This window comes from Marmota flaviventris, chromosome 10 (assembly GCF_047511675.1).
Source record: "Marmota flaviventris isolate mMarFla1 chromosome 10, mMarFla1.hap1, whole genome shotgun sequence".
NCBI lineage: Eukaryota > Metazoa > Chordata > Mammalia > Rodentia > Sciuridae > Marmota > Marmota flaviventris.
In genome coordinates this window covers 123,042,944-123,329,796 of record NC_092507.1, presented here as the reverse complement: position 1 = coordinate 123,329,796, position 286,853 = coordinate 123,042,944, and the positions used below count along the sequence as shown (strand labels likewise).

The following is a 286,853-nucleotide window of genomic DNA, read 5'->3' as shown; positions in this document are numbered from 1 at the left end:
AGTGAGAACCATGGTTTGGAGAAACAAATATGTGTTGAGTTGAATTACCAAGGAATTGTAGGAGTATTTTTGTTTTGGGTTTTTTTTTTTTTTTTTTTTTTTTGCATGATACTGGAGATTGAATACAGGGATGTTCTACTAATAAGCTACACCTACAGCCCTTTTTTATTTTTTTATTTTGAGACTATGTCTCATTAAAGTTTCCCAGGCTGCACTTAAACTTGTAATTCTCCTGCCTCAACCTCCTGAGTAGCTGGGATTATAGGCACCACCATACCTGGCAGGAAGGAGATTTTAAGAGATTACATGAGCTATCCCTCTGTCTTAAGTCCTTTGATATGGTTTCTTTTCACAAGTAAGGGAAGCCCATAAAGATTATATTTCTTGGGTCATGCAATTATTGAATGGTGTAGAGAATCATAAAGCACACTTTTTTAGTGTTCTTTGCTCTATATTAAAAGGTTACTAGCTTTTATGGAAATGGAGGGGACTTGTGGTAGTCATTTTCCAGTTAAGAAACCTTATTTGATTAGGTTTAAATATTGGTTGGATTTGGGGGACTGAGAGTGCAAGTAAAAGAGAATTTTAATTTTTAGGAAAGCCAAGTTCTGGGTGAGCAGGGCCACATGGCAGAAGAATGCAATAAGTGGGATGCTGTCAGAAACTAAATGAGCAGTTTCAGAATCAGGATGTTTTTTATTCTTTTAAAAGCATCTTGTTTTGGAGGCTGGCAATGTAGCCCAGTGGTTGCCTAGCATGTGTGGGGCCCTGGGTTTAATCCCCAGCACCTGCAAATAAATAAATAAACTCAAGATTTGGTCTTGGGTCAGCCCCATCACCTCATTCTGTTTTATGCAAACCTTGGGGCAGAAGGTATTCCCTGTGCATTGTCATTAAGATTAAGAGTAATCCATTAGCATACCCTATTTATTTCTTTTTTTCTCTGTTGCCTGCTACTCAGTCCTTCTCTCTTTCTTTCCTCCCTTCCTTCCTCCCCCTCTCTCCCTCTCTCTCCCTGTGTCTCTGTCTCTCTCTCTCTCTCTCTCTCTCTCTCTCTCATTTCAGACCATCTGGTGTCATGTCTGAGAGTGATGAAGTGTCTGATGACCTTTCTCTGTCCTTATGTTGGAAGCACAAAATGTTTTTACAGGTGACATATAGACTCAATAGTGAATTAACTAGTGAAGTGAAATACTGAATTTGGGCAAAGGAATATCTCACATATAACTACCCTTTTCTTCTCCTGACCTTTCCCTATAAATCTTTTTCTGTGTGTTTTATTTTATTTATGATTTATTTTAGTGGATTTAAATGGGTCAGAGTGGTTGAGAGATGTTTTTGTTTTGTTTTTACATTCTAGGCAAGCACTCTATCACTAGTTATATCTCCACCTTGAGATGATCATATTATTGAGGGTGTTGAAGAGTAGCTATTACTTGATGATAAAACAAATTCCAGAAGGCTCAGTTTTTGGTCCCCTTAACTTAACCCCTGTTTCTAAAGCACAGGTAGCACAAAAGGAAGGATTTTGTGTTTATAAAATTAGCTACTTTAACAAAGAACCAAAAACATGGCAGGGTATTTTTGTGTGAGTGTGTGGTACTAGGGATTAATCCCAGAGCCTGGCACTTGCTAGGGGAACAGTCTACCACTGAGCTACCTCCCCAGCCTTTTTTGAAATTTTTAATTATTTTGAGACAGAATCTAATAAGTTTCCCAAACTGATCTCTAATTTGCTATCCTCTTGCCTCAGCCTCCCAGGTTGCTATGGTTACAAGTATGCACCACTGTGCCTTACTACCATTTTAATGCTTTTGACCAAGCTACTGCTTGAAAATAGTCTGTTCATGTTAATAAGCACTATAACTGAGTGATTCAAGGTGCAGAATGCTGGGCATGGTGGCATGCCTATAATCCTAGCGAGTCAGGAGGCTGAGGCAGGAGGATCTCGAGTTCAAAGCCAGCCTCAACAAGAGCAAGGCACTAAGCAACTCAGTGAGACCCTGTCTCTGAATAAAATAAAAAAATAGGGCTGGGGTTGTGGCTCAGTGGTTGAGTGCCCTGAGTGCCATACACACACCACACTCACAAAGTGCAAACTACCTGGTTCAGATCCAAGCTCTGCCACTTAATAACTTCATGATGTCTGATAAGTTACTTAATGTCTCTGCCTTAGTTTCCTTATATGTCAAGTGGAGCTTATTAATGATATCCGTCTTAATAGTTGACCTGAGGCTTGTTAGTTGATACCTGTAAAGTGCTTAGAAGAGTGTTAGTCAGCTTTCCTTTGCTGTGGCACAATACTTGAGAAAATCATCCTAAAGGAGGAAAGGTTTATTTTGGTTCACAATTTCAGAGGTTTTAATCTGTGGTCAACTTGTTTCATTGTGATGGGACTGTGGTGAGGCAGAGTATCATGGTGGAGAGGGCATGGTACAGGGAGCCAGGGATACAATCCCCCTTCCCTTCCCTACTCTCTTCAACTGCGTCCCACCTCTTATATTTCCACCACCTCCCAGAGTCGCATCAATGGATTAACCCACTAATGAGGTTAGATCCCTCAAGATGCAGTCATTTCCTGAAAGCCCCACCTCTGAACATAGCTACACTGGGCACTAAGCCTCCAACACATGAGCCTTTGGGAAACATTCCAGATCCAAACTATAATAGTAGGCATTATGTGTTAGGTATTATCCCAATTTGGAACTCATTGTAAGGAAGTTTTGCTTCCTTAATGAAACCTTGCTTCTACAGTGGAACTCATTGTAAGTTGGCTTTGCTCTATGGGTGATTTGTTTTTTCTTGAGAGACTGAGAATTTACTTTTAATTGTCTTCTGTCTTCCTTGAATAAGGTTATGCTTAAGGTGGCCCAGAGATGAGAAAAAAGTGGAAATAATTATTTAACTTTATTTTGACATGAGGATTAGTTTATCAGTAGTAAATGAATTTTCTTAAAGACTGTAATGCTTTCCCACCAAGTCCTCTTCTGTTTAGCCTATTGCTAATCTCTATTTAAATAACAGTATTTATTCTGTTTGTATTCATTCTTGTATATATAGAATGTATCCTGCATTTCCACTTTCAAAAATTTTAAACAAAAAATCTGAGAAATAAAAATATCTTTATGCCAGGCATGGTGGTACATGCCTGTAATCTCAGTGGGTGGGAGGTTAAGGCAGGAGGATCACAAGTTGAAAGCCAGCCTTAGCAACTTGGCAAGGCCCTAAGCAATTTAGCAAGACCTGTTTCTAAATAAAATATAAAAAGGGTTGGGAATGTGGCTCAGTGGTTAAGCACTCCTGGGTTCAATCCCCAGTGCCAGGAAAAAAAAAAAAAAAGGCAATAAACAAACAAACATTAAAAGCCAGCCTCAGGGCTGGGATGTAGCTCAGTGGCAAAGTGTCTGCCTTGCATTCGCAAAGCCCTGGGTTGGACCCTCAGTTCCAAAAAAGACAAAAAAAAAAGCCAGCCTCAGCAATTTAGCAAGGCCCTAAGCAACTAAGTGAGATCTTAATCTCAAAATAAAAAACAAAGGGCTAGGGATATAGCTCAGTAGTAAAGCTCTTCTGGGTTAAATCTCTAAAACCAAAAAAAATTAATTAATTAAAAGGGTTGGGGTTCAGTGGTAAAGTGCCCCTAAGTTCAATCCCCAGTACCAAAAAAAAAAAAAAAAAAAAAATATATATATATATATATATATATATATATATATATATATATATATATAAAATCTACTATCTGTGATGGGGTTGATCATCTCTTCATTGAAGATTGAAGCCAGGTCTAGCAGAAAGCACAAAGTCAGGGCTGGGGATGTGGCTCAAGCGGTAGCACGTTCGCCTGGCATGCGTGCGGCCCGGGTTCGATCCTCAGCACCACATACAGACAAAGATGTTGTGTCCGCCGATAACTAAAAAATAAATATTAAAATTCTAAAAAAAAAAAAAAGAAAGCACAAAGTCAGCTCTCTTTTCTGAGAGGAGCCTTTTTTTTTTTTAATTGGTTGTTCAAAACATTACAAAGCTCTTGACATATCATATTTCATACATTTGATTCAAATGGGTTATGAACTCCCATTTTTACCCCGTATGCAGATTGCAGAATCACATCAATCACATCGGTTACACATCCACGTTTTTACATATTGCCATACTTGTGACTGTTGTATTCTGCTATCTTTCCTATCCTCTACTATCCCCCCTCCCGTCCCCTCCCATCTTCTCTCTCTACCCCATCTACTGTAATTCATTTCTCTCTGTTGATTTTTTTTCCCTTTCCCCTCACATCCTCTTATATGTAATTTTGTATAACAATGAGGGTCGAGCCTTTTGTTCTAGTTAACAAGGTACAATCATACTTCTTTGTGTCCTTCTCCAAAATCCTTATTCAGCCAGGATCTTTTTTATTTAATCACTACAGTTTTTGCTTTTCCTATTTTTTCTTTACTGTTTTTCATTTTGACCTAAACCCCTTCATTCTCCTAGGTGTAAGCTGGTGGTAGGTAAGGGGAAAATAAATGAATGCTAGAAAATAGATGTATGTGTGGATACCTTCTTCCCCCCTGGCCTGGTACTGTTTCACATATTCTAGGTAATTGGTTTTCAATTCTCTCTAAATTTCTATCTTTTTAGAAATAGCAGTCTCATAACTCTGTTAAGATTCCCTTTTTTATTAGTGATTGGCAGTTTACACATACATTTTTCCTGAGTGGAAGTGTTAATTTTAATCAGAAGCAATCAGTGTGACATCCTATAGTTTTCAATCCTGGCCACTTTTTTAGAACTACCTGGGGAGCCCAGGCTCACCTCTTAACTGCTGGGCTCAAGCAATCCTTCCATCTCAGCGTCCTGAAGGTGCTACCACATCCAGCTTAAACAATCATTTGGGGCCAGAAGTATAGCTCTGGTGGATTGCCTACCTAATGTGTGAGGCCCTGGGTTTGATCCCCAGCACTGAAAAAACTAAACAAAAAACCTCTTAGTGCCAGGGCCCAACCTGAGGCTAAATGAGAATATCTGTGGCATGATGCCTGACCAGCAGCATTTTCAAAATGCCCCATGAGATTTTAATATTTCATAAGAATTGAAAATCATTTTAATAGACTTTAGACTCCTTAAGGCAGAGACTTATGTGTACTTTTTTATTTGTATATGCCTCACATTTACTGAAGGGTCTTGCACATAGGAAGAGCTTGTTAAATGTCTAATGAACATAAATATTCTTTGTCTTTTGTCAGTCCCTTTAAGTGTTTGTCAAACTTTTCCACTGAAGTATCCTTAACAGCAGAGAAAAGCGAAGGAACTACAGAGGTTCTGTCATTATAAGCAATCGCAGAATTTTTCTGAAGTTTCTCTTTTGTTTTTAATTAAAATTTTAGCTAAACTTTGTATTAATTGCCATTTTATCTGTTTTAGGGCCAGCACTCCTGCCCTTACTTGCCCTCACTTCACTTAATTTTTCTTTTTACAGTGTTAGGGATTGAACTCAGAACCTCACACATGCCAAGCAAAAGCTTTGCTACTGAGCCACATCCCCAGCTCACTACAGTTAAAATTGGTGTTCCAGAAAGGGGATATAGCTCAGTGGTAGAGTGTTTGCCTAGCATGTACAAGGTCCTGCCATTCCTTCCCCAGCATGTTGAGGCCCTGGGTTCGATTCTCAGTACTGTGTATGAATAAGTAAAATAAAGGTCCATTGATAACTAAAAAAAAATTTAATAAAAAAATCAAGGGCTGGAGTTGTGGCTCAGCGGTAGAGCGCTCGCCTAGCATGTGTGAGGCCTTGGGTTTGTACCTTAGCTCCACATAAAAATAAATAAATAAGATGATATTTAAAAAAAAATCAAAAGGGAGAGAAAGTAGGTACTCAAGTGAGATGTATCAAATTTATTCAAAAACCCCTGTTAAGTACCTTAATTGAAAAACAGTATTTAGCCAGGTCTAGGGGGAGCATGCCTGTAATACCAGCAATTCAGGAGGCTGAGGCATCTCAAAATTTTAAAAATGCTCTGGGAGCTGGGCATGGTGGAGCATGTCTGTAATCCCAGGGGCTTGGGAGGCTGAGACAGGAGGATTGCAAGTTCAAAGCCAGCCTCAGCAACTAAGTTAGCAAGGCCCTAAGCAATTTAATAAGATCCTGTCTAAAAAATAAAAAGGGGTGCGCTGGGGATGTGGCTCAAATAAATAAGTAAAAATGAAAAGGGGTGGGGAGGTGCTTCAGTGGTTAAGCACTCTGGGTTTTAATCCCTGGCACGAAAAAAAAAAAAAGGTTTGAGGGCTGTAGGTCCATGTACTTGTATAGTATGCATGATGCCATGGGTGTAATCCCCATTGCCACAGGAGGAAAAAAGAAAAGAAATTTGGGCCCCAAAGACTCAGAATCTAAAGTTTAATATTTAGGCTTCTTTATGAGTTTGGAAAATTAAAACATTGTGGCTAGGATTGTCTGGAAAGCCAGTACAAGAAGTGCATTGGCACCAAGCAAGGTGGCTCACACCTGTAATCCCAGTAGTTTGGGAGGCTGAGGCAGGAGGATTGAAAGCCAGCCTCAACAACTTAATGAGGCCCTGTCTGGGGATGTGGCTCAGTGGTTAAGCACTCCTGGGTTCAATCCAAGGGTTGGGGGGCATTGATTGCAGAGAAATAGTTTGGAAAAGTATTATGGAAATGACATATAGGTATAGATATACAGATATATAATTTTTTTTCTGCTGTAGGGGATTGACCCCGGGGTGCTTTAGTTATATCCGCAGCCTTTTTTATTTTTTAGTTTGAGACAGAGTTTCTAAGCTGCTGAGGGCCTTGCTAAGTTGCTGAGACTGACCTTGAACTTTTGATCATCTTGCTTCCGGAGTCACTGGGATTACAGGTGTGTACCACAGTGCCCAGCTATGATTTTTATAATCCTTAGGAAGGATACTTGTCATTTTATTTTCTCTCTTTAGAAAGGTGTATTTCTGTTTCTTTTTTTATCTTGGATTATTAAATATGTGTTCCATAAATTATTTCTTCAGTTTTAGGGGGAAAAGTGAACAGGTATTTTGCTTTTAGAATAATTTTCTAGGCAAGGACTTTTTTAAGCTTGCAAATGTTAACTGGGTCAATTCTGGAGTGGCCTAGTCTTCTGTCTTCCTGCCTACTAAATAAGTATTTTCTGACTATTGCATTTTACTTCTTTTTCTCTGCTTTTCTCTAATGTCCCCTCTGACCACCTTTTCTGTACATGTTTCTTATCCCAGGTTTCTCATTAACCTCTTTTAGCTTTCTGATAGTTTAAAAATAAGTTGGCTGTCACGGATGGTGGTGCATACCTGTAATCCCAGCAACGCAGGAGGCAGAGGAAAGAGGATCACAAGTTCCAGTGATAAAGTGTTCTTAGGTTCAATCCTTCTCCCCCCCACCCCCTACCTCCTGCAAAAAAAAAAAAAAAAAAGATTGCTTGTTCTGTTCTCTAATTACTATAGATAGGAGAGCAAATGAAAGGAGAGGAGGTGGTAAAAACTTACCATGTTTGGAGTACAGAGGAAGTCTTGCAAAGGAAACAACCTATGTGTCTGCCCAGGGACACGGCCACAAAATGCCTGTTACATAAGCAGAGGCCCTCATCCTAGGATGAGGAGATGGAGAGTGGGGGTTGCTAGGAAGCTCTGTGTGATTGGCTGGCCCCCAGACAAGGAGAGGGAAACATACTGGAAGCATGCCCAGTTGACCCCTTTTACTCCTGGTGGGCCAGCTTCTGGGTCCATTGAGTCCTACTGCCTACACATTGGTCTTGACGTAAGCTAGCTACACTGACATGTGAGTCTGCCACCCCCAGCTCCTCCCTCTAGGCAGCTCGGCTCCTTTTACATAATCAGTTGAATTTCACTAAAACTGGCAGCTGGTTTCTCCTTCATATTAGGTTGCCAGGCACCCAAACTGCAGGCTGATATGTTTACACTAAAGCTCTTGGTCTGCTAGTCCTTGAACTACCTTTGGAAGCAGAAGCATTATTAGTAACACCCTTCCTATTTAGTTCAAAGCTCTTCCTCCCTCTTTATCTATTAGAGATAGTTAAATAGATGCCTCTGCTGTAGGGACTGGAGCATTTGAAGTTAATCTGCTTTTTCAGGATGACTAGAAGGTACCCGGTAAGAGAGAATCCTCACCTAGCATCTCATAATTTTTATTTGCTTAGTGTTTTGGAAGTTAATTAGAACTGCCCAGGGAATACCATTTCTCAACCATATGTTCTTTCTATCCTTTCCCCACCTCTGCCCTATGTTTTTTTTATTATTATTATTATTATTTTTCTTGTTTTACCTTTTTGTTTCAGGCATTTACTTAGTAAGATGATCATCTCTGTTTCAAAACTCTTTTTGAAATACCAAGAGTACCCCAGAATGTGTTTGAATTCTCTCTTCTTGCAGTTCCTTTCATCCTACTTTTAAACTGTCTTTGTTATTCCAATAGACTCCTCTTCCTAGGTGATGCTATGTTCAGATTCTCTGTCCTTTTTATAGTCCCTCAAATCCAGACTTTTTCCTTTTTACATTATATATCCAGTCTTCCTTTCAGAAGCTTTTTGTGTATTTTCCCCAATATACTAGTCTCTAGTTCAAAAAGAGACCTTGACTAAACAGTAGTAAACACAGGCCTGGACAGAAATCAATACTTAGGTGTTTAGATCATTTCTTTTCTTCAGTGTTGCCATATCTTGACTCTCATTTTCCTCTTTGCTCTAGTTCTTCCTCTTTCGCCTAGTTCTTCCTCTCTCTCATTGTCTTCTTTGCCTGTAGGCTTCATAATAATTTGTCTTCTGTACTTGAAATGATTTCCATTTGAGAAACAATATTATTGCAGAGCACTACACTACAAACCTGGATTCCTGTAGCTCCATTTTGTGATCTTTGGCAAGTCAGCCTCTGAATTTTAGTTTCTTAATTTGTAAAAATTTGACATTATCTTCCTAATCAGTTTCATAGGATTGTAATTAGGATCATGGTTTTAAAAATACTATTTAAATGCTAATGTTTTATTTTAGTAAAGGTAATATAGAGGGTTTCTGAGCTAATAACTGACAGAACTGTACTGTACTGCAAAAAAAGGCCACTGCACAAGGATTAACTGTTCTTAATTCTAGTGCAGTAGACGTTTCTCCATCATTGAGAAGGTTCACTTTTACCATACATGTTTTAGTCAGCTTTTCATTGCTGTGGCTAAAATACTTGACAAGAATAAGTTAGAGGAGGAAAATTTTTATTTTTTGGGCTCACGGTTTCAGAGCTTAAGAGCTTTAGTCCAGGGTAGGCCAACTCCATAGCTCTGGGCCTAAGGTGAGGCAGAACATTGCAGTGGAAGGGTGTGGCATCAGGAAGCACAAGATATGACAACCAGGTAGTAGAGAGAGTTCTGCTTACCAAGGCAAAATATAAACCCCAGAGTCACACCCTGAGTGGCCTACTTCTCCATCCACACCTGGCCTACCTATTCTACTGCTCTGCTAATTCTCATCAATGGATCAATCCACTGATTACACCTCATAGTTAGCCATTCGACCTCTGAAAATTCTTGCATTGTCTCACACATGAGCTTTTGAGGGGCATCTCACATATAAACCATTTGCTGATAATTTTCTTATTGCCAAGCATTATGACATATGCAAAAATGAATGAAGAATTGGTCTTTGGGGCCGGGGTTGTGGCTCAGTGGTAGAGTGCTTGCCTAGCATGTGGGAGGCACTGGGTTCGATTCTCAGCACCACATGTAAATAAATAAAGGTCCATCAACAATGAATGAAATATTAAAAAAAAAGAATTGGTCTTTAATCTTAGAAAGAACACAACCAATAAGGGAATTTTTTTTTTTTTTCAATGTAGTTAAATATAATACTACCTGATCTGTGCTGAAAGTGGCATTGACAGTGTGCCTTGGTTCTTCCTGGACCATGAGCAGCGACATAGCTTAGGAAGTTGTTAGAAATGCATCTGGGGGTAGGGTGTGGTTGGGTAGTAGCATATTTGATACCGCGGGTTCAATCCCCAGCACTGTGAAAAGAAATGTAAATTCTTGGGCTGGGGTTGTGGCTCAGTGGTAGAGTGCTTGCTTTATAAGTGTGAGACCCTGGGTTCAATTCCCAGCACCACATATAAATAAATAAAATAAAGGTCCACTGACAACTAAAAAATATTTTTAAGAAAGAAAGAAATGTAAATTCTTGAGTTTCACTCTAGACTTCCTACAGAAGAAGAGACTGGAGGTGGCACAATAGTCATGTTTTAACAGGTTTTTTAGTTGACTACCGCATGCACCGCATGCTAAAGTTTGAGAATAGTGCTTTAGGAAGGGAGGGTGGGAGTAATTGGTTTCACCTGGATGAGTTGGGGCACTTTACCACTGAGCTATATTCCTGCCCCCCCCACACCTTTTTTTTGATGGGGGTCTCAAAAAGAGAATGGAAATAGGGCAACCTACTTATCTCTCAGATGAGGCTGGCCTTGAACTTGAGATCCTCCTGCTTCAGCATCCAGATATAACAATTGATTTGGGCCTTTGAGGAACAAATAGAATTTTTTTTTTTAATTTATTTATTCTAATCAGTTATATACTTCAGCAGAATGCTCTTTGATTCATTGTACACAACTAGAGCACGATTTTTCACTTCTTTGGTTGTACACAAAGTAAGGACACACCATTCATGCCGTCTGCATGTACCTAGGGTAATGATGTCCATCTCATTCCATTGTCTTTCCTATCCTCATGCCCCCTCCCCTCCTCTCCCTCCCGCTTTGCCTAATCCAAAGTTCCTCCACTCATCCTCATGCCCCCCCTCCCATTTTAGATTAGGATCCATTTATCAGAGAAAACATTGGGCCTTTGGTTTTTGGGGATTATCTTACTTTGCTTAGCATGATATTCTCCAGCTCCATCTATTTACCTGCAAATGCCATAATTTTATTCTCTTTTATTGCTGAGTAATATTCCGTTGTATGTATGTATATGTATGTATATATATATATATATATATATATATATATATATATACACACACACATACACACACACACACACACACACACAAACACCACGGTTAAAAATAGAATTTTATTAGGTAGAAAAAGAAAAAAATGAAGTTGGGTATGGTGGCAACTGCTTTTAATCCCAGCGGCTTGGGAGCCTGAGACAGGAGAATTTTGAGTTCAAAGCCAGCCTCAGCAATGGCAAGGCACTAAGCAACTCAATGAGACCCTGTCTCTAAATAAAATACAAAATAGGGCTGGGGATGTGGCTGGGACTAAGTCTGTAAGTCTGGGACTCACTGTACTAGATGATCTGATTTATGTGTTGAGATGGGTTCACTTGAGTTAGTTAAGGCCTTGCTAAATTGCTGAGGCTGGTGTTGAACTCTTAATCCTCCTGTTCCAGCCTCCTAGGTCACTGAGATTACAGGTATGTGCCACCTTGCCCGGCTCTAATGTAATTCTTATGGAATAAATTTGGGAAGGAGACAAATACAGTTTTGTGTAGGGTTTGAGGCAGTTGGAAATATTCGTCTACCTCTAACATAAGATTTGTTCTAGAGGGGCTGGGGATGTGGCTCAGGCGGTAGCGCGCTCGCCTGGCATGCGTGCGGCCCGGGTTCGATCCTCAGCACCACATACAAACAAAGATGTTGTGTCCCCCGAAAAACTAAAAAATAAATATTAAAACATTCTGTCTCTCTCTCTCTCTCACTCTCTCTTTAAAAAAATTGTAAAAAAAAAAAAGATTTGTCCTAGAGATAAAAATTTAGGAGTCAACAGTATCTGGGTCATTTTTTTTTCTCAATCATAATATGACACTAGAGTCACCTGGGAAATTTAAAAAGATTCCCAGTGCATGGCCTTACTCTAAACCAGTTAAGTCAGTCTTAGAAGAGTGAGAGCTAGGCATCAGTACCTCCTAAAAAAGTCTTCAGGAAATGAAGAGTGTATCAGGGTTGAGGCCCTCTGGCAAAGGTTAGGAGAATCATATATAATCAGAATCAAGAAGGTTTATAGTCAGAATTTGAAGGGATAACATTTATGGGTAAATTGAGAAAAAAAGCCTATCCTTTTTGAGCCTTTTGATCTCTAGTGCCTCATTTCTCTGTTGTAGGACTTTAGTATTATATCCGCATGACTGTTTCCAACAGAACCTGCATAGATCATCTCTTTTTGGGAGTGTGCAGCTATTCTCTTGGTTCCCATCTCCTGGCCACTAAAATCTGAACCAGCTGATCCATACAGATAAGACAGTCTAGTAGCCTACAAATTATTCTGTACCTGGGGATTAGAATATATGGTCTTTACTGTAGAGGGTCAGTGGAGAGGCCTGTCAGGAACCTTTGTATGAGGGACCCAAGAGCCAGCAGGGAAGGGGACCCCCACCATACTGAACACAGAACCTCATACATGCTTGGTAAGTTCTCTACCACTGTACTGCACCCCAGCCCCTCATTCTTGATGTTAAACAGCAGGATCCTGGGAAAAGAGCCTATAGGACAGTGGTTCCCACCTCTATTCACATTTGTAATTTACCTAAAGCTATTTTCAAGTTTAATCTATCGTTATCTCAGACTTTGTAGTCCAATATAGCAACAATAAATGGAGCTTTCCACTGGGCAGAAAACTAGCTAGTAGTTTTCTTGTTTTTATTTTCTTTGTCCCTTCTTCAAATTATAATAGCCATGTGTCAACCTCTAATTTCCAGTTGTTTGTGACTTTACATATAATGAAAGGACAAGGTAAGCAGGAATGGAGGGCAGCAATAGGAAGGTGCCACTGACTTCTCCATGACCAATCAATAAGGAGTTGAAAGGGAAAGACAAATTATACATTGGGAGCCTAAGGATTAGGTTGGTTAAATAAATAAAGCCCCAGTGTCTTCTTGGCTTGGAACAAAGAGGTGAATTTGTTCAGGGAGTTATTAGTCCAGTGGGGAAAAATTGCTTTGTAAGGAATTGGGCAGGTGACCAAGAAATAAAGTGTCAATTTAACTGACATTTATATGAGATTAATATTAATAAAACATGGTTTCTGCCTTCAGGGATTTTCAATTTAATGAGGGAGACTTTTGTATAAATAAATAAATGGCAGAATGAAATAATCACTAAACTGATGTACAATAAAATTATTTTCTTTAAGAAAATAAGGGAGTGGGATTGAATTTTCACTGGTGTGGTATGGGCTGCCTATTTCCTGCATTTATGTAGGCCCCAATATTTCTCAGACTTCAGCTGTATCAATTCGCCCTCCCCCATCCCCAATACTAGGAATTGAACCCAGGGCCTTTCACATGCTAGGCAAGCACTCTACCACTGAATTATATTCCCAGCTCCTTTTTTTTTTTTTTAACTTTTAAGACTGGGTCTTGCTAAGTTTCTTAAGGCCTCACTAAGTTGTGCAGGTTCGCCTTGAACTTTTTTCAGTCCTCTTGCCTCAATCTCTGGAGTAGCTGGAATTACAGCTGGGCTAACCATCAATTCTTTTTTTTTTTTTTTGTCGTTGTAGATGGACAGATGCCATTATTTTATTTGTTTATTTTGTTAGGCAAGTACTGTACCAGTGAGCCACAACCCAGCCTTAACCATCAATTCTTAATAAGAATGCAACCAAGCCAGGTGCTGTGGCACACACCTGTAATCTCAGTGGTTTGGGAGGCTGAGGCAGGAGAATCCCAAGTTCCAGGCCAGCATCAGCAAAAGTGAGGTGCTAAATAACTCAGTGAGACCCTGTCTCTAAATAAAATACAAAATAGGGCTGGGGATATGGATCAGTGGTCGAGTGCCCCTGAGTGCAATCCCCAGCACCCCCCCCCCCCAAAAAAAAAAAAAAAAGAATGGAACCGTATTCTCCACTAAGGACCAAGTAGGAATCACCCCCTAAAGATTTATATTTCTGGGCTGGGGGTGTGGCTCAGTGGTAGAGTGCTTGCTGTGGGTTCGATCCTCAGCACCACATAAAAATAAGTAAATAAAGATATTGTGTCCATCTACAACTAAAAAAATTAAAAAAAAAGATTTATATTTCTTTAAATTACAAATGACTCCTCCCATTTGGAGTTTGTAAGCAGCAATGAGCCCAAGCTTCTAATCTGATTACCTGCCTTCATACAGAATCCTCAGCATGGATGGGCTCATTGAAGACATTAAACGACGAAGATACTATGAGAAACCTTGCCGCAAGCGACAGCGGGAAAGCTATGAAACCTGCAGGCGGATCTACAACATGGAAATGGCTCGAAAGATCAACTTTTTGATGCGAAAGAATCGGGCAGATCCATGGCAAGGCTGCTGAGACGCCGATAGGAGGCCCACATCCAGTTTGTCTCCACCTCTTTCTCTATAATAAACTCAAATCGACTATATGCAAGAAAACTTGCATGTAGAGAAGCAACCCCACTGGTCAGCAGTAGACTGTCTTTCTTATTAAGTGAAAGACAAACAGTCCAAAAGTAGTCTAGGAGAAGAATGGTGGTGGTTAAAGGATAGGGAAGGGGGCTATCAGCAATTGTTTAATGGGCCTAGAGTGTCAGTTTACAAATCTGAAAACATTCTGAAGATAGATGGTGATGATTGCCAACAAAAAAGTGAATGTACTTAATGCCACTGAATTACACACTTTAATAGTTTAAAAATGGTAATTTTTGTAAAAGTCTTTTCAGTAAGTATGTTTAATTCTAGGGTATGTAAGGAAAATTTACAAACTCTGGTGGGGCATATACCTACCATATTCTACCCACTTTTATGAGCCCTTAAGCAAAATCTTATTGGAAAAGCATCAGTTACTTTTTACTGAGCTACTCCCCGCATCCCTGTGCAACCATTGAACAAAGAGGAGAGGAATTATTTATGTATTTGGAATAAATCTGCTTCCAGAATACCTTAACAGTAGGCTGAAGTGGTGGAATCCTTGCCAGAGCAATAAAAGACAAGTTTAACATCAGTGTTCATTCCTGTTTTCTGTCTGTCCTTTAGTTTTCCTAAAGGAGGCTAAAGAGGGATGGTAGAAAAGAAAGTAGTAGATGATACAAAAGACAGAATAGGAGACTGTTGAAGGAAGGGCGCAGAGCCAGAAATACTCTATAGCAGTGGTTCTCAGTGTGTCCTTAGCATCAGCAGCATCACCTGGGAGAACTTGTTTGCAGTGCAAATTATGGGACCCTACTTTAGGTCTTAGGTCTTTTGAATTGGAAATTGGGGTTGAAGTCCTGCAATCTATTTTAACAGGGCTGCAGGTGATTCTGATACCTGCTATAGTTTGAGAACCACTGTTACCACTACCACGACCTCAACGTCTAGGCGCTACTGGGTATGTTTATCCGACCTGGATGAAAAGATCAGCTGCTCCACTTTTCCTCCTGCTGTCAGCTTCCTCTCTTCTTGGTCCCTTGAAAGCTGTGTTGCCAGTATTAAGAGTTAGTGCCAGCTCCCTAGAGAGAAGGCAGAGGCCAGCCCACCTCTCAGCGGCTGCAGTCATCTCAGTGTTAAGAAGGGAAATAAACAAAGCATCTGCCAAATACTTCATGTTGCTAGTGTTCAAACATTGCCCCCTTGTGGTATGATACAGTGACTTCAGATTTTGGCCTTAATTCTTTTAAATTTTTCTTTTCACATTTAGCATACTTGTTGATTGATTAAGCAGGGATTGCAAGAAGATATCCTGGAATCACAGTGGTCCTTGCTTCTCAGGACTTCATCATCTTAATTCTATTCATCAGTAGTCAGTAGTCAGGCCCAGTAAAACCTCCTTAGAAATTGCTTAGAAACAAGATCTCCTTGACCTTGGGAAATATTATGTTTGGAGAAGAATCTATAGACATATGGTCCTCAAATTTGTTATATTTATATAAAGTAACAAGTTAGTGAATTAGACATAGATACTTCAAATCACCTTTCAGTCTGTGAATTTGGTCTCAAATCCCTTTTCAGTTAATTTGAAGCAATGACCTCTTGCCATAGTAGCATGTTTGCATTATCAGAACCAGACCTATTACATGGCAGTGTTCCCTCCGGTTAAGGTTGTTTCTGAGCTCCTTCAAAAATGTTAAAGGGGTAACTGAGAACTGAAATTGACTTAGCCCCTGGAAACTGTCTCCTGCTTGTCCTAATCTTTAATCTTGACAATTGTCCATGCTCTCCAGACTGGTGAACAGTGGTGGGTCTTAGCAGATAGTTAGGGTGCTTCATAAATGGGTATTGGGTGGGACTGACAAAACTTTCAGACTACTTGTGCTGTGATATCCTGGAGAAAAACTGTCCATTTCCTGCTCTGAGAAGCTAGCAGGTGACTGCATGGTGGTTTAATGAGTAGGGGTTGTTTTAATCCTTTTATCCCTGTACTGGGTTTAGAGGAGGGGTGCTTTGGATCTTATTCAGTTACAAGATGGTAGATAAATACTGCTTACCCTTATCCTGGGCACCTGTGAAATCCAGCAAGTCACAGAAATGCCTCTGACAGGTCTCCTATTATTTATTTATATTTTGATACCAGGGATTGAACTCGTGCACTTGACCACTGAGCCACATATCTCCAGCCCTATTTTGTATTTTATTTAGAGATAGGGTCTCACTGAGTTGCTTAGCCCCTTACTTTTTGCTGAGGCTGGCTTTGAACTTGAGATCCTCCTGCCTCAGCCTCCTGAGCCACTGGGATTACAGGCATGCTCCATCACGCCAGGCTCCTATTTTAACTTAATGATCTTATAGTGTACTGCTCTGGAAGCACATATCCCTTTAAAATCTAGATTCCTGAATAACTTGGTAGTTTCAAGTTTTCAGAAGTATGAAATAAGGCTGGGTGCGGTGGCACATGCCAGTAATCCCAGTGGCTCTGGAGGCTAAGTCAGGAAGATCATGAGTTCAAAGCCATCCTTGGCTACTTAATGAAGTCCTGTCTCTAAATAAAATACAAATAAGGGCTGAGAATGTTTCTTAGTGGTTAAGTGGCCTTGGGTTCAACCCCCAGTGCCAAAAAAACAAAGTTTGAAATAAGAATTTGCCTATATGTTCACTGAAAATATTGTGTTTAACCCCAGGGCTGCAAAAGCCCCAGCACACTGTTTATTGATCTTAAAGAACTTGGATTGGGGGGCTGGGGTTGTGGCTCAGTGGTGGAATACTTGCCTAGAATGTGTGAGGCACTGGGTTCGATTCTCAGCACAACATATAAATAAATAATAATGGTCCATTGACAACTAAAAATTAAATAAAAGTTAAAAAAAAAAAAAAAGTTATTGTGTCCATCTACAACTGAAAGTATTTATAACAACAACTTGGAGGACCAACAGAGAGAGTTTCGACCAGGCCAGGACAACATGGTGGGCTGCACTAACCCTATAAGTAGAGGGGAAAATACAGAATATGTTGTGTGCTTACTGCACAAATGAATTTCTTCAGATATTTTATGAGTACATTCCTTTACAACCAAGGTTGCTCTGCTTTGACCCCCACTTAAAAGATTGGGAGAGAAGGGAAGTGTGGTCAGTTTCCCTTTTCCTTACTCACATTCCCACATTCTTGAGAGTCCTTATCATCAGGACAGGACTTCCTAGGCACTGACCAGTGTTTACCACCCCCCCTTTTTTGGGGGGAGGGGGTACTGGGGATTGAACCCAGGGGTGCTCTACCACTGAGCCACATCCCCATCCCTTTTTATTTTTAATATTGAGACAGGGTCTCATTGAGTTGCTTAGAGCATTGATAAATTGCTGAAGCTAGCTTGAATTTGCAATCCTGTCTCAGCCTTCTGAGTTGGGATTAAAGGCTTGTGCTGTCACATGTGTTATTTTAAGGAATAACACTATATTAACAAGGTAAAGGAATAAGAGTGATGTGTTAATATAGGCAATTGAAAGGAAAACAAATGTTTTAGCTTCTTTTCCATACAAGTTTATGTATATAATTTAAAAAAAAAAAAAAAGACAGAATCACTTTTGTAGATGGACACAACACAATGCCTGTATTTTTTTTTTTTTATGTGGTGCTGAGAATCGAACCCGGGTCATGCCCGCACTAGGCGAGCGCTCTACCGCTGAGCCACAATCCCAGCCCTTATGTAAATAATTTTTTACTAGATTAAAAATTTGGATTTAGCACACGTGTAATCCCAGTGGCTCAGGAGGCTGAGGCAAGAGGATTTCGAGTTCAAAGCCAGCCTCAGCAAAAAGTAGGGGCTAAGCAACTCAGTGAGACCCTATGTCTAAATAAAATACAAAAAAAAAAATTGGATTTAGTCATACTTTTGATGAATGACTTAACCTTTCCTTGTTTTCTCCTGTAAAGTAAGGGTAATGTTATCCACAGGTTTGTGGTACAGATTAAAGGAGATAATGTGTGTCAAGTATTTAGCACAGTATCTGACACATGGAACTCGTGTCTCAGCCAGAAACCTGATCATTGATTACTCTTCACTCAACTATTACCAGGAACCAATTTAATCCTTTTTGGCTATGTCTGTGACTAAATGCCAAAATCCTAGTCCCAGCTACCATCATAACTTTTCCATATTACTACAGTAGCCATTTGATGTGTGTCCTGGCTCCAATCCATTATTTTCTAAAATGCAACCTTGTCTTAACTTTCCTGTTCAAACTGGTAACTGGTTTCCATTAGCTTCATGACAAAATTGAAACCCCTTAGCATAGTATAAAAGGCTCTTTATGACTGACCCTGCTTCCATTCGTCCCCTCAAATACACTTTGGATCACAGCACGTGCTCTTTTCTCCTCTCCTGCCCCGTATATCAACCCTTTGTTGAGATGTTTTCGGTTATGCCTTCCCTGATCCCCTTCCCTTTTTTTCCCCTTAATTGTACATGAATACAATGCCTTTATTTTATTTATTTTTATGTGGTGCTGAGGATTGAACCCAGGGCCTTGCACATGCTAGGCACATGCTCTACTGCTGAGCCACAACCCCAGCCCTCTTTTTTTTTTTTTTTTAATATTTATTTAGTTGTAGATGAATACACTGTATCTTTATTTTTATGTGGCAAGTACTAAGCAAGTACTTTTACCACTGAGCTATACCCTCATCCACCCCACATTTTAAATTTTGATGAAGCCAGTATTTTTCTTTGTTTTTGGTATTACATCCAAGAAATTATTGCCAAATCTAATACCACAAAGATTTTCCCCTATAGTTTCTTCTAAAAATTTATAAGTTTGCTCTTCAGTTTTAGTGTAGTTCTTAAACTTGGGTTGAACAGGTTGTCCTTTTCTCATTGAATAGTTTTGGCATCCTTGTTAAAAATTAGCTGACCAAGGCAGGGGTTGAAGCTCAGTCATAGAGCTCTTGCCTATTATGCATGAGGCACTGGGTTTGATCCTCAGCACCACATAAAAATAAATAAAGGTATTGTGTCCATCTACAACCAAAAAAAAATATTTTTTAAAATTAGCTGGCCAGAGCAGGGGGTGTAGCCTGGTGGTAGAACACTTACCTGGCAGATGTGAAGCCCAGGGTTCAATCCCCAGCACAAAAAATAATAATAATTAAAAAAATTAACTAACTAAATAAATAAATCGACTGACTATATATGTGAGGGTTTATTCTATTTTATTGCTCTGAGTGTCCTTACATTGGTATATTACATTTAATCCTTCCTCTATTTTTAAAGTCTTTTATATTGATGCATTATAACTACACATAATGGTGGGATTCATTGTTACAAATGGGTACATGCACACACTATAACACAATACAATAATATAATTTGGTCAGTTTCTTTTTTTTTTTTTTTTTTAAATACTTATTTATTTATTTTTAGTTTTCGGCGGACACAACATCTTTGTTTTATGTGGTGCTGAGGATCGAACCCGGGCCGTACGCATGCCAGGCAAGCACGCTACCGCTTGAGCCACATCCCCAGCCCAATTTGGTCAGTTTCATTCCCCAGTTCCCCTTTCCCTTCCCTCCTCCTTCTCTTTGGTTCCCTTCCTCTATTCTATTGGTCTTCTTTGTATTTTCTTGAGATTTCCCCATCACCTTTTTTCCCCTTTTTTATCTCTAGCTTCCACACTTGAGAGAAAACATACGACCTTTGACTTTCTGAGTTTGGCTTATTTTTGCTCAATTTAATGGTTTCAATTTTCATCCATTTTCCTGCAAATGACATAATTTCTTCTTTATGACTGAGTAAAGCCCATTGTGTATGTGTGTGTGTGTGTGTGTGTATGTGTGTATATCTATCACATTTTTTTATCCATTCATTTGTTGATGGACACCTAAACTGATTCCATAATTTCATAATCTCCCCTCCCCTCCCCTCCCCTCCTCTCCTCTCCTCTCCAGGATCTCTCTTTGTTACCCAGGCTGGTCTTCAGTTCCAGGGCTCAAGTGACCCTTCTACTTTATTCTCCCAAGTAACTGGGATTATAGGCACATTCCTGGCTCCTTATTCTCATTTTATAATTGAGGAAAAATTTCAGAAACAATTATCTGAAGAGATCAGAGCTACTAGGACACTAAGCATTTAAACCCATCAGATTCCAAATATTGGAAATAAAGTCATTTCCTAGAAAATTATTTCCTTAGAGAAAATTGACTTTTAGCTGGTGGGACTGCAAATTGGTGCAGCCAATTTGGAAAGCAGTATGGAGATTTCTTGGAAAGCTGGGAATGGAACCACCATTTGACCCACTTGTCTTCTCTGATATAAGGGGGGTGACTCAAATGGGATAGGGAGGAAGAGCAAGAGAAGAAGACTACCACTAAATAGGGAAGAGAGGTGGGAGGGAAAAAGAGGGAGAAGGGGAGTTGCATGGAAGATGGAAGGAGACCCTCATTGTTATACAGAATACATGTATGATGTTGTGATGAGAAAAAGGAAAAAAAGTGTGTTACATTAGATTGGATAGAGAGAAATGATGGGAGGGGAGGGGAGGAGTAGGGGGGATAGGAAGGGCAGCAGAATAGAATAGATATTATGATTACTGTATGTATATAAGTGACTCTATGACCAGTGTGATTCTGCAATCTGAACAATCAGAAAAATAAGAAATTATACCCCAGTGATTCAAATGTATGAATTGCCAAGATCATTGTAATGTCATGTGTAGCTAATAAAAAAAAAAAATTCACTTCCAACTGATAAGAATTCAAAGGACATGGGGTTTCCCCAAAGCCTTTTGAAAATAGGAACCTTTGCTTTAATAAACTCTCCCAATCTCTCAAAAAAAATTGACTTTTAAAAACACTGAAACAAAAGAAATTCACAACAACTCATCATAGAACTCAATCACCTACTCAACATTAGATCAGAAACTATGAAACTCCTAGAAGAAAACATAGGGTCAACACTTCAGCAAATAGTTACAGGCAACGACTTTCTCAATAGGACCCCTAAAGCTCAGGAAAGAATGCTAAGAGTCAGTAAATGGAATGGCATCAAATTAAAAAGCTTACACACAACAAAGGAAACAATTAGGAATGTGAAAAGAGAACACATAGCCAGGCTTTGTGACGCATGCCTGTAAACCCAGCAGCTTGGGAGGCTGAGGCAGGAGAATTGAGAGTTCAAAGCCAGCCTCAGCAACTTAGCAAGGCCCTAAGCAACTCAGCAAGACCCTGTCTCTAAATAAAATATAAAAATGGCCTGGGGATATGGCTCAGTAGTTAAGCACTCCTGGGTTCAATCTCTGGTATCCCCCCCCCCAAAAAGAAAGAGAACCTATAGAATGGGATAAAATTTTTGTTAGTTACTCTTCTGGCAAGGATTAATATCTAGAATATATAAAGAACACAAAAAGTTAATACCAAAAAACCCCCGAATAACTGTATTAGAAAATGGGCAAATGAACTAAACAGACACTTCTCAAAACAATAAATAGAAATGGCCAGGGTCTTGGGTTGTGGCTCAATGGTAGAATGCTTGCCTAGCATGTGTGAGGCCCTGGTCTCCATCCTCAGCACCATATAAAAATAAATAAATAAAGGTATTGTGTCCATCTACAACTAAAATATCTTTTAAGAAAGATATATATGGAAAAATGTTCAACATCATTAGCAATTAGGAAAATGCAAATCAAAACTACACCAAAATTTTGGGGCTGTGGTTGTAGCTCAGTGGTAGGGCACTTGCCTAGCATGTGTGAAGCACTGGGTTTGATCCTCAGCACTGCATATAAAGAAATTAAAAAATGAAGGTCCATCAACAAGGAAAAAAATTTTTTAAAAATACACTAATGTTGAGAGCCACAGCCGAAAGGGGCCCCAGCAAACTTCCAGCTGCCAGCTGATGATTGGCTCACAGTGGCCCCAGCAAACTTCTAGCTGCCAACTGATTGGCTCCTCTGCAGTGATGCTCATTGGGCTGTTTCCCCGCCCTTTCAGACCATGGAGCTGCTCATTGGGGGACTTTTTGGGCTCCGCCCACACCACCCAGCCAATCAGCCTCAAGAGCAGGAGGAATGGGGGAGGTTGAGAGGCTTGTGGCAAGCCAGTGGTGGCAGTTGGGCTCTGAGGGTTTTTCCTGAGGAGTTGTGTGGTGTGGTGTGTGTGTTCTAAAAATAAAGTTCGTTTCTTTTGACAAGTGGCTCCTGAATTGTGCCCAGCCAGACTGCAGCACTCTAAGACTTCATCTCACACCAGTCAGAAGGGCAGTCATCTAGAATACAAATAATAATAAATGCTGGAGAGGATGTAGAGAAAAAGGAACACTTTTACACTGTTGGTAGGACTGTAAATTAGTATAAGTGCTATGGAAATCAATACAAAGGGTTCTCAAAAGATTGGGCATGGGCTGGGGTTGTGGCTCAGCTGTAGAGTGCTCGCCTAGCATGTTCGAGGCCCTGGGTTCGATCCTCAGCACCACATATAAGTAAATAAAGGTCAATCAACAACTAAAAAAAAAAAAAAAGACTGGGCATGGAACCACCATATGACCTAGCTATTACTACTCCTTGGTATTTATTCTGAAGAATTAAAGTCATCTTTCTACAGTGATACATGCATATCCATGTTTGTAGCAGTACCGTTTCACTATAGCCAAACTATGGAACCAGCCTAGGTATCCATCAATGGATGAATGGATAAAGAAAATGTGATATATGTATATACACATAGAGTTCCTTTTTTTTTTTTTTTTTGTACCAAGGATTGAACCCAGAGGTACTCACCATTGAACCACATCCTCAGCCCATTATATATATATTTTTTGTTGTTGTTGTTTTGAGACTATGACTCACCAAGTTGTGTAGGGCCTCACTAAATTACTTAGGTCGGCTTTAAATTTGTAATTCTCCGGCCTCAGCCTCCCGAGCCACTGGAATTACAGGCATGCACCACTGTGCTCATTATGAAATGGAGTTTTATTCAGCAAATTATAGCATTTGCAAGAAAATGGATTGAACTAGAGACCATCATGTTAAGTGAAATAAGTCAAACTCAGAAGGTCAGGATCATATATTTTTGTCTCATATATGGAAACTAGAAAGGAAAAGAAAGGTGGTAGGTAGGGATCTCATGAAAATCAAAAGGAGATCTATAGAGGAAAGGGAACAGGGGGTGGGTTTTGGAGAGGAAGGGGATAAATTCTGGGGAGTGACATTGGCCAAATTGTTATATTGTGTTCATGTATGAATGTGTAACAAGTCCCATCATTACATATAACTATAATGCACCAATCAAGAGTGTGGAAAAGCCAGATATGGTGGCACAGGCCTGTAATCCCAGTGGTTTGGGAGGTTGAAACAGGAGGATTGCAAGTTCAAAGCCAGCCTCAGCAAAAAGCAAGGCACTAACAACTCAGTGAGACCCTGTCTCTAAATAAAATATAAAACAGGACTGAAGATGTGGCTTAGTGGTTGAGTGCCCCTGAATTCAATCTCAAGTACCAAAAGAAAAAAGAAAAGAAGTGTGGAAAAGAAAAAAAAAAAAAAAAAACCTATTCAGACTTTTTTTAAGTGAATATTTTGTGAGATATCCACGTCTAATTGCCTTATGTGTGGAAACTGAGGTATGAATGAACTGATCAACAAATTCAAGCTGTCCCAACTTGTTACTGAAAGCAGGCTTTATTCTATGTCATGCTGCTCTATTAAAAAAACTTTTAAAACTAGTCTTTAGCCAGGAGTAATATTCAGAAGGTTAAGTAAGGCTGGAGGATCACTTGAGTCCAGGAGTCAAGGCTAGCCTAGGCATGTAGTAAGATCCTCTTTTTAAAAAATGCTTTTTAGATCAAGCTTTAAATACAAAAATCTCATGCTACCTGGGAAATTTTCATAATAAACTTCCTAGAGAATAATTTCATTATCTGGTGAGTCTGCCACCTAGAGTACATCTTACATATGTGATTTCTGCAGTTGAGAATCTAAAAATATGGGTTTTGGCCTGGTGCAGTGGTGCATGCCTGCAATCCCAGTGGCTTGGAAGGCTGAGGCAGGAGGATCACAAGTTCAAAGCCAGCCTCAGCAATTTAGAGAGGCCCTAAGTAACACAGCAAGACTCCATCCCTAAATAAAATACCAAAAAGGGCTGGAAGACTGGGTTTGTAGCTTAGTAATAGACTACTTGCCTAGGATATGTGAGGCACTGGGTTTGATTCTCAGAACCGCATATAAGTAAAAGAAAAAGTCCATTGACAACTTCAAAAAAAAGGTGGGGGGGACTGGGGATGTGGCTCAGTGGTTAAGTACCCCTGGGTTCAATTCCAGGTACAATGAGTATGAGTTTCTTTCATGTCTCACGTAATTTTTATTTTGAGGCAGGATGTCACTAAATTGCCCATATTGGCTTCAAACTTGAGATTTTCCAGACTCACCGCCTCCCCAATTGCCACTGAGCTCAGCCTTTCTGTTTGTTTGTTTGGTGGTACTGGGGATTGAACCCAGAGCCTCACACATGCTAGGCAAATGCTGTATCACTAGACCACACCATCCAACCCCCTCACTTCCTCTGGTGGTCCTCACAGGCAGTTATATGAGGTGGATTTTTTGTTCATTCATGTATCCCATTTTACTGGTGAGTAAACAGAGGGTTTAGGTGACTTGCCTAATGTCATAGAACCAATGAGTAGAAGAGCTAGACTACAAATCAAGGCAGTTTGACTTTATTTTTTTCCCACATTTTTAATTGGTGCATTATAATAGTACATATTGATGGAATTTGTTGTTACATATTCACATAGTATAACAATATAGTTTGGCCAATATCACTCCCCAGTATTTCCCCACTCTCTCCCTACCTCCCACCCCTTGGTTCCTTTCTGCCACTGACCTCCTTTTGATTTTCATGAGATCCCACCACTCACCTTTCTTTTGCTTTTTCCTAGCTTCCACATGGGAGAAAACATGTGATCCTTGACCTTCTGAGTTTGACTTATTTCACTTAACATCATGGTCTCAAGTTCTATCCATTTTCTTGCAAATCCCATAATTTCATTCTTCTTCATGGCTGAATAAAACTCCATTGTGTGGGCTGGGGATGTGGCTCCAGCGGTCGCGCTCGCCTGGCATGCGCCGGGGCGCTGGGTTTGATCCTCAGCACCACATAAAAATAAAATAAAGATGTTGTGTCCACCGAAAACTAAAAAATAAATATTAAAAAAATTCTCTCTTTAAAACAAAAAACTCCATTGTGTCTGTATAGCACATTGTTTTATTCATTCACCCACTGATGGACATGGTTTGGCTATTGTGAATTGGGTTGCTATAAACATGGGTATGCATGTATCACTGTAGAAAGATGGCCTTGAATTCTCCAGAATAAATCCCGGGATCACAGGTGTGCACCACCACACCTGGTGTGTACCGCTGTTAGATGAGAAAAAAGATTAGGGAGAGACGGCTAATGCTGGTGTTCAGGAAAGGCCCAATTTGAGCTGAGTGAAGACGCCCCGCTTCTGGTTCAGCGTAATTCTAGCGTGCCTATTTTTTCTCTCTCCCTTTGCTCCTTTTTTTCTTTGTGGGGACTGAACCCCGGGGGCGCTTTACCCTGAGCCACGTCCCCACCCAGCCCTTCTTACATTTTGAGACTGGGTCTCCTGAAATTGCAGAGGCTGCTTCAAAACTGCGACACTCCTTCCTGCCTCGGCGTGCCAAGTAGCTGGGGTACAGGCCTGTGCCACCTCGCCGGGGGCATTCTTTTTTGAGGGGGGGGTCCCAGGGACTGAACTCAGGGGCCCCCCGTTTTGTAGTCTATCTGGAGACAGGTCTCAGTGAGTCGCTCGGTTCCGCTCGGGCTGAGGCTGGCGTTCATCTCGCGACCCTCGCGCCCGATTGCGATCCGCTGGGGTTAGGGCGTGAGCCTCCGCGCCGACCGCATACTTACTTATTTTTTACACCATACTTATTTATGTATTTTCATGGGGTGCTGAGGACGCAACCCAGGGCCTCACACGTGCGAGGCCAGCGCTCCGCCACTGAGCCCCAGCCCCGCACACCTATGGTTGACAAAAGTCAAGTGCGGGCGACCCGACTTCTGCGCGCGGCGACGCCTCCCCGGGAGCGACCTCGCTGGGGAAGCCCCCGGCCCGGGCCCGCCCAGCGCGGCGTCAGGCTCCCGCCACGCATGCGCTGTCTTCAGTAAAGCGGTGATGACGGCTGCGCGAATCGGTGGCCCGGCCCTCCAGGTCACGTGCGGGGGACCTCAGCGTGGCGGCGGCCGAGTCGGTGGCGACGGCAGGCCGGAGGGCGGTCAGACGGTTTCCGGTTCCGGTGTAACGTTCGGGCTCCGTCTCAGGGGCTGAAGTTTGTGAGGTGAGTAGTGGCCCGGGGCCCAGGGAAGGTGTCCTTCGGTCGGAGCGACTGGGGCCCGGGCTGGGTCCAGGGGGAAGAGCCTGGCGCGAGAGTTGAGCGGGAAGCAGCTGCGGGAAGAGCGGTCCGCAGGAGGCGGCGCTGGAATGGGATTGCGGGGAGGGAAGGGCGGGGGCGGGAAGGGGACAGCTCCGAGCTGAGGAGTTGGGGTGGAGCGTGGTGGGGTACCCGGCCCGTGGGGCAGAGAGGAGACGTAGAAAAACGGGGCTTCAGGGGATCTGGAACTGGAGCTAGACGAGGAAGGAATCCCAAGGAGATGGGATTCTGGTACCTGCCCATTCAGAGCTCCCTGCCTCATTCTCGTAGCCGGCTCCCCACCACCATGCAGCTGGGATGAACACCGTGGTTAATGACAAAGCTGGTGACTGCGGGGAACTTTTTTTTTGGCCCATTGACTGTTTATTTTGCTCATCACCTCATGGAGGATTGAGTGGTATGCATTTGTTAGTATCTGGTAACAGGGGCACTTCGTTTATTGCTTTGGGTTTTCGAGTTGCCTGTGTTTCCTAGCCTGCGAGTCAGTTCTAGTGGCTAGAGGTCGTCAAGGCAAGGATTCTGGTGTGTGCTGTTCATTGTTGTATATGTCCTCAATACCCAGCAAGTACTCTGCTTGTGTTTAGTAGTTACTTGAATTAAGTATGATGTAGCTGTGGCAGTTGTCCTCATTTTCTAAGATGAATAAACTGAGACTCAAATGTATTAATTTCTTTGCCTAATGCTTGTAAATGGTGTATAATCTCAGTGTCCCAACTGCTCAGTGACCTCTTTTCAGTGATTTTGGTGCCTGGAGTGCTTCTGAACCCTTTTTGGTGCTAGTATAGGCTTCTTTGAACAATGCACATTTACTTTGTTTTTAAAATTTTAAAATTTAATTTAATTAATTTATTTTTTAGTTGTAGATGGACACAATGCCTTTATTTTATTTATATGTGGTGCTGAGGATTGAACCCAGTGCTTTCCACATGCTAGGAGAGCACTCTACCACTGAGCTACAGCCCTACCTGAACAATGCACATTTAATAAGTAGAAATTGATATGCAGTACTGCTCTCTCATGGTAGGATAATAGAACCACCGTAAATTACTCATGTGATTTGTCACTTAGGCACAAAATCTTCCTTAATTTCATGACTTTAATCTGCTTTGTTCAGGTATGCTAAAATTAAATTCACTATTTGGCAGCGTATATTATAGAGGGTACACTTACCAATAATGTAGAAATTAGTCAGAATGTATCTTTTAGAAGATGACTTAAAACATCTTGAAAGATGGATTTTTCAGATCATACTACAATGAGTGGCAGTGTTATAAAGAAGTTAGCTTACAAATTGAGGTCAGTGTAGTTTATAGACTGTCATAATCGTTATGCAGAAAATTAGAAAGTTCTCTGTGCTTGTGAGGATATTTGACATTTAGGGAGGAAATCAAATGTAAACATGAATAATGTTGAAATTTTATATGAAGTTGCATTAAATAATAAAGATTTATTGTGGAGAGTCTTTTTTATATTGTTTTCTCTGCTGAGCTAAAAAAAATAAAAAGATAAAAATGGAAAGGAAGAGAGTCCAGGGCTGGGGATGTGGCTCAAGCAGTAGCGCGCTCTCCTGGCATGCGTGCGACCCGGGTTCGATCCTCAGCACCACATACAAACAAAGATGTTGTGCCCGCCAAAAAAACTAAAAAATAAATGTTAAGAAAAAATTCTCTCACTCTCTCTTTAAAAAAAAAAAAAGAAAAAGAAAGGAAGAGAGTCCAAATGAGGGTATTCTTTTCTGAACTGAGAGGTTATGCTCAAGTCAGCTGACAGACCCTATAAAATATGATACACAATTGTCTGTGTCTCGAATTCCTAATGGCACAAATAACTACAATGAAATGTGACAGAACATTCTTAAGATTAGGAGACTTAATACAGGATGAGTGACCAGGATAAATCCTCCCTTGTTTGCATCCTTAGAAGAGAGAAAATCCATAGGTCAGGGCTAGGTTCAGGAATGCTCATTTGGAAATAGAAAAGCTTACCTCTGGATGGACTTCTTAGCTTTGTTTTAAAGTTACATGTTTGTCTAGTCCTTTATATGATAGGGTCAAAAAAAGAAGCTAGAACTCATTTCTTGAACTAAGTGTTTCCAGAGTTTATTCCATAGATGTTATTGATGCACTGATGTCGAGTTAAGGATAAAAATCAAATGGAACCCATTTCCTTGTGTTTTCTTCTTCACATATGTATAGTTTTTAGGGAGAATGTTTGCCTTCAAATGAAGTGGAGAAACTTACCAAGGGATTGAGGGCTGTGGGGGCGGATTTCTGATCTATAAACCACTGCCCTGGATTGCTTAGTTTTTTCCTATTCTCTAATTTAACTCTTTCTTGATTTCTTTTTAGGTGTAGTATTGAGTCCTATTTGAGCTATTGTTGTTTTCCTGAAAAATGGCACTGTCTAAGAGGGAGCTGGATGAGCTGAAACCATGGATAGAGAAGACGGTGAAGAGGGTACTGGGTTTTTCAGAGCCCACAGTTGTCACAGCAGCATTGAACTGTGTGGGGAAGGGCATGGACAAGAAGAAGGCAGCTGGTATGTACTATTCTAACTCTTTTGACTTAACATGGATAACCCTGAAATTCTTTCTGTTACGAATATCTAAAGAAAGAGAGGTCAGACCGCATCTTATGTTCTCTTGCTTTGTAGTGGAAATAACTTAAAATTAAATTTTTTCTTACTGCTTTTTTTTGTTTGTTTTTTGAGGGGGGCGCCTATCTTGAATCTCAGACTGATTCCCTTTTGACTATCATACTGAGTCACCTAACATAGATTTACTTAGGAAATATGCCAGACAGGTATGTTCAGATTCAGATTCAGATTGCTATCTCAATATATGGAAGTTTTTAAGAAATACATGAAAAATGTTCATGGAGATTGATTTGTTAATGGTAATCTACAATTTACTATTTGGGGAAAGTTAGGATGATTATTCATCTGAAAATTTTCTCTTGGGAATAACTGAGGACTAAGCCTGATGGTGCTTTATCTCTGAGCTACATCCCTAGCCTTTTTAAATTTTTAACTTTGAAACAGGGTCTTGCCGAAACTGGTCTCAAATTTACAGTCTTTCTGCCTCAGTAACTAGGATTACAGGTGTGCTGCTGCACTTAGCTTCATCTTAAGCTTTGATGCTCACCTTTAACAGATTACTCTGGCTGTGTTACTTCCTACTCTAAAAAATTATAGCTGTGTTTTTACCTCAGATGGTAGAATCATTCAGTGTAACAGAATTTATGGGGATCCTACAAAGAACATCTCCCTCCTGCTGAGCATGGTGGTGTACACCTGTAATCCCAATGACTTAGGAGGCTGAGGCAGGAGGATCACAAGTTCAAAGCTAGCCTTAGCAACCTAGCAAAACCCTGTCTCACAAAAAAAAAAAAAAAAAAACTGGGGATGTGGCCCCATTGTTAAGTGCCCCAGTGTTACTTGGGAGGTTGAGGTAAGAAGACTGCATGCAAATTTAAGGCCCACATGGGCAATTTAGTGAGCCCTTGTCTCAAAATAAAAAAGAAAAAGGAGTTGGGATGTAGCTCAGTGGGTTCAATACCCATTACTGCAAAAAATGAATAAATGAATACATAGATATGAAAAAAGAGAAAATATTAACCTTGTGCAGTAGTGGAGGATTTCTTGAGCCCAGGAGTTTGAGAACGGCCTGGGCAACATAGTGAGAACCCTATTTCAAAAAAAAGTCCAATGCTTTTATGTTATTTGCTTAGTATTAGATTGTACTCTTACCTTCTCAATTCTGTCACTTCTTTTTTTCCTTTCAGACCATCTGAAACCTTTTCTTGATGATTCTACTCTTCGCTTTGTGGACAAACTATTTGAAGCTGTGGAGGAAGGTCGAAGCTCTAGGCATTCTAAGTCTAGCAGTGATAGGAGCAGAAAACGCGAACTAAAGGTAGGTTACAGTTCACTATCTAATGAGCTCAGGAGTGTTCTGAATGATGACAAAGTTGCTGGACTTACTTGGGTCACACATTGATATCCACTATTACTTAGAGAGGTCTTTAGACTAACGTAGAGGAGGTGAGTTGTTGTTACCATCTTTGTGATGATGAACTACCTAAGTTCATTTGAAATATTCCAAAGAAACAATTGATAGCTTTGTCCTTTTCATGTCCAGTTAGGAATTTGGGTTCTCACGTCTCCCTAGGTTTATCCTGTACATCCCCTCACTCCGTGCTTTACTATTACCTGTGAATTGATTGCTCTAAGGTTTTATGTCTTTGATTTATTTGAAGTCTATAAGTTGCTTTAGAATGTGACTCCACTGCTACCTGAACTGTAGACCTCATTGTTTCTTTATTGAGGTTTCTCTGCAATGTGTTTGCATATAATATACCTAAAAATAGCTAGTATTTATTATGTTCTTGAGTGTTTAGTATTTGCTGTATAGCATATTGCAGGTCATCTGGCCACGTGAATGGGGTACTTATAGGGCCGGCAATATTGCAATAATACTACACATTTTATTCTGTAGTTGCTGATTTGTCATGGCCTTTTTTTCAGTATTATCAGTGTCAGGGAACTGATGTATCTCATTTCCCTCGGGCAGCCAGTATCTCTATTTCATTTCCCTTTGTCTGTTTCTCTTTGGGGGGAAGAAAAAGTGTTTGTGTGATTCCCATTATACCTTCCAAAGTGCTTCTAATACCTTCACTATCCCATTTGCTTTTCCTGAGACAAAGAGTTGACAAGCACTGTCTGCTTGGCCAGACTTGGAACAAAGAAAAATAGAAATTCTTGTGCCTTTTGTTTTAGAGCTTTGTAGGGTGATCACAGGAATGAGAGATAGTTCTTGTTGTAAAACCAAAAAAGCTGCAATTTCAAAAAGGGTGGGAGGTACAATAAAATAGTCACAGATTATAAAATATGAATAGTAGTTTTATGGGAATTTTAGGGTAAATTATAGAATTTCAGACTATGTTGAACTTTGTTATGTTTAAGGGGAAATGATTAATATACAATATATATATATAGATTCTTGCAGTGAAGATCGTATTATGATAGGGCATACCACTATGTAAGTGCTGAGGCCATACTATAAATGAAGTGACTCCATGGGGTGGGAAGAATAAAATTGGTTTCTCAAAGGATGTGGCTAGATAGCCATGGGATATGGGTCCCATTTTTGGTCCATTCAAGTCCCCACTCCACACAATATATTATGGGAGAGTCCTTTTTCTTGAACTGTAGGAGTTCCAGGAAGCGCTCGCCCCTGGCTGAGGATATGTCCTTGCAAAACACGAGCCCTCCTAGTGAAGAGGGGATGTCACCCAAAGCCTACCACCGGTGTGTACATTTGCTTTTTCCCATTGTCCCTTCCAGTTGGCCACTCTTGGTCCTGTTAAATTCACCTTGCAAATTAGTCAACATATTTAAGTTCCCATTGTTTGATGAGAACAAAGTGTTATTGGGGAATACTGAAAAAGAAAGAAAGTTCCTCTCCTAGAAGAGCTTAGACCGTACTTGGGAGAAAATACTACCATTGAAAGACCTAACACTTGGCAAACAGAGTATTAGCAATGTAATTTAACCTAATATAAACCAAGCTCTTAAATGCTAAGAGAATGTGAAACAAAAGTTTGATCAGAGTGGGATAAGGTTATAATGAGGAAAACTTCCTGAAGGAGGTGAGTTTTAGGCAGGATTTGGAACAGGGGTTTTAGAAAAGTTGAAGGAGAATCTAACAGATGTGGGCAGTAGCATTTGTGAAGGCCTTGAGATGGGAACATGGGGATGAAATTTGCTTGGCTGGAGTAGGAGAATGATGAAGTTGGGTGAAATGATCCACTTGGTGGAGAGTCTAGAAGACCCTGCTTCTGGCAAGTAGTTATTTGCAAGGTTGCGTCATATTCCCCTGGGAAAAGCCAAAAATGCTGGTAGGGGCTAAGATGATTCTTTGCTTCTCCTGATGGGAAGGGATACAATTCTTCTTTCATCTTGGGTTTCTTTAGGAGGTGTTTGGTGATGATTCTGAGATCTCCAAGGAATCATCTGGAGTAAAGAAGCGACGAATACCCCGCTTTGAGGAGGTAGAAGAGGAGCCAGAGGTGATCCCTGGGCCTCCTTCGGAGAGCCCTGGAATGCTAACTAAACTCCAGGTTAGTTACTAGGGACTAGAAGCAAAGTGATTGAATGAGTTGATCTTAATTGAATTAGTGTTTAGCATTTGGGGAAGGTTTTTTTGTTTTTAGTTGTAGCTGGACACAATATCTTTATTTTTATTTGTTTATTTTTTGTGGTGCTGGGGATAGAACCCAGGGCTTCATGCATGCAAGGCAAGAGCTCTACCACTGAGCTACAACCCCAGCCCCATTTGGGGAAGTTTTATTTCCTGCTTTATATTTTAGCATTTCTTGGTTTAACCCAGAGTTTTCTAATTAAGGATTATTGAAATTGTATTTACTAGGGGCTGGTGATGTGGCTCAAGCGGTAGCGTGCTCGCCTGGCATGCGTGCGGCCCTAGTTTGATCCTCAGCACCACACACAAACAAAGATGTTGTGTCCATCGAAAACTAAAATAAATAAATAAATAAATAAATTCTCTCTCTCTTAAAAAAAAAAAAAAAGAAAGAAATTGTATTTACTGAGCACCTACTATGTATCAAACAATGTGTATCACATACATTTTTTTGCCCAATTATCTACCTCATCAAGTCATTGGGAAAATTAAATGAAATGATCAGAACTTAGCTAGATAGCAGAGGAGAATAATTTTAAAATACACAAAGAAAATATAATCTATTTATAAAAAATTTAAGTTAATTTTATATTTTTTTCAGTAAAAACTTTTTTTTTTTTTTTTTTTTTTGGTGGTGGTGTTGGGGATTGAACCCAGGGCCTTATGCATGCAAGGCAAGCACTCTATCAACTGAGTTATGTCCCCATCCCATGAATGTGTATTTTTAAAATGGGCACTGTTAACAGTTTTTTTGTACTGAAGATTATACCCAGGGGTGCTTAAATGCGGAGCCATGTCCCCAGTCCTTTTTATTTTTTATTTTGAGACCGGGTTTTGCTAAGTTGCTTAGAGCCTTACCAAGTTGCTAAGGCTGGTCTTGAACTTTCAATTCTCCTGTCTGAGCCTCCTGAGTCACTGTGATTACAAGTGAGTTTCACAAGGTCTTGCAGAGTTGCTGCGGATGGCCTGGAACTTGAGGTGCCTTGCCTCATTCTCTCAAGTCTCTAGGATTACAAGAATTCAGTACCCTCATGTAATTTTTTTGAAGTACAAACTGTGTAAATATATCACCTACTGACAAAAGTGTTAAAAACTAATTTAAAAAAATAATATCTTGGAGCAGCCAGGTGCAGTTGCATAGGCCTGTAATCCCAGCAACTCTGGAGGCTGAGACAGGAGGATTACAAGTTTGAGGCAAACCTCAGCAACTTTATAATATAAACTCTGTTTCAAAATTTTAAAAAATGAAAATAAATAGGCTGAGAATATATCTTAGGGTAGAGTGCCTTTGGGTTCAGCCTGCATATTAGAGGGGGTTGAAAGGGAATATTGTGAAGCAACCTGAAAGAAGGCCCCCCTTTTTAAAAAATTTTTATTGGTTATTGATGGACCTTTATTTATTTATATGTGGTGCTGAGAATTGAACCTAGTGCCTTACACATGCTAGGCAAGCACTCTACCACTAAGCCACAGCCCCAGCCCAAAAGAAGGCCCTATGTGGAAAATCAGTGAGGAGTTATATTAAGCCCTATGTTCTTAAGGCTTATCATTCTGAAGTTCTTTAGGACAGGATAAGGAGTTTATGGAGGCTAAAGAAAAAAATCTTTGCACCATCATCTATAGTTACCTGAATTTGGAATTCGAGGATTTTTTAAACAATTGAAATATAATTTGTATGCATTTTGTTAGGATGTTTGTATGCATTGTTTACATTTTCATAATAGTCTTGAAAGGTTAATATTATTTTTTCACCCTTTTTGACACTTGGGAGCTTTAGAAGTTAAGTACCTTGTCCAGGGTAACACAGGCAGTAAGTGGCAGAATTAAGATAATTACTCAGATTTGTCTGAGCCTTAATCATCAAGGTATGTAATAAGTCAGTTCTGCCCTGGGAGAAAAGTTGAAAAATTGTAGTGCTCACCTGTCTAGTTTTGTCTTTATTAGTCTAGTTGGGCCTGTTGGAAAACATGTATAATCCCAGCAACTCAGGAGGCTGAGGCAGGAGGATTTCATGTTCAAAGCCAGCCTCAGTGAGGCCCTGAGCAACTTACAAGACCCTGTCTCAAAATAAAACATAAAAAGGGCTGGCTATGTGGCTTAGTGGTTAATTAAGCTCCCCTGGGTTCAATCCCTGGTACCAAAAATAAATAAATGATAATTTTTCTAGTCTATGGTAAAGGCAGAATATGGTAGAGTCATTCAGAAACTTTAAGGTTTCTAGATCTGAACACTTTTTTGGATTTAGGAACCTGTGTGGGAGAAATAAAACAGAAAAATTAATACTTTTCAATTTTTCCTTCTCTGGAGAGCAGATCAAACAGATGATGGAGGCAGCAACACGACAAATCGAGGAGAGGAAAAAACAGCTGAGCTTCATTAGCCCTCCTACACCTCAGGTATTATTCCCAGATTACTCTGAAAAGAATCATCTTTATCACAGAATTTCTTGCCATCCATTCAAATGAAAATCCAAAACATTCCACTCCACCATCATCTGCCATAATCTAGCAAGGTATGTGTGTGTGTGTCTTTCTGCCTATCTCAATCCCTATTCTTTTTTTTTTTTTTCTATCTCACAGCCAAAGACTCCTTCTTCTTCCCAACCAGAACGTCTGCCAATTGGCAACACCATTCAGCCCTCCCAGGCTGCTACTTTCATGAATGATGCCATTGAGAAGGCAAGGAAAGCAGCTGAGCTACAAGCCCGAATCCAAGCCCAGCTGGCACTGAAGCCAGGGCTCATTGGCAATGCCAACATGGTGGGCCTGGCTAATCTCCATGCCATGGGCATTGCTCCTCCGTGAGTATATATTTCATAAAATCCCTTGTCATTTCTGAAGTTTGAGAAGAAATAAATACTTTTAAATGTCATTGAGTCTTTTTCCAAAGAACCTAAAATAATTTCTTAGTTTCATCCGCCCCACGTGTACGGGGGATTAAATACAGGGTCTCTCTACCATAGCTTATTTTATTTTATGTTATTTTTGTACGGAGTGAACCCAGGGCCACTGAGCCTCATCCCCAACCCTTATTATGTTTTCTTTTGACACAGTGTCTTGCTAAATTGCTTAGGGCTTCACTAAATTGCTAAGGCTGGCCTTGAACTTGTGGATCCTCCTGCCTTAGCCTTCTGAGTTGCTGGGATTGCAGGCATGCACCACACGCCCAGCCCTTTTTATTTTCATTTTGAGGTAGAGTCTCGGTGCATTGCTACTTAAGGCCTCACTGAGGCTGGTTTCAAATTTACAATCCTCCTGATTTAGCTTCCTATGTTGCTGGCACGTGCCACTGAACCTGGCATGTTTCTGGATTTCTAACTCTGTTAGCCACTGAATTGCAATGAGTGAGACCTAATCTTAGGTTCTCTACAACTGAACAAAGATGTTAGACTTAGCTGGATGTTGTGGCACACACCTGTAATCCCAGCAGCTGGGGGGCGCTGAGGCAAGAGGATCTTGAGTACAAGGACAACCTGGGCAATTTAGTGAGGCCCAAAGCAACTCATTGAGACCCTGTCTGTTTCTAAATAAAATACAAAAAAGAGCTTGGGATGTGGCTTGGTGTTAAGCAACCCTGTGTTTAATCCCTGGTACCAAAAAAAGAAAAAGATATTAGACTTTAGTTTTAGCATTTGTGATTGGTCTGGCATCCCATGACTGACTCAAGAATTTAGAAGTAAGAGCTGGAAATATAGTTTAGTGGTAGAGTGTTTGCAAAGCGTGCATAAGAAAAAAGAATGATTCAGGAATAAAGAAAGATAGGATTATAAATTCCTCTCAGTATAATTTGTAAATTAAATTAATTAACTTGTACCCTAAATCCAAATGGCCAGTTTGGTGTGTGTGTGTGTGTGTGTGTTGTTTAGTTTTATCAAGGTGTTTTGTTTGTTTTTTGCATTGCTTGGTGATCAAACCCGGGGCCTTGTATGGCAAGTGTTCTACCACTGAGTGTATCAGCTCCAGTTTGATGTTTTTAATTTTTCTTTTCCTTTTTGTGGTGCTAGGGATCAAACCCAGGGCCTTGCACTTACTAGTCAAGAGCTCTAGTGCTGAGCAGTCTCCCAACCCCTTTTGGGACAGCATCTCATTCAGTTGCCCCAGTTGGACTCGAACTTGCACTCCTATTGTCCCAGCCTCCCTAGTAGTTACAGGTGTGCGTTAGTGTGCCTGGCCAGTTTGATGTTTTTAAACCAGAGTTTATTATTCCCTGATAGGATTATGTTCCCTAGAATGATTTTACCTAGTGGTCTTTATTGGGTTTTGCTTTGTTTTATTTTGTTTGCCTTAATATTCCAGCTCTATTTCTTTGTGGGATATTTTTCAGGAAAGTAGAGTTAAAAGATCAAACTAAACCTACACCACTGATCCTAGATGAGCAAGGTCGCACTGTAGATGCAACTGGCAAGGAGATTGAGCTGACACACCGCATGCCTACCCTTAAGGCCAATATTCGTGCTGTGAAGAGGGAACAGTTTAAGCAACAGCTAAAAGAAAAGCCATCAGAAGACATGGAGTCCAATACTTTTTTTGACCCCCGAGTTTCAATTGCCCCTTCCCAACGCCAAAGACGAACATTTAAATTTCACGACAAGGGCAAATTTGAGAAGATTGCTCAACGATTACGGACCAAGGTATCTAACTTAGAGTATAACAGATTTTAGAAGTTAGGAAACTGATGCAAAGGAAAATAAATTCTTTCATTATGGGAAATTGAACAAATAGGTAATTTGAAGCAATAAGTAACTTTAAATACCATATTCCTGGAATACTTGATTTTTAGTTGATTTCTCTTTCTAGTTACTTTGTACATAGATGGAAATAATATTGAGTCTGAAAATTTTCACATGCAGCTGCCAGTAGAGGGAAACAATTCAAAGGTCTCTGAGTGACTGAGGAAATCTAGCCTGGTGTTAAAATTTGCTACATATAATTTCCACCACTAGAGAGTTGAATGGAATATATTTTCAAGTAGTTTTGCCTTTCCTTTTTTGTGTTCTCAAAGTGAGGTTTTCATATAATCCCATTTCTGCATATCTGCTGGAGGCCTACACTGTGAGATAGAGGTGAGATGTATTTAAATGAATTAAAGGATAAAGCAGAACAACTCTTTTTTTCTTTCAGATATTATGAATCCAATGTGTTAGATGTAGAGAGTTAACAAGAGGTGCTTTAAATGTGGCTCCAGTTTATCTTCCTTATCTTGGTTTATCTTGTCTTTAGGCTCAACTGGAGAAGCTACAGGCAGAGATTTCACAGGCTGCTCGAAAAACAGGCATCCATACTTCAACTAGGCTCGCCCTCATTGCTCCTAAGAAAGAGCTAAAGGAAGGCGATATTCCTGAAATTGAGTGGTGGGACTCATACATCATCCCCAATGGCTTCGACCTGTGAGTTTGTTAATTAATACCTTTTAATAATGCTCTATTTTTTTTTTTTAATTTTTTATTTTTCTTAAAAATTATTTTAGGACATTGATGGACCTTTATTTTATTCATTTATTTATATGCGGTGCTGAGAATCGAATCCAGTGCCTCACACATGCTCTACCACTGAGCCACAACCCCAGCCCCCAAGGCTATAGTTTTAATGGGAAAAATGGTAGGTATTAAATAAAATTGTTAAGTCTAAGGGAAGTAGATAACTGTACAAAAGCTCATATGTTTTTAAACAATATGGGTTATTTTTAAGCTTTTTGTTAATGTAGCAGAATTAGGGACACAAATAAACTATAAAAACAAATTGGCAAAAATTTTTCTTCTTTTTTTAAGTGGTGCTAGAGACTGAACCCAGTACCTATTTGTTTTTGTTACACATCCTTATTTGGTTTTAGCATATTTTTCTTTTCTTTTTTCTGTAAAGTAGCAGGAGTCAAAGCTCTGGTGAGGATTTTATTATGTTTTGCTTTGGTTTTTGTTTGACTGAATTTTCTTTTTTTTTCCACATTTTTTTATTGGTGCATCTTAGTTGTACATATTATCACATTTTTCTTAAATACATTTTTTAAACTACATATTCTTTATTTTTTTTTTAAGGTGGACACAATATCTTTATTTTTTATCTTTATGTGGCTGAGGATTGAACTCAGTTCCTCAAGCATGCTAGCTGAGAGCTCTCTACCACTGAGCCACAACCCCAGCCCTTAAACTACATATTCTAAGTATCACCCCTGGAATTGAGCCTAGGGGTGCTTAACTAAGGAGTTATATCCCCAACTCCTTTTTTTTTTTTTTTTAATTTTAAAATTTTTAGATAGGGTCTAAGTTACTCAGGACCTTGCTAAGTTGCTGAGGCTGGCTTTGAACTTGCAATCCTCATATCTCAGCCTCCCAATCCATTCGGATTACAGGTATGCATCACCATACCCGGCTGGTTTTACATTTTAAAAATTTTTTTGGTCCTAGGGAATGAACCTAAGGGCCCTCAACCACTGATCCACAGCCCTTTTTAGTTTTTATTTGGGGACAGGGTCTCAAATTAAAGTTACTTAAGGCCTTGCTAAGTTGTTGCGGCTGGCTTTAAACTTGTGATCCCCTTGCCTCAGTCTTTGGAGCCATGGGGATTAGAAGCATGGGCCATTGTGCCGGGCTGTTATTACATTTCTTAAAGATCCAGTTGTAGGGCTGGGGTTGTAGTTCAGTGTTAGAGCGCTTGCCTAGCATGTGTGAGGCACTGGGTTTGAGCCTCAGCACCACATAAAAATAAATAAATGAAATAAAGATATTGTGTCCATCTACAACTAAGAATATTAAAAAAAACAAAGATCCAGTTGTAGAACACAACAACAATTCTTAGTTGCTGGTACAGTTAATGATAAATAAAATTTTATTAATGCATTTGGATAACTTTATATCTACTCCATCATTTTTTTTTTAAATATTTATTTATTTAGTTTTTGGGTGACACAACATCTTTGTTGGTATGTGGTGCTGAGGATCGAACCCGGGCCGCACGCATGCCAGTCGAGTGTGCTACCGCTTGAGCCACACCCCCAGCCCTCTACTCCATCATTTTGATATATGGCTTTAAAAGACTGTGTTTTGGCCTTTTCCTACTCTTCCTTTGTCAACCACCATCTCAAGTATTTATTATTACTAATGAGAGAATGTGGTATCTATTTAGGGGTGTTAGGCTACAAAAAAGATTGAGAATGACTGGTTTGGAGAGAACTTCTAGCCTTACTAGGACTTGGGTTTCTCATACTGAAAATAATGTATAATCTAATTACATATTATAGATGTATAATGTTAAAAGCTAGAACACATAATAGAAAATGGAATTTTCTTTGTGTCTCTGAGAGTCCCTTTCTTGGCATCCTCTCTACCCATATATCCTGTTTTCTTTTTTTTACTCCAATTTTAGTACAGAGGAAAATCCGAAGAGAGAAGATTATTTTGGAATCACAAATCTTGTTGAACATCCAGCCCAGCTCAATCCTCCAGGTAATGAATTGATTACTCAACCAAGGCATTATCCAACAGAACTTTATGCAGCAGTGATGGACTTGTTCTGCATCTCTGATAATAGTTACTATCCGTGTGTGTGTGTGTGTGTGTTTTGGTACTAGGGATTGAACCCAAGGGTACTACTGAGCCACATCCCCAGGCCTTTTTTATACTTTTTTTTTTGGGGGGGGGGATACTGGGGATTGAACTCAGCAACACTCAACCACTGAGCCACATCCCCAGCCCTACTTTGTATTTTATTTAGAGACAGGGTCTCACTGAATTGCTTAGCTCATTGCCATTCCTGAGGCTGCTTTGAACTTGCGATCCACTTTTCTTAGCTCCCGAGCCACTGGGATTACAGGTATGCGCACCGCACCCTGCTCTTTTTTTAATATTTTATTTAGAAACAGGGTCTTGCTGGGTTGCTTAGGACCTGGCTAAATTGCTGTGGTTGGCTTTGAACTCCCAGTTCTCCTGCCTCAGCCTCCTGAGCCACTGGGATTATAGGTGTGTGCCACCATGCCTGACACATGATTATTTAGCACTTGAACATTGAATTGCACTAGTATAGTTGAGGACCTTGGTTTTTTATTTTATTTAATTTTAATTAAATAGTAGAGGTGACTAGTAGCTACCATATTAGACATGTAGCTGTAGAGCATTGATGCCCAGTCTGTAGATGGCCTCACTGATGTATATTACAAGTTGGACTACTTTTGCAGTAATGGTAAACGGCAACTCCAGTCTTGTACACTACCAGTGTATTCCTGATCATCTTTAATCTTTGTCTTCAGTCTTTTTTTCTCCTATTCTTTGTTGTTTCCTTTCCCCACCCCCACCATTCTAGGGATTGAACCCAAGGGTGCTTCACCTCTGAGCTATATCTCCAACCCTATTTATTTTTTGAGACAGGGTCTCCCTAAGTTCCTGAGGGTCTCGCTCCATCGCTGAGACTAACTTCAAACTTGTAATCTTCTTGCCTTAGCCTCCTGAGTCACTGGGATTATAGGAGTGTGCCACTGTGCTTGGCTCATTCTTTTTCTTTTTGTACCAAAAGTTTATTGGCTCAGTCAAAAGAGAGGTTTTAGTTGTGGCTGCATTTTTGTATTTTTACCAAGCTGAATGCCTTGGGTAAATCACTAAGTACATTGGAAATTTCCTTTTGTATATAGAGATCTCAAAAGTTATGTGGATCTAAACAATTTTAACACTCTTCATCAGACTTGAGATGAACCAAGGAAATATCCTAATTGGTAAATTTCACTTGACAGTATCTCCCAGTAAGAAAAATAGATTGAGACCTTTAGATATAGTTGGAATATCCCTTATCTGAAAGGCTTGGGACCAGAGTGTTTCATATTTCAGAGTTTATCAGATTTTGAAGTATTTGCAGATTTTATTAGTGCTGATGATGCTTAAAGAGTTTTGGATTTTTTTTGTTTTTTTTTGTTTTTTTTGGTGCTGGAGATTGAACCCAAGGTCTTGTGCATGCAAGGCAAGCACTCTACCGACTGAGCTATATCCCCAGCCCAAGAGTTTTGGATTTTGAAGCATGGTAGAATTGGTATTTTCAGCTTAGTGGCATTCAACCTGTAATATAGTTACTTATTTTTATTTTACCAGATTCTGTTTACCTTTAAATAGTATAAATCATTAGAAGAATGTGGGTTTTGTTTCGTTTGGTACAGGGATAGATTGCAGTGACATTTTACCCCTGGAATATATTCCCATCTCTCTCTCTCTCCTTTTTTTTTTTTTTAATATATTTTTTAGTTGTAGTTGGATGCATACTTTTTTTTTTTTTTAAAGAGAGAAAGAATTTTTAATATTTATTTATTTATTTTAGTTTTCAGCGGACACAACATCTTTGTATGTGGTGCTGAGGATCGAACCCGGGCCACACGCATGCCAGGCGAGCTCGCCACCACTTGAGCCACATCCCCAGTCCGGACGCATACCTTTATTTATTTAATATCTTAATTTTATTTATTTATTTTTATGTGATGCTGAGGATGGAACCCAGGGCCTCACCTGCGCTCTACCACTGAGCCACAACCCCAGGACCCCTCATCTCTTTTGTTGTTGTTTGCTTGTTTTTTAAGAGACAAGGTCTCTCTTAAGTTGCCCAGGGTGGCCTTGAATTTGCAATCCTTCTGCCTCTACTTCCTGAGTTGCTGGGATTACAGACCTGTCACTATGCCCAACTAGTTTTTGTTTTAAATTATTGTGAAGACTTGCGTTATGATTTCAGTGCATTTTTACCATATGCTGTGTCTTTAAAATTATAAATTTTATCATCTCAGCCAGTAGTTTCAAATCACATTCCATGGAAACATTGAGGAGTAGGAGGTGGGATCTAAGTAGAATTCTAGATACCTTTCACTTACCCCAAATCCTCACCAAGAGGAACTAGAACTGCTTTAATTTTTTTATTTTTTGTATTTGCTACATTTCATTTGGTGAAAGGGTTTAACTGCTTAAAGAAAAACGACTTAGAACACTATTTATGAAAGATGAGAATCCATTTCTAAAATGTAACCATGCTGTTCCCTATCACAACTTACAAACAGCTAATGATAACTCAGCTAAATATCCTTTGAAAGTGATTGGTATTTACCTAAGTGACCCTAATATTCTTATTACTTTGGTATGCTTATTTCTCTGATAGTTGACAATGACACACCAGTTACTCTGGGGGTGTATCTCACCAAGAAGGAACAGAAGAAGCTGCGGAGGCAAACAAGGAGGGAAGCACAGAAAGAACTCCAAGAGAAAGTCCGGCTGGGCCTGATGCCTCCTCCAGAACCCAAAGGTACATGTCTTAGCCCTGCCTATTAAAAAGGGTGACAGATTTATCTCTTTATTTCTAGAGAACCTTAACATCTCTTTTTGAGTGCTTTCTATTTCTCAGAATCATTCTTGGGTTCTTTCCTTGAATTCCTACCATCTTCTTTGTTTATTTTGTTTTTGGTACTGGAGATTGAACTCAGAGATGCTTTATCATGGAGGTACATCCCCAGCTCTTTTAATTTTTTATTTTGAGACAGGGTCTTGCCGAATTGCTGATGGTCTTGCTAAGTGGCTGAGGCTAGCCTTGAATTTGGGATCTTCCTTCCTCAGCCTCCTGAGTCCCTGGGATAACAGGAATATACCACTGCACCTGTCTGTCTTTTCTTTTCTTCTTCTTTTTTTTTTAATATTTATTTTTTAGCTTTGGGTGGACACAGTATCTTTATTTTATTTTTATGTGGTGTTGAAGATCAAACCCAGCGCCCCGCACATGCCAGGCGAGCATGCTATTGCTTGAGCCACATCCCCAGCCCATATCTTTTCTTTTTTTAAAAATTTTTTTGTAGTTGTAGATGGACAATATGCCTTTATTTTGTTTGTTTATTTTTATGTTGTGCTAAGGATTGAACTCAGTGCCTCATGCATGCTAGGCAAGCGCTCTGCCACTGAGCTACAACTCCAGCCCCTATCTATCTTTTCTTATTAAGACAAGTCAGAGGCTGGGGTCATAGATTAGTGGTAGAGTGCTTGCCTAACACGTGAGGCACTGGGTTCAATTCTTATCACCACATAAAAATAAATAAAATAAAGGTTAAATTCTTAGAAAAGAAAAGAAAAAGACAGGTCAAAACATTCATGATAGAGGTCGCTTATTGGCTATATTAACACTCTGATTTTCCTGGAAAAATATACTAGTGTTGAAATTCGCTAAGGTAGTAGTTGTAGTGTTTGCATGGACTTATACATAAAATTTAATATTTTAATTTTTAAAATGAAAATTCGGTATAAGAAAATTCACCCTTGTAGTTACCATTATCATTCAGTTAATATTTTGAATGAGCACTGGTATATATAGGATTTCATTTTTTAGATGCTATAAGAGCAAAAAATACCAAAGAAATTAAATTTATTTTTTCTTTTTTCAGTACTGAGGATTGAACCCAGGACCTTTTATATGCTAGGCAAGCACTCTACCACTGAGCCACATCCCCAGCTGTTTATTTGTTTTATTTTGAGATAATTCCCTAAGTTGCCCAGGCTGGCCTGGAACTTGTGATCTTCCTGCCTCTGCCTTATGAGTAGCTACAATTACAGAAGTACACGTTGTGCCCAGCTGCTTGTCTTTCTTAACATAAATGCGTATCGATTTTTCAGAATAATTGTGTGAACTGTGAAAACAGTTAATTGGTGGGATTTTCAAGATAGGAGGTATTGGAGGGGGTGATTTTTTTTGAGCAGAGATTTAATAGAAGTAACAATATCAATTGATAGAAAAGATAACAGGTTATTCCAGCAAGAGAACTAATTTAGGAGATTAATTGCTGTCCTCTTCTCCACTGCAGTGAGAATTTCTAATTTGATGCGAGTATTAGGGACAGAAGCTGTTCAAGACCCCACAAAGGTAGAAGCCCATGTCAGAGCTCAGATGGCAAAAAGACAGAAGTAAGTGCCATGGGATTGGGTGGAAACCCAGGGCGAGTGCCTTTTCCAAACTTTTGGGGGATCCATATTTGGAGGGAGGGGAGAGTCCTCTGTTGCTCTCTCTTTCTCTTAGCCCTGCCTCTGGTCTTCAATGCCTTTCTCACTTGTGGATGTCCTTCCTGTCACGACAGAGCGCATGAAGAGGCCAACGCTGCCCGAAAGCTTACAGCAGAACAGAGAAAGGTCAAGAAAATTAAAAAGCTTAAAGAAGACATTTCACAGGGGGTACACATATCTGTATATAGGTAGGTGTCCATAGTAGGCCGTCCTTCCATCTAGTGCACAAGACAGAGTCATTGTGGCCTAAAGTATACCCTGTACCACTTCCTACTCTGGCTTAATAACCCTAGTGTGAATCAAGAGCTTGTCATTCTTTTCCAGTGGAGAATTAAATATTTCTTATTTGTTGTTGTTATCTAATTTTTCCTCATCTCAAGTCTTCTTAGTTAACCAACATTTATTTTGAATAATGAATGAATGAATATTCTTGTTCAGGCCAAGTTGTTAAGTAAAAATTGTTTGTTTGTTCTTGTGAAGTATAAAATATCATATTTCTTCAAAACGCATTAATATTTCTTTCCTTAGCAATTTTTTTTTTTTTTTGGTAAATATTCTTATTTGTAGATGGACACAATACCCTTATTTTGTTTATTATGTGGTGCTAAGGATCAAACCCTGTGCCTCATGTGTGCTAGGCAAGTGGCCTACCACTGAGCCCCAGTCCCAGCCCCTTAGCAACCAACTTTATTCTGAGTATTGCAGTAATCCTTTTATCCTCACTCCAAAATGAATTTGTATGTTGTAAGTATTTTTCTACCTTTGTGTTGATTTATTGTTTTCATTTTATTATTTTATCCTTCTATTTATTAAATGTACTTATTTTTTTAAACTATATACTTTTATCATAAACATGGTACATTATTTAAAAAATAATGGATGCTTATTAAGATAAAAAATATTCTACAATACAGAAGGGCACTTAATATAAAGGTTCTCTCCCTGTTCTTTGATCTCTTTGGTCTACTTTTTTTTTTTTTTTTTAAGGACTATTCTTTATAGGTAATTGTTACCTAACAGTTTTTCCTGCCCTCTAGAAAATTTTTATGCTTACATAGTGACTACATTTTAGGCATCTACAAAAGAATTTGTAGCTGGGTGTGCTAGCGCATGCCTATAATCCCAGTGGCTCAGGAGGCTGAGACATAGGATCAGGAGTTCAAAACCAGCCTCAGCAACTTAGCAAGGCCCCAAGCAACTCAGTTAGATCCTGTCTCTAAATAAAATGTAAAAAAGGGCTAGGGATGTGGCTCAGTGGTTAAGCACCTCTGGGTTCAATTCCCTGGTATCAAAAAAAAAAAAGGAGAAGAAGAAGAAGAATTTGTATATCTTTACACCATCACCCAGAAGTTTATAAATATTTTTGGGTGATAGTATATCCTTCTAAAGAATTCATTATAGAGTAAATTTTTATTAACTGCTGTTTGTTGTAAATTGTACACTTTGCAGAAATATTAGAAAATGGAAATATGTTTGTTCAAGAGATCTTTGTTTTTAGAGAGAGAACCATTTTGGATTCATCTGTTTGTTTGCCATTCCATTCAGGTAGCTACTGTTGCTAAAATTGAAGACATAACTAAGCTTTCCCTCCTCCAGAGTTCGAAATTTGAGCAACCCAGCCAAGAAGTTCAAGATTGAGGCCAATGCTGGGCAACTGTACCTGACAGGGGTGGTGGTACTGCACAAGGATGTCAACGTGGTAGTAGTGGAAGGGGGTGAGTCTGAAAAAAATTGAGAGAGACTGTCCCCAGACAACCCTAAGCCTAGAGTGATTAGCATTGTGGGGAAAAGGGAGTAAATAAGGTATTTTAGAACCATACCTGGATATAATATACTGGGCTACTTTTTCTGTGTTTTTTGGAGTAGAAGGCCACAGATGTAGTTCCCGGGATTACTTCAACTACCACATTAATGTCTGAACATTAATGAGCTGAGAGGTTCTTTCTATCCCATTATTTTCTATGGCTCTGGCAAAATTCTCCTTCTCTGTTTCCAGGCCCCAAGGCTCAGAAGAAGTTTAAGCGTCTTATGCTGCATCGGATAAAGTGGGACGAACAGACATCTAACACAAAGGGAGATGGTGAATGGGGGTTAGAGGGGATAAATTGGGGGTGCTGTGATCTGTGGGAGGTAGGGATGGTGCATCTGTCCATTTATCTTACTCCTTTCCTGAGAGACTCTGGCTAACAGTATATACAGCGTTCAGGAACTTCAGTAAGATTTATTCAGACTGTGAGCCTGCTAGAAATTATACAGTATTTGTTACATGGTCATATGCATGGATATTAAAATTATTTTTCTGCCTGTCCTTTAAGGCTTTTCTATTATCGATGGTTTCCCTGTCTGTCCTGAATCTGCATAGTTGTTACATGAATGTATTTAGTTTGTGAAAAAAATTTTCTGATCATTAAAAGCTTTTTGCTTTGATCAAGAATTTTTTTTAATTTTATTTATTTATTTATTTATTTATTTATTTATTTATTTATTTGTGGTACTGGGGATTGAACCCAGGGCCTTGGGCATGCAAGGCAAGCACTCTACCAACTGAGCTATAGTCCTACCAAGTATAAAGATAAACTTTTTGGTGCAATTATAGCTCAAGGTTAGAGTACTTGCCTAGCATGTGCAATGCCCTGGGTTCAATCCCTAGCACTACCAAAAAAAAAAAATCATGCTGTGGTGGCACATATCTTTTTTTTTTTTTCAGTTCTCGGCGAACACAACATCTTTGTTTGTATTTGGTGCTGAGGATCGAACCTGGGCCGCACGCATGCCAGGCGAGCGCGCTACTGCTTGAGCCACATCCCCAGCCTGTGGCACATATCTTTAACCTAGCAATTTGAGGGTCAGAGGCTGGAGGATCACAAGTTTGAGGCCATCCTCAGCACCTTAGATCTATCTCAAAAATTAAAAAGTGAAAAGGACTAAGATGTAGCTCAGTGGTAAAGCACCCTGGGTTCAATCTCCAGTACCAAAAATGAAAAAATATTTTTCATTCTTTTGCCCAACTTTTTTATTCATACACACACACACTTGACATTCTCCTAGCCATTATATTTATGTCAGCATTCATTCTTCCCACTTGGCATGGGGTGCAAGCCTGTAATCCCAGCAACTCAGGAGGCTGACGCAGGAGAATCACAAGTTTGAGGTTAGCAAGTCCCAAAACAACTTAGTGAGACCTTCTAATGGTTGGGGGTGTGGCTCAATGGTTGAGTATCCCTGAGTTCAATGCCTAGTATGCACCTCCCCCCCCAAAAAAAAATTCATTCTTCCCTTCTTTGAAGACCTAGACCAACTTCTGACATTTTGGGATCTTAATATGTTGCCCAGGCTGGTCTTGAACTTTTGTGTGTGAGCAGTCCTCCTGGCTCACCCTTCTGAGTAGCTGAGGACTAAGCATACCTATCACTGAGCTTGACTGAGAACTCTACTTTTCTTAACTTTACCTAAGTATGGTCCTTCTGTATTTTTTCTCCTTAACATATTTAAAGTATACTTTTGCTCTATAATCTATATTCTCTTTAGCAAGTATTCTTTAAGATATTTTCATTTGATGTATCTGCATGCCTCTCCTCCATTAGGCTAACGAGTCCTTAAAAATACCCTATCGGGAGCCAGGGCTGTGGCTTAGTGATAGAGTACTTGCCTAGCATGTGTGAGGCACTGGGTTTGATCCCTGGCACCACATAAAAATAAAAACTGATACAATAAAGGTATTGTGTCCATCTACAACTAAAAAAAAATAAAATAACAACAAGAAAAAGAATAACCTGTCATATAGACATCCAAAGCCTGGTTCTGAGAGTGCCTAGGACAACTTTTTATTGTTGATTGCTTATCTATTATTTCCTTATTCTTAGTGTCTGGTACAGCTTTTAACACATAGTAGGTCCTCAGTAAATGTTTGTTGAATTAAGTCCCTTTCTTCTTGGAGCTTCCATTCTAATATGAGAAAAATAAAAATTAACAGAAAACAAAACATGATTTCAGTACATGGAAAAAGATGATAATACTTAAGAGAACATGGGTAGAGTTGAATATTATTTGTTTAGAATCTAAATCTGTGGTCTCTTGTCATGAGTCTAGAATAAAATTTAGCTACATTGTCTTTTCCAGATGATGAAGAATCTGATGAGGAAGCTGTGAAGAAAACCAACAAATGTGTACTAGTCTGGGAGGTAGGTGATCCTTTGTGAAGCACTGAAGTAAAACTTTAGCTAGTTCCTGATGGTTAAAGTTATACAAGTGGAACAATAAAATGAAATAAAACTTCTCTGTTTCTTTTTAGAATCTGTCTTTAAACATTTGGAAGCAAATGTTTCCTGATTATATTTTAGTTAAATTATTATGTTTTAAGACATTTATTTAGGAAGTAGATACATTTAAGGGAGAATGGGGGCAGTGTCAAAAAAAGAGATGCTTTGGGGGTAAAGCTAGGAATACACATTCATGGGAGAATGTGGGTCATCTTCAGAGTGAGAGACAGCTACATTTTTGTTAAATTAATCAGCATTAATTTTTTATTTTTTCATTTTGAGGCAGTATCTCACTCAGTTGCTTAAGGCCTTGCTAAATTATTGATGTTGGCCTCAAACTTGTAATCCTTCTGCTTCAGCTCATTAGTTGCTGGGATTACAACCATGTGCTGCTGTGCTTGGCTCTGAATTGAAAGTTATTTCATAGTTATGAGTATGAGACTCAAAAAGAGGGGAGTGAATTGTGTGTGTGAGTGTGTATATGTACATGTATGTGTGTACATAAATATATATATAATGAAAGAAGTACCCTAGATTTAAGAATATACAGTTGTGAGCCAGGCGTGATGGCACACGCCTGTAATCCCAGTGACTTGGGAGACTTGAGACAAGAGGATCGAAAATTCAAGGTCAGCCTCAGCAACTTAGATCCTGTCTCAAAATAAAAATTAAGGGCTTGGGCTGGGAATATAGCTCAGTTAGAGTTCCTACCTCAAATGTACAAGGCCTTGGGTTCAACCCCCAACACCACAAAAAGGGGGGGTGGGCTAGAGATGTTGCTCAGTGGTTAGGCAGCACTGGGTTCAATCTCCTGTACTTGCCGCCCCGCCCCCCTCAAAAAAATATATAGTGCTCTGGGCTGGATCTCCAGTATTGCAAAAAACAAACAAACAAAAGTGGGTTTTGCTTATTAGCTGAGCAGTCTGAGCAAGACAATGTTAAATTCTGTTGCCTTGTCTATAAAAATGTGGATATTATTTGCTGTTCTTATCAGGTTTTGTTTTGAGAACCCAATTAGATAATAATCTGAAAATACTTCATAAAATGACCTAAATCCATCTTCAACAGAACCTTTTTAAAGTTTATCCAATTCTTTCAAAGGCTGAGGGTGAAGCTCAGTGATAGAGCACTTACCCAGCATGTGTGGGGGCTTGGGTTTGAACTCCAGCACTGGGGAGGGTAGGAGTTGTCAGTTCTTTTATTCATGAACTCTTGTTAGTGAACCATTATTGCTGTTTTCATTTTATTATTTTAGGTTGAGTTATTTTATCTCTACCTATCCCCAAACCAAGGTCTTGCTAATTTGCTCAGGCTGGCCTTGAACTTCTGCCTCAGCCTCATGAGCAGTTGGGATTACAAGCTTGTGCTACCATGCCCAGTTTCATCTTCCATTTATTAAATGTGCTTATTTTTGTTAACTTGTTCTTTATTTTATTTATTTATTTATTTTGGTGGTACTCAGGACCAAATCTAGGACCTTGGCAGGTGTGGTGGTGCACGCCTGTATTCCCAGCAGATCTGGAGGCTGAGGCAGGAGGTTCTCAAGTTCACAGCCATCCTCAGCAGCTTAGTGAGACCCTGTCTCAAAATTTTAAAAGGGCTGGGAATGTGGTTTGATGGTTAAGTACCCCAGGGTTCAATACCTGGCACCAAAATGAATGAATGAATGAATAAAGAAAAAACAGGAGCTAGCACTTGCCAGGCAGGTGCTCTACCACTGAGCTACATCCCCAGCCCCAAAAGCAACTATTGTTTTTTTGGCATGGCAGGGGATTAAAGTTAGGGCCTTCTACATGCTGACCAAAGGCTGTACCTTAGAGCTACATCCCCAGCTCTGTTTATCAAAAACTTTTTTACTTTTTTTTCCTCCCAGTAATGGGAATGGAACCCAGGGCCTCACACATGCTAGGCAAGCACTCTACCACTGAGCTACATCCCTAGCCCAAGACCACTATTTATAGAAATTGCTATTAACAGTGTGTATCCTTATCCCAGACTCTTCAATTAATGCATACAAATTACACTAATCATTGTACCTTTTGTGTGTTACATAAATCCTTACCTGCATATTTAATACCCCAGCCTCCACATCTCTTCCATTTATCTTTGAGAGCCCTCAGAGTCAGAAACAAGCCAAGTTCTGTTTTAGCCTCCTTATTGGAGTCTGCCCCCTGAAAACCTCTTTAGGTATCATTTTATAACTGCCATTGCTGCTGGCGCCTTTGCTGAGAATGCTATTTCACCCTGTACTATGTCTTTCTATTATAGTTCTTTGCAAGTTTCCTCTTGTTTCTCCTCTCCCCACCCAACTGCTTTTTGTCTCTGGACCCCAAAGCCTCCTGCATGTATACACAGTTTTCACTAAACCTTATAAAAAGAGTTCTTCCAGACTCTGGCTCTCTAACTCTGTTTTCCTACAAAGGCCCACATCTATTCTTTGAGGCCCACTGAGAAATAAGTTCATCCCAACACACCGTGTATTATCTTTTTTGTGATGTGCTATTTCAACCAGATATTAGAGCATAGAATCCTTGCTCCTTTAGTCTAAAAACTTAAACCCTGCCAGTCATGGTAGTAGTACACTCCTATAGTCAGTCCCAGAGACTTGGGAGGCTGTGACAGAAGGATCACAAAGTTCAAGGCCAGCCTGAGCAACTTTTTTTATTTTTGAGACCCTGTTTCAAAAATTAAAAAAGAAAGAAAGAGAAGCTGTATGAATTCATCTGTATAAATTTATGAAAACTCATGAATGTCCAAGGGTAGAGATTATAATTGCTTTAACCATAAAATAGCATTCAAGTAGGCACTTCATGGCACAAATGTTTATTAGATCTTTTAATAAAGCATTATATCTGATTTAAATAACAAATTGAGTTCTTTGATATGTGGATGCTAACACCATAAGAGGAGAAAGAATAAGAATTCATTGGCTTAGACAAAGGGGAATGAAGAGAAGGGATAGGGAATGAGAATAAGAAAGAGTAGAATGAATGGGACATAACTTTCCTATGTTCATATATGAATACATGACCAGTGTATTCTACACCATGTACAATTATAAGAATGGGATCCTAAATTATACCCTTTATATGTATAATATGTTAAAAGACACTCTAATGTCATGTATATCTGAATAGAACAAATAGAAAATAAATAAATAATTGAGCTGGGTGTGGTGGTGCAGCCTGTAATCCCAGTGACTCCAGAGGCTAAGGCTGGAGGACTATAAGTTGAAGACCAGCTTCAGCAATTTAGCAAAACACTGTCTCAAAAAAAAAAAAAAAATGTGTAAAAAGTTGGGGGGTGGGGATGTGGTTCAGTGACTAAACACCCCGGTGTTCAGTGCCAAGTATCTAAATGAATAAATAAAAAAATAACAAATTGCTGATCTGAGAGTATAATTCAGTGGTAGAGGGCTTTCTTGGCATTTATAAGGCCTGTGTTGGATTCTCAGCACTGCAAAAAAAAAAAAAAAGTTGTGCTTTTTTTTGTTGTTTTGTTTTTGTTTTTTTAGTCCTGGGGATTGAACTCTGGGGTACTTAACAACTGAGCCACATCCCCAGCTCTAATTTGTATTTTATTAGAGACAGGGTTTCACTGAGTTACTTAGCACCTCGCCATTACTGAGGCTGGCATTGAACTCATGATTCTCCTGTCTTAACCTCCCTAGCTGCTGGGATTATAGGCATGTGCCACTGCGCCCAGCTGAGAAACTAGTGTTTTTATTAAAAGGTTTCTCTCTTTCCCAGGGTACAGCCAAAGACCGGAGCTTTGGAGAGATGAAATTTAAACAGTGCCCTACAGAGAATATGGCTCGTGAGCATTTCAAAAAGCATGGGGCTGAACACTACTGGGACCTTGCACTAAGTGAATCTGTGTTGGAGTCCACTGACTGAAACTACTGCAAGCCCTTGCCTCACCCCACTGGCCTTTGTCTCTTCAGTTCTCTCCCTAATCTTCTTCCCAACCTACTTCCACGTGTGTGTGTGATCTCAGAACTGTGCCACGCAGACATTGGGGCAAAGGGAGAATTCCCTTTCCTAGTCAGCCTGGTAGCTACCCTATATTCCCCTATGTGCATATGATTAAAGAGTTATTTTTAAACTTGGTATGATATTTTTCATGTAATCATAGGTATTAGAGTTTGGGTCTTCAGGTCTTTATTTCCAGACTTGTAGCAATTGCTGTGGAAACAATATTTATCAACAATATTTATGTATATATAATGGGTAATGGATGGATAAATGGATATGTATGTTTAAGTGTAATGGAATGTCTGACCTCATCCTAAAACAAGAGTGATTTCTGGGGCAGAATGAAGCAGGGGAAGTGTTGAGAATTTAAGGGATAGGAGACTGATAGTGTCCATTCCTTAATCTTTAGTTGATTGGAGTCAAAAATTAACCAATCACCTCAGGTCTTAGAAATCATTTCCTCAGATAGGTGCATATAATGAGAATGTTAGTTCTGGCTGAATATATAGACTCAGGGAGAATCTAAGGAGGGTAAGTCAGTTGGTAAGATGAACTAGGATTTAAGTTTTAGCTCAATTTGTCTCTTACTAATACGTTTTCCCCCTTTTTCTTTGTCTCTCTCCCTTTCTCCTTTTTAATGCGAGGAATCCCCAGTCAACCAAGGGTCTTATGCATGCTAGGCCCTGCCACTCAGCTACACATTCAGGCTTATTTTTCCTAAGTATTTGACTCAATGTGATTGGTTCTGTTTTAGCATTTAATATTTGTGTGTTGATTTTTTTTTTTTTTTTTTAATATTTGAATCAGGGTAAGCATCCATTGAAGTCCAAATGCCTGTCCTTCCATTTCATGTTGCTTATTGAGTATATATTAGGAATTGATCAACAAAAAAAACAGTAAACTGGGTGTGGAAGCACACTCCTGGAATCCCAGCAACTGTGGAGGCTGAGGCAAGAGGATCACAAGTTCAAAGGCAGCCTTAGCAACTTAATGAGGCCAAAGGAATGTGGCTCAGTGGTAAAGCACCCCTTCATTCAATCCCTAATTTAAAAAAAAAAAAATTGAAAACACTTTTTATTTATTTACTTATTTATTTATTTTAAAGAGAGAGAGAGAGAGAGAATTTTTTAATATTTATTTTTCAGTTCTCGGCGGACACAACATCTTTGTTTGTATGTGGTGCTGAAGATCAAACCCGGGCCGCACGCATGCCAGGCAAGCGTGCTACCGCTTGAGCCACATCCCCAGCCCTTGAAAATACTTTTTAAACGGGGCACAGCACATACTTTGTAATCCCAGTTCAGTCTGAGGCAGGAGAATTGCAAGTTCAAGATTAGCCTCAGCACAGCTGAGCTCAGTGTTACATACCTCTAATCCTGGTGGCTCCAGAGGCTGAGGCAAGAGGACCACAATTTCAAAGCAATTCAGCAAGACCCTAAGCAATGTAGCAGGACTGCATCTCAAAAAGTAAAAAAGAGGGCTAGGGTTGTGGTTCACCGGTAGAGCGCTTGCCTTGCACGTGTGAGACCCTGGGTTCCATCCTCAGCACCACATAAAAATAAATGAGTAAAATAAAGGTATTGTGTCTAACTACAACTAAAAAATAATTATTAAAAAAAATAAAAAACAGTTGGAGGGAGTGAGGCTGTAGCTCAATGAAGGAGTGTTTTGCCTAGCTTGTGTGAGGCAGTGGGTTCCATTTTTAGCAAATAAAAATAAGTAAAATTATTCTGTCCATCTACAACTAAAAAAAAATAATGGGGATGTGACTCAGTGATTAATTGCGCCTAGGTACTACCACCACCGTCAACAAAGAAATTTAGCCTCTCCAATTTACCAAGACCCTGCCTGAAAACAAAAAACCTACTGGGGTTGTAGCTTAGTGGTAGAGTGCCTGGTTTCAATTCCCAGTACCTCCCCCCACAAAATTTAACCTTTTAAAAAAGTTACATATTTCAGATTCTAATTAAAGTTCCAATTTTAAGGTAGTACTAGGGATCCCTAGGATCAAAGAGGTAGAAAAAGACAAGGATCTGTGAAAGGACTTAAGGGAAACCAGTGTGACTTGTCCCTTTTTTTTTTTTTTAAGAGAGGAGAGAATTTTAATATTTATTTTTTAGTTTTCCGCGGACACAACATCTTTGTATGTGGTGCTGAGGATTGAACCCCAGGCCGCATGTATGCCAGGCAAGTGCACTACCACTTGAGCCACATCCCCAGCCCCAGACTTCTCCCTTTTTTAGACATAAGCAAACTACCCCAGACAAGGGAAGTTGTTAATTCCTGGAGCAGGATAAAATCTTTGGAAAAAGACTGGGCTACGGCTCAGTGGTAGAGTGCTTGCCTGGCATATGTGAGGCCCTGAGTTCAATCTTCAGCACCGCATATAAATATATAAAGTAAAAAATCCATTGACAACTAAGAAAAAAGCCTAGCCTATGCCTACTTTGCTGCTTTAAGTGCACATTATATCCTGAGACTTGCAAGTTGAGAGAATTGAATAGTTATTAGTGTTTCTTGATTAATGCAGATCGCAAGGGCAGGGGACCTATTGTTTATCACAAATGTATGTATAAATAATTTATACATTATTTCAAAGATGTATTCATTGAATAGTATCTGAAAGGAGTATTTTTTTTAATATTCACTATGAAGTACCTAAAATGAGACTGCTTCTTGTCATATCACTCTCCCCTGTGCTTTAGGGCATTCTTTCCTTTTTTTTTTTTTTTAATATTTATTTTTTTAGCTATAGTTGCAAACCACACCCTTATTTGTTTGTTTGTTTATATGTGGTGCTGAAGATCAAACCAAGGGCTTGCACATCCTAGGTGAACGCTCTACTGCTGAGCCACAACCTAGCCCTGCTTTAGGGTATTCTTGCTGGGCATGGTGGCGCATGTCTGTAATCCCAACTGTTCAGGAGGCTCAGACAGGAAGATTGCGAGTTTAAAGCCAGCCTCTGGCTGGGGATCTGGCTCAAGTGGTAGTGTGCTCGCCTGGCATGCTTGCGGCCTGGGTTCAATCCTCAGCACCACATACAAACAAAGATGTTGTGTCCGCCGAAAACTAAAAAAAAATAAATATTAAAATAAATAAATAAAGCCTCAGCAACTTAGCGAGGCACTAAGCAGCTCAGTGAGAAACTGTCTCTAAATAAAATATAAAATACTGCTGGGGATGTGGCTCAGTGATTGAGTGCCCCTGAGTTCAATTCCTGGTACCAAAAAAAAAAAAAAAAAGCTTTCTTGACCACACAGTATTGAGCATTATGTTCAGTAAACATTACCTACTTATTTTAAAAACTTAAAAGTAAGTTTTAGAGGTGAGGAATCTAAAGGCATAGAATAGGGGCTGGGGATGTGGCTCAAGCGGTAGCCCGCTCTCCTGTCATGCGCCTGTCATGCGGGTTGGATCCTCAGCACCACATACAAAGATGTTGTGTCCGCCGAGAACTAAATAAATAAATATTAAAAATTTAAAAAAAAATAAAGGCATAGAATAAAAAATTTGCCCAAGTTTATAAGCAGTCAGTGGTGGAGCTTAATTTGACAAACCATGGTTTGTTTGAATAGAGCCAAAATGCAGCTACTGATATATACTGCCTTTTTTGGTAAAATGAGTGGATAAAGAGAGATGTACTCTTCTTTTCAATGTCGTTCTCAGGATAGGTCCTATCTTTTGAACAGCTTTAATAAGGTTTTTTGTTGTTTTTTCTCCTTTATAGAGGTTTAGAAAAGTTGTTTTGGTTCTGAGTATTGAACCCGGGGGCTGTTAACCACTGAGCTTTTTTAAACCCTTTTTAAAAATTTCAGGGTTTTAGCCTGGGGATGTGGCTCAAGCGGTAGTGCGCTCCCCTGGCATGCATGGGGTGCTGGGTTGGTTGGATCCTCAGCACCACATAAAAATAATAAAGAAGTTGTGTCCACCGAAAACTAAAAAATAAATATTAAAAAATTTCTCTCTCCCTCTCTCTCTCTCTCTCTCTTAAAAAAAAAAAAAAATAGGGTTTCGCTAAATTGCCCAGGCTGGCCTTGAGCTTGCGGTCCTCTTGCCTCAACCCATTTAGCTGTGATTCTAGTTTTCTGCCACTGTTTCCAGCTTTTCTTTCTTTTTTTTAAGAAATAGGGACTTTGGAGCTGGGGATATAGCTCAGTTGGTAGAGTGCTTGCACAAGGCCCTGGATTCAATCCCCAGCACCACCAAAAAAAAAAAAAGAGAGAGAGAGAGAAGGTCCTTTCTAATTTTTTTTCTTTTATCTGTAGTGGGGATTGAACTTGGGGATTCTCACTCTACTGATGAGCTACTTCCCTCCCAATCCTCACCCCTCTTTTTAATATTTTTTTGGAGGGGTGGATACTGGGGATTGAACTCAGAGGCATTCAACCACTGAGCCACATCCCCAGCCCTATATTATATTTGATTTAGAGACAGGGGCTCACTGAGTTGATTAGTGCCCCTCTGTTGGTGAGTCTGGAATTGAACTCTCAGTTCTCCTGTCTCAGTCTCCTGATCTGCTGGGACTATAGGCCTGCGCCACCCTACCCTGCAGTAGTCTTCTATTTTGAGACAGGGTCTTGCTAAATTGCCAAGGCTGGCTTGAAACTTGAGATCCTCCTGCCTCAGCTTCCTGAGTTGCTAGGATTACAGGTATGAGCCATTATGCCCAGCTTAGTTTTTAATACTTAACAGAATTTATACTCATTCATTCTTTAACTCTGCATTTAATAAAAAGAACATATTTGGCCAGGTGTGTTGGTACACATCTATAATCCCAACCACTGAAAGATGAGAGAGGAGGATTGCAAGTTCAAGTCCAGCCTCAGCAATTTAGGCCCTAAGCAACTTTGCAAGACCCTGTCTCAAAATAAAAAAATAGAAGCAATGTGGATGAGTGGCAAAGTGTCCCTGGGTTAAATGCCCAATTAGAAAGGAAAACTAACAGGGCTGGGGCCCAGCAGTAGTGTTATGCTCGAATTTGGGACCCCCAAAGACCACCAGAGACCCAAGATCGATGTAAGCAGCAAAGAGGTGTTTATTGCAAGCTAGCTCGGTCCTCCGCGCACACACACAGCAACTGGTGATGCTGAGAGGCCCCAAACCCAGGATTTGCAGCATTTTTATACATTCTTTGGAGAGGGCAGGGACTTCACATACATCATAGCCTCTTTTAGCAAATCATCACACACCGCGGGAAAATCAAATAACAACTCTAAAACATGATTAGCACATTCACTGACGGGAACAAGTTGGGTAGGGGTGATTGGTCAGTACAAAAGGGGTATTCATTTGAACTGATTGGTTTAAGCCAAGAGGGGTGTATGTGCTGAACTACATGGTTTCCCAACTTGTTATCAACCACCATAAAATACTGGGAGGGTCAACTGGCATCCCAGGTATTTCCCTGTCTCATGCTAATTGGTGGCTGCTAGGGGGCTGCTATGGATCCCCACCTAGCCTGACTGAGTCAGGGACACCTGGCACAGCAGATCGCTCCTGTTATTTGTAGATAAACAACTTAGCAGGGTGGGAATGTGCCTAGTGGTGCTCTGTGGGTTTTTCCAAGGACAAAGGCCATGTCCCTTCCTTGGACAGGCTTTGCTCTGAGATAGAGGCTGGTTTTTCAGTAGAGCACACATCTCACATGTGTGAGGCCCTGGGTTCTATCCTCAGCAACACATAAATAAAATAAAAAGGTGTTGTGTCCACTTACAATTAAAAAAATATTTAAAAAAATTAGTGCTTACTCTTAGGTTAAGCATAGTTATTATGTACTGTGTATGAACATATATAAAGTTGTACTTTTTTAATATTAAAATATCATGGGTATTGGGAGGATTTGCAATAAAGATCTATGAAAAAATCTTTAGGGGCAACCATAAAACAAAACACTACTGTTCTAGTTGCTCAGGTAAAAACCCTTGACTTTGCCCAATGTGCTAACATTTACAAGTAGTCCTAGCTCCTTGGGCAGGAGGCTGAGGCAAGAGGATTGCTTGAGCCCCAGGAGTTTGAGATCAGCCTGGGAAACATACTAAGACTGTTAGACCAGGACGCAAGAAAAGACCACTGACTCCAATTAAAATCAAATTAAAGCAAGCTTATTATTTCGACCGGCCGGGCTGCCTCTCCCTCCCAAAACAGCGGGAACAAGAGAGCCACCCCAGGTTTCCTGCAGCCCAACTTTATAGCCCAGAAAGTTACACAAAGGGGGGTTACAGATAACAGAACTTTGACAAGCATCACACTAATGGTAGTTTACATTTTTTTTGCTGGCCCCAACATCAGAATTTATGAAGACCATTAGAGCCTCAGAGAGGGTCGTTGTCTGGCCAGGGAAGGCCAATATTTATGAGGTGTCACTAAAGTTTCAGAGAGGGCTGCTATCTGGTCAGAGAGCCAGGCATGGGTGAGTTCAAGGCATGGGCAGGCATTCCAAGCAGGTTCAGAATTTGCAGTAATTTAAAGCTGAAATTATCTTTTCATGGCTTTGTGGCGGGATGGCTCCCAATTTTAAGAAAAGATCAGGTTGGGTCTATCAAGACCACATCTCCAAAATAAGCAAAAAAAAAAAACACCAAACCATTGGTGCTACTTTTGATTCATTTGTTTTTCTCATTCCCAACATAAATCCGTGAATAATCCTTTGAGCTCTACTTCAAAATATATCCAGAATTTTTTATTTATTTTTTGATACCAGGGATTGAACTCAAGAGCATTCGACTACTGAGCCACATCCTCAGCCCTATTTTGTATTTTATTTAAAGACAGTGTTTCACTGAGTTGTTGAGAGCCACAGCCGTGTCAGCAGGCCACCAAAAGCCACAGTCTGGCTGGGCACCAAATCTGGAGGTCACGAGCCACTTGTAGGTTCAAACAGGAACTCCTTTATTGCCCTAACTCCACCAGCACTCCACGCGCACTCCCCGGGAACTCTCTCACCCTCCACCGGGCTCCTTGAGAACTCAAGGACAATGGGAACTCCAGGAGAACTCAAAGTATCTGGCACCCCAAGGCAGCAGGAGCCGCCCTATTGCCAGAGGCGCCCTATTGCTGGAGCCGCCCTATTGCTGGTCAGCAGGGGTCTATATACAACCGAATACACAGCCTGTTTTAATCCAGCATCATCCAGTCATAGCAATTATACACAGCTTAACTTAATTATCATCTTAATGGCTCCCTGGTGTCACCTCTCAACCACTCCTTCTGGCAAAATGCTAGGCACCATCCTGACTTGGCTGTGGCTCTCAACACTGAGTTGGCTTTGAACCCATGATTCCCCCATCTCAGCCTCCCTAGCTGCTGGGGATTATAGGAGTGTGCCACTGTGCCCAGCCTCAGACTTTGATGTCACTTGTCATTACTTATTTCATTATCCCTCTGGCCCAATTCTTATTTGGATTACTCAAACAGTTTCCCAATTAGTAGCTCTAAAGTCTGTTTTCAACCTAGCAACCAATGCAATCTTTTAATTAATTTATTTATTTACTTATTTAAATATTTTTAGTTGTAAAGCCAAACAACTTAATTTTGTTCATTTATTATTATTATTATATTTTATTAGTTGTTGATGAGCCTTTATTTATTTATATGTGGTGCTGAGAATCAAACCTAGTGCCTCACACATGCTCGGTAAGCGCTCTACCATTGAGCCACAACCCCAGCCCTATTATTTTTAATGTGGTGCTGACGATTGAACCAAGTGCCTCACACATGTGAGGCAAGCACTCTGCCACTGAGCCACAACCCCAGCCCCCAGTGTGATCTTTTAAAAATATATATATATAATTTTTAGTTGTAATTGGACACAATACCTTTATTTTATTTTTATGTGGTGCTGAGGATCAAATCCTGTGCCTCACACATTCTAGGTGAGTGAACTTCCTCTGAGCCACAACCCTAGCCCCCAATGTGGTGGTGCATGCCTATAATTCTAGTGACTTGGTAGACTGAGGCAGGAGGATCCCAAGTTCAAGGCCAGCCTCCACAATTAAGTGAAGGCTAAGCAGTTTAGGAATGGGGGGGGGGGGGGGCTGGGGATGTGGCTCAGTGAAAAAGCATGAGGGTTTAATCCCAGTAGCAAAAACATCACAAGAGCCTGACATAGTGGCACATGCCTGTATTTGTAGTACTCCAGAGGCAGAGGATAACAAGTTGAGGACAGCACTGGGCTATTAGTAAGACCCTATCTCAAAACAATATAGCACTGGTGTTCAGTCCCCCATACCACAAAACAAAACCAAAAAACCCAAACAAAACATGACAGGATAGTCACCATGTAACTTCTTTGCTTAAAACTTCTCTCACTTAAAGAGCTTCCTATTTCAGAATTGTTAAATAAAATTTATAGGAGGAACGAAACTAAAGTTACTCATGCTAAAAAGATCCATGTCACCAAATGAAACTGTTGTTTATTTAACCTTTCAAGAAATCAGGATAATAGCCAAATTTCCAAATAGGTCATTCATAGCTAGCATGAAAAAGAAAGCATCCTACTTTAACTTTTACAAGGATTTGGATTGAACAATGATTTTTCTTCTATTTCTGCTTTCCTCAGCCCTTTCTGATTAATAATGACTTTTCCGTTCAGCTCATTAGAACACTCATATTTTATGGAATGAAATATTGCCTGGTTTTAACCATAAAGCCAGTTAGTGTTTTTTTTTTTTTTTTAACTGTGGATTGAACCCAGCAGTGCTGTACACACTGAGCTACATCCCCAGTCCTTCTTTATTTTTTTTTATACACGGTCTCACTAAATTGCTTAGGGCCTTGCTAAGTTGCTGAGATAGGCCTCCAGTTTGTGATTTTTCTGCCACAGCCCTCCTACAGGCATGTGGCATTGTGCATAGTTAGTTTTCAAATTTGTTGAAATTTTGTCTTCTGGTAAAGTCCTTAACAGTGGCCTTCAAAGCCCTACCAGGAAATTTTCCCCTCTCCGACTTCACTCATCTCGTACCACATGTCCCCTTCTCTTATTCTCTTCCAAACCGGCTTCCTTGTTCTTAAGACATTTCCTGTGTTAGGGTCTTTGCACTTGGTGTTCCTTCTGCTATCCTGTCCCCTCTTATATCTGCTTGCTCATCTTTTTCTCGGGGTCCACATCAGATATCATTTTCTTTCAGAACCCTTGCTGGTTCACCATACCACTTCCCTTCACATTCACTTTCTTTCTCTGTCACATACTCTCTACACCTTCTGCTTTGTATTTCTTTTTTTTTTTTTTTTTGCTTTCTATTTCTTTATAGAACTCACTATGCACTGAAATATGCTTGTTTAAGGTCTCCTGCCACTAAGCACCAAACGTTTTTTGTCTATTTTACTGTTACTCCCACAAATCTCAAACAGCATTCCAACATTCAACAACTTTTTGTTGAATTAATGCTAGACGTGAACTTGACAAGACTCCTTGCCTCACGAACCATATTGGGGAGCCATAAAATACTTAAAATTGCACTGTACAGTGGGAACACATGAACCTGCAAATCTGCCCAGAAGATCTACATAAGCCAGTATAATGGAATGGTTGGTGTTTGGCTGTGCTCATCAACCGATATTTAAGGCTCTTGTAAAATTGTAATGTAGTAAGTAAGCAATTGAGATCGTAACTGGCCAAAATGAAGTCATATATTGCCAATCATTCTTTCCTCGCTCCAAATGTTTAACAGGGAAAATTTTTTGTTTCACTTCCTCAATTATTTCCTCTTCCTACAATCCAACTGGATTATGCAGCCGACTGGCTGGAATGGTATCGTCCAGGGGAGCGTGTAATGGACTGTTCTAGGAGTCTGCGTAGTGAATGGCTCGTGGGACCTGGCACATGCGCATCTTCTGCGGCGCTGCAAGATGGCTGCCAGCCATTTTGTCACGCGTCGGTGCCCCGTTAGCGATGGCAGCAGCTGGAGACGCCAAGAAGTAACAGTGAACTCGGAGCAGTGGGAATTTCCTGCCCCTGTTGTGTGAGCGAAACAGCGACAAGAGAGCGATCCCGCGAGGAAGCGAAAGGCGGAGCGGAGTGTTGGGCCCCGCCCTCTAACCTCTCCTTAGATTGATCAGCTCCTTCATCCTTCCCTCTGGGTTTTTACTTTCAGTCCGCTGCGCGCAGATCTGCTGCGCAGGCGCACAAATAATCGAAGCGCTTCCTTGGCCCTAAGGGTTTGCGGACTCCTGCGCGCGCTTCTCGAACTCTTCCCTTGATTGGTCAGATTGCCCCGCCATCACGCCTCCCTTGGCTTTCAAGGTTGAGGAGGAAGCGGGGGGGCGGGGCCAGGCCGCGCGTGCGCAATGCTGTTGCTGTCCCTTGGCTGCTATTGCGTTGCAAAAAAAAATCCTGACTAGGTAGCCTTGGGCCTTTTCTGTGCAAGAGAATCTAAGGAGAGAGAAAGATTTCTGCAACTGAAGGGACAGTCGGGGAATATTAAATTTAAGATATTAACGCCCGCCCTGGCTCACAGGAGTGTGGTGATAGGGGTGAGTAAGGGCCTTAGCGTTGAGAGCCGAAGAGTAAAAAACCATTAGTTTCGGCGCCAGGCGTTTTGAAAGGCTTCTGTTTTCGTCGTATTTCTCTCCTGACTACTGACTGGTTTAAACACGACCCCTGAACAAATATCGATAAACCTTCGAGCCCGCAGCCCCACCTTGCAGCGCGTAGGAGCCGCCAGCGTGCCGGGCAGCGAGCCCTCCCCTCCGTCCCTCCAGGAGAGCCTAGCGCGTGCGCTCCCCCACCTTCTGGCCTCCCTCCCCGTCTACGGCTTCCACGCACTCGCAGTGATTGTTTTGCCCGCTCCCGCCGCCGCCGCCAGAGGAGCAGCAGCGCTTGTGCAAACCGGGAAGATGGCGGCCGGCGGCGGCGGAGGCAGCAGTAAGGCCTCCTCCTCGTCAGCCTCTTCGGCAGGGGCTCTGGAGTCCTCGTTGGATCGAAAATTCCAGTCGGTAACCAACACCATGGAATCCATTCAAGGCTTGTCGTCTTGGTGTATAGAGAACAAGAAACACCACAGCACTATCGTCTACCATTGGATGAAGTGGCTCCGGAGATGTGAGTTGTTGGGGCGCCCGGGACGGGAGGCTGGGAGGTGGAAGGAAGTACGGCCCGCAACGCTCGGGGCTTCCCCGCGGAGCCGCGGGGTTCGCTCGGGCTGGTTCGCCGGGAAGCTGGGACCGACCTCCCCAGCCCGGGCCGGGCTGCCCCGAACCGCAGGAGGTCCATTTCTTGGATATTTTCTTGCCTCTGACGTGGTGTGACCTTGGGCCGTTGGGCCCAGAGCCTTACAGATGTTCCCCTTTCAGCTCAGACGGAGCTTGCGAGTGGGCTGTGGGTTCCCCTGAGCCCCACCGAGATTGTCGCGTCCGTTTATTTCCTGTAGGCCTTGCTGTGAGTCGTCTCCGGTTCTCCTGGTGTAGACCAGGGATGTTTCAGCAGGGGAAGTCCACTCACTTAGCCAGACGGTGCTAGACCGTTTCGTGTTTTCTGCTGAGCTGAAACTTGTGATATGTAGTAAGGATGGCCTTATCTGGATGTCCCTAAAACTTGTGATGTGTACTGAAGGAGGACTTACCTGGATAGGTGTTACGGGAAACAGCATGAGCTCTGCGTGGGTCTGGGGCGACCGACCACCTGCTCTCCTTTTACCTGTGTTTGCTGCAATAAAATAAAGACTTCTTGATACGGACCAGAAACAATTGGGATAGTTAGTGTCATCATTAAGACCTTATCGTGGAAGGCATATTTGGCTACTTTTTAGATACCTGAAGTATAGATTTTTTTTTTTACAGAATTGAATTTGTTTTCATAGGTAATCAAAACGGGAAACGTGCTTTTTAAAGCATATGATACTTTTTTTCCCCTTAGTTATTGCTGTTTTGCCTTGGTATGTGTGTGTTTCCCCCTACTTTGGTGCTGTACTACAGAAAAGAGGTCCATTCAGCATGGACTTTTCCAAAAGATTTCAAATTCTTTAGGAGAAAATGTGGAGAACTCACTTGCTTCCTGCTGAGAATAGAGGGTTAACCCAAACTTCACATACATCTATTTGAATTTTAGTTTGCTTTCTCTCTATAGCATGTTACCAGTGAGACTGGTCATTCAGTTATTCTTACTTCTTATCCTACTTCTGCCATTGCCCCTGCAGTGTTTTGATTTGTCTTTACCTTGGATAAAGCTTGCAAAATTATAGGTCCAAAGCTTCAAACCATTTGTGTTGGAACTTGGATTTGGAAATATTTCTTATGGTTTTTTGAATAATAATACTAAAAATTTAGTTAGTAGAGAAAGACAGGATTAGTTAATCTCTTTGCTAATAGCAGATCATACCTTCTTGCTGGAATGTAAAATTAGAACCTAGAATATCAAATATGCTAGCAATCATTATCAAAGACTTATCATGTGTCTAGTGTGGGCCAGACATTTCATTATTCCATATAATATACTTTATAATGTACTGAGAAGTGGTGTTTGTTTGTTTGTTTGAGTAATGAGATTGAACACAGGGGTGCTCTATCTTTGAGCTTCTTTCCCAGCCCTCTTTATTTTTTATTTTAATCCAGGTTCTTGCCAAGTTGTCCAGGCTGGCCTGGAGCTTGCCATCCTCCTGCCTCAGCCTCTCTAGTAGCTGTGATTATAGGACCATGCCACTGGGCTCAGCTGAGAACTAGATTTTTCAACTATGGTTTACAAAAAGAGAACATTAACGCTCAGAAATGTCAGGTTGCTAATGGTTACTCAGTAAAATGTTGTAGTTGGGAACTGGCTCTACCATTAACTTTGTAAAATAATGTTTAATGTACTTGGTACACCACAGGGAGCAAACAGTGCTAATGTGAGCACGAGAACCAGTTCTCCACTCTGTCTTACAAGGTTTTTACTAAATTATGCAAGCATTTTATATTTCCTGCTGTTGGGTTCTACTGCTTTAATTCTTATGATTACATCCTTTGCAAGATTAAGGTGGTCCCTGTCCTTACCTTGTGGGATCATAAATGACAATTACCAGATGTTTTTTCCCAGTCAGTAATAATGTGATACACTGGAGCCAGAATTTTTCTGCCTGTGCTATCGTTGATACCATGTACTATGTCTGAGCTTATTTCCTCTGTTGATACCTTAAAAGTGAAAAAATGATTGCTCTAAGAAGGAAATAATTCAGCTGAAGTTTGTTCTGTATAGTTTGTGTAGTTCTTTAACTATAAAAGCTTTTGACTTTATAAAACCTGGTATGATTTTCCTAGAGGAATGGAATTTAACTTTCTAAAATGGGTAGGGGTAATTTCATAGTCATTTTGTACTTACAACTTGGTTATAAATAAAGCCTTTTTTTTTTTTTTTTTTTTTGGTGCTGGGGCCTTATGCATAAGAGGCAAGCACTGTACCAACTGAGCTATATCCCCAACCCTTAAATAAAGACTTTTGAGAGACCTATTCAAATGAGTGGTGAAGGGTACAATGAAAATAGTTTGTGTATTGGACCACATTTTCATTTAATTTTGTATTTCTTTTTTTAAAATCTTTCTTTTTTTTAGTTGTAGATGGACACAATACCTTTATTTGTTTTTATGTGATGCTGGGAATCGAACCCAATGCCTCACCAAGCTAGGCAAGTGCTCTGCCACTGAGCCATGTCCCTGGCCTCTTAATTTTATATTTCTTTACAGTTAGACTTACATTAGTTTGAATTTGGTTGCTAAGTCTACTTTAGACAAAATTGTGAAGTAGGTATTTCAAATTTCTTTCTTTCTTTTTTTTTTTTTTTAAGAGAGAGAGAGAATTTTAATATTTATTTTTTAGTTATTGGCGGACACAACATCTTTGATTGTATGTGGTGCTGAGGATCGAACCCGGGCCATACACATGCCAGGCGAGCGCGCTACCACTTGAGCCATATCCCCAGCCCAGTATTTCAAATTTCTAATCTTTCTGTCCATTTTCCTGATGCCACTTTTGCTTTTTTTTTTTTTCTCTCCTGACATCCACGATTTAGTAATTCAGATCTCTATGTAATTTAAGTAAATGCTATTCCAGAGATTTTTTTTGTGTGTGTGGGGGGACAGGTACCACATCTTCAGCCCTATTTTGTATTTTATTTAGAGACAGGGTCTCACTAAATTGCTTAGCACCTCCCTACCGTGCCTTTGCTGAGGCTGGCTTTGAATTCGCAATCCTCCTGTCTCTCAGCCTCCCAAGCCACTGGGATTACAGGCATGCGCCACCGCACCTGGCTTCCAGAGATATTATTTTATTTACTTAATTTTTGTGGTGCTGGAGATGTAACCTAGGGCCTCCAGCATGCTGTTCAAGTGCTCTACTATTGAGCTACATCCCCAGTCTTCGGAGTTCTTTTCATTTTATCATTCATTTAATAATGTGTCATAAGAGACTTTTATTCACCAAAAAGAAAAATAAATTATAAAGGAAATAATTTACTGAAAGCAAGTGTGCTCTCTGAAGATACACACCGATTAACCAGTTTTCTTCAGACATTTTAAAATTTTGCTTGGCTGTAGTGTTTATTGTCTCTTTTTCTTTCTTTTTTTTGGTACTGGAGATTAAACCAAGGGTTTAACTTTTGCATGTTAGGCAAGCACTCTACCACTTCACTATATCCCTAGCCCTCATTATCTCATTTCAAAAAGTTATCTTTCAGTAGTATAAGCAGATGCTTATTTTTAAATCTTTTCTCTGCTTTAAAACCCTCCCTTGATACCCCATTGCAGCAGAGTTACGTTCTAAACTTCTTTTACTGTGGTCTACAGCATAAGACCCTACACTTAACTGCTCTGCTTGCTTCTTAGTTCTTTTCTGATCCTACCTTCTCTTCATTTAGATCTAACCTCAGATATTACCTCCTCAGAAAGGTCTTGTTCACCTTCAGTTGCTATTATGTCATCTTATTTTCAGTATATGAAATCACTTATTACATGTTTATTGTCTATTTTCCTTTGTCAGATGACAACCTGTGTTTTGTTTATTGCTGTATCTCCAAGCAACTAGAACAGAATGTGGCATTTAGTAAAGCAATCATTAAATATTTATCAACAATGGTGTGAAATAATCAGATACTTGAGGAACAGAATTGCTTTTTTTTTTTTTTTGGTATTGGGGATTGAACTCGGGCATTCTACCACTGCGCCACATCCCTAGCCCTATTTTTTATTTAAAAATATGTGCAGGTTCAGGATGTGGCTCTTACATGGATGTGATGTGCAATTTGACCTGATTATCATTTCTATACTTCATTCTTCTTTCCCATTTTTATTCACTTGTTTCTTTTCTTTCATTTTATTTTTGGTACTGGGGATTGAACCCAGGGGTACTTAACCACTGAACTGTATCAGCAGCCCTTTTTTCTAATTTGAGACAGGGTCTTTCTAGTTGCTTGGGGCCTCTTTAATATTGCCAGTGCTGGCCTTGAATTTACCATCCTATTGCTTTAGCCTTCTGAGTCACTGGGGTTTACAGGTGTGTGCCGTCATTCCTGACTTCTTCCCATTTTTAATGTATAATGATAATCAGTATGGAAAAGTAGAAAAACGTAGACTTTGGAATTAGACCTAGGTTCAGATCTTAACTCAATCACTTCATCTTGGGTGACATACTATGTGAGGTACTTAAACTGTGATCCTTAATTTCTCATCAATAAGTAGAGATAATAATGATCTTTCATAGGATTGTTATCTAGGTATAAGAAGATAATGCATGTATTTTAGCCTGCAACCTAGGACATAAAAAAATTGAAATTATTTACTATGATCATTCAGATAAAAATAGTCTTAAAATCCTGAATATTCAAAATAAATTATGACAGAACCTTGTTTTGGGTACAGTGGTAGAATTTACATTCTTGGTTGGACTAGACTCCCTGAAGTGATAGTGAATGTTGCAAGTTCTCTGAAGAACTAGTAGAAAAAAATGTAAAATACTATGTTTATGATACCTCTATTTTGTCTTCTTTCTTTTTCAGCAGAGGGAATCTATTTTATTAATATAGTTTTATATAGTAGCAAATGATCTTGGTTTGGGTTTTGAAGTTTGATAAATCCTTTGGTAATTTATGGACTCTGGAGTGTATCCTAGAACCCAGGATTTTATTCAGCAGTTGATCCTTTTTAGCGCCTGTTTCACCTTTTATTTTTTCCTTTTTCTCAACAATGTGTTTCCATCTACAATGTTTATTTCTCTAAATCTTTTAACAATTAAAATACTCTCAACTAAAAATAAGTATCTTTATGATTTGCTGTATTTTGTCTTATTTCTAATTATTGAATACTGGTCTGTTTTGGAGAGCTGTGTGAGTTTAATGATTTTTTTCAGGAAATAGTAGAAATGTGATTGCTACTTAGTTGTAGAACACAAAATCTGTTAATTTCCCTTAAGGTATTTTTCTTTTAAAATATTTATCTTTTAGTTATAGTTGGACACAATACATTGATTGTATTTATTTATTTTTATGTGGTGCTGAGGATCTAACCCAGGGCCTCCCATGTGCTAGGTGAGGGCTCTACCGCTAAGCCACAACCCAGCCTTTAAGCTATTTTTGATATAAATTTTATATACAAAAATAAAGAGGTAATGACACTTCCTTTCTTTTCATCACCCCACTTCAGTACTTATCAACTCTATGGTCAGGTTTTTTTTTTTTTTTTAATTTTTAATTTTCATGGATATCTTTTACCCCCTCCTCTTCATTACTTTGAAGCAAGTTGAAGTACAGTCTTTTATGTTTTTCACAAAAGAGACAAACATAGAGTAGAAAAATAGTCATAGAGGATTTATTTGTTGCAGAGATCTACAAAGTGCAGTTACTTTTTTTTTTTTTTTTTGGTGCCAAGGATTGAATTTGGGGGCACTCAACCACTGAGCCACATCCCCAACCCTATTTTGTATTTTATTAGAGACAGGGTCTCATTAAGAGCTTAGCACCTTGCCATTGCTGAGGCTGACTTTGAACTGGAGATCCTCCTGTCACAGCCTCCTAAGCCTCTGGGATTACATGCCCGTGCCACCACCCCCAGCTCTCAGTTACATTTTTTATCCATGGTAATGTTCTCTTAGTTTGAGTCTCATGAACTTTAAGTGGATCATGAAGCTGGTAATAATTTTATAGCTAATGTTTGTTAAGTGCTTACTATGTGCCAAATGTTCCTAAGCATTTTACACATACTAATTCTTTCAGAATTAAATTTTAAAAACGTTGTCCTCACAATTTTTAAAGTAGGTATTATAATCCCCATTTTACAGATGACAAAATAGAGGCACTGAGAGATTAAGTAACTTGCCTCTGGTTTCAGAGCTAATTAATAGTGAAGCCAAGATAAACCCAGGCATTCTTTTTTTTTTTTTTTTAAGAGAGAGAGAGAGAGAATTTTTTAATATTTTTTTAGTTTTCGGCGGACACAACATCTTTATTTGTATATGGTGCTGAGGATTGAATCCAGGCTGCAAGCAAGCCAGGCGAGAGCACTACCGCTTGAGCCACATCCCCAGCCCAATTAAGAGGTTTTTTATGGCAAAACATTTGAACGTATACTCATCAGTGAAGAGTTCAGTCTGCTGTTTGTATATATGTATATATTATTATTATTATTTAGTGGTGGATACTGGGGATTGAACCCAGGGGTCCTGGGAATGGTAGGCAGGTACTCTACCACTAGGGTACACCACCAGCCTGCTCTTTTATATATGATATTCCACTAATCTGAGGGCCTGGGACCATTTTCTGGAGTTTGGCCTCTGAAATGTAGCCTGTCCTTTTTTGTTGTTTACATTCTTTGTAATCTTATCCTGTGTTGCAGATAGGTGGGCTAGTCTTGTAGAGTGTAACAATGTTGTAATTATATATGTATACCAATGAATAACACAGGTGGACTAAATACAAATTCTGACTTAAGAGTTCTAAGATGGATTTTGCTTATAAATCGCTAGTTTACTTTCAGTTCTTTCAACAGTATTTATTTTTAATATTTAAAACATTGAAAAATATTTTATTCTACAGTAGTCATACATAATTATGAGATAAGTATAATACTGCCCTTTTTTTTTCCCTTTCTTTTGTATGTGTGTGTGTGTGTGTGTGTGTGTGAGAGAGAGAGAGAGGGAGAGAGAGATACTGGTGGTTGAATCCATGGGCACTCTGCAGCCCTTTTTATTTTATTTTTTTTTAAACATTCATTTTGTAGTTGTAGGTGGATACATATTTTATTTTTATGTGATGCAGTGCCTCACACAAGCTAGGCGAGTGCCCTTTCCTCTGAGTCACAGCCCCAGCCCTAGCCCTTTTCATTTTTTTAAAAATTTTTTTAGGTTGTTGATGGACCTTTATTTTATTTGCTTATTTATATGTGGTGCTAGGAATCGAACCCAGTGCCTCACACATATGAGGCGAGAGCTCTACTGCTGAGCTACAACTCCAGCCCCCTAGCCCTTTTCATTTTGAGACAAAGTCTCACTAAGCTGTTGAGGCCAGCCTTGAACTTGTGATCCTCTTGTCTTAGCCTCCTGCATCACTGGACTTAACAGCTGTGCACCATTTTGCCTAGCTTTATTTTTTTAAATATTACTTTTTGGGGGAGTAGATACGGGGGATTGAATTTAGGGGCACTCGATCACTGAGCCACGCCCCCAGCCTTTTTTTTTTATGTTTATTTTTTAGTTGTAGTTGGGCACAATACCTTTATTTCTCTTATTTATTTTTATGTGGTGCTGAGGATCGAACCAGGGTCTCACACATTGAGACAAGCATTGCGCTGCTGAGCTACAACCCCCGACCCTTTTTATTTTTTATTTTGAGATGGGATCAGACCCAACGCCTCACACTTGCCAGGTTAAGTGCTCTACCACTAAGCCACAATCCCATCCCCCTAAAGATTTATTTTTTTGCAGTGCTGAGAATTGAACCCAGAGTCTCACTCATGCTTGGTAAGAGCTCTACCACTGAGCTATAGTTTCAGCAAATATATTTTTATTTTTAATTGGCACATAGTAACTGTACATATTTTGGGGGTATAGTGTGACATTTTAACACATTTATAATGTATAATGTTCACATCAAGGTAAGTGGCTTATTTGTCACCTCAGACATAATTCATTTCTGTATGTTGGGAACATAAAATTCTTTCTACTAGGTATTTTGCAATATACAAGCGATTGTTTTCAAACATAGTCTCCTTACTATGTTATAGAACCTTAAAAGTTATTCTTCCTGCTAGGCACTGTGGTGCATGCCTATAATCCCAGCAGCTCTGGAAGCTGAGGGAGGAGGATCATAAATTCAAAATCATCCTCAGAAAATTGGCGAGGCCTTGAGCAACTTAGGAAGACCACTATGGCTCAGTGGTTAATTGCCCCTGGGTTTGATCCCTGGTATTTAAAACAAAAAGTTATTCCTCCTCTCCCACTGTACTCCTGAACTTGTTAACCCTCAACAAATATTTATTGAGCAGCTGTGCCAGGCACTGTCTCGGCACTGGGGATACCAGAGGGCGAACAAAAATCTTTATCATAACAAGAGTTTATACTTTAGTAAGAGGAGATAGGCATCAAAGATAGTAAATAAGTGATAATAAATGTATCAGAAGGTGATAAGTACTATAAAGAAATATAAAATAGGAAAGAAGATTATGAGATTTGCAGTTTTAAACTAGACTAGAAGGAAAGGCCTTACTGAAAAGGTGAAATGTGAGTAAATAGGTAAGTTAGTAAGCAATATAGATATGAAGGCATGCAAGAATATTTAAGCCAAAAGAACAGAAAAGTATAAAGATCCTGAGGTTAATGTATGTCTGGTGAGCTAAAGGAACATATTATTTTTCTGTGGTGCTGAGGATCGAACCTAGTGCCTCACACATAACACTAAGCCACAAACCTAGCCCTTCGGCTTTTATTTGAATGAGTTACTGAACTATGAGTAGAGGAGGGATATGATTGATTTATGATTGGAGGTGCTGCCAGGGATTGAACCCAGGGTGTTGTTCATGCTAGCTGTTTTGTTTGTTTATGGTGGTACTAGGCATTAATCCAGGGGTACTCTACCACTGAGCTATATCCCCAGCCCTTTTTATGTTTATTTTGAGGCAGTGTCTTGCTAAATTGCCCAGGCTTGCCTCAAACTTGTGATTATATTGATGTTGTTTTAGGTGTCTATTTTTAAATATACCTTTACTGAGATATGATTTATAAATATAACTTTTTTTATATAGTGAATATTAAATCCAGGTCCTTATATATGCTAGGCAAGCATTCTAGCACTTAATGAAAAGACAGGGTCTCACTTAGTTGTCCAGATTGGTTGTGATCCTCCTGCTTTAGCCTCTTAAGTAGTTTGAATTATAAGTGTGCACTGTTGTGTCTTGTAATATTAACTTTATCATTGGAGGTTACAGCAAAGGTACTGCTGCATGGATCTAGTGAGGCTAAACCAAGAGTAGAAATAAGAAAAAGATTAAAATAGATCATTTCTTTGGGGAATTGAGATAAGGTTTACCTGGAGCCTCAGAAAAAATCTAAACCAAGAATACACTAGATCAAGTGTGTAGAGGCATCTAAGATGCCAGAATGCTTGAGAGCCTTCTCTATGAACCTCTGCTCTATCATATTTAATGCTCTCTCTTATTAGACTTACTTCTTAATTTACATTGATTCTCTAGTTGATCTCTTCCAGCTTTCTGGCCCTAAAACAATGTATGGCCCGAATAGACACCTTGGGGTAACTGTTGCATATTTTTAAAAAATATTTATTTTTTAGTTGTAGTTGTAAAAATACCTTTATTTTTTTTTATTTATTTTCATGAGGTGCTGAGGATCGAACCTAGGGCCTCACACATGCTAGGTGAGCGCTCTACTGCTGAGCCACAACCCCAGCCCACTGTTACATAATTAGGCTAAAACAACTAAACTGTGCAATTTATTTATTTTTTTGGGTGGGGGGAGTTACTAGGCATTGAACTCAGGGGCACTCAACCACTGAGCCACAACCTCAGCCCTCTTTTGTATTTTACTTAGAGATGGGGTCTCATTGAGTTGCTTAGCGCCTCATCATTGCTGAGGCTGGCTTTGAACCTATGATCCTCCTGTCTCAGCCTCACTGCTGCTGGGATTACAGGCATGCACCACTGTGCCTGACCTCAACTGTATAATTTAAATGAATTTTATAGTCTAGGGATGTCATTCACTGGTAGAGTACCCCTGAGTTCAATATGCAGTATCAAAAAAAAAAAAATAAAAATGAAAGGTTAATATTGCATTATCTGTCTCTGTCTCCCCTTTGAATTCCTTGATCATCTTTTCTTTATTTTATTACGCTAGGTTCATAGAAGTGTAGATAATATTTTTCTGTGTTTTCCTGGCAATTTTTTAAAACATGAAACTACCTTATTTCTAAAGTCAATATACATTAAACAAGCCTTTATAGCTGTATTATGAGACTTTATAAAAAATAGTCCTTATGTTCTTCATTTAGATGCTTTGTTTCACATGGAAAAGGGTGAAATATCCTTGGCCCTAGCTGGGTTTAATACAATGTAATGTGTAAAGTATACATTTATTGTACCAGATCCCATAGTAAGCTAACTGTTAAATTGTGGAATAGATGAACATTCCTATACAAGTACCACATGCTTTCCTTCTGAAATTTAGACAGGGGAAAAAAGACAACATGAAAGTAGCAGGGAGAGAGAGAGGAAGGGGTTGTGGGGGACAGGAAAAGGGATAATGAAGGGTATGATCAAAGTATGTTATATGCATATACAATTATGCCACCATGAAATCTCTTACTCTATATAATTTAAATGCACTAATAAAAATTAAAAGCAAACATTCCTACAACTTGAAGTGTGAAACAGTATTGATAGACTTCAACATGGTATGGAAATATTTTCAGAGAAAAATTACAGTTGCAGTGGAAAAAATACTAATATGAAAATTTGTTCAAACACGCCACCTCAGAATCACTTTAATATCTGTTTTGTCTGCTGAAAAGGGATGAGTCTATGGACGTGTGTGGTTTCTTAGGGAGTGGAGGCCCACTGATTTATTCTTAGTAATTTGGCGGCCTTCCTTTTGTAAGCTATATATAATAGCTGTATCCAAAATTCTTTTCTCTTAGACTTTTTAAAAATATTTTTTAGTTGTAGAGGAACACAATAACTTTTTTTTTTTTAGTGTGATGCTGAGGGTTGAACCCAGTGCCTCACGTGTGTGAGGCAAGAGCTCTATCACTGAGCCACAACCCAGCCCCTCTCTCTTAGACTTTTTTTTTTTTAAGATGTTGATGGATCTTTATTTTATTCATTGATTTATATGTGGTGCTGAGGATTGAACTCAGTGCCTCACACATGCTAGGTTCTACCACTGAGCCACAACCCCGCCCTTCTCTTTTTGATCAATCAGTATTGATTCTTATTTTTTTTGAACTGGGGATTGATCCCAGGGGTGCTCAGCCACTGAGCTATATCCCTAGCCCTTTTTAGTTTTTGAGACAGGGTCTCACTAAGTTGCTGAGGCTCTTTTTAAATTTTTGATCCTCCTGCTTCAGCCTCCTGAGTCGCTGGATTTACAGGCATGTATCATCATGCCCAGCTTAGGCTTTTTTTTTTTTTTTTTAAAGAGAGAGAGAGAATTTTAATATTTATTTTTTAGTTTTCGGCAGACACAACATCTTTGTTTGTATGTGGTGCTGAGGATTGAACTTGGGCTGCACACATGCCAGGCGAGCGCACTACCACTTGAGCCACATCCCCAGCCCTTTTTTTTTTTTTTTAATACCTTTATTTTATGTGGTGCTGAGGATGGAACCCAGGGCCTCACACATGCCAGGCAGACACTCTACCACAGAGCTACCACTGCAGCCCCTTCTTCTCCTTTTTTTTTTTTTAACTTCACTTTCCCATACATTTATTGTTTTACAGCAGTTCCTCCAAGTAGAGAGATTTGGATTAGTGGTTTTAAAATTTCAATTTCCTGAAAACTAAGGGTACATAGAGTTTAGTTTAATCTGCAGCAGGAGCTCAAAGACCATAGTAAAAATTCCCCAAGAATTTAACATCATTGTAACAAATCATCTTGACTTTCTCATCTGTCATGGAAACAAAAAGTAGTTGGTGTTTTGTAATACTTTGGGATTCCAGCATCCCCACAGATTTTAATTATAAACACTGGAGAAATGTGCATCTTGTGCAAAGTGATAGAACCTAGCTTGTTACTTATTTTGGGAAAAGGCAACAAATCCATTTGTGCTTTGAAGCATTAAAGTTTTTCTTTTCTTTGTTTCTTTTGGACGGGTAGTACCAGGGATTGAATTCAAGGGCATTCGGCCACTGATCCAAATCCCCAACCCTATTTTGTATTTTATTTAGAGACAAGTTCTCAATGAGTTGCTTAGTGCCTTGCTATTGTTGAGGCTGGCTCTGTACTGGGGATTGATTCCCAGGGATGCTCGGCCACTGAGCTATATCCCTAGCCCTTTTTATTTTTTGAGACAGGGTCTCACTAAGTTGCTGAGGCTCTTTTAAAATTTTTGATCCTCCTGCCTCAGCCTCCTTAGCCGCTAGGGTTACAGGCTTGTGTCACCACACTCAGCAGCATTAAAGTTTTTCTAGCCAAGATAAGATAGTTTATAAACCTCATTCTTGGGCCATTGTTGTGGCTCAGCAGTAGGGCCCTCACCTTGTACATGCAATCCTCTGGGTTGCATCCTCAGCACCACATTAAAATAAATGAATAAAACAAAGGTATTGTGTTCAACTACAACTAAAAAATAAATATTTTTTTTTAATGAGAGAAGAGGGCTGGGGATATGGCTCAAGCGGTAGCACGCTCGCCTGGCATGCGTGCGGCCCGGGTTCGATCCTCAGCACCACATACAAACAAAGATGTTATGTTGTGTCCGCCGAGAACTAAAATAAATGAATATTGAAAGATAAAAAAAAAAAAAGAGAGAGAAGAGAGAGAGAATTTTTAATATTTATTTTTCAGTTTTCGGTGGACACATCTTTATTTTATGTGGTGCTGAGGATCGAACCCAGCGCCCTGCTCATGCCAGGCGAGTGCATTACCACTTGAGCCACATCCCCAGCCCTAAATATTTTTTTTAAAATACCTCATTCTTACTCTCTTCTTTTTATTTTATTTATTTATTTTTAAAAAATGTTTCTTAGCTGTTGATAGACCTTTATTTAATTTATTTATTTATATGTGATGCTGAAAATTGAACCCAGTGCCTCATACATGCCACACAAGTGCATTACTGCTGAGCCCCAGCCCCAGCCCACTCTTTTCTTTTTAGAGAAAAGTTGAAACATCGGCTTCTTCTTCTTCTTCTTCTTTTTTTTTTTAACATTTATTTTTTAGTTGTAGGTGAACACAATACCTTTTTAAAAAAAAATTTTTTTTAATGTGGTGCTGAGGATCAAACCCAGTGCCTCCTACATGGTAGGCAAGAGCTCTACCACTGAGCCACAACCCCAGCCCCATACATAGGCTTATTGATGAAAGAAATGAACTATATTAAAGAGTTGGGTTCAAATTATACTTGTAGTTTGTGACTTCTCTCCCTAATCTCTCTTCTTCCTTCCACTTCACTTTAGTGATTTAATTTCATTTATTTTTATTTTCTAGTTCTTTTGGTTCTCACTAGCAGAGACATGAAGTATTTCTCCCCCCACCCCACTTTTTTTGGGGGGGGTATATTATTGTTATGGGATTTGTTTTTACACATTCATTGTTGTTGCATATTGATGGGATTTGTTATACATATTCATACATGTACACATTATAACAATATAATTTTACTAATATGTAATATTTATTTATTACTGTTTAGCAAAAGTTGTGCTGTGAAAGGGAAAAAATATTAGGAACTATAACTCAACTTATTATTTTTTTAAATATTTATTTTTTTGTTTTAGGTGGATACAATATCTTTATTTATTTTTATGTGGTGCTAAGGATTGAACCCAGTGCCTCGCACATGCCCGGCCAGTGCGCTACCACTTGAGTCACATCCCCAACCCACTTTATATTATTTTTGTTTTATTTATTTATTTTTTGAGAGGCTGGTGATTGAACTTAGGGCCTTCTACATGCAAGGCAAGTGCTTTACCACTGAACTAACATCATGCTAGTTTTTTTTTTAAATATTTTTTAATTATACATGAACTCAGTATCTTTATTTTTTTAACATTTTTTTTTTTTTTTTTTTTAGTTGTAGGTGTACACAGTACCTTTATTTATTTTTATAGTGGTGCTGAGGATCAAACCCAGTGCCTCACACAGGCTAGGCAAGTGCTCTACCTCTGAGCCACAAGCCTAGCCCCAGTATCTTTATTTTGTTTATTTATTTTTATGTGGAGCTGAGGATCAAACCCAGTGCATCACACACAGGAGGCAATCACTCTACCGCTGAGCCACACCCCAGATGCCTCATGCTAGTTTTCAAAATGAAGTGTAACACATTCTTTTTTTTTTTTTTTTTAATATTTATTGTTTAGTTATAGGTGGGCATAATATCTTTATTTTATTTTTGTGTGCTGCTGAGGTTTGAACCCAGTGACTCACATGTGCTAGGCGAGCGCTGTACCACTGAGCCACAACCCCAGCCCCAAGTGTGACATATTCTTTAAGATGGCGATCTCTGTATCCAGGAGGTAAAAGTATTAATTGAATAATTGAAAGTTCTTTTATAGTATATTACTATGTTCAGATTTATAAAATTTTAAAAATGGATTTGGAAATACTTATTGCTTACTCTGTAAAACTGTACCGAGTGCTAAAAGAGAGAATTATAAGGAGCATACATAATACCTTAGTGACTAAGGTATAAACTGAACAAAAATTATTGATTCTAGGAAGTACCATAGTATAACTTTTTATCTTCTTTAACAGTTTATAAGAGGTATCACTTTTTGTTGGAATGCCAGTATTGTTACTGAACATAATTTACTAGATATCATACATATGTTACTTAAAATCCTGACATCAGCTCTGTGAGAAATAAATTATGCTCACTTTAAATTTTTATAAATTGATTCTCTGGGAAGTTAACGATTATTGTGGGGGAAATGTCAGAACTTTGATAGCATAGGAAAAGAAAACCATACCTGGTTTCAAGGTGGCTAAATATAAAGCTTAAAAATAAGTGGGAGAAAAGCAATACAGTGGATTCAAAGCCCAAGTTGCTTCCAGGTACTTTGTTCTATTTAATAATATTCTTTATAATATTTCTAGTCATTAGTGTAGTTAACTTCACAAAATATTAATAATTTAGGAATAAAATAGCTCACATTCATTTAATATGAGAATTCATGAGGTATTATTTGCTGAGTAAGTCTACTGGTGATATGTATGTAAACTTAACTCTATTGATGATAAGCAAAATAATAAACAGTATAAATGAAGTCATCAAAGGCTTTGTGAAGTAAAATAACTTCTTCATGGCACATAGTAAACAGTAGAAGCCAGGTATGGTGGGCACACCTGTAATTCCAATGACTCAGGGTGGATGAGACAGGAGAATCACAAGTTCAAGGCCAGACTCAGCAACTTAGTGAGACCCTGTCTCAAAATAAAAAATGAAAAAGGTTGGGGTTGTAGCTCGGGTGATGGAGCACCCCTAGGTTCAATCCATATATATATATTACTTAAAACAGTAGAGCCAGTTTTAAATGTAAGCAGTTTTGACTAAAGAGGTCAACACTTTAGCATTGTGCTAGACTGCTTCCCATTTCTTTTAGTGTGTTTTGGTATTTTATAGTATTCCATGGGCAATATGATATATATAATATACTTATTTACTGAGATGTGGTATGTGGACTTCCTTACCCCCAAATAGAATGTAAACATGTGATAGCAGAGCCTTCGTTTTGTTTACCATTACATCCTCAGTACCAAGAAGAAGATGAAGAACTTAATGAAATTTTCTTAAGTCTAACCTCACACCTTACTTTCAGAACTCTTTCTAGAAAGGTTGTGCACATTTTGTTGTGATTATAAAGAAACATTGTATAGTAGTTAATTGGTAAAGAACATGAACTTTGAACTCAAATTGATATTATAGTTGCAACTTATCCTCTTAAAGCTAATATAACTCATTTTATATGATCCTTGGTGGGATTAAATAAAATAATTTACATAAAGTACTTTGTAAACTACCAGAATTTCAGAAAACTCAGCAAGTAGCAAACCACTGTCATTTGAAATGCATTTTTGGTATACACACCATGTTTCTTGAAGGTCTGTTTGCTTAAGCTTTAAATTTTTCCAATTAATCCTGCATACCTTATGTGAAATTTTAAGGTCAGTAATCCAAAAGTGTGCTAGGTGCACTGGCGCACGCCTGTGATCCCAGTGGCTCAGGAGGCTGAGGCAGGAGGAGGATTATGAGCTCAAAGTCAGCCTCAGCAAGTTGCAGAGACCCTCTCTCAAAATATAAAAGAGGGCTGGGGATGTGGTTTGGATGTTAAGCATCCCTGGGTTTAATCCCTAGTACCAAAATAAATAAATAAATAAAATAAAAGTGTGAACATGGATTTTTTTTCCCTCGGATTGACATATGTAGCACATACACATAAACTGATGAATGTGAGAAGGTACATAGAATATATACAATAGTATATAGTAAAATAACAGTAAAGATTTGTATTCTGTACAAACAGCATTTCCCCAAAACAGGTGATGTTTAGTTTAGGATTTCACTGTTAAAGTTTAGGAATTACCAAATGAAAGTTAAATCTGTTTTCATGCTGTGAGACTTTAGTATCTTTAATGAAATGTTTCTTGAATTTCCAGGGGGATAGGATATTGAGCATTTTTCAAACTTACATGACCTTGGAGTCCCTTTGTTGTTTTTGGTATCTCATGTGATTAGTGGTTTATATAGCTTGCTTTGGGAAAGTTTATGTAAAATTTTCTAGAAAACCCTCATGGCAGAGCAGAGTTGTGTATAGTGAGAAAGGCTTCACGAAGGAAGCAGTTTTTCAAAGAGGTGAAAGAAGGCATCCCAAATGTAAGCAAAGGTGTTCAAGGATCAGAATCAGGGAATGACAACCACTAGACACACACACACACACACACACACACACAGCCAAATGATAATAGTAAAGATATAGAGGAAGAATAAAAGATGATTTTTAAGACATAAGGGGCAAGGGCAAGTGTATTTAAAAGAAAGTAACTACATATAAAACAACAGCTACAATAAATAGTTACATGCTGAACCAAAGGGGTGTGTGTGTGTGTGTGTGTGTATGTATGTGTGTGTGTCTGCGTGTGTGGGCTTGTGTATGTGTGCTTGTGTGATAATGGTATTAGTATGATATGGATTTTATTCAAAACTTTTAGATTTCATAAAACTGAACTCAAATTAGTGAGGACAGATATTTAATATATTTCATGGTTTAAAAATCCTAATTTCCTAGGACATCAAAAACAGATTTGTAGAAACATAAATGTATGTTGACTATGCACAGTCATTATAATGTAAATCATTGGTTGCTACTGACTCTGCTGAGTCCTTTGACTTTGCTCTTTTTGCCTAAGGCACCTTTGTAGTTGCCAGGTGTGATGTAGATGGTTGGGTTGGACTTCATATCTTTTTGCCAAATTTAACCCTCCTGAATAGTGCTTTCAAACCCATCTGTCTTTGTTCTGCAGTTCAAAAAATGTTGGACTTTTAATTTTTGTCTTGGCTCATTTGGAAAAGATTGCCTGAATGAAGGTCTAAATTCTTTCTTTCCCCAAGGAGAGATCTTTTGTTATGCAGGGTTTTTTTCTTTAGGCACAGCCATTATTATTATTATTATTATTATTATCATTAGAATTTTTTTTTTTAATATTTATTTATTTTTTTAGTTATCGGCAGACACAACATCATTGTTGGTATGTGGTGCTGAGGATCGAACCCGGGCCGCACGCATGCCAGACGAGCGCGCTACCACTTGAGCCACATCCCCAGCCCTTATCATTAGAATTTTTAATATTTATTATTATTTTTTTAGAATTTTTAATATTATTATTATTATTATTATTTTTTTTAGTTTTCTGCGGATACAACATCTTGTTTGTATGTGGTGCTGAGAATCGAACCCGGGCCGCACGCATGCCAGGCGAGCATGCTACCGCTTGAGCCACATTCCCAGCCCTTATTATTAATTATTATTATTAATTTTTATTTGTACTGTGTTAGGGATTGACCCCAGAGCATTGGGATGCTAGGCAAGCTGTCTGCCACTGAGCTATATCCCCAGCCATCTCAGTCTTTTTTAGTAAAAGAGATGACAAGGATAGAGAGAAGTGAGTTAGGGGCATTTGAAGAACTGAATAGTAAATAGAGTAGGATTTGTATTATGTATGTATGTATTACGAACCCAGGGCCTTGTGCATGCTGGACAAGTGCTCTACCACTGAGCTACATCCCAGCACCCCTGCTTGCTTGCTTGCTTATCTATCTATCTATCTATCTATGTATTTATTTATTGTAATGCCAAGGATTGAACCTGGGGTGCTTAACCACTAACCCACACCCCTAGTCCTTTTTTATTTTATTTTTTTTTAACTTTTTTTGTCTTTTAATAGATGGACACAATACCTTTATTTTATTTATTTTTATGTGGTGCTGAGGCTCGAACCCAGTGCCTCACACATATTAGGCAAGCGCTTGGTAGAGCTACCACTGAGCCACAACCCCAGCCCCTATTTTTTTTCACTTTTGAAACAGGGTCTCACTAAGTTGCTTAGGGCCTCCCTACATTGCTGAGGCTGGCCTTTAACTTGCAATCACCCTGCTTCAGCCTCCCATTCACTGGGGTTACAGGGATGTGCCACCATGCGCTTCACAAAGCTACTTAGGAACAAGGACAAAAGGAAGACATTTCCAGAAAGATAAAAGCTGGAAACCAGCAGATCTCCATGGCTTTCAAAAGGATATATACTTCAGTTAAAGGAAAATAATCCAGAAGGTCTAAGCAATAAAAAGCAATGCTAAGCAAATAATTGATAATTAAGAGTATAAGCCTAAGTGTTTATTATCTGTGTAAAATAGTGTTTAATTGGTGAAGGTTTTTTTTTTTTTTTTTAAGTCAGAACGGAATAAACTATATTGTGTCTACTACTACCTACTATATTGTAGGTCAAGAAAAGTATAATTTGAGCCAGGCCCTGTGGCACATACCTTAAATACCAGTAACTTGGGAAGTTGAAGCAGGTGGAGCACATATTTGAGGCCAGCCTTAGCAATTTAGCAAGATCCTGTCTCAGAGTAAAAAATAAAAGACTACGGATATAGCTTAGTGGTAAAGCACTCCTGGGTTCAATTCCCCAGAACCAAAAAGAAAGAAAGAAAGATATTTACATACTGGGCATACACCTGTAATACCAACTACATGGAAGGCTGAGGCAGGAGGATCACAAGTTTGAAGCCAGTTAGGTAGCTGAGGAAGACCCTATCTCAAAATAAAAAATAAAAAGGACTAGGAATGTAGTTCAGTGACAGAGTGCCCCTGGGGTCCATATTCAGTACTGCAAATAAAATAAAAAGAAATAATGTAATAATTGCATGCCTATGGTCCTAACTACTCAGGAGGCTGAGGTTTAAAGGTAACTTGAACCAGGAGTTTGAGGTGTGTCTGGGCAACATAGTGAGGACCCCCCCCCCCATTAAAAAAATTAGCAGAAGTCTTTATTATGTGATAAATCTTCCAAGGTTAGCTGCTAGACTGGTAATGTGGTACAGTGCTAGAGCACTTGCCTAGTAGCATGCTTGGGGCCTTGGGTTCAGTTCCTGGTACCACAGAAAAAGGTGGAAAGTGGGGAGTTGCTGGGGATGTAGCTCAGTGGTAGTGCCTTTACTTAGCATCTAGAATGTATAAGGCCCTTGGTTTAATTCCTAGCACTGCAAAAAAAGAAAAAAAAATTCAATGTAAGCATAATTTAAAAATATTAGGCAAAGAAAAAATCTATCACTGCTCTATATCCCCAGCCCAGGAAATACAAATTCTTGAATAAAGTATATTTAATTAATTATATGTACAATATTCCTATGCTAATGTAACATTTGCATAGCTTCAAATATTCTGTATCATACAGATCTGTGCAGTTTCACTCTAGTGCTTAGAAGGTAGAACTTAGATGCTAATAAGAAAAATTAAAAAATTCTACTTTGAAAATTAAAATAATGAATTTCCAAAGAACTCATGATTCAAAGAAGAAATCATAGTAGAAATTTAAACATACATATTACTAAATGGTAATGAGAATTCTACATGCTAAAAGGAATGTGACTTATTTTTTTTGGGGGGGGGGGGTGGCGCTTACCAGGGATTGAACTCAGGGCCACTAGACCATTGAGCCACATCCCCGGCCCTATTTTGTGTTTTATTTGGAGACAGGGTCTCACTGAGTTGTTTAGTGCCTTGCTGTTGCTGAGGCTGGCTTTGAACCCTCAGTCCTTCTATCAGCCTCCTGAGACACTGGGATTACAGGCATGTGCCGCTGCACCCAGCGAATGTGACTTATTCTGTTGAGTGCCTACAGTGTGCCACATGGGATCCATCCATGAATATATTAAATTTTCTGACCCTGTGGGGATAACATTTGATAGGAAAATGGAATAAATAATAGACAAAATGGAAAAGTAAATTAGTATGATAGACGGTGATAAAGTCTTAGGGAAAAGGTTAAAAGTAGAGCAGGGTAAAGGACATTGGAATTCATGCTGGGAATGTAGGACAGATTGTAGTGCAGGTTTAGCATACTTGATCTGATTCAAAATCCAAAATGCTCTGAAATCTGAAACATTTCTGGTCCCAAACATTTCTGATAGGGTATACTTTACCTATATAAAAGGAAGCAGTTAAGATAGGCTTAATTAAGAGAGTGAGAATTCAGTACAGCCCTGAAGATACTGAAAGAGTCAGTCTGATGGATATCTGAAGGAAAAGGATTCTAGACCAAGGATTGAGTTGAGAGTTAGACCAAGATCATAAGTATGAGTGTTTCTGGTATGTTCAAGGAGCAGTTTTCCAGAATAGCACAAAAGTTCTAAGGGGAAAACTAGATGAGGTCAGAGAGATAAGGGAGATAATGTAGGACATGTTTTTTTTTTTTTTTTTTACTGTTGGAGGGCTTTTTAGTGGTTTGTTTTTGGAGGTGGTGCTAGGGATTGAACATACGGCCTCCCACATGCTTATTAATGAGTATGTAATCTACCACTAAAGTATACCTCCAGCCCCATTGGAGGGTTTTGAACAGAGGATAACATGTTCTGGCTTATTTTTGAAAGGATCACCCATTACCATATAACAGTCAACTATAAGGAGGAAAGAGAAGCAGAGAGACCTATTGCAAGAATAATAGTCCAGGTAACAGATAAAGGTAGCTTATGCACAAACAGGAGTGCAGAAATAGCGGTGATAAGAAAATGATTTCTGGAGATAATAGGTATATATTCTAGACATTATATGTATATCTATAATATAGATATTCTGTATATCAATAATATGTATATATCTCCACATATGTAGCTACTTTGTATGTGTGTATATATTTTAATGGAATGTTTCACCAATTTGTGTGTCATCCTTTTATAGGGGCCATGCTAATCTCAGTTGTCATTCTACTATTAAAATATGCACTACCAAAACAAACAGTTTCTGGATATATTTTGAAGGTAGAACAAATTATTGACAGATTGATGAAGTAGAGTTTGAGAAAAAGGAAACAAAGATAATTTCAGGGACCAGGGTTGTGGCTCAGTGGCAGAGCACTTGCCTAGCACGTGTGAGGTACTGGATTCAAACCTCAGCATCAAATACAAAAAATAAGCAAATAAAATGAAGGCATGCTGTCCATCTACAACTACCAAAAAAAAAAAAAAAAAAAATTTAAAATAACAATTCCAGGTCTGGGGATGTGGCTCAAGCGGTAGCGTGCTTGCCTGGCATGCTTGCGGCCCGGGTTCGATTCTCAGCACCACATACAAACAAAGATGTTGTGTCCGGCGAAAACTAAAAAATAAATATTAAAAATTCTCTCTCTCTCTCTCTCTCTCTCTTAAAAAATTAATAATTCCAAGTTGTGGCCTTGGTGATAGAAGGATGGATTTGCCTTTAACTATGTGGCAAAGACTTTAGATGGAAACTGGGAGGAATAGTATACTCCTATAATACCAGCAATTTAGGGAGACCCTTTCTCAAAGCAAGATATGAAGAGGGTTGGGGTGTTACTTAGTGGTAAAGCATCCATGTTTTCAAGCCCGAGTATACCCCAACACAAAAAGTTTTAGGTGGATAAGATTTTGGGGATCTTAAAATTTTGTTTTAATTTTTTTTTTTTTTTTGGTGTCAGGAATTGAACCTAGGGACACTTAACCACCAAGCTACATCCCCAGCCCCCCCCCCCCACACACACCTTTTTTTTTGTATTTTATTTAGAGACAGGGTCTCCCTGAGTTGCTTAGGGTCTTGTTAAATTGCTGAAGCTGACTTTGAACTCACAGTTCTCCTGCCTTAGTCTCCTGAGCCGCTGGGATTATAGGAATGTGCTTCAGCATTTGGCTGTTTTGACATGTTAAGTTTGAGCTGTCTTTTAGTGTAAGTGGAAATGTCAAGTAGACAGGGAGATAGTGCAGCTAGAGATAGATAGGTGAAGAAGAAGTCTGGAGTGGGTTAGTAAAACATAAAGGGAATTTATAGCCTAAAATGCAAGAGCTTGAAAATTAATAAGCTAAGCATACCTTGTAAAAAGTTAAAGAACAACAGAATAAGGTCAAGATTGAAGAGAGATATAAAAATGACGGCAATGAGTTAATAAATACAAAAGAGGTTTAATAAAGGTCAGCAAAGTTGAAATATGAGTCTTTTAAAAGTCTAGTAAAGCGCTGGGGTTGTGGCTCAGAAGTAGAGCACTCACCTAGCATGCGTGAGGCACTGGGTTCAATCCGCAGCACCACATAAAAGTAAAATAAAGATATTGTGTCCACCTGTAACTAAAAAATAAATGTTTTAAAAAATAAAATAAAGTCTAGTAAAATATAAATTTTTTAAGATTAATCAAAAAAAGAGAACACATTAATGAATATTAGGAATGAAAAAAGAAATGTACCTACAGGTAAAGTAGAAATTTAAAAGATATGAACAAGTTTATGCCAATGAATTTAGAATTTTGGTGACTCTGTTGAATGGACATTGGCCAATAAAAAAATAACCAATAGTGATCCAAGAACAATTAAAAAATCTGAGTAGGTCAGTAATTACAATGGTGAATAAAATCTTATAAAATCTTTCTGTGAAGAAAATGCTAGGCCCTTGAAGCATCTTGGGCCAGAAAGCTAGGAGGGTGCTCAAAAATAAATGAGATCAGGGCTGGGGATGTGGCTCAAGCGGTAGCGCGCTCGCCTGGCATGCTTGTGGCCCAGGTTCGATCCTCAGTACCACATACAAACAAAGATGTGTCCGCCGAAAAACTAAGAAATAAATATTAAAAAAAAATTCTCTCTTTCTCTCTCTCTCTAAAATAAATAAATAAACAAATAAGATCATATATTAAAAGGATATAAAAACTGGTACAAAAAAGGAATTTAACTGACTTAAAAAAACAGTGCTGCTGGGCATGGTGGCACATGCCTATAATCACAGTGACTCCAGAGGTTGAGGCAAGAAGATCACAAGTTCAGAAAACCAGCCTCAGAAATTTAGGGAGACCTTGTGTCAAAATACAAAATAAAGCCAGGTGTGGGGGTTTACAGCTGTAATTCCAGCAGCTCAGGAGGCTGAGACAGGAGGATTGTGAGTTCAAAGCCAGCCTCAACAAAAGCAAGACACTAAGCAACTTGTGAGACACTTGTCTGTACATGAAATACAAAATAGGGCTGGGGATGGGGTTCAGTGGTCCAGTGTCTCTGGGTTCAATCCCTGGTATCCGCCCCCTCAAAATAAATAAATAAACAGGACTCAGTGGCAGAGCCCTCCTGGGCAAGTACCAAAAAAGAAGAAAAAGAAAAAAAAAAAAAGGAAGAAAGATGACAATAGTAAGTGAGGAAAAAAGAATCCCTGAGGTCATAGTGATGTTCATTAAGAAAAAACAAGCTGGGTCCAGTGCACAGACCTGTAATCCCAGCAACTAGGAGGCTGGGGCAGGAAGATCACAAGATAACCCTAACCCCATCCCTGAGGAACAGTATATTCTTAGAGTATGAAAATACTACCCCACAGATTATAAATTATGAATTGACAATTTTAGGTTATTGATCGCTTTATGAATTATAAAGGGGAAACTATACCTTCACAGTGAGGAGAAAACTTTGTATCAATAGTAGTGAAATGGCCTAAAAATGATCTCTTGTTAGGTAGTAGGTGGTGCCTAGTGTTGCAATTGTTGTATTCTGTTCTATTCTGGTTTTTTTTTGGTACTAAGCTGTACTGCTAAAATACATCCCTAGCCCTTTTATTGATTGATTAATTACTTAATTAATTTTTGCAGTTTTGGGAATTGAACCCAGAGGTGCTCTACCACTGAGTTACATCCCTAGCCCCCTTTTAAAAATTTTATCTCTTTATTTATTTATTTGGCACCAGGTGTTAAACCCAGGGGTGCTTAACCACTGAGCAATATACCCATTGTTGGTTTTTTTTCTTTCTTTTTTTTTTTTAACATCTTTGTTTTAATTGTAGGTGTATACAATAGCTTTATTTTATTTTTTATGTGGTATTAAGGATTGAACCCATTGCCTCACGCGTGCCAGGAGAGTGTTCTATCATTGAGCCACAACCTCCGCCACTGATATCCCTATTGTTTTTAATTTTTAATTCAAGTCAGGGTCTCGCTAGTTGCTCAGGGCCTCACTAAATTGCTGAAGCTGACTTTGAACTTGAGATCTTCCTGCCTCAATCTTCTGAGCCAATGGGATTAGGCATGTACCACTGTACCCAGCTAAAACTTTTTATCTTGAGACAGGGTCTGGCTAAGTTGCCCAAGATGGCCTCATACTTGCTATCCTCCTGCATCAGCCTCTGAAGTAACTGTGATTAAAAGAGTGACACCACGCCCAACTTCAATGTGTTGTTCTTGACAAAAATATTTAATTTTTCTTTTTCTTTTCTTTCCCCTCCCTCCCTCCCTCCCTTCTTTCCTTCCTCTTTCTTCTTCTTCTTTTTTTTTTTGTACCAGGGATTAAACTCAGGAACACTCAACTACTGAGCCACATCCCCAGCCCTATTTTGTATTTTATTTAGAGACAGGGTCTCACTGAGTTGCTTAGCACCTCCTTGTTGCTGAGGCTGGCTTTGAACTTGCAATCCTCCTGTCTCAGCCTCCCAAGCAGCTGGGATTACAGACATATACCACCTGCCTGGCTAAAACTTTTTTTTATCTTTGAGAAATAGGGTGTGGCTAAATTCCCCAAGATGGCCTCATACTTGGTATCCTCCTTCATCAGCCTCTCAAGTAGCTGGGAGTATAAGAGTGACACCAGTTCAGATTTAGAATGTGTGTGTGTGTGTGTGTGTGTGTGTTTTAATAAGTGTAACATCAGACAGGAAAGATTATGGAGAAGATTTTATTTATTTATTTTTTGTGGAGGTGCTGGGGAATGTAGAATGTGGTGTTCTTGCCCGACGTATTTAATTTCAATCTCCTAAAAAACTGGTAAATTCCCAAATGGGGTGTCCTGTAGGACAGCTGTCTTGATTTTTTTTTTTTTTTAAGTTGTCAGAGCATTTAATTCAAGGGCATGCTACCACTGAGCCATATCCTCAGCTCTTCTTTTTCCTCCCAAACTTTTTTTTAGTTATATGTGGACCCAATGTCTTTATTTTGTTTATTTATTTTCATGTGGTGCTGAGGCTCAAACCCAGTGCCTTACATGTGCAAGGCAAGCACTTTGCCACTGAGCCAAAACCCCAGCCCAGCTTTTTAAAATTGATTGATTGATTGATTGTAGTTGTAGATGGACATAATGCCTTTATCTTATTTGTTTATTTTTATGTGGTGCTGAGGATCAAACCCAGTGCCTCATGCATGCTAGGCAGGTGCTCTGCCGCTGAGTTGCACCCAGCCCTATCTCCAACTCTTTTATTTTTAATTTTTTTTTAAAGACCAAGTTGCTGAGTCTGACCTTGAATTTGCTGTCCTCCTGTTTTAGTCTTCTAAATTACTGGGATTACAGGCATGTACCACTATTCCTGTCCAGATTTGTATCTTAGAAGAATTCATTATCATGAAGAATAGTGAGAGGTAAAGGGACTCTTCTGGATGGAGAGACAGTAAAGAGATATGAAAAAGTTGAAAAAACACAAAAAATAAAAACAAAAAAATTGTGATATTAGTAAAATCACAGACATACAGATCAGTGGAACAAAACAATTTTTAGCTATTCATCCCTACATAGAACTACAATTAATTTTGATATCCAATAGCCTTACTAAATTCATTTATTCTAGTAACTACTTTGTAGATTATTTGTGATGTTCCATATATACTGTAGGCGTATTTGTCTACAAATATAGTTTAGATTCTTTATTTTTTTTTTAAAGAGAGAGTGAGAGAGAGAGAGAGAATTTTTTTTTAATATTTATTTTTTAGTATTTGGCGGACACAACATCTTTGTTTGTATGTGGTGCTGAGGATCGAACCCGGGCCGCACGCATGCCAGGCGAGCGCGCTACCGCTTGAGCCACATCCCCAGCCCCTAGATTCTTTATTTCAATCTATGAGACTTATTTCTTTCTGTTGCCTTATTGCACTGGCTAGAACCAAAAGTATCATTTAGAGGAAGGGTGAGAGCCAATATCCTTGTTTCCTCCTCCCCCATTTTAGAGGGATAGTTTTTGGTCTTTGACAGTTATATTTGATGTTAGCTGTAGGTTTTTTGTGGCTGTCCTTTGAGGAACTTCCCTTACATTCCTAGTTTACTGAGACTTTTTATCATATATGAATATTGAATTTTATTGATGTATTTAAAGTACTTTTAATAGGGTCTTAAAGGTGAAACAAATTGGCCAAACATTTGCATAATCTATAATTCAGCAATTTTATTCTTGCACATATGCCCTGAGATATAGATATAAAAATATTCATAGCAGCATTGTTCATTATCGGAAAATGTAGAAATAGCCCAAAAGTCCACTAACAGTTGATTGGTTAAAATTGTGGTATATTCACAATGAAATAATTTACTGTAGAGAAGTAAGTGTACCAAATTATACCTAACAAGGTAGATTTCTTTTAGAAACAACATTGAGTAGGAAAATGACCAAAAAATTACAAATAGTAAAAGGCCACTTTTATGAAGCTCAAAAACAGACAAAATTGGCCAACAAATAATGAAAAAATGTTCAACATCTGTGGCAGTCAGGGAAAAGTAAATCAAAACTACACTGAGATTTTATCTCACTTTAGTTAATATGGCAGTTAGCAAGAATAGAAAGAACAGGGCTGCTCAGTGGTAGAGCGCTTGACTCGCACATGTGAGGCACTGTGTTTGATCCTCAGCACTGCATAAAAATAAATTAATAAAGATATTGTTTTCATCTACAATTTTAAAAAAGACTATAAAGGACAATAATTGCAGGCAAGGATGTGGGGAGAAAGGAACATTTAGACATTGTTGGTGGGGATGCAAATTAGTTCAACCACTTTGGAAAGCATTATGGTGATTCCTCAAAAGAATAAGATTGGAGCCACCACATGACCCAGCTATCTCACTCCTTGGTATTGATTCAAAAGATCTAAAATCAACATACTGTAGTAAATCATGCATGCCATTGTATAGCCAGTTCACCATAACCAAGATATGGAACCAGTCTAGGTATTCCTCATCAGATGAATAGATAAAGAAAAAAAAAAAAAATATATATATATATATATATACGCGCAATGGAGTTTTATTTAGCCCTCAAGAAGAATGAAATTATGTCATTTGCAGGTAAATGGATGGAATTGGAAAACATAATGCTAAGTGAAATAAGCCAGAGTCAGAATGTCAGGGGCCTAATGTTTTCTCCCATATGCAGATGCTAGAAAGGAGTGGGACAAGGCATATTTAAAAGGGGGAAGGATCTCATGAAAATAGGAGGAAGACCAATAGAGTAGAGGAAGGGAATCAAGAGGGAGGGTATGGTGAGGTACTAGGGAATGATTACCAAATTATGTTGTCTGTGCCACAATGATATCTTTCTTCCCACACATATAATTCAATACTACATAACTATTTTTTAAAAATTCTTTTTTTAGTTATAGCTGATACAATATCTTTATTTATTTATTTTTATGTGGTGCTGAGGATTGAACCCAGTACCTCACACGTGCAAGGCAAGTGCTCTACTACTGAGCCCCAGCCCCAGCCTCTACATAACTATTTTTTAAAATAGTGATGGTAGGGGGCTGGAGATGTGGCTCAAGCGGTGGTGTGCCTCCTGGCATGCGTGCGGCCTGGGTTCAATCCTCAGCACTGCATACAGACAAAGATGTTGTGTCTCCCAAAATAAATATTAAAATTCTCTCTCTCTCTCTCCCTCCCTCCCTCTCTCTCTCTCCCTCCCTCCCTCTCTCTCTTTAAAAAAAAAATAGTGATGGTAGATGAGAAAGTTGAGTCATATCTTACCATTGTAGTTGATTGCCTGTTCCAAATATTTGAATGAAAATGTAAGACATGGGAAGATAGCTATACTAGATTATGTAGTTAAGGGAAGTTTATTTTCAAGTTAGAGTCACTGCAATATTAGGCAGCCATTAATCAGTTTGCTTTTTATTTTTTATTTTAATTTTTGGTACCAGGGATTGAACCCAGGAGCACTTAACCACTGAGCCACAGCCACAGCCCTTTTTATTTTTTATTTTGAGACAGGATCTTTCTAAGTTGTTTAGGACCTCCCTAATATGCAGAAACTGGCTTTGAACTTTCCATCCTCCTGCCTTAGGCCTTTTTTTGTATTTGTATTTTATGACAAGGTCTCACTATGTTGCTTAGGGCCTAGCTAAATTGGTAAGGGTAGCTTTTAATGTGTGATCCTCCTGGCTCACTGGGATGATAGGCAGACACCAGCATGCCAGGCACCAGTTAGTTCTTTTGTTTGTTTGTTTTGGATTTGGTTTTGGTACCAGAAATTGAACTGAGAGGCACTTAACCACATCCCCACTCCTTTTTATTTTGAGACAGAGTCTCACCAAGTTGCTCAGGGCCTCACAGAGTCCCTAAGGCTATCTTTGAATTTGAGACCTTCCTATTTCAGCCACCCAAACCACTGGGATTATAGGTGTGTGCCATTATGCCTGGCACCTGTTTTCTTTTTAAACTACTATATTATTGGGCTGGGGTTGTGGCTCAGCGGTAGAGTATTTGCCTAGCATGTGCGAGGCCCTGGGTTAAATCCTCAGCAACACATAAAAATAAATAAATAAAAAATGTATTGTGTTCAAATATAACTAAAAATTTTTTTAAGAACAGGTTTTTTTTTTTTTTTTTTAGTATTTATTTTATAGTTTTTTTGGTGGACACAATATCTTTATTTTATACTCATGTGGTGTTGAGGATCAAGCCCAATGCCTCATGCATGCTAGACAAGCGCTCTACCACTGAGTCACAACCCCAGCCCCCTAAAAATATCTTTTTAAAACTACTATATTATTATTAAAAGTTCATGGCAAATAAAAGTTAAGTAATACATGTGTTATAAAATGGAAAAGTTACCCTCCATCATGATCTTCTATATACTTAGTTCTTTTTAAAATAGTTCTTCTATTCTCTTACTGAGTTTTTTTGTACTTGTACACATACATGTTTATCAAAAAAAGTTTTAACACTGGGCACTGTGGCACATGCCAGTGGCTTGGGAGGCTGAGGCAGGAGTATTGCAAGTTCACAGCCACCTCAGCAAGGCGCTAAGCAACTAGGCAAGAGCCTGTCGCTAAATAAAATACAAAATAGGCTGGGGATGTGGCTCAGTGGTTAAGTGCCCGGAGTTCGATCCCTGGTCCCCCCCCCTCCCCCAAAAAAGTCGCACTTAAGTGGCTAAAGGCCTGGATATGTTGCTGAGGCTAGCCTTCAATTTGCGATCCTCTTGCTTCAGCCTTCCAAGTGTTGGAATTACAGGCATGCACCACCACACCTGGATTGTTTTGTTTTATTAGTCTTGTACAGTAGTAACATAACTTATTTGGCTAAGTCTCTATTAAGGACTTTTAGGATATTGCCAGACTTCTGTTGGAATTAGTGCTACAGAGAATATCTTCCAATATAGAAGTGTTCATACACAGAAGCAAGCATATCTGTGGGGTAAATTCCCAGCAGTCTAGAAAATGTTTTGAAGGGTAATGAAGCTACATAGAGGCAGAGAGCATTTGTTTGGATACCCGTAATAGTGATGAGGAACTAAAGTAAGGAAGTGACAGAAGGAGTGGACTAGAAAAGAATGAAATTAGAAATTTTGTATTCCACCAATTATAAAATATATAATTTTCCCCCACATTTTATTGTGTTTGAAATTAGAGGATAGTTTTTATAGTCAATGGTTTTATTTAGTTGGAGGTATTTTTAAGATTTCTTAATGGTACATAATGTAAACAATAGTTTTTGTTTTTTAAACCTTTATTTTATTTCTTTATTTTTATGTGGTGCTGAGGATCGAGCCCAGGGCCCCCCACATGTGCTAGGCAAGCCTTCTGCTGCTGAGCCACAACCCCAACCCCTAAACAATAGTATTTTAGATTCAATAGTACTGAATCTTAAATTAGGATATAGGTTTTTCAGTACTCAGGAAAATAAAGGAAAGCAGCAGGGTGTGGTGACCTGTAATCCCAGCTCTGAGATTAGCCTCAGGAAGCTAAAGCAGGAGGATTACAAATTCAAGGGCTCCCTGGGTAATTTAATGAGACCTTGTCTCAAAATAAAAAGGGCTGGTAGGGTAGCTCAGAGCACTTTCCTAGCATGTTCCGAGGCCCTGGTTTCAATTCCCAGTACTTCAAAAAAAGAAAAAGGAAGCACAGGACATGGTTGACTTACCTTTTAGTATTTTTTTTTTCCAAACCATTTTTATATTTTCTACATAAAGTTTTCTGTTTGAAAATAGTTAAAATGATTTTGTGAGTTGAATAAGGAACTGCCCTATTAGTGGACTTTTGGGTCCTAATTTTCTTCTGGCTATTCTAGAACACTGATAACACCAGACAGTTTTCTGTTTAGACTTTGGGAATTTGAATTTAGGAAATTTCTTTTTTTCTTTCTTTTGGTTCCAGGGATTGAACTCAGGGGACACTTAACCACTGAGCAACATCCCCAGCCCTTTTTAATATTTTATTAGTGATAGGGAGTTGCTTAGGGCCTCCCTAAATTGCTGGTGCTGGTGGCTTTGAACTCAAGATCTTCCTGCCTCAGCCTCCCAAACTGCTGGAACTACTGGTGTGTGTCACCATGCCCAGCTCCTCAGCCCTTTTTTGTATTTTATTTAGAGACAGGGTCTCACTGAGTTGTTTTAGGGCCCTGCTAAATTGCTGAGGGTGGCTTTGAACTATTGATCTTCCTGCCTCAGCCTCCTGAGCTATTTGGGATTACAGATGTATGACACTTCTCCTAGCAGATTAGGAGATTTCTAATAATTGTACAATAGTTTAATAGTTTATTATTATTATTATTATTTGTTGTGGGTTGAACCTCGGACCTCACACATGTGTGCTCTACACTGAGCTACTACAGTCTCATTCCCTTATAGATAAAATTCTTGAGTGGTAAACTATTTAAGGAATTCAGAGCTGGGGATGTAGCTCATTTGGTAGAATGCTTGCCCTGGTTCAATCCCCAGCTCCACCCCCCCCCCACCCCCCCCCCAAAAAAAGGCAGAATATTTGCTGGGCATGCCTGTAATCTCACCGGTTTGGGAGGCTGAGACAGGAGGATTGCGAGTTCAAAGACAGCCTCAGCAATGTCAAGGCGCTAAGCAACACAGTGAGACCCTGTCTCTAAATAAAATAAAATAAAAAAAATAGGGCTGGGGGTGTGACTCAGTGACCAAGTGCCCCTGATTTCAGTCCCTGGTACCAAAGCAAATAAACAACAACAACAAAAAATTATTTAAGGAATTGGGTAGCCTTATGAATGTTAACATACTACTTTGAGGGGTTGGAACGGTGGCTCAGTGGCAGAGCGCCTGCATATCATGTGTGAGGTATTGGGTTCGATACTTAGCCCCACATATAAATAAATAAAAGTCCACTGACAACTAATGATTATTTTTAAAAAATACTACTTTGAAATTTTTAGTGTAGATATGGCTTTTTCTTTTCCTTTTTTTAGGTACTGGAAATTAAACCCTGGAACACTTTACCATTTAGCTGTATTCTCAGTCCTTTATATTTTTTATTAGAGATAGGGTCTGAGAGTGTTCCAGTTTGGACAGTATATGATCATCTTCATATAATAGTAGAGCAGTGTGACACTCAGGTTTTCTTTCTACTGCCTTGGTGCTTTTACAGATAATCTTTTCTTGCTAATTCTCCACAAAGCAACTAATTGACTTTACATGTGTGTATTGAGAGAGAACAGTAAGAGAGATAAAGCAGCCCAGTATGGTGACACTTGCCTGTAATCCCAGCAATTTGGGAGGCTGAGGAGGAGGATTGCAAGTTCAAGGCCAGCCTCAACAATTTACCAAGCAACTTATTGAGACCCTGTCTCAAAATTTAAAAGAAAACAAAATAATAAAAAAGGGTAGGGATCTGGCTTAGTGATTAAGCATTCCTGGGTTCAATTTCCGGTACTGGCAAGGGAGAGGGGGAGAAGAGGACAAGAAGAGAGGGAGTAAGAGAGAAATATGGTAAAATGTTAATAATAGGAACCTGGTTGAAAGGTACACAAGAGTTCTTTGCAATATTCTTGTAATACTGGAATTCTTTAAAAATAACAAGTTAAAAACATAACACCTAGAAGGATGGATAGGAGTGTTATTGGTTTGATGCTACAGTTTTAAATAAAATGTTCAAGAAGGGACCTACTGAGAAAGTACCATTTGGACAAAGATTTAAAGGTGAGAAGAGGCTGAACCATGAGAAATGTGGGGAAAGAATGTTTTAGGGGGAGGGAGCAGCAAGCTTAAAAGACCTTGAAGGAGGAACTCACCATGTGTGTTGTAGGCCTTCAGGGACAGCAAGGTGGCCAGTGCAGCTGGAAAGGAATGGGTGTGATAAGGAAATTAGATCAGAAAGATAAAACAGGGACAGATTCTTTAGTACTTACAGGTCATTGCAGAGACTTTGATCTTTACTGCTCCTAAGGAATGAACCATTATTGAAAATTTTAAATAGGGCTGGGGTTGTGGCTCAGTGAGTGGTAGAGTGCTCGCCTAGCATGTGCAAGGCCCTGAGTTCTATCCTCAGCACCACATAAAAATAAATAAAATAAAGATATTGTGTCCAACTACAACTAAAAAATAAACATTAAAAAAATTTAAGCAGTGGAATTATATGATCAGAATTATTTTTTTAAAGGATCATACTTTCCTGAGTTGCAGTTATACTAAAGTGAGGTAAAGAGAAACAGCAAGGCTAGTTAGAAGGCTACGATAGTAATTCAAGCTAAGGTGATAGATAGTGACTTAGACCATCTCCAGTTGTGGAGATGGTAAGTAGAAGTTAAAGTCTATTTTGTGGGGGCAGGGGGAGCTGGGTATTTAACTCAGGGACACTCAACCACTGAGCCACATCCCCAGCCCTGTTTTGTATTTTATTTACAGACAGGGTCTCATCAAGTTGCTTAGCAGCCTGCTATTGCTCTGGCTGGCTTTGAATCTGTGATCCTCCTGCCTCAGCCTCCCAAGCCACTGGGATTACAGGCGTGTGCCACTATGCCTGGACTGAAGTCTGTTTTTTAACTTGTTATTTTTATTTTTTAAATTTTATTTATTAATATTTTTCAGTTGTCAGTGGTCCTTTATTTTATTTATTTATATGTGATGCTGAAAATTAACACATGCTAGGCAAGCGTTCTGCCACAACCCCATCCCCGAAACTTGTTATTTTTAAATAATTTCATACTTTAAAAATATTGTAAGAATATTACAAAGCCTTCCTGTACACAGTCTATCCAGAGTCTCCACTTATTAACATTTTCTATGGTTTGTCTTTGTGTTCTGTGACTGCTGTGGTTTAGATATGGTTTGAGTGTGTTCCTCAAATCTTCATTTGCTGGAAGGCTTGGTCCTCAGTGTGATGTTGAGAGTTAGTGGAATCTTTAAAAGGTGGGAAATAGTGGGAATTAATTAGGTCATTGGGGTATCACCCTTGGAATGTATTAATACTGGTATCACAAAATGAATTACTTCTCTTCGTAGCAAGACTGCCCTGATCAAAACCTGATCCCTGAGTTCCTCTGGCTTCCTATCTCCCCCACACTTGCTCCCACCCTGAGATCCTCATCCATGTTGTGGTGCAGCCAAGATGACCCTCACTAGAGGTCAGATGGGACCACCCAATCTTAGACTTTAAAACCTTAAGCTCAGACTGGGGTTGTGGCTCAGCAGTAGAGCACTTGCCTAGCACATTCCAGGCCCTGGAATTCCTCAGCACCACAAACAAATAAATAAATGAACAAATTGTGTCTAACTACAACTAAAATAAATAAATATTAAAAAAAAAAAAAACAAACCTTAAGCTCTTTAAGCTAAATAAATATTTTCTGGCTAGGCTTGGTAGTACACGCTTGTAATCCCTGCTACTCAGGAGACTGAGGCAGAAGGATTACAAATTCAAGGCTAGCCTGGGCAATATAGTGAAATGCTGTCTCAAAATTTTAAAAAGGCCTGAGGATGTAGCTCAGTGGTCAAGTGCCGCAGTCTGGCTGGGCACCAAATAACTGAGCCACCACAAAGCCTTGTAGATTCAAACAGCAACTCTTTATTCCCGACTCTCACTAGCACTCTACACGCAGGCACTCTACACGCACCTACACTCCCTCCACCGGGCTCTGCTTACCAATACTCTCAGAACCCCGCAAGAACTCAACAGGAACTCCAAAGGAGCGGGCACCTGAGGCAGCAGGATCCACCCTAAACCTGGAGCCACCCTAATCCCTGAGCAGGGTCACCTTTCAAACCAAAATGCCATGCCTCATTCCTACTTGGCTATGGCTCTCCGCAGTCAAGTATCCCTGAGTTGACTCTCTACTGTCATCCCTCCCCCCCCCCCCCCCGCAAAAAAAAAAAATTGTTTTAATTCATTACTCAAGATATTTTGTTATAGCAATAACAAGAAGGACTCAAACAATGACCCAGACATTATTGAAGAGTAGTTTGTAGTAGTAGTTGGTAGAATATCCATGAACTTGTGTTAATTTGTGTTTGATTTTTCCCTGTTATAAAATTCAGGTTATGCATTTTGGGGCAAACACCACATAAATCATGCTGTATTCTTCATGCATTACTCTTAGAGCAACATAATATCAATAAGTGACATTAACTTTTATTATTATTTGGTTAGGTTTCTCCACTCTAAAGTCAATGAGAATTTTATGGTAAAATAATTTGAGACACTGTAACTGTCCTTTTCCTCATTAAACTTTCTCTTACTAGCTTCAACATCCATTAGCAATTGATTATTGCTTATGTCATTTTTTTTTTTTTTTTAGAGAATTTTTAATATTTATTTTTTTTTTTAGTTTTCAGCAGACACAACATCTTTGTATGTGGTGCTGAGGATCGAACCCGGGCCGCACGCGTGCCAGGCGAGCGCGCTACCGCTTGAGCCACATCCCCAGCCCCGCTTATGTCATTTTTTATTGTAATGGTTATCAAACATTAATCTTTAATATAATTTCTACTACATTTATTAGTTGGCATTTGATCATAAAACAGAGCTTTTCTCCCCACCCCTTCTCTTCACTTACTTACCTATGTATTTATATCAGTATATATCATGGATTCCTGTTTTATTCAGTGTGTTATAATCCTTATAATCCTTTATTGTTATTTATTTTGACACTTGTCATAGATTTGGCCAGTAGGAACCCTTCAAACTGGTGCCTATTTTCTTTTTTTTAAGACAGAGTCTCATGAATTTGCTGAAGCTGGCCTAAAACTTAAGATCCTCATGCTTCAGCCTTCTGAGTCGCTGGGATTACAGATGTGAGCCATTGCACCCAGCTGGTTCCTGTATTCTTTTATTTTTTGGCGGGATGTAGGGGTGAGGTACAGGGATTGAACTCAACCACCGAGCCACATCCCCAGCCCTATTTTGTATTTTATTTAGAGACAGGGTCTCACTGAGTTGCTTTTAATGCCTCACTTTTGTTGAGCTGGCTTTGAACTCGTGATCCCCTGCCTCAGCCTCTGGGTCCTCTAGGATTACTGGCATGCACCACCGAGCCTGGCTCCCTATTTTCTTTTGATATCACTGTTTGAATCCTTTATTTATTTTCTGATACAAATTGTTTCAAGCAGAGCTTGTACTTTCTCTCCTGGCCTAAAGTAAATTCACCAAGAATCCCTAGTCCCCCTTAGAAACCAAAATCTAGGTAATATAGGTGCTTTTTGATACTAGAATATCATCACTTCTTGACCTTTTCAGTGGAAACATCTAGAAAATAGTTGTCTACACTAATAAATGCATATATGCTTTCATTTGCATGTTTCCTGTATATAGATGTGTTTATATCAGGACTTCCAGTTATAATCCAATACCATAGATTTATTCTGATCTTCCTTTTCATGTTTGTAACTTTGAAAGTCTGTCTGTATTTCAAAAGTAGCATTAGTGAGATCTGCTGATATTGAGTGTGAAAGAGAGGAGACTGGGATGACTCAAGATTTTTGGCTGAAGCCACCAGAATAAAATTTACTGAAATGGAGAAGAATATAGGAGGAGACAGTTTGAAGGAAGAGATCAGAAGGTCATTTTTGGATATACTTACTCTGAGCTGTCTGGTGACATCCAAGAGAATACTATTGCGTGGGCAGTTGGATATTTGAATCTGTAGTAGTATATAAGCAAGATTCAGGATGGAAAATAAAGTATGTCAAGAAAACGAGTCAGATTTTCAGGGAAAAGATGATTGTATTTATTTATTAACCTTTTATTGTGGAAGCAGCAAATATAGAAAATTTGAATACAAGTAAGTAAAAAAGAAAACTTATAGGGCTGGAGTTGTGCCTCAGTGGTAGAGCACTTGCCTAGCACATATGAGACACTGGGTTCCATCCTCAGACCACATAAAAATAAGTAAATAAAATAAAGATATTGTGTTCATCTACAAGTAAAAGGAAAACTATATACATATATATCTCTTAGAGATCAGTGCTACAAATCTTAATTTCGTTTCCTCTCTGATAATTTTTCGTATAAAGAAAGATACAGGGATAATTTTTTTTTTTAAATGAGATCACTATAATGAACTGTTTTTTTTTGTTTTGTTGACATTTGTTTTTTGTGGCATTGAGTGTTTAACCCAGGAGCACTCTATTACTGAACTATACTCCACCCTAACCCCCTTTTAATTGAAACCCAAACTAAGTTGCTAAGACTGGCCTTGAACTTGTGGTCCTCCTGCCTCAACCTCCCAAGTTGCTGATATTAGAAATGTGCAGCTGTGACCAGCTTAATAACTGTATTTTCTTTTTCAGTTGATGTTTTCATTTACATTTTATTAAATTTTCATTTTATCTAATCCCAGACCACATGTATAATTTCTTTAGTTGATCTAAAAAATGTAATTGAACAATTGGTTGAAACTCTAATTATATCTGAATACTTTATCCCTTAAATCTCTCTTAATGCGTCCAGCACGTTTTATGCCACTAATTTGTGAGTGAGTCTGGGCCAATTGTCCTGTAGAATATTTCACCTTCTGGATTTGTGCGGTTGCTTTCCTATGGTGTTATTAGCTTTTAAAATTATTTCTAAGGCTGAAATCAGTTGCTGGTTGTTTTGTTTTGGTACCAAGAATTGAACCCAGGGGCATTTATCCACTGAGCCACATCCCCAAGTCTCCTGAGCCACTGGAATTACAGGCATGCTTCACTGCACCCAGCTCAATTGCTGATTTTTCTAAAAGTTTCTCCTCTATAAAAGCTTTTCATGACCTTCATATTCAACTTCTACTGGCCACAGAATAAACACTAAAATTTTTTAATTTGGTGCTAAAGTCTTACCAGAATTTATCATCTTTGCCTATTCCTTACTGTTATTCCGTGCAAATCTTCCTAGTGAGACAGAAATATAGATAGTTGTTAAGAGCATGGACTCTAGAGCCAAATCATTTGGATTTGAATCCCAGCTACACCATTTAATAGCTGTGGCTTTGGACATTTCACTCAATTCTGTCTATTAAAGAGAAATTGAACTGGGGATATAGCTCAGATATAGACAAGTATTCTTTTTTTTTTTTTTTTTAAAGAGAGAGTGAGAGAGGGAGAGAGAGAGAGAAAGAATTTTAATATTTATTTTTTAGTTATCGGCGGACACAACATCTTTGTATGTGGTGCTGAGGATCGAACCCGGGCCGTACGCATGCCAGGCAAGCGCGCTACCGCTTGAGCCACATCCCAGCCCATAGACAAGTATTCTCACATGCGCATAGAACATGGGTTCAATCCCCAGCACCACAAAAAAAAAGAGAGAGAGAAATGTTAATAGTATCAACCTCAGAGTGTTGCTGTGAGAATATCAGTTAACATTTGTGTCATCTTTAGAACAGTGCCAGGCATATAAAAGTAGTATATATGTAAGTATTTGTGAAATAAATTTAAAATTCCAGTCTTAGTCTCTGTCTCCTCAGAGACAAAAGACACATTGTACAGTCCTGGTAAACACCTTTGCTTATGACTGGTTCTCTCTGGGATGCTCTTGCCCTTTCTTTCTGCCTATTAGACATTTAATTACTATTAATTGGGTACTGATTCAGTTATTGAGGATGTGGCAGTAAATACAATACAACCAGCAACTGATTTCAGCCTTAGAAATAATTTTAAAAGCTCATAACACCATAAAAAAGCAACCACACAAATCCAGAAGGTGAAATATTCTACAGGACAATTGGACAGACTCACTCACAAATAATGGAATATAAATACAATACTGAATCAGTTATTGAGGATGTGGTAGTAAACACAACAGAATCCCAGCCTTAAGGAAGTTTCAAATCTAATGGAGATACAGGCAAGTAATAGGTGTAAATCAGAATGCACTAAAGGCATAGTCTTGTGGAGTCAGGGGATGCTTTATAGAAGATGTTCTATAAGCTGAGACCTGAAGAAAGAAAAAGAATTAGATTATCAAAACAGTTAGCAAGACAAAGGATGGACAATGGAGTTTGGAGATGAGAACAAGGTGTATTTCACTATGATGGAGCTGTAAGGGGTGACTGCAGTTGAGGATCAGCAGGTAAGCAAGAAACAGGTTGCAAAAGGATTTGAAAAACAATAAAGATGGACCTTCTCATTTTCCGCTGCCTTTTAGGCATCTTCTCAACTACCTTAGCTAGCTAACTTCTCTTATTCTTCCTTAATTTCTGTAGTGCTGTAATGTAGAAGACTTACATTGGGGAAAGTGGTAATCAAATAGTTTGTGATGTCTTTGGGGAGTTGTAGTGATTAAGTTGGGCAGTCAGAATCTGACATGGATCAAATTTAAAATTTTTGATGTTTTCCTATGGATGACTAGAAATCATGAATAGTTATTCAGAATGGATTATCATAGAAAAAGAAAATTCTGAGAGGGAAAGGGAAAGAGGTGAGGGAAACAGCAGGGTTTCTGGGAACTTTGAGTAATTCATTACATTAAAGAAGAAATTTTGAATTTGAAGAGGAAGCAGTGAGACTGGAAGAGAAGACACAGATCCTGAAAGGAGGGTAAGGTATCCCGCTGTGTCCAGTGAGCAGTGGGAGCTTACTGACAGATTTGATATGAGGAAGAATTGGTTAGTGTTTTGCTTTTTAGAAGATAAGTTTGACAACAATGTAGAAAATAAATTTGAGGGAATCAAGTGTTAGAGGTAAGATAACGTATAGGAAGCTGTTGTAGTACTGGTTTAGATCAAAATTGATGAAACTCAGCAAAGAGCAGTCCTAGGAAGAAAAGGAGAAGAGGACCTACCTATATTTGAGAAATATTGGAAACAGCACCATGTAAAAATAAATAAATAAAATAAAGATATGTATCCAACTACAACTAAAAAAGAAGAATGCTTATTTAAGATGGAAGATATATGCATATAAACGTCAGAAGGAATACAATGTAAATATATAAATAGCATATAACTTAAAATATAAGAAACTAGAAGTTAATGGAGTTATAAGGTTCCCAAGGAGAAAAGAGAGACTAGGAACAGTACATGGTAGACGGATTATATTTTAATAGGAGAAATGACACTTTGCACTAGGTAAGTTTATCTGGGTAAGTTTAAATATGGATGCACTATGCTTTGGCTTTCTGCAGTTTTAATTACCTTTGGTCAACCGCAGTCTAGAAATGTTAAATGGAAAATTCCAGAAATAAATAATGTGGGATGAACTTTCACATCGCACTGTTCCTTCCAGCCTGGGATGTGAATCATCCCTTTGTTCAGCATATCCATGCTGTATTTACTACAAACATATTAGTCACTTAGTAGCTGTGTTGATTTGTGTGATCGGCTGTCTCAGTATTAACAGTGCTTGTGTTCAAGTATCCTTTATTTTACTTAATTATGGCCTCAAAATGCAAGAGTAATGAAGGGCCAGGGTTGTTGCTCAGTGGTAGAGCATGCATGAGGCACTGGGTTCGATCCCCGGCACCACACTAAAAAATAAAAATAAAAACAAAATAAAGGTATCAAGTCCATCTACATCTTAAAAAAATATTTAAAAAATGCAAGAGTAATGATATTGGAAAGTTGGTATGCCAAAGAGATGCCATAAAGTACTTCCTTTAATCCCTGGAGTTCCAAGTTTTCAATTCTGTGAATCATGCAGTAACACAGGTACATGAAAAATAGGTTAATAGTTCAATTTAAGTTTTTATAGGTTTTCCACATATGGAGTGGTGGGACCAAATGAATTAAGTGAAAACATCTATCTATTTAATAAAGGGCGGGGGGAACCATGTTCTGAAGTTGCTGAGATCCACAGTATGGGATCTTCTGTGAAATTGTGAAAAAGTAGAAAAAAATTTGTGCTGAATTTTACTATCATACCCCAAAAGTTAGCTGCAAAAATTATGGTCACAATAGATGGTAAGTGCTTAGTTCAGATAGAGCAGGCACAGAGTTTGTTAATGTATGTGCAGGAAAAAGCATAGGTTCTGGGAATAGCTCAGTGGTGGAGCACTTGCCTAACATATACAAGGCCCTGGATTTATTCCCCAGCACCAAACACAGTATACTCAACAGACAGTCCCCAACTTAAGGTGATTTAACATAAAAATTTCCAACTTTACGGTGATGCAAAAGTGATACATGGTAGAAACTATACTTTATATTTTGAATTTTTATTTCTTCCTGGGCTAGCATTATGCTATACAATATTCTTGCAATACTGGGTGGCAGCAGCAAACTATAGCTTGCTAATGAAAGGTCATGTGATCATGAGGTAAACAGCTGAGCCTCTATAGTGTACTGTGTCTAAACTATGCCATTAGGTTAGAAATGCATTTTCAACTTAAAATATTTTAAACATGTGATGTAGCCCTTCATAAGTTAAGGACACCCATATATGGAATTTTTCTACAATTGGTTGTTTTCAGGGATCTTGGAATTCCTGTGGGAATGGGGGACTACTGTACATTTTTTGAGAGAAAATGATTCCCGTCTAATTATTTCTGCTCTGTGAAATAGCATGTAAGGTCATCTCCTGAGAGCTAGAAGGGATATAGTAAGATAGGATTTGATGGGTGGTATAAATGTGAAATACCCCTTACTGCAAATGGAGAGGAGAGGATGCTAATTAATAATTAAGGACATGTGGAAGGATTCTAACAGGAAACAGTTGAAGAAGGAGACTATGAGTTTATATGGTTTCAGTCTTCTTGGTATGATTTTTTCATCAATAGAACCAAATGACAGAATAAAAGGTACAGTAAAGACATTCAATTAGATAAATCCAAATTTAGGATTTTATTGAGTATACATGTCAAGGCTAATTTAGGGGGAAAAGGAAAAGAAAATGAGGATTTGGATGAAAGAACTGTTTAAATAATGGATCAAATTCACAGGAATTGATAAAGAATTGGGTACTAGAAAAGACTGAGGAGTTAGAGAAAATAAAAAAGTGAGATCTTGTTGAAATTGAATAAAAAATATAGTAGGAGTGGGAGGGTGTGGTCCAGAAGGAAATTTAAAATATACAAGGGCTGGGGCTGGGGATGTGGCTCAAGCGGTAGCGTGCTTGCCTGGCATGCGTGCGGCCCGGGTTCGATCCTCAGCACCACATACAAAACAAAGATGTTGTATCCGCCGATAACTAAAAAATAAATATTAAAATTCTCTCTCTCTCTTAAAAAAAAATATATACAAGGGCTGGTTCTTAAAGGTCACTGAATTTGAGATCAAGGAATCTGAGAAACTAGAAAAATGTGATGGATTATCCATATGAATTTTGAAATTCCCAGAGTACTATTGAAACTTGGGTGGCTTTGCTCAAGATTCTAGTTAATGAATTTAACTGGACGCAGTGGTGTATGCCTCTAGACCTTATCTTTAAAAAAAAAAAAAAGAGAGAGAGAGAGAAAAAGATTTTGCCTGTTAGGGTATGTACATAGATTCAAATTATTTCCCAGGACACCTACCTAGCAATGAAAGTAGAACTTACTTTCCAGTAGATGGTAAGACTTAGGTGTGCCCAAGCAGTATCTGGATTAGTTGATGAAAAAATTCTCCGTATAGTAATGTTAGCAATTTACACAATTACATTCTTTTTTTATTATGGGATTTTGTGGATTAAACCTACGGACATTCTACCAGTGAGCCTTTGGTTGTTTTTTGTTTTTTTTGAGACAGGATCTAAGATGCCTAGGCTGGCCTCAAACTTGTGATTCTCCTGTCTTAGTCACCTGAGTTGCTGGGATTACAGGCATGTGCCACTCTACCCAGCATACAGTTACATTCTGATTAGATTCCAAAGGCCATGTTCTTTCCACTAACGTTTATATTGCTGCAACAGGTTGAGTGTATTCAATTTTTTTTTTGTCTTCCCAAATATTTGGGAAAACAATTTTATCTTTAGCACCAGATGTGTACAAAGTGAAGAAGAAATCTACTTGAGTGCCTTAAGCAGAAACTTAACCGGTAGTCAAGATTCTTAGTACAAAAAGATTGATTAGATCATTTGTCAGTTTATTCATCCATCCTTTTATATCTGTGTAAAAAAGAAAAAAAAAACAGCTATTGTTTGAGAACACTATATTTGGAGTAAGTTTAAGTATAAAATGACTCATTTGGTTTTTATTGTCTCTTGTCATCTCTAGCTGCATATCCCCACCGTTTGAATCTCTTTTACCTTGCCAATGATGTCATACAGAACTGTAAACGGAAAAATGCAATCATATTCCGTGAATCGTTTGCTGATGTACTTCCTGAAGCAGCTGCTCTAGTGAAGTAAGTAAATTCTCATTACTCTTTGGGATCTAAGTTTAGAAAATATAGGATTTTAGTTTTCCTTTTCACCTAGTAGCAAGAACCATAGTAGTTGCACATGCTTGAAGATCTGAAGATATTTGCCCAAATGGCTCATTGTACATTCCTGATAATTTACACATTTTTCTTCTAAAGAATTTTTTTCCCAGGGCTGGGATTGTAGAGCCCTCGACTAGCACAGGTGGGACCGGGTTCGATCCTCAGCACCACATAAAAATAAAGGCATTGTGTTGTGTTCATCTACACCTAAAAAATAAATATAAAAAGAAAAAGTTTTAAAAAGTTGATCTTTTCTGCCCTTGCTTGACCAAATGTATCTCCTGGTCATACCTCTGACAATGCTTCTTTCTAACTTCTGCTTCTGTTTATTTGTTGTGGTGCTGGGGATTGAACACAGGGCCTTATGTGCACTAGCAGGTGCCATACCACTGTGCTAACCCCAGGCTTCCCCTCCCACTTTTTTTTTCCCCCCTTAAACACATTTTATTTCTTCTTCCTATTTTTGTAATCTTGCCCTACCCCCATGAAATCTGTGTTTGTTTGTTTGTGTTATTGGTGATTGAACCCCAAGGGTATTTGACCACTGAACTACATTCCCAATTCCTTTGAAATATTTATTTATTTGTTTGTTTACTGAAGTACTAGGGATTGAAACCATTGGTGTTCTACCACCAAGCTACATACTAGGCCTTTTTAAATTTTTTGAGTCAGGGTCTCTCTTAAGATGCTCAAGCTGGCATCCAGCTTGTGATCTTCCTCCCCAGCCTCCCAAGTTGCTGGAATTACAGGTATACATTTCCTGTGTCCAGAAGAATCTGTGTAATTAAAGAGAAATGTAATTAAAGACAACTTATTTTCGACACCATATTGATTTATTTCATTCTTAGCAGAATTTGTATCTGGTGTTTCCTACAGTGTATGCCTGTGAAAATAGTCAAAGAAGGAAGTGCTCCATGCTCAAATGTTTGGAGAATGATCCATACTAACTTTCCTGTCCTGAAGATTGAGTGCACATTATTATATAAATAATTTCATTTCTTTGGGGATCTTCACAATGCTAATTTCAAAGCAGCATTTACTAAATTTTGATCATTCATGGGTACTTTTTTGGGGAGGTATTTTAAACATCCGTACATCTGAGGAATTCTGGTGTGTGTGTATGTGTGTGTGTGTGTGTAATATATGATCATTTTTCCCTGTATTAATTGTGTTTTCTTTGTATTATGTCTATATTTGAAAATTGTGTTTTTGTTTTGGTACCAGGAATTGAATCCAAGATCTCCTAACCACTGAGCCATATCTCCAGCCCTTTTTATTTTTTGAGATAGGGCCCCACTAAGTTGTTTAAGCCTCACTAAGTTGCTGAGGCTGATTTCAAATTTGTGATCCTCCTGCCTCAGCCTCCCAAACCACTAGGATACAGGAATGCACCGCCGCGCCTGACTAAGAAATACATTCTTTTTTTGGCGGGAGCTGAACTTTTTTTGGCGGGGGGGATTGAACTCGGGCCCTCAACCACTGAGCTTCGTCCCCAGTTCTGTTTTGTATTTTATTTAGAGAGAGGGTCTCACTGAATTGTTTGGTGACTCACTTTTTGCCAAGGCTGGCTTTGAACTCGTGATCCTACTGCCTTAGGATTGCAGGTGTGCGCCCTGTCAAGAGATACATTCTTAACTACATATAAACACTTGGAACAAGGGCTGAGGTTGTGGCTCAGTGGTAGAGTGCTCACCTAGTATGCATGAGGCACTGGGTTCAATCTTCAGCACTACATAAAAAAAATAAAATAAAGATATTGTGTCCACCTAAAAATAAAAATAAATTTAAAAAAAACACGTTTGGAACAATTACAATAGCTAAATACTTCTTCAAATCATACATTTATTGGCAATGACCCATTTGTTAATATTAACACATTCCGAATTGGATGAACCTTGTTCCTTCTTTAGAGTAACTTGAAATTTCTACTTTAATATTGCAAAAGGATTAATAAATATTTATACACACATCAGAAGTACATGAAATAACATGTACCATTTGTTAAAAACTTCCTTTTTGTGGTACAGGGGATTGAACTCAGGGGCACTCTACCACTGAGCACATCCCCACCCCTGTTTTATATTTTATTTAGAGACCGGGTCTCACTGAGTTGCTTAGCCTCTCAACCTCTCAGCCTCTGGAGCCTCTGGATATTGAATACTTCTACTTGACCAAATAATATACAAAATTCTTTATCATTTAATTCTGAAAACAGCTTTATATAGTACGTACTACTATTATCTTCATTTTAAGGAAAAAGAAACTGGCTTAGAGAAGTTAAGTACCTTGCCTAAGCTCTCATAGTTGCCTGGAGTTAAGTAGCCAGAATTTCCCCTCAAGGCTGACAAGGGCTGTTGTACTGATCTGTGCTGCTTCCTTATGTAATGTAAACCAGTGTAATTTTGAGTAAGAGACCAGTGTGCTAGATGATCTTTACTAAGAATTTCTGCCATAAATATCACTATAGTCTCTCTCTCTCTCTCTCTCTCTCTCTCTCTCTCTCTCTCTCTCTCTCTCTTTCTCTCTCGGTACTAGGGATTGAACCCAGTAGCACTTAACCACTGAGTCACATCCCCAGTCCCACACTTTTTATGTATTTTATCTAGAGGCAAAGTCTTGCTAAATTGTTGTGGCTGGTTTTAAACTCACGATCTTCCTGCCTCAGCCTCTCAAGTCACTGGGAGTATAGGTATGTGCCACAGCACTTGGCTTCACTGTAGTCTCTTGACAGTTTAGCCTCATGTTTCATAGGCTTTTGGATTTCATGGCCTAGTTAAAAGATTAATATAAGATTGTTGGGATGAAGATATAGCTCAGTGGTAGAGTACTTGCTTACAATGTGCAGGGCCCTAGTTTTGATCCTGAACACCACACACACACAAAATAAATATTCTATATAATATATATATATATGGCTGACAACTTGTCTTATTAATTATGTACAGATTTTTAGAATTTATTATTTGTTTGTTTATTTGTTTATTTATTGTGGTACTGGCAATTTAACTCGGGCACTTTCCCACTGAGCTACATTGCCAGCCCTTTTTACTTTTTATTTTGAAACAGGGTCTTCCTAAGTTGCTTAGGGCCTTGCTAAATTGCTGATACTGACCTAGAATTTATGCTCCTCCTGCCTCAGCCTCTCATGTCACTGGGATTACAGGGATGCGCCACCGCACCTCCCACGAACATGTATTTTTAAAAGCAGCTGCTTCGTGTTTATAGTGTCAGATGCCTATAATCCCAGTTACTGGGGAGGCTGAGGCAGAAGTATCATAAGTTTAAGGCCAGCTTCTTCAACTTGGTGACACCCTGTCCCAAAATAAAAAATAAAAAGGGTTAGGGTTGGGGCTGGGGTTGGGGCTCAGCAGTAGAGTGCTTGCCTACCACATGCAAGGCCCTGGGTTTGATCTTCAGCACCACATAAAAATAAATAAAATAAAGATATTGTGTTAAGGGGGGGGGGGGGTTAGGGTTGTAGCTCAATGGTAGAGTGCTTCTGGATTAAATCCGTAGTGCCACAACAAATAGATTTAATTAATTATCTTGCTGGCAAACAAAGCTCATCTGATGAATGAAATTAAGCTGTGGGTAATCTGTTAGATACCTCAACATTTTGACATTTATTTTATTCCTTTAATCTTTTTAATGTGATACTTGGTTAAAAATTGGTATAGGAGCCATATGCACTGGTGCACGGTTGTAATCCCCAAAACCAGGAGGCTAAAGCATCATTGCAAGTTGTAGGCCAGCCTCAGCAATTTAGGGAGACCCTGTCTCAAAATAAAAAGGGCTAGGGGCTGGGCATGGTGGCACACCTCTGTAATCCCAGCTGTTCAGGAGACTGAGACAGAAGGATTGCAGATTCAAAGACATCCTCAGCAACTCAGCGAGGTCCTAAGCAACTCAGAGAAAACCTGTCTCTAAATAAACTATTTAAAAAAGGACTAGGGGCGCTGGGGTTGTGAGTTAGTGGTTGAGTACTTGCCTAGCATGTGTGAGGCACTAGGTTCTGTTGTCAGCACTGCATATAAAATAAAATAAAAAAAGGTCCATCAACAATTGGAAAAAAAAGGGCTGGGGATGTGGCTCAAGCGGTAGCGCGCTCGCCTGGCATGCGTGTGGCCCGGGTTCGATCCTCAGCACTACATACAAACAAAGATGTTGTGTCTGCCGAAAACTAAAAAATAAAAATAAGTAAATAAAATAAAAAAAAATTGAAAAAAAATTTTTTTAAAAAGGGAGGCTATGTGGGGGTTCACACCTGTAATCCCAGTGGCTTAGGAGGCTGAGACAGGAGGATTGAGAGTTCAAAGCCAGCCTCAGCAAGAGTGAGGCACTAAGCAGCTCAGTGAGACCCTGTCTCTAAATAAAATACAAAAATAGGTCTGGGGATATGGCTCAGTGGTCGAGTATACCTGGGTTCAGTTCCTGGTACCAAGAAAAAAAAAGAGGGGGCTGGGGATGTAGCCCAGGGATAAATTGCCCCTGGGTTAAAATCCAGTACCATCCCCCCGCCAAAAAAATATATATATGTATGTATGTGTGTGTGTGTGTGTATATATATATATATATATATATATATATATATATATATGGCATAGACTTGTGGTCACATGTTAAAACAGATGACTAAAGAGGGAGACAAGATCTCAGATTACAAGAATTTGCCCTAGCATAGTTGGGAAACTTTTTCTTCCAATTATTTAACTTCCTTTTATTAAATTTTCATTTTACTTTTCACTTTTTTTATTTCAAATTCCATTGGCTATGGGGCTGGGGATGTGGCTCAAGTGGTAGCGCGCTCGCCTAGCATGCGTGCAGCCCGGGTTCGATCCTCAGCACCACATACAAACAAAGATGTTGTGTCCGCCAAGAACTAAAAAAAAAATAAATAAATATTAAAATTCTCTTTCTCTCTCTCTCTCTCTCTCTCTCTCTCTCACTCTCATTCTCTCTTTAAAAAAAAAAAAAAAACAAATTCCATTGGCTGGAAACCTAGAAAATTTATTTTAGATGTGCTAGTTATTATTACATAAAATATAATGAAAATATATGAGAGAGGGATATAAATGAAGGTAAACCAATTTGATGATACTTATTTGCTATTTGTGTCCAGGATCCAAGATAAGGGACAAAAATACAAGTTTATCTGAATGTACATCATTGTGAGAACATAATAGTTGAAAGTTCCACTTGAAACACAAGGAATCTATTAATTTCATTTGAGAAACTATGAATTACTCTGCTCAGCAGTGACTTCAATGGATTGCAGAAGAATCCCCTTAAGAACTGAAAGTTCATTTGTATTCTGTCAGAACTATGTGAGAATAGATATATTTTTGATGTGAGTGGAACTTAGTGGAATTCTATCACTATTCTAGGACTTCGTAAAAAGCAGTCATTTGTGGACTGGGGATGTGGCTCAGCGGTAGAGCGTTTGCCTAGCACATACGAGGCCCTGGGTTCTGTCCTCAGCACCACATAAAAAAGCAGTCATTTGTGGGGTGCTGTTGTTTTTGTTTTGTTTTGTTTTGGTATTGAGGATTGAACTCAGGGACACTTAACTGCTGACCCTTATCCCCAGCCCTTTTGTGTGTTTTATTTAGAGACAGGGTCTCACTGAGTTGCTTAGGGCCTCTCTAAGTTGCTGAGGCTGGCTTTGAACTCACGATCCTCCTGCCTCAGCCTCCCAATCTCCAGGGATTACAGGCATGTGCCACCATGTCCAGCTTCATTTGTGCTTGTAAATTTTCATCTTTGGGCTGGGAATATAGCTCAGTTGGTATAGTGCCTGCCTCACATTTTAACATTTTGTTTCAACCTTGTAGAGAACTATATGTAAGACTTTTATTGGGAAAAGCATTGGGGGGAATAATGAGTTTGATGCTTTGAAATTAGTCCACCACTAAAAAATGTTTCTCATCACATCTGTGCTAATCATTAGCTAGTGAAAAAAGTCTTGAAGCTATTTGGAAGTGTGAAGTTTGGCAGTCTTCTCTCATATTCAGACTATAAACTGTCAAACTCCTTTTTTGTTTCTATCAATGGATTTAACTATAAACTCCATATACTAATAATATCTGTATCTAGCTTTTTGACAACATGTTTACCTATCTTCTGGAAACCCCAGAAGCCCTGGGAACTTCAGGGTTATATGATAAAATGAGCTCAGAATTTATAAAGCAGTAGCATGCCTTACAGTTGTATAAATCAGATTCTACAATTTGTGTGGGAATGTTATAAATTATTATATAACTGTTATTTTAAACTCACAATAACCAACTCTGCAGATACGCATATTGGGTATTATTATTGCTTTTTACAAAATGAGAAAACAAGCCCAGAACAGTTAAGAAATTAACCAGGGGATATAATTCAGATGGTAGAGGGCCTGCCTTGCATGCACAGGGCCCTGGGTTCAATCCCCAGCACCACACAAAAAAAAAGAACTTAATCAGAATAAAACCAGTTTAAAGAGCTGGAATTGGGACTCAGATTATTTTTATTCTTAGCATTATTAGTTTTCTCTGTCAAATAACCCTCCTAAATCTAATTCAAAATTTTTTCATCCTATAATGGCTTCTTCATTTCTTAGACACTTGCCAGTGACTAGTTCTTCTGTTAATGTTTGTTCCTCCTTTTCTTTCTGCTTTTTTAAAAATATTTTTTAGTTGTAGATGTACACAGTACCTTTATTTTATTTAGTTATTTTTTGTGTGTGATCCTGAGGATCAAACCCAGTACCTCACTTATGCTAGGCAAACACTTTACCACTGGGACACAACCCCAGCCCTTCTCTCTGCTTTTTAATCCCCCGCCACACACCTCTTTTTAATTTAATTTTTATTTTTTATTGTGGTACTGGAGATTGACTCCAGGGGCTGTCTACCACTGAGCTACATCCCTAACCCTTTTTGGTTTTTGAGATAGTTTTCTGAATTGCCCAGATTGGCCTTGAACTTGCTATCCTCCTTCCTCAACCTCCCAAGTAGCTGGGATTATAAATGTGCACCACTGTGTTCAGCTAATTCCCCATTATTACTGTTCTTTTTGATGTATTTCTTTTATTATGATACCCCCTATCTTGTTTTCCAGTTTCTGTTATCTTTTTCATTCACTTCACACTCATCTACATAGATGTTCAGAGATCTAGAGAGATATGTTTTATAAGTTTTTTTTTTTAATGAGAGAGAGAATTTTAATATATATACATTTTTTTTTTTTTTTTAGTTTTTGGCGGACACAACATCTTTGTTTGTATGTGGTGCTGAGGATCGAACCCGGGCCGCACGCATGCCAGGGGAGCGCGCTACCGCTTGAGCCACATCCCCAGCCCTAGAGAGATATGTTTTAATAATTAATTACCATAAGCTCTGTAACCAGCTTGGATTGAATCCTAGCTATACCACCTTCCAGCTCTATAACATTAAGCAATTTAAATTAATCTCAGTTTTCTTACCTGTATGAAGAACCGATAATATTACTATCCCATAGAGTACAATAATACATGAGTTACTAATACACACAAGGTCTTAGAACAATGACTGGAATTCAAACACTTAAATGTTAGCTGCTGATTTGATGATTTCGATGATAAAGAGGAAATTTATGGCATTATTATTATTTCAAATTAATGTTACCAAGTAAATACTTTGATCATTGATTAAAATATATTTTATATTGCTTTATGATTTAACAAATTCCTTTTTGTCTTTGTTATCTGCTTTGATCCTCAAACCACTAGATTATTATTTTGAGCTGGGCACATTGGCATATGCCTATAATCCCAGTAGCTCAGGAGGCTGAGGCAGGAGGATCCCAAGTTCAAAGCCAGCCTCAGCAATGGTGAGGCACTAAGCAACTCAGTGAGACCCTGTCTTTAAATAAGATACAAAGTGGGGCTGGGGGTGAGGCTCAGTAGTTGAGTGTCCCTGAGTTCAATCTCCCGTACCAGAAAATTAAAAAAGATTATTATTTTGCAGACAAGAATACTGATGCTAAAATCAGTGGTATAAAACCATTTTAAGACTGGAAATTGAACATTAAAAAATATGAAAGGATGAGGAGCTGGGGCTGGGGCTTAGAGGCAGAGCGCTCGCCTGGCATGCGTGAGGTACTGGGTTTGATCCCCAGCATTACATAAAATAAAATAAAGGTATTGTGTCCGCCTATAATTTAAAAAATATTTTTAAAAATATGAAAAAATGAGATCATGTCACTCAGTAGCCTTTGCTGACTTCTTTTTACATTGTAGTACCATATCCAGAGAAACGTGTAAGTAACTAAGATGGTTCAAGCACTGAGGAAGACACTTAAAGCCTCTGCAATAATATCTTGATGTTTTTTCCATCCTTGCCTATGTGTGTGTTTATTCTTGGTATATCTCCTCTTTGGGGGGAAACAGCAGAGTTTGGAGGTTAGAATGCCAGTTTTGGAATCAAGTTGCCTTGATTTAAAAATATATCACTTGTTGGAATAGTTATTTAACTTTCTTGTGCTTCTTTTTTCACCTGTAAATTGAGAATAATAGTGCAGATTGTCTCTTAAAGATGTCATGAAGATTAAACAGATTAATAAATAAAATACTTCTAAAGGAACATAAATCTATTCAAAAAATGAGCTAAGTATCCATCTCAGAAGTTAAAAAAAAAGCAAAATAAACAAAATATGTTGTGAGGTACCTCATATTCAAGTTCATGAAGGCGGAAAGAAGAATGGTGATTGCCAGTGGCTGGAGTAGAGAGAGTAGGATGGGGAATTACTGTTTAATATGTATAGCGTTTCAGGGGTTTTTTGTTTGTTTGTTTGGGGGTAGTGGTGGCTTTTTTTGGTACCAGGGATTGAATCCATCCAGAGACACTGCATCACAGAACCACATCCCAAGCTTTTTTTTTTTTTTTTAAAGAGAGACAGAGTCTCTCTAAGTTGCCTTAGGGCCTCACTAAGTTGCTGGCTTTTAACTTGTAATCCTCCTACCTCAGCTTCCCAAGCACCTGGGAGTACAGGCATGTGCCACCATGCATGTTTTAGTTTTGCACAATAAAGAAAATTTTGGAAATATGGATGGTGGTGATAGTTGCACAACAATATGAATATACTTAATGTTATCAAATTGTACACTTAAAAAAGTTTAAGATACAGAGTTGGAGGTATAATTCAGTGATAGAGTATGTGCTATTAAGGTCTTTGGTTTGATCCCCAGCGTATACACAAAAAGTTAATATACGAATTTTGCATGTATTTCCCTATAATATAAAAATTAGGAATAAGATAACGCAAAGCCAAACAAATATACAGTAAAAGGTTAACAAAGAAAACATTAGGTTTTTTCAAGAAAAATAATAAAACTGAAAAATTTTACATGAGATTCATCACCACAAGAAAGAAAGGGCATAAATACTATTAGTAATGTCAGAAGGAGGACATTATTACAGATGTTACGGGCCATAAGAAAAGGATACCTATGAATTTGAAAATTTAGGCAGTGGTTAAGTTCCTTTAAAGTATCTGAAGTAGATAAATTTGAACTGGGTATGGTGGCACATGCCTGTAATTCTAGCAACTAAGGAGACTGGGGAAGAAGGATTGTAAGTTCAAGGCCAGCTTGGACAACTTAGTGAGACCCTGACTCACATTTAAAACTAAAAAATAGAAAGGGCTGAGGATGCAGTTTAATGGTAGAGCAACCCTCAGTTTAATCCCCGGTGTCAAAAAGAAAGAAATATCCCTGACCTACATTCTTTACCAAATTTTGAAGGAAAAGAATCATTCCAATATTAAGGCACAATTTTTTTCAATGAAAATGTTTCTCATCTCATCTTAATGATACTTGTATAACTTTTGACACCAAAACCCAAGTAAGAAAAGATGAGAAAGAAAAAAATAGAATTATATTTATGAGCATAGATAGGAAAAAAAAAACTGAGTCTAGTGTATCATAATTAGGATAAATCATCTTAACTATAATAGGGTTTATCCTGGGAATGGAAACGTGGTTTAGTTGAAAAATAAATTAATGCTTGAGAATTAAAAGAAAAATCTTGTGATGATTTCAAAAAATGTAGGAAAAATGAGTTAAATGTTCATTCCTTAATAAAAGGACTCAGTGATAGAAAGGGACTTCTGTCTAGTGGTGAGTTTCTTCCCAAAATAACAAACTTCAGCTGTCAAAACAAGGATGATGCCCAGTGCTTTGCAGTGAAGTTCTTAGCCAGGGCAATAAGGCAAGAAAAATAAATATATGGTACAAATGAAAGGATTAGAAAACACACAAACAAAATTGTGACTGATTTTAAAGATATGGCTGTATACATAGGAAACCCAAAAGAATCTACAGATGAACTAACTGGCATTAATTAGAGTTAGCAAGGTTGGGGACTTCAGTCAATACAGGATAATTCATTATCTTAATCATATTTAAGAAAACAAGAAAAATTAAAAACTTTTTTTGGGTGGGTGGGTAACCAGGGATTAAACTCAAGGGGACTTGACCACTGAGCCCATCACCAGCCCTATTTTGTATTTTATTTAGAGATAGGGTCTCACTGAGTTGCTTGGCACCTTGCCATTGCTGAAGCTGGCTTTGAACTCGTGATCCTCCTGTCTTAGTCTCCCTAGCCACTGGGATTATAGGCGTGTGCCACCACACCCAACAAACATTTCAACTAATCATTTTTACTGGTAAGAAAAATGAAATACAATATTTTGTTGTTATTGTTTTTGTTTTTGGTTACCCAGGATTAATCCCAGAAGTGCTTTTCAACTGAGTTACATCACCAGTCCACAGTTTATTCTTATTATTTGTAGCACTTATGTTTTGTAAAGTTATCCTGTTCACTCAGTTAGTGCATGCTGAATCATTATTGCTCCTCAGGGAAATACAGGGTATACAGAGTTGGATTCCTGTGAGCACCTGATTACAACAGCTCTTCAACCAGTGAATATATAGTAAGCTTGTTTTGAGTATTTCTATTTAAATAACCTTATTTAATATATGTTGTTGATTAATTAACATTGAACTCACAGCCAGCAGCACTGTAACTAACTCCTGAATAACATTTTTGTAACACACACATTTGCTTCCTAAGGCATATCACAGGTTTCTTAAATTTAGGGATGGTAGACAGTAATCTGGCACTATTCTTTGGAGCTATTTCTAAACAATGAAATCATCAACATAATGCACAAAAAGTTCTAAGAAACATGGCACTAAATAGACTGTAGAAAGGATATTTGCTCATAGCATGAGAACTAAAACAAGAAGGCAGGATATCACCTTGCTTGGCATCAACTGGATTGTGAAGAAAATTCTAAGATATAATTAAGAAACATACTGTCTGGGCACAGTGGTGCATATTTATAATCCCAGCGGCTCAGGAGGCTGAAGCAGGAGGATCATGAGTTCAAAGCCAGCCTCAGCAAAAGTGAGGCACTAAGCAACTCAGTGAGACCCTGTCTCTATATAAAATACAAAATATGGCTTGGGATGTGGCTCAGTGACTGAGTGCCCCCGAGTTTGAGCCCTGGTACCCCCCCCCAAAAAAAAAAGATAAAAAAAAGAATAACAGATTAGAGTGTATACTCGTTTTAAAATAACTTAATGTCAAAGTATCAACAATTAATTGCAAGGGCTGGGGTTGTGTGGCTCAGTGGTCCATTGCCTCTGACCTCTGAGTTCAATTCCTGGTGCCAAAAAGAAAGAAAGAGAGAGAGAGGGAGGGAGGGAGGGAGGGAGAGAGAGAGAGAGAAAGAAACATTGTACCAAAATAAATATTTGTAAAGAGGAAAGATTGAGTTTTTGACAATACTGACTTGTAAATCTCACACAATCTTCAGTAAGATCTGAGGCTGTTTTTTTTCCCCTTCAATTCTACAAATTGACTGAATTTCAAATGAAAGTGCAGATGAACCACGTCTGTCTGTCCTATCTGGTAAAAGAAAGATAAGAAATTTTTGAAGAAAAACAAGGTGGGAGGGTTTGCTCTACTAGATAACCAAAGTTTATTAGAAAGCTAAAATAAATAGCTAGGTATAGTGGCACCTGCCTGTAATCCCAGTGACTCATGAGACTGAGAGGCAGGATCACAAGTTTAGGGCAACCTAGGCAACTTAGCAAGACCCTGTTCAGGGGCTAGAAATGTTGCTCAGTAGTAGAATGCACCTAGCAGTGTAATATTGGTCTAGGATAAACAAAGAAACTAGTGGAACATAATAGAAAGCCTACAACTAGACTAATGTATCTATGTATACTTGATTTTTGTAAGACACTGCAGGTGGTAGAAAATGAATGTTTTAATAAATAATGCTGATATTGGCTTTTTTCATAAGTAAGGGAAATTAGATTCCATTTTTACCATACACAGATATTAATTCCATGTAATTAAATACCTGAATGTGGAAGAAGTATATTACAACTGCTGTAAGTAACATTTTAATGAAAAATAAGCATATTAAAAACAGTTGAGGGCTGGAGTTGTGGCTCAGTGGTGGAGCTCTCACCTAGCACGTGTGAGGCCCTGGGTTCGATCCTCAGCACCACATAAAAATGAATAAAACAAAGATATTGTGTCCAGCTAAAAAATAAATATTAAAGAAATGATAAGGACAGTATTGCAATCAGGAAAGAAAAGTATCTTCTGTTTTTTATTTTTATGTGATGCTGAGGATCAAACCGGGTGCCTCACACATGCTAGGCAAATGCTCTGCCACTGAGTTGCAGCCCTAGCCCTATATATATCTTCTTGAAGACTATATAGGAGGATGTCTCTTGATTTGACCTCATAAGATTACTGAATTCAGCTACATTAACCCATTTCATCTTATTCCAGATGTGGAACATCTATATAAACTTAAATATAGCATGTAATATAATTATATTTATTTTTTAGTTTTATGTGGACACAGTATATTTTATTTTTATTTGGTGTTGAGGATCCAACCCAGTGCCCCGCGCACGCCAGGCGAGTGCGCTACTGCTTGAGCCACATCCCCAGCCCTATAATTATATTTATATAATAATAATACAGTAATTATAATACTATTAGTAATATATGTAAGCTCTAGATTATTTCCAACCTATTTTAATGTACTTGTCGATTTAATTGAAATATTTGGATTGGGATGTAGCTCATTGGTAGAGTATGCTTGCCTAGTATGCAGGAGACCCTGGATGTAGTAATATAATTATATTTATATAATAATAATAATACAATAATTATAATACTATTAGTAATATATGTAAGCTCTAGATTATTTCCAACCTATTTTAATGCATTTGTCGATTTAATTGAAATATTGGACTGGGATGTAGCTCATTGGTAGATTATGGTTGTCTAGTATGCAGGAGATCCTGGATTTAATCCCTAGTACTACCAGCCACACAAAAAAGACACTATTCAAAAGGTGAAAAGATAAGCCTCATAGCCTCAAATTAGGAGAAAATATTTACAGTGCAGTTAACAAAAGGTTCATATCCACAATACATAAAGAATTGCAAATAAAGAAGAAAGACAGTTTTATCTGGCATTTATGTTAGAAGTTAAAACTGGGAAATGTTTGAATATATATTGATCATTTTTTCCCCTATTAATCACTTATTTTTTCCCCACCCTGCAATAATGGGAATTGAACCCAGGAGCATTCTACCATAAGTTATATCCCTAGTCCTTTTTATTTTTTATTTTAAGACAAGATCTTACTAAGTTGCCTAGGCTGGCCTTGAACTTACAGTCCTCCTGCCTCTGCCTCCAGAGTTGCTGGGACTATAGTTCAGCAACTGTTAATCACTTTTAGAACAATAAAAATAAAAAAACATTTTAATGAAAAATAAGCACATTAAAAACAATTGATAAGGACAGTAATATTACCTTCTTGCACACCCTTTAATATCTGACTTAATAGCAAATGCCTAAACTCTTTTATCTGCTTCTGCCTTCTTTTGGGATAGCACCTGTCAGCAAAAGAACTGCTGAAATACATCATTATATACTCTGTCAGTCAGATTCCAATCAGGAAAGAAAAATACACACTAGTAATTTAAACAGGGAAAATTTAACATAAAGAATTGTTAAATAGATTTAGGTGGTTAACTACTAAAACAAATAAAAGCTGTGATAGGATAATGTCCACAGAAAGCAACTACAATCTCTAGATCTAAGTAGTCCCTCCTCCAAGTGAGATCTAGACCTGAGGAGAGAGTGGATTATTGAAATAATGTCTGCTGTTGTAGTAGCAAAGAAACAGGCTGGAGAGCATTCCTCACTGAACTGCATAAGCAGCCCTTGCTACCTGGACTGCTGTGTGTGGATTCATGTGAGAACCAAACACCAAAAGGAGAATCCTTTCTGCTTTTTCTAACCTTTAAATGTCATTCCAGTGTTGGGTTTGTAGCTCATTGCTTGCCTAGCACATGTGAGGCCCTGGGTTTGATCTTTAGCACCATATAAAAATAAACAAATTAAAGGTATTATGTCCACCTACAACTAAAAAAATATTTTTAAAAAATACCAACATGAATATCTCTCAGGGCAAAAATTTTAAAGTTCATCAATACCAACATTAGCAAAATTATGACGCAATGGAAACTCTCATATACTGATGTCAATGAGAATTGATTGATACAAAAACCTTTTATTTTTCCTAGTACTGGGGATTGAACTGGCAGTTTATCCCACGGAGCTAAATCACCGTACCTTTTTTTTTTTCCCTCCCCCCAGGGTCCTTGCTTTTTCTTTTTAATAATTATTTATTTTTATGCTAAAGATTAAACCCAGTGCCTCACACATGCTAGACAAGCACTCTGCCACTGTGCTACAGCCCCAGCCCCCATTTCTTCTTCTTCTTTTTTAATTTATTTATTCTAATTTGTTATACATGACAGCAGAAAACATTTCAATTCATGGTAACATATGGAGCACAATTTTTCATTTCTCTGATTGTACACAGGTAGAGTCACACCATTCATTTCTTCATAAACGTACCTAGGTTAATGATATCCGTCTCATTCCACTATCTTTCTACCCCCCACCATACCTTCTTTTTTGAGACAGTGTTTTACTAAATTGCTGGGAATGGCCACCATGTCCCACTAGTACTACTCCCCTCCCCACCCTTTGGTCCCACTCAGCCACATCCCCAACCCTTTTTTTATTTTGAAACAGGGTCTTACCAGGTTTACAGCCTCCCAAGCTAGTAGGATTACAGGTGGTGTGCCATCACGCCCAGCTGGTGCAACCTTTTTAAAAATAGTTTGTTATTTGTACCCTGTGATCTAGTGATTTTCATTCTCAAGCTAAATGTTTATGCCCATAAACAGGTGCAGCAAGATCAATAGAAGAGAATTGATCAATTTACAGTGACATTGTTAATGTTCATGAGAATAAAAATTAGAAACAAGTCAGATATTTTCCTGCAATAAAGTGGTTAAATTATGGTATATTGGAATACCAGATAGCAAACAAAATAGATATATTTCAGTTATTTGCAATATCATAGATAATTCAAACAAAAAGTTAAGAACCAATTATTGCAATTTGGGACAACAGAAAGTCTATAAGGGCACTAATCACCTCCCAAAGGCTCTACCTGCTGAATACTACCTATCACCTTGGGGTAACATGAAGGGCTGGGATTGTGGCTCAGTAGTAGAGTGCTTACCTAGTACATGTAAGGCACTGGGTTCAATTTTCAGCAGCACCTAAAAATAAATAAATTGGCCAAGCATGGTGGCACCCACCAGCAGCTCAGGAGACTGAGACAGGAGGGTTTCAAGTTCAAAGCCAGCTTTAGCAAAAGCGAGATGCTAAGCAACTCTTTGAGACTGTGTCTTAGAGAAATAGGGCTGGGGATGTAGCTCAGTAGTCAAGGGCCCCTAAGTTCAATCCCCAGTACCAAAAAAAAAAGGAAGAAAGGAAAAAAAAAAAAGAATTTTAGTGGAACACAAACATTCAGAACGTAATAACTTTGTAGTAATTAAAGCAGTGTGGTGTAGAATGGTGAAATAGACTTAAATAACAAAACCTAGAGCACAGAAGTGGACCTTTATGTTTGTGGTCACCTTTGCCAATTGTAGAAGTTGTATTTAAATCACTGGGGGAAAGATGAACTCTTTTTTTTAAGACATTGATGGACCTTCATTTTATTCATTATTTATATGTGGTGCTGAGAATTGAACCCAGTGCCTCACACATGCTAGGCAAGTGCTCTACCACTGAACCACAGCCACAGCCCCTAGAAAATGAACTCTTAATAAGAGATTCTGGGATATGATACTTTCTCTTAGAAAAAATAAAATGTTTTCCTATTACACACACACACACACAAATGAATTACCTTGATATGAAAAACAAAATCTTAGCATGTTTGAAGTTGTAGCTGGCTGTGTGGCAGAATTTGTGCTTAGCATTCATGAGACCCTTGGTTTGATCCCCAGCACCACCAAAGAAAAAACTTTGAAGAAAGTATGAACGTTTTTATGATTATAGGGGATGAAAGACCCTTACAACATGGAAAACACACACAAAAATCCCAGCTACTGAGGAGGTTGAGGAAGGAAGATTGCAAGTTTGAAGCCAGCCTGGGCAACTTAGTGAGACCCTGTCTTAAAATAATATAATCAGAGCTGGGGATATAGAGTAGAGTGCTTGCCTCACATGCACAAGGTCCTGGGTTCAATCTCCAGTACCACACACAAAAAAAAAGACTAGGGATGTTGCTCAGTAGTAGAGTGCTTTCCTAGCATGCACAAGGAGGCCCTGGGTTCAATCCCCAGAACTGTTGCGGTGGGGGGAGGGGGGACTTAAAGAACAGCAAGATTAAACTTCCAGCCAGGTACAGTGGTGCACAGGATCACAAGTTCAAGACTAGCCTCAGCAACGTATCAAGGCCCTAAGCAACTGTCTGAAGATAAAATATGAAACCCTGTCTCAAAAAATGAAAGGGGCAAAGAACATTCTGCTGTCATGTGTAACTGATTGGAAGGAAGGAAGGAAGGAAGGAGGGAGGGAGGGAGGGAGGGAGGAAATGAAAGGGCTGGGGATATGTCTCAGTGGTTAAGTGCCCCTGGGTTTAACCCCTGGAATAAAAACAAAAGAAGATTAAACTTGCATTGCAGAGACACTGTAAAACTAAAAACCAAGTTATACACTAAGGAATTTTTGTGTCATAGATGAATAAGTGAATTTTAGAAGATACAGAGCAGCAAGTTTTTGAGTTTTCAAAGTGAGATAAGATCTGTTTTCATCTAGTATTTCTAAGCCTTGAGGTTTTTTTGTTTTTGTTTTAAGGTATTGACTGCCTCCCCTATAAATTGACCTATTTAGTCTTCCTCTCGGGTATTTAGCAAATATTTACTAAGTACCTATAAGTTGGGTTGGGTATATACTTGTCCAACCCATCTTGGGTTGGGTATATACTTACTTAGGTGTATATTTACCTATGCAGGTCCCTGGGTTCAAGCCCCAGTAATGCAAAGAAAAAAAAAAAAAGAATCTGTAAGAAATAGCACATTAAAGCTGGAAGTGGTAACACATACCTATAATTCCAGCGGTTTGGGAGGCTGAGGCAGAGGATTGAAAGTTCATAGCCAGCCCCAGCAACTTGGCAAGTCCTGAGCAATTCAGCAAGACCCTATCTCTAAATAAAAATATAGAAAAGAGCTGGGGATTGTGGCTCAGTGGTTAAACACCCCTGGGTTCAGTCCCTAGTACCAAAAAAAGAAAAGAAAGAAAACAGAAATAGCACATTATTCTGATAATGTCCTGGTGATAAGGTATTGATAAAGGAGTACTCCCCTAAGTGAAGCATGTGATTATGCTGTTTAGTTGTATTTTAACTGTGACACCTGGGTACTTCCACTTGTATTCTTCTGAACTTTATACTATGAAATAATTTGCTAGACCTTGCTGTTTTAAAGTGGTGGAGATAGGTCTTGTAAGAAAGCATGTTTTGAATATCATAACAATTCTGCAAGGTCAACTAATTTTTTTGTTATTGTTACAAATCAAGTAAGAAAAGTTTATAACTAAGTGTATGATATCTATGGTAATAATTGTAAATTCTATAGAAATTGAAATCATGATCAGTTGCAGATATCCTATATAGTCAGTGCATTACTATATAGGATAACAAAGTAAGGGAAACTGCTATTCTAGACTTTATTTTGTTTAGATTTTATTTTGGGAAAATTCCTAAAGGCAAGAGATGATTGAACCATAGGGTTTGAGAGCTCTGTGTTTCTTTAAATAAGGAAACCTAGCTAAGAATCCTGAAGCTCACAGAAATTACCTACTAAGTAAGTTTATAAATGCAGAAATCTAACCCCAAAACACTACTTACAATCTCATTCCCTATAAGACAAAGTGAGGTTTTAATCATTTGCTCTGGATGCCATCAGAATGTTTGGGGGGTTATTTGTTTATTTCGAGGAACTGGGGATTAAACCCAAAGCCTTATGTGTGTGCTAGGCAAGTGGTCTACTACTGAGCTACATTTCCAGTCCTTTTTATTTTTAAATTTTGAGACAGGGTCTCACTCAGTTATCTAGTGAGAGGCTTGATATTTGCAATTCTCCTGCATCAGCCTCCCCAGTAACTGGGATTTTAAAGTAGCTGGGATTGTAGGCCTGTACTACCACACTCAGCCAGAGTGTATTTCTAAAGAATATTAATGAATTAAGCAAATCTAAGTTAGCAGGTGGAGAATTTAAGAAATGTTAATTAGATTTTTAAGCCATTCTAACTATAGCAGTATTATCTTACTCAAATTACTTTAGGAGCTGTGCATGGTGGCTCATATAATATCAGCAGCTCAGAAGATTGAGGATCACAAATTTAAGGCCAGCCTGGGCAATGTAGAAGACCCTGTCCCCCATACTGTGCAAAAGAAAAGAAAAAAAGAAACCTGAGACTGCATTTTTAAAAAATATTTATTTCTTTTAGTTGTACTCAATGCCTTTATTTTTATTTATATGTGGTGCTGAGGATCGAACCCAGGGCCTTGCACGCACTAGGCGAGTGCTCTACCTCTGAGCCACAACCCCAGTCCCCCCCCACACTGCATTTTTAACATTGAGTTATTATTAGTTACTATCCATCCTGTCACTCATGCTTTTTTTCTTCCATAAGAGTATTTTTCTGTAAATTTTGCCCATATGGGTAGTAACAGATGATCAACAAAGAAGTTACTATGAAGGCAAGGTCTTTTCCTTGATTTTTAAAAATAGTATTTTAGTATTACCTAAAGTTCAAAAATTTCAGGCTTTTGTGATTATACAAGAAAAGAGGTAGCAGTTGCTACATAATTGACAAAATATTAGCTGACTCAGGAATGAAACAGAGTAGAATGGCCGAGTTGACATTAACACAGTATACTCATATCAATAGTTCCCTATGACCAAAGCAGTTAGAGGGGCTCTGGAGGAGGCTAGTGTAACTTTGTATCATTAGTTCTCCCTGTCATCCAGAAGGCCATAAAAAGTCCTATGGATTGAGATCAAACAAATAGGTACTCACAATCAAAGATCTCCAAACACAGGGAAATAAACCACCACCGTAAGTGAAAACCAACAGATTTTGACTCTGGCCTCCCATGAGTTGTTTATATTCCAAATATTAAACAGACTATATAAAACACCTATATGCAAGGAATATTAAAGATTAAATAAAATGAACAGCGGGTACGATTTATTAAAGAATCAATAAGAATTCTGAAAAAGAAAAAAAGAACAAACTAGAATATAGTTCTGAGGAAATTACATTGCATTAAGAGAAATAAGGAGGGCTGGGGCTGTAGCTCAGCGGTAGACTTCTCACTTAGCAAGTGCGAGGCCCTGGATTTGATCCTTAGCACCACATAAAGATAAATAAATAAAGATATTCTGCCCAACTAACACCAAAAAAATAAATATTTTTTTAAAAAAAGAGAGAAATAAGGATTTGGAAAACTTAAAATTAGAATGAGAGGCCTGGCTGGGCTCGGTAGCACATGCTTATAATCCTTGGCTTGGGAGTCTGAGGCTTAGCAGAGACCCTACTTCAAAAAAATTATGAAAAGGAATGATGGGGGGTTGGGTTTGTACCTCAGTGGTGAAGTGCTTGCCTAGCATGTGTGAGGCACTGGGTTCATTCCTCAGCACCACATAAAAATGAATATATAAGGTATTATGTCCATCTACAATTTAATAATATTTTTTAAAATAATAAACTAAGGTATTGATTCCATCTACAACTAAAAATATATATATTTTTTGTTTGTTTGTTTAAAAAGGGAAGGGGGTCCTGGGGCTCAGTGATGGAGCTCTTGCCAAAAAATTAATGGCCAGGCTCAGTAGTGCATGCCTGTAATCCCAGTGGCTAGGGAGGCTGAGACAGGAGGATCAAAAGTTCAAAGCCAGCTTAGCAACAGCAAGGCTCTAAGCAGTCAGATGTCGTTCAGTGGTCGAATACCCTTGAATTCAGCCTCTGGTACCAAAAAAAAAACTTACTGAAAAGGAACAGCTGAGATACTTTACCATCAACAAAATTCTGAATCAGTTTTACTCTGGAAAGTAAGCAATGGGAATTAGGGTCAGTCATACATACTGTCAGTAAAATATATGAGATACCTCAGAATAGCCTTAGAAGGAAATAGTGTGAGACCTAATAAATTTGTACTTGGGAATATTGAATAAAAATTAAAGCCAGGCGCAGTGGCACACACCTGTGATCGCAAGCAGCTTGAGAGGCTGAGGCAGGGGGATCACAAGTTGAAAGCCAGCCATCCTCAACAACTTAGCAAGGCTTTCAGAAACTCAGTGAGACCCTGTCTGTAAATTACTAAAAAGGGCTGGGGATGTGGCTGGGTGGTTCAGCACCCCTAGGTTCAGTACCTTGAACCAAAAAAATGCATAAATCTTAATGGAATATGGCATAGTGATTGAAAATGCTAGTGCAGGGGCACACCCCTATAATCCCATCCACTCTGGGGAATAAGGCAGGGGATGGCAAGTGCAAGGCCAGCCTGGGCAACTTCGTGAGACACTGTCTCATAAAGCGAAATGGACTGGGATATGTAGCTCAGGAGTAGAGCACCCCTAGACACAAGCCCCTCTATCCCCGACCCTAAAAAAGAGAAAGAAAATCTTTACAAAGAGTTGATCGGAACATTGGGAAATGATTGTAAAGCGAAAAGAATAGAATGCAATTTGTGTGTTGTGTATGTTTTATAATTGGTTGCAAATATCAACATTCATAGGATAAAATGATGAAAGACAAGTAGTGTTGAAACTATTATCCTATAAATTTCCATTTGGTGAAAGCGAGTGGAGTTTTTTCTTTACTTTCCCGTAATTTTGTCAGTGTTTTACTTGTGTGTATTTTATGAGAAAAAGTATCTCAGCATAAAAAAATATAAGGAAGAAATGAAAGTACAGTTTCCATTATAGTTAGTAAACCTCTATAAAATATGATTTTCTAGAATCTTTTTTTTTTTTAGAGAATTTTTTTAATATTTATTTTTTAGTTTTCGGCGGACACAACATCTTTGTTTGTATGTGGTGCTGAGGATCGAACCCGGGCCGCACTCATGCCAGGCGAGCGTGCTACCGCTTGAGCCACATCCCCAGCCCGATTTTCTAGAATCTTAATACATTTTTTTTTTTTTATTCATTCTTAGGGGAAAAAAAGGAAATCCTTTGTGAACACATAGACTCTTATGTTGATATTAGGTTAGTTTATTATCTTTACTTTCATTTCTTTATGGTTTGATGAGTTCACTTAAGAAGTTCCCATTTTGTCTTTTGACAGATCTGTTTTAGGGTGTTAGAAGGTTCTGTCTCAGATCTGTACAAAATTTCTTTTCCTATATCTGTCTTCTTTTGTTCTTATTTTGTCTTCTAGGATCATATCAGTCTGATTCATCTTTTTATTGAGCCTAAGGGCACTGTTTACCACTGAGCTACTACATCCCCAGTCCTTTTTATTTTAAGACAGTCTCATTAAGTTGCTGAGAGTCTTCTCTAAATTGCTGAGGCTGGCCTTAAACTTGTGATCCTCCTGCCTCAGCCTCTGGAGTCCCTGGGATTGCAGAGGTGCACCACTACACCTGTCACTGATTCATTTCCTTGCTCTTCTTCACAAGCCTCTCAACATTGTTTTTTCTTATTCCTTCTATAGTTCACTTAAAACATAGTTTTGCTGAGCTTAGTAGCACATGTCTGTAATCCCAGCTACTCATGAAGCTGATGCAGTTTGAGGGCAACTGTGCAACTTAGTGAGACCTTGTCTCAAAGTAAAATAAAATAAAAAGGGATTGGAAAGTAGCATGTGCATAATCCTGGGTTAAGCCCCAGTGTGTGTGTCAGGGTGCAAGGGGATAGTGACATAATTCTTTATTCTGGTAATTATGTCTCATTTTTTCTTTCACTACTTTGCTTTTAAAGTGGGATAACCAACCTGAACTGAGAGCTCATATGTGAGCCCAAACAATAACAATAACATCTCAACTCCCTCATTCTAGATAATGTATTCTTACAGTATCATTCCATAGTTTTTTAGACAACATATTGAAACAGGATTTATTAAAATTATTTAATTATTGCCTTTAAAGGGCAGTAGGGCTCTATGTGTACAACGAATTGAAGTGCATTCTGCTGTCATGTGTAACTAAGTAGAACAAATTTTTTTTTTAAATGGGGAAAATGTTAAAAATAAAAGGCAATGGGGGAGGGCTGAGGTTGTGGCTCAGTGGTAGAGCACTCACCCAGTATGTGTGAGGCACTGGGTTTAATCCTCATTACCACATAAAAATAAATAAATAAAATAGAGGTATTGTATCCATCTACAATCCCCCCAAAAAAATTTTTTTAAAGGCAATGGGGAGTGGGGGGATACAGTGCACAGTATTGTTAAGTTTTGTCATTTAGTGGCAGAATTATTTTGGATTTTGTTTTGTTTTTTGAACCAGGTTCTTATTAAATTTCATCTTGTTAGATTCAACCTATATTTTGGAATACCAGTTGTGTCATTTAGTGCATTGACTAGCATCTACTTCATATCCATCACAAAGTTTAGTATGTCATCCATAGCCTTCTCTTTGTCCTTGACAAAAGTGTTGAATAAAGTTTTTACGATTTCTTTAACCCTAAACACTAAGAAAAAAAATTATATTTTATGAAAACTTTTTATTCCAAATCAAATTGGTTCATCAATCTAATCATAAAAATACTCAGCATTTAGGGAAAAAATATTTAAAAATAAACATCAGGAAAAACTTGGAAAATAGTAATTTTGTTGATTTTTACACTTCTAGCTTTGAATGTGAGTCAATCTTTTTATAATCTCTTTTTCTTCAGGGATCCATCTGTCTCCAAGTCTGTAGAACGAATCTTTAAAATCTGGGAAGATAGAAATGTATACCCAGAAGAAATGATTGTGGCATTGAGAGAGGCTTTGAGTAAGTGTCTTTTCTCTCATAAAACAAAAATTGAGTCACTCTGTACAATTATATATCTATAGACCCAGTCTGGTTGTATAATAATTAAAAACAAAATTTTGAATCTGGTCCTGTTGTTTAAAATTAAGTATTTGTAAAAATCTAGATCTGTTTGAATTTAAAATTTAAGTGGAATTGATTTGAGAGGCAGGGATTTGGATTTTGTTTTTATTGACTAAAAAAAAAATCAAACATAATAAGTGATGATAGTCATCTGATTATTTTCCTGCATTTGCTTTAATTGAATATTTCAAAAGTGTTCTTCATTGTTCAAATAAATAAATGCTACTGTGTTCTCTTACTATTGGAGAATTTTTGTACAGGGTTTAATTTCTTCCTAAGCTTTTTGGTAGTAAGTATATATTGGCAGTCTTCAGACTTTGTTTTGATTGAGGTTTGCAGTAAGTTATATACCTGTGTTTTGGGGTGTTTTTTGTTTGTTTTTTTAGTAATTTTGTCCTTATGTATTTGATGCATGTAATTAAGTCATTGAATAGAAGTTGGGGGTAATCTGCTATCATGATCATTATTTGACTAGAAATTTGCTTTCAAAATACCATCTTCTAAGAAGCTGTTAAATTCTTCATTTGAATTTGTTAAATGATATTTTAAGCCTTCTGCCCTATTCTTTTCAGATCAGTAATATCTTATAGAAATTGTTTGATGGCTTCTTAGATCTGGTGGGTGTTTTTATATATCTATATAGATATAGATATATAGACATAATTTTAATAAAAATTAAAGAAAAGAAAGAAACAACACAGTCTCGGATTGCCTTTTTTCATACTACAACTTTGGCACTGAAGTGGACAGACAGAACAGCTTCCCATAATGCCAGATTGCAAAAACTGAAATGTTTTCCAGGTACCAGTTTCAAAACTCAGAAGCAGCTGAAAGAAAATCTGAACAAACAACCGAATAAGCAGTGGAAGAAATCACAAAGTAAGGAACAAAATCTCAACTAATATAAAATTACCTCCTCTTTTTGGAGCAGAAGAAAATGTAGACTATTTGACATCGTACCTGGCATAAACCATGGGCAAGCCTATGTTTTCCAGGCCGGGGAGGCTCCCAATGACTTACATTAAACAAGCTACCATGAAGTTACCTCTTTAAAAACCACTATTAAACAAAGAAAATGCAGAAAAAGGGTTTAATTGAGTGAAGATTCAAGAGTAGTTGGGGGATTGAAAGAAGAAAAACAAAACAAAACTTGATAGTGCTCAGGCTAATTCTCAGGTTCAAAGATATATGAAGTTAGAGGCAGCTGGCATTAAACCACAGAGCTGAAGAAGAGACTAGGCATTGAGAAGCATTTTTGTAGGAGCCATGAAATCCTTCAGATTTGGGGATACATTCTACCAATTAGACATGGGCCTCATATCCTGGCAAGAAGCTCATTCTCTAACTGGAGCTCCTGTTGTGTTTATCATGTTTACCCAGCATGAGATCAAGGGAGTGGAATACTGCATGTGATAGGCTTCTGTGGGAAAACTGAGGAATATTGAGAGACTTGAAGGTATGGAGGGAACAAGGTAAAAGTGAGAATTGGGAGGTGAAACAAGACATTTGCAATGGTTTGCTCCATCAAGCATATGATATTCATCATGATTAAGGGGAGTCCTCTGACATCTTCTTGGTCATAAGTTGCATGCTTAGAACAACAAGAGTCATCATTCCAGCCATAGTTCATCCACAGTGATAATGTACTGAGAACTGTCCTTGCGTGGTTTTGCTGTGAAGTGAGTTAACAGAAAATAAATCCAAAACTAAACATATGGGAATAGAGTTGATAATTGTAAGTAAATTTTTCAACCAGTGCTCAGGGTTAATTTTATGTCCTATTCCTAAACATCGTCATGTTGAGGTTTTGAGACTCTCTTACATTCTCAGTCAGTATAGAAAAAGCAGGTACTTCATGTATCTCCAAATCAGTGAGTCTAGGACTCTATGACTTCAGGGTCCAATTCGAGGTAAGTTGGTTAGGCCTATCTAAATAGTTTATTTTTATATTGACTATGTTTGGGAGTATTTAAATTTCATAGTTCATTATTTATTCTAAGAAGTATATTATGATTTAAATGTGCATGTTTGTCATATGTTCAAAGAGTACATCCTTAACTATACAGCTAAGATTTTTCCTGAGTTTAGTCAACTCCTTATATTCTTAATGACTTTTTGTTTAATTCCAACAGCATCCACGAATCCAAAAGCTGCTCTCAAGTCTAAGATAGTTGCTGAGTTTCGAGTAAGTTAAATGTTAACTTATTAAATATATTAACTAGAGCAAAACATTATTTATCCCTTTTAATATAGTTTAGTAAAATTTATTTTTACTAAATTTTATATTGGTTATGTTCTAAACATGCTTGAATCATTCTAATAAAATCCAGATTGGAATTAGATTGTCTAGAATATAACCTTCCAGACTGTGTGGTGTCAACTAAGTTCTGTATTGAATTTATGCTAACAAGAAGGCTCATCAGTGAAATTCTGCTAAATTAGAATTTTTGTTGAGAAGACTATGTTTATGTAACTATAATTTAAAGAGAATGTGAGTAGCTGGGTGTGTTGGTACATGCCTGTTATTCCAGTGACTGGGGAGGCTGAGGCAAGAGGATCACAAATTCAAAGCCAGCCTCATCAATTTAGTGAGGCCCTAAGTAAGACCCCGTCTAAAAAATAATAATAAAATACAGTAAAAAGGCTAGAGATGTAGCTCAGTGGTTTTGTACCCCTGATTCAATCCCAAGTACCAAAAAATAAAATTAAAAAAAAAATTTAAGTGGACCTTTATCTGTTTCTTAAGACTGTATCCATAATTTAACTTTGAATAATTAAAGTAGGTAACTGAAATATAATTTTGACACGAGAAATATCTTTGATATCCCTGACTGTGAGGAAAAAAATGAAGGGAGAGGTAAAAGGAGAAACAATTGAATGATCTTATAAATGAAATATGACTCTGGTCTGTCTTCAGTCTCAGGCCCTCATTGAAGAACTGATGCTATATAAGCGCTCAGAAGATCAGATAGAATTAAAGGAGAAACAGTTGTCAACTATGAGGGTGGATGTATGCAGCACAGAAACCCTCAAATGCTTAAAAGGTAATACTTATATTCTTTTAAACAAAATAATTCAGATTTTTTATTTCCTCATCTAGAGTTTTCAGGTAATTAAGACTGGTTTACCCCAGAGAACGTTAGGTCTTAAAAACAGTTGTGGTATCTCTGATTTTCCTAATAGTGACTTCATTCATATAAATTAAATTCTTATTCTCATTTTCTTGATGTATTGAATTTTATGTAAGCATTTGTATTTCATATGTGTGATTAATTGGTTTGGATGTGCCCTTTAATAAGTCACTGTAATGCCTTGTAAAATCTAGTTAGTTGGGGCCAGGGTTGTGGCTGAGTGGTGAGTGCTTACCTAGCACTTGTGAAACACTGGTTTGATCCTCACTCATCACCTCATAGAAAAGTAAAGGTAATGTATTCATCTGCAACTAAAAAAAAAAAATCTAGTCAGTTGGGCTGGGGGTGTAGTTCAGTGGCAGAGAGCTTGCCTGGTATGTGTGAGGCACTGGGTTTGATCTTTAGCACCACATAAAAATAAATAAAGGCATTCTGTCCATCTACAAGTTCTAGTGTCTAAAGCAGTCCTTATTACATAATAGGCATTTGATAAATCTCTTTGAAATAGTGAGTAAATGACTACTAGCTATTCATTTTGGCACATATTTTTTTTCTGCACCACACTTTATTTATTTTTTTAAAAGTTAATTTATTTTGCATTACGGTTCTTAATACACCATTATACAATAATTTAATCTCATATCTGATTATATATAAGATATGTTGACACCAAATTCACATCTTCATACATGTATTATAAACATATAATGATGAGGGTCTCCTTTCATTATCCATGCTATTCCCCTTCTTCCTCCCTTTCCCTCCCACCCCTATCTAGAGGTAATCTTCCTCCCTTGCCCTCCCTCCCAACCCCATTTTGAGTCTGCCCCTTTAGAGAAGACATTCGGCATTTGTTTGGGGGGGGGGGGGGGGAGGATTGGCTAACTTCACTTAGCATTATCTTCTCTAATGCTATCCATTTCCCTGCAAATGCCATGATCTTACTCTTTTTTATTGCTGAGTAATATTCCATTGTGTATAAATGCCACATTTTTTTTTTAATCCATCATCCACTGAAGGACATCTAGGTTGGCTCCACAGTTTAGCTATTGTCTGCACCATACTTTAATTGAGTGTGATCTAATTTAGTTCTCACAACAACCCAGAAGCATTCTAAAAAATCTCTTAATTCATGAGAAATCTGAGGCTTCACTTCATAAGGAGATGAGTAGTTTGGTCAAGTTACACAGCTGATAAGAGGCAAAGCCCAACTTTATGTCCATTTCTAAAGCCAAGTCACTGGAAAAGAAGTATATATCAAATTACTAAGTATCTTTTTCAGAGAGAAAAGGATATTTAGTGTGGTATACAGAAAGATCCATTTACTTTTCTGAACGTTGATACAATGTAAGTGAACAGAATTGAGCTTCATTCTTACTCCTAAGTAGCAGTGTAGCATCAAATTTGTGAAGAAAAGAAGTACAACAAACTTTGTTTTAGTTGAACTTCCTTTTCTTTCTTTTTTTTTTTCAATTATTTTTTTTAGTTCTAAATGGACACAATCCCTTTATTTTTGTTTATTTATTGTTTTATGGGATGCTGAGGATTGAACCCAGTGCCTCACACGTGATAAGTGAGTGCTCTACCTCTGAGCCCCAGCCCCAGCTCATCTTTATCTTAATTATAGATACCTCCACTCTTCTTCACTTTAGCAGATCCACATGAATCTATTTTGTGATTTAAGATAAAACTAAGGTCTGGGGTTGTGTCTCAGTGGTTGAATGTTTGGCTGGCATGCATGAGGCTCTGGGTTCGATCCTTAGCACCACATAAAAACAAATAAAGTAAAAGTTCTGTGTCCATCTACAACTAAAGAAAAAATATTTAAAAAAATATAAAACTAAGACTAAAAATATTATACACTGGGCTGGGGATATAGCTCAGTTGGTAGAGTGCTTGCCTCACTGGGTTCAATCCCCAGCACCACACACAGACACACACACACACACACATTATACACCAAGCAGAACGAGGTTCACAGACTCACATGAATTGATTCACAGACAGGGACTGTCCTCAAAAGAGTAAAATTTTTAGAAAATAAATACCTTCTCTATTATTTTAGATAAAACTGGGGGGAAGAAATTCTCCAAAGAATTTGAAGAGGCAAGCTCTAAGCTGGAAGAATTTGTGAATGGACTGGATAAGCAGGTGAAAAATGGGCCTTCACTAACAGAAGCACTGGAAAATGCTGGAATTTTCTATGAAGCACAGTATAAGGAAGTAAAAGTTGTGGCCAATGTAAGTAAAAATTACAGCTATCTTATATTGAGTGCTTACGGTATGCCAGAGACTGTTTACTGGTGGTATCTAACTTTAAGGATAAGTATTATTATCTCCACAGATGAACCAATTTACTTTTGAAGAATTAGTGACTTTGTACAAGATAATATAGGTAGTAAAAAGTGATGGTGACTAGAATTATACCTGGGTCCTTCTGATTGTAAAGCTCATACAAACCCTAACCATTATGCTGTACTAAAAGCCTAACGCTTTGGTATTTAAGGGATTATCCTGAAGAATCACCTGTAATTACTATTATAGGACATAAATTGGGATTAGAAACCAGTGTATGTACTGTTTATTTTTTTTTCTTTCAGATAACCAGAAAACTGAATGAAAACATTCTGTTGCTAAATTTCATGTAAACTGACTTTTTTGCGCCCCCCCCCCCCCCATTAAAAGGCCTCTGAAAGAAGCAGTAAAGAAGCAGTGTTTTGCTCTTTTTTTTTTTTTTTTTTAAGTTTTAATTACTCTGTATGGTTGTAAGAGTGTATGGTGTACTGGGTGTGGTAATGCACACCTGTAATCTCAAAGACTCTGGAAACAAAGAGGATCGAAAATTTTAAACCAGTCTGGGCAACTTGGCAAGACCCTGTCTCAAAAATAAATACATGCATACATTATAAAGGGCCAGAGATGTAGCTGAGTGCTAGAGTGTCCCTGGATTCAATTACAAATACCACAAAAGAAAGCACAGAAGGGAGAGGAAAGAAAAAGAAAGAAAAGACAGTGTTTTGTTGGCAGGACCTAAACTCAATTCTGTCACCTTGGCACTGGGCAGCTGCTGCAATCCATATTCGGATCTCTGACTTCTAGCTGCTTCAGGTGGGCACCTGTAATCCCAGCAACTGAAAGGACATGCAGGAAGATCACAAGTTCAAGGCCAGCCTCAGCAACTTGGAGAGGTCCTCAACAACTTAGTGAGACCTTGTCTCAAAATGAAAAGGACTGGGAATGTGGCCCACGGTTAAGCATGGGTTCAATCCCATGTACCGAAAAATAAAAGCCTGCATCCCTGTTCTTTTATCTGGGATAATTGTCTCTGTGCTGAGGAATATATTTAGGATTTCTTTGACTATAGATAAGATGGTAGTCCATTCTTTAAATTTGTTTATTTGGAGCATCTTTTTTCCACTGGCTGTGGAATTCTAGGGTAGGAATTATTTTTGCACTTAAAACTTATGTTCTTTTGGCCAGGTGCAGTGGTACACGCTTTTAATCCTAGTGGCTTGGGAGACCGAGGCAGGAGGATCAAGAGTTCAAAACCAGCCTCAGCAAAAGCAAAGTGCCTAAGCAACTTAGTGAGACCCTGTCTCTAAATACAATACAAAATAGGTCTAGGGATGTGTCTCAGTGGTCAACGGCCCTTGAGTTCAATCCATGATACCAAAAGTAAAAAAGCATGTTCTTTTGTCCTGCGTGTATCCACCATTTCAGTGAGAAATCAGTCTTATCATAATTTCTTCTTTAAATATGTCTTGTTTTCTTCGGCTGCTATTAATACTTTATCTTTGGTTTTCATTAGTCATTCAGTGATGTGCCTAAGTGTGTTCTTTATATTTACCTGGCTTGGGGTTTGCAGAACTTTCTAAATTAGTGGTTTCTGATAATATTGAAACTGTTTCAGACTAGATGACTTAAACAACATGAATTTATTGTCTCATTGTCTGATAGCTAAAAGTCCAAAATCAAGGTATCAGCAGAGTTGGTTCTTTCTGAGGACTTTTGAAGGAATGATCTATCGGAGACTTCTCTTTGGTTTGTAGATGGTTATCTTTTCTCCATCTCTCTTGATATCACCTTCCCTCTGTGTATACGCTATGTCCAGATACCAATCATATTAGATAGGGCCCATCCTAAAGACTTTATTTCGGTTGACAACTTGATTACCTTTATAAAAATTCTCTCTCTAGCCGGCTGCGGTAATGCACACCTGTAATCCCAGTGGCTTGGGAGGCTGAGACAGGAAAATAGCGAGTTCAAAGCCAGCTTCAGAATAGTGAGGTGCTAAGCAACTCAGTGAGACCCTGTCTTTAAATAAAATACAAAATAGGGCTGGGGATGTGGCTTAAGGGTTCAGTGCCCCTGAGTTTAATCTCTGGTACCAAAAAAAAAAAAAACCTCTCTGTAAATAGAGTCAAATTTTGAGGGGACCAGACTTCATCATGAGTTTGAGATAGGGGAGGGTAGAGAAAAATGACACAATTCAACCATAGTTATCTTTTTTTTTCCCCTTGAGTGTTTTTCTGTTTTCGCTGACACATAAAAATTGTCCATATTTATGGAGTATGATGTAATCACTACTTTGTAGTAAAAGCATTCAAATTCTTTGTTCTGCCAAATGCAGTAGTACCTACTTGTAATCCCAGATGTTTGGAAGAGTGAAGCAGAAGCAGAAGGATGGCATATTTGAAGCCACCCTGTGTGACATAGCAAAGACTCCATCTCAAAGTTAAGCTTAAAAAATTTTTTTTTTCTTTTGGTACCTGGTATTGATCCCAGGGGCACTTAACCACTGAGCCACATCCCTAGCCCTTCTTTATATTTTATTTAGATAGAGGGTCTTGCTGAGTTGCTTAGGGCCTTACTAAGTTGCTGTGGCTGGCTTTGAACTAGCAATCCTCCTGCCTCAGTCTCTTGGCATGTGCCACTGTGCCCAGCTAAATTGACCAATTTTAATAGCAAAAGATCCTGTCCAGTATTAATAAATTTTATTTGTCATTTCTCTTTATTGTCCTTTGATCTAGAATAGTTCCTTAGTTTTTTTTCTTGACTTACATGACTTATGTTTGAAACTTATGTTTGAAGATTACAAATCAAATCTTTTGTGCATCTCCCCCAGTTTGAATATATGTGGTATTTATTTGTGATCAGATTGAAGTTATTTATGTTTAGAAGAAATATCACATATTCTTTCATTTTGTCAGTTGGCCCACAAGTTTGATATATCTTACTAACTATAATGTTCCCCTTGATATCTTGATTAATGTCACATCTTCCAGTCTTGTCCATTATGATGTTTTTTCTTGCTAATTGTTATGGGTTGAATTGTTTCTCCTGGAAAGTTATGTTGAAACCAGTATATGACCTTATTTGGAACCAGGGTCTTTGCAGATATGATCAAGTCAAGTATAACTGGTGCTTTTACTGTAAGAAGAGGAAAACTAGACAAAAAAAGAACATCATTGAGCTGAAAATGTGGTTCAGTGCCTGAGTGTTTGCCTGGCTTGTGGGAGATTCTGGGTTTGATTTTCCCAGTACCACAAATAAACAAGTAAATAAAATTTTTAAAGGAGAACATCATGAACATATGGCACATAACCTGTAATCTCAGATCCTCAGGAGGCTAAGGCACTAGGATTACAAGTTCAAGGCCAGTATGGGCCACCTAGGAAGACTATGTCTCAAAATCCTTAGTACCACCATAGCTTTAAGGTATTGGCAATTAAAACAATCAGGAGATCAGTAGGATTTAAGTCAGATAATTGATATTAACATCAACAGTGGTAGATTATACCCTTAATACAATGTGATGGCAATAGCACTTTATCTCTGTGTCTTTTTCTCCAAAAACCTTTAACCCCCATCTAATCATGAGAAAAATAGCCAATAAATCTCATTTGACAGTCTACAAAATATCTAAACAGTATTTTTAACACTGTTCGAGTTCATCAAAAACAAGGGAAGTTCAACAAACTGTCACAAACAAGTATTCCAGGCTAAAGAATTCTTTAAGGGGCTGGGGCTGGGGCTCAGTGGCAGAGCGCATGCCTCACACATGTGAAGCACTGGGTTTGATCCTCAGCACCACATAAAAATAAGTAAATTATTATAATAAAGATTTTTTTTTTTTTTTTTAAGAATTCTTTAGATTTCTAACTTAGGCAACTTTGTGGATGTTGATATTCACTTAAGAGATTAGAGCCAGGCTTACTGGCACACAACCAGAGTTTGGGAGGCTGAAGCAGGAAAATCAAAAGTTTGAGGCCAGCATCAGCAATGTAATGAGACCCTCTGTCAAAATAGAAAGGACCAGAGGTGTAGCTCAGTGGAAAAGCACCCCTGAGTTCAATCCCCAGTAGTGAGAGAGACAGAGAAAGAAATTAAAAGTATTTCATGCTTGACAGATTGTTATTTTCTTGTTTTGAGCCAGTGATGTTGTAATGATGAGTAAATCTGATCAGAGTTGGAATGGTAACTTCTTGGTCCTTTTCCCAGGGAAATAAACTCCTTTTTCTCTTTTAGGCATACAAAACCTTTGCTAACCGAGTAAACAATTTAAAGAAGAAATTGGATCAGTTGAAGTCAACCCTTCCTGATCCTGAAGAATCACCAGTCCCTTCCCCAAGTATGGATGCTCCCTCCCCAACTGGTTCGGAGTCTCCATTTCAGGGAATGGGAGGTGAGGAATCCCAGTCACCAACAATGGAGAGTGAGAAATCTGCTACACCTGAACCTGTGACTGATAATCGTGATGTGGAAGATATGGAACTCTCAGATGTAGAAGATGATGGGTCAAAAATCATTGGTATGTCCTTATGTAATTAGTAGATAATTTATTCTGTGTTTTCCTTGCCCACTAATATTAATCAGTCAGTTATGGGTAGTTATTAAAACATAGCTTAGTACATATTAGAACACTAAGGTAATATTCATCTCTATATGGTATGCTACATGGGTTAAGAATTACTGCTGAAGATCAAGACTTCAGTATAGCAGCAGCTAGCTAAAATGTGACTGTTAAGCATTTGAAATATAGTTTGCACAACTTGGGATATTATATAATTAGAAAATATACACTGGATTCTCAACACTACCTCCTCAAATAAAAATATCATCACATTAATGATTTTTATTTTTATAACAATGAGATTAAAATGTTTAGGATATGTAAAGATAAATACACATTATCAAAATGTATCTATTTCTTTTTTTTTTTTTTTTACATGGCTGCTAGAAAGCTTAAACTTAAATATGTGTCTTGAATTATATGTCTCTTGGCCAGCACTGCTCTAGAGGAAGGGGCATTTATACCAGAATCACCTTCTCTGTCACTTTTGACCATCCAGAATCCCAAAGCTGCAATTATCAAGAAGTAAAACTTTGCAGTTTCAAATTAGAGCCTAATTGCACCCTAGTACCAAAAAAAAAAGAAGAAAAAAGAAAAGAAATTGCTTAGAAAATACAACAAAAATACGTATAGAGCTCTTGAGCTTTTGTCACTAAGAAATTCTCAGGTTAATGGAAAAGGAAAGATGACAAATACCATTTCCAAGGGACAATGCAAATGTGTACCAAATAAGTGTTTACCAGAAATGTTCACATTTTTATTTATTTTTATTTGGGGGCGGGTGGCTGTAACAGTAGTAGCCTTTCATTTTTTTATTTTTTGCCATTTCCTTTTCCTTCCACTTTCCTGAGAATCCTCATGTCACTCCCCAGCCTCTCTCCCTCTGGTTTCAGAAATGTATACATTGAATACACAAATTTTCACAAGATCCAAAAGAATCATAAGGGGATGTAACTCTGTTGGTAGAGAGCTTGCCCTGCATGCACAAGCAAGGCCCTGGATTCAATCCCCAGCACCACACACACACACACACACAAAAAATCATAAATAAGCAAGAAAGAGGATAATTGAGAAATTCCTTTTAAGTAGATATAGAAGGTGGGAATGATAATAAATATCAAAAATAATAATTTATGAAGACTATGACTTTAAAATAAAAAACACAAAGTGACTGGTTGTTTTCTCTAGAATTATAGTGCTTTTTAAACCCTCAAATTAGAAAATATTAGGACATATTATTTCATATTTAAGAACAAAGCCTAGAAAGTAGGAAGATGTAATATCATATCTTCTCTTTGTTGAAACAGTGGAGGACAGGAAGGAAAAACCTGTGGAGAAGTCAGCTGTCTCTACTTCTGTACCTACAAAGCCAGCAGAAACTCTCCCAAAGGCCTCTTCCTGTACCCCAGTGCCTGTGACCATGACAGCAACCCCACCTCTTCCAAAGCCTGTGAATACTTCTCTGCTGTCCCCGTCCCCAGCTTTGGCTTTGCCCAACCTGGCTAACGTGGATCTGGCAAAGATTAGTTCCATCCTTAGCAGCCTAACATCAGTCATGAAAAATACTGGTAAGTAAGCCTAGAGAAGAAGATAAAAAGCTGATTTCTAGCTTTTAAAATTGAGCCATTAGTCTGTTTTGTTGTTGTTGAATTTTGTTTAAAAAATGCAGTGAAAATGTAGAAAAATTAGAAAATTAGCACAGTGAATAAAATAAATGTCTGTCATCATATTACCCCAAAAGAAATCACTTATATTTATTTATTCTTACAAGTATATATGTATGTGAGTGTTTGAGAGATTAAAAATTCTTTTAATAATTGAAATAACCAAACATGTTGTCTCTCGCCTGTAATCCAGTGGGTCTGGAGGCTGAGGCAGAAGGATCATAAGTTCAAAGCCAGGCTCAGCAACAGTGAGGCGTTGAGCAACTCAGTGAGAGGCTCTCTCTAAATAAAATACAAAATTGGGCTGGGGATGTGGCTCAGCAGCTGAGTGTCCCTGAATTTAATCCCCAGTACCCCCCCCCAAAAAAATAATTAATTGGTTGATTTTAAAAAATAAAAGGGCTGGGGATATAACTTGTCTCACGGCCAAGTGCTGGGTTCAATCCCCAGCACCACACACATATACACAAGAAAAACTAAATGAAAATGTATGCAAGTAGAATATCCCATGTACTCATCACTCAGTTATAATAGGGTAACCCTGAAAAATCTAGACCATATTCACTCTGGATTATTTTGAAGAAATTTCCAATTTAAACTTATTTTTTCTTTTCTTTTTTTTTTCCCCCTATACTAAGGATTTTACTCTGGTGCTTTACCACTGAGCTACATCCCTAACCCTTTTTTGTATTTTGATATAGGGCCTCAGTAAGTTGCTTAGGGCCTTAGTAAATTGGTAAAACTGGCCTTGAACTTACAATCCTCCTGCCTTAGCCTCCCACATTACTGAGATCACAGGCATGTGCCACTACACCCAGTCCAAACATTTAATTTCATCATAAATATTTACATACTTCTAAAAGATGGAGACTCTTGGGCTGGAAGTAACTCAGTGGTTGAGTGCTTGCATAGCATGTGCAAGGTCATGTATCAACTCCCCAGAACCAGGGGGCGGGTGGGGGGGGGGTTGGATAAAGACCCTCCCCCCACAAAAAAAAGAATTAGCATGTTTTTAAAAGGCTTTTCATATGTTATAACAAAATTGATATCCAAGAATATATACTATTTTATGTACCTAGTATATGAAAGTTTCTGTTCCTCACCTTCTCTACTGTTTTACTTCATTTAATCTGTGTCACATTCAACCTTTACAAATTGTTTTAATGTTTTTCATTGATTAAAGATGTGATTAAAACTTTCTTCTATTTGCTTATTTCTGTTTCTTTGTGAAATAATCTGTTCATAGTTTTTTATCATCTTTTAAATAGTCAAATGTTTTTCTCTTTATATACCATTTTATATGTTAAAATCAACCATTTTGAAATGTAAAAAAAAAAAAAAATAACGATCATTATTTCAAAAGCAAGACACGGAAGTATGCCATAGCAGAGTCCTGCGATCGCAAAGGGTCTGACCATCCGTCATCCAGCAGTGCTTACTGAGTACTAATGGGGCTCTTAAGTATAGGAACTATTTGGTAGTGGAAAAAAAGCAGTTTGCCTAGTCTCTCTTTGTTGGAGTTCTTAAAACTAATGAATATATAATAAAATAACTTGTTTATTTTAAGGATGTTCCAAATAGAAGTAGCGTATCTTAATTTTCAGATTTTTTTTTCTCTTTGTACATTCCATGATAAGGGACCATTTGTGGATGAGACAAGAAGAATTTCTGTTAAACATATCAGACTCATTGAAGTGAGTGGAAAATGTAATGAATTGAAAGGTCATTTTTGAATTGCGTTTTCTTGAGTTCATCTTTCTGCCACCAGGGGTCAGTCCTGCATCAAGACCTTCTCCAGGAACTCCTACCAGTCCCAGCAACCTCACCAGTGGCCTGAAAACACCTGCACCTACCACAACAACATCTCACAACCCTCTGGCAAATATCCTCTCCAAGGTGGAGATCACCCCAGAGAGCATTCTATCTGCTCTTTCCAAAACCCAGACACAGTCAGCCCCTGCACTACAAGGTAAACTGATATCTGCAAGAGGGACTTGAATTGTGTTTATCCCTGGCTTAATCCTGTATTCCATTTCTGAGGAATCCAAAGGCATAAAATGTATAATACAATTAGTTCCTGATTCTCATCTTTTTGTTTTCATGAATGTATGATCTCTGCCTCAGTTGACCCTCTGTCCAGCTTTGCCAGTGTGTTTTGCATGTAAAACTGCCTGTTTCTAACTTTTTTTTTTTTTAAGGTCAATCTAATCTCTACTCTTTTTTTTCCAGACACCAACACAACCCTTTTTAAATACCTCAGTATAATTATGCAATAAATTATAAATACCATAATAGTATCTTCATTGTAGTGATATACTCAATGTCAGTAATCTCAACCAGGGGCCGCTAGGGGACATGTATCAAGGAATAGAGACATTTGTGGTTGTCACGACTAGGCAAGGGGATACTAGTGGGTCAGAGCCATGTGGATGTTGCTAAACATTGTATAATGCATAGGAAAACCCCCAACAGCAAAGAATTATTCATCCCACAATGTCAAAAGTGCTGAGCTTGAGAAATTGTGCTCTGTGTGAATATAATAATATAGGTATCTCTTAATTTTCTGTTTCCTAAACTGTTTTGTAAGTGATCAGTCAAGTACTGTATTATGGTGAATTTTGTTATAAGATATAGAAAATTTTGTTACACAGAACTAAGTACTATAAAGTAATAATACATAGATTAATAATACATAGATCAATAATCCATATATTGAGACCAGCAATCAGTAGTTGATGATAATACTGTGGCACATCTTGAACCACGAATTTTAGGAACAGTTCATTTGAAGGATTGACATGCTTGTGATTTCTCCTTTTCAATCCCTCTCCTATTGCTATCTTATAGTAACAACAAAAATCTTGAACTCATTTGTGTGATTAACATATGAAACTACACCTTAAAGCTTTTCCTTGGGTTAGATTTCTGAAACAGTATCGTGTGGACTTGGGCTTTGTCATCTGGAAGAAGTTGCATGGAACTAACTAAGCATGTTTTGGGGTTTTTTTGTTGTTGTTGTTGTTTGTTTTTTAAAATCTTTTTTTTTTTTTTTTTTTATCATTTTTGGAACTGGGGGGTCGAACCCAGGGCTTTGCAAATGCAAGGCAGACGCTTTGCCACTGAGCTACATCCAGCCCATTAAGCATGTTTTGACAGAATAAGAAATGACAACCCCAAAAATACAATTTTTGTGGACTAACAAGGTGGTTCATCAACTTTTATTTACTTATAGAAAGTCGAATTCTATAACTTTCAAAGGACTGTGTCCAGCAGCATAAATAGATGTGTTTATTAAATGTCTCCAAGAGGGCTAGGGTTGTGGCTCAGCGGTAGACACTTGCCTAGCTTGTGCAAGGCCCTGGGTTCGATCCTCAGCACCACATAAAAATAGATAAATAAAAATGTCTCCAAGAAATCTCTTAAAACTTGGTTCTGTGATAAGGGTCCATAGTCCTTATTTACAGATTTTTGACACAAAATAATGTTTAATGGTGAAAGACAATTTTATTTATTCCAGAAATCTGGGTGGTATCTATCTTAACAAGATGATCTTTTGAAGAATTTATCCCACAGTATCTTAAAGATATGCTGAAATATCTTTTAAAAGTTACATGACATTATTACGTATCACATTGTAGTACTTGAGGACTTCTGGGTTTGGTGACAACAATGACTGGTAGGAATTAAAATTAAATTAAACTGTTAGGAAAGGAAAAATTGTATACCCTGGAAACTTTTCAGAATGAAACATGCTTTCCCTCCCCCCTCCCCAGGATAACTGAAGTTAAATATCAATTGTTTGGATATTATCTAACATTGATATTAGATTACAGAAAAATTTAAAAAAACAGGAAACATTAGAATTTTGCCAGGCATGGTGGCTTATGCCTAAAATCCGAGCAGCTAAAGAGACTGAGAGAAGAGAATCACAAGTTCAAGACTAGCCTCAACAACTTATTGAGGCCCTAAGCAACTTAGCAAGACCTGTCTCAAAATAAAAAATAAAAAGGTCTGGGGATACGGCTCAGTGTTTAAGCACCCTTGGGTTCATTTCCCAGTTCTTCCCACACTCAAAAAAAATAAATAAATAAAAAGTAATACTGGAGTGGCCCTAAAATTATTCACACCTTAAATCTCCGCAAATATGGGTTAAAATTGATATTTTGAAGACATATTAATTAACCAGAGTTACCATATAAAATTATGAAATACTCTTTTACAATATCATTGCTGAGGATAAGTTTTAGTACAATTTATTAACTAAAATCTATACATTTGGGGCTGGAAATGTATCTCAATGGTAGAGTGCTTCTCTTGCATACAAGAAGCCCTGGGTTCAAACCTCAGTACCAAAAAGAGAAAAATTTATATACTTGCATGAAATAAAGTTTTCATTTATGACCAGAAATTCATTAAATTTTCCAAAACATGGTTAAATTTATCTGCTCTTCTGTTACCTCTTTGTCAGATATTTTTTAAATATTTTTTTAGTTGTAGACGGACACAATACCTTTATTTTATTTATTTATTTTTATGTAGTGCTGGGATCAAACCCAGGGCTTCATATGTGCGAGGACTTCATATGTCACTGAGCCACATTTGTCAAATATTTTTTAAAACATTTTCTACAGGAGTAGTTTGCTTTCATGAACCTTCAACCTTTGTCCCAAAGAGCTCTTTCTCAGTACTTCTGAGGAGGTTTTGTCTGTCATTGAATAGGGTTGAATCTCATCATTATCAGTTTTAATTAATCAATAATCCTTGGTTTTTCCAAGTTATAGAATAGAAATTTTGTTTTCTTGTGAAAGGATCAGTACCCCTGTTTGTCTGGCTTTTAAGTCTTTGTGGTGTGTGTTTATCTCATTTTTATTGCTACATTTTACAATCAGATTTGATAGTTAAAAGCGTTGTATTCTAAAAGGTAACAACCAGTCTAGCAGGAGATACTTCTACTCCCCATTCTAATGGATTTCTCAAGTTTGCACATGTTGTCTCCCTCTTAGGAGTCACAGTGTGTACTGTTAACCTTAGAGATGATTGTGGAGCTGGGAAAGGAAAGGTAGGGCAGGATATCTGTTTGCATTTTGAGAACTATTTCCACAGATCAAACATTAAGAAATACTGGCTTAAGTTGTTGTTTTAAGAATAATTTTGCTTCCTTTCTTTTCCTGCTTTGCCTTGTTTCAACTATGAGTGATTCTGACATGAGAATCTCTCCCTTCCTGTTGCCTTTTATTGTGCTGTTTTGGACACGTTTCTGAACTACACGGGAAACATTTCAGTGATTTTTCTCTCTTGGATTGATAAATAAGTCCAGTGTTTTTTATGACCTTGAGCCAGTACTTGTTTGGTCTGGATTCCCTTTGGCTTCATATTTTAAAACCCATCTGGTTCCCACCAGAATGAGTGAGGATATCTCATAAGCCTACATTGTTTTTATTATATGGCAGGGAGTTGTTCTTTTTAACCCCTCTAATCTTTGTTTTTACAGGCCTGTCATCTTTACTTCAGAGTGTTACTGGGAACCCAATTCCATCCAGTGAAGCTGCATCTCAGAGCACATCAGCTTCCCCTGCCAATACCACAGTCTCTACCATAAAAGGAAGAAATGTGTCCTCTAATACCCAATCTTTTATTCCCAAAAGCTTCAACTATTCTCCTAATTCATCAGCTTCTGAAGTCTCTTCAACTTCAGCCAGCAAGACATCAATTGGGCAAAGTCCAGGGCTTCCAAGCACTACATTTAAACTGCCATCCAACTCTTTAGGGTTTGCAGGTACCCACAGTACTAGCCCTGCTGCCCCGCCGACCGAAGTTGCCATGTGCCAATCTTCAGAGATCTCCAAGCCAAAACTGGAGTCAGAGTCCACCTCCCCAAGCCTGGAAATGAAGATCCACAACTTCTTAAAAGGTAATCCTGGTTTCAGTGGCTTAAACTTAAATATCCCAATCCTGAGCAGTTTGGGGTCCAGTGCCCCATCCGAGAGCCATCCCTCAGACTTCCAGCGTGGCCCTACTAGCACTTCAATCGACAACATTGATGGAACCCCTGTACGGGATGAACGGAGTGGAACACCCACCCAGGATGAGATGATGGACAAGCCTACGTCCAGCAGTGTAGATACTATGTCCCTGCTTTCTAAGATCATTAGCCCGGGTTCTTCAACACCCAGCAGTACAAGATCACCACCCCCTGGGAGAGATGAAAACTACCCCCGGGAGCTCTCCAATTCTGTATCTACATATCGACCCTTTGGCCTGGGCAGCGAATCTCCCTATAAGCAACCTTCTGATGGAATGGAGAGACCGTCTTCCCTGATGGACTCTTCACAGGAAAAATTCTATCCAGATACTTCTTTCCATGAAGATGAAGATTACCGAGATTTTGAGTACTCAGGGCCTCCACCTTCTGCTATGATGAACCTGGAGAAGAAACCAGCCAAATCTATCCTCAAGTCCAGCAAGGTGTCTGATGCCCCGGAGTACCAGCCAATCCTGTCCAGTTATAGCCACAGGGCCCAAGAATTTGGGGTAAAGTCAGCCTTCCCTCCATCTGTAAGAGCCCTCCTGGACTCTAGTGAGAACTGTGACCGTCTGGCTTCTTCCCCTGGGCTCTTTGGTGCCTTCAGCATAAGAGGGAACGAACCTGGGTCTGACCGGTCACCATCACCGAGTAAGAATGATTCATTTTTCACCCCTGACTCCAACCACAATAGCTTGTCTCAGTCTACCACTGGGCATCTCAGTTTGCCACAGAAGCAGTACCCAGACTCTCCTCACCCAGTCCCACATCGTTCCCTTTTCTCTCCGCAGAATACCCTCGCTGCTCCCACGGGCCACCCACCCACGTCAGGCGTGGAGAAAGTCCTGGCCTCCACCATTTCCACCACGTCGACGATTGAGTTTAAGAATATGCTTAAAAACGCCTCACGCAAGCCCTCAGATGACAAGCATTTTGGCCAGACCCCCAACAAGGGCACTTCAAGTGATGGTGTCGGTCTCTCTAACCTCACCCAGCCCAGCTTGACTCCCGCTGACCAGCAGCAGCAAGAAGAGCACTACCGCATAGAAACCCGCGTGTCCTCCTCCTGCCTAGACTTGCCTGATAGCACAGAAGAAAAAGGGGCCCCGATAGAAACTCTGGGTTACCATAATGCCGCTAATAGAAGGATGTCGGGGGAGCCGATACAGACCGTAGAGTCCATCCGAGTTCCTGGGAAGGGGAATAGAGGACATGGGCGCGAGGCTTCAAGGGTGGGCTGGTTCGACCTGAGCACATCGGGCAGCTCTTTTGACAATGGCCCCTCAAGTGCCTCTGATTTGGCATCCCTTGGGGGTGGGGGCAGCGGAGGCCTCACTGGCTTTAAAACAACACCATACAAGGAACGGGCACCCCAGTTTCAGGAGAGTGTCGGCAACTTTCGTTCCAACAGTTTCAACTCAACATTTGAGCATCATCTCCCCCCGTCCCCCTTGGAACATGGGACACCCTTCCAGAGAGAGCCAGTGGGGCCGTCATCTGCCCCACCTGCCCCTCCTAAGGATCACAGTGGTATCTTCTCTCGAGATGCGCCCGCTCACCTGCCCTCTGTGGATCTTACGAATCCCTTCACAAAGGAGGCAGCCCTGGCCCATGCTGCCCCACCGCCGCCTCCTGGGGAGCACAGCGGAGTTCCCTTCCCTGCCCCGCCCCCTCCTCCGCCCCCCGGGGAACATAGCAGCAGTGGTGGGAGTGGTGTCCCCTTTTCTACTCCGCCCCCTCCTCCACCCCCTGTTGACCACTCTGGAGTTGTACCCTTCCCAACCCCTCCACTGGCAGAGCACGGAGTGGCAGGGGCTGTGGCAGTGTTCCCCAAGGACCATAGCTCCCTCCTTCAAGGGACCCTGGCTGAGCATTTTGGGGTGCTCGCAGGACCCAGGGACCATGGGGGCCCCACCCAACGGGACCTCAACGGCCCTGGCCTTAGCCGTGTGCGGGAGAGCCTGAGCCTACCCGCCCACTCTCTGGAGCACCTGGGCCCAGCTCATGGAGGAGGTGGGGGAGGCGGCACCAGCGGCAGTGGCCCCCCCTTGGGTCCCTCACACAGAGACACCATCAACCGGAGTGGTATGATTTTACGGAGTCCCCGGCCAGACTTTCGGCCTCGGGAACCTTTTCTCGGCAGAGACCCATTCCACAGTTTAAAGAGACCCAGGCCACCTTTCGCTAGGGGCCCTCCGTTCTTTGCACCAAAACGCCCGTTCTTCCCTCCCAGGTACTGATGGAAACCAAGGGAAAGGAGCATTTTGAACAGTCTAGAGAGCATTGCAAGTAGGAGTTTGGTTTATTGCTGTTTTTATTTGTTTTCCCTCCCTTGATTTATTTTTTTTATTATGATAAAGGGCCTCCCTTCCAAATTAAAAAGTCATCTCTGCTTAAATTTTACTATTCCATCCAGTCCCTCCTCCGACAGCACTTACTTCCTTCTCCAAGCTATTTGTATTTAAGAAAGAAACACAACCAAAGCCACTTCATTTGGCTGGGGGCTTGGGGAGTGGGGAGGAAACAATCTTTATTTTATCCCATCTATTAAAGAGTATAACTACATTTGAAATAAAACTTCCATCAGTACAGATAATAACATGTGCAATGTTGGGGTGTTATTTTGGGCTTGGCTTCTGTAGTAGTGATGGAAGGATCCCTGTCCTCTTCCTTCTCCAACAAAGTAACTGCTGTAACCAGTGCGATTCCCTGTTCTTGCTCTGCCCTGCTGGCAGCCAGGAGATGTTGCAAGGGAGGAAATGTGGAAGATCTTGGGCCTGTCAGGGTTTTTTGGTTTTGGTTTTTTGTTGTTTTTTTTTTTCTGCCAGGTTTCTTTGTTTCGTTTTTAAAGGCATGTTGTTCTTTCCCCTTTTCCTAAAATCTTACTTTTTTTTTTTTTTTTTTCCCTCCAATCAGACCCTTCCTCTAAAGTACTCTCAGGCAGTAACTTTGAGGAAATAGAAAACTCATTCTATACTGGTCAAAATTTTTCTCCTTTTAGAAGGAATTAAAGGGGGCTGAATATAAGTTCCAGGTTAAAATAAGGATATATGCCTACCATACATCAAACTAGGAAGGACCCATTGAGGTGTGCTGGGACCTGACTGTCTTCTGTAAGCAAGAGGGAACAGGACACATTTCCAGGCATCTTGCACCACGCTCTTGCTTTCTGCTTTTCTTTCTTTCTTATTTTTTCCCCTCGATCTTCATTTCTATTTTAACTAGAAAGTCACTACAGTTGACAGTTGATACAAAGATGCAAATGAAATATTATCCCTGCATTTTTCTTATAGAAGTTAATTTTACTTCTCTAACATGGTGTTCATTTGGTGGTTTTCAGCAAACGTTAACTATTAGAGAAAGGTTTGTCTTCAGCTTGGTTTCCCCCCTTGCCTCAGTCCTGTATCATCCCTACTCTTGGTGACTCAGAGGAGGAGATTCAGTAGTACTTTATATTATACCTTTTTAAGTGTGTCTTGGAAACAGATGGGTGTTACTGTTCATGTCATCACAGAGAAAAAGAAAGACCTGAAAAATCCAAATTGCCCCACTCTGCAGATAGCAACCTATCACATTTCAGTGCTCAAGCTTCATCCCCACTTCTTATGCTCAACAGGAGGCAAAGAATGTTTCTGCTTTTCATTTTACATGAGAGAGGTATACTTTCCTTCTCCTCGGACTAAAAGGCTTGTTTGTGTTCTCCAACTAGTATTTGGGAGAAAGACAATCACTGTACTTTGTTTAATCTTTGTATCTAGGGACCCTGAAAAGCAAAAACTGCTTACTAATTTTTTGGGGGGGTGGGTTTTTTGTTTTTTGTTTTTTATTTTTACCCCAAGGTACTGGTAAACCTCCAGAGAGATGAGTAAAACAGTGTGTGTTGAGTTTTTGAAGGAATCCTAGCAAATTTCATATATTTTCTCCCAAGTTAGTACAGTACTAACTATGAGGAAGGATGGGAATTGCTTTGGATTTCTCCAGTTGGGTATCAAAGGTGGAGGAGAGTGAGCAGTATAGTGACAAAAGATGACTCTTTGTCTCAGAATAAACTTGCCTTTCAGAGAAAGCAGCTTAAACCAGGTCCATCATAGCTTGGGAGTTTTTATGTGATGTTTTCCCCGTTATTTATTTGGGCTCACCTTGTGTTCTGTGGTTAGCATGCGCCAGCTCATTCATCTTCCTAATGCGCGTCTGGTCTTGAGCCTGCTGTTCTTTGTTTCTTTGACCCTCAAGCCTCTTTGCCCTGTAGCTGTCTCCACAAAAATGCATGATACCTTGACCTTGTGAGTGGGATGGGGTATATAGTATAGCAAAGCAAAGGAAGCATAGTTATTTTGAGTCCTAAGGCATTTGTTTTGTGAAAAAGCATAACTGAATGGGGGTGGAGGTAAGGGAAATTCTGTCTGAGAATTGATTTTTTTTTAATTTTATTTTATTATTATTATTTTTTTTTTTTGCAGAAATTAAGTGGGATTTTTTTATTCTAGAATAAAAAAAATGTGAATTCTTTCTGCTGCTCTTGTTTAAGCTAATGTAGTGTTTACTTGAAAAGGCTCTCTGACTATTTGATTTTAGCAGAAAATGTGGGGATGTCAGGAAAGTGGCTTCCTGAGTATTGGGGCAGGGTAATTGTCCTCAAAAACATGATGGCTGATCCTTGAAAGGAAGACATTGTACAGTTCAAAGTTGGACTTTTAAGGGGTTGGGTTTTTGTGGGGTGTTTTTGTTCATTTGCCACAGAGTCCTCAGTACATTTGTTTCAGGATGGAAATGAGGATTTGTATGAGACTGTCAGCTATTAATTTTAAGGAAATCGCTACAGCAGTAAATGAAGTCAACAATGTATATATGTGATATAGTGAAACAAAAAAAGACACTTCTGGTATTCATAAACATGAAACAAAGGGGTTTTATTCTTTCTGTGTCTGTGATTTAAAACTCCAAGACCATGCTCTGACTTTTGTATTTCAACCTGAGTTTAAAAAATAAACAAGATATTTTTTAAAGAAAGTAACATACTGTGTCTTAGCAAGGACATGACTCATATGAAAGCAGAATATGAGAAATTATTACTAAGGTCCTGGTGCTCACTGTAAAATCACAGACAAAGAATTCTAGTGAATACACTAGTACCACTTTAGTGATACGTATCAGAAGTAGGGTCCTTAAGTATTTTGTAAGGGTTCACTCTTCAGCCAGCTAACATGAGAGCTCCCTCCCTGCTTCCCTCTGCCTGCCCAAGAGTCAAGGTAAATAGAATTTTGTTGATTCCAGGGAAGGTTGATTCCAAAGTAGGATTTTTATCCTGATACAGGAAAACAATGTGGTATATATGGTACAGCAAACCTATCTAGATAATGTGAATATGCTAAACTTCCCAATTGCAGAATATTCACTATCAGTCCTGAAGTTACCTGTTCACACAGTTAAGCTTCAGCCGTTACTGTTTTGAAGCCGCTGTAAATTACTGCTTCCCTTCTTCCCTCCCCCCCTTTTTTTTAAATTGGTGGGGGTGCCTGTTAAGATTAAAATTAGATATGTTGGTGATATTCTCACGTGTTCAGTGTGGAAAACAAAATAAGTACATGCTTTAGAGGCAACAACAATGAAATCCTTTTGAAATGTGTATTGATATCATTTAATAAAATAACTAGTTCTAAAGGTTTGACATTTTTCTTTGAGATTGGGGCTTTGTTCAAGGGCCCCTGGCTTCTCTGGTGAGTCCAAATAGGAGGGAACTTCTCCAGGAGCTGAAACTGCTGCTTTGAGGAGCAAACCTGTGGTTGGAAAATCAAAATTTTCTCCAGCAAAGATCCAACATGACTGTTCAGGGCTGAAGGTGAAACCAGCTACAGAATACAGAAAGAAAATCCTGGATGTATCTCTGAAGATGCAGTTGTATTGGCTTTTGGTCTAAGGGTATGTGGGGAAGGGGGAGTGAGTGGCCTGTATGCTCACACATTTCTGAGGCACCACAGAGTGGCCACAGACCATCCGACTCATTCCTTCCTTATGACCACTTACACTTTCTTCTAACCATTCCTTTAAAAAAAAAAAATCTTTGTCCCCAATATTTTATTTTCCAGTTTAATAAAATATAGCTTTCTTTGTTGTGTGGTTGACTTTTCCCCTCACATTGATCTTGTCCAGCTGTCCCCTTTGACTTCTGTGGTTATTATCCCTAAAGGCTATCTGAGCCTCAGATCTTCATGGCCTTGTGAGTTTTGTTTGATCCTTGGTATAATTGTGTAATGGGTGGGGTGAGACCAAGATGTTCAGGAAGTGGTTGGTGATGAAGTGGGATATATACTGTTTAGATATTGTGTGTCTTCCAAAAGTTGTACAATTGTGAGCCAAGAAGTATTTTAAAGCAGGCATAGAATTGTGGGGAGGGTGTGGTAAGGATCCTTCTGGCCAATTCTTTCCCCACGTCTACCCTTGTTGCGTATTGGCAACCTGTCACGCAGAATCCTAACTTAACCCTCCTCTCTTACCCCATCCCTTCTTATAACCCAGTGAGGCTTAATAATGGAATGTTGGCTTTAAGGGGTGGTGAAGAGGGCTGGTCACTGCATATGGGTCAGGCCTGGGTCACTGGCCGGGTAGAAGGCTCTAAATAGCAGGCTTGATTACGTGAACCTACATATATGTGCCCCAAGACACTTCTGAAATAGCAACAGCCTAGGCACACACCCAGCAAGTACAGTGCACCTCTGTGCTGGCTGCCTCTGGAATGTAGCTCACCCCTTCTTCCTATGCCTTCCTGGAAACTGGTCTTGCCCACCTTATTTTCTCTGTCCCTTAAGAAAGTCACAGCCTTGAGACTTCCTCATGGCCTTTCTGGGTACATTGTTGAAAGCTCGTAACTTCCTCCCCCTAAATCACTATAGGTAAGCCTATCCTGCGCAGAAGGGATGAGTTACCGTGTGTAGTCATAAGCCACCATCAGGTGGGTATTGGGGTGTCTCATACTTGCTTATGAGTAACTGTGCAGCCGAGCCTGATCAGCTGCTGTCCACAGTTGCTGAGTAATAACTCACTGAGGCTGCGCCAACAAGGCTGCTAGAGGGTCACCAGTAGGACAGATACTTTTCTTTAAAAGGCATTTTTTAGTTGTCAGTGTATATTTATATGTGGTGCTGAGAATTGAACTCACGCATGCCAGGCCAGTGCTCTACCCCCCAGCCCCAGCCCTGAGGGGCGCCTTTGCTGTGAAGGAAAAGAGTAGGTGTGATGTGAACTGGAGACCTACTTCTGATGGTGCCAAGGGAGCGGACAACTCCCTTGCTTAGTCCAAGTTTGTGGAAAGGAGGAAAGGATGAGATCCATATAGAGATTGGTGGTCAGTTCCCGTAGGTGGTTTGGTTTTGTTGTTGCTGAGGATTGAGCCCAGGAGGATCTCATCCTTGCTAAGCTCTTGTTCTACCACTAAGCTATATCCCTAGCTCCTCCATTTTTTTCCCAATATTTTGTTTTTTAGTTGTAGTTGGACACAATACCTTTTTTTTATGTGTGGTGCTGAGGATCGAACCCAGGGCCACACACCAGGTCAGCGCTCTGCCACTGAGCCACAATGCCAGCCCTCCTCCATTTTTTCCCCAGAACTTTCTCTTTGTTCTCACCTAAACAAGAGTCGAAAGTTGAGAATACAGGTGTGGGTGGAGGGGCTAGTGAGTTCTGCTGTGCCAACTGAGAAACAAATAGGTAGTACTTTTTTGTGTGTTTGACTCAAAAGGGTGTTGGCTAAACCAGTTTATCCTGGATGTGCGTAGGTTCATAGAAAATTAAATATTCCAGCAAATTGACTTCCTTATCCCCAGTGTATCTCCTTATGTTTGGGAAATACTCCAGTCCTTTGCCAAATAATTTGCAGAAAAGAGAAGACTTGACACCAATACATTTTTCTTGGGATAGTTAATATAGAATGGATAGGAAAATATGGACAGCACCCAGTAGAGATTAGTGAAGGGTTGTTTTGAAATTTTACAGAAAAGTGGGGCTTAGTTGTACATAGGGGCCTATAGATTCCCTAAGACCTTTAAGAGTATTTTTGCTCCTGTCCCCTACCCTAAAATGACACATCCCTATACTGGCTCCTGAATTCAGAGTGTTTCTATTCCCACTCACCCACCCTCCCCCCCCCAACACACACACACTCTGGCCTCCACCTGACAAACCAGTGTTAAAGAGGCCAGGGGTGAGGGGTGTCTGTTTTCTCCTTTCTCTTCTACAGAGAAGAGATGTCTCTGGGAAGGGAAATTTGTGAGGATTTTAGGTGAGCCCGAACCTTCGTTTTTCAAAGCCGAAGTTCAGTTTATCTCCATGCCCCTGGCAAGAAGCTTAGGACACCACATCTTTGTATGTGGTGCTGAGGATCGAACCCAGGCCACATGCATGCCAGGTGAGCGCGCTACCGCTTGAGCCACACCCCCAGCCCGGGAGGTCTATTCTAAAAGCTGAGAATTTCCTAGAATTTGACTAAGGGCCTAGGATGGCTTCTACTTAAGATTCCCCTTCCCCTACACTTGTATGGAAATCTTAAGATTTCCTCCATGCTTCTTTCTTCCTTAACTTCAATCTGATAGAGAAAAGTTGGACAATACCTCTGCACCCTATTTAGGACTTGGCCATAAGTATCTGCATAGAGAAAAGTGAAGCATTCTGGTCCAAGAGATAAAGTGGACAACCCAAGTTGTGGAGTCGGAGAGAAAGCTTGATTTTTCTGAGGACAATTTTCCATGTTTTAAAGGGAGCATAGGAATACTACCCGGCAAATGAGACAGCGAAAGCATAGCACTTGGCACAACACAGATGTTCAGGGGTATTCTGGCAGGTAGGGGTAGAGTGGACAAAAAGTTTCAGGATGTTCCCCAGAGACTTAATGGGTCAAAATTCCCTAAGGCTGAGGCATCTACTAGTTAGAAGTTATAGAAGAACCAATAATTAATGAATTGACCTTTGCTGACATTGTGCTTGCTTGCTACGAAGGGTGGGATGGCATAACTCTTGACATACCTTTCCCCACTGCAACACCAGTTATAAAGGTGATGATGTGGTAGTTGATTGATAGCATCACCTCAGCACCCAAATCAGTTCACTGCACACAATATTAAGCAGTCAGTTAATGTTTGAGGGATGAGTATAAGGAGATGCCATCCCAGGATAGCCTACTTTATTCCTACAATCCTAACAAAAGAGGGCAAGATAAAATGATTAAAGAAATTGTGTCAGTGTACATATCGTTTGGTGCTTCAAGTCAATTCAGTAATTGGTACAATAATCATCAAGCGCTTACCATTTTATTGCCTGCAATATAACACTCCCTTGGTCCTTTTAGAGCAAAACTGCAAGAAAAGTTCTGCCTGTTGTCACCATTTCTGAATGCCATTTAAAAATTCTTACTACTGGCCAGGTATGGTGGTGCTCACTCGCCTGTAATCCCAGTGGCTTGGGAGGCTGGAATAGGAGGATAGATAGAGAGTTCAAAGCCAGCCTCAGCAACAGCAAAGTGCTAAGCAACTCAGTGAGACCCTGCCTCTAAATGGAATGCAAAACAGGGCTGAGGATGTGGCTCAGTGGTTGAGTGCCCCTGAGTTCAATCCCCAGTACAAAACAAAACAAACTTACTATCTTCTGACTGTGCTGCCCCTACACACACACACAAGTAATCATCTTCTCCCGCAGTCAGTCTCTCTCCTCTCTCTCTCCTCCCCCCCCCCTCTCTTTTTCAGGGTGTCTAACATACCAGAAGATGGAGCCAAGATCCAGAGTGGTGCAAGAATTTCCTGAGTTTCTGGAAAACTAGATTAAACAGCTTTCTCTGACAACCCTTGATTCCATCACCAATGAAACTGGAGAACCAACTCTAACCATCCCTACTCCCAGGTGAGGGGACTAAATGGGAATTACTGAGAGGCTCAGTCACCCACAAGCTCATTTCCCTTCATCCTTTGCTACAAATCCAACCATGTTTCTATTTTTACTGTGTAAACTAATCAAATGTGGGGTTATCCTGTATCACAGATATAACAATGGAAAGGGAGAGAAGAGATAAAGGAAGTTGGGAGCTGGGGTGGGAGGGAGCAGAGGCAGGAGGCAGCTACCTCCCCCAAGGCGGTGGGGAAGTGCGTGGGAGTAGAGTGTACTAGTGAAGAAAGCCTGAGTGGGCAGGTCCTGGACTCCGAAGCCAGCAGGGCTCAGATCAAGAGGTATCTAAGGTCCCTCTTAAGTACCATGGTACGAAGGGACTCTGAGGGTGACCAGCCTTAAAGCTGTTATGTCCATTTATTATAATAACTTCTTGTTGCTGTTGCTCTTTACCATATACCAAGCCCTCTGTCAGACCATTTATATAAAATTTACCCGAACATTTGAGAGTGATACTAATATTCTTATCTATAAATATGAAAATTTAGGCTTAGAGAAATTAAGTAGTTCGGAAAAAAAAAGTTAATGGTAGGTCCGGGATTTATCCTCGGTTTGTCCAAAGTCAAGCTCTTAGTTTCCATCCTGCCTTAAGGATCATGTATAAGAAAATTTATGGTTAAAGGGAAATAGTTGCCATTTCCGGTCATTTCTGTCCCACTCTTGCTCTGGAGAACTCTGCCCTGTTCTCGAAGGCGCTGGACCATTGTTGCTGCTTGGGGCTTGGGCTGAAACGCCGCGGGTTTCTCAGTTTCAGGTGTGTGTAACAGTTTCCTTCTTCCGGGTCACCGGAACCACTCTCACAGCGGCTGGTGCTGCCTGGGGGGTGTGCCTCTTGGGAGCTCCGGGAGGTGGTTCCCGGACGGAGTGACAGCTCTGATAACCTATAGGCAGGGACATTGTTGGGGTAGAGCCAATCAGGAATCTGGTGAAAGAGCCGGCGTTAACCTGAGGACGCAGGCGCTGGCTGGAGGGAACATGGGCTGGTACCCGGGGTGGCGACGGCTTCGGCTCCCCGAGTTACCGGCCCGCAAGCTACATACGGTGCGTGAGGTATCCCGAATTCCCCAGCCGTCGGGCCACGTATTTCGGGACCGGGCCACCCTGCCCTAAAACTAGCCATCTCTTCCTCCTCAGAGGCCCGGGGAGGGTAGAGGCCCGTAGGACCTCAGCCTGAGGCCCTGTGTCACCCAGTCCTCTTCTACACCAAGGGTTAGGGTCAGGGCCACCCCAGTGCCCAGTGATGGGACCTGCTTACCCCTAACCTCTTCCCTCAGGCCTCCGTGCCGGCCCCTGCGCCCTGGTTGGTAGAACGGCTCGGTCTCTTTGAGGAGCTATGGGCTGCTCAGGTAAAGCGGTTAGCCAGCAAGGCACACAGGGAACCCCGGCCCATCACAGTGACCCTTCCTGGAGGCCAGAAGGTGGAGGCAGTGGCGTGGAGCACGACCCCTTACCAGCTAGCCCGGCGGATCAGGTATCGGGCCCGTCCTGTTCTGTCACCAAGCACCTCTGCCCTTTTCTTACTGTGCACCTGATCAGGGAAGGAAAACTGGGTCTGCGTACTTCTGTGTCATCCCCATTGAGACAGCCTTTCCTGAGTTTTTTGTTTTTATTACTGTCTTTTGTACTGCGAGATTGAACCCAGGGGCGCTTACCACTTAGCCACATCCCCAGCCCTTTTAATTTTTTAATTTGAGACAGGGTCTCAAATTGCTTAGGGCCTGGCTAGATTGCTGAGGTTGGACTGGGACTTGTGATTCTCCTGCCTCACCCTCCTAAGTGGCTGGAATTACAGGCATGGGCCACCATAGGCAGCTCCTAAGAAATTTTATCTGCATTAGTTTGAGAGTTTCTGCCCTTACTCTGTTATCTGCTGGGGATGTAGCTCAGTAGTAGAGCACTTAGCATTCATGAGGCAAGATAGGTTTCATTGCTCTACAAACTCATTTCCCCTTTGTAGATTGAGAGCTGCCAAGAGATTAGCTCCTCCTTCCCCTGTAGATTGTAACCTGGGCTTTTCTTCATCCCCATTCTCCACTGCTGAAGTTTAACACTAGCGGATACAGCAGTGGCTGCGCAAGTGAATGGAGAACCTTATGATCTGGAGCGACCCTTGGAGACAGATTCTGATCTCAGATTTCTGACATTTGATTCTCCAGAAGGGAAAGCGGTAAGTTTCTTCCATATGGTGAGTACAGTGCTTAGCAAAATAAGAGGCAATTAAGTAGGAGACTCTAACACTTGTTTTGCCTCATTTTCTCCATTTGCAATTGGGATGGAGACTTGTCAGACACTATTAACTGCCTGATTTTTTTTTTTTTTTTTTTTGGTACCAGGGATTGAACCCAGGAGTGTCTAACCACTGAACCACATCTCCAGCCCATGTTATTTTTTATGTTGAGACAGGGTCTCGCTAAGTTGCTCAGGACCTCACTAAGTTATTGAATTTGGCTTTGAACTTGTGATCTTCCTACCGCATCCTCCCATGTGGCTTGGATTTCAGGCATGTGCCACTACACCTGGTTTTGATGAAAGGTTTTACTTGGTCTTAGTCTATTAAGCAAACATCACTTGTGCTAGCAAAAGGAAGAAATAATAAGTTGAAAAGCAGAATTATAATAGGCCTGTTCAACCTCCTTAACTCTTGAACACATACATTGTAAGTCATCCATGGTATACAGTTCTAATATGGCTTTCACAACTGAGTAAACAGCCTGGTCCCCTCCCACTTTGTTCTCTTCATGTCAGCTCAGAAAACATAGACCTTGTCAATGATCCAGAAAAATGCGGTTCTTATGTCATCTTTGTATGGACAGTGACCAAATCCTAGAAATGTAGCTGCATTGCACTAGATTCCTGAGCTTGAAAAAAGTAGAACCAAAAGACCAAACAAGGCTGGAATGTAGTTCAGTGGTAGAATGCTTGCCGAGCTGCATGCACAAGGCCCTGGATTCAGTCCCCAACTCCAAAAAAGAAGACTGACTGGCTTCCTGCTTCTATACTGTAGGACTGGGAAGCACCAAGGATTTAGGAGTGGAGTTGTGGCTTCTGTGTACTGAAAAAAATAAAGGATACTGGCTTTCTGCTTTTCTTTTTTTTCTTTATTTATTTTCTAACTTGTTAGTATTTAGTGGTCACCTCCAAAGTCAGTTCTCCATTTTGTGATATTTATTCTTAAATGAACCATATTGATTTTCCTATCAGCTTCTCTGAGGAAAGGATCAAAGATCTAGGGGTTAAGAGAAATTTATGAACTCACGAATTCTTTTCTTATAAACCTAGGTATTCTGGCACTCTAGCACCCATGTCCTGGGGGCAGCAGCTGAACAATTTCTAGGTGCTATTCTATGCCGAGGTCCAAGTACACAATGTGGCTTTTACCATGATTTCTTCCTGGGAAAAGAGCGGTAAGTTCCATAAGGAAGAATGATTCTGGAATGGTTTCTAAAACCTCAGGAGTGTTCAGTTTGGAAGAGAAATCTGGGTGAGGGCCTCTCAAGTCCTCAACTGTGATACTGGCATCAACATCACCATTAGGTCACATCCCTCTTCATTTAACTCTGCTTAAAACTTACCTCCTGTAGTCTTCATGAATTCTTCAAATTTTACTTCATCTCCTTATTACTATTGTCCTAATTTTGCCCTTCCAGAGTCCCTACACTTAAATTTTATTTATTTATTTATTTATTAGTACTAAGGATTGAAAAGGGGTACTTTATCACAAAGCTACCTCCCCAACCTCATTTATTTACTTATACATACATACATACTAGGGATTGAACCCAGGGATGCTTAACTACTGAGTCGTATCCCCATCCCTTTTTATTTTTTATTTTGGGACAGGGTCTCACTGATTTGCTTAGGGCCTGGCTAAATTGCTGAAGCTGGCTTTGAACTTCTGATCCTCCTGCCTCAGCCTTATGAGCTGCTGGGATTATAGGTAATGCCTAGATCCCTATGTCTAGCTCAACTTAAATTTATTTTTTTTTTTTCAATTTTTTTTAGTTTTCAGCGGACATAACATCTTTGTTTGTATGTGGTGCTGAGGATCGAACCCGGGCCGCACGCACGCCAGGCGAGCACGCTACCACTTGAGCCACATCCCCAGCCCTCAACTTAAATTTAAGCATAGAAATTTTCTTCCATTGTGGCTCAAGTGGTAGCGCGCTGACCTGGCATGCGCAAGTCACTGGGTTCAATCCTCAACACCACATAAAAATATTTAAAAAAAAAAAAATACACCATATTTATTTTAAAAAAGAAAGAAAAAGAAATTTTCTTCCAAAATTAACCTTGGGCTGGGGTTATACAGCCCAGTGGTAGAGTGCTTGCCTAACATGCACAAGGCCCTGGGTTTGATCACCAGCATCACAGTGGGTAGAGGAGCTGTACCTTATTTCCTATTTATTTTCTTCTTGTTTGTCTGTCTTTGCCCATAATTCTAGGTTTTTTGTTTTTTGGGATTTTTTTGTTATTGTTGTTTTTTGGTACCAGGGATTGAACTCAGGGGCACTTAACCACTGAACCACATCCCCAACCTTTTCTGTATTTTATTTAGAGACAGGGTCTCACTGAGTTGGTTAGGGTCTTGCTAAATTGCTGAGGCTGGCTTTGAACTCACAATCCTTCTGCTTCAGCCTTTCAAGCCACTGGGATTACAGGCATGTGCCACCACACCCATCTTAGATTCTTTTTTCTTTGAAGAGCAAAATTTTACCCCCTGGCCAACTGGTGTGTCATCCAGGTGATGCATCTTAGAGGAAGCAAGCCAACCAACTCTCCTCTTTACAGGACAGTGCGGGGCACAGATCTGCCTGTTTTGGAGAGGATTTGCCAGGAGATTACAGCTGCTGCACAACCCTTCCGGAGACTGGAGGCTTCCCAGGATCAGCTTCGTCAGCTCTTCAAGGTGGGGTAATAAAGCATATTTTTAGGAGGAAGCCTGAGGCTTGAGGGAATGGGTAGCTCTTTCCCAGGACGTCTTTGTGGGAATAAAGACTCTGCATTACTCTTCCCTTCTGCCTCCTTCTAGGATAACCCCTTTAAGCTTCATCTGATTGAGGAGAAAGTGACTGGCCCAACAGCAACAGTGTATGGGTGAGTGCTGTCAAATTAAAGAAAACAGGGAGAGGGCTGGGACGGAGGTGGGTAGAGTGCTTGCCTAGCTGGCATGTCCAAGGCTCTCAGTTTGATCCCTAGCATGTTTTTAAAAAAAAAAAAGAAGAAGAAGAGAAAACAGAGCAAGGTGGGGAAGTAGTGAAGAAGGTCAGAAATAGGATAAGGGAAGGAAGATAAAAGATGATATATTACTCCTGGAAGAGAAATGGGAAGAAGAATTGACTTTTATCTGCCATTGCTCTGTCTGTGGAATAGTTCCTTCCTGTTCATTTTTTTCAGTCAACTAATGGCCATGAAAAGGAGAAAATTAGGCACTTTAGAATCTGGAAAGCACTAACTGGCTTCTTTCTCCCAGGTGTGGCATGTTGGTTGATCTTTGCCAGGGGCCCCACCTTCGGCACACTGGACAGATTGGAAAACTGAAGCTGCTAACGGTCAGTTGTGAAGGTATAGTTAGGTTGAGATTCCTGTTTTCACAGGAGTGAGCAAGAGAATGTAAAGATGATCTTCTTTCCTAGCCTCTTCTCTGTTCTTGTGGCTAAGGAGGGAACCCAGAAGGAGAAAGATACTTAGTCCCTGCACTCAAAAATCTCCTGGTTTGATGGCAGATTCTGCATATCCTGCCAGAGCCCAGAAACCAATTCAATGCCCCCTTCTCCAATCCCCAGGACTGGGGATTGAATCCAAGGGTACTCTACCCCTGAAGAGCATCCCTAGCCCTTTTTATTTTGAGATAGGGTCTCAGTAAGTTGCCCAGCTGGCATTGAACTTACAATCCTCCTGCCTCAGCTTCCTGAGTTAGCTGGGATTATAGGCATGTGCCACTATACCTAGCCAGAAGTCAATTTAAATTTGAGCCAGGTACGGTGGTGCATGCCTGTAATTCCAGCAGCTACAAGGCTGAGGCAGTTCAATTTCAAGACTAGCCTTGACAATTTAACAAGACCCTACCTTAAAATAGAAAAATCCTCACTGAGCTGGGTGGTATAATGCTTCTGGGTTCGATCCCCAATACTGAAAAAAATAAAATCCTGATCTGGGGCTGGGGCTCAGAGGTAGAGCACTCGCCTAGCATACGTGAGGCACTGGGTTCGATCCTCAGCACCACATAAAGTAAAATAAAGACATTGTGTCCACCTATAACTAAAAAATAAATAATTTTAAAAAATAATAATAAAAAAAATAAAATCCTTAGTCTGACATCAATGTTAAGGAAGATGGAGCAGGAGAGTGAGCAGGCTAGACGGGGAAGAAGCCTGAAGAGAGAGGGTGCATGGGCCAGGAGGATGGATGATTACCATTTGACAGGCACAGGGAAAATAACCTCAGACAAGGGCATACCTTCTATGAAAATGTTGTTCCTGGATGAGGCAAGTTGCTAGAGCAGGGAGCAAAGGGACAGGCAGAAATACAGAACAAAAGCCCTGCATTGAAAACTTAGCCCTTTGCATTACTCTTCACTCTGCCTCTAATGAGATGTGTGGCTTTGGGTAAGCCTCCTTACCCATTTCCCTGTCTACAAAATGAGGCTATTCCGGTACTATGGGTAAATTAATATCATAGAAACAATGAAAATGAACAGACACAGGAGAAAGTATATGAGGAAATGTGCTATGAAATGTAGCATGTTTCAAGCTGGGCACAGTGGTGCCCATAATCCCAGTGGCTGGGGAAGCTGAGACAGGAGGATCATGAGTTCAAAGCCAGCCTCAGTAACAGTGAGGTGCTAAGCAATTTAGTGAGACCTTGTCTCTAAATAAAATACACAATAGGGCTGGGGATGTGGCTCAGTTTTTGAGTGCCCCTGAGTTCAATCCCCAGTACCCCGCCAAAAAAGAAGGATGTTTCAGGGCTGAAGATGTAGATCAGTGGTGGAGTGCTTGCCTAGCATGCATGAAGCCTTCACTTCTGTCCCCAGTATTAGGGGAGAAAAGTAGGCTCTGATAGTATCTTTAAAGAAAAGAGAAAGCCAGGCATGGTGGCACACACCTATAATCCCAGCTGCTTAGGAGGCTGAGGCAGGAAGATTGTGAGTTCAAAGCCAGCCTCAGCAACTTAGCAAGGCCCTAAGCAACTTAGTGAGACCGTGTCTCAAAAATAAAAAGGCTGGGGCTGTAGCTCAGTGGTAGAGTGCTTTTGTTTGATCCTCAGCACCACATAAAAATGAACAAATAAAAATAAAGTTATTGGAGCTGGAGTTGTGGCTTAGTGGTAGAGTGCTTGCCTAGCATGCACAAGGCACTGGGTTTGATCCTCAGCATCCCATAAATGTAAAATAAAGATATTATGTCCACCTAGAACTAAAAAATAAATATTTTTTAAAAATAAATAAAGTTATTAAAGATAAATAAATAAATGAAAAGTATGGGGATGTGGTTCAGTGATTAAATGCTCCTGGATTGAGCTCCTAGTACTAAAAAAAGAAAGAATTTCACTTGACAGTAATAGATTGGAGTATGAAAGGTTGATTACTTTTCTAACAGGGGATAGACAGACGGACATTTGACTGGAATTTAGTTACTCCCCTATGCAGTTACTGACTGGAAGAGGAAGGAATTAAGCACATGGGTAATGGTTGGGCAGTGAGAATGGGGAGAAAAAGTAGTGCCTGATAAGGTCAGATTTGACAAGGACGTGTGCAGGAATCAAGTCAGCCAAGGCTGTGAATGTGGCCAGGGAGTCAAGAGGATGGAGGGGCCACCCTGCTGTTGATGATGGTAGAAAAGGTGATGAGGGAGATGAGGTGGGATCGTTGTCAAAGGACATACCTGTGACGTTGACACTGAGAGTATCATGAGGCTTAAAAGAGGTAGGTGCACTCTGTCCTCATCGTACACACCCCTTTGTTTGTGTGGTGCTTGGAATTGAGCACAGGGCCTCACTGTGCTAGCCAAGTGCTCTATCACTGAACTGTTTCCAACTCTTTTTCAGTTTTTATTTTGAGTCAGGGTCTTGCTAAGTTATCTTAAGGTGTACTTGAACTTGTAATACTTCTGCCTTAGTCTCCAGAGTCTCTAGGATTGTAGGTGTGCATAACATAATCCTAGCAACTCCAGAGGCAAAGTGCCCCTGGGTTCCATCCCCAGTACTGAGGGGGGAAAAAAGGCTTGTGTCATCTTGCCTGGCCTCATCTTGCCTTTGATTTCCTCTGTCCTCCTACAGAACTCATCATCCTTGTGGAGGACTTCAGGGGCTCCAGAAGCACTGCAGAGAGTATCAGGGATTTCCTTCCCTACAGCAGAGTTGCTGAGGGCCTGGGAAGCACAGAAGGAGGAAGCGGAGTTGCGGGACCACAGACGTGTTGGAAAGGTACCAACCTTTTTTTTTGGTATTGGGTATTGAACCCAGGAGTGGTATTACCCCTGAGGTATATCTCTAGTCTTTTATTTTGAGACAAAGTCTCTCTAAATTGCTGAGGGCCACACTAAGTTGCCGAGGCTGGCTTCCAACTTGAGATCCTTCTGCCTCAGCCTCCCAGGTCACTGGGATTACAAGCCTGCACCACCACACCCATACAGGATCCAGATTGCAGAAACAGGATAGAGTCTGCTGGGTTTCTGTTCTCGCTACTAAAAGGCTCAGAGGTCACTCCAGTTGAACTGGGCTGACTGGGCTGCACGAAATAACCCCACAAGAGACACAAATACCTTTCTCTTTGGGGTTGCTGTGACGGCTCCTCTGACCTTAAGGGTCCGCAGGAAGAGAGAGTGAGCACACACTGACCCCTTTTATTGAGGAGAAGCTATTCAAATGAGGCAAGGGGTCAGGTTTCAGGGGGCTGAGTCTATCTTCATGATGTCCACTGTCAGCAGGTTGACTGACACCTGGGTAGGCCACACCCAAGGGCACAGTAAGAGAAGGGGACACACACAAGGCACTTCCATGGAAGATTCTATCCTAAACAGGGCAAGGGGTTATATTACAAAGGAACAGATGAGCGTAGCTTCACCCATGGGGCTGTAGCAAGACACACCCATGCACGAGACACCGACCCTCGCACCCAAGAAGGGTGGGGAAAGCTCTGCCACATTTCTGTGACTGAGCGCCTCAGCACCCAGCCTGGGAGTGTGACTTAGTCACGCGTAAGGTTGGTCTCCCGCAGAGTCAGTCAAACAAACTGAACTACTCTGCCGGTTGTTTCCTGTGGTTCTAAAGCCCTCCCTTCTCCTTTGTAACAATTACCGTTCTGTCCCCAGGAACAGGAGCTTTTCTTCTTCCATGAACTGAGCCCTGGGAGCTGTTTCTTCCTGCCGCGAGGGACAAGGGTGTATAATGCGCTGGTGGCTTTTATCAGAGTAAGGGGAACCAAAGTTCAGGGAAGACCAGGGAGGGTTGGGGAAGAAGCCAAGATATTTGAGTTTTAAAAGAGGGATCAGGCAGGGAGCATGGTGCACATCCATAATCCCAGTGACTCAGGAGGTTGAGGCAGGAGGTTTACAAGTTTCAGGCCAGTCTCAGCAAAAGGTTGGGAATAAAATTCAGTGAAAGTACCCTTGTGTTCAATCCCCAGTACCAAAAAAAAAAAAAAAGTGGGATCAGAAGCATAAACATAAATATTATAAAGTGCTACAAACCTTTAGCAAGGTGCTGTAGTTGTAGGTGTGCAGTAGGGGAGCATGCACACCGTACGTAGGACATGGTATTTAATAGCTTATGGCTACCAGCTAGAATGATCTGAGAGCCCAGGAGTATCAACCAAGTCCTTCCCTGCCTCTCCTTTCACAGTTACACTGACCTCCCATGTCTGTACCCTCCTGTCCAGGCTGAGTACGCCCGCCGTGGTTTCTCAGAGGTGAAAACCCCCACAATGTTTTCTACAAAACTCTGGGAACAGTCAGGGCACTGGGAGCATTATAGGGAAGACATGTTTGCTCTGAAGCCCCCAGGCTCTGACAGGTCCACCAGCTCCCAGAGGGACGGCTCTGCCAAGCATCCCACAAATACATTCGCCCTCAAGCCCATGAACTGCCCTGCACACTGGTAAGCTGGGAGCCAGGAGGCCTGGGTCATTCCCCTCTCACCCCCGCCCCTGGGCTGGGGTTATAACTGCTAAATGTAAAGTCATAGAAAGCACCTTGGAATGAGTACTAAGACACCTAATTTGAATCTTGATGTGAAATTGAAAAAATTGTTCTACCTCTTGGGTCTTGGTCTCCTTAAAAGTAACATCAAGGCTGTACCCGTCACAAACAGAAGCACAGTAAATGATGCCTGTTACTAAGTGACAGAAATTCACTTTTGAATCAGGATGGCTCAGACAGGACTTAGTGAAAGCACATGCCAAGGTGGAGAAGGTGGTAGTTGATGATGCGAGAAAATAAGCAGATTAAGGCCAGGAGGAGCAGTCTTCAAGGGCTAGTTCTCCCTGTAGCCCTGACCCCCTCCCCACCCCAATCTCAGCTTGATATTCGCCCATCGGCCCAGATCCTGGCGAGAGCTGCCCATGCGACTGGCTGACTTTGGAGCCCTGCACCGAGCCGAGGCCTCTGGCAGTCTGGGGGGACTGACCCGGCTATGGCGCTTCCAACAGGATGACGCTCACATCTTCTGTGCACCAGATCAGGTAGCCCTTCCTGAGCTCCACCAAAGGGTCTTTTGAATCATCTTTCATTCTCCGACCTCCAACATCCCATTCTTTCAGTTGCCCTCTAGATATACTACAAGTTGCCTACCTGTCGCCCCCAGCTTTCTTCTGCTATCTATGTCTTTGCCCCTGTTTTCCCCAAACTACCATCACCCCAGATCACCAACTGGCACACAGCTCACCCATTCAGTCTCTCTTTTTTTTTTTTAAATAAATATTTAGTTGTAGATGGACACAATACCTTTATTTTATTTATTTTTATGTGGTGCTGAGGATCAAACCCAGTGTCCCACACATGCCAGGCAGGCGCTGTACCACTGAGCCCCAGCCCCACAGCTCACCCATTCTTATTTCCTACCTCTAGCTGGAAACAGAGATCCGAAGCTGTCTTGATTTCCTCCGCTCTGTCTATGCTGTTCTTGGCTTCTCCTTCCGCCTGGCACTGTCCACCCGGCCATCCGGCTTCCTTGGAGAACCTTGCCTTTGGGATCAGGCTGAGCAGGTGAGCAGCAGATAGGGAAGCGGAGACAGATGGATCACTCTCCAGTGGAAAGGGAGGGAATACGACAACCAAGTTCCTCAGATAGAGGAATATGCTGAGGATGTCATTAGTTGGACTGGAGGTGTGTCTTGCTCAGATGAAGTGAAGTCTCAGATGATGTTTTCTTTTCTTGTCGCATGCCCTCTAAAGGTCCTTCAACAGGCCTTGGAGGATTTTGGAGAACCCTGGGACCTCAACCCTGGAGATGGTGCCTTCTATGGACCTAAGGTAAACTAGGGATTCTGCTTAGAATTTTACTTATTCAAATTTTGGTTTGTTTTTTTTAAAATATTTAGTGACACAAAGAAATATTTTTAAACTTAACGTAGGATGTAAAGAAGAGCAGTACAAGCCGGGCCTAGTGGTACACGCCTATAATCCCAGGGGCTCAAGTAGCTGAGGCAGGAGGATTGCTAGTCCAAAGCCAGCCTCAGCAGCTTAGCAAAGCCCTAAGCAACTCAGCAAGATCCTGTCTCTAAATAAAATGCAAGAAAAGGGGCTGGGAATGTGGCTCAGTTGTTAAGCACCCCTGGGTTCAATCCCTGATACCAAAAAAAAAAGCAGTACATTTCTTGCTTCCATGGAACTTGGCATAGTTGTGAAAGATAAATAGGAGACATCAACACCATGGATCAGTGCTGTGTAGCTATTAAGGGGGCACAACAGGGGGGTTATCATGGCTCAGGGGACAGGAAAGGCTTCCTGAAGGGATCACTCTCCAGTCTAAATGTATTTATAGACCAAGTAAAGATCTGTTTCTGGCCCAGGCACCATGGTACATACCTGAAATCCTAACAACTTGGGAGGATGAGGCAGGAGGATCACAAGTTTGAGGCCAGTCTTGCCAACAGACCCTGACCAAAAATAAAAAGGACAGGGGATACAGCTTAGTGGTAAAGCATCCCTGGGTTCAGTCCTCCCCTCACCCCTGACCAAACCCCTGCCCCCGCAAAAGAAATGTTTCTGGAGGAACAGTGTACGTAGAGACCAGAGCTAGGGATGAGAACTCATGGCAAGTTGGAAAAAAAGCCAGGCGTGGTGGCGCACACCTGTAACCCAGCAACTTGGGAGACAGAAGCAGGAGGATCACAAGTTCAAAGCCAGCCTCAGCAACTTAATGAGGCCCTAAACAACTTACTAGGCCCTGCATCAAGATAGAAAGGACTGGGGATGTAAAGTGCCCCTGGGTTCAGTCACTGGTATGAAGGAAGGAAGTGGGGAGGGGAGAGAAGAGAGGAAGAAAAAAATACATAAATGTAAAGAAAGAAAATCAGTGGAAAAAATAATATAAATGTTGCCTAAATTCAGTAAAAAGGCTGTTAGGAGTTCAGTGCAGGGGCCTGGAATGTGGCCTATAGTCCTAGCTACTCAGGAAGCTGAGGCAAGAGAGTCACTTCAGCCTGGGAATATGAAGCCAACCTGGGGACACAACCCTACCTCAAAAACAAAACAAAACCACCACACACATGCCCAGAGGACTGGAGATGTAGCTCAGAGAGACAGCACTCCCCTGGCATGCCTACAGCCCCTGGGTTCAGTTCCCAGCACTGCAAAGGAACAAGCAAAAAAAAACAGACAAAAATGCAAAAGGCTATTAGGTGCTCCTTTTGGTTTTGTTTTGCAGTACTGGGGACTGAACCCAGGACTGTTCATATAAGGCGAACACTCTACTATTTAAGGTACATCCTTAGCCCTTTTGATATTTATTTTCAGACAGGGTCTCACTAAGTTTCTTTATTTTTCAGGGGCCGGGGTGGGGGGCGGTTACCAGGAATTAAATTCAAGTGCACTCAACCACTGAGCCACATTCCCAGCCCTATTTTGTATTTTATTTAGAAACAGGGTCTCACTGAGTTGCTTAGGGCCTCGACATTGCTGAGGCTGAATTTGAACTCGAGATCTTCCTGCCCCAGTCTTCTGAGCTGCTGGGTTACAGGCGTGCACCACTGCACCTAGCTCACTAACCCTCTAAAGCTAGCCTCACACTTTCAGTCCTCCTGCTCAGTCTCACAAGTAGTGGCGATTATAGGTGTGTGCTGCCATACCTGGTGGCTATTAGATTTTGAAGGACTGTTTTCCAGTGGGGATGGAGTCAGACAGAAGTGAATGAGTGAACATAATTCTTTCAAGAATTTTGGCTCTTTTAAAGGCAGAAAGGGATCTGAATAGTCAAAAATTTTTATGAAGGGAGAGATTTGAGAATGTTTAAGTGCTGTGATGAGAAGGGGACTTGTTTATGGGGTGTCAAAGTAAACAAAGTGAATTATAAGAAAAAAGATTGCAGAAGAGGGAAGTAGAAAATTCCTGGGGAGGCTTGAGGTGGGATCAGGAGCCCTGTGCAGAAGAGACCACCTTGCCAGTGTGCCCAGGGCAAGAGGAAAGGCTGGGGATAGATGCAAGGAGGTGTATGTGTGGTGAAAGAAGTTGAGTTATTTTCCTATCCCACAGTATCAGTTGTCTGAATTCTTCATGAGATAGACGCAGAATCATTTGCTGAGATGGGAGTGGAAGAGAGGAGAATTGTTAGTGAGGGGGTTGAAGATATGAAGAGAAAGGGGACACAAAAACTATAGTATGAGCCGGGCATAGTGGCACACACCTGTAATTCCAGCAACTCAGGAGGCTGAAGCAGGAAGATCCAAAGTTCAAAATGAACCTCAGCAACTTTGTAAGACTCTAGGCAACTTAGTGAGACTGTCTCAAAATTAAAAAAAAAAAATTTACAAAGGGCTGGAGATATAGCTCAGTGGTAAAGCACTCCTGGGTTCAATCCCCAGTACAAAAAAAAAAGAAAAAACCTAATATGAACTATGCAGCTAAATAAAATCTTTTTAGTGTTTATTAGCTACTGTGGGATGTGCTGGTATTGTTCAGTAACATACATACTATTATTTTTTAAAATATTACTCCTTAGTACAACTATTGTAAATTCTTTAAACTCTTAGTATTATTTTAAAAATAAAATAATAGTATGTATGTCGAACCCCAGGCCTCAAGCATGCTAGGTAAGCACTTTACCTCTGAGCTACATTCCTGCCCTTTTTTTATTTTATTTTATTTTTGAGATAGGATCTTGCTAAATTGATGAGACTGTCCTCAAATTTGCAATCCTTCTGTCTCCACCTCCCAAGTGACTGGGATTATAGGCATGTTCCACTGCACCTGGCTCATTTTTATGTCCCAAATGTTTTGTCTAGCACAGGATATTTATTTAGCAGCTCAAAAAATAGTAAATGAAAATACTAAATAATAATGAAAATGTTTTATTGATTGATTTCATTAATAAAACAAGGCAATAAAATATCTGTTACTTTAAAAAGTTCAGAAAGGTTAAACAGTGTGCTCAAGGCTAGAGATAATAGTTTATTTATTTATTTTTTTAAATATTTATTTATTTATTTTTCGGTGGACACAACATCTTTGCTTGTATGTGGTGCTGAGGATCGAACCCGGGCCGCAAGCATGCCAGGCGAGTGCGCTACCACTTGAGCCATATCCCCAGCCCCATTTTTTTTTTTTTTTTAATTTTTTAAATATATTTTTTAGTTGTCAATGGACCTTTTATTTTATTTATATGCAGTGCTAGGGACCGAACTCAGGGACTCACACATGCCAAGCAAGCGCTCTACCACTGAGCCACTACTCCAGCCCCGAGATAATAGTTTAAAAGAGACAGAGAAGCCAGGCCTGATAGCGCACTCCTGTAATCCCAACAGCTACAGAGGATGAGGCAGGAGGATCGTGAGTTCAAAGCCAGCCTTGGCAATAGCAAGGCACTAAGCAACTCAGTGAGACCCTGTCTCTAAATAAATTTAAACACAAAATAGGGCTGGGGGTGTGGCTCAGTGGTCCAGTGCCCCTGAGTTCAATCCCCAGTCCCCCAAAAAAGAGGAAAAAAAGCTTGAAAATCTCTGAGCACAACAGGATAGCCAAAGAATTGCTGGCAGCAGCAAGGGACCAGTTGAGTCCTGAAACTGTGACTTCCATGGTGGCATTAATCTCTGCTTTTGCATCTGTGTGTTCTGTGACAAGTTGGCAGCACAGAGCATTTCTATTGCAGAGTCAAGGCAATGGGAGGTTAAGGTGGTGCCATGATGGCATTTTGCCACATGGAAGTAACAGAAGAACAATGAATCGTACAAGGAACTAAAAAACTGTTACAGCTGCATGGGGAAAGAAACAGAAGGACTCTGGATGGGGAGAATAAAGAGGAATAAAGGAACTGAAGAGTTGAAGAGCCAGTAGTAGTAGTAATTGTCAGAGTAGGTGTTGGAGGCCCTGCAGGGTTGCCCATGCCTGCAGTCTGAAGTGGCTACTCACTAGGCCCAGGCAAGAGCACCACACATTTGAGGCCATCCTGGGCAATTGAGTGAGACCCTCTCTCAAAATAAACTAAAAGGTTAGGAATATAGGTTGGTAGTAAAGTACTTGGCTAGCATGCCACCCTGGATATAGTCCCCAGTACCACACCACATACACACACAGAAACAAACAGAGTGGGTGTGTGGGCACTGTTCAGAAGCATAGCCACTGGGGTCGGGAGAGGGGCACTGAGGACCAATAGTTAGCTGTAGTGTGCATGGGGCTGCAGGTCTCTGTGAGGAGGAACCCAGAGGAGCTAGGGTGTGGATAAGAGCATCATTAATGGGAGAGAGCCACTTTGCCATAGTGAGATGGAGTACCGTAGAGAGGGGGATTACAGTGGATGACGTGATTCTCCAAATAGCCCTGACATGTGTAGGTGAGAGAGCACATGGTGCAGGTAATGGAAGATACTGCTTCTGCTTTCTCTCATGTCCTCCTGTCCATCTCCTACAGATCGATGTGCACCTCCATGACGCCCTGGGTCGGCCCCATCAGTGTGGAACAATTCAGCTTGACTTCCAGCTGCCCCTGAGATTCAACCTCCAGTACAAGGGGTACAAAAGCTTTTCCCATCCCCCTTTCCCTTGACAGCCGATGGTGAGCCAGCAACTCCCACTCCTATTTTCACCCTAGAAACTGAATCAGACCTCCACATCTTCCCCTGCTAGGACTGTGCACCTAGAAGGTGATCTTATGTGCATAGTTTGTGATACTTTCACTCTTTTTCCTTCCAAGGCAGGCGGGGGCCCTGGAGCGGCCAGTCCTCATTCACAGAGCAGTGCTTGGTTCTGTGGAAAGGCTGTTGGGAGTGCTGGCAGAAAGCTGTGGGGGAAAATGGTGAGCTATCTGATGCTGGCCTTCACGACAGGGAGTTTATATTCCAGCTCCTGTCTCACTTCATGTCCCAGATCTGCTTCCTGCAGCTACACTTCTGGCCAGAGCCGAAATAAATACTTTGCCACCCTGTTTCCTCCCATCCAGGCCACTGTGGCTGTCCCCATTCCAGGTAGTGGTCATCCCTGTGGGAACGGAGCAAGAGGAATATGCCAGAGAGGTGAGGAGTTGGACTCAAGGAAGGGGCAGAAAGGGACAGTAGGGAGTCTGGTGCCAGCACTGGGTACGAAGAGGCTACACCAGCTAGTGGGAAGGGCACAGCCCTTAGAGCCACCAGACTGCACCTGAGTGGCAGCTCTCCTTTATGCTCTAAATTCTCTCCAAAAAGTAAAACCTGCTTTGTGCTCTCTGTATGTATAATGTATGTATATTAGAATAAACAAATAACTTACTGTTTGAGACCTGCTGGGCATGGTGATACACACCTATGATCCCAGTGACCTGGGAAGCTGAGGCAAGATGAGGCAGGAGGACTGAAAGTTCAAGGTCAGCCTAGGTAACTTAGCAAGATCCTGCCAGAAAATAAAAAATCAAAATGAACATCTGGGGTTGTAGTTCAGTGGTGAGGTGTACACAAATGGATCTTGGGTAAAGCTGGTTTTATTTTTCCTTTCTAAAGAGAATCGAGAATATGGGTGGTCCCTACCAGAGGTGAGGGCGAGCAGCAGGCAAAGTCCAGGGGATAATGGAGGGCTTTCTCCAGTGAGAGTCGACACAGATGCTGTGGGTTGGGGATGGAGAGGAGGCCTCAGTATAGCAATGAGATGAGGAAAAAGATAATTTTTGTTATGGGGAGCACTGAGGCAGGGGATGAGGGATAGGAAGTGGGGCAGACCAAGGAAGAAGGATGTTTGACTGTCCTAGCTCCTCAGTCTTCCATTGAATTTATTTCTTGTCACCAAACGTGTCCCAGATTCAACAGAATCTGCAGGCTGCAGGCCTTGTCAGCGACCTGGATGCTGATTCTGGAGTGACTCTCAGCCGGAGAGTGCGCCGGGCTCAGCTCGCCCACTACAATTTCCAGTTTGGTAAGAGAGAGGCAGCCCAGAACCTCGGAGCTGGGTCTCTCATTCTTCTTTAAGTTCCTTTACCCTGTGCCTCCTCACAACCACTTCTGTCCCTCAGAACAGTTTTCCTCTTATTAACCCCACCCTAGAGGGGTTCTTTGGGATTAATTGACAAAGGAAATATCAAAGAGAAAGGGGACCTGAAGGGTTAGTGAGGCATTAATTAATTAGCCTTGTTTATTCTGCACATGAATGGAGTCAGCCCTAAGGATTAAGGAGAAAGCCTTAAGGAGAAAAGTCTAGCACTGCCTTGCTCTCTTCACTCTCCACAGTTCAGAGCTCTTGAAGATAAGGAACAGAAATTCCTCCACCTGATTCTCTAGTTTGGCGTACGCCCCTCACCTACCAGCACCTGGAGCAAGCCACCCCACAGTCCATGGACTTGCAAACACATGTGTCCCAGTCCTGCTGTCTTCCCCTTCCTCTACCTCTGCCTCCCACCCCACTGCTTGCCCCACATTTCTCAGTCCCACATACCATTTCTCTGTGTCTAGTTCTTGGTCTGTTTGGCTCTCTCTGGCTGACTCTAGTATCTCTGACCCTGGGGCTCCTGACCAGAAATGATAATAATGTTCCAGGCTCCGCATTCCTTATCTTCTCAGGATGAGCAGTGAACTGGAGAGAAGGCACAGCTAAATATATTCTTTAAACCATATCTAGACTCTGCTTCCACCCTTCCTAAAGATTTAAGTCTGCAAAGTTTCTGCAAAGCAAAAGGAAATATCCCATGTCGGTGACTTTATCCTGAGATTCCCAAACCTCCCTTCCTCTTCCTGCAGTGGTTGGCCAGCAAGAGCAGAGTAAGAGAACAGTGAACATACGGACTCGCAGTAATCGCCGACTTGGGGAGTGGGACTTGACCAAGGCTGTGCAACGGCTGCTGGAGCTACAGGATACCAGGGTCCCCAATGCTGAGGAAATCTTCTGAGCTTTGTTCATACATGAGACAGAGACCTGCAAGAGCCGTCAGCCTCCCTGATAAACCCGAGCCCTACTAACAGCCTGGAATTGCATGTGTCTGCTCTCCTGAAAAGACTTGGGGGCTGGGGAGGCAGTTCAGTGGCAGAGCACTTGCCTAGCAAGCATGAGGTCCTGGGTTCTATTCCCAGCAATGCAAAAAGAGACTTGGTTTGGGGACCGCACAGCGGGAGGGAAGATATGGTATTTGGATGTGAGGAGAATGAAATGGAAAAAATAAACTTGAAGCTGCTATATTTGTGTCTGATCTCTGACTCCTGAAAGGAGGACAAAAGGGAGTTCCACACTGGCTGGGAATGGGAGCTCGGGAGGCTGAGCAGGAGAATCACAAATTCAAAGCCCCAGCCTCAACAACTTAGGGTCTCACTATCTCAAAAGGGCTGCTGGGCACACGCCTGTAATCCCAGCGGCTCGGGAGGCTGAGGCAGGAGGATGAGTTCAAAGCCAGCCTCAGCAAAAAGCAATGCGCTGAGCAACTCAGTGAGACCCTGTCTCTAAATAAATAACAAAAATGGGCTGGGGATGTGGCTCAGTGGTCGGGTGCCCCTGAGTTCAATCCATGGGAGTTCCACTTTGTTACCCTTGCCCAGAGTTGGGGACAACTCTCAGTGGTAGGGAGCTACCTTAGGCAGCTATCCTGTTCCCAGTGTTAGTTCCTTAGTGCCCTGGTTCCCTAGACCCAGTTCCATAGGTTGTCAGGTCCCTGTTCCGCAGGAGGCAGCATGCAGACATAAAAGTGAGGCATGAACTAAGGGCCCAGATGTCTGCTGCTCCGAGATCTGAACGGGTTTCTCTTAGGGTCCTAGGATTACTTCCTCCCATCACCTCCATTCTTCTCAGTCCTCTGAGGAGGCTTCAGGATGAGTTTGGGAGGAGTGGCTGCTAAAGGAGGAGCAGCTGCACTGAGTCATGGCAGGAAGCTGAAGGGGGCGGGAGATAACAACAGGCAACATATAAAAGGGAGCCAGAGTTGGCCCTGAAGTTCACAATAGCAGTAGCAGCAGCCGGAGCAGCAGGGTTCCTGCAGCACAGCCCTTCCTTCACATCCAGGTCTGCCTGAGACAACCCAGCTTTTAGGTGGCCGGTGACCAGTCCTTGTTCCAGGATGGGGACCATGGCCAGAGTAGCCTTGGTCTTGGCCTATTTGGCTGTCGCCTCTGCCACTTCTGAGGGAGGTGAGTAGGGGTGGGGTCAGCACTAGAGAAGGGCTCTGGCTAGGCAGCTCATCACCAGCAGGATGACTTGGCCTCCCTCTTCTGAGCAGGCCCAAGGTTGGCCTGGCCAACTGGACCTTTTAACCAGGGAGGCAGGGGCAGACAGAGAGGAGTTCCTAGAGGTTACTGCTAAGAAATAAAATTGGATTCAAGTAGGCAACTGAGCGGGTAAGTGGATTCACAGAGGGAAGGGAACTCAGCCTGGGGAGGAGGTATGTGGTGGAGGGACTCCCTCCGAGGCAGGTGAAGCAGGGAAAGGGGCCCCCAGGCTGCTCAAAACCGGTTTGCTGACCCAGAGAGCCTTGCCTGACTCACTGTCTAGTTAGAGGAAGAGTTAAGGGGTTGTCCACTCAGTCTCACCCACTGCTGGGCATAAACACACTCTGCTTTGATGCCTCAACGAAACGGAACTCTGGAGGGAAACTGCCCAGAAGGGCAAGAGAGCTAGTGTGTAAAGCCCTACTCGCTATCATCCCTCCCAGTTCCTAACTTCTTTTTTTCCTGCACATCAGTCACCAGAGATTCCCTTCTCTATGCCTGTCCCATCCTGCAGGTCCTAAATTTGAGACCTAAATTGAGGAGGAGCTGAGACTAGCTAAAGTGAGGCACCTACTCTCCTGGCTGGAGTTCCTTCTCAGGAGGCCTAAAGAGGGTTAAAGGGCCTGGCATAGGAGATTGGTGGAGGAGGTGGGCAGGTGAGGGCTCAACCAGCTCAGGTTCGGCTTCTTCCTCTAAAGCCAGAGGGGCACCACAGCAGAGCAGCTACAGGAAGGGCAGCCACAACCCCTGAGGTAGAGACACTGACAGGAGAAATCAGAACCTCCCTCCCAACCTTCAGACTCAGTCTCTGAGCCAGGCAGAATATCCAGGCTTTCTCAGAACCCTGTCAATAATATCCAGGTGTTTGTGGGGGTGATGAGGGGACATGGGACAAGTATATTATAGAGGTAATTGCCACGTCTTGTCATCTTCCTACACTCTTGACTTCCACAGTCTCCCCATTCCTTGCTCAGAGCCAGAAAGGGCCCCTTAAAACCACCGCCGATTTCCTCTCTCCAGGTCACGAGGCTCCAGGGCAGAAGGAGCTGAGATCAGAGTACCTTCAGGAAGGTAAGAGTTCGGGGACCAGGTGTGGTGGCCCTCTTCTGTAATCCCAGCACCTAGGGAACCTGAGTCAGGAGAATCACAAATTCAAGGCCAGCCTCTGCAATTTATCAGGATCCTGCCTCTTTTTTAAAGAGGTAGGGGTATGACTCGGGGGTTGAGTGCCCTTAAATTCAATCCACACTGTGCAAGCAAAGAAAGAAGTTTAGAAGAGCAACTATGGAACTGAGAGTCCAGGAGGAGCAGGGGGACTCAGAGTTTCTCCTCTTGTCTCTAGCTGGCTACGCAGCACCTCCCTCCCCACCACAGGCCCGAGGCTTCCCCGTGTATCACCTTGACCCTTCCCAGCATGACCTTCCTTTTGAGGGACAGAGGGAAGGTAAGGCCCCACGTGCCCTTCTTAGTTACCCCCTCAAGTCTCTAATCTGAGATGCTCTGGCTCTCAACACGGGAAGGAGGGAAGCAGCTCCACCCCTCTCCCCACTGGCTAGCAGGGGTGAGCTGCTCATACACTCCTCCTTCTATAGTACAGTCCCCTCCCTCTCCAGAAGCCATACCTGTCCAAGAAGAGCTGCCCCCTCCCCACCTCTCTAATGGAAAGAAAGGTGAGTGCTTGCCCACTTTCCTACCTCCCACTAAGATCTTGCTGACGTTGGTCTGCAGTCCTCCCTCCCCTCTGTCTTGCAGTGGATCCGCCTCTTCCTCCGGAAGCCATCCCCCTCCAAGAAGAGTTGCCCCCTCCCCACCCCCGTACTGAACAGAAGGAAAGTAAGCAACTCCCTCTGCACACACCACCTTCACCTAGCCTTACCCTAGAGCAAGGGCCTTGAAGGCACACAAAACAGGCACTGCCATTTCCCATTTAAGTAACCTGGCATGACTCAATTACCAAGCTTTAGTTTCTTCATGTATAAAACTGAGGAAATAATACCTGTTTGATAGTTATGATTAAATGACACAAAAATAGCATTTATTTTCACTTCTCTACTGCGTTCCTCTTTATAAATGGGGGCTAGCCAGGTGCCTATCTTCTACAAATGCCCATCCCAATGTGATATTTGCTTATACATCTCCTTCTACCCCAGTAGACCCACCTTTCCCATACCAGAAGGAGATTTTCCATTCCCAGCAGAGAGAGGGTGAGTGACAGCATCTGTCTGTCCATACCCTTGCATGACTACTCAAGACTCCAGGGAGAGGAGCAGGGAAACAGCACAGGGAGCAGAAACGTGGGAGGAAGGGACAACTCTGAGGGTGACACATTTCATGCTTCAATTCTCTTTTCCTTTCAGTCAGTCAATCCGAAGGTAAGAACCACAGATTAATTTCTTCATTTTCCCTTACCCTCCTAACCCTTTCTCCTTAACCCCCAGTTCTTTCAATCCTCCCAGTTCACTCAGCCTTTGTCAGTTCCTCCCATCCTCTCTCTTCCCCCTCTGTTCCCCATTCTAGAAAAGCCAGCTCCCCCCATGCGCCAGGATCCCCCAGAGCCTCACTCTTGGAATCCAGCCCAGCACTGCCAACAGGGCCGGTTCCGGGGGGGCTGGGGATACCGGCTGGATGGCTTCCCCCCTGGGCGGCCTTCTCCAGACAATCTGAACCAAATCTGTCTTCCTGAACGTCAACATGTGGTGTACGGCCCCTGGAACCTGCCACAGTCTGGCTACTCCCACCTCAGTCGCCAGGGTGAGACCCTCAATTTGCTGGAGACTGGATACTCCCGCTGCTGTCGCTGCCGCAGCCGCACCAACCGCCTGGACTGTGCAAGGCTTGTGGTAAGATGCTGGGGGTGTCCGTAAGCCCCCAGACAGCATGTGTGTGTTTTAAGGGGTAGACACCTAGGCCTGGGAATGGAGGAACCTCAGGTCCCGTTGCTGGCCCTACCTTGGACCTCTCCAGTAGGAAAGGTAGAGGGCAGCCACTGCTGTTTTCTTCTCCACCTGTCCGGGGTCCTTTCCTGCAGCCTGGGAGGAAGGCAAGGAATATGGACAATGAGTTACTGGGCCTGACCCACCTTCTCACTCTAGTGGGAGGATGCAATGACCCGGTTCTGTGAGGCCGAGTTCTCAGTCAAGACCCGACCCCACTGGTGCTGCAGACAGCAAGGGGAGGCTCGATACTCCTGCTTCCAGGAGGCAGCTCCTCAGCCACACTACCAGCTCCGGGCCTGCCCCACCCACCAGCCTGGTATTTCCTTGGGCCTGGAGCTGCCTTTTCCCCCTGGGATGCCCACATTGGACAATTTCAAGAATGTCTGCCACCTGAGACGCTTCCGCTCCGTGCCACGCAACCTCCCAGCCACTGATCCCATCCAAAGGCAGCTACATGCTCTGACTCAGCTGGAAATGGAGTTCCAGCGCTGCTGTCGCCAGGGAAACAACCTTACCTGTGTATGGAAGGCCGTAAGTGGGCATCCCAGGCCCCTGAGAGCCTGTCTGCATCTCCGACCTCTGCATCCAACGGTCCATCCATGTACTCCCTGTTGTGAGCACGTCCACGTTCGTCTGCTTGTGACTGTCCGTCCACCCGTTGTGTCCATCATCTGAATCTGTGCATCTTGAGCCTTTATATTACGTCCTGGTCTCATCTAACCATGACCCCCCCACACGTCCACCTGTCTGCCACCCGTCCATCCAGCTCTGGCCTCACCTGATCACCTACTGATCACATACTGTTCCAGCTCGTCTCCCGTGGCCAACGCAACCTCCTCTGTGCTTCCTCCCTTCCACCTTCCCAGCCCACCCATCCATAGCTGTCTCCTCACCCGCTGGCTCTTTGCCCTCCCTTTGACCCCTTGGGTTGGAGTCCCTCATTTCAGAACTGGGGGTGATAAGGGGAGTAGATGGTGAGGAGAGAAGGGACCAAGTGTCCAAGCTTCTGACTTCTCTCTCTGGCCCACAGTGGGAGGATACCCTGGATGGGTACTGTGACAAGGAGCAGGCTACAAAGACCCACCACCACTCCTGTTGCCACTACCCTCCTAGCCCTGCCCGTGATGAGTGCTTTGCCCATCAAGCTCCCTATCCCAACTATGACAGGGACATTTTGACCCTTGACCTCGGCCGAGTCACTCCCAACCTCATGGGCCATCTCTGTGGAAACCGAAGAGTTCTTACCAAGCAGTGAGTCTTGCTCAGATCTTCCCCAATACTCCTCCCTTCCTTCTGGTGTGCCCTTTGAGGAAGGGGAAAAAAAAAAAAAAACATAGTCTCCCTGTACCGCTCGGGTGCCAAGAGACGCCCAGAGATCCTGATCCCTGCCTCTTTCACACCAACATAGTAAACAGATTCCTGGGCTAATCCAGAACATGACTGCCCGCTGCTGTAACCTGCCATTTCCGGAACAGGCCTGCTGTGCTGAAGAGGAGGTAAGTGTGTGAGGAAGGGGTCACAGTCTCCAGAGGAATGCAGGAGAGGGGGAGGAGGGGGCTATAACTGCAGGCTGCCCCTTTTCTTTAGTACCTCAAATCAGCCCACAGAAACAATGAGGACTTGAGGAAGAGGTCTTTTTTTCCTTGGTTCTAGAGTCTTCATTCCTGATCTGGTCTGCTCCCCACTCCTAAGTTCCTATTATGCCTTCTCTGGGCGTCAGAGCTTCCTGGCATTTGCAGATGTGCACATCTGTCAGCCACAAGGAATCCAGCTGTGCAAGGCAGGCATGCACTATCTCTGGGTTCCAGGAAGGGATCCCAGGGGTGAGCAGTACAAGCTGGCCAGAGGAGGACTTTGGGCACCCAAGTAGCCACACTGGATCTCTGACATTTCCCCACCCCCATCATCTCTGCTTTTCTCCTTTTTTTAATATTTATTTTTTAGTTTTAGTTGGACACTATATCTTTGTTTTATTTTTAAGTGGTGCTGAGCATTGAACCCAGTGGCTCATGCATGCTAGGCAAGCGCTCTACCACTGAGCCACAGCCACAGCCCCTGCTTTTCTCCTTTTGTTCATCAGAAATCAGCCTTCGTGGATGATCTGTGTGGTCCCCGACGGAACTTCTGGAGAGATTCTGCCTTCTGCTGTGATCTGAGTCCTGGGGATGAACAGACCAACTGTTTCAACATCAATTATTTGAGGAATGTGGCTCTAGTGGCTGGAGACACTGGGGATGCCAGGGGTCAGGGGGAGCAGGTCCCAACAGGGGGAACAAATATCAGCCCTACCCCTGAGTCCAAGGAAGAATGAGTCACTCCAGAGCTTTAAAGGATCAGATGCGGGGAACCCCACCCTCCTTGAACATTCATTATAGTAACCACCTCTTGGATTTGGTGTCCTCATTGTCTGTAACACACAAACACACCCTCTAAGCCTGCTTGGATTTCCTTCATTGGCCCCTGAGGCCTACTGCCCTGCCCTCACTAAGGAGCAGAGGATGTTCCACAGGCTGTGGTGAGACCATAACTAAATGACTTAACTTTACTACTTGTCATTTTGAACTGATTCACACATTTTAAAGGGAGTACAGGGGCTGGGGATGTGGCTCAAGCGGTAGCGTGCTTGCCTGGCATGCGTGGGGCTCTGGGTTCGATCCTCAGCACCACATAAAAATAAAATAAAGACATCGTATCCACCGAAAACTAAAAGATAAATATTTAAAAATTCTCTCTCTCTCTCTCTCTTAAAAAAAAAAATCATGTGATTCTTTCTTTAAAAAAATAAATAAATAAAGGGAGTGCAACCTTTTTTAGTTAGCTGTCCAATTTCAAGGTGAAAAAAATGCTTCATGCCTATATTTGGGTGTTTTTCTCTTGCTGTTAAAAGTTTTAGCATCATCTCCAATAATTTTATATGGGAGCCAACAGAATTTATGTTTAGTAATGTACTCCTTGAGCCTCAAAGAAAAACAAAGGAAATTGTCTAATAAAAAAATAAACACTAAAAAAAGAGTAGTTCACGTCCTTGATGAGTTCCCAAAATGCCACCACTCAGCCTGACATTTTACTTAATTTTGTGGTATTGGGACTCAAACACAGTGCCTCACAGTGAACTCTATCCCCAAACCAGCTCAGCCTTTTTTTTTTTTTTTTTCTTTTTTGTACTAGGTGTTCAGCTCAGAGCCTCACCCATGGCCTCTGCCACTGAGCTACACCCTAGCCCTCAGACTGACATTTTAAAATCCCCATTTTTAATCTTTGAAGTTCATGCACTGATTTGTTCAACATCCATTTAGTGGACCCCTGTCTGTGTACTGTGAAAGAATCCCAATTAGCTAGGATTTACGGGCATGCACCACGGTGCCCCGCTGCCCTGGAGTTATATTATCAGTCCATGAACCTGTTTGCGGGCATAACAATGTCGTGCTCTAGGCTGCCCCGATGCAAGTGTGTTCTGAGCAGGACAGGACTAGGGCAGGGTGAGCGTGGGCTTAGTGGCAGCAGGGTGTAGTGAGGATGGCCTCTCGAGGCGGGGTGCCAGACCTCCTGACCACCAGGCGCAGTATCGGGCAGAAGGATGCCTCTTGCAGAAGCATCAGGCTGGCGTCTTCCTCTCGGTGCTGCTGAACGTGACTCAGTCGGAGGACGGCCTTGGATTTGTTTCTTACAACGTCTAGCTGGCAGCGACCCCAAGCAGGAGCCCAGGAGGCCAGTTCCGAGGGTCGTGCCCATTCCCAGGGAAGTGGGGCTACAATCCCCAGGCATAAATTAGACCAGAAAAGGGGCGGTGACAGTGACTCTCAAGCCCTACGAAGCTGCCCCCAGCAAACCTGTAGCCTCAGGCTGGAGCTGAAAAAATGGCCCCTGGACCCCAGACGGCGCTGGGCCGCAGGGCGGGCCTGTGGAACCCCCTGCCCAGACGCCGCGCGGCGGGACCAGATCTCCTCACCCGTCAGGGCGGGGGGCCAAGAAGGACGGTGCCGCCCCAGCCTGGGCGAACTGCTCTCCAGTAGCTCCAGGCGACACCCGCCACTTCCCTTCCCTCCACAGTCTTTCGTTTTTTCACTCGTTTTCTGACCAGACGGTCTTCAGCCAGCCTGCGCCGGCAGGTCTCCCTACCTCGTCAGCACGAGAGTCAGCGAGCGGGAAACCCTTCAGCCTCCCACGCCGGCGAGATTGCGCCTGCGCAGCGTGGGGCGAGAGGCGCCTGCGCGGACGACGGGCGAGGCGCCTGCGCGGCTGGGAGGAGGGGCGGGGCGAGACGAGTGCTCGGCGGGCTCCGCGGGTGTCCGCCGCCGCCTGCGTCCTGGCCGGGTCCGAGCGGGCCTCGGGCATCCGGTTGCGTTCTGGCCGGGGGCACCCGACCCCGGACGGGAGGTCCCGCCCACAGAGACAGCTGTTTTCGCTGGCTGCGCCCGGAGACTTTCTCGCGCCCCCGGCGTGGAGCCCAGCGCTGCAGCGGAGCTCTTCTGAGCTCTGGCCACGCACTGGGTCGGGAGGGGAGGAAAGGAACCCCACTCGGTGACGGGGTGGCTGTGAAGCCCAGTGCTGGGAGTTAACACCAACGCCTGGGCACCAGCCAACATTTTTTTTTTTTTTTTTTTTGGTATTTTCTTTTGCATTTAATTTGTTCATCTCCATTATACGGAATGATGGATTTCATTGCGGTGCAGTAGCACAATGTAGTATATATAAAAATACAGTTTGATCAATTACATTTTTCTGTACCCCCCCCCCCCCAGCTCCCCCTGCCCCTCCTCTACATTAATGGTCATGCTTCTACTTCGTGGTGTCTCTTTTTTCCCTTTTAGCTTCCACATATGAGGGAAAACATAACTTTTGTCTATGAATTTGGCTTATTTCCCCCAAAATGCTCATCTATATTTCTGCAAATTACATAATTTTGTTCTTCTTTATGGCTGAAAAAAAACTCGATTGTATATATATACTACATTTTTTTGATTCATTCATCTGTTGATGAACACCTAGGCTGATTCCATAAATTGTCGTTGTGAATTATGCTGCAGTTAACATGGATGTGCATGTATCTCTAAGGAACTATTAATGGAGGAGGTGAGTTTGGATGGAGCCTGGAAGCAAGGGTAAGATTTTTGTTAGCAAGAAAAGGTGACAGTGTTAACATTTACAGCAATTAGTTGTATAAATAAACTATTAATATGTAATTTGTTCAGTTTAGGGGTGGAAGATAAAGGAGTCAGAGCTCTCTTAACTATGTAGAGAAATGGGCAGAAGCTTTGTTGAACCACAATGTGAAGAAAGACCACCCACTCAAATTTAAACCAAATTAAAGCAAGCTTATATTGTGTACATAAGAGAGCTGATCAGGGACTGTCTCACCCAGAAAAACAGGGCCAAAGAAAAGTAGCTCGTCTGATTACAGGGAAGTTTTTATAATACAAAAAGTTACAAAAAGAGAGGTGTCTTGGGAGCTTACAGCTGACAGGGTTCTGGCAAGCATTATACAAGGGCAGACAGCAGGTAATGATCTACATTGTTTTAACATCTCAAGGTGGGCAGCAGACTCAGTCCAACATCAGAGTTAAGCAGGAGCAGCTGGAATTTCAGGGAGGGTTGTCATCTGGTCAAGGAGAGCCAGGCATGGGGAAGTTCAAAGCAAGGGCAGGAATCCCAAGCAAATTATGGTCAGGCCAAATAGAAATCTTAGTATTTTACAGTAAAACAAATGAACTTTTCATGACTTTGTGATGAAATGGCTTCCAATCTTAAGATGGCATTAGCCTGGGCTAGGGATGTGGCTCAAGCCGTAGCGCACTCGCCTGGCATGCGTGTGGCCCAGGTTCGATTCTCAGCACCACATACAAACAAAGATGTATGCCTGCCAATAACTAAAAAATAAATATTAAAAAATTCTCTCTCTCTCTCTCTTTAAAAAAAAAAAAATGGCATTAGCCTGGGTTCGGTTCATCAGCTTCACAAGGAATTCAAGCTTAAGTAGGATTTTGTTAGAAAGGAAGGGAAATGTGTGCAAAGCATTGGCTGTATATACAAAGTTCATCTAAATAAAACACAATCCTTTTTGTGTTAGGCAGAGTGCAAAATATTCTAAAAATTAAAAGGACCGAAACATCATTTTTTTTTTGAGAATTTTTAATATTTATTTATTTTTTAGTATTTGGCGGACACAACATCTTTGTTTGTATGTGGTGCTGAGGATCGAACCCGGGCTGCACGCATGCCAGGTGAGCGCGCTACCACTTGAGCCACATCCCCAGCCCCCAAAACATTATCTCAAGAATGTTAGCTCTATAGAGAGTTTAATATCCATTAACATTCAATCCCCAGCACTACACACATACACCCACAAATATATATATCTACATTAACAGAAGTAAATATTTCTTTTTTAAAAATATTTTTTAGTTGTAGATGGACACAACATCTTTATTATTTATTTTTATGTGGTGTTAAGGATTGAACCCAGGGCCTCACACCTGCAAGGCAAGCACTCTACCACCGAGCTACAGCCCCAGCCCTATAGTAGATATTTCTGAAAGAGGAAGTAATCCACTTTACAAGGAAAGTAATTGAAATACCAGTTTGCTATTTGTTCTTGTGTTGCTTCTTTCTTCAGACTTTCTTTATATAAAACCAACCTCTTCAGCTCAGCCCATAGGAATGCTCTTTTATGAAATGAAGGTTGCCTAATTCTAAGAATTGAAAATAAAGCCAGTTAATACAAGTTTGATTCTTATTTAAGCTTTTTGGACTAATACTACATATGGCACAATGTTTACTATTGACAAGATCATCTCTGAGAAGATTAAGATATAATTCTGAAGTAAAGATAATTTACTGAAGCGTCTCTGACAATCTGACTTACTAGATAGCAAGCAATATGTAATACTGAACAAGTATTTTTTATTCAGGAATGGGACATGGAAAATTTAGGTCATATAGATAATTTAACTTGAGTTCAGCCTTTTTTGTGACTTTTTTGGAAGTGCAAATAATTCTTTGGATTAAGTATAAGGTATACAAGATGCATGGTTTTTTCAAATTTAGATTTTTAAAAAGTCTATTATAAAGAATCAAATGCATAGATAAAATGTTAAGTTCACTTGGAGGTCAAAAAACTCCAAAGAAAACAAGAAGAAACCTTAAGAGAATGTAGAATTTCTATAAACACAAAGTATGCATTGAAGATCTATTTCTACCAATAAATATTAAAACAAAAAAAAAAAAAAGAAAATAAAGCCAGTTAAGATGTTTAGTTGTAATGCTGGATTTTTTTTGTTTAACAGTACTAGGGATTGAACCCATTGCCTCATATGTACTAGCCAAGCACTCTACCACCGACTTACATCCCCAGCCCTTTTTATTTTATGTCGAGACAGGGTCTGGCTAAAGTGCTCAGGCTGGGCTCCCAAGTAGCTAGGATTACAGGCATGCACCACCTCATGTGGCTTGTTTAGTTTGTTAAATGTGGTAAATTCATAAATTGACTTTCAAAAAGTTGCACTTAGCTTGCATACTAAAATAATCATAAACACACTTGGACATGATGTATCATAATTTTATTTATTGCCAGATTAAATCTCCAAATATTTTGTTTAGAATTTTTGTATAATTTCCCATGAATGGTTTCTTTTTTTAATTTTTTCTTTTTTTTTTTTTTTAGTTATAGAGGGCACACTATCTTTATTTTGTTTATTTTATTTTATTTTTAGTTTTTGGCGGACACAACATCTTTGTTTGTATGTGGTGCTGAGGATTGAACCTGGGCTGCACACATGCCAGGCGAGCGCACTACCGCTTGAGCCACATCCCCAGCCCTTGTTTATTTATTTTTATATGGCGCTGAGGATCCAACCCGGGTCTCACACATGCACGGCAAGCACTCTACCGCTGAGCCACAACCCCAGCCCGTAGTATTTTCTTATACTTTTTCTTCTCATACTTTTATCAGATTTTTTTTTTTATATATTGGGGATTTAACTCATGGATGTTAAGACTGAGCTATATCCCCAGCCCTAATTGTTATTTTTTTATTTTCAAACAGCCTCTCACTAAATTGTTAAGGGACTTTCTGAGTTGCTGAGGCTGGCTTTGAACTTGCAATCTTCCTGACTTTACCTCCTGAGTCACTGGGATTGCAGGAATGTGCCAATATGCCTCACTAGTTACATGTATTTTTAGTGTCATATCTCAGAAAACTTTCCCAAATCCAAGGTCTCAAAGATTTATCCTTGCTTGTTTTCTTCTGTTTGTTTTTGTTCATTTATGTCTTATACTTAAGTCTTTGATCCATTTTGAGTTAATTTGAATATGTACTGTGAGGTAGGGCTCCAACTTCATTCTTTTGTAGGGTTTTCATTGTGCCATATAATAAAAAATATCATGGCTGGTCTAAGTCAATCATGGTCACCCTCTTCCTTTTACCTATCTGGGGTGGGCATATGACCCACTTTCAGCCAGAAACACACAGGAAGAAGACTTCAGGGAATTTGTGGATAAATTTTTATGGACTTGTGCAAGAAGGCTGTTCAGGAACCAGAGCCTTTTATCTGTGTTCTGATTTGGGATGATGTTATGTAAGGAAGTCGCACTTGAATTTGTGGCAGTCCTCTTTAGACTGAAGGAAAAGCTAAGAAAATTGCAGAGTTGGGCTGGGGATGTGGCTCAACGCCTGGCATGCGTGCGGCCCGGGTGAGATCCTCAGCACCACATACAAACAAAGATGTTGTGTCTGCCGAAAACTAAAAAATAAATATTAAAATTCTCTCTCTCTCTCTCTTTCTCTCTCTCTCTCTCTAAAAAAAAAAAAAGAAAGAAAGAAAAAGAAAAGAAAATTGCAGAGTTGTTGACTTGTGGCTGTTGATATTATTGAGCCACTTAAAGATCCAAGAGCCCTTTGCTTTAGGCATTATGGGTAAATAATAAACATCCGTATGGTTTCACTGTTAGTCAGGGTTTCTGTTATGTGTAACTCAAAGCATTCCTAACTGACATATCATCCCTAAAGAATTAGCTATAAATGTCATTTTCTCAGGGAGATATTCCTAAAGTCCCCAAATCAATATATCCTATAATACTCTAAAGTATCTCTCATTATAATTGTAATTATTTGTTGAATGGAGGTCTTTCTGCCTCTCTGAGAGCAGGGACTATGATGGATATCAACAGTCTGGCCCAGTGCCATTCATGGTAGCCTCTAAATAAATATCTACCAAAAAAAAAAAAAAAAAAGACTGAAGGGTCAAGAGCATAGGTGAAAGGAGAAATAGTCTTGAAGGGATAAGAATGAAAATTAGTGCTTCTATCACATGAAAATTTTTAAAGCTTAATGAGTCATTAAAGAAGGATTAGAATGACCATTGTGGGAACTGGGTGTGAGCATTTGTCTGGTACAAGTAAGAGTTGCCAAGCTGTGTTAAAGACCCCACTGGGCCTAGAAACCCTAAATGCATTGGCATAAATCGGCAGAATTCTGAGATTTCCCCAGCACTGTTCAACTATCTGGGCGTGGGAGAGAAGTTGGGTAATTAGATCAGTCCAAAGGGGTCTGGCCAGACAGACTGCTTTTTTTCTTTTCACAGATTAAGTAAATGAAAATAAATGTGGAATTTTATTTCCATTGTCTCATTAAATGTAACCTTTTAGAACTTCAAGACTTTCCCTTGGCTCCAGACTCAGGACCATCCCAAGGCTGAAACACTCACCCCAGCCGTCCGTCTTCCACTGTTGCCCACTTGCCTAGTGAGGTCCTTGAAAAGGCTCAAGGGGCACCTGAGAATTTCCTAGGGTGTACAAAACTGTGTGTGTGTGTGTGTGAGAGAGAGAGAGAGAGAGAAAGAGGGAAAGAGAGAGAGAGAGAATTGCATGTTTTTTTTCCCCCCAGGGAGAGTGTCTGTAGCTTCTACCAGATTTTCAAAGGAATTTGTGATTCAGAAAAGTAACAGCCACCAACTTGGGGATAGCTGTTAGCCATGGGCCACCATTGCTATGGATCTGGACTTGACTGATGGTAGTCCCATCCGCTAATTGACTAGTGTGGGACTGTGGTGCAGAGTTTGAGGTACAAACTCAAGGCCCAGAGGCCTGAACTGGGCCACCTCAGGGAAGTTACTTTGCTCCTCAGTTTTTTCTTCTATAAAAGAGCCAGGCACAATGGCACAACAACTGGAAGGTTGAGGCAGAAGGATCACAAGTTCACCTCCTTAGCAGGAGCCTGTCTCAAAATAAAAAGGGCTGGGGGTGCTGGGGGCACTGGGGGCACTGGGGTTGTGGCTCAATGGTAGAGCACTTGCCTAGTACAGGTGAGGCACTGGGTTTGATCCTCAGCACCACATAAAACTAAAAATAATAGCAGATTGGGCTGGGGATGTGGCTCAAGCGGTAGCGCGCTCGCCTGGCATGCCTGCGGCCTGGGTTCAATCCTCAGCACTACATACAAACAAAGATGTTGTGTCTGCCGAAAACTAAAAAAATAAATATTAAAAATTCTCTCTCTCTCTCTCTCTAAAAAAAAAAAAAAGAAGAAGAAGAAGATTAAGTGAGTTGACATGTGCCAGTGCTTAGACCCTACCTGGTACTTAGCAGTGGCTGTTTTTGTATAGTGACTAATAGTGATTCAACAGGACAAACATTCAAGGACAAAGACTATTTTTGAGACATTCTTGCTATGTTGCCCAGGCTAGCTAAAACCCCCTGGGCTCTGGTGAGCCCCCAGCACTGTTCCCCCAAGCAGCTGGGACTATAGGCACTTCACCTCATGCAGCTAAAGACTTTGGGTTATTTTTGTGGTTCTGGAAATTGAACCCAGGGCCTTCTGGCAAGGGCCCTGCCACTAAGCAGTAGTCCCAGCCCAGGGCAAAAACTTGGACTGAGAAAGTAGCATTTAGGGGAGCACAGCTGCAACTAATTATGGGTAAAGCAGGGTAAGGGGTATATAGCTCAGTGGTAAAGCACCTGCCTAGCTTGGGCAAGGCACTGGGTTCAGTCCCCAGTACTACAAAAAATAAATAATTTTTGGCAGAGCACAACAATATAACCATTTTTCCCCTCTGATGCTTACCTTGTGATCCTAGGCAATTTCCTTTATCATTCTGTGCCTCAGTTTCCTCATCTGTAAAAAATGAAGATATTAATAATAACTACTTCTTAGGATTATTGTGGGGGTTCTATGAAGGCTCAAGGCAGTGACTCACACTCACTAAATGCTGGTTTTGTTACTGTCACTACCCAGTGCTGACAGTCAGTCTCCTCATCTTGATGAGACAGGCCCTCTCCATCAGGTTCCCACGGCCTTCCCTCACACTAGAACCTGCACAACACACAAAGCCCTTTCACACGTCCTGTGTGTCTCACAGATCCATGTAGACTAAGAAACTGGATGTACAAATGAATGGTGGCCGGCCCGTATTTAAAAATAGAACTCTTGGGGCTGGGGCTGGGGCTCAGTGGTAGAGTGCTTGCCTAGCATGTGCAAGGCACGGGTTTGATCCTCCGCACTACATATAAATAAATGAATAAAATAAAGATCCATCAACATCTAAAAAAAAAATAATAGAACTCTTGGGCGGGGTTGTGGCTCAAAGGTAGAGCACTCCCTAACATGTGTAAGGCACTGGGTTTGAATCTCAGCACCACATTAAAATAAAAATAAAGATATTGTGTCTACCCATAACTAAAAAATAAACATAAAAAAATTAGAACTTGGGTGTGGCTGTGGCTCAGCAGTAGCGTACTTGCCTGGCATGTGTGAGGCACTGGGTTCGATCCTCAGCACCACATATAAACAAATAAATAAAATAAAGATCTATCAACAATTTAAAAAAAAATTAGAACTCTTGGGGCTGGGGATGTGGCTCAGTGGTGAGAATATATGCTTAGCATATACAAGGCTCTGGGTTCCCCATACTGAAAATTTATAATAATAAATAAAAATAGAACCCTCACCCAGTTGTGGTGGTGTGTGCCTGTAGTCTCAGCTATGCAGGAGGATCACTTGATCCCAGGAGTTCAAGGCCAGTCCAGGCAATTTAGTGAGACCCTGTCTCAAAAGGGATGTGGACATAACTCAGGGATAGAGCACTTGCATAGCATGGGTGAGGCACAGGGTTCAATCCCCAGTACAGCCCAAAACTAACTAACTAAATAAATAAAATACAGAGGAAGTCAGACTAGAAAGAGGCCAGATTGCCAGTGAGAGTTGAGGAAGCAAAGCAATAAACTCTATAAAACAATCAGCCCCAAATGACCAGAACTTGATTAATAACTGACAGTTTCCCTAATTTGTGTCCTCCCTTGCAATTTAGGAGCAAGCAGAGAAAGCAGAAGACACACCCTTGATAATCACACAGGGATGCCTCCCTTTCTGGTAGCATGCCTGGGTCTTCCAGGCCCACAGCCTCTAATCAGGGCACACCTGAGGCCTCCCTTTTCCACCAGAAATCCTTCTCACTCCTTGAACCACCTTTGGATCTCTGCCGAAATTCAAGTGACTGTGAATTTTGTAGCAAGTGACAGCTTGCTACTGCACGCTCAGAATAAATAGCGTTACTTTTCCTATTTTGTTGGTCAGCATTTATCCCCAAGACCCTGGACTGAACAGGCCAGGAGCAGAGGCTCCCCTGGGTGGAGCTCTAGCCCTCAGACCGCAGGGTTGCTGGCTGTTTCACTGGAAACGCTGAGCAGACCTTTGGACTCAGCTGAGCTGCAGCTGCAGAGGCCAACTGACTCAGATAAAATCCCCCAGGCCTACATCACAAAAGAGTTTTTGTTAGATGCTGATTGGGAGGGAGTGGCTCCAGAGACGTGGGAAGAGGGCAGGCTAGGCAACGGAGGAATGAGGCAGGACCTCCGCCTGGGTCAGGAGCTAGGGACTGTCGTCAGCCACCTGTGGTCGGTCACAGGATTGAGATTCTCATCGGATCCCCACTAGGGTCCTTTATTCCACGGCTACTGGCTGGGTGCCCAGTGCGTGCCAGGCCCTGTCCAGGTGCTGAGATGTGGCAGGCAAGGAGGCTACTGCGCAGCATGATGCCTAACAGTGAAGATAAACCGGAAATGACTGACAATGTAAGGTATTTTCAGAAGTGGCAGGTGTCCCCAAGGGGGCAAAGTAAAAATAAAAGGGGATATTAGAAAGGGTGCTGGGGGTGGAGAGCAGCATTTTGAGGGTTAGGAATGGCCTCTCAGAGGAATGACATTTGCACTGACATCTGAATGACCCGAAGAGCCAGCAAAGCAACCGTCAGGGGAAATAGCCTTTCAGGCAGAGGGAACAAATTAAGCAATGACCCTGAGGTGGGACTGGATTTTGTTTTTGTTTGTTTGTTTGTTTGTTTTGGGTACTGGGGATTAAAAGCAGTGCTTTTCCACTGAGCCACATCCTCAGCCCTTTTTATTTTCTGAGACAGGGTCTCAGTAAGTAGCTTAGGGCCTCGCTAAACTGCTGAGGCTAGCTTGAAATTTGTGATTCTCCTGCATCAGCTTCCCCATCCCATGCCTGGGATCACAGGCCTGTGCCACCCTGCCTGGCTGGAACTGGATTTGACATGATCGATGAAGAGCAGTGATGGGCGAGGTCAGGCAGGAGGCCTTCTAGGTCATGGGAAGAACTTCAGCTGGGCGTGGTGGTATGCACTGTAGTCCCAGCTACTTGGGAAGCTGAGGCAGGAGGATCACAAGTTTGAGGCCAGCCTCAACAACTTAGCAAGAGCCTGTCTCAAAAAATTAAAAGGGCTGGGGACTTGGCTCAGTGGTAGAGCACTCCTGAGTTCAATCCCCAGTAACACAAGGAAACAAATACCAAAACAAAACCCGGGATGGGGCTGGGAGCGAAGCTCAATGACAGAGCATGTTTTTAACAAGTGAGGCCCTGGATTTGATCCCCAGCACCACAGATAAACAAACAAAAAGAATTTATGTTTTTTTTTTTTTTTTTTTAAGAGAGAGAGAATTTTTTAATATTTATTTTTTAGTTTTCGGCGGACACAACATCTTTGTATGTGGTGCTGAGGATCGAACCCGGGCCGCACGCATGCCAGGCGAGCGCGCTACCGCTTGAGCCACATCCCCAGCCCGAATTTATGTTTTATTTTATTCTAAATATAATGAAAAGCTATTGAAAGAAGGTGTTAAATAGCTGTCTCCTCACTTTAGCTGTCTTGTCAAGGACTTAAAGGAGGTGCTTGGTTGGAATCTTCTCAAGATCCCAGAGGGTAGGAGACATGGTGGGGAAGAGGGACAGGGTTTAAGGAGATCCAGTGTAGATCAGCCCCAGATGCTGCTGTAAGCCACAACCAGAATACCTTCCTGAGGAGAATAAATGAGTTATGTGTGAACCCCTGAAGCTGTCAATACTTTCACGTGGCCCTATTTCAGGGAAAGAACCCAGAGTGTTTTTTGTTTTTGTTTTCTCACAAAAATGTGGACTGCGTCACAAATTTGTGTGTCATCCTTGGGCAGGAGCCATCTAATCTCTGCATCAGAACACAGAGCTTTAATCAGCACCTCCGGGAGACTCTGTGATCCAAGAAAGGCAGAGAAAGGAGAGTACTGACACGTGAGCTGTGTGTTTGCATATGCACAGGCCGCCTCAGCAAAGTCACAAGGTGTCACCTCAGAGGAGGGGAAGGGAGGGCTGGGGGAGGGTATGCTGGAGATGTATACACACACACACACACACACACACACATATATATATATATATATATTTTTTATATGGAATTGAACCCAGGGACACTTGACCACTAAGCCACATCCCCAGCCCTTTTTATATTTTATTTAGAGACAGGGCCTTGCTAAGTTGCTGAGGCTGGCTTTAAACTTGCAATCCTCCTGCCTCTGCCTCCTGAGCCACTGGGATTACAGGCATGTGCCACTGTGCCCGGCTTGCTGGACTTATTTTGAAAAACTCTCTTCATTATAAAAGACTGATCCCGGGCAAGAACAAACGGGGAGGGCCTGTGCTGTGGAGCACCTGAGATCCTCCTGCGTCAGTGTCCCATGTCTCCTGGGTTGCAGACATGCGCTACCACACCAGCTCTTAACTGCTTTTATAAAGGGTCCATTTCCGGTGTGTTGGCTGGCTTTCACTAAAGGCTCACCTTATTCTGCCTGTTACCTGTGCCCAGCCTTCCCAGCAGACAGAAATGGAGGTAGGAATGTTCTCTTTAGTGTCTCCAGAATCTTGGCTTGGATTGGCTTTGCCTCACCATAAATAGGCTCTGGCTGGCTTTCAGGACCCACCTGTTCTCAGTCATCCGTCAGTGGGCAGCGACGAGCCCCTCTTGGTGTTCAGATCCCTAGTAATCTGGGGCCACGAGCCAGGGAATAGAGTCAGCTGCTGATGACAGGTCCCTGGCAGGCTGCAGAGCAGATGGGGTCCTCCTGGCTCCAGACTCGGAGAATGGACTTGAGGGTGGCTCAAGGTCAATTAAATCAAAGAGGCGCTCTTCTCGGGCTGTGGAACAATCCAGACTGCTCAACAGCTTCATGCTGAGACCTGAAGAATGGCTTCCTTTGAAGGGTGAGAGCATAGTTAGCCATACTTGTATAGACAAATAGTGTTTGAATGTTCAAACTCTAAATCATAGTATCTGCCACCACTTGAGGGGGACTTACTGTGGGCCAGGCACTGTTCAAGTGAGAACTTTGTGTGTATCATCTCATTTAAACCCCACAGAACACTGACCCAACAGCATGGTCCATACTTGCCGACACACATCTGGCCAGGGAGCTGAGCATTGCTGCTCATAAATAAAAACAAAGTGACTCACCAGAGGTCTCACAGACATCTGCTGATGGATCCATCCACAACCAGGCCCTGGAGAACAAAGGTCCACAGGTGGCTTAGACCACACTGCGCAGACTGAGGAGCCCACACTGCAGGGCCAGGGCTCCTCCCTCTGCGGCCACTCACTGACCCTGTGGCCTAGGGCAGCTCCTGACTTCCTGGGCTGTTTGCTTTGCGACATAAGGGGATGGCTTATGCTCCTTCATGTCCCTGCCTGCTCTGGGGAGCTGTCAGTTCCCCTGGGTAAGAGCACCCGCTCCTTCCTTAGGGTACCTGAAACCCAGCCTAACTTTCCTTCCCTCGCCCTTCCTCAGTCAGGAAAGGAGTCAGAGTCCAGAGACGACGGTTCTGGCCCCCGTTCTGCCCCCCAACGTGCCTCATTTCCTCGTGTGGTAAACGGAAGTGATGCCCACTGGCACACTCCTATTTCATGAAGTTTTAAGACTGGCAAATGACGTCGTGAATCACAAAAGCCTTTGTGGCTCAGTGGTGGAGTGCTTGCCTAGCATGTGCAAGGCCCTGGATTCCACCGCCGGCACCACAGCACAAAAGTCCTTGAAGACTGAGGTACTGGCCAGGGGTGGTGGCGCATGCCCGTAATCCCTGCAGCTTGGGAGGCTGAGGCAGGAGGATCATGAATTCAAAACCAGCCTCAGCAACTTAGTGAGGCCCTAAGCAATTTAGCAACATCCGTCTCTACATAAAATATTTTTTAAAAAGGACTGAGGATGTGGCTCAGTGGTTAAACGTCCCTGGGTTCAGTCCATGGTACAAAAACAAAAAACTGAGATGATGTACTTGAGCTGGGGAGAGAAAAGAGAAAATAATGAGTTTCAAAATGCCTGAGGCAGCTCCTGGGAGGCTGAGACAGGGAGATCTCTGCCACACTGGCCAAGACAAGGCCCCTGGGAGTGTTCAAATACTTGGCCCGTTTGGGAGCCTGGATGTGAAAAGAGTCCAGTTGAAGAGATGGGCCGAAGGCAGAGTGGGAAACCCCGAGAGCCAGGTGCATGTCTTGGCCTGAGCAGGTCCCAGTTCCCATCTCCAGAAGAGCAACTTCTTGTAACTGAAATTCTATTAGGGGGCCAGTGTCACCCAGTCAGTGTGCCTGGCCGCAGGTGGGACCTGCAGACAGTCGAGCCTGTGCCTTGGTGAGAGGGGTGAGCATGGGTCACCTCCTGTCTCAACCTGCATCTCGGCAGCAAGCCCAACCCCTAAGTTCTGATCTCCGTTGCCTGGTGTCTACTTCACCTTTCCTTCTGTGCTTGCTCCTGCCTTCAGCTACTCTAGGGACTTTCTCATTCCTTAAATTGGACACTTTCTTCTCAGTTTGTGTCCCTGGTTCACTTGGGACAATGGCCTAGGGGACATTCCTAAGCATTTTTCTCAAGTCTCCTCCTTCTGCATGTATTCCACAAGAAGTGACTAAGATCTTATCACTGTGTGTGTGTGTGTGTGTGTGTGTGTGTGGGGCACCAGCATAACAAACACAAAGCCATGCCCCCAGCACTTTTTAGTTTGAGATAGGGTCTTGCTAAGTTGCTGAGGCTGTCCGTGAACTGGCAATCCTCCTGCCTCAGCCTCCTGAGCAGCTGGGATCATAGACCTGTGCCACCGTGCTTGGCCTCAGATCTCGAATGTCAGATCCTGCTAAGGAAACCCAGACATGGGAGGCAAGGCCGTTGCTCTTAAGAAGTTATAATCCAATTATTGAAGTGGTGAGGACATGGATGCAGCCTCCCTACCGTCACACCGTGGTATGAGCGCCATGGATTCTGCAGGCTGAATACAGCTGGAAGGAAGAAGTCATGCCAGGGCCAGTCATCGGCTTCCTGGAAGAGGTGGCATTTGAGCCACTTGAGGAATGAGTAGGATGTGAGGTTAGAAAGGACAGAAGGCATTCCATGGGTGTCATGGGTAAAGTGTTAAGCTTTTGCATTGATCAATGTCATTCACACAGGAGGAGAGGAGAGCTTAGTCAGGAAGGGGACCCGCGAATATGTGAAGAAGAAACCTGTTGGCTTAAAAGACCAGGACTTCATGCCTATATGAAAGTCTGAAGCTAACCCTGTTTGCCCCGGAAGCCAAGGTGAGTCACGGCGCATCCTGGGTCCCCATTTGTTTACCTGTAAAGTGAAGGGCCTGGGTTGGAATGGTGGCACATGCCTGCAATCCCAGTGGCTCGGGATAACAAATAAATAAATAAGAGACCGGGCAGGAAGATATTTAAAGTTCTTCACTATTCTAGAATGAGGCTGGAAAGGAGTGAAAATGACTTTAAGGTTTCAAAGAACGTCTCTAGCCACAGGGAATGCGAAGCCTGGGGAGGGAGAAGGTTTGGGGAGCAGACCCCTTCACGCCCCTTCCTTCCACTGGCTCTGGTCTTCACGGTCACAGGTTGATACGTTCTAAGTCTAACAGGGGCACTCGCTGCTTCTCTCTCGCCTGAGACTGTGACCCCGGCTGTATCATGGCCAAAGTAACAAGCCTTTGCACCTGGAGAGTCCGTGGACATCCCCCTGGAGGAGCCACCTCCACCTGCACCAACGTGACCTCAATATGATGGCACTATGGAGTCACAGAGGAGGGTAGGAATCCCACAAGTCCATAGTGATTCTTTTTTTTCTTTTCTTTCTTTCTTTCCTTCCTTCCTTCCTTCCCTCCCTCCTTCCTTCCTTCCTTCCTTTCGTGTGTGTGTGTGTGTGTGTGTGTGTGTGTGTGTGTGTGTGGTGCTGGGGATTGAACCCAGGGCCTCATGCATGCGAGGCAAGCACTTTGTCAACTGAGCTAAATCCCCAGCCCCCTAAGTGATTCTTGAAATGGAAATTACTGAGAAATTGAAACGGACTTGTTCCTAGGAGCCTATATTTGAGACCCCAATTAGTACCTGGCTCATAATCCCTGAGAGGAGGGAGTGTCACTCAGGTATGCCAAAGAGGCCCCAGGGAGTTCAGGAACAAGGCCACCCAAGGGGAGGACCAGGCCCCTTACTTCACAACCTCCACAGACACTTGTCAGTCACCCCAAAGTGAGAGATTCCCTGGGGTGGACCCAACTGCCACCGGGGAGAGAGAAGGGCTCAGGCAGTGCCAGGAAGGACAGCTCCCTCAGGCTTGTGGGCCCAGCCCTTTGGGGCCTGAAACTGGAAAGCCAGGCTGCGGCCAGAGGGCAAAGGCTTTGCGAGCTGAGAGAAGAGCCCGGATCAGACCCAGAGCTGCAAGGACAGGGAAGGCCACAAGCAGGGGAGGGAGGTCTCCCCGGCTCTTCATCCCCCTCTCCATCCACCCGATGAGCCTGGGCCCGTGGGCGGAGGCCAAGCGCTTTCCCTCCTGCCTCAACTTGGGCTCCGTCGCGGGTTTCTGACTTCAAGGCCTTGGTATGTATGAAAGCCTGGCCTCTCCTTGGGCTGGCCTGCCGCCTCTGGCCACCTTTATTCCTACCCTTTTATGTCTGCCTTTCTTAGGTCCTCAGCACATTTTGTCAAGATTAATTTGACACCAAACTGGCATTCTCTGAAGTGCAAGGAAACTTCTAGGCACCAGAAAAGCTCCGTGTGGGGAAGATCACCATGGCCTCCTTGAGGCAGACCTGTGGTAGAAGCCCAGGACCCAGGGCCACCCAGCGGGGGAAGCAGCTCTGTCTTGAGGCTCAGCTGGTGGAAATAACTTGCTCAGGTTTTTTTCCTCCCTGCTCCCTCTGCTCTACTCCCTGACTCTGAAAGAAGGTCTCCTCCCCCCAAACTAGGGACAGGGCCCTGTCACTTCCAGAGCTGACTTCTCTGTGTACCTCTGCTGTACCTGGAAACTTGACATCTAGAATGAGTGGACAGGTTGGAAGCTGGGCCCTTATCACGTGGTCTATTGTATGCTCTAAGAGCTCTTGAGGGCAAAAGAGTTGGTCTCTGTCACCTTCCTCACTTAAGACAAAACGCCCTATTTTCTGCCCTTAACTCCATATCTGCAATTGATCTGGGAATTGGGCACAAGGTTATGTGTGGTCAGCACAATAAGTGCAATTCCAGATTTAGGAATGACAATAAGTTACTCTATTCTCTCAAAATGCTTCGAGCCCATAGGCCTGGCCCCTCAACTCTTCCTTCTGTCCTCACTGGGCAGTGCACACCCACCTCTCAGTCCAGAGCATTTTCCCTCAGCCGCTGCTAAGCCTCCCCCGCTCACAGCCACCTCACACTCTGGTCCTGGAGCCCCATGACACAACGATCCTGCCGTGTTGAGGCAATATCACGGAACTCAGGCCTGGTGGCACATCTGTTGCCAGATTTCTTAGCAAAGAAGACAGGTTCTGTTCAGATAGTGATGTGATTTCCCTTGACCCCCTCAGCACAGGGCTGGCCCGTTATCATCAACCCACTATGAAAAAACATGTAAGGGCTGGGTTGTGGCTCAGTGGTACAGACTTGCCTAGCATGTGTGAGGCACTAGGTTCAATTCTCAGCACCACATGTAAATTAATAAAATAAAGATCCATCAACAACTAAAAAGTATATTTAAAACACACACACACACACACACACACGTATGTACTCTGTGTCATGGGCAAATCCTGACCTGAGTTCTGATGGAATCTGAAAGCATCCTCAGCAAAGAGCTCTGGGCATCATGATGATCAGCTTTTAGTCTTCACTTAATGCAATCTTTTCCATTCCCCCCCGTTTTTTTTTTTTTTTTTTTTTGTGGTGTGGTGCTGGGGATTGAACCCAGGGCCTTGTGCATGTGAGGAAGCACTCTACCAACTGAGCTATGTCCCAGCCCTCCACCCCTCTCTTTTAATTTGCAGAATTGAAAATTGAACCCAGGACCTCACCCATGCTAGGCAAGTACTCTACCACTGAGCTACATCCCCAGCCCCTAGGCATCATTTTATCAAATCTATAAAACAGTATGTAGAGAATGCATCAAAGAATCATCTAAGAAATCTTCCCAGTTAGCAGTCAACAAACATTCTCAACTATTCTGGAGGCCTGATCAGAAGCTTAGATCATGGCTATTTCCCAATACAGATGCAAGGAGGAGTGACAGGAGTTCAAACCACTTAACATAGTTGTCGAAGTACTGATGGGTTTGTAGACCTCAATGACTGCCAAAGTCATGTCTGACCAATTTAATTCCATAATATTTACTGAGTACTTCCTGTTCTGGGAACACCAGCAGCAGACAGTCATATGGCTCAGGGCAGTACAGAGGCAAAATCTGTCACTAGGTCCCCTGGGCCTGCCTGAGAAGCACTAGTACTTGAAATATGGAAGTACCATATTTCAAGTTTTCTTGATTTTGGCTGTGGGAATTTATGACCAAATCTGACATCTAGAGAGCAGTGATTAGGTGTCCAGAACACCCTATTCATGCCTTGATCCTCGCCTTACCCAATGGTTCACATCCTGTTTCTCCATTATTTCAACACCCCAAAGCCAGTTCAGGCCAGTGGAGGGAGACAACAGCCAGAAAGTGCTGGAATGTGGCCAGAGCAGAGGCAGTGCTCAGCACACTTGCTCCTGGGTTCATCCCACAAGCATTTGTTAAATGCCTGCTATGAGTGAGGTAAGGTGGTGGATACAAAGGTAAACACCACAGGGGGTCCCCACCCTCTGGGTTCCTGGGAGAACACAGGAGGTGTCAGGGTGCTCCCATAACAGTCATGGGCAATGGGCTAACTGGGCCAAGCCAAGGCCAATAGGTCAAAAGAACAGCATTAGAGCTGGCACAGTGGCACATGCCTATTATTCCAGTTACTCAGGAGGCTGAGGCGGGAGAATCTCAAATTCCAGGCCAACTTGATCAATTTAGCAAAAGCCTGACTGGAAATGAATAAAGGGCTGGGATGTAGCTCAGTGGCAGTGAGCCCCTGGGTTCAATCCCCCAAACAAAACAAAATTGCATGGTGAGGGGCTGGGGTCGTGGCTCCGTGGTAGAGCGCTTACCCCTAGCCTGCGGGAGGCACTGGGTTCAATCCCCAGCACCACATAAAAAAGTAAAATAAAGTTATTGTGTCCATCTACAACTAAAAAAAAAAATATTTAAACAGTGTGAGACAAGGTGACAATACACTAGAACAGGGAATTCATGGCTGGAGACCAGCCTGGCATGGAGTGTCTCTTTTGGAACAAAGGAGTTCAGCAAACCATGATTCTGAGGGGGCAGAAGGGCAAACACCAGGCTTTTCAGAAATAGTTATTATGGGGCTAGGGTTGTGGCTCAGCGGTAGAGCGCTCCTCTTGCACGCACAAGGCCCTGGGTTCAATCCTCAGCACCACATAAAAATAAATAAGTGAAATAAAGGTACTGTGTCCAACTATAACAAAAAAATAAAAAATATTAAAATAAAAAGAAATAGTTATTATGACCCTACATCAAAGTTTCAGGGCCCGACCTGTACACATTGGCTTTAAAATCAGTATTAGAATAGGGACAATCTGGGCTGGGGCTGGGGCTCAGTGGTAGAGCACTTGCCTAGCATGTGTGAAGCACCGGGTTTGATTCTCAGCACCACATATGAATAAATAAAGTCTACTAGCAACTAAGAAAATATTTTAAAAAAAAAGGGACAATCTCTCACACTAGACCTTAATTTAAAACAGTGTTAATTCAACACAAAACTTTCTGAATGTATTGTCAGTTACATTTCTTAAAAATTTCACTTGTACACAACGTACCTGGATAACAGTGCCTGATTAGAAAACTGGTTCTCTCCAGCTGAGGTGGCACAAGCCTGTAGTTCCAGCAACTCTAGAGACTGAGGCAGAAGGATTGAAAGTTCACAATCAGCCTCAACAACCTACTTAATAAGACCCTGTCTCACAATAAAAAAGGGCTGGGGATGTGCTCAGTGGTAAAGCACCTCTGGGTTCAATCCCCAGCAATGGGGAAAAAAAAAGAAAGAAAAGGAAAGGAAAACTGGCTCTCTCTTTTACTAGCTATGAGATTTGGGGCAAATTCCTGGAATTTCTTCTTGTTTGCAAATCTGTAAATGATGAGACAGTCTCTGGCCTAATGAGGACAGAGGGAGATAGATGCCTAAAGCTCACATCGTCTCAGGTGCAGAATAGAACAAGTGCTATGGCATATTAGCTAGGTGATTATGATGCTGAGGATTGAAACTAGGGCCCTTCTCATGCTAAGCACAAGTTCTACCACTGAGCTACACCATTAGGCAGCTAGAGAATTCCTTTTTTTTTTCAATGCTGGGGATCAAATTGAAGGCATTGAGCATGCTCAGCAAGTGTTCTACCACTGAGCTATACCCCAAGACCTTACAAACTTCTTTTTATCCTTAAGACAATTTCCACAAACTTAATCTGATACTTCACAAGTTACTAAGGCATAGGAAAATTTCTCTCTTCTTTTTTTCTTTCATTTTTTTTTCTCTTTTAATACTGGGAATTGAACCTGGGGTGTTCTATCACTGATCAACATCCCCAGCCCTTTTTATTTTTTATTTTGAGACAGGCTCTCACTAGGTGGTTGCCTGGGCTGGTCTTGGGCTTGTGATCCTCCTGCTTCAGCCTCCTGAGTAGCTGGATTCCAGGCGTCCACCACCGTACCTGACTAGGGAAATTTCCTTATGCAACTCTTTCAGGCCACTAAACCAGGAGAGTGGCAGCTGTGGTGACAGCTCTTTGGTCACCATTTCTTAATGGAAGGGACTATTTTTGACCTTCAGTTCTCATCAGTTACAAATGTCAAAGGCAAACCTTTCCCTTGCCTCCTTCTAGATAAGTGTTAGCTGACAGGCTGTGACAGGGCAGCACTGAAAGCTCCCTAACCTAAAATATCTCCCTTGGCCTCCCAGGAGGCGTTTGGTCTGCATTGTACTCTGAGAACTGGGCAAAGGGGCTTCCCCTCAGAACCCAGAACTATAAATATGCCTCTGGGTTGGGACTGGGTAGCACCAGGAGTCCCTGATAAACCACCCTGCTGGGAGTGGGTCATTAACCAGTTTCTTCGCAAGCCCTTTGGGAAAAAGGAAGACCAGAACCCAAGTACCTTTTGAGAGGCACCAATAAAGGCCTGCAGTAAATGTGGCCCGCAGTCCTATTTGTGATGTGCTTCCTGTTTGAAGTTTGCTTTTAGTAATTTGTCATATTACTAACCAGAGTATCTTGAAAAATAAAAACCCCGGGAAGCTAGGCATGGTGGTGCACACCCGTAATCCCAATGACTGGCGGGGGGGCAGGTGTAGAGGGGGTTGCTGAGGTAGAAGGATGGCAAGTTCCAGGCCGGCCTCAGCAATTTAGCAAGACCCTGTCTCATAATCATAAAAAGATCTGGGAGCGTAGCTCAGTGGTAGAACACCCCTGGGTTCAATCCCTAGTGCCACAAAAACAAAAAAACAAACCCAGTTGAGGCAGTAGGATAGCAAGTTCAAGGTCAGGCTTGGTATTTATCAAGACACTGTATTAAAAAAATAAAAAAGAAGTGCTAGGGGTATTGCTCTGTTTTGGAGTTTTATTCCTAATACTGCAAAATGAGTAAAATAAAAGCTGTTCTTTTGCTGGGGATCAAACAGAGGAACTTGCTCTGCCACTGAGCTATATCCCCACCCTAAAAGCATTTTATATTTTCACCCATCATATTCTTAGACCTAATATCTGCTTCTGCCGAGCCCAGGATTAACTGACCTCCAAGCCACTTTTATTTTATTTTATTTTTAACCTTTTTTATTATCAGAGATTTAACCCAGGGTTCTTTCCCACTGAGCCACATCCTTTTTAAATTGCTGAGGCTGGCCTGGAGTTTTCAATCTTCCTGCTTCAGCCTCTCAAGTTACTGGGTTACAGGTATGTCCCACCATGCTGGTTCCAAATCACATTTATTTATTTAGTTTTGATACCTGGCATTGAATTCAGGGGAGCTTAATCACTGAGCTGCATCCTTAACCCTTTTATATACATACCTATATATTTAAATTTAGAGACAAGTTCTTACTGGTTACTTAGGGCCTTGGGGGGGGGTGTAGAGGGGGTTGTAGAGGCTGGCTTTAAATTTGCCATCTGGTATTACAGGCAAGCGTGTTCAAGTCACTTACAAATAAGCAGTTACACTGCCTGCAGTGGTACATGGCCTATAAACCCAGCTACTTGGGAGGCTGATGCAGGAGGATTGCAAATTAGAAGCCAGCCTAGGCAATTTAGTGACCCCCTGATTCAAAATAAAAATAAAAAGGGTGAGGAATGTAGCTCAGTGGCAGAGAGACTGTAGGTTTAATCCCCAGTGCCAAGGAGAAAATAAAATAAAAGCAGCTTTAAAGCACTGAATAGATTTAACAAAACTGGACTCATGAGTAAATGGCAAATAAAAATGTAAAGGTAGGGCTGGGGATGTGGCTCTGCGGCAGAGCAGTCACCTAGCACTTGTGAGGCCCTGGGTTCGATCCTCAGTACCTCATAAAAATAATACGGGCGGTGGCACCTGCCCGTAATCCCATCTGCTCAGGAGGATGGCTAGTGCAAAGCCAGCCTCAGCAATTTAGCGAGGCCCTAAGCAACTCAATGAGACCCTATCTCAAAATAAAAAATAAAAAGGGCTGGAGCTCAGTGATAAAGCACCCCTGGGTTCAATCCTTAGTATCAAAAAACATAAAATTTAAAAAAAAAAATAGTAACCATTTATCATCTCCACTATGCCCGCCGTTTTACATATATTACTTATTTTTAACCTGAATACATTGACAATGCATGTGGTTAAAAAATCCAAACGTACAGAGTAAAATGGGAAAGCCTTTTCGACGGCTCTCCAAACCTGCACCTCTCCCTGATGTCGCCAACACTTCTGAGCTTGGGTGCATTCTTGCAAACATAAGTGGATCCTATCTTCAAGTCTATCTACGTCAAGTTAGCCCCACTTTAGGGATGAGAAAACTGCGGCAGAGAGGTTGTCGTATTCACTAAGATCGCAGGACCGACCCCCGGTTCACGGCGGACGTTCACGGTGGGGTCGGTCCGCCTCGTCATTAGCTCACATTCCTCGCGCTACTGCCTGGGTGCCACGCGGTGTGGATGGAGAAACGAGGCTCGCAGAGGTCCTCAGCACTCGGAACCGCACGGGGGACAGAGCTGGCTGGGCTTGCAGGGGAGGCCGTGGGGAGGACAGGGCTTTGACCCGGGTGGATCTGTGGTCGCGCGGGGCCAACTCGGTCTGAGGCCAGCGTTCCGCTCTGGGGCCAGCGGCTTGCCCAGGCCACCGGCACAGAGGCCCCGGGGCCCTGCGGCCCTCGAGGCCGCCGAGCCTGGGAAGGCACGGTGCTCCCACCACAGTCAGTCCCGGAGGCTGGCGGTGTTGGGGCGCCGAGCTCCAGGCGGTGCGGGGACCTCCAAACCCACGGCGCCTCCCAGTCCGGCCGTCGGGGGCGCCCGGCACTGAGGGCGACCGCCCGCGGCCTCGGCTGGGTGGCCTGGCGGGCGCGGGCGCGGGCGCGGGCGCAGGTCGGGGGTCCCCACCCCCGGGCCGGGGGGCGCGGGCCCCGGCGCGTGGCGGGCGGGGCGCCGTGGGGCGGGGCGCGGGGCGGAGCCTCGGCCGGAGGAGGCCGTGTCCCCAGACCGGCCCGGGGCCGCAGTGGCCGCCGCCGAGCCAGGCTGCTCAGAGCGCCCGGGCGCAGACGGGTCCGCGGGCCGACGGGGCGCGCAGAGCAGGTAGAGCCTCCCCTGTCCCCACCCGTCCCGCGACTAGACCGCCAGCCCGCGCCGCCGCCGCTCCCCGAGCTGAGCGGTCGCGCCCCCACCACGACCCCGGACCGTCCTCCAGCCCCTGGGGTTGAATTCCTGGGGAGGGGGTCTGATCCGCCGGTACTCTGGCCCCATCCTCCGGGCGGCCAATGAGCCAAACTTCCTACAAGGCACATAGTAAAGTTGGAAAACATACCCAAGACCTCCCTGCACGCGCTGGCGCCTCTGCCTCCCTCCTCCAGGGGGATGCTTTTCGAAGACATGTCCTCCCTCCCCACCCCCAACAGACACTTTCACTCCTGGAATTGAGGGACAGGGTCGCCGACAGGGATGCAGGTGAGTGCCTTTGATACAGCTCAACCTGATGACGCAGGAGGTTGACCCAAAGGAAAGACACCTGTTGGATAGTCCTCCAGGCCCCAGGAGAGGGCCGGATGAGGAAGAAGGAATTCTGACTCAGGACAGGGACTCTCCATGGCCAGCCCAGAACCACACTATCTAGCCCCCACCCACCAGCAGTGGCCCATTTCCTAGAGTCCCTTGGGTCAACGTTGGAGAAGGGATTAGCTCTGCTCCAGTCGCTCTCCTTGATCTCTACTGTCCAGAGTGGGAGGTGTGGCCAGAAGGAGCCCAGGTTTGTCCTGACCAGGGTCCAGCCTGGCACCAGAGTGACCAGTTCTGACCTCTACTTTCCTCACCTTGGTCAGAGAGAGACACCAGATGAGGGACATGAAAAGGAGTGAAAGCACAAATGTGTGTCTGTTTCCACAGAGCAGAGGGTATCGGCCCCCTGCCCAGCTGTGCAGGGGAGGGTGGGGTGAGACTTTTCCAGAGAGGGAGCCAGGCCTGGCCCCACCCCAGGAGCTCACGTCACCCCCACCCCTCACTTCTCCAGGGAACTGCCAAAGCCAGCTCAGGACAGGATTATGTGTACTGGGTAGACCCGTGAAGAGAAGCAGCAAGAATAGACCCGGGGAGTCGAGGGGAGCCCAGGAGAGGGGAGTGGAGCAGGCAGTGACCATCACCCTGTCTCTGCTTCCCTTCATCCCCAAGTAACATCCAGGCAGAGGGCTGAGAGTTGGTTTGGAATGTGGGTCCTTCTCTGGAACCCTATCTCCCCCTCCCATCAGGGCAGAGTTGCTGACCTCAGTGGCCAGCCCAGCCAGGGGAAAGAGAGGCCACCATCAACCCCCTCTCCAACTCCAAGCAGCTGAGGTGGCCCTGCCCTGTGGCTCGGCCACTTTGATCCCTCCCTCCAACTCTGAGTCCTGGGGTCCAACAGAGAGGCTGGAGCTGAGTGGTGCTACCCCCAAGCGCATTCCTACCCTTCCCTCTGCGTTTTCCTGCCCCTAAGCTGGCTCGGCCTCCTTGGATTCTTCAACGGGTGCCTTTCAGATCCAACAGAAACAGTGCTTTTTTTTCCTGGAAAGCAGAACTAAGACGGGATGGGGATGGGGGTGGGAAGGGTTCATAGTGAGAAGGAAGGGACTGGAGGGCATGGGTGGGTGAGTCAGGCTTTGACCAAGCCCCACTTCCCCAGTTTTCAGAGCTAGACTCCAGAATAGACTTCCCAGCATTCCAGAATGAAAGGGCTGTGACTGGGCAGCAAGGGCAGCTCTGGCTGCATGGCTGTCCTTCCCAGGTTTCCCCAGCCATTACAGCTGTGCCCCAAGAGAAAAATAACTGCATGAATAAGGCCCCCCAGAGCCCATGCTGAATGGATGCTGGCATGGAGGGGAGTTAAATCACCCTCTTCTCTAGAGATGAAGCCATCAACCCACTTAGTTTATTCCTTGGCCAAAAGCGTCAGAGACAGGCTGGGATGGGCCTGTTCCATCCATAAAGCAGCTTGGCTAAGGGAAGAAAAGGCCGGAGTCAGGTAGGAAACAGAGGGGGTGTCTGACGTCCTGCCCAGCCTGCTGCCCACCTTCCCAAGGAGCCCCGGAGGGCAGGAGCCGGCCAGATAAAACCCTGAGGACGAGCAGCTTCTGGGCCTGCGCTGCCCCCCCCCAGCCCCTCCTCCGGACTTAGGGAGGAGCTGAGAAGTCCCTACAGGGCCAAGGGGAGGGGACCAAGCTGAGTTGGGAGGCTGAGGTCAGACCCCCACCCTGTAGCTTCAGCAGATGGAGAAGGCCGCATTCCTTCCTGCTCCCACCCTCAGATCATAAAGGGTTGGACTCGTCCCCCCACCCCTGCTCCCGAGATGTCCTTCTGAGGAGTCCCCTCTCTCAGCCCTCCAGCTTGCTGAAGAGGTAACCACCGGCTTCTGTCCCTGCAGAGCGCAGTCTCCACGCCCTGATGCCTGAGTAGGGATCCTGGCCGTCCCCTCCTCCCTTGCCCAGGGGCAGTGCAGGGCGGAGAGATGGAGAAGTGGGTGGGCAGGTAAGAGGAGGGGCAGCCAGCGAGGAGGGAAGGCTCATCCATGGATGTGGGTGGAAGGGTCACTGGGAGGGTCCAGGAAAGTGAGGAGAAACTTCTGCTTTCTGAGAAGTTGGCAGAAGTGGGAGTCGCTGGGGGGGAGGGGCGGGCGGTGTCGCAACACCTCTGGCTCCGCTGGTGCATCCTGGCCTTTGGTTTGCAGGCCCCGCCTGTGTCTTCTGCTGCTTCTGTCCCTCCCTCAGCTCTGCCTGGACCAGGAGGTGAGCCCTGGGCAAGTGGGCGGCCACCAGCCCCTGCCTGGGGTCTTTCCGTCTCCCCTAGCCTCCCAGGCTGCCTCCCCAGGCCAAGTCTCCATTTCCCACACCTTCTGCTGAGCTGCGGTCCCCTTCCCTCATGCTTGGCCCCCTCAACTCCCTTGCTAACTCCCTAATGCTTGACAAGGACACCGAAGGCTGAGGTCGCCTCTGATGTTGACCTTCAGCCAGTAGCAACTGGCCAGCTCCAGGCCTGGACTAGGTACCTGGAGGGTCCCCCTCAGGTCACTCTAATTCTGTCTGCCCTTTTTCTCTATGTAGGTGTTGTCTGAACAGTCTCCTCAGACACCCCCAGAGGAGGGCCGGGGCCCTGAGGGTGTCTGGGGATCTTGGGACCAGTGGGCCTCTTGCTCCCAGCCCTGTGGGGTGGGGGTGCAGCGCAGAAGCCGGACATGTCAACTCCGCCCAGGCCTGCCCTTCCCTCCCAGACCCCCAAGACATCCAGAAGCCCTTCGACCCCGGGGTCAAGGCCCTAGACCTCAGACTTCCCGAGAAACCCACTCCCTGTACAGGCCACTGCCTCAGGGAAGGGGTGGCCCCCTTCGAGGTCCTGCTTCCCAACTAGGGAAAGAAGAGACCCAGGAAGCTCAGGGGCCACAGAGGTAAGGCTATGAGGACAGGGGTGGGCCTTGGGTAAAGGGGTTGGGGCTTGGTGTAGAAAAGGGTAGTAAAGGACACTGTGGTCTAGGAAGTTGGTCTTTGGTGCCAAGAAGTAGGCTGGAGAGACAGGTCAGTGATGGCCAGAGCTATGACCCCATGTCTGCAACACCTCTTCAGGTCCCGGGTTCGAGACCCCATCAAGCCAGGAATGTTCGGCTATGGAAGAGTGCCCTTTGCCTTGCCACTGCATAGGAGCCGCAGGCACCCCCGGAGGTCGTCCAGATCTGAACTTCCCCAGACCTCTTCTGGAAGGGAAGGACACTTTCCAACCCTGAGTCCCAGAGCAGAGCCATCCTCTGCAAACCACGGCTCCCAGACTCAGCTCCCTCCTCCAGAACCATCTGCCCATATCCCATCCCTCCCAGAAGAACCCCCAAAGTCTGAAGCTGCTCAGAACGAGGTGCCCCCAAGAACCAGTCCTGTCCCCACACAGCCTCACCCCATAGCCCAAGCCTCTAGCACAGGGTCTCCCTCACCTTCCCTTTCCTTGGGAGAAAGTGGCTCTTTCCACATGTCTTCTCAACCAAGAATGCCAAATTCTCAGGGTTGGGCCAGTCCCTGGGTAGCACGAAGCCGCCTTGACCCTTTCCCTTCTGTCCCTCGGGGACAAGGTCAGCAGAGACAAAGGCACTGGAGACCTGGGGGAAACCCTTATGGGTCCCGCATGGAGCCTGCCCCTCATCCACCAGATGGCTGGTTGCCTCTGCTGAATGCTGGACCCCACTCCAGCTCCCTCTGGAGCCTCTTTGCTCCTAGCAGCCCTGTCCCAAGATGCTCTGGGGAGACTGAGCAGCTGAGAGCCTGCAGCCAAGGGGTGAGTCCTTCCCTGGGCCTTGTCTCCCTAGCCCAGAATTCCAATCTGGTTCCCTAACACTGAGTCTGGGTCCTTGTCTGACCTGGACCTAAGGGAGAAGGGTTCTGGCATCTGATCTCAGGGTGGGGGTTAGGTGCTCTTTCATAGACCTGACCCTCCCCAACTCCCCAGGTCCAGCCCTGGCCCACACCCAAGTATCCCTTCCCGGTTCTCTTTTGTGTCCCCCCACCTCAGCCCTGCCCACCTGAGCAGCCAGATCCCCGGGCCCTACAGTGCGCAGCCTTTGACTCCCAGGAATTCATGGGTCAGCTGTACCAGTGGGAGCCCTTCACTGAAGGTGAGGTGCTAGCTGCGGGAGAGCAGGTGAGCGTGATGGAGGGAGGGCCCCGTGTTTCCCCACGCAGGCCTTCTCTTTCTCTTCTGTCATACCTTCTTACTCCCCTGAGCTGGGCCAGAGAGATTTAGCCCAGCTCTGGAAAGGGGAGGGGACTTTAGATGTCAGATGGTGACACGTGGTCAGCAAAGGCGTCAGGCTGGGAGAGGGAGCTATCCAGAAGTGTCCTTTGGTTAGCTTCCTCTGGGAACATGTCCATCCTAAGAGGTGGGAAGTTGATGTGACACGGGAGGTCCTGTCCAGACGGCACAGTAGGAGCAGAGGTGCCACGGGTCCTGGTGGTTTCAGTTGCACCAAGACAACCCTTATAAGCTTTGAACTTATGTAATCATAGGTGGTAGAAGTCCCTTAATGGCCAGGGGCAGTGACAAGCACCTGTAGTCCCAGCTACTTGGAAGGCAGAGGCAGGAGGATGACTTAAGCTCAGGACTTTGAGACCATCCTGAACAATAGAGAAACTCCATTTCAAACAAAAAGCAAACCTTGATGGTCTCATGGCCTCTACTGACCTGATCAACATTTCTTCTTTTTTTTTCTTTCTTCTGTTTTTGGTACCAAGGGTGCTAAGCCACTGAGCCACATCAACAGTCTTTTTTTTTTTTTTTTTAATTTTGAGACAGGTCTCACTGGGTTCTTACAGCGTTGCTGAGTTGCTGGGGCTGGCTTCAAAGCTGCGATTCTCTTGCCTCACCTCCTGACATGCCAGGCTCTCACCAGTCTTTCTTTCTTTTCTTTTTTTTTGGTGGTGCTGGGGATTGAACCCAGGGCCTTGTGCATGCAGGGCAAGCACTCTACCAACTGAGCTATGTCCCCAGCCCTCTCACCCGTCTTTCAATGTGTGGGACTGTTATGTTTCCTTCAGTCACACCAATTCACGTAACCTCAAGATGTCCCAAGGTGATATCAGTAAAGCTGCTGTCAGGACTCGGGGCTCTTTCACTCTTGGTCTCTCACCAGGGACCCTGGCTAACCAACCTTCTACCTTGTCTTCTAGTTCAGGGATCCCAACGCTGTGAGCTGAACTGCCGTCCCCGCGGCTTCCGTTTCTACGTCCGTCACACTGAAAAGGTCCAGGATGGGACCCTGTGTCAGCCTGGAGCCCCCGACATCTGTGTGGCTGGACGCTGTCTGGTGAGGGAGGACAGGGTGTGCATGTGCACCCAGAGTCTCTTTCAGTCATCGTTACAACCACAAAGTAACAGACTCCCCCAGGGGAAGCTCTGGCCTGCCACGCTGAGGAGGGCTCCCGTCAGGCTCCCCACATCCCGAGCGTGGCCAGGGCGCTGGGGCTGGTGAAGAGCACCACAGCAAGGCTGGTGATGAGCTGAGGGCCCCGCGTGGACCAGGGTGAGTAAGGGGGCATCTGGTTTCCATGTGACCCTGCCTCACCTCACTCTTCCCAGAGCCCTGGCTGTGATGGCATCCTCGGGTCTGGCAAGCGTCCAGACGGCTGTGGAGTCTGTGGGGGTGACGGTTCTACCTGTCGCCTCATTTCGGGGAACCTCACGGACCGAGGGGGCCCTCTGGGCTATCAGAAGATCCTCTGGATTCCCGCTGGCGCCTCCCAGCTTCAGATTGCCCAGCACCGGCCCAGCTCCAACTACCTGGGTGAGCACCTGGCCCCCGTCCTGTCCCACCTCCCTCTGCTCTCGGTTCTGCTTCCCAGGCTCCTGTTCAGCACGACACACAAGCCAAACAGGGAGAAGTTCCCCCTCTTTCTGGGGAAATGAGGAAGCCGAGATGGCTTAGGGTATCTTAAGCGCTGGGTGGGATGCACGGAAGGGTCAGGAAGTAGTGGGGAGGAGGACAGAATGACTAACCTCCAAGTTCCGGATCTCTCCCTTTCAGCTCTTCGTGGCCCTGGGGGCAGGTCCATCATCAATGGGAACTGGGCTGTGGATCCCCCTGGGTCCTACACAGCTGGTGGAACTGTCTTCCAGTATAACCGTCCTCCTCGGGAGGAGGGAAAGGCAGAGAGTCTGTCAGCTGACGGCCCCACAACCCAGCCTGTGGATGTCTATGTGAGCCGGGGGCTGAGAGGAAGGCCTGTCCTCTAAGAGCAGAGCCACAGGGGTCCCGTGGGAGGACCCCACCCCCCCCTGATCACCTCCTCTCTCCCCCAGATGATCTTTCAGGAGGATAACCCTGGGGTCTTTTATCAGTATGTCCTCGCTTCACCACCTCCAGTCCCCCAGAGCGCCACTGCGGAGTCTCCCATCCATCAGGTTCAGCCTGGTAAGACTCCATTGACCCCCAGACCCAGGAGGAGCGGAGAAGCCGAGAGGAGCTCCAGGTGGTAGGAGGCGTCTGATCTGCCTTCTCAACTCCCCTGCACAGAGAGGCTGAGGGGGGAGCCCCCAGCTGCTTCAGCACCCCGCCCAGTCCGGACCCCAGGCACCCTCCAGCGCCAGGTACGGATCCCCCAGATGCCTGCCCCTGCCCATCTCAGGACACCCCTGGGGTCTCCAGCTGGATACTGGAAACAAGTGGGACACTCCAAGTGCTCAGCGTCCTGTGGAGAAGGTGACTTCAGACCTATGTTCCTGACATTTCAGTCCAGATGCCCAACTCGACACTCCCAACTACGTATCCTAGATCGTGGGTCCACACCTTGACCTGGGACCCCATGGAAACTGGGGTTTAAACCATCCTGCTTCCCCTGACTACCCTTTCCTCCCCTTCAGGTGTTTGGCGCCCCATTTTCCTGTGCATTTCTCGAGAGTCAGGAGAGGAGCTGGACAAACACAACTGTGCCATGGGTGCCAGGCCTCCAACCAACCCTGAACCCTGCCACAACCCCCCGTGTCCTCCATAGTGAGTAGAGCCCACAAAGAGGGTCAGGATACTAGAAACACACAAATTGCTCCTGGATTTGCTCCTCACTCACAGGATCTTACCTGGACTGTGCATTCAACTTGACATTTCCTGGCTGCAAAGAGACAATCAATACTAGATTAGAATGGTTGAGATAACTGGGGATGTGGCTCAGTGGTAGAGCACTTGCTTAGCCTGGGTAAGGCCCTAGGTTTGATCACCAGCAGCAAGGGGAAAAAAGAAAAAACAGAAATCGAAAGAGGCAAGAGAAATTAACTGGGAAACATCCAATTCCTTTTGCCAAATGGGGTGGCACATGCCTATAATTCCAATGATGAGAGGCTGAAGAAGAAGGATCACAAGTTCAAGGCCAGCCTCAGCACTTAGTGAGACCCTAAGCAACTTAGCAAGACCCTGTCCCTGCCGTAAAAAATAAAAAGGGCTAAGGATGTAGCTCAATGGTAAAGCCCTCTGGATTCAATCCCCATACCCAAAAAAGGAAAAGAAAAGATTGGGGCTGGGGCTCAGTGGTAGAGCATTTGCCTAGCATGAGTGAGGCACTGGGTTTGATCCTCAGCACCACATAAAAATAAATAAAATAAAGGTCCATCAACAACTAAAAAAATATTCAAAAAAAAAAGAAAGAAAGAAAAGATTAGAATGACTGACACCCCATAGACAGCAAGAAAACCCCGGCAGTGGCAGTCTAAGTTGCCACAAGGAACCAGACTCCAAATGCTAGAGGTGCCCACTCTCCTCCATGGGGCCCCATGCCCAGTATGTTTCTTCTCCTTGCACACGGCAACCCCACACATCTGGTCCCTGTCTCTCCCTCTCCCCTGCCCTGCCTGTGCCCACAGTTGGGAGACTGGTGAGTGGACATCCTGTAGTCGCTCCTGTGGCCCAGGCACCCAGCACCGCCAGCTGCACTGCCGGCAAGAGTTTGGGGCAGGTGGCTCCTCTGTGCCTCCGGAACGTTGTGCACATCTTCCCAGGCCCAACGTGACCCAGCCCTGTCAGTTGCGCCTCTGTGGCCATTGGGAGGTGGGCTCTGCCTGGAGCCAGGTAAGTGGGCCTTTGCAAGGAGGACCCCAGAGAATTGGACATCAATGAACTAGATTAGTATTTTTTCCACTTCCTTCTTCGTCTACAGAAACTTTTTACAAACAGGATCTCATATGAAATCCTAATATATGTCATATAAGAGAAGAACCAGAGACTGGAGGCCTGGAGCCCCATGCTCAACCTCCTCCTCAACCCACAAAAGCTTGTACCCACTGGGTAGGGGTGGCTATCAAAGGCAGATCCTGGTTGATGGATTCCCCCTCACCCCCTCAAGTGTTCTGTCCGGTGTGGCCGAGGTCAGAGGAGCAGGCAAGTTCGCTGTGTTGGAAACAACGGCAAGGAAGTGCATGAGCAGGAGTGTGCTTCGGGCCCCCCCCAGCCCCCCAGCAGAGAGGCCTGTGACATGGGGCCCTGTACCACAGCCTGGTTCCACAGTGAATGGAGTTCCAAGGTGGGCCCCTCAGCCCCTTAACCAAGTCCTGTATCCCTGGTGACCCCACTCAGTCCATCCTATCAGTCTTCTCAACACAGCTCAAAATGCATTTATTGAAAAAATACCTATTATGTGCTTTATACTGGGAACTCAGAAATAAGTGAGGAAAAACTTATGTCAGAGTTCTGGACATGCAACTGTCATTACCCTTGCCCATCTGGTACCTCTGGGGCATTGCCAAACCTCTGGGAACAGGACCCAGGATGCTTCCATCCCAAAGCCCCCTCTTCCTGTTCCAGTCACCAGCAGCCTCCCTTCATACAGGACACTCTACTTCTCAACAGTGCTCAGCTGAGTGTGGGACAGGGATCCAGAGACGTTCTGTGGTCTGTCTCAGGAGTGGGGAGATGCTTAGGGCAGGGCCAGAGGAAGCAGGAACAGGAACCAGTGAGCAGAGCTGCCCACCAGGAAGCCGCCCTCCTGACATGCGTGCCTGCAGCTTGGGGCCCTGTGAGATCACAAGGTGTTGGTACACAGGGCCCTGGGGGGAGGTGAGCTGAGGGTCTGGGAGGGGGACAGAGCGGGGATTCCAGTCCCAGCAGGAGTTCACATCCCCAGTTGGGAATGATTTCTGTTTTCCCTTTCCCTATATCAGTGCTCCTCAGAATGTGGCTCTGGCACACAGCGTAGAGATGTCATCTGTGTGTCCAAACTGGGGACTGAGTTCAATGTGACTTCTCCTAGCAACTGTTCCCACCTGCCCAGGCCCCCTGCTCTGCAGCCCTGTCAGGGTCAGCCTTGCCAGGACCAATGGTTTGCTACTCCCTGGAGTCCGGTGAGTGCCTGGTTCCCTGCCCTGCTCAGCCTGGGCCTCCAGAGAAGGGGGAGTGCTCATCACACCCCAAGTCTCTGAGCCCCAGGACAAGCCCAGCTGAGGTTTCACATTGTCCTATTTTCTATAGACTTGGAGAACAGGTGGGCCTTTTCTCCACTTGGGGTTTCATAATGTCCCCAGATAATGTGCCATCACTACCTTTCAGAGAAGGAGGTGGTAGCCTGGGGTTAGAGAGGAACCCTGGGGTCAGCAAAAGTTTGATATGATAGCTGTGTTCTTCCTAGTGTTCTCGCTCCTGCCAGGGGGGCACACAGACAAGAGAGATCCAGTGCCTGAGTGCCAACCAGACCCTCAGCACTCGATGCCCTCCACACCTGCGACCCTCCAGGAAACGACCCTGTAACAGCCAACCCTGCAACCAGCGCCCTGGTAAAATGCCCCCTCTCCCCAACCCCCAACAGAGTGGAGTTAGCTGAAGTCTGGGTGGAGGAGAGAGAGGACCAGTGGGAGGGGAGTACAGCTCTGGATGGATGAACCATTGTACCTGTTGGCCTCCTCTGTCCTCAGATGATCAGTGCAAGGACAGCTCTCCACATTGCCCCCTGGTGGTACAGGCTCGGCTCTGCGTCTACCCCTACTACACAGCCACCTGTTGCCGCTCTTGTGCGCATGTCCTGGAGCGGAGCCCCCCGGAGCCTGCGTGAAATGGTTCCAGGACACTCTCTCCTTATGTTTTCTTATGCCATCACTGGTCTCATCAGTCAACCCACTTTGTACTCCCTGGTTCTCCAGACTGCCTCAGTCTCACCAGGGTGTCCTCCAGGATGACTACAGGGGCAAAGTGACTGAAGGGGACTATCAAGATGTGTGATTGGGTCTGTATATGTGGTATGATGGTGTGTGTGCACAGATGTCCCCAGATGTGTATCTGGGCCTGCAGGGGTGTGCACCCCCTTACATGTGTGTCACTTCCCAAAAAGAAATTATTTAAATTGATAAGGAGTGGGGGGGGGGGGCAATACTTGTTTCCCTGAGACTTTTCTAAGCTGAGAGAAAAGCAAGTTTGCAGTTCCTTACTAATCTGAGCTACTTAAAAAGTGTGGCTTCTCCATCAAATACAATTTTGTGCCCTAAACCTCATTTCTTATGTTCAGGCCTCACATCTTCTAAACCATCCTTTTGGACTGGGGGCTGGAGCTCAGTTGTAGGGCACTTGCCTAGCATGCCCAAGACAAGTACTAGGTTCCATCCCCAGTACTCCAAAAATTAAAAATGAACCACCCTTTTGTCTTTGATCCCATTTCCCCTTACCCAGACTCTATTTCTTTCTCCCTACTTAGCTAAGGGTGGGAGGTCAGCCATATCAATCCTGCTTTACCCACAAAAGACTGCCTCTTGGAACAGGGACCAGTTGGGCAGAAGGTGGAAAAAAGAAATGTTACCATAAGACACTCTAGCCTCTGTCCCCACTTCCCACCTCCTAAAATAGTTCCTTCCCCAGAACTAATTTATTTTTTATTAAAGTTGATTATGACAAGTAAGAAATATGCCTTTCATTGTCCTTGTGGGAACACAGCCATCTGAGCCACCTAAGCAGTGTGAGGTCAGAATTGAAGGTAGGAAGGGTACTCAGGTTCCATCCTCAGCACCACTTAAAAATAAATAAAGGTAAAAAAAAATGCGTAAAGGGCTGGGGATGTGGCTCAAGCGGTAGCGCGCTCGCCTGGCATGCGTGCGGCCCGGGTTCGATCCTCAGCTCCACATACAAAGATGTTGTGTCCGCCAAATACTAAAAAATAAATATTAAAATAGTCTCTCTCTCTCTTTAAAAAAAAAAATGCGTAAAAAGCGGAGGGCTGCTGGGGATGTGGCTCAGTGGTTAAGCACCCCTGGGTTCAATCCCCAATATCAAAACAAAAACAAAAAACGTGCCTGGGTCAAAGGGAGAGGATCCTGGCCAGCCTCAGTCTTGCAGGTCACTCACTGGCCACTAGGAGTCACCACTTCTCCCAGTTTAGATGTGAAGTTGGGATCTTGGATCCTGAGCTATGGGGGTTCTTGGGAGGCTCTCTCTGTAAAGTCTGGGAACACAGTAGTACTTTTTTCAATAGAGGCTGAGCTGAATGGCTGCTGGCCTTCTGGAGCTGTTTTCCTCTTCTCTTTGGCCCTATCTTTCTGCCTCCTCTTCTTTTCTGTTATTAGCAATTTTCCTGTTAAGCTCTTGGTTTATTGCTTTTTGTGGGGGTGGGGGCATGATTTCTGGCCCCCAGTCCCTTGAAGAGGAAATGATTAGAGGAGGAGGAGCCTGGCCTGCCTTTAAGGGCCTTGGGGCTGGGTGAGGGAGCGCCCGCAGTACTGAATGTCCTGCCAAGGACACATTCTTCAGAAGTGTCTCACCCTAGTCTCCTCCCTCTGCTCCCCCACCCCGTCCATTTTTTTTTCTCAAGGTAAATAACTTTCTGAGGTGGTGTGACCCTGCAGTTCTGACACCCGAGTTCCTTACTTATGGAGACCAGATTTCCCAAGGGGTGACAGGAGTAGTTGCCCCTCCATTGAGGCAACCTTCCCATATCTGCCTCCCCTCTGCCGGCTGGCTAAGACCATTGCTAAAGGGCCTGAAGAAACAGTCTAACCCCATGACTGGGTCCAGTGAAGGACACCAGAGCTGCCTGGGGGACAGGGTTTCTCTAGCAGTCTTCCTCCCCTCACAGTGCTACCCTGGGACTCAGGCCTTCCCTGGGCTGGATGTGGCTGAGAAGGAAGAATTTGGGCATCTTGGAAGGAGACTGGATGAGGAAGGAGGCAAAAAGAGTGACGGAAGGGAAGGAAAATGAAACAGACTTCAGCCAGCGCAGGAGTGAGGAAAAGGGTCAAGGAAAGGGAAAGTCCAGCCTTGATGTCACAGTCCCATCTAAAGAGATGTCAGGTGGGTTCCCCAAGGACCTCCTGTAAGGGGAGTCAAACAGGCGAGGAACCAAGGAAATGGGACCTACGCCAGTCTGCAGACGCCGGAGGCTGAAAGTGGAGTCCGGAGGGGAGGAGGTGCAGTGCAGAACCCCAGCGCTCCCCACAGTTCCTGGAAACAGGCTGCAAGCTGGGTGGAGGCGCAGCTCAGCTGACAGGCCAGCCCTTCCCCTCCCTCTTTCGCCTCTTAAGGCTGTTGCTGGGCAGGTTTGGAGTATTGGTCTGAGTCTGAGAACCAATCACAGGTGGAGAAGGAAGCCATTTCTCCTTGTGGGGTTCCCCAGCCTCCAACACCCCTTTTCTCTTTCCCAGAACCCCTGGAGTCCCCTCACTGTCTCCAACTCTCATTTCTCAAGTGGCTCTCATCTGGGGTTTGTTTTTTCCTCTCACTTGAAAGCTAGGACTCAGTGCAGCCCCTAGGGACTCCTTCCTCTAGACAATGTGGAAGTTCTTAGGAAGGGGAACCTGACCCCAAGCAACCCCTTTTCCTGGCCCCCAAGACAGGGGTTGTGTGGCCAGACACCTCTGAAACTCTACGGAGGGTCTGAGAGAGGAAGCTGCCACCCAAAGGGCAGAGAGATGTGGTGGAGGAGCCCCTGGTTTTGGTGTGGGAGGGGGAATTTAGGGAAGAGTTCAGAGGAACTAGACCCCTGAGAATCAAAATGGGAGTGTGGTGGTGATAGGGACAAATTTGACACGTACAGAGATCAGGCATGTAGATGGACAATGCATGTCCAGGACTCCTCATTTTCAAATATTTGCTGGGGGACCAGAAGGTGGTTTTAGTCCAGGTGTATTTAGGGGTAAACTATGAGGTCTCAGAAGTTCAGCTGGAAGCTGAGGGTGTAGCTCAGTGGCAGATCATGCTTAGTATGTGATGCCCTGGGTTCATCCCCAGCCGCCCCCCCTAAAAAAAAAGAAAAAAGAAAAAGAAACAAAAATTCATTTGGGTCAGGATTCCTCTCCCTTCCCCCTGCCAGCGGGTAAATACCCACCCAATTTAAGCTGCAGACTTTGGACTAAATTTAGCTCCTAGACTTCCCCAACCCCCTAGTCTTGCCTCCCTTGTAAGCAGGTGCTCACAGCTGCAGGGGTGGCCCGATTCCCTTCCCCTCCACTCTTTTAGGTTCGGCCTCTCTGATAACTGGGAGTGAAAAGCACAAGAACCAGGCTGCTGGCCCAGTTAGTTCAAGAGTGTCTCAGTCTTAAGTCATGTTTTTTCTTTCAGAAAACACGTATGAGAAGTAAGGTTGAGGATCTAGGTAGACATTGCCAGCCAAGGGCCAGAGAACAAAATGCAGATCCTCTCCAGCAGATTCTTTTTAATTTCTGGCTTTCCCCTTCTCCCCAGTGTAACAGATTCCATCTTAACATCCTCTCCCACCAGAGTAAATTGAACCATGGAGCATCTTGCTAGAGTAGATTATGGTTTGGGGCGATAAGATGTAGTAGGTATAGGCTTCTTATTTCCTCTCTTCCCAAAATACCCCTCAAACAGGGGGCACTGGCACACGCCTGTAATCCCAGCGGCTCCGGGGGCTGAGGCAGGAGTATCATGAGTTCAAAACCAGCCTCAGCAATGGTGAGGTGCTAAGCAACTTAATGAGACCCTGTCTCTAAATAAAATACAAAAATGGGGTTGGAGATGTGGCTCAGTGGTCGAGTGCCCCTGGTACCCACCCCCCAAAAAAATACCCTTCAAATCCATCATCTCTGCTGCTGAGAGGCAGCTGGGTGGGGGAAGTTAAAGCATGAGGGGTTTATTTGTCACAGGCAAGTGATGAAGAGGTGAGAGACTCCTCCTTTATACAGGAAGTAGAAAGTCTCAGGAAAGTACCTAAGCCTATGCCTGTCAACAAGAGAAACAGTTTTGAGTTAACTCAGCATAACTGGCAACAATCACCAAACTGATCTTGGGTTCCTTGACCTAGGAGGTGGGTGACAACTCAAGAGGAAGGTATTTCAGGGCTGAGGTTTAAAGGTGGGTAGATTCGAGAAGGAAATGTCCAAGGCTAATCCAAAATATGAGACATGACAATCAGCTCCTAGGGAACATGTCACCTCAATTGAAAGGGAAGTACAGAAACAAGACAGAGAGCAGTGCTGCAGTGGCCTGAGGAAGAGCCCCAGTAGTTTGAAAAAGGTCCCAAGTTGGAATTGTATGTGGTACTTTTCTGAGCCTTGCCTGAATCCCTTAAAAGAGTTCAACAGAACTTTGAGTGAAAAGGGAAAAAAGGTGGAGAAATGAGGATTGGGGTGACTATAAAAAGGAGCATACTGTTTATCCTTGAGATTCTGGGCTAACAAGCAGGTAGCCAGGGCCTGCCCACTAATGGGAGCAGAGTCCCCCTGCCCCGGGATACTGGGGATAGAACCCAGGGGCACTTAACCACTGAGCCACATCCCCAGCCCTGTTTTGTATTTTATTTAGAGACAGGGTCTCACTGAGTTGCTTAGGGCCTTGATAAACTGCTGAGGCTGACTTGGGACTTGCAATCCTCCTGCATCAGCCTCCCAAGCAGCTGGGATTACAGGTTGCCTGCCTCTTTCATCACAAAATGAGACTCCTCAGCTCTAGTTCAGGGTTGAGCAACATTTTTCTTTACAGAACTACATGGTCAATATCTTAGGCTTTACAGGTCATCTCTCTGTTGCAACTACTCTCCTCTGTTTGTTGCAGTACAAAAGTAGCCACAGATGGATGATAAGTAGACAAATAGACATGCTGGTTCCAAGCAGACTTTATTTATGACACTGAAATTTAAAAAAATATATTTTTAGTTGTAGATGGACACAATACCTTTATTTTTATTTATTTATTTTTATGTGGTACTGAGGATTGAACCCAGTGCCTCACATGTGCTAGGCAAGTGCTCTACCACTGAGCCACAACCCCAGCCTCCACACTGAAATTTTTTTTTTTAAATATTTATTTTTTAGTTTTCGGCGGACACAACATCTTTGTTTGTATGTGGTGCTAAGGATCGAAACCCGGGCTGCATGCATGCCAGGCGAGCGCGCTACCGGTTGAGCCACATCCCCAGCCCTGAAATTTTAATTTTATACCATTTCAAGGTGTCGTGAATATTCTTTAGAAAAAAAATTTTTTTTTCCAGTTTGGAGATGGAACCAGAGTACTCTACTACTGAGCTATATCCCAACCCTATTTATTTTTTCTTTTGATACAGGTTTTTGCTAAGTTGCCAAGTCCTACCTCAGCTTCCTAGATCACTGGGAATAACAGGTGTATGCCACCACACCCAACCAAACAGGATTTTGTAGACTTGTAAGGAATAAGAATTAATAAATGCACAGGTTAAGGTGGCACATTCCTATAATCTGAGATGGAAGGCTGAGGCAGGAGGATCAGTTTGAGGCCAGCAATTTATCAAGACCTCAACTTAAGTGAGACCCTGTCTAAAAAAAGGAGGAGGAGGAGGAGGAAGAGAAGGAGGGAATGAAAGAAAAAAAATCAATCCTAATTAACAGATTTTTTTTCTAGGACAAACTCAAAGTAGTGTTTATGTTGTGTACTTGAAAGCAATGCAACTGCATTTCTTCTAAAAATAATCTTTACTTGAGACTTCTTACCAAATCCTTATTCTATATTACTAGTTTATGCACTGATATGTGCTTCATAACTCATAACAGGGAAAGGAAGGTAGAAGACCTCCATCCTGTTTCAGATCTGGCTCCAACCACCAAACTTTGAGGTGGGGGTAAGGGTTAAAGCAGCAGGCAACCACGGGCTCCTCATCACTATTACCAAGCTCCTGTGTAGTACTGTTTGTTGTCTCTTACAACTGACAACAAGGGCTGGGGGTGTGGCTCAACGGGAGAGTATGTGCTTGGCATGCACAAGGTCATGAGTCCAATCTCCAGCAACACAAAACAAACCGAAAGCAAGCTGTATCATTTCAAAACATGCACTTGTGTGCGCATGCGTGTGCACACACACACACACACACACACAAAAAATGCATTTCAACACAAAGTTGTTTCCCCGTTTCTCTTCTCTGCCTCATGAGGGATTTCTGAGAAATGAGAAATTTCTCACTTCTCACAGCCTTTGCAGTTTTTTTTTTTTTTTTTAATCATGAAGAGGAGTGGGGGGAGAGGAAAGGAGTTTTCTACTTAAGCATATAGTATGATTCCAAAACTTCACAGAGTAAGAAAACACCCTTACAATATCTCTTCACCTGAGGTGTGCCCCACCTTTCCTTAGATCTGGGCTCTCAGGGTCAACAGGAAATAAACAAGATATCTTGCCCTCAGGAAATTTCAGTAACAAAGCAGTGAAACTCCGCAGCTGCTCCAGTACAGCAGCCCAGCTGTCTGCTCTCCTCCCATTTCCACCAAGGACAGGAGATGGGTGGGAACTGCTCCAAGCAACCAAAGGAATGGAAAATGCAGGATAGTCAGGCATAGAAGATTCAAAAATAAAATGCACAGGAAAGCAATGTTTCCGAGGGAAACTCTCTTTTTGTCTCCTAGATCAAAATATCTAAGAGTCAAAACCAGCTCAGTACATTACAAAATGTATGGCAAAAATTTCAAAACCAGCTCCTCCTAGCTGGGTGTGGTGGCTTATTCTTGTAATCCCAGGACTCCAGAGGCAGCAGGATCACAAGTTAAAGGCCAGCCTCAGCAATTTAGCTAGGCCCTAAGCAACTTAGGAAGACCCTGTTTCAAAATTTTAAAAAAGGGGTGGGGGGAGGGTTGGGGATATCATTCAGTGGTTAAGTGTCCCTGGGTTTAAATAAAAAACAAAAACCTAGGGCCTTGTAAATGCTGAGCAAGTGTTCGATCTCTGAGCTATATCCTTGTATCCTTGGCCTAAATGTGTTTTTCGTTTGTTTATTTGTTTTGCTTTTTTGTTACTGGGGATTGAATCCAGGGGCCCTTTTTCCCTGACCTAGTCCTTTTTATTTTGGACAGGATCTCCCTAGTTGCTGAGGGCTTGCTAAATTGCTTAGAATGGCCTAGAACTTGGAATCTGCCTACCTCATCTGGGGTGAAAAAAGTGAGTTCTTTACCTCACTGTATGTGTGCATCTGTAGACCCAGCTATTTGGGAGGCTGAGGCAGGAGGTCAAGGCCAGCCTAGGCAACATAGGGAGACCCCATCTAAACATAAAATTAAAAAATAAATGTAATGAGAGAGTTTGAGTCCAATTTCTCCTCTTAACTGGAAGACCCCTGCCCTGCTGCCATGACCCCTTCAATTAAACTGCTTTGTTTTGTTTTTCCTCAAGACAGGGGTTTGAACCTAGGTGCATTCTACCTGAGCTATATCTCCACCCTTTTCCAGACAGGATCTTGCTAAATTGTCCATTCTGGCTTTGAACTTGTGATCCTCCGGCCTCAACCTCCCAAGGAGCTGTGATTACAGATGTGTGCCATTGTGCCTGGATGCCTTCTTTAAAAAAAATTGGAGCCAGGCGTGGTGGGGCACACCTGTAATCCCAGCAGCTCAGGATGCTGAGGGCAGTAGGATCACAAATTCAAAGCCAGCCTCAACAATTTAGCATGACCCTAAGCAACTTAGTAAGACCCTGTCTCAATATTAAAAAATAAAAAGGGCTGGGAATGTGGCTCACTGGTTAGGCACCCCAGGGTTCAATCCCTAGTACCAAAAAAGAGAAATATTTAATAATAATAATAATAAAGTGGAGGGCTGGGGATGTGGCTCAAGCGGTAGCGCGCTCGCCTGGCCTGCGGGCAGCCCGGGTTCGATCCTCAGCACCACATACAAACAAAGATGTTGTGTACGCCAAAAACTAAAAATATTAAAAAATTCTCTCTCTCTCTCTCATTCAAAAAAAAAAAAAAGATTAATAATAAAGTAGAAAATTAACCTAAGGTGAAACCTAACAGTTAAATGTTTTTTTTTCTCCTTGTCTGCTTCCTTGGCTCTCTTTCCCAGCACACCTTGTCCCTTGCTAACTTGAATAAACATACACATGTGACCACATGAGGGCGGGGAAGAATACCAAGTGGGGGTGGTGAAATTCTGAATGGAATGCAGCCTCAGCCAGTTTGGGGGCCCTGGGCTGAGACCTCTGGCACTGGCTATGGATATATACAAGCAAAGAAGCCAAAACAATGAGCTCATGGGCAGGAATGCAGCTTGTGGGGAAGTCTGGGCGGCCAGAGCAAACTGGTTTTTTGAATCAGGGTGGGAAGAGCAATAACCAAGTCTCCCACGGGAACAAAATTAGGGAAAGTAGCAGCTACCATTCAGCATTTTGGGGGTCCAGTTAACTAACTTCCAGGGGCTGTCCCACATCAAAGTTGTTCTGCAGAGATTAGAGTATTCCCAAATCTATACTCAAAAACTTGTTTCCCTCAATTTAGCAGCAGCAACTTAGCAAGACCCTGTCTCAAAATAAATTGTGACTGTACAAATATATAGAAACAAATCTGATCATTACTTACAACTATGAAAAATGTGGAAAAAAAAGATTTAAATTTTAAAAATAAAAAGGACAAGGACTATAGTTCAGTGGTAAAGTACCCCTGAGTTCAATCCCAGGACCAAGGGGGATGGGGGTGGGGAGCAGTTCTGACCTGGCATGGAAGTATGCTTGCCAGGTGGCTGAAGCAGGAGTGGTCACTTGAGCCCAGGTGTTTATGGTCAGCCTGATGAACAGAGCAAACCAAAAAATAATCAAATCTGATTCTAAGAGGTGTTTGATACATCAGCCTAGATGCAGGTTCCCAGCCCAGATCTTTGCACATGCTTCACATAATATGGGCTGGGGAGGTAGCCCAGCAGTAAGAGCCCTCCCCTAACATGCCTCAGGCCTGGTACTGGATCCAGAGCACTGAAATAAAACATTGTAACAACTTTGCAACTAAGAGGGACAGAATTAAATTTTCAAATCTTGAAACTAAGGCCTTTGAACAGAGTGTGGGAAAATTCCAAAGGACTAAATGGATTATGCTGTGGATTACATGCCTGCAATTACTGCAACTTTGAGGGCTGAGGCAGGAGGATAGCAAATTTTTTTGAGGCCAGCCTCAGAAATTTAGTGAAACTGTCTTGGGGGGGGGGGGGTTAGGAATTGTAGCTCAGTGGTAGCCCTGGGTTAAATCCATGGTATACCCCCCATCCACCCACCCACTTCTGAAGGCATGATACAAACACTAATTTCTAAAATCACTGGATAAATCAAGCAAAAAAAAAAGTACTAGAATATTCAGCTGATCCTCTTGAATTCCAGGAATAAAATGGCCTGAGCTTTGGGCATCTGACTGGAACTATGCTACACACTAGCTATACAAGTTATTTCACTTTAATTTTTGTAAAATTCTTTACCTGTCACAATTATTTTAAAGAAAACATCTTCCCCCTTTGGGACCCAGAGATTGAAGGCAAATGCTTAGTCTACACCCTATCACTTGTGGCTCAGAGGTAGAGCACTTGCCTAGCACGTATGAGGCACTGGGTTCCATCCTCAGCACCACATAAAAATAAATAAAGGTATTGTGTCAAACTACAACTAAAAAATATTTTTAAAATTTTTTTAGTTGTTCATGGACCTTTATTTATATGTGGTAATGAGAATTGAACCCAGTGCCTCACATGTGCTACGCAAGCGCTCTACCACTGAGCCCCAGCCCCAGCCCAAGAGAAGTTTTTTGAAAGGAAACAATATAAATGAAGACATGCCTCTAAAAATCACAAAACAGGAACTGAAAGTTTGGTGGTATCAAATAAAGGGAAGTGTTGACTACTGACTCCTCTAATGATTCAGGTTGCCTAGTTACTATCTGATCAGTTTTTAAGGTGCTGTGCACACTGCATGCCTGTAATCCCAGCTGCTCAGGAGGCTGAGGCAGGAGGATCTGAGTTCAAAAGTCAGGCTCAGCAACTGTGAGGCACCCAGCAACTCTGAGACTACAAAATAGGGATGGAGATGCGGCTCAGTACCCCTCCCCCCCAGGGAAAAAAAAGTTCTGTAAGGTGTAAAACTTGTAAGACTTTTGCTACCGATTCGTATAACAATGCAAGTGGGAGCAAGAGCACTGGGCAGAACTTGACCCAGGCCAAGATTTGGAGCCTCCTATCTGTCCTTAAGTGGGTACTTTTCTCCCATCACACCTCTATGCTTGGGAGGGTCATTTGTAGAAAGCAGCTTTATAATAGAAAATTATTGCCTTCTGGTAATGAAGCTCTAGAAGGGTGCTTTTGGATCAAAAGGGATGTTAAATACACAACTAAATAGGAAAATGAATCTTTGTTTGATTAGCATTTTGTGCTCAGGGCTGAAAATCAGCATGCAAACCTCTCATTTGCACATTTCCATGGTGATTCAGCTCCCTTTCAAGATAGTTGAAAATAAGGGCTTAAGGGCTTGCTCAAGTTTTTGAAATTGACTATCATCATCATCTCCTTTTTTGGGAGATGAAGGGGAAAAAGCACTTAACAGTACCAAGAACTTCCTCAAAACTTATTCTTCTAGTTTCATTTCAAAAAGTTAAGAGGGAACATGAAATAACAGCTTTTTATTTATTTATTTTAGATGTAGATGGACACAATAACTTTATTTTTAAAATATGGTTTCAGGGATCCAACCTAGTGCCTCTCACATGCTAGGCAAGCTCCCTACTACTTACTGAGCCACCACCCCCGCCCCGTGAAACAACAACTTTAAGCAAACCCTCACCTCAGAAATATACTTGGTGACTCAAAAATCTGGACAGGGATTTTGACTTTTGTATTAAATGTATTGTAACTGAAGTACTAGAATCACTCCAAAGTGCAGTAGTAATACATTTTATTAAAGAACCAACACCTTAACTCTCTCCCTCTGGAGGTAGCCAGCATTCAACATCCACATTCCTTGCTTTACCCCAAAAGACTCTTAAGATTGCCCCTATGCTCCATTGAATATGTATCTTTCTTTCCTAAATAAACCTGTGTTTGGAGAGAAAAAAAAAAAAAAAAAAACACCCAACACCTCTAATTTAAATGAAACTCTTTGCTCTTAATTAACCTATGCATATTTGCTCAGCTGACTTCCCTAACAAGGCTTGCCTAAGAGGGGGAAGAAAAGTGTCAATAGAAAAGACCCATATCACACCTTATATTTGGGAAAAAAAAATGATTTTTTTTATTTTCTCAGGAAAAAAAAACAGAAGTTAGGGAAACACTACATTTTACAACCCACATTGATTTGTAGTTGGTCCCAATTCTTCCTGGAACAGCTGTCAAAAACACTAGCTGTTTAACCAGAACCAAAGTGTTCACCCCATAGAATGTACATGGACACCACTAGAGGACTGCGTGTTTTTCCCTGAGAGAAGCAGAAAACAAACAGAAGTCGCTGAGAAAGCCATTTCAAGCAGCTCCTCCCTTTTCCATTCTGGAGGATTTGCCTGAACTATGCAGCTAGTCAGCACTTGGACCACGTGCCTCTTCTCCCTATAAACCAATTGTTCCCCCTCTTCCCAAACCATTTGGGCTCCCTAACCCCTCAGTGTTCTGGACCCCAAATACCAACTAACATCCAGTCTACGTATGTTTCAGCAGTCACGCCTAGTGAATTGGGAAGTGGTGCTTCTAAACACCAATTTATGTCTATGCCTTATTTCCACAACTGGATATGGGGAGACAGTCCTTTTAGTCACCTAAACCAGATCTTAAGATTAATTAAAAACTACATAAAGTGCTTTTAGGTCCTTAGAGACAGACATGATATAAATAATTGGCTTATGATCAAGAACGATAAATACATAGGTAAAAATAGCTCTAGCAAGATGACCTTATGGCTCTGGAGATGGGCAGGCAAGGCAATTCTTCCCCATTACATTCTTAGTCATTTTATTCATACCTATTTTTATCTGGAGTCCACAGACTAAAGGTCATGTTTTGGAGCTGAAGCTTTCAAATGACTCTTGTTACAACAGCTTTCTTCAGTTTACCACTAGCTTTTATAAAGACTCTTTGAGGTTGTTTTAACACAGCTCACTTCTTTAGGTAAAATTCAAGTGAGCTTACTCATATACAAAGGGGACTTCAGAAAGCCAATGTAAAATGATGTTCTCCTGAAAATTCTTAAAAGGACTTTTGAAACCTTTTCCCCCACAGAACAGGTTTAAAGCAACTGAAAAGTTATCAATCCAAGAAAAAGAGACTTCCTCCCACCACCATCGACTTATTGTTCCAGCACCCATCACTACCTCTCAACAGGATAAAATCCATAAAAGATGAAGATCTGCTGACTCTTGGGGGAAGGGGGGGGGGCATTAGGGAGGAAAGGGGTCACTCAGGTGCATAGTGCTGAAAATTAACAGGTCTAGTAAAATTCAGGGATGGCAGGGTAAAGATGTAGACATTGATATAAATATCTGAAGAGGGAGCAGAACAAGCAGCATATATTTCAACAAAGGAGAGGAAGTAAATGTGTTCAATACAACATCAGGTTTGAAATCAACAGAGATGACAATGGAAAAATTCAAAACAAAGCTTGGGAATCATTAATAGAAAAGAATCAGTATTTCTTTTATTGATGTATGAGGCTTAAACCTGTGTTTGAACAAGCAAGCCCCATAATAGCACCATAGTTAAGACTCTAGCCTGCTTTTCCAAGCCATCATTTTACAACTTATTAGGCAAACAAGGGATCAAATGTCTTTCATCCACCTGATGTTATCTTTTTATAAACAATGCTAACAAGTCCCACTTGGAACAGCTGAAAATCTTTCAGTAAAAGCTTTAAAGATGAGCTCATTCACTCAGTCTAAATTTTACCAGTTAAATTAGGTCAAATGTAAGGAACTCAAATGATTAGTTGCCTAATCAGAGCCCATTATTTTTAAGTCACTAGCCTACTCCCCCCACCCCTAAAAACAACCTCTCAAAACTCCACTTAGACTCAATTATTGAAAACCCATACATAACCAAATGAAAGGATTAATTTTCATTCCACAACTTCTTAATCCCAGGTTTTCAAATAAAAACCTATCTAAGGAATACTTACCAATACCAGATTGGAAAATTAAAGCCTGCATAGTTATAAATCAGATTTGTCCCACTACAACCAGGTTGCATACAATTACAAATTGGTTCTGTATATACTCTAGAACTGAACTGGAGAAAGTTTAGAATAGAAAAGCTGTAAGAAGAAATAGATTCCTAACTACAGAAGTTACAATTTTCAAAATTTAAATTCAAGACTTTTCTCCCTTTATGTTCGCAGAAATATTTTCTCTGTAAAAATATACACATTTTTACAGACAAATACATTTACAAGCTGTTTCTGTCCTAAAAAAAAAATGAGAATATTCCACATTTGTAACTAAATGAACCTTAAGTCAAGTATTCATGGCCATTACTATGCTAATGAGACTCATTCAAATCAAGCCAAAGTAGAACAGGCATAAAAGTCCTGAACACTTGGATCTTCTATTCAAGAAAATATACCCGGGAAAGCTAATCACAGAGGAAAAGCTTCCCTTCACTGTTGCACAGTAATGAGGCTTCTAGTCATAGCTCAATTACTTGTAGCTTAAATTTTTCTTTATAGGATCACTGGCATCACTAGTACTTTTCTTTTCACACTATGGGAAATTAATGAATTTGGCGGGCATATTTAATGAATTTTATGACTAGTCTGGCTACTGACCTCTCTTCTGGTTCTAGACAAGGAAATTAAGTTTTTCCACTAAATCTAACAGTCCTCCTCTGTGGCCTCCCAGTTTGCTTGGTGCTGAAAGTGAACTTTGCTTCTTTCATACAGTGAATTCTTCAAAGGGGACTACTTTTCCCATGTATTTATTCTTGTTAGACATAATCCTCTTGCCTCTTGCTTTCTGGCTAGGTTGCTAGAGTGACACTCTTGGAGGTTACAGCCTGGGCAGCTTGAAGTCCAACTTCCATAAATACATTTGATTTCCCAGAAGTTTTGGTGGCTGGAGTTGGTTAACAGTCAACTATTGCACTTACAAGGCTATCTTATTAGATACGCCAAACCAGCTCCTACGCCAGCAACACCTGCAAAAGCCAGCAGCACATTTCTGATGCCGCCTTCTAGGTCCTCTACATGGAAGAACTCCACAAACCCATCCTAGAAAACAAAAAAGAAAAGACCATTTTCAAGTATGGGTTTCTGCCCTCTTAAAAACACCATATACACAGAAAAGATGAGTTTTAATGTCTAATAAGGCACCCCCACCAAAGCAGTGATGAACCAATTACTATTCATCTCTGGGCTGCAAAAGAGACATTTTGAGTCCTTCAGTAAATCGGCACCCATAACAGTTAAATGTCACTTTACTGTACTATTGGTCATATTATGACAACCTATAAAAAGACCACCCCACGCCAAAAATTACTACCTCAAACCCCCACCACATAAGTGCTTAAATGTGTAGATCGGTATTTCTCACTGTGGTTAAGTACCTTCTGCATCAGAACCATCTGGGTGGTATGCTGAAAACACAGGTCCCATCCAGTAAGGGGCCTCCTAGGAATGTATCTTAATGACTATACCCAGGGGACTTTTATTTCTTCAGGGTTTGAGTCCACCGGTCTGACGATTATCCGACTGAATTACAATAACCTACAGAAAACCAGGACCTCTGATACAATTCAGGACGGCCACACACTCTCCCTACAAACCCCTACTTCACCAGCGCCCGGCAGGCAGGGGTCCAGCCCGCGCCCGTGGAGCCCGGAGTTAGTCGCCGCCGCGGCAGGCCTGGCCCTCACTTACCCAGCCTCTTTGTTTGACCAGCCAGTCCCGTTTTGTCCTTACGAGCACGTCTGTGATACTTTCTGCTAAGGGTTCAATGCAGCTTTCTTGGTTTATGCTCTTCAAGTGTTTGGCCACAAAGGCACCAAAAGAAATGAGAGTCACAATCCTGCCCCAGTTTGTTACTCCGTCACTGAAAACATGGACCATCACGCGAGACAGAGACTTGACATCATCCTCGTTTTTGATGTCCAGCTTCCGAAGCATGCCTGGGGAGAAAAGCACGCACGTCCTCGTGGCCCCTTTGTCTCGGCCGGGCCGCGGTCGCCTGCCCACCCGCGGCGGGGAGGTCGCTCTACACTGACGCTACCGAGCTGGGGCGGCCCCACTCGACTGCCATCCCCCCTTCCGCGTCTCTGGACAGGACTGCACTTCCAAAAGCACCGGGCCCGGCCCGCCCGTCCGGCCGGCGGGCGCCGCCTTACCTTGGAAGGCCGTCTCGTGGTTGCGCTGCACTCCGTCGCCGACCCGCCGCAGGGTCTCCAGCGCCTTCCTGCTGGCGGCCCCCGACCCGTGCAGCGGCTTCGCGTCCTTGGCGCCGGTCGCCTGCTCGCGGAGGTACCGCGAGATGATCTCCAGCGACTGCCGGTACAGCTCGTCCTCCTCCTCCTCCGCGGGCGGCGGCGTCGAGGGCAGCGACCCGTCCGCGCCGGGGCTCTTGGCGGCTTCCCCAACCAGCTCCAGCAAGGGCAGGACCGCCGGCCGCTTCCCGAGGGGCTCGGGCTCGTAGCCGTCCAGCTCCTCTTCGGGCGACATGGCGGCGGCGGGGGCTTCCATCTTCTCAGGCGGCGACACGCAGTAGGAGGGCGCGAGGAAGAGTCGCCTCGCCGGGGTCGCGGTGACGTCGGGGACCTCGGCGCCAATGGGCACCGGCCGCGCGACCCTTCGGGCGTCCTGCGCCTGGGCGGCTGGGGAGCTTCCGCCCGAGAGCGCGCCGGCTTCCCCTCCCCCTGCCTCTCGCCGGGCCGCGGCCTCCTTCTCGGCGGCCAAGAGCTGCGCTCCCGGCGGGGTGGCGCCGCCGCTGGCCCCCAGCCCGGCGCCCCCGCAGTAGAGGTTGAGTCCGATGACCGCGTTCCTCTTAAGGCCGAACATCGCACGCCGCCACCACAGTTTCCAGTCCGTGCGAGAAGACTACGGAGGCCTCGACTCCTCTCTCGAAGGAGGCGGAAGTAAGGAGTGGGAGAGGCGCTCCTAGATCACGGTTTTAGAGCCGGTCCTACGCGCTGGCGTCAGAAAAAACCGAAAAACCATAAAAGGGGAATAGGGGCGGAAGCTTCCGGAGAGTTGCGCATGGCTCTTACCGGCCCGGGCGGGGCCGGGGCGGCGACTTCCGTTCTCCAGGCCTCCGGCTGCCCGTTACGTAACGGCGGTTCCGCGCTCTCGGGCTCGAGCGCCTTGGCACCGACTGGTGCGGTCTTGGACGTGATCAGGTGCCTCCTCCGTCCACGCGCCGACTCGCGAGCCCCCGTTTTTGTGTGCCAGAGGTTTTGTCTGTTTTTCCTCTCGGCTACTGGGGGTTCTACTCAGCGGCGCTCGGTTGAAGTTTTTGAGACAGGGTCTCCTAAAGTTCAGGAGACCAGGATATCTTGGAACTTGCCATCCTGTTTCAGCCTCCCAAGGCGCTGGGATCATAGGCGTGCGTCATCTTGCCCGGCTTGTGCCAGTTTTCTTTCTTTTTTTTTTTTTTAATATTTATTTTTAAGTTTTAGGTGGACACAGTATCTTCATTTTACATATATGTGGTGCCGAGGATCGAACCCAGTGCTTCGTGCATGCCAGGCAAGCACTCTACCACTGAGCCACAACCCCAGCCTTTTCTACATGTCGTAGATGGATACAGTACCTTTATTTTATTTATTTTTATGTGGTGCTGAGGATTTGAACCTAGGGCCTCATACATGCTAGGAGAGCGCTCTAGCGCTGAGCCACAAATAAGCCTCAATTTTTTTTTTTTTTTTTTTTTGTACCAGTGATTGAACCCAAGGGCGTTTAGCCACTGATACACATCCACAGCCCGTGTTTTGTTAATTTTTTTTTTTTTTTTTTTTTTTTTTATAAGTTTAGAGACCGGGTCCTACTAGGTTGCTTACAGCCTCACTAAGTTGCTGAGGCTGGCCTCGAACCTGTGATCCTTTTGCCTCAGCCCCCTGGGCCTGTTGAGACTACAGGCGAGTGCCACCTCGGAGGTTGAGGAAAAATGGGATGAGGAGCAAGTCTTATGTGGGTTAAATAAAAGGGCAGTGTTGGGAACCTGTAACCATTTTGCACATTCTCAGCTGCTCTCAGTCCAGCCATGTTTGGAAATGGGAATAGTCCATGGACTTCCATAAAGAACCTTTTACATATAAAGTGGACTATGCAGAAGTGATCCTCCACTTTTTTCCTGTCTCCCTACTTTCTCTTCCCTCATCTCTCTTCCACTCTCTACTGCCATTTACAAATAAGCCTTACTGAATCAGCACCTCTTCTGAGCGAGCTCTTTATTTTTTGTATTGGTAATAAGGCACGTTAACTTTAGGGAGAGAACAAGAATCTTATGTTATATGCCATGTATGTCAACTTCAATTGAAGGTTAAAAGATCTCTAAAAATAATAATAGCTAAAATTTGAGAATAAGGTACTTGAGGAACATAAGCAGGATAGGTTAAACAAGGTTCATAGTCATTGAAATATGGTTTAGCAGGGTGTGAGGAACAGGACTGTCATCCCAGCTGGTTTTTTCTTTTTAAAATTATTTTAATCTTTATGTGGTGCTGAGGATCAAACCCAGTGCCTCCCATATGCTAGGCAAGCGCACTGTCACTGAGCCACAGCCCGGGCCCCTTGCTGATCTTGAACTTGAAATCTTCCTGCCTCAGCCTCCAGAGTCGCTGGGATTATAGGCATGTGCCACCAAGCCCAACCCAAAATATTATTTTATCAGGTAGTGAAGTGCAAGGAAATAGCAAAAGCAATGGCTTTTCCTTTCTCAGAGGCTGTAAAAGAAATGCAAGTTTCACTTTATAAACCAAGAAATCACGAGTCCACCAATTCTACTGCAGTTCGTTAGTTTACTCTTCTATGTTCCTAAATGTCTCTTGGAATCTCCTATCAAACTGCCAATATTTCTTCCTCCCTTCTTCACAGAAAGCTGAAGCAATCAGAAGAGAAAACTTCATTTCCCTTCACTAAATCTACTAATTTACTGCTGTTGTTCCCATCCTGTCTGCCTTTCCTGTGGTTAAAATGAATAAACCTCTGCTAAGATCAGCCTCTTCATGTGTGTGTTGAATCCCATCTCCTTTGCCTACTGACGTACTCACAGTTATCCCTTTATATTCACACATCATCCATTTATTCCTGTTTATGGAAACATTTTCATCAGTATATAAACTTAATATTCTTTCTCACAAACTTAACCAAAATTCTTTAATACTGTTTTATTTTGTTACAGGATTTCATATTGTGCAGGCTTTTCTTGAATTCTTGACTCAAGTCTCCCTCCCACCTCAAACTTCTGAGTAGACTCTAGAGCTTATTCTACCACATCCAGCTTGAGCTTCCTTTTTTTTTTTTTTTTCTTTGTACTGGGAACTGAACTCAGGAGTGCTTAATGTGACATTATGATAAGATATTATCTGTATTACACTTAACCACTGAGCCACATCCCCAGCCCTTTTTTTATATTTTATTTAGAGACAGGGTCTCACTGAGTTGCAAGTGCCTCATTAAATTGCTGAGGCTGGCTTTGAACTCCTACTTCAGCCTCCCAAGCTGCTGGAATTTTAGGCATGCACCACCAGACCCAACTTTGATGCTTCCTTGTATAGCAAAAACTTCAACCTCCTAAACTCATTTTCTCTCTTGAGCCCAGTTCAGTTAACTTTTCATTCCTACCACTCCAAAGAAACCATTCTTGTAGATATTATCACTGGTCTCAGTGATCTTTTGCAACCTTCCTTTTACCTGACTTCAAGCAGTCTTTGATGTGACTGATTAGTGCATTTGGAACACTTTATTCATGTACCTTCTAGAGTACCATATACTCCTAGTTTTTCCTTCTTCCCCACTGTCTACTCTTTAGGTTTATTAATTTCTTGATGCTATCCACTTGATGAGAACACTCACCCTGCTTCCTTTTGTAACCCTACTTATGCCTGGCTCATGGCAGATGCTCCACTGTTGAATGGATAAATTGAAATGTTAATAACAAGGTATATGTAAAGGTTAGAAAAGTGGGATGGGGCCATATTACTGAAGGGTTTGAAAGTCAAAGAGGTATTTGGGCATAAGCAGAATAGGTAAACAAGGTTCATAGTCTTTAAAATATGGTTAAGCAGGGTGTGGTGGCACAGGACTGTAATCCCAGCTGGCCTGTAATCCCACTAGGATACCATGATGTTTGCTATGATTTAACTTCATTAATTGTATTAGAATAGATTAAGAGAGAAAGGATGGGGCTGGGGATGTGGCTCAAGCGGTAGCGCGCTCGCCTGGCATGCGTGCGGCCCGGGTTCGATCCTCAGCACCACATACAGACAAAGATGTTGTGTCCGCCGAGAAATTAAAAAAAAATAAATAAATATTAAAAAAATTCTCTCTCTCTCTCTCTCTCCCTCCCTCTCTCACTCTATCTTTAAAAAAAAAAAAAAAGAGAGAGAGAGAGAAAGGATTAGAGGCAAAGAAATAAAGTAGGAGGCCACTGCAACATGACAGCCAAGAAATAATGATAAGCCAGGCATGGGCACATCCTGCAATTTCAGCAACTTGGGAGGCTGGGGCAGGAGGATCACAAGTGGGAGGCCAGCCTGGGCAACTTATTGAGACCCTGTCTCAAAATAAAAATACAAAGGGCTGAGGATATAGCTCAGTGGTACAGTGCCCTTGGCTCAATCCCAAGTACAGAAGAAAAAAAAATACTGAGTGATAGTAAAGTAGAATTAAAGAAGGTCAGTTTAAACTCTGTGGAGGCAGAGTCCATAGGACTTAATGACTAAGATGATGATAGAATGTGACATTATGATAAGATAGTTATCTGTATTACACAAGGTAAATGGGTGGCTACCTTGTAGATTCTTGGAGAATCATTACTCTCACCAGTAGGCGAAAGGGTTTGTGCAGCAGAGACAAGAACCAATATGATCTCTTGGAGGTCCTGTCCTCAGGGAATTTTTCCCCCCTTTGAGGGGGGACTCATTATGTTGCCCAGGCTGACTTCAACTGGGCTCAAGGGATATGTCTCGCTCAATCTCCTGAGTTGCACTTCAGGACTACCACTGTACCTATCTCCGCCTCTTGAGTAGCTGAGGTTATAAGCCTGTACCATTGCACCTGGCTTCTTTTTCTTTTTTAGGTCCCATATAAACTCATGCTTTGAGAGACTTTCTGTTAATGTAAATTTCCAGAACTACTGGAGTAACCTGTTCTCTTCCTCTAACCTAAGGCTAATAATCTTTTCCCCTTTAAGCTTAATGGCAAATTTATACCTTCCTTCTTTCCTCTCCTGTTCCCTTTGCCATAATCTTTCATATTGTTCCTTCTACCATCAGTTCGTCCCACCATAATCAATAATTTTTGTGTAATCATAATGATACCTAGTCTTCACAGGTATCACTGGCATATAATTAGAGTTTAGCAATCTCTCAGGTGTGACAAACATTGCTAGTTGACTTATCTGATATTCTCCCCTTCTTCCTTTCTGACATACCCCAGAGTTTTTTGTTTTTGTTTTTTTTAAGAATTACAACATGTTTAGCTTTCCAGAACATTGATAAAACTAATTGTGGTGAAGTAGCCTACTTATTTGGGAGAGAAGTATAATTATAAATGATCGTCATTCATTCAACACTCAAGTTATTAAGCTGGGGATACAAAAGTAAATAAGGCATGTCCCTTGTCTTTAGGTACATAATGAAGAATTATAAAATAGCTGGGGATGTAGTTCTGTGGTAGAGCACGTGCCTCGCATGCACCAGGTCCATCCCAGAAATTAAAAACAAAACTAGGGCCAGGATATAGCTCAGTTGGTAGAGTGCTTGCCTCACATGCACAAGACCCTGGGTTCAAATCCCAGCACCACAAAAAGCAGACAAACCAAAAAACCACTTCACTGGGTAGTGGGGAATGGTAACATACTCCTGTAATCCCAACTGCTTGGGGGCTGAGGCAGGAGAATCACAAGTTCAGAGTCAGCCTCAGAAACTTTATGAGGCCCTGAGCAAGTTAGTGAGACCCTGTCTCGAATATAAATTAACAAGGGCTGGGGATGTGGCTCAGTGATTGAGCACCCCTGGGTTCAATCCCTGGTACTGAAAGAAAACTAGCAGGGCATGTTTTCCATGTAATCCCTGTTTATAATCTGAGCAATTGGAGAGACTGAGGCAGGAGAATCGCAAATTCAAGATCAGCCTTGTCAATTTAGTGAGGCCCTAAGCAAATTAGAAAGACCCTGTCTCAAAAAAAAAAAAAAAAGCTGAGATTGTGGGTGGGCTGGGGATGTAGCTCAGTGGGTTCAATCTCTGGAAGTCCTCACCCCCACCCCCACCCTGCCCCACTGCCCCCTGCGGGGTGGAGGGGGGAATTTCAGGAGAAGGGGTAGGGGCTGGGCTCAGTGGTTAAGTGCCCCTGGATTCAATCCCCAGTACCAAAAGCAAAACAAACAAACAAACAAACCTGAATCATTATAAATCAACATGGCATTCAGTAAAATTCAAACAAGGAAGAGAACTTTAACCTTATAAATTGGATCACTGCCAACACTACAGCAGGGAGGGGAGGGAGCATGGGGGTAGGAATGACAGTAGAATGAATCGGACATTATTACCCTATGTGCATATGTGATTACATGCATGACCTGTGTAACTCTACATCGTGTACAACCAGACAGATGAGAAGTTATACTCCATATATGTATGATGTGTCAAAATGCATTCTACTGTCATGTATAACTAATCAGGCAGATAAAAAATGTTAAAAAACATTATAGCAATCTTCAATCCCATTTAGTGGTGTAGCATATTAGAAGCATTCTCTTTAAGGAAAAGAAGCCAGGCACACTGGTACATGCTTGTAATCCCAATGACTCAGGAGGCTGAGGCAGGAGGATAGCAAGTTCAAGGCCAGCCTGGGCAACTAAAAGAGACCCTGTCTCAAAATAAAAAATAAAAAGGGCCGGGGGCATAGCACAGTGGTAGAGAGTACCTGGATTCAATCCCCAGTACTGCAAATAAAATAAGGACAAGAAGGGAACTTTCTATCACTGTTTATATTTCTTGGAGTAGAGTGAAAAAGAAAAAGAAAAGGAACAAGGATAAAAAGGAAGAAACAAAACTGACAGTATTCACAGATAATAAAACTACATTTGTGTGTGTGTGTGTGTGTGTGTGTGTGTGTTGGGGATTGAACTGAGGGGTGTTTAACCACTGAGCCACGGCTCCAGTCTGTTTTTATTTTTATTTTTTGTTTTGAGACAGGATCTCATTAAATTGCTGAGGCTGGCTTTGAACTTGGCAATCCTACTGCCTCAGCCTCTCAAGCCACTGGGATTACAGGCCTGTGCCACTGTACCCAGCCAAAACTGCATCTTTTTCTTTTTTTTTTTTTGTAATTTTTTGAGACGGGGGTCTTACTGTGTTGTCTGGGCTGATCTCAAACTTGTGGGCTCAAGTGATCCTTACCAAAATTTCTTAAACAAGACATAAAAATCAGTAACTGCCTGGCACAATGATACACACCTATAACCCAGTTACTGGAGAGGCCAAGAAAGGAGGATCACAAGTTCACGGTCAGCCTAGCCAATTTAGTGAGACCCTCCCTGTCTTTTAAAAAAAAGTCACTAAAGAGAAAAAAAATGAACATATGAAAAATGAAAACAACAAGCTTAGTACCAAAATAAAACTATCAGCAAAATGCATGAGCACACAGAAGAGGAAATAATTAACTCTGCCTTGGGAGAAAATGATTTCAGATGAATATCAAGCTATGCAGAGAAAGGACAAAACATTTCAAACAGGTACATATGCAGACAGAGAGAGGCAAAATAATCTGACCTGTTCAAGGAAGTACCAGGGGTAGAATGCAGAGGGGTATGCATGAGGACACAGGCTTCAAATCAGCTCAGCCCAGCCCCACCATTCACCAACTCTGCGATTCTGGGCAAATGATTTTATCTCTGAGTGTGTTTGAGTGACAGTATTCTTACTCCATGAGGTTGTAAGGATCTAAGGCATCAGTTCTCAAAGCCTGGTAAACAGACTGAAGAGTCCCCTGATCCCTGTGGGAGGCAATCCTTGAGGTAAAAAATATTTTTACAATATTAAGATGTTATTTGCCTCCTTCACTGATTTTCACGCTGTTCATGCTAAAGCAATGAGAGTAAAACTGCTAACAAATCAGCACAAAACAATGGGCTGGGGTTATGGCTCAATGGTGAAGCACTTGCCTAGCATGTGTGGGTCACTGGGTTTGATCCCCAGCATCACATAAAAATAAACAAATTAAAGATATTGTATCCATCTACAACTCAAAATATTTAAAAAATATATAGCATAAGACAGGCAGTGGTGCCTGGTATAGTGAGCACACTTATAATCCCAGCTACTTGGAACGCTGAGGGAGGCACAAGTTTGAGGCTAGCCTCATCAACTTAGTGAGATGCTCAGCAACTCAGTGAGACCCTGTCTCAAAATAAATCGAAAAAAGATCTGGGTATGTAACTCAGTGGTAAAGTGTCCCTGGGTTTAATCTCCAGCCAATCCCCTCCAACCCCCCAAAAAGGCACTGTGGTGCACACCTTTAATCCAAGCAAGGAAGACCAAGGCAGGTGAATCACAAATTTGAGGCCAGCACTGGCAACTTAGTAGATCCTGCCAATCAATCAATCAATCAATCAATCAATAGGCTGAGGATGCAGCTTCATGGTAGAGCACCCCAAGATAAACTCCCAGTACCACAAAGTAATAATAATAATAATTTAAAAAAATTTTTTTGTGGTGCTGAGGATCAAACCCAGGGTCTCCTGCATGCTAGGCAAACACTTTACCACTGAGCCACATCCCCAGTCCCAATAATAATAATTTTTAAAAAGAAAAGAAAAAGCCAGGTACAGTGGCATGTGCCTATAATCCCAGTGGCTCTAGAGGCTGAGCTAGGAGGGTTCCGAGTTCAAAGCCAGCTTCAGCAACATAGTGAGGCCCTAAGCAAATTAGTGAGACCCTGTCTTTAAATAAAATACAGAAAAGGGCTGGGAATGTACTCAGTGGTTAAGTTCCCCCTGAGTTCAGTCCCTGGTACCAAAACAAAAAAGGCCGGGGGATAGCTTAGAGGTAGAACACATGCCTAGCATGTGTTTTGATTACCAGCACCTCAAAAAAAAAAAAGAAAGAAAGAAAGAAAAATCAATTCAGTGACACAAAACTGTACTAGTAGTCAGTTTTCACATTTTCAATGATGAAAAAGATGGATTTTACTTATGAATGACTTTGATGAAGCAATAAAAATTAATTTTAGTGAATCTCAACCCTTGAATGTGTGGCTATCTATTTATTTATTTTTTTGTACCTGGGATTGAACTCAGAGGTGATTAATCACTGAGTCACATCCCAGTCCTTTTTAGTTTTACTTTGAGACAGGATCTTGCTAAATTGCTGAGGCTGGTCTCAAACTTAAAATCCTCCTATCTCAGCCTCCTGAGCCACTGGGATTACAAGTGTGTGCACCACTCCCAGCTAATATATGGCTTTTTAATATTCTCTTGGGTAAGATAAAAAAAAGTACCAAGTAAAATACTTAGCTTTAATCAGACGCCTTGGCACACACCTGTAATCCCAGTGACTCGGGAAACTGAGGCAAGAGAATCCCAAATTCAAAGCAATTTACTGAGGTCCTGAGCACTTTAGTGAGACTCTGTCTCAAAAAAAGCAAAAAAAGGGCTGGAGCCTACTCTTCTAGGCCCTTCATTCACTTGCCCCATTCATTTAGTAAAAACATATCGAGTGCCAACAATAGTTGTAGACTCGACAGATATATCAGACATTAAAAAAAAAGGATAATGATCTCTGTCTCTGGTAAGACAGAGGGTAACCAATAAGCAGGGGATAATAAAATGAAACATTAAAAAAAAAAAAAAGAGGGCTGGAGATGTGGCTCAGTGATAAAGCACCCCTGGGCTCAACCCCCAGTACAAACAAAAAAAAAAAGTACTTTTGCTTTATATCAAAGTTTGATTTTGTCTCCAGGAAAAGCAGTGGTTCAGTTGTTTGGATTATGAGCTTAATTAACTTTTTAAATTTTTTTCTCATTACTGTGCTGGAGATTGAACCCAGGATCTATCTTGTGTACTCTAGGCAAAGTGCTGTGCCACTAAACTATACCACCAGACTTTTTTTTTTTTTTTTAATCAAACACCTTTTAACTTGAAAGGTTGACTGACATCCAAACTATAATTATTCAGGGCTGGGATATAGCTCAGGGGTAGAGTGCATATCTATCATGCATGAGGCCCTGAGTTTGATTTCTTAGTAATGCCAACAACAAGGTTATTCAGCAGGCACAGTGGTACATGCCTATAATCCTAGGCTGGCCTCGAACCTTTGATCCTTCTGTCTCAGTCTCCTGAGTTGCCAGGATTATAGGTGTATACCATTTTGCCCAACTCTTAGACTGTTATGGTTTTAATAAATGTGGTGTGTGTGTATCACATTATATATGGATAATGAAATTTTCAACATTTACAATATCTGCATAACTAAGTGAACCATTTTCCAAAGAACCAATGCATAATGTCTTAAATATGGTTGCAAAAGGCAGTAGGCAAGTGATGGGGTTGGGGAGTTGATTACTGGGAATCCACCTAGGAAGTTGTTGCAATTGTCTGGAAAGAATTTGGGGCACAGTGGTGCATGTCTGTAATCAGGGCAATTTGGGAAACTGAGCATTCTTGAAGTCCTAAATTCAATCCCAGCACCATAAAATAAACAAAAAGATAAAGGAACAATTAGCCCTGTCCTTCCACATAAGGAGAACTGAATAAAAGGTAATTCTCATGAGATAAGAAACAACTATGTGAGATGTTTCTACTCAACCCCTTTTTTTGGTGGTGCTGAGGATTAAACCCAGGGTTTCACATATGTTAGACAAGTGCTCTACCACTGAGCTACATTCCCTGCCCCATTTCTACAAAAAGGGAAAGTTAAATGTAGATTTTTTTTTTTTTTTAAGAGAGAGAGAGAATTTTTTAACATTTAATTTTTAGTTTTTTGGCGGGCACAACATCTTTGTTTGTATGTGGTGCTGAGGATCGAACCCGGATGCCAGGAGGGCGCGCTACCACCTGAGCCACATCCCCAGCCCCTTAAATGTAGATTGAAGAACTAATCTAAGCCAGTTTTTAAATGGTAGTTAGCATTCAGGTCTAATTTCAGATCCTTTCTCCTTCAGGAGACTATAGGGGAGGAGAGAAGAGGATCTAATGGGACTCTGAGGGAACACCAACATTCTATGGATGGATTAGGAAAAGAGAAATCAAAGAAGAATCAAAGATAAATCTTCTATGTCTTTGTTTATTAGAGCTGCTGTTACAAAACACCAAACTGAATGGCTTAATTTACAGAAATTTGTTTTCTTCGGAAATTAGCAATCCTAAAGTCAAGGTTTTGAAGGATGGTTTCTCCTGAGGCTACTTATAGAGAGTTATCTTTTCCCTGTGTCTTCACAGTCTTTTTTTTCTGTTCCTCACTGTGATCTAATCTCTCTTTTTCCAAAGGCATAGACAGAGGTTTATTTAAGGAAGCAGATACTTATTCAAGAAGAAGAGGCTATCTCAAGAGAGACCCTTTAGGGTAAAGTAAGGAATATGCACTGAATGCTGGCAATCTCCAGAGGCAGAAATAGCCACCTAGTTTCTTTTTATAAGGACTCCAATTGTGTTGGATTAGGGCCCACTCTCTTGATCTCTTTTAACTTAAATTACCTTTTTAAAGATCCTATTTTCAGGGGGTGTGGTGGCTCACACCTGTAATCCCAGAACCTTGGGAGGCTGAGATGTGAAGATCACAAGTTTGAGGCTGGTCTCAGCAATTTAGCAATATTTTCAGCAACTAAAAACTTTTAAAAGGTAACATTTATTTGCTGTATTATAATTCTAATATCCACAGTCTCTGTAGGCCTAATTCTGCTATTTATGATTTTGCTCATTCTCATTCATGGTCCCTTGTTTCCTGTTATTTTGTGTTTTGGGCTTTTTATTGGTGAATTCATATTTGAAGAAACTTTATCTCTAAGGATTGATTATTTTGGGCAATGCTGAACCCAGCACCCCACACACAAGGCAAGTGCTCTGCCACTGAGCTACATCCCAGCCCTGTAAGGAATTTTTTAAGATTTGAATTAAAGGTGCATTTAAAAAAAAAAAAAAGAGAGAGGATTTATGTTTATTTCTCTGAAGTGCCTGGTGATACTACCAACCTATACTTTAAATTCTGGGATCTGGGAATGTAGCTTAGTGTCCCCTGTAGAGTGGCTTCCTAGCAAGCACAAAGCCCTAGATTCAATTCCCAGTACAAAAGTGTGAAATTTTTCTTTTTATTTAAGGTAGTATGAATTTAGGCCATAAGCTCATTAAAGGACTAGCTTGTGAACTGCTAGGGAAGGCCTTTCCCCCCCTGATTCGAAGGTAATATTGACATAGGGACATTTCTTTGCTGTTTCTCTTCTCACAGTGGGTATTTTCTGGTTTATTCTTTCATTGAGAGCCTGTAGGAATCCTTCCCTTATATAGAGGTACCGCTGTTGACCGGTGACAAGTCCTTGCTTCCCCAATGTTGAAGAATAACACCAGAGAAGCACGCCGAGGCAGGGGCAGAGTAGAAATTAGAAGTTTATTAAAGGATTGCAGAAAAGACTTCTCCCAGAGGAAGAAGGGGACCCAAGAGATGGAATCCGTGGAAGTGCGGCTGTTTCCCATTTTTATAGTTCTTTCAGTGATGGCATGTAGGTGGGAAGGCCCGAGGGGTGGGACACAGGTGGGCCAAAGAAGTAATCTGGGCAGGAAGGACTTCTGAGTCAGCACCTTCAAGTTTGCTGGGGGCTGTTCATTAACACTTCTTTGGGATGGACTTTGGGCCTAGGGCTTTTCTGGGGACTTCATTAACATTCCAAGAGTTGCTCAACTTTTCCCAGAATTCATTCTCAACATGGCCTCCATTTTAGATCTCACTCGATATTAGACCGGATTTACCTAACTACACTGACTACCTAACTTTAAATCTGGCTTCAGAGGGATCCTGACTCAGCTACTTTTTACGCAGATTGTGTCCACTATCCCCTGTGAAACCGTTAAGGTTGAAGCTCTGTCACTGAGTATTTGGCAGATGTCTCTAGAATGATCACCAACATTTCAGCTTTACTTTTTTTTTTTTTTTTGGTGGTGTTGGGGATTGAACCCAGGGGCACTTTACCACTGAGCTCCATACTCAGCCCTTTTATTTTTGAGACAGGTCTCCCTAAATTGCCAAAACTGACCTTGAACTTCCTCCTGCCTTGGCCTCTGGAGTAGCTAGGATTAAAGGTGTATGATGTCATACATGCTTTATATTTTTGGCTTCATGCTTTTGTTTTTTATATAGTCGAGCTGGTGTTTTATAGTAGAGTAATTGTTTAGAGCATCTGGTCTGTTATATTTGTTACTATTCCATCACTGTAGGTTCTGTGTGAGCACAGTCTTGTCTTCACTGTTGTCTTCCCAGCACCTTGGCCCTGTGCCTGGCACACAGAAAGGAATCAATAAAAAACTTTTGAGAGCCAGACATGGTGGCCAACATCTGTAACCTCAGCAATTCAGGAGGGGGAGACAAGAGGATCACAAGTTCAAAGCCAGCCTGGGCAACTGGGTCATACCCTGTCTCAAAATAAAATAAAAAACAAGGGTGGTTGTACAGCTATAAAGCACCAATCAAAAAATATGGAAAAGAAAAAAAAAAGGAGCTGGGTATATAGCTCAGTGGTAGGGTGTTCCTGGGCTAAATTAGTAGTTCCACACACAATTTTTTTTGTTTATTTTGAATGTATGAAGGGAAGAAAGTCAGGAGTTAGAAAGGCAAGAGGTTAAAATTCAGATAAAGACTAAAAAGAAGCCATTGTATTTGGAAATTAAAATATTTTGAGGGAGATTTAATATTGAAGCAAAAAGCTGAAAGAGTCAATAGTTGAATTGAATTAGGATAGAAAGTACAACATTTTTCTTTTTTTTTTTGTAGTGGTGGGGGTTGAACCCAGGGTCTTATGCATAAAAGCACTCTACCAACTGAGCTATATCACCAGCCCAGAAAGTATAACTTTTTTTTTCAGTACTGAGGATAGAATTCAGTAACCCTTTACCACTGAGCTACATCCCCAGTCCTATTTATTTATTTATTTTATTTTATTTTGAGACAGGGTCTCCCTAAGTTGCTCAGGGTCTTGCTAAGTTGCTGAGGCTGACCCTGAACTTGCGATCCTCCTGCTTCAGCACTTATCCACTCCCCCAAAGCTGCTGAAGGGTGGTTGAGTGGAAGACTTTAGAATAAGGAGGAAAAAGGTTAAGGGATTGTAGGTTAAAGAGAATTGCCTTGTGGAATGAAAGAAATTACAAAGGAGAAGAGACAATTGATATGGTATAATACTGCAGAAGAGAGAGAAGAGCAAAGGATTGAGTTAAAAAGCCTTTGCAAAAAGATCCTTGTCTTTAGTCAGACAGGAAATTACATGTCATCAACAGATAAATGCTGGGGAATTTGGCACTTATCTATTTTCCTTTAGAGGTAGACTACAAGGTGGTCTACACAAGCCAGAGCTGGGACTAGAGAAAGATTCTTAAGGAGCACATCTGTGGGAATTTCACAAGGCATCTGTCTCCCTTCCAGTTCCCTCTGGTAGCTAACTAACCATCTCCCATAAATCAGCAGTCAACAGCCAGAGTGATGAAAACCTGTCTTTATCCTTAATACCTAGTGCCTCAGAAACATTTCCTTTTATTGTTGTTGTCTGTTGTGCATGTTAGGCAAGTGTTCTACCCCTGACCTACATCCCCGACCCTGTAAAAAAAATTTTCAAAATTATGATACAGGGTCTCTTAATTGTCCAGGTTAGCTTTGATCTTGTGATCTTCCTGCTTCAGCCTTCCACCACACCCAGCTGATAAATAGTTCTTGAATGAATAAATAAGTATAAAGGTTACTGATCTAGGACTAGGGAGTGGTGAGGGACCAAAGAACAAAGGTAATTAAGGATGGAGTAAAAGTATCTTGAGACATTGTGGACTCTAGGGTAGATAGGGGAAGAAATGAAGCCAGAAAGAATGTGGCAGAATTGTCATTGACCCAAACAGGTGATATAAGAATGAGCTGGGCATGGTGGTGCACACCTATAATCCCAGTGACTCAGGAGGCTGAGGCTAGCCTCAGCAATTTATAGAGACCCTCAGTAACTTAATGTGACCCTGTCTCTACATACAAAAAATAAAATTAAAAAAGGACTGTGGATGTAGCTCAGTGGTAAAGTGCTCCTGAGTTCACTCCCCATTACCACAAAAACAAAAACTACCTGAGACGCTAAGGTAGGAGGACCTCAAATTCCAGGCCAGTGTTGGTAATTGAGTGACATTCTGTCTCAAAAATAAAAAAGGGGTGGGCTGGGGATATATAGCTCAGTGGTAGAATATCCCTGGATTAAATCCCCAGTACTGCTTAAAAATTTTTTTTTTTTGATGATAGATAACTATATTTGTAGATAACAAGATCAAGAATGTGGAAGGATAATGAATATGTTGGATAGCAAAATCAGAATACAAGGAGATTTTAGCAAGCCAAGTCAAGATGTAGTTTAAATGGGTCAAATGAACTTTTTCTTTTTAACCTCCAGAACAAGGTTGAAAAGAAAAAAGTTCAAGAATATACATGAGATAAGGCATAATATGCTGTAAAAATTGCTTAGAAAAACCAACAGAAATATAGGCAAAGCAATTAAAACATAAAGAACATACAAGGAGCCAGGATTGTAAGTTCAAGACCAGTCTTAGCAACTTAGTGAGAACCTGTTTCAAAGTAAAAAATAAAAAGGTCTGGGGATGGGGCTGAGGTTGTAGCTCAGTGGTAGAGTACTTGCCCAGCATGTGTGAGGGCACTGAGTTTGAGCCTCAGCATCTTATAAAAATAAATAAAATAAAGGTATTGTATCTGTCTACTACTTAAAAAAAGGCTGGGGAGGGGTTGGGGCTGGGGCTCAACAGTAGCACACTTGCCTGGCATGTGTGAGGCACTGGGTTTGATTTTCAACACCACATATAAAAAAATAAAATAAAGGTCTATCAACAACTAAAAAAATGTTTAAAAAAAAACAAAAAAGCTGAGGGCTGGGACTGTGGCTCAGTGGTAGCGCACTCACCTAGCCCATGTGAGGCCCTGGGTTTGATCCTCAGCACCCATAAAAATAAATAAATAAAATAAAGGTATTGTGTCCAACTACAACTAAAAAATAAATATTAAAAAAAAAAAAAAGGCTGGGGATATGGCTCAGTGGTTTAATCCCTGGTACTAAAATTAAAAAAAAAAAAAAAAAATGCAAGTGACATATACTGCCAGGTTTCTGTTCTCGCAACTAAAAGGTTCAGGGGTCATTCCAGGTGAACCGGGCTCTGCGCAGAATAACCACACACGAGACACAAATACCTTTTTCTTTGGGGTCGCTGTGACGGCTCCTCTGACCTTAAGGGTCTGCAGGAAGAGAGAGAGCAAGAGCACGCGCTGACCCCTTTTATTGAGGAGAAGCTATTCAGATGAGGCAAGGGGTCAGGTTTCAGGGGGCTGAGTCTATTTTCATGAAGTCCACTGTTGACTGACACCTGGGTAGGCCACACCCAAGGGCACAGTAAGAGAAGGGGACACATACAAGGCACATCCATGGACCATTCTACCCTAAACACAGCAAGGGGTTATATTACAAAGGAACAGATGAGTTAGCTCCACCCATGGGGCTATAGCAAGGCACAGTCCCTTGAACCCTAGAAGAGCAGGGCAGTCTAGCAGCATGGGTGCCTGATGCCACAACGCCCAACAGGGGAGTTAACTTAGTCATGTGTGAGGTTGGTCTCCCACAATATACATAAATTTACATACATATACACACATATACATATATTTATATATAATTGTGTGTGTGCATGTGTGTATTTAGTAACTTGTTCATCTTTCATAGGAGTAAAAATTTAAAAGACTGCTAACATCAAATGTTAACAAAGGCATGGGGGAAACACCTAGGGGTATAGTCTTATAAGGTTGTTGGGAATATAAATCACTTTAGGACAATTTGTAAGTATGCATTAATTTTTTAAAAATATTTATTTAGTTGTAGATGGACGCAATATCTGTATTTATTCATTTTTATGTGGTGCTGAGGATCCAACCCAGTACCTCACATGTGCAAGGCAGGCGCTCTACCACTGAGCTATAGTCCCAGCCCATGCATTAATTTTTTTTTTAATATTTATTTTCTAGTTTTCGGCAGACATAACATCTTTGTTTGTATGTGGTGCTGAGGATCGAACCCGGGCCGCACGCATGCCAGGCGAGCGCGCTACCGCTTGAGCCACATCTTCAGCCCCCATGCATTAATTTTTTGAATGCACATTCCTTTTGACCCAGCAATTGAATCTTTCAATATTTACCCTAGAGAAATATTTCTACTTATCTGTAAGAGATATGAAGAATTTTCACTGAAACATAATAGGAAAAAGAAAGAAAACATTCTGTATATCCCAAAACAGAATGGTTAAACTGTGATACATCCCTACTATGAAATACTGTATATAATAATTATAAAGAAAAAAAGTAGCCAGACCTCATGGCGCAGGCCTATAATCCCAATCCCAGCTACTCAGGAGGCTGATGCAGGATTTTTTTTTTTTTTTTTCTTTTCCTGAGGATTTAACCTAGGGCCTAGGGTTACTTTTCTACTGAACTACATTCCCAGTCCTTTTTTATTTTTTATTTTGAGACAGGGTCTTTCTACATTGCTGAGGCTGGCCTCAAACTTGCTTCTCCCTGCCTCAGCCACTGGAGTTTCTGAGATTATATTACCTTATTTAAAAAGTTTCAGGGCTGAGACTGTAGCTCAGTGGTAGAACACTTGCCTGGCACATGTGAAGCACTGGGTTCAATTCTCAGCACCACATGAAAATAAATATAGTTTAAAAAATTTTTTTAAATGTTTCATACAACTATATACTTCTGTAAGTATATAACTTCTTTTGGTTATGTATCTTTCCATATTTTCCATATTTATTTAATAAAGATACATAACCAAAAGGAAACAGTGTTTATCTCTGGAATGAAAGAAGGAAAGAGGGATTTTGGATAATAGCAAAGAAGGCTTTGACCTCTCCTGCAGGTTTCTGTTTTTCCCAATGCTGGGTTCTGAATCAGGTCTTGCACATTCTAAGCAAGTACTCTACCAATGAGCTATGTCCTCAGCTGTATTTTTTTTTTTTTTTTTTTTTTTTTTTTTTGGTACTAGGGATTGAATTCAGGCACTTGACCACTGAGCCACATCCCTGTTAGAGTCTGTAAACAAGTCAGGATGGCGCCTGGCATTTTGCCAGAGGGAGTGGTTTGTGAAGTAATGCCAGCGAGCCATTAAGTGTGGAGATTCCTTATTGGTTGACTGATGTATCTAGTTTATGCTAATTAAGATAAGCTGTGCAAAATGTATAAATACCTCTGTTGTCCTACAATAAACGGCTCCTACTCCTGCTGTATCAATGTACACAAGTTGCTCGTCACCCCCCCCCCCCCCCAGTTATTTTGCCCAGCCAGCCGGGCTGCCGCACATCCCCAGCCCTATTTTGTCTTTTATTTAGAGACAAGTTCTCACTGAATTGCTTAGCACCTCGCACTGAGGCTGGCTTTGAATTTGGGATTATCCTGTTTTAGCCTCCCTAGCCATGGGGATTCTAGGTATGCATCACCAAGCCTGGCCATAGACCATTTTATTTTTATTTTGAGCAGGGTCTCACTAATTTGTTTAGGGCCTCACTAATTTGCTGAAGCTAGCCTCATGTGTCACCATGCCTGGTTCGTTCATATATTATTATGAAATCAAAACAATCCAAAATAATACCTATAGGCTGGGGGCAGTGGTACATAACTGTAATCCTAGCAATTTGAGAGGCTGAGACAGGAGGATATCAAGTTCAAGGAAAGCCTTGACAACTTAATAAGACCTGGTCTCAAAATTTAAAAGATATAAAAATAAAAGTGCCTATAGGTATGAAATTTCATGCCAATTTCCCCTGCACTCATGCATGTATTTCCCTCATTCTATAGGATCATGGGCCAAGGGCCTGTTGTTCAAAATATACAGCTGGGCTTTTTGCATCACAATGTTTTTTTCCCCTCTTCAGTACTAAGGATTACACATGCTAGGCAAGTGCTCTACCACTGAGCTATACCCTCAGCCCTTTTTAGTTTTGTTTTGAGTCAGAGTCCCTCTAAATTTCTCAGGCTGGGTTTAAACTTGCAATCCTCAGCATCCTGAGTAGTTGGGATTACAGGCATATGCAACTACAAGTGGCTCAAGGTTTGTATTAGTTGTCAATTTTTGTTTGTTTATTTTGTGGTGCCAGGGATCAAACCTAGGGCTTTGCACATATTAGGCAAGCATTCTACCACTGAGCAACATCCCCAGCTAGTTGTCCGTTTACAGACAGAGGTTTATTTAGGAAAGAAAACACGTATTCAAGGGAGAATTCAGGCTATCTCAAGAGTGAGAAGCCCCTCGGAGGGTTGGGGTCCAATGTTTATAGAAGGCTGTATCAGGAGCCCGGCTGGAGGTGGATCCAGGGTGGAGCTGCACAGTTTCATGCCACTTTTCCCTGTACTTGTGTATTTCCCTCAGTTTATAAGGGCATGGGTCAAGGGCCTGTTGCTCAACTGTGTTTTCTGCATCTTATTGGCTTATGAATGTTTTAAGATTCAGTATCTCTCTCTTTATCCTAAATCTCTATCTTACTACCTACCTGAAAAGTAGGTTCTTTTGTAAATGCTATCTTCACTTTTATACTCTTGAAATAGATGAGAAGGGTCAAGAGTTGTGGAACTGGTCCTTGGAAATTTGTTTTAGAATTATATCTTCCTTTGGAATTTCATATCTATTATATTTTGGTACCTTACCTGAAACATATAGTTTAAAATTTTATGTGATGCTAGGTGTGGTTATTACATGTATATAAAAAAGGGCTGGGGTGTACATGAACAAATATGGCATAATGCATCCCACTATTATGTATAATTATAATGCACCAACAGAAAAGTTTTTTTAAAAAAAGGGCTCAGGGATAGCTCAGTGGTAGAGTGCTTCCTTGGCATATGTGAGGCCCTGATTTCCATCCCCAGACTGCCAAAGTATAAATAAATAAAGCTAAAATACTATGTGTAAAATGTCTTTTCTCATCCTTTTTACACCCTTTCCCATTCCTTATTTGCAGTTTATGTGATCTAGTCATATTTCATAGACAAGTCATAGAGTAGTCATCAAATTGGTTTGAAGGAGACTGACCATGCTCTACTTAGGGATAAAAATAGCCACAGGGGCTGGGGCTGGGGCTGAGCAGTAGAGCATTTGCCTAGCATGTGAAAGGCACTGGGTTCAATCCTCAGCACCACATAAAAATAAATAAATAAAAAATAAAGGTATTGTGTTCAACTACAATAGCCACATTAAGGTCTATAGCCCACTAAAATCCATTGCTTATGACTAGGATAAACTTAATTCTCTATAAAAATTGTACATTGTGGTATGGGGGAACAGCCATGGGTTTTAGAGTCTGTCATTAATCAGTGTTTTTAGATAAATTATTTTTTCTGCCAAGCATGGTGGCTCATACCAGTAATCTAAGCTATTTATGAAGCTAAGGTAGGAGGACCTCAAGTTTGAGGTTAGCGTGGGAAACTTAGGAAGGCCCTGTCTCAAAATTTTAAAAAAGGACTGGCGTTGTAGCTCAGTAGTAGAGCATCTCTGGGCTCAAACACTAGTGTGGAGAAAAAGATATTTTCTGAGCTTCATTAAATTTTTATAAAATAGTCTTTTTGTGTGTGTATGTGGTACTAGGGATTTAACCCAGGGGTCTATATCCCCAGCCCTGCTTTTTATTTTGATTCAGGGTCTCACTAAGTTTCAAAGGCTTTCAAATTGTGATCCTCCTGCCTCAGCTTTCTGAGTCACAAGGATTCCAGATGTGTGCTACTATGCCTGGCTTTATAAAATAATATTATCTTTATATTAGAAATGTATTTATTTATTTATTTGGTACTAGGGATTGAACCCAGGGGTGCTTAACCATGAGCCCACCTCCCCAACTTTTGCTGAGGCTGGCTTTGAACTCACAATCCTCCTGACTCTGCCTCCCAAGCTGCTGGGATTACAGGTGTGAGCCACTGTGCCCAGCTGGAAATTTAATTTTTTTTTTTTTTTAGAATTTTTTCTGCAATGGACATAATACTATTTATTTATTTATCTATTTATTTATTTATTTATTTGTGGCGCTGTACCACTGTACCACTGAGCTACAACTGCGGTCCCTGGAAATTTAATTTTTAATACCATAATTATTCTAGCCAGGCACAGTGTTACATGCCTATAATCCCAACAACTCAGGAGGCTGAGACAGGAGAATTTCCAATTTGAAGCCAGCATCGGCTTTAGTGAGGCCCTAAGCAACTTAGTGAGACCTTATCTCAAAAAAAAAAAAAAAGGTCTGAGGATGTAGCTCAGCGATTAAGCGCTCCTGGGTTCAATCCCTAGTACCAAAAGGGAAAAAAAAATTAGATGGCTTTGATTACCACCATGCTTGCCCAAAATACAAGATGTTGTATTTTTATTTGTTTTTAGAGGGGGTCAGAACCCTCAAAGGGCACACATAAATTCTGCAGTAGGAACAAGCCGCAGCCTGGGGCTTGTACACCAGTGTAGTCAGCCTCTGCGACAAGGATCTACTGGAAGATGTTAGGAAAAGCCAAAGGCTACAGGGCATGGCAATGCACACCTATAATCCCAGCTGCCAGGAGGGAAGGGCTGAGACAGGAGGAGGTAAAATACACGAGTATCAACATCTATTTCTATGATAAATATGTGATGTTCTCAGACAGCAAATCTGGGCAATTTAAACTCTGTCTCCAAGTTTTAAAAAAGGCTGTTGGGTGGGGAATGTAACTCAGTGGTACAGCGCCCCTGGGTTCAATCTCCAGTACCAAAAAAGAAAAGAAAAATTGGAAAGGTTCAGAGAGCATTATGCTTCCTTCCTTCATCCTCTGCCATTTTAGCTAGGCAAGGATGATTTTGTGTCCTATATATTTTGTTCCCTGTGGTTTTCATCTCAGATTACATAGAGGACATTCTAGATTGTTTCCCTAAAACAATTTTCCAGCTTAACAGAACAAAGATAAAACAAAGCAACCAGCTTCTTGTACAATTCTGCTCTTCTGTCACTTAAATAGGATAAGGGACCCTCCTACTTTACTACTGTCAGAGAAGTATGGTCAAGATTTCTAAAATGGGAAACGCCTGTAATCCCATTCATTCCAGAGGCCGAGGAGGATTGCAAGTTTGAGGCCAGCCTCAGCAATTTAGTGAGGTTCTAAGTAATTTAGCAAGATCCTGTCTCAAAAAATAAAAAGGAGCTGGGCATAGTGGGGCACACCTGTAATCCCAATGGCTCGGTAGGTTGAGGCAGGAGGATCACAAGTTCAAAGTCGGCCTCAGTAACTCAAGCAAGGTCCTAAGCAACTTAGGGAGCCTGTCTCAAAAAAAAAAAAAAAAAAAAAGAAAGAAAGAAAGAAAAAAGAACCAAATTCTTATTAAGCATCTGCTTTGCCAGCCACAGCACATATTCCTTTTCACATATCTAGTTTCCTTCTTTCTTTCTTGGGTAGAAGATTGAAGCCAGGTGTGCTCTACCACTGAAGTACATCTCCAACCTTTTGCTTTGAGTCAGGGTATGTGCCAGGTGGGTATTAGGGACAACCCAGGAGCACTTTACCACTGAGTCATAGTCTCCTGAGTCTAGGGACCACAGGTGTGCACCACCATGCATGGCCCACATATCTAATTTCTTTACTTTTTCCGGTACTGGAGAATAAACCCAGGGGCACCTAACCACTGAGTCATATCCCTGATCCCCCATTTTTCTTTAATTATTATTTTTTATTTTGAGACAGGGTCTCATTAAGTTACTTGGAGTCTTACTAAGTTGCTGAGGCTGGCTTTTTTAAAAAAAATTGTTGTTTTTTTTTTTGCTATACATAACAGTAGAATCTGTTTCATATATTTATACAAACATGGAATATATCTTATTCTAATTAGGACCCCAGTCTTGTGGATGTACACAATATTGAGATTCACTGTGGTATATTCATATATATACATATGAAAATTATGTCAGATTTGAGGCTGGGTTTGAACTTGCAATCTTTCTGCCTTAGCCTCCTGAGCCACTTGGATTACAGGTGTGTGCCACCATGCCCAGCTAATGTATCTGATTTCATTTTTAACAAATTCTATATAAAGTTTATTTTGTCTTTATTCCCATATTACTTTTTCTTTTTTTTTTTTTTTTTTGGTACCGAGGATTGAACTCATGGGCACTTAACCACTGAGGCACATCCCCAGCCTTTTTTTGTATTTTATTTAGAGACATGGTCTCACGGAGTTGCTTAGGGCCTAGCTAAATTGCTGAGTCTGGCTTTGAACTTGTGATCCTCCTGCCTCAGCCTCCTAAGCTGCTGGGATCACGGGTGAGCACCACTGCTCCATTTATAGATGAAGGGACTGAGGCTCAAAAACTTAAATAATTCTGTTCTTAAACTGTGACTTCTGAGGCAAAGGAGATGTTTAATAGTATCATTGGTGGGTGGGAAGTGGCATCTGGGAATAGGAGTGAGACCATAAAAATGAATAGAAGAGACAGGGAAATAGAAAATTAAGAAGGAGAAAAAAAAAAAGGAAGGTCCTGGGAAGAACTGCTGTTACTTCTAACCACTCAACTAAACAACTCTAGATGTGTTTAAATCTCTATAGCAACATCTGTTTTCTGTCTTTCTATGACAACACAGCTTGCATTGTTGTTTAATTTAGGCACTGGTGAGGACGGTGAGGATGAGTGTAGGCTAAGGGAAGTAAGTGGGACCACTGAGTTAAGTACAGAAAATCCCTTGGTATGTCCTCATTTATTGCAGCCCCCAGCACACCCTCAAGGTGGGGAAAGAATTCTTTTTTTATATATATTTTTTAGTTGTAAATGGACCTTTTATTTATTATATGTGGCGCTGAGGATCCAACCCAGGGCCTCATACATGCCAGGCAACTGCTCTACCACTGAGCCACAACTCCAGCTCTTTTTATTTATTTATTTATTTATTTATTTTTTTTTTTGCAGTGCTAAAGATTGATTGCAGGGCCTCACACATGTCAAAAACTCTCCTATTGAGCACCCCAGTCCAGAAAGGGCTTTAAGGCCCCGATTCATAGCTAAGCTTTGCACATATTTTGTCTTATTTTTACCAGTTATGTAAATTCCTATCCAATTGGGGGATCCCCTTAGTGCAAGAGGGGAAGGGTAGAAGTTTTTGCTTCCCATTTTCACCCAGGTGCCACTTTCGGGGCCACTAAGGGTAGACAAAGGTTGGAGGATCCAATGCAAAGGTGCGGTAGCCCCAGGGGGAAAGGTGGGGAAGAGAAGCCAGGTACAAGGGTTCAGGAATAACAGGCAGTACTATAAGAACTAAATGGGTCCAGGCCTGAGTTAGAAGAGTCACCTTTAGGTTCTCATTCCAGGGACTTTTTGTTTGTTTTTGTCATATTAGGTATCAAACCCAGGACCTTGGCATATGCTAGGCAAGCACTTTACCACTGACCCACATCTCCAGACCTCCTAGAGATTTTTGATTGCTCCAACAAAGCAACTCATGGGTAGAAGAAGACAGAGATGGTATTAAACATTCTGAAATGCATAGCACAGCCCCCACAACGAAGAATTACCTGGTTCAGAATGAGAAACCCAGGCAGGGGCACAGGCCTATAATCCCAGTGGCTCTAGAGGTGGAGGCAGGAGGATCCCAAGTTCAAAGCCAGCCTCAGAAACTTACCAGGCTCTGAGGAACTTAGCAAGACACCCCCCCCAAAAAAAGGGGGGGGGCTGGGGATGTGGCTCAGTGGTTAAGTGCCCCGGGTTCAATCTCTGGTACCGAAAAGAAAAAGAAAGAAAGAAAGAGAAACCCTAAATTAAGAACAGACCAGGAGGTCAGGAGGCCTCTCCTTGGTCTACTGTAGAAGCACCAGTGATAAATCAGACAACAGTAAGGGGATACCAGTTGTCTACTTATTTCCCTGGCTCTGAGTTCCTCTCAGACTTCCAAAACAAGTATGAGGGTTTTAACAAAAATAATCTAAACTGGAGTCCAAATTTGCTTTGAAATTGGTTTCTACAAAGGGCCTTGGGTATAAGAAAAGCAAACTGCAGCAGATATGATTTCTAGATCTTGGTTTCACTATTTGTAAAACAAGTACATAGAACTCAATGATCTTTATGTTCCTTTAGTTACAAAACTCTGTACTTTGGGATATTTCTTTTCTTTCTTTTTTTAAGAGATAAGCCCTCCAAGTAACTGAGACTCCAGGCTTGTGCAACCATGCCCCTCGTGGATATTTTCTGTAACTAGCTGTACCTAGTATGGGTCAGTGGAAAAGGAAATGACTCAGAAATGCAATAGCAGCAGCTTGAGGATGACTCAGACTTCCCTAATTACACAAAACACTCCAGACACAGACATAAATGTCAAGCCAGGACTCATGATCACTGAATGATACCAGGACTTCCGTTTGTGATTCTGAGTAAGTGGTACAACATGGAGTGATTTTAGTAACAGTAAGTTGCTGTGCCAAAAAAATTCCCCTATAAATCTGCTGATATTTGAATTTCAAACATGAGAGTTTTGTATCTGGTTAAAAATGTAAATACTCTATAAATATTTGATGCTACTAATTGAGTTTGGGACTATACAGCAGGTAACTGGCACTACATCAAGAATGATGCTTGAGCCAGGCAGGGTGGTATATGCCTGTAATCCCAGCAGCTCAGGCGGCTGAGGCAGGAGGATCGCAAGTTCAAAGCCAGCCTCAGCAATTTAGCAAGGCCCTAAGTAACTCAAGTGAGACCCTGTCTCTAAACAAAATACAAAATAGAGGATGTGGCTCAGTGGACAAGTGCTCCTGAGTTCCATTCCTTGTACTGCCCCTACCCCCAATGAATGATGCTTGAGAGCTGGGTGTGGTGGTGCATGCCTGTAATCCCAGCAGCTCGGGAGGCTGAGACAGGAGGATCATGAGTTCAAAGCTATTCTCAGCAAAAGCAAGGTGCTAAGAAACTCAGTGAGGCCCTGTCTCTAAATAAAATACGAAACAGGGCAGGGAATGTGACTCAGTGGTTGAGTGCCCTTGAGTTCAATCCCTAGTACCCAGAAAGAAAGAAAGAATGGTGTGTGAGCTGGGTGTGGTGGCATGCCCTTGTAATCCCACTGGTTTGGGAGGCTAATACAGGAGGATCACATGTTTGAGGCCAGCCATAGCAACTTAGTGAGACCCTAAGCATCTTAGTGAGACTACCTAAAAAAAAAAGGCTGGGGATGTAGCTCAGAAATAAAGCCCCACCCAGGTTAAATCCCTAGTATAAAAGAAAGAAAGAATGATGTTTGTTGGCTGAGAGTGTGGCTCAGTGGCAGAGCACTTGATAAGCATGCACAAGTCCCTGGGCTTCCATTCCCAGCAACAACAAAAAATGAAACCCGTCTGTTCTTTAAAAACACTTTTAAAAAAGTCACTGCAGATTGAAGCTTGGGGGTGCTCTACCACTGAGCTATATTCCCAGCCCTCTTTATTTTTTTTTAATTTGTTCTAATTAGTTATATATAACAGCAGAATGCATTTTGCTTCATTGTACACAAATGGAGCACAGCTTTTCATTTCTCTAGTGGTATACAATGTAGAGTTGCACCATATGTACAGTCATACATGTACCTAGGGTAATAGTGTCCTCCTCATTCCACCATCTTTCCTATCCTCATGTCCCCTCCCCCGCTTTGCCCAATCAAAGTTCCTTTATTCTTCCCATGCCCCCCATCCTGCCCTCTTTATTTTTTGAGATAGGGTTTTGCTAAGTTGCCCAACTGGCCTTGAACTTGTGATCCTCCTACCTCAGACTTGCAAGTAACTGGGATCACAGACATGTACCACTGAATGCAGAATGATGCTTATTGATGGTGTAGTCCAGTTGTTAATATATGGATAATATGAGAAAAGTTCACACATTGTGTGAACCAAATTCTATTCAGTCCAGTATTTTCAATCTAAATATTATAATAAGTTTAATTACCAAGTTCATATTTTATTTTAATCTCTATTACCCATCCATGATAAATGTCTGAAAAGGTTTAAAAAAACTCTTACCTAAATACTAAGTGCCTCTGTCACTAAACTATAGTTCATTTATTATTATTGTTTTCTACTTAACTATCCAGTGCCTCTATCAATAAATTGAAGTTTATTCATTATTATTATTGTTTGTGGTGCCAGGGATTGAATCCAGGGCCTCATACATGCTAGGCAAGTATTCAACCACTGAGTCACACTCCCAGACCTTCATTCTTTTTTATCCCCATATTGGGGATTCAACTCAGGGGTGCTTTACCATTGAGTATATCCCCAGTCCTTTTCATTTTTTATTTTGAGACAGGGTATCTCTATGTTGCTGAGGTCTGTCTTGAACTTGGGATCCTCCTGCCTCAGTCTCCTGAGTTGGTGTGTGCCACTATTCCTGGCTACTGTATATTTAACTATAAAAAGAACATTAAAAATTATCACATGACTAATACATGGGAATATGAGACTCCTAGCTGCAATTCATACCAAAATGTTTCTTACCTGAAGAAGTCACCACCACAATGTGGTTATCAGTAGTTAATGCTGTCTCTCTTACTGTCATAATAACACTTGTTTTTTCTTTTGCAGTACTGAGGATCAAATCTAGTGCCTTGCACATGGTAGGCAAGTGTATCACTGAGCTACATCCCCAGCCCAAGAAGACATTTTAACCTCTTATAGAGAAAGCCATCCCTTGGCTGATAATGTGAGCATTTGGCTCATGTAGAAGTTTCCCAAAAGGTAGACACAGCATTGCTTGGAGAGTGACAGTCTATGTTCTCTCATTAAAGGTTTTATTTTCCTGCTTATTTATCCATTGCTGCTGCCATCCAGACCCTGTTTAAAGAAGTCAAACTTTTTTATTTTTCTTCTTTACTTGGTACTGGGGATTGAACCTGGGATGCTTTATCACTGAGCTACATCCCCAACCCCCCTACTCCATCCCACTTTTTTTGAGATAGTGTCAAGTAGCTGAGGCTGCCTTCTAACTTTAAATCATTCTGCCTCCACCTCCTAAGTCAATGGGATGATACATGTGTGCCACGGTGATTAGCAAAGTCTTTATATTTTTTGAATGTTTACATATTAATCTGAACTATAAAGTTAGTGAACAATTCATTCCTCCCATAAATATTTATTGATCACTTATGTGCCAAACACCATTCTTTCTTTCCTTTTCTTCCTTTCTATCCCTTTCTCTCTCTCTCTCTCTCTTTCTTTCTTGCATATGCCATGCAAGTACTCTACCATCAAGTGACATCTCCACTTTCTTTTGAAAAATTTGAGACAAGTCTTATCAAGTTGTCAAGGCTGGCCTCTAACTTGCAATCATCCTTCCTCAGCCTTCTGAGTAGCTAGGATTCCAGGTTTGCACCACCATACCTGGCCAAACACCATTCCTCTTGTTGCTGACAATGCCACTGTGCCTGGCCCAAATTCCCATTTTTGATGCTGGGAATTTATCAATAAATACGACAAAGTTCTTATTCTAATGAAATGTTCATTCTTGGAAGAAAGTAATGAAGAAGAAAACAATGATTGTTTACCATATAACTGCAGCAGAAAGTGAAGGGGATAGGATGATTTGATAGCATAATCAGAATGGCATCTCCAAGGAAGCGTAGAGTCCTGAAAATGGTGAAGAGGCATGAATCTAGGGGAAGCACATTACAGGTAAAGGGAACACAAAATGTAAAGGCAGTATAAAGAACAAGTTCACTTTATCTATCTATTTATTTATTTATTTATATGAGGGATTGAACTCAGGGACACTCGACCACTGAGTCAGGGTCTTATTGAGTTGCTTAGGACCTCACTTTTGCTGAGGCTCGTTTTGAACTCAAGATCCTACTGCCTCAGCCTCCCAAGCTGCTGGGATGACAGGCATGCACTACTGCATCTGGATAAGTTTCACTATATTTAAAGAGCAAGTGTGTTTTGAGCATAATGTGGCTATAGAGAAAGGAAATACAAAAAGAGCAGGGACCAAAGCACAAAAGATCTTACAGGCCATGCAAAGGAATTTATTTTCCCCAATATTTATTTATTTTTGTGTGTGTGGTTGGACATTTATTTTATTATTTATTTTTACATGGTATTGAGAATTGAACCCAGTGCCTTGCTCTACCACTGAGCTACAACCCTAGCCCCAGAAATTTGGCTTTATTTTGATTTTATCCCAAATAGACAGCCATCAGAAGGTGTTTTGTTATTGTTGTTTGGTGGTTTTTGTGGTACTGGGGATGGAATCTAGGGCCTTGAGCACACTAAAGCAAGTACTCTACCACCATTAAGTCTTTTTTTTTTTAATATTATTTTTTAGGTGTAGATGGACACAATACAATGCCTTTATTTTTATGTGGTGCTGAGAATGGAACCCGGGTCCCGCCCGTGCTAGGTGAGCGGTGGAGCGCTCCACAGCTGAGCCACAATCCCAGCCCCCCATCTTTTTTTTAATCTGTTATCTATCATCTATCTAATTTATTTATTTGCTGTACTGGGGACTGAACTTAGGAGCACTCTTCTATTCAGCTATATCCACAGCTACTCCCCAGATGCCTTTTATTTATTTATTTGGAACTGGGGGTTGAATGGACTTTGTGAATACAAAGCAGATGCTTTGCCACTGAGTTACATCCCAGACCTCTCCCTCACTTTTTTTTTTTTTTTTTTGCATTGCTGGCAATGCAAAATTGGACTTGTACATGCTAGGTAAGCACTCTGCCACTAACTATATCTCTAGACTTTTTATGTTGTTGTTGGTTAATAGTGGGGATTAAACCCAGGGGTGCTTTACCACTGAGCTATATCCCCAGTTCTTTTTGTTTTTTTTGAGACAGGATCTAAATTTGCTTAAGAATTCGCTAATTTGCTGAGGCTGGCCTCCAAACTTTAATCTCCCTGCCTCAGCCTCCTGAATCACTGGAATTATAGGTGTGTGCCATAACACCCAGCTCTCCCCCAGCCTTTTTTTTATTTTTTAGACAGACTCTTGCTAAATTGCCCAGGTTGGCCTTAAATTTGCAATCTTCCCAAGTAGCTGGGATGGCAGTGTACAACACCACACATGGCTCACTGGCAGGTTTTGATCAGGGAGTGATGTGATCTGATATATATTTATTTAACTATTATTATTATTATTGTGGTACCAGGGAATTAAGCCCAGAGCAAGTCTACTGCTGAGCTACATCTCAGCCCTTTTTATTCTTTGAGATAGGGTCTTGATAAATTGCTGATGTTGGCCTGGAAACTGCTGGCTGTCTTTGAACTTGGAGTTCTCCTGCCTCAGCCTCCCAACTCACTAGGATTATAGGCATGTGCCACCACATCCAGCTTGATGTTTTAAAAAGTACACTGTCTATGCTTAGATAATAAACTATGCTGATGCAAGAAGAAGCCGGTTAGGAGGCAACTACAGCAATTCAAGTGAGAGATAGGTAGCAATAAACAGTTCATGTTTGAGATTAAGGTTTAAATATAGAAATAAAAAAGAAGTCTTTAGTTAGACATGACAGCACACTCCTATAACCCCAGTGACTCGGGAGACTAGGGCAAGAGGATCTCAAATTCTAGGCCAGCCTCAGCTACTTAATGAGACTCTGTCTCAAAATAAAAAATAAAAATAAAAAGGATGGGGATATAGCTCAGTGATGAAGTGCTCCAGTGTTCAATCCCCAATACAAAAAAAAAAGGAAGGAAGGAAGGAAGGAGTCCATTTCTGGAAAAACTAGATATAGGGTAATGACACTGATAGAGATGAGGAAGACTGAAATAAATCAATTTGTTCAAGAAATCGTACTCACACAGGGTGTGGTGGCACACACCTGTAATCCCAGAGACTCAGGAGACTGAAGTGGGAGAAGTTTATGTTCAAGGCCAGCCTCAGCAACTCAGGGAGACCCTCAGCAACATAGCAAGACCCTGTCTCAAAAAACAAGATAAGCAGGCCATCAAGTGTATGGTGGTGGGAGATGGAGCTGTAGGTAAAACTTGCCTATTGATCAGTTATGCAACATTGCATTTCCTGGAGAGTATATCCCCACTGTTTTTTGACAACTATTCTGCCAATGTTATGGTAGATGGGAAACCAGTGAATCTGGGCTTATGGGATACAGCTGGACAAGAAGATTATGACAGATTGCGTCCCCTCTCCTATCCACAAACAGATGTTTTCATCATTTGAAAATGTCTGTGCAAAGTGGTATCCGGAAGTGCGACACCATTGTCCCAACACTCCTATCATCCTAGTGGGAACTAAACTTGATCTTAGGGATGATAAAGACACAATTGAGGAACTGAAGGAGAAGAAGCTGACTCCCATCACCTATCCACAAGAGTTAGTCATGGCTAAGGAGATTGGTGCTGTAAAATACCTGGAGTGTTCAGCACTCCCACAGCGAGGCCTCAAGACTGTTTGATGAAGCTATCCGAGCAGTTCTCTGCCCACCTCCTGTCAAGAAGAGGAAGAGAAAATGCCTGCTGCTGTAAATGTCCAAGTCCCTCGTTCTTGATCCTGCCCCTTGGAACCTTTGTATGCTTTGCTCAATAACAGTGGAGCCTTTGCACTCAATGCCAAGTTTTTGTTACAGATTAATTTTTCCATAAAACTACTTTGAACCAATCAGTAATTTTAAGGGTTTTAGTGTATGAGTTCAAACTCACATTCTATTAAAATTTAGCCCTAAAGTGAAAACAAAAACAAAAAGATAAAAACAACAAAAGAGCTGGAGATGTAGCTCAGTGGTAGAGTGCCCCTGGGTTCAATCTTAATACTACATACATAAGAAAGGATACTTTGGGGCTGGGGATGTGGCTCAAGTGGTAGCGCGCTTGCCTGGCATGCGTGCGGCCCGGGTTCGATCCTCAGCACCACATACAAACAAAGATGTTGTGTCCGCCGAAAACTAAGAAATAAATATTAAAAAAAAAAAAAAAAGAAAGAAAGGATACTTCATAGTGGGACAGGGAGAGGGAGCATGGGGTTATTAATGATGGTGGAATGTAATGATCATTATTATCCAAAGTACAGCTATGAAGACATGAATTGTGTGTGAATATACTGAGTATACAACAAAGAGATATGAAAAATTGTGCTCTAAATGTGTAATAAGAATTGTAATGCATTCCACTTTCATATATAAATTAAAAAATAAAAAAGAATGAAAGGAGGGCTGGGGATGTGGCTCAAGCGGTAGCGCGCTCACCTGGCATACTTGCAGCCTGGGTTCGATCCTCAGCACCACATACAAAGATGTTGTGTCCGCCAATAACTAAAAATAAATATTAAAATTCTCTCTCTCTCTCTCTCTCTCAAAATTCTTATTTACTTTTTTTTTTCTTTCTTTAGTTTTCTTTGTTGTTTTTTTTTTTTCCTATGTGGTGCTGAGGATAGAACCCAGGCCACACGCATGCCAGGTGAGCGCACTACGGCTTGAGCCACATCCCCAGCCCCTCTCTCAAAATTCTTTTTTTTTTTTTTTTTAATTTTTTGAGAGAGGGAGAGAGAGAGAGAGGGAATTTCAATATTTATTTTTTAGTTTTTGGCGGACACAACATCTTTGTTTGTATGTGGTGCTGAGGATCGAACCCAGGCCGCACACATGTCAGGCGAGCGCGCCACTGCTTGAGCCACATCCCCAGCCCCTCTCTCAAAATTCTTAAAAAAAAAAAAAAAAGAATCAAAGGATACTTTGGGGCTGTTTATGCTCTTGCCTAGCACATGTGAGGTACTGGGTTCAATCCTCAGTAACACATAAAAAATCGCTGCAGATAAGCCAGGTGCAGTGGCACACGTCTGTAATCCCAGTGGTTTGGGAGGCTGAGTCAGGAGGATTGAGGGTTCAAAGCCAACCTCAGCAAAAGCAAGGCACACATGTTCAATCCCAGCACCACACACACAAAAAGTGAGGTGCTTAGCAACTCAGTGAGACCCTGTTTTTAAATAAAATAACAAAATGGGGCTGGGGATGTGGCTCAGTGTTTGAATGCCCTCGAGTTCAATCCCCAGTACCAAAAATATAATAAACTTATTGTGTCCATTCTATAACTAAAACTATTTTTAAGAAAGAAAAGAAAAAGGGTACTTTGCCAAGCCTAAGATATTTGGTTGATTACATAACTTGTGAAAGCAGGCTGAACGCTACCCACTTATATAACTCTAAGGGACACTATATTCCCATTGTTCTGGAATTGTACCCTAGGGTTTCACAGACCCAAACCACACAGTGAATCCTGTCCTTGTCAGTTACATAAGCTTTAGCCTTTTGGTAAGTACAAAGGGAAGGGTTATGGGGGAGTCAGAAAATAAGGCTCTACCTAGACCTACCACCTTTCTTTCACAAGAGCAATTCTAGGTCAGTTATCTCTTTAAGGAAAGATGTAGCAAAGGACATTGTTTCCTTCCTGAAGTGAGAGGAAGAGATTATGAATGTAGAGGTCGGAAGTCATTGAAGACAGTTTGATCTATGATTGCATCTGAGCACAGGATCAGACTATAAAACCCAAGAGCAGAGGAATGTAGAATTCAAAGGCCCTTCAAAGCTATACAAAATACTTTTCTGTATGCTTTGTATTTCCTGATTTGTTGGTTTTGAGGCTTTACTCGGTTTATTGTTGAATCCAGAAAGTATCTGCTATATGATAGTTCAGTAAATGTTACATGAGTGAATGAAGGATCCTCTTCTGTTTTTATTTACTTTTCTTTGTAATCAAAAGATAATATTCTATTATCTTTTTCCTGCAGTGTCTTCTCAGAGGTGGAATCTTGACCTGTCTACCACCAGCACCCTGAGAAGTGGGCCTGATCAAACCCAAGTTTCACACATGCTAGGCAAGCAGTCTATCACTGAGCTACATCCCGAGCCCTTTTGTTTGAGACATGAGACAGGGTCTTCCTAAGTTACCCAGGCTGGCCTTGAACTTGTGTAATGTGTAATGCTTTTATCTCAGCCTCCTGAGTAGCTGGCATTATAGACATATGAGACTATGCTTAGCATTTTTTTTTTTTAACTTTATTTATTTATATGTGATGCTGAGGATTGAACCCAGGGCCTCGCATATGCTTGGTGTTATACCGCTGAGCCACAACCCTAGCACCCCCCCACCCCCCGGCTTTTTTTTTTGGAGACAGGGTCTTGCTATATTGTCCAGGCTGGTATTGAACGCCTATGCTCAAATGATCCTCCCAATCAGCTTCCTGAGTAGCTGGAACTACAGGTGCCCAGCCTAAAATTTTATTCTTAAATGTGTAAGACTCCAAGACAACACTTCTTTCTAGATGTTAAGTGGCAAAAGTTATTGTGGTAAGGAATCTAGATATTTAAATAGGAATGAAATCAAGGGTCACCATCATCTCAGGCAGAAGGAATAGCTTATTTTTTTAGTTTTGTTAATTTCAGCTGTGGCCAGGGGCACATTCCCTGTGGCCTTAAATTAATTTAGCTCTTTGAATTTCTTCTGCTTCTCTTTTTGTTTTTGCTTGAAAGAAGTATGGCAGAGGAGACAACTTTTAAACCAAAGTTGGGAAACTTAACGTTATTTTATTTCATTGCACAATTATTTTCCTTTTTTTTTTTTGTACTGGGGATTGAACCCGGGTCATTTTACCACTGAGTCACATCCCCAGCCCTTTTTATATTTTGAGAGAGGGTCTTGCTAAGCAACTTAGGGTCTTACTAAATTGCTGAGGTTGGCCTCTAACTTGCAATCCTGCCTCAGCCTCCTGAGTCACTGAGATTATAGGTGTACACCACGATGCCTGGATATCTTCCATCTTATTATTTTTGGTTCAGGGGATTGAACCCAGGGATGCTTAACCATTGAATCACATCCCCAGGCCTTTCTTATATTTTTATTTAGAGACTATGATCCAAGTTGCGTAGGGCTTCGTTAAATTGCTGAGGCTGACTCTGAATTCACGATCCTCCTGAGCTGCCAGGATTACAGGCACAAGCCACCACACCAGGCCTATCTTCCATCTTTATAATCATTGAACCGTGCCCCAAATGCAGAACTTTCCCACTCACCTATACTTTCATCCTTGGTCCCCTCATTTCTCTGATACTTACCCCTTACCCCTCAACATATTTATTCAAATTACAGTTAGGTTTCTCCTAGTACACTGATTTATTGGCTGACCTAAGGGTTCCTCCACCCCCTATACCAAAAAGTGGGAGAATTGAGATACACAGCCTCTTGGTATCATTTTCAGACCACTGTTCCTCCAATATGTTTATTTTTATATTTTGTGGCGGTAGGGATTGAACCCAAAGCCTTGCATGTGCTAGGCAAGTGCTCTACTACTGGGCTAACCCTCAGCCCTTCCAAGGGCCCTTTCTGTTTTGGAGATAATTTCATCAGGTCAAACTGTTTAGATTCTCTGCTATTTTTGGTTACTTCTTTGCCAGTATTGGCACTTGGCTTCATCTCCTACCCACTCCTGAAAATTCTGGATTCATTTAAACATCTTGATTTATTGATCCAACTCTCTAACCTCCATAATTTTTTTCTAAATCAGACTTTTATTTTCCTTTTGTAAAAAACTTCAGTTTTTAACAAGACCAGTGCAAAACCAGATATAGGAGCCACCTACCTTCACAGCTGGATATTAAGAATTCTCTTAGTAATTTAAAACTCCTACTTTACTTCAAACACCCATCTCCATTGCCCATATTATTACACTGAAGAATTCCAACTCTAAAATCATTTTTTTTTGTACTGGGAATTGAACCCAGGGTACTTTACCACTGAGCTACATCCCCAGGCCTTTTAGTTTTTGAAACAAGGTTTTATTTAGTTGTTTAGGTCCTTGATAAGTTGCTGAGGCTGCCCTTGACTTTCTGATCCTCCTGCCCCAGCCTGAGTTGCTGGGATTATAGGTGTGCACTACTGTTCCAGATCAAATCAAAATCTTTTTTGATTTTGGTCTGGGGATTGAGACCAGAGGCACTCAACCACTGAGCCACATATCCGACTTTGTTAAGTCATTGAGGCTGGCTTTGAACTCAATCCTCCTGCCTCAGCCTCCTGAGCTGCTGGGATTATAGGCATGTGCCACCATGCCCAGCTCAAAATATTAAACTCCAACTTCATTCTAACTACAATGTTCAGAGGTTCTAGCTTAATTCTAACCTCTAAATCATCTGCTCTTTGGCCTTATAGATTTTTCTTGAGCATCTTCTCACTCTTTAGCCTAGTTTCTTTCTTTCCTTTTTTTTTTAAAGATATTTTTTAGTTGTTGATGGATCTTTATTTTTTAATATTTGTATATGGTGCTGAGAATCGAACCCAGTGCCTCATGCATGCTAGGCAAACGCTTTACCACTGAGCCACAACCCCAGCCCCAAGCCTAGTGTCTTATTTAAGCTAGAATTAGGTTGTTTCCTTAAACTATCTTTCACCAGGACCTTCTTTCCCTTTTTCTCATCAGTCTACTTTTTGTGTCTACAAATCATGATTAGGAATTATGGGCTGGGGTGTGGCTCAGTGGTAGCGTGCTTGCCTAGCATGTGTGAGGCACTGGGTTCAATTCTCAGGACCACGTACAAATAAATAAAATAAATGTCCATCAACAACTAAAAAAATTTTTTTAAAAATTATCAGGAATTACACAATGTCTTCTTCTCTGGCTTTGAACCCAGGCAGCTGAGTACTGCTGTAGAAAACAGCACTAATAGCTGGGCACAGTGGCCCATGCTTGTAATTCTAGCCTGAGGCAGGAGGGTGGCAGGTTCAAAGCCCGCCTTAGCAATTTAGCAAGGCCCTAGGCAACTTAGAAAGGCACTATCTCAGTATAAAAAGGGCTTGGGGTAAAGCTCAGTGGTAAAGTGCCCCTGGGTTCAATTCCTAGTACCAAAATAAATAAATACTAAATAAATAAATGAAGGCAGTATCAGCATAAATATATCTTTCTAATATACTTTTGTGTGTGTGTGTGTGATGCTGAGGATCAGATCCAGGGCCTCAAGTATGTGAGGCAAGCACTCTACCTACTGAGCTGTATCCCCAACCCTTAATATTGTGTTTGTCAGCTCTTTGGTTTGTTTGTGGTACTGGGGAATGAACCCAGGTCTTTGCACATGTTAGGAAAGCTCTACCCTTGAGCTACATTGCTAGCTCTCTTCCTTTTCCTTCTTGTGGTGTGGGGGCTTGATCTCAGAGCCTTTGCTTGCTAAGCCAGCTCTCTACCAGTGAGCTACATCTCCAAGCTCTCTCTCCTTTTTTTTTAAGACATAAATTTATTTAGGAAAGCAGATACATAATCAAGGGAGAGTGTAGGCTATCTAAAGGGAGATTCATCTTTTGGGGTAAATACACAATCACAGCATTCGAGGGAAAATACTGGCCATCTTGAGAATGATAAGCTTTTGGGGCAAAGTAAAAAATACATATTCAAGAGAGAATGCTGGCCATCTCCAGAGGGAGAGCAGCTTGGCTATTATTCTTAAGCTCCCTGCCTAATTCCCAACCAAAAACTCAACATCCTACTTTACAAAGAAAATTGTCAGACAAGGACTCCCTTTGATTACTTACCCCCAATCACAAACATCTGGGAATTTATCCATGTTCTGTTTTCACCTTCAATCTCAAGCAGGATGAAGTATACATCCTCCTACTTGAGACTAATTGCTTACTGAGTTGGCTTCCCAACCAGTCTAACACTAATATGGAGGTTGGCACACAGTATGCTCAACAAATGCTTGCTGAACTGGACTATTGTGTAATTGAACCACATCTACTGTGCTCTTACTGCATGTTCTCCTTTTTTTGTTTTTTTAATTTTTTTTTAGTTGTTGATGGACCTTTATTTTATTTGCTTATTTAGATGTGGTGCTGGGAATCGAACTTGTGCCTCACACATACGAGGCAAGCACTCTAACCCAGAGCTACAACTCCAGCCCCTGCATGTTCTCCTTTATCTTTAAGAACCCTGCTTTTTGTTTATTACCATTCTGTTTGAATTTCAACTTTTATTTATTCTTTTTGCTCAGCCAACAAATATTCCTAACTTATTTTCATTCTAAAACAAAAAATACCTTCCCACATCACTCATTTCTACAAGCCAGATTCCATCTCAACCAGTCTATTAAAATTGGTCTCAAAAAGTTTAAATCAAATGGATAATCTCTGCCAGGCATGGTGGCACATGTCTATAATCCCAGTGACTTGGGAGGCAGAGGCAAGAGGATCGATCAGGAGTTCAAAGCCAGACTCAGTAATTTAGCTAGACTTTGTCTCAAAAAAGTAACAAGAGCTTGGGATGTGGCTCAGTTGTTAAGTAAGTACACTTGGGATACAATCCCTGGTACCAAAAAAAAAAAAAAAAAAAAAGGAAAGAAAAAAGAACCTGTATGACTTGGGCTTGGGAAAAATAATTTTGCCTCTGTTTTTTCTTCTCTTTTCTCCTTTTTTATTTTTATTTTTTAGTAGTTGTTGATAGACAGAATGCCTTTATTTTATTTGTTTATTTTTATGTGGTGCTGAGGATTGAACCCGGTGCCTCATGCCAGCTAGGCAAGTGCTCTGCTGCTAAGTTACAGCCCCAGCCCGTTTCCTTTATTTTTTTCCTAATTTTTTTTTTAGTTGTAGATGGACACAACAGCTGTGTTAATTTAATTTTTTTCTCTCTCTCTGTGGTGCTGGGGATCAAACCCAGTGCCCCATGCATATGAGGCAAGTACTCTACCATTAAGCCACACCCCAGCCTCCTCTTTTCTCCTTTTAAAGGGAATTTTTTTGTCTTAGCTTTCTCTTTTGTATAATGGAAATAGTAAGAATGCTTACATTAAAAATTATTATTAATTACACAACCCTATTCCTCTACATAGTTGCACCTCCACTGCTGCAAGTTTAACACTGTAATAAGAGATTGTTTGTTCACTTGTGTGTTTCCCACTAGAGTATAATCTTCTTGAAAGAAGCATCTACAAAGCCAGCCTCCGCAACTGCAAGAAGCTAAGCAACTCAGTGAGACCCTGTCTCTAAATAAGATACAAAATATGGCTGGGGATTTGGCTCAGTGGTTGAGTGTCCCTGAGTTCAATCTCCCCAGTACCAAAAAAAAAAAAAAAAAAGCTAATCTATATCACTCACCTTGCATTTTAGTGCCTCACATATTGTGGGCACTTACTAAATGATTACTGTATTATTTAAATACTACCTACCTTTCAAGGCCCAGTTCAATTTCTATTTCCTTCACTAATATTTACCTAGAAGTCCAGATGGATTTTTCCCTTCTCAGAATTCTACTGCCTGATTAATCATACACTATCTTGCGCTATACATGCTCTTGTAGGGTAGACAGCATCTCTTACTTTGTTTATCTACTCAACAACAGCTAACATTTTCAATCCAAAAGTGAGTAGTCAACAATTATTTGTAAATTAAAATATTCACAAGCATAGGAAGTTTTACATTATCTTTACTAATAAGTCATCCATCTCTAATAACATCCAGCTGACAACTCATTTCCTGACTCTCCTTCCCTTAGTTTCGGAACTATGCCAATATTGTCCTTTTATCTCTAGGGTAGAACAGATCCCAATACATGTACAGAGAAGAGCTATTTTTCTTTTGTCTGCCTTTTCTATGCCCAGGCTACACTAGCTTCATATGCTGCTGGACAATCATGGTGACTCCATTCCTGCTGCCATAAAGATGGCTCAGCCAAGAGCTTGTCAGCATGATCACCACCCAACCATGCTGGAGCAGAAGAGTCTTTGGCTTAACTCTATGATAGATTTTGGAAAATGCCTAGCTAACATATCAAGTAGGAATAATTATCTGAAGCACTGCAGAATTCATTTTCCCTGGCTGCCTAGCTCTTCAGAGTATGAGAGTATGTAATATGGGAGTAAAGGAAAATAAATGTCAAGTTTCAAACAGAAATATAGGTAGCCACAAACATTTCTTGGTACTCAAGATTACCAAAGCTACAGCTTAAAATTAAGGACAAGGAAACCCAAATAATATAAAAACCTAGATACTAACTCAGGCTCTTCAGCTAACTTGCCTTGCCACTTTACAAGTAACTTTTTTTTTTTTTTGGTGGTGCTGGGGGTTGAACCCAGAGCCTTGTGCATGTGAGGCAAGCACTCTATCAACTGAGCATCCTCAGCCCTACAAATAACTTATTAAAAAAATTTTTTTTTTAGTTATTGATGGACTTTTAATTTACATGAAGTGCTAAGAATCAAACACAGTGCCTCACATATACTAGCAAGTGCTCTACCACCAAGCCACAACCCCAGCCCAAGTAACTTATTATTTTTTTAAATGGACACAATGACTTTATGTTTTTAATTTATTTTTATGTGGTGCTGAGGATTGAACCCAGTGCTCACACATGCTAGGCAAGCGCTCTACCACTGAGCCACAACCCCAGTCCCACCAAGTAACTTATTTTTATACCTCAACTTCCTCACCTGTATTAAAATGAAATTTCACTATCTAAATGATCCCACATTCAGCTTCTCTGACCTCATCCTCCAGCCTATCCACTTGGCAAACTTACACCAGGGATTATGTACTCAGAAAGAAGTCATGGGATTGAGAACATTCACCAATCCACCATGATAAGCAATAAATTAATTTGCATCCCTAGAATATATAGCTTTTTAAGACTTGTTTATAACTGTTAAAACAACTTTTTCACATATCATTTTCTTTCATTTTAGACAATAAACTTCACAATGAGAGAGAGTGCTTCATGCCACTGGGAACAAGGAAGGGCACATACCTGTAATCCCAGCAACTCAGAAAACTGAGGCAGGAGGACACCAAGTTCAAGAAGAGCCCTACACAACTTAGCGAAACCCTGTCTCAAAAGTAAAAAGGGCTGGAGATATAGCTAAGAGGTAAAGGGGCCCTTGGTTCAATCCCCAGTACCAAAAAATAAAAGATTAATATACCTGCATACCACCTTGCTCACTTAAGGACTAGCCTGCTGCTCCTAAAGGCAGATGTGACCAGGCATCCTACAATCCTAGCTACTCAGGAAGCTGAGGTAGCAGGATTGAAAGTTAAAGTCCAGCCTTGGCAATTTGGTGAGACAAGATCCCGTCTCAAAAAAATTAAGGGCTGGGAATACAACTTAGTAGTAGAATGCTTGACTTGCATGCAGCCTTGGGATCAATCCCCAATACCACAAAAATTAATTAAATAAATAATTGACAGACATATGGTCAGGATATACCACAATCCCCTGGCTAAATCAGGAGAGAGCAAGCCAGAAACATCCCAAGTAGTTGAAAATTTATTTGGAAAGCTTCTGATTAAGGGGAAAAAAAAAAAAAAATAAGGCAGGGGTTGGGGGGCAGGTAGGAACAGCCAGATGCTGAAAGCAAGATTCCTTTGTCAGTTTCCAAGATGCTCCCCATCCCTTAACACAATGGGGATTTCTCTGGAATATCTGTCTCCCAGACCTTGTTTATCTCACACAGCATAAACAGTACAAAAGCTAATCACATTTGGCCAAAAAAACATGATCAACTCCTAATCAAAGGAGGGCTAAATGGGCCAGTGGTTTCTATCTACTTGTATCTACGGGATGCATGGTGGAAGGGAGGGGCAGCTGAGTTGTTTCTCCCTTGCTAATGTTTCTTTAGTACCTTTCATTCACAAGCAGCTTTTAACTTCTTTCAGTGGCAGGATTCCAGAAATGCAGGTTGGCACGTCATGATGAAAGAAGTCACTCTGCCTTCTGCTGACCACAAGCAGAAAGACTTAATTTCTTTTGGTTTATTACTAATAGTACACATTTCTTCTTCACAGGCATGGGAACTTGCAAAGGAAAAGATAGTTGAAAGCGAAAAGGAAGAATAGGCTTCCTTTTTTGCTGAGTCTAGACAAAGCTTTATGTCAACAAGCCATTTGGATCAAATACCTTACATCCCTCACTTTGTGAGCCATGACCTGAGTTTGATGCATCTTAAGAAATGTATAGGGGTTAAGAAAAGTCTGTATGCCAAAGGAATGCTCCCTTTTCCTACATGATGGAAACAGGCAGCCCAGCCATATCCCATATTAAAGGTCTCTGTGTTCCTTAGAAACTCAGGGACACCACCAGCTTTTCCCCTGAACAGTGTTTTCACACTGGTTTTCTTCCCCTTCCCAAACCCCAATAAACACACCAACTGCTTCAGAGTATTTCTGGGTTAGGTTTTTTCATGGGTCTTTTTTTGTTGTTTTTTATTTCAAATACTGAAAAAGTCCCCTGGGCTCAGTGGGGCTCCCCACACTCATGGCTCCTTTCCCCAACATTCACTACCCTTCTCTCCATAGCAAATCTATTTCAAGGAAAGCACTTTTTTTTTTTTTAAATGACAATTAACATTGAGTCTTGCTCTGCAGAACCAGAGGGCCTATCTGCTCTGTGTACATCAACAGCCTCTTTATCCACACTAGGCATTTGTCTACAGAGCTGAATTAGAACCCCTTATTAGTCTACTCCACTTCCTCCCCCTCACATCTCCCCACATTAGCCACTGGGTTAAGAGGGAGGATTGTCAGGAATGTTTTTATCAACTCTAAATCCCAAATCTCCCACCCACCCTCTCAACCCCACCCATGAGATTTCATTGAGATTTCTCAACAGTTATTTGGAAAAAAAGGTAAAACAAAAAAGGTTCAAGGTCTTGGTGCTCAGCCCAAGGGGCTCCATGTGCTGGGACACCAATGGGCAGGGGCTTCTGCCTCTCCAGCCCGCGCCCAAGCCACCTCCTGACCCCTGGCTGCAAAAGCAGGGAGGGGCAGGAGCCAGCACAGGACCCAGGAGGGCAGCGTCTCAGGATCTGGCGGAGCCCCAGGCAGCATCATTCAACTTGGCCACTGTGGACGAACACAGAAGGAAAAAAACAAAACAAAACAAAACACTGTCAAGTAATAGGGGAAAAACCTTGAATTCCATCCCAGTCTCTATCTATCCCATGATTCTTCCACACTTAATCATTAGGCTACCTGGTATATGCCTCAATCTTATCCTTAAGGGAACTGCAAAAATTAAAAAATAATTCCTATCCACAAATAGAATGTTTCCTGATGTTTTGGAGGAACCCATGGAAAACACAGAAAAACAATTCTTTGGACAAGAGCAAAATAACTGGTTTCCAGGGGAGTAACTGCCAGGCTCAGAGCAGGTTTGGTTTCAGAGGCATGGCCACAGTCACTCAGCTGCAGTGAAGCCTGAGGCAGCACAGTGAAGAGGTGGTGACTGTGTGGAGGCCAGGGTCAGACCAGGCACATGTTGTTTTGAGTGTATTTAATAATCTAGGTTTGACCAAAGCAATTTGTATTTGGATCGTGAGATGACCCATTCTTGCTAAGGAAGCTGTGTACTTCATACTATGTAAACAGGTGGCACATACAGAAATGTAGCTTTTTAGTTTCTTAACCTTGAAGATGATCTGGTAGTGAGAGTGTAAGACTAAAAGTTTGTTTGATTTCCCTATTCCTTCTATTCTTTCCTTAAATCCAGACTCACTGTGAACATCAGTCTTGAAGACTCAAACTGACCAATAGAGAAAGCAGCTCAGACAGAAAAGAAAAAAGTACAGAATTCGAGAAGATCGGAGATGAAGAAAACGTACAAAATTATATATATATTTATATATATAATAACATGACATATCTATGTACAACATGGCTGGGACAGTTGAGGAAACTATACAATGATGTTTGGCATTTTCCCCTTCCCACATGGACTTTAGATTTAAAGAATGACAGCATGAGGAAATGAAGCAAGAAACACAAAAAAATTATATACAATTACAAGTGACAGTCAAGGAGTTTGGGATCCAGGGAATTCAGGGATCCTGCTCTCTCCATTCCTTCCTCACCAGCCTCTTTTCCTATCCAATCTGAATAACAGCCAGAAAACAGCCAGTCAGGAGAGTAGTATACACCCAGCTCATCCCCCCTGTACACCAGCAAGTTCACAGTTATTCTCAACAGGCCAAATGTCTGACATATTCGAACTTGTGAGGTGAAGGGGCAAGAAAGGATTACAGAATCCTGCTTTCTTGAACAGTTGGTTCTCAGCCTGACCCTCTTTGTCATAACTAGCAGGTTGCATTCAGTAAGATTCAGGCCAAGCTGTTAATAACCAGATTGAACATGCTGTCACCATGCACCTTACACCTGTTCCTGAATCAGTACTGCTACCTCTCCTTATCACACAAAAGCTGGGTTACTGAGCTCTAGAAAGGCAGATTTTCCCAGCTTCCTGGGTGAACGAACTCCTAAGAAGCTGCTGCCCCAGTCCTGCAGTAGAACTGAGTTCTGGGGGAGGGGCTAGCTCAGTTTATCCCTTCTTTCTCTCTCCCTAATAATGCACCTGGCAACTAATTACATCTAAAAACATGGGTTTTCAAATGGGCTTGACTGAGCATGTTTCTTCAGGCCCTCCAACTCTGCCAGAGCAGCTTTTTAGCAGCTAAGACCCAGAGTAGGCAGGGAAAGTGGGTGGAATAGAGGTAAAAATCTTCGCTGGCTAGCGTCTTATGTTTTTTTCTTGACCCTCAAAACCATAATACCTGTAAGTTTCTGTTGCCTGAATAAAGCCCTCAAATCTCAAACTTCCTTTTCATGTAGCCCTGAATAGTTAATTCCCCTCTGTAGTATTTTCCCAGTAATACAAAGCAGAGGTTCACCCATGGGCCTTTCTCACTTTTGGTTTTATGATGAACTAGCACAAAGTTTTTCTGCTGGCAGATACAGAATTTTAGGATCAAATCAGTCTTATACATATTTAACTATTTTACAGATGAGGAAACAGAAATGCTGAGAGGCTGAATAACGTTACCAAGTTATACAACAGTCTGCCAACACTGAGTCGAACTAGAATCCAAACATCTCTTAACTCCTGAATCAGTGCTCTTAGATCCACTATTCAACAAAACTTTCAAAAGTAACATTCTGGAAGAGAGAGAGTAGGTGCCCATTTTCCATCAGAAATGTTCATCAAAGTTTACATCATTTGCAAGCCAGGACAAACTGTAAGAGATACTAAATAAAGGAGGTTAAGTGGGCACTATAGTCTTAGGCAAGCAAATCGGTTTTCCTTTTTGCGGGTTCTCTAAACCTCCCATAATGAAAACATGAAGCAATAGCAGCCTAACGGGACAAAACACTTAGAAGCACAGAAAACATGTCTCAATCTACCTTTCCCAACTATGTCAGGTTAGTCTTAGGATGTTAAACCTGCCACATTATTCCCAATCTGGAGACATTCTCTTTTAAAAAGGAGAAATCATCTCTTTCCAGTTTCTCACAAAAGACAAAGTATGCAGCATTATCCAATCCTAGTCTTTCCTATTTCTGGGCACCTACCTGGGCTACAGTGAGGGTATGGAAGTCTCAGCCACTAAGAAACAAACTCAGAGCCCCTCTTCAACCTACATTACCTTCTCAGTATCCCCCAGCAGAATCTCAAGTCCTTCCTAGCTAGCACGCTGAGAAGATGTGACTATGTGCCCATTCCATCCCTGCCTACAATATATAAGAGTCCAGAGGGTGAGGAAGGGGAGGAAAGGGGTCCCAGGTTACCCCGCAAGCTTGCTGGTGACGAGTGAGGACTTTCTCTGGGGCAGATCCTGTGGGGTGGGGATGTGGTCACCAGTCACCAGGTTCTTGTCTGGTCCTGCACTCGGCAGCTGCTTATTCTTCATCTTGGCTTTGGCCATGTTGTAGTCTCCTGAGTCAAAGTACTTTTGCTAAGAAACAAGAGGAAGGTTTAGGTGAGTAAGGAGTTCTGGCATTTCTCAAAAGCAAGAAGATTCACATCTTCCATCCATTATAAACTCCCATCCACACTCAGATTTCTTAAATTTCTCATGTATACACAGTTTAATATTAATAACATGTACAGGGCTGGGGTTGTGGTAGAGCACTTGCCTAGCACATGTGAGGCCCTGAATTTGATCCTCAGCACCTCATAAAAAATAAATAAAGGTATTGTATCCAACTACAACTAAAAAAAAAAAACAAAAAACAACAACATGTGCCTATGTCTTCTCCCCAGTATGTTCTTTTTCAGGTATATAAGCAGGTTCCCAGCAAGAATATGCATTTTTAGAGCTGAGGGACAGTCCTACATCCTTTGAACCTTACTTAGTACAGGATGGTTTAACCCAAATAACTTTCTTCATTCATAAAGGCTGACTGAGGACTTTACTAAGTGCAAAGCAATAATGTGGTGCTAAAAAGAAATGAATAAGATGAATAAAGGGGTCAATCTGGGTTGGTCTCAGTAATTAGCAGTAGATCAACCTCAAGATAAAAATTATTCTCGTAAACCAGGATTAGAAACTGGGCTTGCTGGTGAGGATAATGTGTTTTATCTCTGATTTCCACCACTCCCCACTCCCACACATGTTCCATGGCTGCGACAGCCTGCCTACGCCTGTCATGCCTACACTGAGGTAAACCGCAAATCAGCATCACATTATCATCTGTGACTAAGACTCAATAATTGGGATTCTCCACAGGGATGTGTTTCGCTTTCCATGTCATCCAGAGAAGCACACTCTCGTATAATGTCTTATAATTCCTCAGCAGCTTAAGGTACCTCTATGGGTTAAGAAATCTGGTTAGGAGCTAGATGGTTATGAAGGTAGATTTTCCCTTTGTGAGAAAGACCACTTGGAACAGGAAAAATAAGTTTCTTAAGGGATTATAGTTGATGGCTGGTGCTAACTTTAAGGGTCTATGAACAAACTGACTAATCATTTCAAGTTGATTTCTATATGACAGATGGCTTGATCTTTCTCTGAAATAATATACCCCCAAATTTATTTCTGAACCCTAAAAAACACAGCCCTAAAACCTCTACCATTTAAACATGCAAATGCCTTGGGCTAGTCTGCATTTTCAGTCTCTATGAGCATCCTTCCCTCATTCCCTTGTTCTTCCACATACCCAAATGTCACTACTTTAAGCCTTAATTGAGGGAGACCAGAAGGGTACTGATACTATATCAGGGATGTACAATATATACTTTTTTTCCTCTTTTGAAGTTTCTTTTCTTTCTGGTACTGGGGGTTTTATCCATGTGTGCTTTACCAATGAGTCACGTTCCCAGCCCTCTTTATTTTTTATTTTGAGACAGGGGCTCGCTAAGTTGCTGAGGCTGGCCTCGAGCTTGCAATCCTTCTGCCTCAGCCTCCTGAGTCACTGCGATTATAGGTGTGTGTCACTGCAGTAGCTCTCTTTTGAAGTTTCTAATTCCTATCTTCTCAATTGCCCCCCAACCAATAGAACCTCTGTAGACATCATCCGTAGAACTCCTTTTTGGTCCAAAGAAAGAGGGTTAAGAGATTGTGCTCCGTACCCCTTTTTGAAGTCTCTTCATGAGGAAGTCAGAGCCTCCAGGTTTTTGTCCTAGACTTGGATATTTGGCCTTTAGCTTTGCCTCCTCAGCTCTCTCAGGGAGAATACCTTCTTTCTCTTGCGTGTCCTAAAGAAAACAAATGAGTGAAGTAAAATTATAGATCAAGAAACAACTGCTTCCAATATCTGATAACCATTTACCATCAACTTTTCCTGGAGATCCACCCAGGTATAAACAAGCTATCTGTACTCTGCTCTTAAAGCTAGACTTTTGTTCAAACCACTAAAGCTTAAGATGACTGTATTGTGAGAAGACAAGCTACTTCTCACACTACATCCAAGAAACCAACCCAGTGACCTGTGAGTACTGGGTTAAAGGTAATGTATAAATACAATACTTGAATAAGAGTGAGCCATAGCTCACTCAGCACAGAAAGGAAAGACAAAGAGAAAAAAGCTGGAGGGAGCATTTGGTGATACAAGATAAGTAGGAGGGTTCCGTAGGCTGTCCTGCAGACCCAATGGGAAATCAAAGGAGATAAGTCTTCTGAGATGTTCTCTCCTTATTTAGAGTCAAAGAAACCCATCTGGTAAATCTCCCTACGAAGGAGGCTTAGCTATGTGGCTTTCTCCAAAGATTTCCCCTGAGTAATGGCCCAGCATTGCTTCAACATTTCTTCAAATATTGTGGTAGGAAGGTCATAGTTACAGATGAAAACAGTTTTTAACCTCAGGAAAATTAAGAAACAGTGGGTTCACTAGTACTTATTTGTCAGTTTTCATTAAAAAAAAAAAAAAAAAAAGAAAGAAAAAGAAAACAATGCCTATCTTAGTGGGGCAAGTGATGAAGTTGGGGAATGCAGAGAGACCAAAAGCCTTTCAGGGGCTCTCACTGTTGTCATCTTCTTGCTTTTGTGTGCCCTGCTCCTCTTTACTGACTTTTTTTTAAAAGAACCTGGAGTCAATGTGTGGCTCTTTTTAGAGGATTTTCCCTTAGCTATAACACCAAGTGTATTTCATGAATCTTTGAGCCCAACACTAAATATCATAAGTGAAAATACAAACCCCAGCGCTCGTGTTTTCATCACACAATCATCAAGGTGGCCCAGTCCCATTGCCTTGGAAATCTGGAGGAACAGTCTTTTCTTGTCAAGACTCTGTTAGCGTTTTTTCTAGGTTTAACCTAGTCCTATTCCTTGAATTAAACCCAGGGCCGCTTAACCATCCACATCCTCAGTCCTTTTTATTTTTCATTTTGGGGCAGGGTCTTGCTAAACTGATTAGGGCCTCGCCAAGGTGCTGAGACCGGCGTGGATCCTCCCGAGTCGCTGGAATGACAGGCGTGCGCCACGGCGCCCGTTAGTCCTCTCCAATCTTGGTGGTCCTCACTGAAGGAGAACGACAGACCATCCCCGACCGCCAACACAGGTCTCTGAGAAAGTTGCCAACTTGAACTCGACACGGCAGGGATTACTTCCCTCCCCCCGCGCGGGTTCTTTTTCAACTTCTTTGCCTCCACCTGCATGTTTTCGCGGATTGAGGACGCGGGCCTCAGGCTAGCAGCTGGGTCATCCGCCTCCATAACCGAAGGAGACACCACAATCCAGGACCACCAGCCCCTTTCCAAACACCCGCCCCACGCTCAAGCTCGGCCAATTACAGCAGAGTTTCCACGGTTTGGGCCCAGGAAGTACTGGCCAATCAGTAAGGGTATGGCCCTGACTGACAAGGGACCTAACTAACCAAAGCCAAAACACCAGCCGGTACTGAAACTCACCCTTCGTGACGCAAGATGTGGCCAACCCCTGCAGAGCCTGAGCCCATGACGACCAATCCGCACTGGCAAAAGACTGTCTCCCGCCCCATCACGGTCGCCCCCGGCTCGCCCACCCGCACCCCCTCCTTTTCACCTGCTTCTCCTCGCCGGTCTCCTCCGCAGGGTTCTCTTCTTCTAGTTTCTGGGACATGACGGGACCGGGACTGTGGAGTGTAGGGGACAAGGGTAGTTAACCGGAGAAGGGAAGGGGGAGGGGAAACGGGGACAACCTGCGCTGCTGCTTCGGCTCCTGTCACTATGGTTGCTCAGTCAAAATGGCGGCTCTTGCCCGTGACGTTGCCACCGCCCCTTCCTATGAGAGCCAATCAGAAGGGGATAGATGGGGCAGTGACGTAACGATTTACCAATCGTTGCTGGCTAAAGGCGGGTTCTATAGCGGCGACGGGCAAGCCGGAACACCAACCTGGAAAGAGAGTGAGCCACAAGACCCAATTGGAAGCCTGCCGGGCACCTGAGGGAGGGCTGCTTCTTGGGCGGGCTCAGACTTCTTCAGCTCCAATCACCCACTGCTCAGTAGGCTGCAGACCCTCAGACCGTATTCTTAATTGGAGAGAATTAAGCTCTACACAAGGTTAACAGGAAATTATCGATTTCCCGAAATGAAATTTCGAGATCAAAGTGAGTCGACTTTAAAGTGATACTCAACAGTTTTCGATGTGTCACTAACTGTGTGGAACGGAGAGCCTGAATCCCAACCAGAGTCGTTTTTCAGAACACTATTTGGGTAGGCTTCATAATCGGTCAGGACCACCTCATGGGATTAAACTCCTGGAAACTGGGAGCACAGTTCTAGGTACACTAAACATTTAGCGCCGGACAAGGTGGCTGGTGCCTAAAATTCCTACTCCACTGGCGAATATGAGGATTGCAATTCGGGGGCCCACTTGGGTAATTTGAGGAGACCCTGTCTCAAAATAAAAAATGAGAAAGGGCTTGGACATGTCTCATTGGCAGAGCTCTTGCCTCGCAGATGGAAGGCCCAGCACCAAAAAAACAAAACAAAAGTATATATTAAATATGCTTTTATACTGGGGCTGGGATCGTGGCTCAGCGGTGGAGCGCTCACCTCGCACAGGCGGGACCCAGGTTGGATCCTCAGCACCCCATAAAAATAAAGGCATTGTGTTGTGTCCATATACACCTAAAAATATTTAAAGATAAATGAATAATACACTTTTATATATATTAAATATACTTTTGTGTATGTAATACTATAACATCTGTATCGGTTTTACAGGTGATGCATATAACAATAGGGCAGTCTGTGCCTTCTAGCAAGATTACACTTTAGTGGAGGTGTGGCAAGGAAGGGCTTTGTAACCCAGATCCCTGGGATTAATAAATACACATATCTTCCTGGAGTGTTCGTTGAATAGTGTGCCATATTTATATTAAAAACAAAAATTGGGGGCTGGGGTTGTAGTTCAGTGATAGGGCACTCGCCTAGCGTGTGCGAGGCCCTGGGTTCAATCCTCAGCACGATATAAAAATAAATAGAATAAAAGAAAGGTTTTGTGTCCAACTACAACTGAAAAATAAAATATATTAAAAATTTTGTGGGATGGGCTGGGGATGTGGCTCAAGCGGTAGCGCGCTCGCCTGGCATGCCTGCGGCCCAGGTTCGATCCTCAGCACCACATACAAACAAAGATGTTGTGTCCGCCGAAAAACTAAAAAATAAATATTAAAATTTAATCTCTCTCTCTCTCTCTCTCTCTCTCTCTCTCTCTCTCTCTCTCATAAAAAAAGAATTCTCTTTCTGTCTCTCTTTAAAAAAAAAAATTTGTGGGGGCTGGGGATGTGGCTCAAACGTAATGCGCTCACCTGTCATGCGCGCAGGGCACTGGGTTGGATCCTCAGCGCCACATAAAATAAAATAAAGACATTGTGTCCACCGAAAACTGAAAAGTAAATATTAGAAAACTCTCTCTCTCTCTCTTTCTCTGTCTCTCTGTCTCTCTCTTTCAAAAAAAAAAAAAAAATGTGAACTGGGATTGTAGCTCAGTGGTAGGGTGCTCACCTAGCACATGTGAGGCAGTGGATTCAATCTTTATTTTATAAATAAATAAAATTAAGGCATTGTGTCCATCTACAACTAAAGTTATTTAAAAAAAAAATGGCCTAATAAGGCTGCACGATTCACATTAATTTTTTTCACATTAAATTTTATTTATTTATTTATTTTTTTGGTGGTCCTGGGGATCAAACCCAGGGCCTCCTGTATGTGAGGTAAGGAGGCAAGCATGCTACCAACAGACCTATATCCCTAGCCCTAGATTTTAATTTTTTAGACAGCTTCTGTGACAGCCTTGGGGCTCTCTGTTCATTTTTCTATATAATTTTGTGCACTTCTAATGCAATAGTTTGAGAAACACTGGAATACACAGATTATTACCATAATTTATTGCCATAAAGCAAAATCTGGTAATCATAGAAATAAAAGTGTGTATAAAGTTCTATAAAGGTTCAAAGGAAGACTCATATTCAGTTTAAGGTCCTGTTGAACCACAACCAAATTGGAGTATATTGAAAAACCAGCCTCTATCTCAGAGCAAAGCCTGTCCAAGGAAGGGACATAGCCTTTGTCCTTGGAAAAACCCACAGAGCACTCCTAAGCACATTTCCACCCTGCTAAGTTATTTATCTACAAATAACAGATCTGCTGCACCAGGTGTCCCTGACTCAGTCAGGCTAGGTGGGGACCCATAGCAGCCCCCTAGCAGCCACCAATCAGCATAAGTCAGGGAAATACCTGGGATGCCAGATGACCCTCCCAGTAGTTTATGGTGGTTGATAACATATTGGGAAACCATGTAGTTCAGCACGTACACCCCTCTTGGCTTAAACCAATCAGTTCAAATGAATACCCCTTTTGTACTGACCAATCACCCCTACCCAACTTGTTCCCGCCAGTGAATATGCTAATCATGTTTTAGAGTTGTTATTTGATTTTCCGCGGTGTGTGATAATTTGCTAAAAGAGGCTATGATGTATGTGAAGTCCCTGCCCTCTCCAAAAAATGTATAAAAATGCTGCAAACCCTGGGCTAGGGGCCTCTCAGGGTCACCAGTTGCTGTGTGTGCGTGCGGAGGACCGAGCTAGCTCGCAATAAACACCTCTTTGCTGCTTACATGGATCTTGGGTCTCTGGTAGTCTTTGGGGGTCCTGAATTCGAGCATAACAATATAAGCAAGCTTATATTGTGTACACAGAGAAAGCTGGTCACCAAGGACTGTCTTTCCCCAAGGTGGGCTAGAGATCAGCACCACAGCTCTCCAGGTGAGAAACCAGACTCTACCTCAGAGCAAAGCCTATCCAAGGAAGCGGGCGTGACCCTTGTCCTTGGAAAGACCCACAGAGCACTCCTAGGCACATACCCACCCTGCTGAGTTGTTTATCTACAAATAACGGGAGACATCTGCAGAGCCAGGTGTCCCTGATTCGGTCAGGCTAGATGGGGACCCATAGTAATCCCCTAGCAGCCACCAATCAGCATGAGACAGGGAAATACCTAGGATGTCAGATGACCCTCCCAGTAGTTTATGGTGGTTGATAACGTGTTGAGAAACCATGTAGTTCAGCACGGAACACCCCTCTTGGCTTAAACCAATCAGTTCAAATGAATCCTCCTTTTGTACTAACCAATCACCCCTA

At 41.8% G+C, this 286,853-nt stretch overlaps 8 protein-coding genes, 2 long non-coding RNA genes, 1 other non-coding gene and 1 pseudogene across 26 annotated transcripts in view; 8 read left to right on the top strand and 4 right to left on the bottom strand.

Annotated features, from left to right (window-relative positions):
- The window catches only part of Mrps21 (mitochondrial ribosomal protein S21), a 16,142-nt gene extending 1,200 nt beyond the window's left edge, over window positions 1-14,942 (top strand). Inside the window, exon 3 of the mRNA XM_027953870.2 lies at window positions 14,114-14,942. Coding sequence (XP_027809671.1) covers window positions 14,114-14,294 — 181 coding nt within the window. The 3' untranslated portion in view covers window positions 14,295-14,942. The remainder of the gene's footprint in view (window positions 1-14,113) is intronic.
- Window positions 14,943-26,583: 11,641 nt separating this feature from the next.
- Prpf3 (pre-mRNA processing factor 3) lies at window positions 26,584-53,341 on the top strand. 3 transcript variants are annotated; one of them, XM_027953740.2, is made up of 16 exons: window positions 26,584-26,694; window positions 29,136-29,325; window positions 30,570-30,700; window positions 32,760-32,906; window positions 35,299-35,382; window positions 35,566-35,786; window positions 37,310-37,616; window positions 38,206-38,372; window positions 40,345-40,424; window positions 43,099-43,242; window positions 44,783-44,882; window positions 45,053-45,166; window positions 46,575-46,693; window positions 46,975-47,058; window positions 49,098-49,159; window positions 52,987-53,341. In XM_027953740.2, the coding sequence occupies exons 2-16, from the start codon at window positions 29,181-29,183 to the stop codon at window positions 53,131-53,133; spliced, it is 2,052 nt and encodes a 683-aa protein (XP_027809541.1). In that variant the 5' UTR covers window positions 26,584-26,694; window positions 29,136-29,180; the 3' UTR covers window positions 53,134-53,341. The 3 variants fall into 3 exon arrangements, with proteins under 3 accessions (XP_027809541.1, XP_027809542.1, XP_071474576.1); XM_027953741.2 differs by lacking the exon at window positions 26,584-26,694 and adding an exon at window positions 26,953-27,184; XM_071618475.1 differs by lacking the exons at window positions 26,584-26,694; window positions 29,136-29,325 and adding an exon at window positions 31,999-32,094 and having other exon boundaries at window positions 30,615-30,700.
- A 10,150-nt stretch (window positions 53,342-63,491) lies between these two features.
- Rprd2 (regulation of nuclear pre-mRNA domain containing 2) lies at window positions 63,492-154,673 on the top strand. Of its 4 annotated transcripts, XM_071618474.1 has the most exons (12): window positions 63,493-64,249; window positions 107,603-107,732; window positions 131,140-131,240; window positions 132,144-132,221; window positions 133,475-133,527; window positions 134,260-134,386; window positions 136,539-136,714; window positions 141,002-141,284; window positions 142,634-142,894; window positions 144,759-144,959; window positions 148,482-149,663; window positions 149,804-149,988. In XM_071618474.1, the coding sequence occupies exons 1-12, from the start codon at window positions 64,045-64,047 to the stop codon at window positions 149,890-149,892; spliced, it is 2,886 nt and encodes a 961-aa protein (XP_071474575.1). In that variant the 5' UTR covers window positions 63,493-64,044; the 3' UTR covers window positions 149,893-149,988. The 4 variants fall into 4 exon arrangements, with proteins under 4 accessions (XP_027809531.2, XP_071474575.1, XP_027809529.2 ...); XM_027953730.2 differs by lacking the exon at window positions 132,144-132,221 and having other exon boundaries at window positions 63,492-64,249; XM_027953728.2 differs by having other exon boundaries at window positions 63,497-64,249; window positions 148,482-154,673.
- On the bottom strand, window positions 85,735-85,837 carry LOC114106756 (U6 spliceosomal RNA). The gene has a single exon (XR_003585249.1). It is a non-coding gene; the product is annotated as a U6 spliceosomal RNA (small nuclear RNA).
- A 5,199-nt stretch (window positions 154,674-159,872) lies between the features above and the next one.
- On the top strand, window positions 159,873-177,719 carry Tars2 (threonyl-tRNA synthetase 2, mitochondrial). 2 transcript variants are annotated; one of them, XM_027953719.3, is made up of 18 exons: window positions 159,873-159,980; window positions 160,214-160,410; window positions 160,983-161,106; window positions 162,219-162,343; window positions 163,728-163,845; window positions 163,969-164,033; window positions 164,410-164,488; window positions 167,217-167,363; window positions 168,251-168,349; window positions 168,817-169,034; window positions 169,455-169,617; window positions 170,003-170,140; window positions 170,330-170,407; window positions 174,998-175,098; window positions 175,280-175,381; window positions 175,526-175,598; window positions 176,352-176,466; window positions 177,285-177,719. In XM_027953719.3, the coding sequence occupies exons 1-18, from the start codon at window positions 159,915-159,917 to the stop codon at window positions 177,431-177,433; spliced, it is 2,157 nt and encodes a 718-aa protein (XP_027809520.1). In that variant the 5' UTR covers window positions 159,873-159,914; the 3' UTR covers window positions 177,434-177,719. The 2 variants fall into 2 exon arrangements, with proteins under 2 accessions (XP_027809520.1, XP_027809521.1); XM_027953720.3 differs by lacking the exon at window positions 168,251-168,349.
- On the bottom strand, window positions 170,032-176,352 carry LOC139707309 (uncharacterized). The gene is made up of 2 exons (XR_011708971.1): window positions 175,831-176,352; window positions 170,032-171,033 (listed from the first exon to the last, which is right to left on the bottom strand). It is a non-coding gene; the product is annotated as an uncharacterized lncRNA (long non-coding RNA).
- A 764-nt stretch (window positions 177,720-178,483) lies between the features above and the next one.
- Window positions 178,484-184,062, top strand: Ecm1 (extracellular matrix protein 1). Of its 5 annotated transcripts, none has more exons than XM_027953733.2 (11): window positions 178,484-178,658; window positions 179,757-179,807; window positions 180,079-180,180; window positions 180,350-180,406; window positions 180,489-180,569; window positions 181,094-181,108; window positions 181,254-181,576; window positions 181,829-182,203; window positions 182,703-182,923; window positions 183,081-183,168; window positions 183,753-184,062. In XM_027953733.2, the coding sequence occupies exons 1-11, from the start codon at window positions 178,589-178,591 to the stop codon at window positions 183,981-183,983; spliced, it is 1,614 nt and encodes a 537-aa protein (XP_027809534.1). In that variant the 5' UTR covers window positions 178,484-178,588; the 3' UTR covers window positions 183,984-184,062. The 5 variants fall into 5 exon arrangements, with proteins under 5 accessions (XP_027809534.1, XP_027809533.1, XP_071474572.1 ...); XM_027953732.2 differs by having other exon boundaries at window positions 180,329-180,406; XM_071618471.1 differs by lacking the exon at window positions 181,094-181,108 and having other exon boundaries at window positions 180,329-180,406.
- Window positions 184,063-199,488: 15,426 nt separating this feature from the next.
- On the top strand, window positions 199,489-219,644 carry Adamtsl4 (ADAMTS like 4). Of its 5 annotated transcripts, none has more exons than XM_071618466.1 (19): window positions 199,489-199,545; window positions 199,870-200,044; window positions 210,413-210,516; window positions 210,716-210,773; window positions 211,089-211,429; window positions 211,605-212,301; window positions 212,536-212,638; window positions 213,690-213,826; window positions 214,099-214,303; window positions 214,544-214,716; window positions 214,819-214,930; window positions 215,033-215,218; window positions 215,380-215,509; window positions 216,370-216,574; window positions 216,849-217,025; window positions 217,352-217,558; window positions 217,663-217,842; window positions 218,127-218,271; window positions 218,410-219,644. In XM_071618466.1, the coding sequence occupies exons 3-19, from the start codon at window positions 210,497-210,499 to the stop codon at window positions 218,544-218,546; spliced, it is 3,213 nt and encodes a 1,070-aa protein (XP_071474567.1). In that variant the 5' UTR covers window positions 199,489-199,545; window positions 199,870-200,044; window positions 210,413-210,496; the 3' UTR covers window positions 218,547-219,644. The 5 variants fall into 5 exon arrangements, with proteins under 5 accessions (XP_071474567.1, XP_027809532.2, XP_071474570.1 ...); XM_027953731.3 differs by lacking the exons at window positions 199,489-199,545; window positions 199,870-200,044 and adding exons at window positions 208,012-208,101; window positions 208,422-208,470; XM_071618467.1 differs by lacking the exons at window positions 199,489-199,545; window positions 199,870-200,044 and adding an exon at window positions 208,033-208,101.
- Window positions 219,645-231,290: 11,646 nt separating this feature from the next.
- Mcl1 (MCL1 apoptosis regulator, BCL2 family member) lies at window positions 231,291-235,571 on the bottom strand. 2 transcript variants are annotated; one of them, XM_027953735.2, is made up of 3 exons: window positions 233,992-235,543; window positions 233,528-233,775; window positions 231,291-232,879 (listed from the first exon to the last, which is right to left on the bottom strand). In XM_027953735.2, exons 1-3 carry the CDS (start codon window positions 234,656-234,658, stop codon window positions 232,763-232,765), a joined length of 1,032 nt encoding a protein of 343 aa, XP_027809536.2. In that variant the 5' UTR covers window positions 234,659-235,543; the 3' UTR covers window positions 231,291-232,762. The 2 variants fall into 2 exon arrangements, with proteins under 2 accessions (XP_027809536.2, XP_027809538.2); XM_027953737.3 differs by lacking the exon at window positions 233,528-233,775 and having other exon boundaries at window positions 233,992-235,571.
- On the top strand, window positions 234,659-278,709 carry LOC139707310 (uncharacterized). The gene is made up of 3 exons (XR_011708972.1): window positions 234,659-234,735; window positions 274,714-274,893; window positions 277,512-278,709. It is a non-coding gene; the product is annotated as an uncharacterized lncRNA (long non-coding RNA).
- On the top strand, window positions 234,857-265,633 carry LOC114106657 (ras-related C3 botulinum toxin substrate 1 pseudogene; annotated as a pseudogene).
- Ensa (endosulfine alpha) lies at window positions 276,185-283,468 on the bottom strand. The gene is made up of 4 exons (XM_027953738.2): window positions 283,273-283,468; window positions 281,364-281,489; window positions 279,581-279,747; window positions 276,185-276,865 (listed from the first exon to the last, which is right to left on the bottom strand). The coding sequence occupies exons 1-4, from the start codon at window positions 283,327-283,329 to the stop codon at window positions 276,850-276,852; spliced, it is 366 nt and encodes a 121-aa protein (XP_027809539.1). The 5' UTR covers window positions 283,330-283,468; the 3' UTR covers window positions 276,185-276,849.
- Between the last annotated feature and the right edge of the window lie 3,385 nt (window positions 283,469-286,853).

Coding starts and splice junctions, on each gene's coding strand:
- Prpf3 (XM_027953740.2), top strand. CDS start 29,181: ATGGCACTGTCTAAGAGGGAGCTGGATGAGCTGAAACCATGGATAGAG. Junction 43,243..44,782: donor GCCTCCTCCAGAACCCAAAG/GTACATGTCTTA, acceptor TCTCCACTGCAG/TGAGAATTTCTAATTTGATG. Junction 45,167..46,574: donor GTACACATATCTGTATATAG/GTAGGTGTCCAT, acceptor TCCCTCCTCCAG/AGTTCGAAATTTGAGCAACC.
- Ensa (XM_027953738.2), bottom strand. CDS start 283,329: ATGTCCCAGAAACTAGAAGAAGAGAACCCTGCGGAGGAGACCGGCGAG. Junction 281,490..283,272: donor AGACCGGCGAGGAGAAGCAG/GTGAAAAGGAGG, acceptor TGTTTTCTTTAG/GACACGCAAGAGAAAGAAGG. Junction 279,748..281,363: donor TGAAGAGACTTCAAAAAGGG/GTACGGAGCACA, acceptor CTTGTTTCTTAG/CAAAAGTACTTTGACTCAGG.
- Adamtsl4 (XM_071618466.1), top strand. CDS start 210,497: ATGGAGAAGTGGGTGGGCAG. Junction 214,717..214,818: donor CCCAGCCTGTGGATGTCTAT/GTGAGCCGGGGG, acceptor TCTCTCCCCCAG/ATGATCTTTCAGGAGGATAA. Junction 215,219..215,379: donor CTCAGCGTCCTGTGGAGAAG/GTGACTTCAGAC, acceptor CCTCCCCTTCAG/GTGTTTGGCGCCCCATTTTC.
- Tars2 (XM_027953719.3), top strand. CDS start 159,915: ATGGGCTGGTACCCGGGGTGGCGACGGCTTCGGCTCCCCGAGTTACCG. Junction 162,344..163,727: donor TTCTTCCTGGGAAAAGAGCG/GTAAGTTCCATA, acceptor TCCTCTTTACAG/GACAGTGCGGGGCACAGATC. Junction 163,846..163,968: donor AGCTTCGTCAGCTCTTCAAG/GTGGGGTAATAA, acceptor GCCTCCTTCTAG/GATAACCCCTTTAAGCTTCA.
- Ecm1 (XM_027953732.2), top strand. CDS start 178,589: ATGGGGACCATGGCCAGAGTAGCCTTGGTCTTGGCCTATTTGGCTGTC. Junction 179,808..180,078: donor ATCAGAGTACCTTCAGGAAG/GTAAGAGTTCGG, acceptor TCTTGTCTCTAG/CTGGCTACGCAGCACCTCCC. Junction 183,169..183,752: donor CCTGCTGTGCTGAAGAGGAG/GTAAGTGTGTGA, acceptor TTTGTTCATCAG/AAATCAGCCTTCGTGGATGA.
- Rprd2 (XM_027953728.2), top strand. CDS start 64,045: ATGGCGGCCGGCGGCGGCGGAGGCAGCAGTAAGGCCTCCTCCTCGTCA. Junction 64,250..107,602: donor GATGAAGTGGCTCCGGAGAT/GTGAGTTGTTGG, acceptor TGTCATCTCTAG/CTGCATATCCCCACCGTTTG. Junction 142,895..144,758: donor ATCAGTCATGAAAAATACTG/GTAAGTAAGCCT, acceptor TTCTGCCACCAG/GGGTCAGTCCTGCATCAAGA.
- Mcl1 (XM_027953735.2), bottom strand. CDS start 234,658: ATGTTCGGCCTTAAGAGGAACGCGGTCATCGGACTCAACCTCTACTGC. Junction 233,776..233,991: donor CCACGAGACGGCCTTCCAAG/GTAAGGCGGCGC, acceptor TTTTCTCCCCAG/GCATGCTTCGGAAGCTGGAC. Junction 232,880..233,527: donor TGGTCAAACAAAGAGGCTGG/GTAAGTGAGGGC, acceptor TTTGTTTTCTAG/GATGGGTTTGTGGAGTTCTT.